Source organism: Vidua macroura, chromosome 9, assembly GCF_024509145.1.
Source record: "Vidua macroura isolate BioBank_ID:100142 chromosome 9, ASM2450914v1, whole genome shotgun sequence".
In the NCBI taxonomy this organism is placed as follows: domain Eukaryota; kingdom Metazoa; phylum Chordata; class Aves; order Passeriformes; family Viduidae; genus Vidua; species Vidua macroura.
The window spans coordinates 28,127,557-28,409,990 of NC_071579.1; the positions used below are offsets into that span (position 1 = coordinate 28,127,557).

General features: G+C 46.7%; 9 protein-coding genes, 1 long non-coding RNA gene and 1 other non-coding gene across 16 annotated transcripts; 6 read left to right on the plus strand and 5 right to left on the minus strand.

Moving 5' to 3' along the window:
* Positions 1-8,081: 8,081 nt before the first annotated feature.
* LOC128811518 (uncharacterized) lies at positions 8,082-9,935 on the minus strand. 2 transcript variants are annotated; one of them, XR_008438371.1, is made up of 3 exons: positions 9,879-9,935; positions 9,224-9,324; positions 8,082-8,408 (listed from the first exon to the last, which is right to left on the minus strand). It is a non-coding gene; the product is annotated as an uncharacterized LOC128811518 (long non-coding RNA). The 2 variants fall into 2 exon arrangements; XR_008438370.1 differs by lacking the exon at positions 9,879-9,935 and having other exon boundaries at positions 9,224-9,648.
* Positions 9,936-14,516: 4,581 nt separating this feature from the next.
* On the plus strand, positions 14,517-30,159 carry ACOT11 (acyl-CoA thioesterase 11). Of its 2 annotated transcripts, XM_053985571.1 has the most exons (18): positions 14,517-14,723; positions 18,847-18,922; positions 20,379-20,577; positions 21,422-21,491; positions 23,277-23,327; positions 24,237-24,297; positions 24,482-24,583; positions 24,822-24,957; positions 25,249-25,405; positions 25,756-25,875; positions 25,951-26,095; positions 27,005-27,060; positions 27,188-27,254; positions 27,328-27,411; positions 27,500-27,633; positions 27,923-28,054; positions 28,127-28,253; positions 28,342-30,159. In XM_053985571.1, the coding sequence occupies exons 1-18, from the start codon at positions 14,560-14,562 to the stop codon at positions 28,495-28,497; spliced, it is 2,037 nt and encodes a 678-aa protein (XP_053841546.1). In that variant the 5' UTR covers positions 14,517-14,559; the 3' UTR covers positions 28,498-30,159. The 2 variants fall into 2 exon arrangements, with proteins under 2 accessions (XP_053841546.1, XP_053841547.1); XM_053985572.1 differs by lacking the exon at positions 23,277-23,327 and having other exon boundaries at positions 14,519-14,723.
* Positions 30,160-31,546: 1,387 nt separating this feature from the next.
* Positions 31,547-32,994, plus strand: TMEM205 (transmembrane protein 205). Its single transcript, XM_053985691.1, has 3 exons — positions 31,547-31,843; positions 31,934-32,097; positions 32,300-32,994. Exons 1-3 carry the CDS (start codon positions 31,714-31,716, stop codon positions 32,597-32,599), a joined length of 594 nt encoding a protein of 197 aa, XP_053841666.1. The 5' UTR covers positions 31,547-31,713; the 3' UTR covers positions 32,600-32,994.
* Positions 32,995-33,082: 88 nt separating this feature from the next.
* Positions 33,083-40,812, minus strand: TTC4 (tetratricopeptide repeat domain 4). Its single transcript, XM_053985690.1, has 10 exons — positions 40,708-40,812; positions 40,511-40,628; positions 40,279-40,440; positions 39,362-39,439; positions 38,467-38,591; positions 38,121-38,207; positions 37,018-37,232; positions 35,801-35,882; positions 34,671-34,753; positions 33,083-33,770 (listed from the first exon to the last, which is right to left on the minus strand). The coding sequence occupies exons 1-10, from the start codon at positions 40,792-40,794 to the stop codon at positions 33,671-33,673; spliced, it is 1,137 nt and encodes a 378-aa protein (XP_053841665.1). The 5' UTR covers positions 40,795-40,812; the 3' UTR covers positions 33,083-33,670.
* Positions 40,813-41,538: 726 nt separating this feature from the next.
* Positions 41,539-44,605, minus strand: PARS2 (prolyl-tRNA synthetase 2, mitochondrial). Its single transcript, XM_053985164.1, has 2 exons — positions 44,533-44,605; positions 41,539-43,596 (listed from the first exon to the last, which is right to left on the minus strand). The coding sequence occupies exon 2, from the start codon at positions 43,576-43,578 to the stop codon at positions 42,166-42,168; it is 1,413 nt and encodes a 470-aa protein (XP_053841139.1). The 5' UTR covers positions 43,579-43,596; positions 44,533-44,605; the 3' UTR covers positions 41,539-42,165.
* Positions 44,606-50,039: 5,434 nt separating this feature from the next.
* DHCR24 (24-dehydrocholesterol reductase) lies at positions 50,040-59,525 on the minus strand. The gene is made up of 9 exons (XM_053985165.1): positions 59,230-59,525; positions 57,919-58,074; positions 57,359-57,464; positions 56,985-57,103; positions 56,627-56,890; positions 55,792-55,935; positions 54,651-54,848; positions 53,725-53,903; positions 50,040-52,217 (listed from the first exon to the last, which is right to left on the minus strand). The coding sequence occupies exons 1-9, from the start codon at positions 59,485-59,487 to the stop codon at positions 52,064-52,066; spliced, it is 1,578 nt and encodes a 525-aa protein (XP_053841140.1). The 5' UTR covers positions 59,488-59,525; the 3' UTR covers positions 50,040-52,063.
* Positions 59,526-67,022: 7,497 nt separating this feature from the next.
* On the plus strand, positions 67,023-78,170 carry TMEM61 (transmembrane protein 61). Of its 4 annotated transcripts, none has more exons than XM_053985052.1 (3): positions 67,023-67,195; positions 75,479-75,879; positions 77,642-78,170. In XM_053985052.1, exons 2-3 carry the CDS (start codon positions 75,533-75,535, stop codon positions 77,925-77,927), a joined length of 633 nt encoding a protein of 210 aa, XP_053841027.1. In that variant the 5' UTR covers positions 67,023-67,195; positions 75,479-75,532; the 3' UTR covers positions 77,928-78,170. The 4 variants fall into 4 exon arrangements, with proteins under 4 accessions (XP_053841027.1, XP_053841028.1, XP_053841025.1 ...); XM_053985053.1 differs by lacking the exon at positions 67,023-67,195 and adding an exon at positions 71,587-71,605; XM_053985050.1 differs by lacking the exon at positions 67,023-67,195 and adding an exon at positions 72,053-72,123.
* Positions 78,171-79,471: 1,301 nt separating this feature from the next.
* Positions 79,472-82,372, plus strand: BSND (barttin CLCNK type accessory subunit beta). Its single transcript, XM_053984487.1, has 4 exons — positions 79,472-79,648; positions 80,669-80,748; positions 81,096-81,338; positions 82,087-82,372. Exons 1-4 carry the CDS (start codon positions 79,472-79,474, stop codon positions 82,370-82,372), a joined length of 786 nt encoding a protein of 261 aa, XP_053840462.1.
* Positions 82,373-84,704: 2,332 nt separating this feature from the next.
* On the plus strand, positions 84,705-84,775 carry TRNAG-CCC (transfer RNA glycine (anticodon CCC)). Its single transcript has one exon. It is a non-coding gene; the product is annotated as a tRNA-Gly (tRNA).
* A 1,955-nt stretch (positions 84,776-86,730) lies between these two features.
* On the plus strand, positions 86,731-91,147 carry PCSK9 (proprotein convertase subtilisin/kexin type 9). The gene is made up of 12 exons (XM_053984978.1): positions 86,731-86,946; positions 87,027-87,212; positions 87,326-87,449; positions 87,641-87,774; positions 88,134-88,275; positions 88,350-88,546; positions 88,666-88,849; positions 89,139-89,309; positions 89,568-89,716; positions 89,808-89,964; positions 90,209-90,390; positions 90,569-91,147. The coding sequence occupies exons 1-12, from the start codon at positions 86,809-86,811 to the stop codon at positions 90,734-90,736; spliced, it is 1,932 nt and encodes a 643-aa protein (XP_053840953.1). The 5' UTR covers positions 86,731-86,808; the 3' UTR covers positions 90,737-91,147.
* A 2,425-nt stretch (positions 91,148-93,572) lies between these two features.
* USP24 (ubiquitin specific peptidase 24) lies at positions 93,573-156,046 on the minus strand. Its single transcript, XM_053984983.1, has 67 exons — positions 155,580-156,046; positions 143,399-143,564; positions 142,456-142,523; positions 140,868-141,011; positions 140,246-140,368; positions 139,331-139,366; positions 138,687-138,752; positions 137,120-137,185; positions 136,243-136,317; positions 135,362-135,520; positions 134,170-134,284; positions 133,549-133,652; positions 132,289-132,396; positions 131,041-131,136; positions 130,779-130,940; positions 128,843-128,950; positions 128,078-128,227; positions 127,300-127,431; positions 126,647-126,758; positions 126,304-126,380; positions 125,239-125,379; positions 125,030-125,083; positions 124,736-124,851; positions 123,971-124,037; positions 123,699-123,809; positions 123,220-123,318; positions 122,972-123,142; positions 122,299-122,384; positions 122,062-122,155; positions 121,649-121,804; positions 119,207-119,304; positions 118,380-118,475; positions 117,944-118,172; positions 116,926-117,085; positions 116,484-116,639; positions 115,865-115,935; positions 114,996-115,156; positions 114,520-114,581; positions 113,964-114,155; positions 113,596-113,713; positions 112,150-112,294; positions 111,319-111,438; positions 110,965-111,090; positions 110,663-110,761; positions 110,368-110,450; positions 110,015-110,156; positions 109,578-109,697; positions 108,966-109,189; positions 108,417-108,541; positions 107,676-107,817; positions 106,635-106,785; positions 105,512-105,607; positions 104,756-104,859; positions 104,559-104,672; positions 103,720-103,816; positions 103,380-103,496; positions 102,648-102,740; positions 102,244-102,349; positions 101,257-101,378; positions 100,701-100,814; positions 100,379-100,444; positions 100,042-100,108; positions 98,013-98,091; positions 97,355-97,430; positions 96,542-96,628; positions 95,961-96,071; positions 93,573-95,818 (listed from the first exon to the last, which is right to left on the minus strand). The coding sequence occupies exons 1-67, from the start codon at positions 155,877-155,879 to the stop codon at positions 95,756-95,758; spliced, it is 7,794 nt and encodes a 2,597-aa protein (XP_053840958.1). The 5' UTR covers positions 155,880-156,046; the 3' UTR covers positions 93,573-95,755.
* Positions 156,047-282,434: the final 126,388 nt, after the last annotated feature.

Here is a 282,434-nt window from a genome sequence, read left to right on the forward strand (position 1 = left end):
GCGCGGGGAGCGGCGGTGCGGCCGGGCGGGCGCTGCCGCTCCGCGGCGCCGGGCGGGACGGACCCGGCGGGAGGCAGGGACAGGGAGAAGGAAGAAGGGAGGCGGCCGGGAGCTGGGCACGCCGGCTTCTCCTCCGGACCGGCCCCGGCGGGTCCCGCCCGGCGCCGCGCACCCCGGCCCCGCGCTGCCGGCGGTCACCCCGGGGCCAGGCGCGCCCGGCTGCGCGGAGCCCTGAGTGGAGCCCGGGGCCAGGCTGTCCTGGCTGCCCGCTCCAGTCACGGGTCTCGTTCGCTTCGCTGCCCTTAAAAACACGCGGGGAAAGCCACCGCCTGCGGGCTGGGTGGGGGTGGCGCAGGGTGGGCTGCGGGGAGCCCTTCTGCCTCTCGCCGGGGGCTTGGGCAAGGCCGCGCTTGTGTCCCAGCGCACCCCTCATTTAAAAGTCAGGGCTTTCCGCTCCTCGCCCCACCAACATCTGTTTCTCCAGAACCAAAGTGACCACCAGTGCCGGCCTCGGGTGGCGGTGCCCATGGGGACAGATGTTGGAGCAGCACGAAAAAAAAGGGCTTCCAACAGCTCCTTCCCCCTGCCCTGGCCTCACCTCCACCTCCGAAGTGACTGGCTGAACAAAAACCAGCCGGGCCGGCGGCTGCGCGCTTGGCTGGGGTTGTGTGCTGAGTTACCCGCTGCTAGGAGCGGGAGGTTACGCTTAAAACACGGGGGGATCTCGGGTGTGAGCGGGGCCATGCGCTCCGTGCGAGGGCAGGGAGGCTCGGGGCGGCGGCGTGGGGAGCCGCGGGGCGTGGGAGGGACTCCCGCGGCGGCGGCAGCGCTGCGGCGCCCGTGGGAATGTTCACGGCCATCGGGACCTGCCTGAGCAGGGCCAAACTCGTTCACAGGTTAAATTGAGGTTTAAATTGAACCGGGGGGTGGCGGGGGGAAGAAAAATGTCTTGCAATGCGGTAGGTCGAAAAGGATCAAAACTTGCAGGCGTCCATGATCGCCTCAGAAGAAAAGGAAAACCTGGGGCTTCGCCCAAGTTTTGGGTTTTATGGTGGGGGACGAGGTGACAGCGGCGATGACAAGGCAGGCATGTGGGGCTCTGCTCCATGCACTCCTCTGCGGCACAGAGCAGAGGGACAGGCCAGACAAACCCCAGACTTCGTGTCTCCCGAGCCTTTGCATCCCTCTGCTCCTCCGCTGCTCTGATGGGTTCAAAAATAACTGGGAGTGTCCCCTGGGACTGAGGCTATGGGATAAATCTGACCCTCCAGCAGCACGTGAGCAGTTCACTAAATATCCCTGGTTAAAAATAATACCGTGATATCCTGTACCTCCTGCGTGGAGGTGGAAAGCACTAATGCCACTGGAATGATGGGCGCTGTGCCCTCGGCAGCAAAAGGGCCTCTCTGTGCCCAGAATATTGCCCTGCCCTGCTCCTGTTCATCAGGAGCTTGTTTTCTTGTAACTCTGATTTTCTGGGATAGGTATGTAGGCAAACCCCAGCCACTTCCTCTCCCCAACCCCTGGAGCAGTTTGGGACATGAAGCAAGCCCAGGGAAGTGAGATGGGAGACAGGATCCCTTCCTCTCCAGGTGCCTTCAGCAGTCTGGTTCCAGGTCTCCAGACAAAAGTGGAGGATGTTTCCAAGATGCTCAGAGGAGAGAGCAGGCCGAGAAGGGAGACAGGAAACCACCTCAGCTTTCCCTCCTCTCTTCCGGACAGCTGTAGTTCCCAGCTTTTTCTAGAGGAAACAGTCAAGAGCAGTTGATGAAAAACTTCCCAACGTGGCACCAAAAGAAATTATCAATATTGCCATCCCAGGGTGGCAGAGCCCGACCTGCCAGCTGCCAAACTCCGGCACAGCAAGGGCAGAAACTCCCAGCCCGTGTGAATTCACCGGGCACCAGCCCTGCCTTCGCATCTTCCGCGACCTGATGATTAGAGCAAATTATGAGCTGGTGCTTTGGACCAACTTAGCTAAAGATCAGAAGGGAGACTAATTTCATATCATCACCACCGCAGAAGGCAATTAAGTGGCTCTGCAAAGTTTTAACGCAAGTTATGACACGAAATTTAGGAAAAAATAAATCCCCACACCCAAAGCCAGCAGCTTCATCTAGCCGAGTTGCAGGAGGATGCACCATGGCTACCGAGTGCTCCCAAGGTGGGGAGGGCAACCTGTGGGCTACCTTACTTGGCCAGCCTTTCTCTTTGTCAGGAGTTTTTCTTGGGTTGCAGCAATTTAAGCACCAGAAGTCATTAAAAACCCCAAACCATCACCCAGCTGGTTGTTTTAAACACCTGCCTGTGGATTTCTCCCAGCTATCAAGGTGTCTCCTGTGCCAGGGTTGTGTTGCATGGCACCCACCTGGTGGGTACCCAACAGATCCTGTTCCACTGAGCCTGAAGGCAGGAGAAGGTGCCGGGTGCCAGGGGGAAAAGGCAGCATCCCCTGGGCACAGCAAAGGGAAGGCTCAAATTTACTGCACACTGCCAGCAGCTCCGCTGGGGCTGCTGTGGGATCCCCGTGGGCAGGCTCCCAGTGGGCAGGGATGTGCAGCAGGAAGGACAGGTTTGGGAGGGAGTAGCTGTGGGAAGAGTGGCCTCTCCACGTTGCATATTAATGCTCCTTGTGCTTTAATTGCGGTGGGACCTCTCGAACAGAGCCATTAGCATGCAATGCGGAGGAACATGTATTTTTGGGATGCCTGCCTGGCTCACAGACTCTCAGCTGTGGGGAGGGGTAGGCTGTGGGATGCAGGGAGAGGTGTCTCGTTCCCCCCCCCCCCCCAAGGGATGCCGCTGGAGTCGCAGCTCCTTCCTCGAGCCCCTGAATCATCCCCGCTGCCATCTGCTGCACCCTCGCTCTTCCCCACAGATGTCCTTCTTCCTTCCCCAGAAGGAGATGAGAACTGAGGACGAGGTGCCAAACACGACTTCAAACAGCATCTAATAAAACACGGGATTAATTTCTTCTGACTGGTGCTCAATGGCTCTGATTAAGCAGAGCAGGATTTAATTAGCTTGTTTGGACTGCCTCGAAGCCTGTGCCAAAGGTGGGGGAGTCTCAGTGGTTGGGTCTCCCCAGGCCCTGACCAAGAGCTGATGTGGGCCTGCAGGACCTTCCCCATTGAAGAGCGGAGCCCACTGCCTGATCCTTCAGGATCCTCTGACCTCCCTTTACCACCCAGGATGGGTGCCCTTGGCTCTGCTTAATCCCAGTGACGCCCATGGGGCAGGCACGGGGGAATGACAGGAGCAAGGTGAGGTTTGATGGGGGACACAAGTTGGTGGCCCCACCAAGAAGACACTGTTGTCTTCCCCAACAGCCTTTCTTGGCACAAACCAAACTTGCCCTGCCACCAAGACCTTGAATTTAAAGTAACCCTGTTCTCTCCCTGATTTACTACCAGTTGCTGGCTCCTCTCCTCTCCCTCCGCCTGTCTCCTTTAACCCATTTCATTATCTATGCTAGCTTAGGCTTGTCTATGTGGGAACATCATGGTGAAGTTATTGCAAAATAGATGGGCTGTGAATGTAAAGCATGGCAGCTATTCCCCAGCAGCTCCCTGCCTGGCAGCTCCAATTCCTCACCCGCAGTTCCTGCGGTAACCTCGGCTGCAGGCAGGCACTGCAAAGTGCCGAGCAGGAGCACCCATGTGGGACACAGCTCCTGGGCTTTCCCCAGGGAAAGCTGGGAAACCATGCTGCATTCCCATAGCTGGCACTCCTGGGATCTTAACTCTGTGGGTTCCTGTCATTGCAGAGGGGACAAACAGAGGTAGAAGGCACAAAGGGAGAAAATGTCAGGGATAAAGCTGAGGAGCAGGACTTCCCTGTCTGAGGAGCACAGACAACTTGCAAGCTCCAAACTCAAGCTTGTGGTTTGACTCCCAAGGAACGGGGCAAAGGCAAAACCCAAAATGTCAGACCCTGGTTATCCTGTCGCCCTGACAAAGTGTCACCTTTGCTCACCTCTTGCCAGTGCCAGCTGCTCTGGGCGAGTCTGGTTCTCCTTGTTCCCCCCTCCTTTGCCACTAGCCTGCATCTCCCTGCAAGGGACATTTTGCAATGAAATACCTCTCCCCAAGCAAGCCAGCATGCAGGAGCCGTGGTCCTGCAAGGTGACAACCCCAGGCTAGCTCCCAGCAGTGCTGCTGATGTTCCCATGTGGTGCTGTGTCTGACCCTGCTCCTTCCCTGTGGCTGAGCTCTGGTGGCTGCCATGTAGGGCCAAGCAGGGCACTGGCATGAAGTGAGGATGCCTCAAGAGGTTACATAGAAGTGCTGCCTGTCAGTCTCCTATGGCAAAGTCATAGCAGGGACCCTCCCAAGGGGTCCCAGCAGAGCTGTGTGTGCCTGCAGACCCTACAGACGATGGGATGGTGCTGTCTTGGGAGTTTTCTCAGTCATCCCACAGGACAGCCTCCAAGCTGTGCCCAATGCCAACCATTCTCAAGTGAAGGGTCGCAGCCTCTCCAGAGGAGCAGCAGTTTTCAGCTGCCTTGGGAGCCAGGCAGAAGCCCCGCTGCACCACCTAAGTATCTGCAGTTCAACACCAGTGGTTTCCTCACCCCCCTGCCCTCGGCAAGGAGGGGTTTAGGCAGGGAACAGGCGCCCTGCTGGCGTTACGGGATCTAAATCCAGCTCTGCTGGGTCTGGTTTTGAGCCTCCTCTCTCTGCTGGGGCAGAGCCTTTGGGTCCTATCTCTCCTGTTTCTTCTCCAGGCTGAGTCCCTTATCTGTCACCTCTTCCATCTGTCTCCGCCTGATATGTGCCGCCAGCAGTGCCCTGGGCCAGCCACCCCCTCCAGCGCCCTGCAACGGGGCCAGAGCACCTCTGACAGAGGGTGACCTTGGGTTTTGCAGCAGACCTTCCCCCCGCTGCCACTGGCCCCGTGGGTGCTCCCACAGCAGGGTGGACCAGTGCCAGGTGCGTGCATGGAGCTGTAAATCTGCTGCGAGCACAGTGACAGTTTGGGTACTTATTTTAGCAGCCTTATTTTAGGTAAAAAGCTGCTGCAGGGTGAACTGTGGTCCAACTGGCTCTGCTGCCCACGAGGGTTTCCTCCATTGCTCCTGGGAGTTTTGTGGGAGGAAGGGGGACCTCAGGGCTATAGGAAAGGCTTTCCAGTCAGCAGCCTGCCATTGGAGCCAGTGTCCTCAGGGACACTCGCCTCTGCAACATCCACCAAGGTTTCAAACCCAGCTCTTGCTGCTTGGAAGGCTTGCTCTAGCTCTGCTCACACACCCAGCCATGCATGGCCGCCTCGCTTCCCAGCAGGCAGTGAGGAGACCTGGCTGGTGCTCATCCATCCCCTGGTCTGCAGAATGCTGTATGGAACAGACTTGCCCCCAGGCCATAGACCACACTCCAAAAGGAGCCCTTTCCTGCTCCCACACGGCACTGAGCACCTATTTTTCTAACTAAAAAAACCCCAAACCAACCCATTTTATGAAGCTCACGTTCTCCTGGCTTGCACCTTCACTTTGTCATATGGAAATGCTGTGACTGGCTCTCCCACTGGGACCTTCAGGCAGGGAGCCACTTCACCCCCACTCGGATTTTACCTTTACTGTTTTCAGCGCAGTGTCTTCCTTTTCCCTCTGAGCACTCACCGCTCATCCAGCCTGCACGACTTGCTGACCCAGCACTCCTGCCCGCTCCTCCATCCGTTTTGCCTCCACACGTAATGCACTTTCATAATCTTCCCCAGGAAGGTCGTGCAGAGCAGGTCACGGTGCCGCATCGGGGGCTGTGACCGTGCAGGGGTCACTGCCTGGGCTCCTGCACCTAGGCTTCCCTCACCATCCACCCCACTGCTTGGCCCAGACACCTCCAGGGATGTATTTTTGGAAATCCCAAAATACCTAGTTAGAGGGCTGCCTGCAGGATAGGTGCTCCTCTGTGACGCCCCGCTGTGCCGGCCATGTCGTGTCACTAGTCCCGGGAGTTTTGCACTAAGCCGGGCTCAGTACTTAGGCTGCCCCCAGCCTCCTCACATCCTGGCCCTGGTTGCTGCCAGATGAGTGGGGAGGGGGCAGAGGCTGGTGACTGCCTGCAACAACAGCCCAGGGGAACAACAGCCCAGATGTGAACCCCAGCCCAGATGTGTACAACAGCCCAGATGGGAACTGCAGCCCAGCTCTGCCAATGCCACAGGCTGAGGGATGCTTTGTGCCAAGACCACTGCCCCACTGCCTCCCTCTGCTCCCAAATTTCTTCTGGGGGCTTTGCCATGCCCACAGTCTGCCCACGGCCACTGCCATCATCCCACCCACGGAGAAACACGAGAGCCATTGCACAAGACCCGGCCAAAGCTTTTCCTATTCTGATCAGTGGAGGCGTGGGCTGCTCACCACAGGGCCTCGTTAGCTTAATGAATGAATTTCAAATCTGGGCTTTCAGATGACATTTGGGCATACAGCTTTGGGCAAAAGACTTCTGGAGCGCCAAGCTAGAACACTGTCTCCATGTCTCCAAAAATCCTCATCTTCTGGTTTCTGAGTGAAATAATAACCAAACCAGGAGACTCTCATAAAGGAAATCAGCAAAGACAACTACTTTTATATGTGCGCTTAAGTATTTAGGTCAGTATTTTTAGAATAAATAGCCGTGGGTTGGTTCCTATCTTTTCACTTTCATTTTTCACACTTCAGCTTCATTTTCCTGAATCTGGTTATACTGAAGCAGCAATTGGGTTTTGCAAAGCACTCACACCTACCAGTGCACTGACCTCACTGCCTCCTGCTTCTCCCTGGCTCCTCTGGCCTTTCCTTCTCCTCTGAGATATCACCATGGTTAGGAGCGGTATCTGTCCCCCTCTGCCATAAAGATTTCCCCACAAGCTGGCGAGGGAAAAGAGGAAATGGGCTGCAGTGGGATCAGCTCTGCAAGGGGGTGAGGATCTTTGCTGGTCTGAACCAGGAAAGGGATACACGAGTGCACTGCCATGGCTCACGATGGATGTGTGTGGCTCCCTGCACGTCCCCAGTCCTGCTCCCAGTGCCATCCAGTCCCTTCCTGCTCCAAAGAGAGCCTTGGCCACGAGCTGGGCGTTGCACCCTGCAGCCTGCTATTAAAAGCAAACCATCTAGAAGAGTCCTTCGGAGCGAAAGCAGCTTTTAAAGGAAACATTGGCAGCCTCGTTTGGCTGCAACAGTGCCTGCTTTGCTAACGGCCTCCAAAATTAGAAGAGGCTCAGAAACTTAGGATGGATGTTACTGCAGCAGAGTGGGGAGGGGGTATGAGGGGGAGGCTCCAGCCTGCTCAGCCTCAGCTGTGCTTCCCCAGGAATCAGGATGCTGCTCCATAGCTCATTGATACAACCTTTTTTTGGTGGGGGAGAAGAAAAGATTGGCATGGGAAGAGAGCATGGGGCACAATGCCTGGCCAGCATGGAAATCCCGGGCACGCACGTGCTGCTGGAAGAAGCAGCGATCTCTGCTGTGCTAAACACGCTCGGCGGGAGCGACGGAGATGTGCCAAAGCCTCTTCATGACTTAGCTCCTAATAAACACGCTGCAGATGGGAAACGAGCCTTCGGCTTCCCCCAGCGTGGGCGAGTGGCGAGCTCACCCCGGCGATGCTCCAGCCCTACAAGCTGGGGGGCACGGGGCACGTCCCTGCTGGTCCCTGGAACTGGGTCTGGGCTCCTGCCTGCCCTGCATGGCCCCTGGGAGAGTTTTTTCCTGAAGTAAAGCCTTCCTCCTCCCCGGCTCAACAGCCGCTTCACCTCCAAGAGTTATTCACAGATAAACTCCATAAATTTGGGGGACAGCCATTTTATCACTCCTGGCAGCTCTGTGCATTGCCTGCCACAAGGTGAAGCCGCGGGAGCTGGGAAGGGATGGGAAAACCAGCTCCAGAGAGAGCTGGAGCAGTGGGATGCCTGGCCAGGACCAGCTCTGCTCTGGGACAGCTGGGGCCACGGCCAGCTCGATCCTGCCCCGGCTCCTGCTGCCCACCTGGGCTTTCTGAGGCTTTGTTAGACATAGGGAGGCTTGAGAGCAGCAAACCACCTCCTCCTCCTCCTCCCTGCCTTGCCTCCATGGATGATTTATTTCGACACGCGACTCCATCCTGTTTTGCTGCATCACTCCAGGCGCTTTATTGCTTCTGGCCTGGGCTGGCGACATCCCTGCACCCATCCCTGACTTCCCGGGAGCAGAAAGGAGCCCTCAAACCCCTGCCACCGGGGCTCGTCAGGATATCAAAATGCTCCCAAGTTTTGGTGGTTAGTTGGCCTTTCCTGACCTCCCAGAGCAGCTTCCCTTCTCCTGGCCCCTTCCTTGAACTGCTGGTCCATCACTGTCTGGCAGCTTGTACCCAGGGCTCTTTAGGGTGCCCACTGCTGGGAAGAAAGCCTGTGCTTGTCAGTTCACTGGGAATATTCTGCTGGAACATCACCTGTAAAAATAAACACTTTTTAAAAATTCCCATCCTTAATTGTGCCCTGCGCTTACAAAGGTGCAGTAGCTCTAAAGGCTCCGTGAGCCCCCAGAGTGACACGGCCCTTATCCATAGTGGGTGTGTGGGCAGTGAGCTCTTGCAGATGGACACCACTGCCATCCTGGCTGTATACAGACCTGTACAGGCTGCATTCCTGCCTGGCACACTGCACCCCAGCCTGTTGCAGGACTGTCCTCCCACCAGGCACCGCTGCTGGCAGCTTGGATTTTGAACTTTAATTTTGACCAAGCTATAAGTTGTTTTATTTTCATGCTGCTGCCAGCCTGGTATTCCTTTTTCCCATGGGAAAACCAAAACTCCATGATGACTGCTGGAGATGCTAATGGGGAGGACGGGAGAGGGGCTTCCATCCAACACACTCCCTGCATCCCTCCAAAACCACCCCCTTCATTTCACAGCCTCCCTGGAGTGCCGCGCACCCATTGAGAGCGGCTGGATTAGGTATCTAAAATTCCCCGTCTTCTAATAAGGCTTTTTTCCCCTCTAAACCTGTGAGCAGGAAGAACCCCCTCCTCGTCTGGGCGAGATTTCCACACCTCAGTGGCGGTGGCGAGCGCTCTGCATGGCTCGCATTCAAATGAACTCGGCGCAGGCAGGCGGGCAGCGGTACCGGGGGGCTGCCACTCATCCCCGCTCCCACCCGGCCCCACGCCCGCGGAGCCGCTGATGTTTTTTGGGAAGGACTATTTGCCTGCCGTGGGCTTGGGGTTTCTGGGTCCGGCGGGAGCTGCGGCGTTGGGTTTCCTGTTTACCCGCGCAGCTGTGCCGGCGGTTGGAGGGAGGTCGGCGTTGGCCAAAACATCACCAGTGCCAAAACATCGCCGGTGCCCTAAGTGGCTCCGGGGTCCAAGGCCTGCGTGCAGAACCCCAACCGGCAAAAGGCTTTTAATGCAGGCAGCAGCAGCAGCGGCGATCCGCTGGTAGAGGCTGCATGCGCATACTTAATTAAACTGCATAATTAAATAACACTGCATTATTCATAGAGGTCTGGGGGGGCGTCCCCACCACAACCCGGGGGCGAGTGCCACCCCGGCCCGGCAGCCCAGGACGCGGAGGCGAAGCCCCGCGCTGGCGGCACCCGCACCCCCGCGGCCGCGGGCACGCGTGGGTGCGACGGCCTCCCGCTCGTGCCCTCCCGCAGGGCGGCAGGAAGGCGGGCAGCAGGGTGGGCAGCGGGGCCGTGTCCCGGTCCCGGTCCCGGTCCCGGTCCGGGTCCCTCCCCCACCTCGGGCCGGGTCCCCCCCGGGGGCCGCGCGGCGCCGCGCGGGCGGGGCGGGGCGCGGAAGGGGCTTCTTGAAACCGCCGCGCGCTGATTGGCGGAGCCTCGCTCCGCCCCGCCCGCTCCCCCTCACAGCCCCCCCTTCCTTCCCCGCCGCCCTCCCCGCTCCGCGGGGGCCCGGGGGGTACCGGAGGGCGCCGTCCCCCCGCCGTGCCCGCCCCCGGCCGCGGGGAGGGGCGGGGCGGGTCGCGGCTCCGGGCCGGGGCGGCCGCGGCCGCGGTGGGGGGGGGGGGGGGGGCGGCGGGGGGTGGCGGGGGGTGCGCGCCGCCGCTCGGAGCAACGGCGCCCCCTGGCGGCGCGCGGCGGCGCCGGTACCGCGCGGACCCGCGGGCGTCCCGTGTCCGTGTGTCCCTCCGTGTCCGTGTGTCCCTCCGTGTCCGTGTGTCGTCCCGTGTCCGTGTGTCCCTCTGTGTCCTGTGTCCCCCTATTTCCCGTGTCCGTGTGTCCCTCCGTGTCCGTGTGTCGTCCCGTGTCCGTGTGTCCCTCCGTGTCCGTGTGTCCCTCCGTGTCCGTGTGTCGTCCCGTGTCCGTGTGTCCCTCCGTGTCCGTGTGTCCCTCCGTGTCCGTGTGTCGTCCCGTGTCCGTGTGTCCCTCCGTGTCCGTGTGTCCCTCCGTGTCCGTGTGTCCCCCCGTGTCTGTGTGTCCTTCTGTGTCCGTGTATCCCTCTGTGTCCGTGTGTCCTCTCGTGTCCGTGGATCCCTCCGTGTCCGTGTGTCCCTCCGTGTCCGTGTGTCCCTCTGTGTCCGTGTGTCCCCCGGGGGCTCCGTGTCCCTGTGCACCCACGGGATCCTATATCCCTGTGTCCAGGAATGTCCTGTGCCCCCCCTCCCCATGAGTGTCTCTGTCCCCGTGTACCCCCAGTGTCCTGTCCTCATGTGCCCACGGGTGTCCTGTGTCCGTGTAACCCCTCCGGATGTCCAAGTGTTCATGGACTGTCCTGGGATGGCCCTGTCCTCATGTACCCCCTGAGTGCTCCTGTCCCCACGGATTCCCTGGGACTCTGCCTGCTCCTGTGGACACCTGGAGCTATTCCTGTCCCCGTGGATCCTCCTTGAAGTCCCTGTCCACACGGGCCACCAGCACCTCCCAAACCTTCTCCAGAAAGTCGTGCTTCCCCCTGGGCTTTTCCTGCTGCCCTGCAAGCACCAGGGAACCCCTGGTGCTCCCCATCCCCGTCAGGGCTGGACTCTGCCTGGGTGCCCCATGTCACATGCTGTCCCGTTCAAACCAACCCTCATTGCTCTGAGCTTTGGTGTCTCGATTAAACCCAAACTAAACCCCACAGCGAGCCAGAGTCTGGCTCAGCCCCGTGGCACACAGCTGCCTTCATCCTCTCCCTGTCAGGGTGGGCAAGCTGGCCTTGAAATTAAGTAAATACCAATGGAGGAGTTGAAAAATAGGTTACCTTGTAGTTGATTTTTTTTTTTTTTGCCTGCAGCTAAAGAAAAATTAGCCTCCCTGCTATCTTGTGCAGTGTGTTTGAGAATGTACTGGGGTGTGTAGTAGCTGAAGGGGTGGCATGACAGCTCCTTGGCCCAGCCTTTCCCACTGCCTCTCTTCTGAGATTGGCTTTTTTTTGTCCCTTTCCCCAGCAGTTAAACTCCAGGCGCTGCCAGGGAAATCGAAAGCTTTGATAGCTTGGAGGAGCCAAGAACAGGACTCCTGGCAGAGTGATGCAGCCCAGAGCCCGTGCCAGGAGCCGTGGGAGAGCCCTTCTCTGAGGGAGACCCAGGCTCGTGGGGTGCCAGCTTATCACCCTGTCCTATCACCCTCTGCCACTGCCTCTGTGCCAGCCAGAGCTGCTGCAGCCACCGTGGGTGGCAGAGCCTGTCAGGGTGAGAGGGTGGCACAGGGCAGGGCACCCCAGTGCTGGTCCCTGAGTGGCTGGAGGGCTCATCCTCCCTGGTGTCCTTTGTGCCCCCAGCCCAGGCTCTCCTCGCTGGTGGTGCAGAGCTCCTGATGCAGCGAGACGTGAGCGTTTGATTCATGAAGTGCATGAAGTATCACTTTTTCTCCTCTTTTCCATAATGAGCCGTTTGTATGGCGGTGCCTGTGTGCTGCCCTCCCTTCTTCCCATCGGTGTCCAGGTTTTGGGGGGCCTTTTCCAGGGAGAAGAGACCTTCACCTCACCCACCCCTGCTACATTCTGGGTGTGTGGGGTCCCTGCACATCTCCTCTCAGGGAATGTGACTCCAGAGGCTGTGGGTGAAGATTGTCGGGGCTTGTGGGTGATGACTGCACCCCATGGCTGGGAGTGGGATCCCTGCAGTTTGGGACACCCTAAAACCCTGTCCAAGCCCCTGTGGTCTCCCCCAGCAGTACAGGAGAGCTGCTCAGTCTCCACTAACCCTGTCCCTAGTGCGGGTCCCACTCCTGGCCTCACAGGGTGCTGGGATTAGCTGTGGGTGCATCAGCACCACCGCCAGCGTCCCTTAAAAATCTGACAAAACCTTCATTTCAACAAAGATCTACCTCATGCCGCAGCCCCTTTCTCCCACTACCGAGCCCTGAGCACTTCATCCTCCCAACTACTCCAAGAAGCGATAAAACCAATAGGTCACTTTTTTTTTTTCCCCTCTCAGCAGTAATTAATGGTTTAATTAACACTCACGACATCCAATTTCCATTGCTTTGCTTGAGCAGCCTCCGCTGCCGGGGCCTCGCTGCGAACTCCCCGGCAAGTGGGGGTGGAAAGGGTTAGCCGGGAAGCCGGTGGGAGCCGCCGGCTGGAGGCCGCCCATCTGGCCCGGATTTCTTCCGAAGCTGGAAAGTTCTCCTCCTCCCGAGCAGCAGCGGCATATCCAACACGTTCCACAGCCTGCTCTGCTTTTGCACGGGCTTGTTTACCGCGATGCGGCTCTTACAGCCCAGGCAGAGCCCGGGCGCCACCAGCACTCACGGCCCTCGTTATTTACCCCGAACGATTTTCCAGTGTTTTAACACCAATCCCTGAGAAATTTTAGCTGTCCCAAGGAGAATAGCTGCTTGTAACCGGTTGCTAATTACAAGTATGAATGTCAATTAATTCATTTAGCTAATTATCCACTCCCTGAGCATCACGCACCAAAGAACTGTAAAAGACGGGCATATGGTGATGGAGCAGAAGGAGGGAGCTGGAGCCGGCGTGCGCTCGCTGGGCGGCCGGGGCGAAGGGATGCAGGCAGCCTGAGAGCTCGGGAATTACAACATTATGCTAATTGGGCCTGGAAAACATCAACCTCTCCTTGCAACTTTTGTTTGGAGGCTCGAGCGTGGGTCAAGCATCTGAAGTGTTTCTAATTGTGCTGCTCCCTCTGACTCTGACGAGTGGGAAGAATCGTTTTCACAAACCTTTTGATCCTAATCTCCGGCTGCAGAAACAAACAGCCCTAAGGAAGGAGGGAGAGATCCCAGAAGATCTTCCTGGCCAGGGGCCTCAGTGCTAAAGGTGGGGAGATGTTCTGGAGGACACTCGCTGTGATCTGGTTTGCAGGGCGCCTGGGCTGCTGCAAGTGGGTAGGAAACCATGCTGGTGAGAAATATCTTATTTGCTGTCCCAAAACAGGGTGCTTTAAAGGAAATGTTGTTTTCTGAAATGATGGAATTTAATCGCATCTGGGTGTGCAAAGCCACCTGCAAGACATGGAAGGGGCTCTGCAGGGTGGAAGGGCCTCTCTGTTCCTGCTCTTGGAATGAAGAATGCGGATTTTATCCAAGTAGCTGAGCAGTGAATGCTCAGCGGGGTTAAAGTCCTCAGGCAACAATCTTCTTCCAGAGAGAATCTCCATCACCATAATCGGATCAATCACCTGGTGCAATGCAGCGCTTCCTCCATCCCCCAAAGGCTCCAAACCCCCTCAGGGGGTCATCACCCTGAGCTGGGCCCCATCTCCACCCCTGCCCGGCCCAGCCCTTGCAGAGGTATCCTTGTGTCCCACCTCCTCTCTGCCTGGGTCTAGGATTTTGATGAACATTTTCCACAACCAGCCTAAAATTTAGGTGGCTGAGGCAGGGGCTTTTGCCCTGTTTCAGTGCTTTGTTATTATTTACAAAAAAAAAAAAAAAAAGAAAAAAAAAAAAAAAAAAAAAAAAAAAAAAAAAAAAAAAAAGAGTGGGGCTTTATTTCCTGTTGAAATTGCTTAATTATTTCTCTGCTGGCTTTCCAGTGGCAATACTTGTGCTGCCGGTGCCTGCCAAGAGCTTTGATCAAACTCTTGTAGGATGATAACCAAGAGTCACTTGTAAAAGTGTGTAAATCAAATACAAATAGAACAACACTTCCACTAAACCAAACAGTCATTAATGCGGTGACATGGCAATTTGCATTTTATTTCCTTGTTAAGAAAAAAAAAGACAAAGAAAAAGAGAGAGAGGAAAAAAAAAAGGTTTGTGACAAGCCCTGTCAGAGATACTTCAAAGGCAGCAGGGCCAGGGAGCTGTGTGAATTGGATTGGGCTTTGGAGAAGTTTGCCCAGGCTTTTCCGGACAGTGAGCTTGGTGTCGGCACTTGTGGCTCTGGGGAAAATACCGGTATTTTCAGGTAAGTATAACTGAGTGCCCCTGGCTGAGGTGATGGGGGCAGGAGAGGATGATGAGTGGGCTGGGGAGGGGACCTCACCCCAGGAGCTGCTCCCTGGGGAGGGATGGAGGGAAGCAGCAGCACCCCGCTCCGCAGAGCTGCTGGCAGCGCGCCGGTGCCTCCCGCCGCTCTCCCCGGCTCTGCAGCCAGCCCGACACATTCCCTGCCGCATCCAGAGCCAAGCTCCCGAGCGCCGGCCATTTTCCAGGCGGGCGAAGATCTGCCAGGCGCTACCTTAAGAAAAGTTGTGCATGACCACGTTTAAGGAAGCGGGAGGGGGTGTGCGCTGGCCCCGTCCCAGGGCTCCGCGCCAGCCTGGCCTCGACGCCCGCGCCCGCAGGTGTCCGGACGCTTCTCCTCCGAGCCAGCCGTCGCCTCAACACCTCCCGCAAATGCTCAGCTTCTTCTGGCTGAGGTGAGGGCTGGGGGGAGCTGGGCACGATGGGGATCGGGGGGGGAACCCCAGGGCTGGGTGAGCGGGAGGTGCTGCGGGGACTTCCACTCCCGGCGGTGGAGCGGCGGCTTGTCCTGGCATGCATCGGCGCTGGGCGGCTCTTCCAGGGGGAAGATGTGGGGTGAAAGCCCCGTGTGACCCCCTGCTCACCCGGGTGATGCTTTCTTGCCTTTGGGGTTTGCAGCGAGCCGTGCCGCTGCTCCATCGTGGTCGGCACTGGCGACTTGTCCATGGGGACGTGGCATCCTCCGGCTGCAGCGGGGACAGAGGGCGAGACATGGGAACACCAACCCCCCCCCCAGGTCTTTCTGAGTGTGACAGGAGGAGCGCTGGGGGCTTTGGCTTGAATCGGCTTCTTTTCACTTAAAACTAGGGGCAGATATTTGGGAAGCATGGGCACAGGGCTGCTGGGAGTGGTGGCAGCGTGGGGAGGGCAGAGGGATGATGTGCTGGGGCTGGTGGGGGCAGTGTGGGTGGCTGGCTGGGTGGCACCATGCCGTGGTGGTCTCCACCCCAGTAGCCCTAAATGAGGTGGTCTTGGCCATGGTGACTACCACGGTGGGGACCCCCAGATCACCGTGCTGTCCACCTGGGTGTTTCCTACTCCAGTGGTCTCAGCCGTGGTGACCCCCACTGCGGAGACCACACAGTTAAGGCCACCAAGGTGTAAACCTTTGCACCAGCTTGGTCGCCACTATGGTGGTTTCCAGCTTGGTGGGCTTGGCTGTGGTGGTCTGAAACGTGGTGGTATTGATGTTATGGCAGTCTCCTCCCTGGGAATGCCATGGGTGGCAGGGCGGACATGCCTGGGCTGGGCGGTGCTGTTGGGTGTCCCCGTGCGTGTGAATTTTGGGCCTGGTGGTGTTTACAGCTGTACTGGGGTGACATAGGTCTCTGTTCTCCCCCTGCCCTGGAGCCAGACCTTTGTCCCCTGGGACACTCCCCGGGGGACTTCGCCCCTGTACTGGCAAATCGGCACCAGCCTTCCTGGGAGCCTCATGGGAGCTGCAAAGAGCACCCGGGCAGGGGTATGGATGGGGCTGTGGGCATGGGGGGGCTGGGGATGCTTCACCCTGCGGTGGAGAGGGGTGTGAGGGTGCTGGAGGTGTCCCCGCTGTGCTCATACTGAGTGATGCTTTCCCATGGGTGATGGCTGGAAAACCAGCCCCTTGTAAGAGGAGTCCTCCTGAGTCCCACTCTTGCCTTTGACCCTTGGTTTGCACTTTCCTGGCCCCGTGCCTTGCTTTGCTCCACGAACTCTAAGGGAGCATGGTGTGTGGTCCCAAAAACACCCATTGCAGTGTGTCCTGGCCTTTCTTCTGGGCTGGCCACCCTCCTGAGGTCCCACTGAGACCCGCTGCAGGGAGCTGCTGTGTTTCCTCACCATGCTGTGACCTGGCAATTCAGTCCCTCTTGTCCCAGTGGGGTCACATCCTGAGCAGCAGCTCTCATGCTGGGGACCCTGCTCCATCCTGATGGGCACGGGGTGATGGGGCTGAGCTGTGCTGGACATCTCCAATGCTGCTTGCACCAGGGCTTTGTCCCTGCTGGCAGTGGGACTGGCGGGCTGGGTCTTGGGGGATGGACAGCCCTCACTGCCCCGTCGAGATGGCAGAATTTCCCAAAGTAGGTCAGGGTAATTTTTTAACGTGTGCAGATTTGCTTGTTACCATGGATATTGCTCAATTATACACCAATAATCCGCCATGAGAACTTCATTGTCGCCGCTTTCTTCCCCACCATCTCCCCCCTTCTTTTCTTTAAATACTTCCAGGGAGGGGTCAGGTTACGCCGAGGGGCTGGGGTGGGGGTAGGAGACAGAGCCAGGTGAGGGAAAACGGGGATTAGGTATTTGAGAGGTGGCAGTGGGGTGGTGAGAGAGCTCTGAGGGCAGCTGGGGGTGGCTCAAGGGGTGAGGCTGCCCTGCTCTGCCCAGACCCTCCCCAAAGCCCAGCACTTGGGACCTCTACCCCAGTTTCACCCTTTTCTCTCCCTCTCATCCACTGTCTTGGGGGTGGCTGAAGCAAACACCCTGCTGTCAGTGGGCTCAAGGATTTGAGGGAACAACTGTTCTCCTGCATCTTTGCCCAGCATCATCCTAGAGAGCTGTGGCACCCACGAGGGCTTGCAGTGGGGGTTTGTGCACAGTGGTAGTCCCCTGGTGATTTCTGAAGAGGCCTGCACTGAATTTCACAGCAGGAACCTTCCCTGGAGCTTGTGGGTGCTTTGGTGCTGGGGACACTCCTCTGCCAGGTATAGGAGAGCTGTGGTGTGCCGTGGGGTCCCTCTCCTCTCCCCAGTATTTTCAGGGTTGTTGGTGTGTTTTCCTCTCTGTGTCTTCCCTGGTTTGCTCTGTGGGCTCCTTACGCCTTCGGCAGCACAGGAAGTGAGCGTGGCAGGAGGCAAGAAAAATATTCTGCTGGAAGGATTTTTTTTCTAATGCAAACTTTTTTTTTTTTTTGGGGGTAGAAGTGGGTCACTCGAGGGGTGACAGTGTAAGAGCATCATCGCCTGGGTTCTGCATCCCGTTGCCATGGTGACCCAAGGGCTGCCTCAGTCAACAGCTTTAAAAATGTGACAGTTGAGTGAGGCTGAAGATTTTAATGAGGACAGACACTTGCTGGCTTGGTTTCGATAACAAATACTCCATAAATACCCACTGGCTGGATGGTTCCGGGTCTCGGGGCGCTCCCCTTCCCCAGGTTGGGAGCGTGGGCTGGGGCCGCCTGGGAAATAGCAGGGGGATGATGCAAAGCAGACACCTCTGGGTATTTTTCCCCCTCCTACTAACGCAACCCATGGGACAAGGTGACACGATTGCTGAGCCAGCAGCAGCTTTGGGTTTCCAAAGAATGTCCCTCTGGAGCTGTTGGCTGGGGCTGTGGGGTGAAACAGGACCACCCCCAGCCACCGCCACCGCCTTGTGCCTGCAATTGGGCAGCAAACCCGACTTGTTAAACAGGAGAGTAACTCTTGCACCGGGCTCTTGCAAGGGCAGCTGAGCCATCAGGAAGCTCCCAAACCTCAATAACACACCTGGACAGGTAATGGGGCTAGGGAAAAGGTCGTGGGGCTGTGGAAAGCAAAACCTGGTGCTGCTGGGGCAGGGGTGGGAGGCTGCGAGAGGCTCCTGTTTGTGTCTTGCTTTGTACTGACCACACTGGGTGCACTCCGTGTGATGGCCCAACTCCTGATGGTGCAGGAGGCAAATCTACAGCTTCCACTTTTTCAACCCCGTGCCAAAATCAGTCAATCCCATACATAGGGAAAAGCCCTGCTGCCTCCAGCAGCCTGGTTTTAGCTGCATGGGAGAGGGATGTGTGCTGGCAAGCTGGGGGTATGCCAAGGGCCTGGCAGTGTTGTGTTTAAAAGCAAACTGTAAATATGAAGCCTCTTCCACTTTTTTTTTTTTGCTACAGCTCCCACACTGCCTTTCCTTGCAATGCCACCACAATGTCCAGCTTGGACACAGTGCACGTGGCCCAGGAGCCTGCAGGCACCCAAGGACACACAATGCCCTTGTGGAATGCCAGGGCTTCGCAGGCAGAGGGACTGGAGCAGGGCACAGCAGCATTGCTGGAGTTGGGTGCTTCCCATTTGCTGCCCCCAGTACCACCCATGGCAGCCTCAGCCCTGCCTGCTGCCAAAAATATGCTCCTGGCTGTCTTGTGACTGCAGCGGTGTCACCGCTCCGGCCAGGGGAGCTTCAAGGCACAGCCCTCTGTCACATGTAGCAGCACTGACACACAGCATCGCTGACTGAAGGGCTGACCACGGCCCTGCAACGTGTCCTTGGTCCTGCTCCCCAAAATAGCTGGGACTCTTTCACCCGGGCTGGTGAGCGTGGGACCTGACCCCCATGGAATGGCAGGCACCTGCCCCAGGTCTGCCCTTCTCCGTTTCAGCTCTGACAGCCCCCTGATAGGTGTTGGTGAGGGGTCAGAGGTGTGGGAGGGATGTCAGCATGGGATGTGGGGACAGGGTGTGACGACCCGCCACATTCACTGCCTTGTTCCTGCCGGGAAACAGCCACCCCCGTCTCTGCCGCTCCTGCCGTAACCAGAGCCACTCTGCTCCTTTCCAGGTGTCTCTTAAAAATGGTCAAGGGGAATATTATAGTCCCTGAAGACATCTTGAACTTCTGTTGCAATGGCCTCCAGGTACCCTTCGTGCCGTGCAACTAACCTGTGGCTCCCGTTGTGCCGCCAGCTACTAACCCAGGCTGTGCCAGGGGGATGCCACCCTGTGCCAGGAGCTGTGCCAAACCTGGCTGCATCCTCTCCCAACACATTCCCTCCCCATCAGCATCCCCAGCCTCACCGCAGGGCCAGGGCTCTTCCCACGGCCAGCAGCTTTTTCCCTAAGATTCAGAACTGTCAAACGCCGGGAAAATGACCGGCGGCATCCCGGGCCAGGCTGTCTGCTCACGCTGCAGCAGGCGGCTTTGGAGCTCTTTGCATTGCTGGCTCATACCCCAGAGCCTGCTGGCTTCCCAAAATAGCTCTGTGGTACTCGTGGAGGCGCTTCTGCATGCTGGGAAGCAGCCCGGGAGGCTCACACAGGGGTTTGGAGGCTCCTGGAGGGGCTCTGGTGGCCGGGGGTTGGTCCCACTATGGGATGGGGGGACCTTTGCCATCGGTGCGCTCGCTGCCGTCTCTGCCGAGGCGACGTTTGTGCCGTTCCCGGGATGTCGTGTACCAGTAGCTATGGAAACAGAGGTTAGACCCGCTGGAGAAAAATGCTATTCTGAGAGGCAGTGAGCTCAGGGTAGTCGGGAAAGCTTCATTTTCAGCATAACCCCATCTTTAAAGAATCCAGGCAAAGCAAAGGACAGAGAAGCTGCTGCAGTGGGACTCCTGCAACAAGTGCTGAGAGCAGGAGCTGCAGCAGGAGCAGAAAGCGGAAGGAAGGGCTCTGATGAAGCACAGACAGCTTCTCGTGTCTCCTCAGTTACTCACCAGGCTAACTGAGTTCACCCCTTGTGTAACACGACTCACTTGACATCTCTCATCAGCTATTTTCCCTGCCAGCACCACCTCAGCCTCCTCTCTCTCCCACCCTGCTTCCCACTGGGGTGCCAGGGGAGCTGCTCTGTGCCCAAATGGACAAGCCAGCAAGGAACACATTTTACTACCCAAACAACACCAAACTGAAGATGCTCCTCCTCTGCTGCTTGTACCACATAGCTTCCAGTGCTTCCTTTGGTGAAGGGGGGTTGTTGGTGGAAGGTGTGGAGCGCTGTCCAGCCCCATGAGAGCAAACCCACCCTGTGCTGCAGCACCCTAAAAATGAAGCTGTCAAGGAGAAAAATTCCTTCCCAGAAGAGTGATTAACTTTGGGGGGAGTTTTTGTGGTTTTTGGGAGGGAGAAGTAGGATTAGGTGATAAATGGCCTGAAAACCTGGAGCAATCCCTATGGAGCTTTTTTTAGAGGGATCTTTTCCCTTTTGGCTGTGGGAAACTCGTCTTTGGCAAGGGCTCAGTGGGTTTGGTGGTGTCCAGGGGTGTGCAGGGCTGGGGTTCTCCCAGCTCTGTGTGGGGAGCATCTTCACAAGTCCCTGTTCTCTCAGGAGATTTGCTTCCCATTTGGGTAAAACGGAGCTTTTGTGCCCCACAGGGCTCGACCTCTCCACCCCGTGCCCGGGAGCCAGGGGAGCGGGAGGAGGCACCGGGGGCCATGGCGAGCCCCTCGGCTGCCCGCAACCCCACCGAGGTGCAGATGAGCCAGCTGGTGCTGCCCTGCCACACCAACCACCGCGGCGAGCTCAGCACCGGCCAGCTGCTCAAGTGGATCGACACGGCCGCCTGCCTCTCCGGTAAGCCATCCTCTCCCTCTGGAGCCCTTGTCCTGCTGGGCTGCCAAGGCACCAGGCAGGATCTACAGGAGCCAGCTCATCAGCAGCATCCCTGGCAGTCCGGCACCGTGCGTACCTCGGAGTGACGCCAGCTGGGGACCCACGTCATGCCATTTTGCTGAGTAATTAGAGAGCAAACGGGAGCAGGACAAGAAGGGGAGGAGACGTGCACTGCAGCATGCGTGCTGGTTTGGGGACAGATCAAAATCCGTGCCTGCTTCCTCTGTAATGCTTCCCTTTTCCTTGCCTGGTGTGCAGGGCATGGGAAGAGCAGGCTGGTGGCACCCCTGGCGTACCAGCAGCAGCCAGAGTGGGCTGAGCTCCTCCACTCAGCAGGCAGCAATGGGGCTCACCAGCTTAGCCAAGCAAGGGGAGGTTATGACAGAGAAATGGGTGCAATTCTGCAGTTGGATGAGGTTCCCAACAGTTTTGCAGTTTTGCAGTCCGAGGTTCCTGGAGTCCCAAGGGAAAGCTGCGCTGGCAGAGCGGCTTTGAAATATTTGCTGTGTATGGGGAGATGGAATCAGCTGCTGCTGCATCTCCACAGCTGCAAACTCATGGAAGGAAGGCAAATACCAGCACACCCTCCAAACCTTTAAACATCTGCAAACCTGTGCTGTCGTGGGTGGAGAAACCCCAAATCTCACTCTGGTCTGCTGCAAATGCAACAATGGGCATCAGCAGGGAAAGGGACGCTGGCTGGGTGTCACCGGTGTCACCAGCCTGGGGCAGAGGAGCCCTCGTGGCCCTCGCACCCTCAGCAGGTTGCTGCAGGTTGCTGATGCAGTTTGTTTTTCCTTTCCAGCCGAGAGACACGCCGGCTGCCCGTGCGTCACGGCTTCCATGGATGATATCTATTTCGAGCACACCATTAGGTAAATGCTCCGCGCACCGGCGGGGCACGCGCAGGGAAACGCAGGGGCTTTTCCCATCTGCCGGCTGCAGCGTGGGCAGGGGCTGGAGCAGGGAGCAGCTCTCTCTGCCTGGGAGAGGAGGAGGTGCGGTGGCAGTGCCAGGCTCACAGGGCAGCCAGGGACTGAGGCTCGCAGGGCTGCGGACGGACTGTCTGCTCTAATTTATCCGCTGTCTGGTCGCCTGGGGAGTTCCTGCTGCGTTGGCTTCCCGGTATTTCCCCAACGCCAGCTCCTCCCTGGCTTTGTTCAGGAAGCAGCTCTGATTTAGTGCTCTGAAAAACTGGAATCTTGCAGATCGTGCCTCTGGAGCGGCCATGTGGGTGGCAGAGGCGCGGTGGGGCTCACCCACCCAGCGGGTACTCCCGGCTTTGTGAGCTGCATCAGGCTGGGCATTGCCTGGTCCAAATTCCATCCCAGGCTGGTCCTGGCATCCCCTGGGTGCTGCCCCACAGAGCTGCCCCCTCTGATTCACTCAGCCATTGGGATGTCATGTTTCAGGGGACAATGTTTCTCCTGACCCGAGGGGACAAAAACCCTCCCAGGGTTCCGCCCTCATCCTCCACAGGTTCCCAGTACTGAGACCATTCCCACCCAACATTCTTGAAGTAGTCTCCTCCTTTTGTACCCCCAGTAAGCCCAGGTACTGCCACCCACCTTTACTCATCTCTCAGAGCCCCCACACCCCCTGTGCCTATCTGTTCCCACCTGGATACCATTCCAGGGGGCTCCCTGGGGGTTTGCCATTTAATATAGGATCTTTGCACTATAGGATCCATGCTGCCCAGCAGTTCCTGCCTTGCCATATAGGATCCATGCAGTACAGGATCCATACTGTCCAGCCACTCCCTGCTGTGCAGGTCTGCCTGATTTGTTTGGCACTAAGTCTGACTCTCTCTTGGGTTTTACTGTCATTCCCAGGAAATGCTGAACTCACACTTTTGCCCTCCCACATGAGCTGCCCATCACCCTGGGGCTCAGCTCCATGAGAAATCCACAGTGTGGGGATGTGGTGCAGCCATGGTGCCACCTCCTGCTGGCAGAGGTGGCACCACTGGGGCTCATACTCTGCTCCTGGGGCAACTTTTCCCTGTGGGTTCCAGAAGCAGGGAAGAACAGCCCCAAGCCCACTCCACAGCATTACATCAAGCCCTGCAAAGCATTTGTCCCTCCTCGGGGGTGAGCTGGGCACTGCTCCAAGGGGGCAGGGAATTTGTGCTGCTCCTGGCTCAGATCCCACTTGCTGTGGTCCAGCTGAAGGCTCCGAGCAAGGGGCCTGGCAGGGATTTCCTGCAGAGCTGTTGGAGGAGTTTTGTGTCAGATCTCCTTGCCTAGCTGTTTGTGCCTTCTGCTGCCCTTGCGCTGCGGGGAGAGGCAGGGAGGAGCTGTGGCTGCTTGAGGGCACGGAGGAGACCCCAAATTTTCTCTGGCTTAAAACTCACTGGCTGGGCAGCAGATTGTCCCCACCCCTCCGCCCTGCAGTGTGGAAGTGCAGCCTCAGGGGAGGATCACACGTACCCTTGAATGGGGCTTTGTGTGGCATTTATGGCACTGACTTCTACTGTTTGATAAGGACAGAGAAGATAAAAGTATTTTTGGGGCTATATATAGACATGTGGGGCTGCCAGTCTGCCTGCCTGGCCCCTTGCCCTTGCATGCCCCTCACCACAAGCCCATCCAGAGCATCCATCTGGCTGCTTCCATCGCCTCTAACCCTCTCCCCACATTTGCTTTCTCTTTTTGCCCCAGCCAGCCGTCTGCAAGCCCTGCTGGGCAGCGGGACGGGAGGAGCGGTGTCGGGTACGGACGTGTTTGGCCCTAGAGCAGCCAGCCTAGCACAGTGCTGCCGTGAGTTGGGAGCCTTAACCCCACTGACGAGGCATGGCATGTGATCAGAGGCTGCTCACGTAACCCTGCTAACGTTTTTGGCATGTCACCGGCCCGGGGTCCGTGCTGGGGGACAGCCAGAGGCACCAGCTCCTGCCACTCCTGCTCCAGCCAGAGCCAACGTGCAGAGCGTGTCATTTACAGAGCTCATTTGGAGCCTGAAGTCACGTGTGAGGGCACGGGGGAAAATCTGGTGTCAAAGCACACTCTCTCTCTTCTGCTTTTGAGAAGTGGTGGTTACAGGGTTTATTTTTCCACTGAGTTTTCTGGCACTGGCCTCTTTTGGGGAGTGAGGAGTTTTCCTGATTTAAAAATGTATTTGGTAAAGAGTGCTGTCGGTGCCACAAAAAATTTTAATTTGCTCATTCTATGGGCACCAGTCTGGAGTGGCTCAGGCTCAGCCCTGCCTCCTGCCATCTCCCAGCATCCCAAGGTATCCATTGCTTGTGGGGAGGCCCCAGTTGTGCAGGACAGTGGATGCAAGGCTGGAGGAGCCGTTTGCTCTGGCAGGAATGTGCATGCCCACATGGGCAGGGGTGCCAAGCAAGCCTTGGGCACCTCTGCCCCCCTCGGGTGTCCTGGCAGCACCCCAGACCTGGGGACCCACTTGCACACAGCAGCTCAGGGGTGACATCTCACTGCTCTCACGTCTCAGGGGTGGCTGTCCCCGTGTCCTGCTGGCTGTCTGGCATGTCCCACACTCCCAGGAAGCCTCACCACAGCGGGCAGTGAGCCGGAATGCCGTGGCACCTCAGAGGGAGCCGCTCGGTTGCTGTTGTCCCCCAGTAACCCCACACGCTTTCTCCTCTTCCTGTTTTTCAGCGTCGGGCAAGTTGTCAACATCAAAGCCAAAGTGAACCGAGCCTTTAACTCCAGCATGGAGGTTGGTGTGTGCCCCTGCCCCTGTCCCCACCAGCCACGTGGCCAAATCCCCAAATCCTCCCACAATTCCCAGCTTTAATCCCTTGTGTTCGTCGTTTTTGGCTGGCTCTGGCCAGGGGTGCGTGGTGGGATGTGGGTCCCTGGGGAGCAGAGCCAGCTCTCTGGGGTGCTGTGCCCTCTCCCAGGTGGGCATCCAGGTGAGCTACGAAGACCTGTGCAGCGGGAAGCACTGCAGCATCTGCAAGGCGTACGCCACCTTCGTGGCACAGGGCCCCTTGGGCAGCAAGGTGAGCAGTGGCTGGTGGCCGGGGGGACTCTTGCCCTCTGCACAGAGGCAGTAAGGAAATGGCCTCTATGAGGCTGGGCTGGGCTCAGCTTTCCATCGTGGCTGTTTTCACGGGTCAGTGATCCCCTGTCCTGTGCTTGGGGGATGCACGGTGGGTGGCTCTTGGCCCCACACTGGGCATGGAGGGCACCTGCTCGCTGCAGTCCAGCGGGACTGCACCCTGCCCCATCCCTCTGCAGGTGAGGCTGAAGCCGCTGACCCCGCAGACGGAGGAGGAGAAGATCGAGTACAGCATCGCCGCCGAGCGCCGCCGCATGCGCCTGGTCCACAAGGACACCCTCAAGGACCTTCTCACCAGCAGCCCCCAGGAAACCGGTACCGTGCCCCACAGCCTGGGCTTCCAAAACAGCCCTGACGCCTGCTGGTGACCCCCCACTTCCTCAGCAGGATGCTGGTGGTGATCACCACATGGAGGTTTGGGAATGCCCTGGCCACGGCGGGGTAGGGATCAGCCCCACCATCCCAGACTCCCGGGCCTGGAGGTTTGGGCAGGGTTGATGCAGTGGGAGGGCAGCTGTGGGGAGAGGGACAAGGGCTGGTGGAGTGCTGGGAGAGGGGTCCTACTGGCCATACAACTCACGGAACCCTGTATTCCCCCTGTGGCAGAGCTGGAGACGCGGGACGGCAGCGGGGCGGTGCCGGCGGAACGGACGCGGGTGGAGAGTGTGGAGCTGGTGCTGCCTCCACACGCCAACCACCAGGGCAACACCTTCGGTGGGCAGATCATGGCCTGGATGGAGAACGTGGCCACCATCGCAGCCAGGTGACCCGACAAAGGGGTTGGGGTCAGGGGATGACATGCCTGGAGGGGACACGTGGCTGGGTCTGGCCACAGCTGGACTGTAGGGACCCTCCAAAGGGATGGTGCCCAGCATGCCACCCTTGGGTGACACTGCACAGGGAGTCCCACACGTGTGTGGTGCTGAGGGACACCAGGGAAAGGCTCACACTCCTTGCAGTTGGCTCATTGTCCCTTCTCACGGCTGGCTTTGGCCATTGAGCTTTAGGGGTGACATTTTTTGGGGTCTCCTTGTGTCTGGCTGGGTCGAGGAGGGTGCATGGGGCTGCCATGGTGTGGGGCCACGGCCGGGGGGGTAACACGTGTCCCCACAGCCGGCTGTGCCACGCCCACCCCACGCTGAGGGCCATCGAGATGTTCCACTTTCGGGGACCGTCGCAAGTTGGAGACCGCCTGGTGCTCAAAGCCATCGTCAACAACGCCTTCAAAAACAGGTGGGTGCCGGTGGTGGGGGTGCCCTTCCCGCCCTCCCCACGGCCCTCTGCTCCCTCATCCCTTCTTTCCGGCAGCATGGAGGTGGGGGTCAGCGCCGAGGCCTACGGCCAGGAGATGTCTGTCAGCCGCAGGCACATCAACAGCGCCTTCATGACCTTCGTGGTGCTGGACCAGGAGGGTCATCCCCGCACGCTGCCCATGGTGGCACCCGAGCCGGGGGTAAGCACCAGCAGGGCTGGCTTCTCCCCAGCCTGGTGGCACGGGCCCCCCCCAGGAATCCCACTCAGCCCCCAGCTCTTGGATTCGCAGCAAAACAAATGCAGTTTTGTGATGATGGAAATGAAATTGCTCAATAGCAAGTGAATTAAATTGATTGCTCGGTATAACTAATAAAATAAACCACTTGCCTGCACAGAGATGGAGACGTATTAGCCATGCAAGGCTTAGCAGAGTATTGCCTGCAAATTCCAGCTCATCTTTTCTATAATTTAGGGGAAGGAATGTTGAGGTTGTTTTTGTACCTTTCAAAGCATCCTAATCCATAATTTGCTGGGATCCAAATATTTAGGGAAGTCTGTCGCATGAGCGCAGTAGAAAGGCAAACACTCACACGTCTCAGCTTCTCCTGGGCTGTTCCTTGTCCAGCTCCCTGATTTTTTTGATGCCTTAAAACTAGGATCTCCCACTGTGATGGAGATCATCTTATGGCCAAAGTCAGGCCCCCTGAAACCTCCTCTCACCCACTTTAAAACACCACACTAGCACTTTCTTCAAAATAAGCTGCTTTTTTTTGGCTTTTATTTCCCCAGGAGAGGACATTTGCAGGTGCTAGGGTACGCCGTTTTTGTTTCAGGGGCTTTGTTCAGGTTTGCAGCCACAACAAGGGTTTTCCCTATTGTGCCAGTGCCCATCACTTGATCAGAGCATGGTGGCAATGCTGAAATAACTCACAGTTAATCACTGACCATCACTGCAGTGTGACCAGGGTGGCAGCTGCCAAGCGAGGGGGCTTCACCTTCCAGCCCATCCCTGCTGAATGTTTTTCCCGCTCCCAAAAACGGGTGGCTATTTATTTTTTTTTTCACCCTCCTTTTTCTATTAACTTAATTGCCTTTTCCCATTTATCAGGATGGAGAAAGGAGGTACAGAGAAGCCAGTGCTAGGAAAAAAATTCGGCTGGACCGGTGAGCAGCAAAACGAGTGGGATGTGGGGATGGAGGCAGGAGGAAAGGGAGGCTCAGCACTGGGGGGCAGGGACAGTCTGGGGGTGGTTTTTGTCCCCTCATAAGGGAAGCTGTTCCTTTGCTGCAGAAAATACGTTGTCTCCTGCAAACAGACTGAGGTGCCTCTCTCCGTGCCCTGGGACCAAAGCAACAAGGTAGGATGATCCCCCGTGGGAGCTGCTGCCTCCTGCTCCCCCTGCTGCCCCTGACATGCTGCCCCTGCCCCAGGTTTATCTGAGCTACAACAACGTCTCTGCGCTGAAGATGCTCGTGGCCAAAGCGAACTGGGCGCTCGCCAGAGAAAAGGAAAAGGTACCAAACCCTGTCCCCTCTCCCTCGGCCCCAAAGCTTGGGCAATCCCAGTGGGAACACGTCCCAGCTGTGCCCTGTGCTGCCCCAGGTGCGGATGTACACGCTGGAGGAGGACAAGTTCCTGTCCTTCCGCATCGAGATGTCCGTCTGCATCCCGGCCAGCCGAGCCTTCTCCCTGCTCTCCAACCTGCGGCGCCGGCACGAGTGGGACAGCCACTACGTGTGAGTGCTGCAGGCCTCCCCAAAAATCACACCCCCACGTTTAAGCCTTGTGGTTCAGCATCCCTTTGGGCTTTCCTGGGAGCCAGTGTGTCGCCTTGCTTGCTCCTAGAGACCCCTCACTGTGTGTCCCTGTCCTGGCTCCATCAGGGCTGATGGCTGCGCTTTGCTGGAGCAAACATCTGTTTAGGGTCCCCCCAAATATTTTGGGTCTGGTGGTGGGGTGTAAACGTGTAAGGCCCAGATTCAGGGGCACAGCAGGGTTTCTGTGACCGGTCCCCGTCCTTTACAGGAGTGCTGAGCTTGTCCAGAAGGTCGATGACGACGACATGATCTACCACGTGGTGAGCCAGAAGCTCAGGAACGAGAACAAACCCCAGGACTTCGTTATCCTGGCGTCCCGGAGGAAGCCCTGCAGCAAGGGGTGAGTGTCCAGCCCGACCCCCGCTCCCTGCCATCCGAGCTGTGCCAGCTCACCTGGCTCTCTCGTCCCCAGGGACCCCTACGTGGTGGCCTTTCGGTCGGTGACACTGCCCACCCACCCTGCCAGAGACGAGTTCACGCGCGGGGAGACGCTCTGCTCCGGGTTCTGCATTTGGCCAGAGTCAGAGGAGATGAGCAAGGTGGGATGCTGTGGCTGTGATCCCACAGCCCATGGGGGAGGCTCCTCCCTCCCCTGTGGCCCTGCTGACCTTGTCCTGTGCCTCGCAGGTGGCTTATTACAACCAGGCTATGCCGGGGTACCTCACCTACGTCACCACCAATGTGGCAGGACTGTCCTCCGACATCTGCTCCACCTTCGAGGCCTGTGAGAAGTTCCTGCTGAAGAATAAGGAGGACCTGATCTCACGGCTGCAGGACTTCTAGAGCCACAGACCCCTGCTGACAGACGGACAGACAGATGAGGGGACATTTCTGTGGTGGAAGGGAACGTGGGATGGTGGCATCCAGACCCGGCCTCCCTGAGGGCTTTGGTCCCAGGGGTTGGGGTGGAGGGGCATTACTCTACCACCTCATCCCTTGCACTGTGTCATACCTTTTCTTTTTTTTTTTTTTTTTTATTTTATTTTATTTAGAAATTTTATAAGCTGATGTACAGGACTTGGTTTTCTAGTTCACTTAACGCTACTTGAATCTTTATATGATCCAAAATCTTCCCAAACCAGATTATTTTTTTCACTAGTTCTCAGTGGGGCATAACTGATTCCTCTTGAGGCAGCAAAGGGAGAAAGGGGGCAGTGATGTAGGGTGGGTGCTGCACCCCTCCCTGATGTAGGGGTGGCTGATGGAACATCCCACTCTCCCCAGTGCTGCTCCTTTTCCTGGGCAGGGCTGGCAAACAGCCCCTGCTCCTCCTGGGCTGAAATCCCACCCCATGGGGCTGTGGAAGGAGCAGAAATAAAAGTGTTTTGAAAGGACAAACATCCATATCTGCTCTGGGTGAATGCCTGCTCCAGGGGCTTGCTGTGTGGTGAGCTTGGAGAAGGGATCCTGCACCCACAGGTCACCTGGGGCTCAGGTGGAGGTGGGGTCCTTTGAGGCAGGAATGTGCTGCAGGAAAGGGGTGGTGTTCCATGCAAGTGTCTTTTGGGGACTGCCTGGAGGTGTTGCTCTCATGTCTGGGACTGCCCTCCTTGTCCCCCTCTGCTGGGTGCACCAACACCTTAAGATATAAACCCCAAACTGCCTCAGAAGTGCTGAAAAAGGAAAAGACAGAGCCAAACCTTGTTCCCCTAAGTCTGTGATGCTCTGGGAAAGGCACTAGAATGAAGCAGGGGTGACAGTGCAAGTGGTACTCATCAGTCACAGCCCAGGGGACATCTGCCCTCAGCCACAGGCCTGTGGACAGCCCCCTCCTTGGCTTTCCTGGGTCACACAGCCAGAGGCTTTCTGATGGCATTGAGGTTTCTGGAAGCCCTTAGGCATGCAGAGCTTTGGGCACAGCAGGTTTTACAGGTGCCAGCTGTGCCCTTGCCTCTGCCTGCAGAGCCCTGTGCTTAACCCCAAGGATGGGTTTTGTAGAGCTTAACCATGAGCACGTGATGGTGATGCCATAGGCGTGGTGAGGTGAGGCCATGGGGTACCAGAAATGGCCACAGGATCTGTTCCAGGACGCCAGGTGTCCCTCTGCAACACCCAGTCCCTTTGCCACCCAAATTCCCCACCCAGTTTATAAGCAGAAGGAGCTCCTGCCCCTCCCCTGTGGCCACCAGCCAGTGGCTCCCACCCCTGAGCTGGCTGTGGCCATAAACCCCTAATTTCTGCTCTATCTCCCATCATAAACATCTCAGCTCAAGACCTGGCACGGCTGGGCCCCGACCTCCAAAAGATAAAGCCATCTTAGGCTGAAGATAGAATAAAACATTCAATTTTTATAGAGCCCTCTTATCTCCCAAAACTCAGAGCAATCCTGCCTTTTTATCACCAGGACGAGAGCCATCCTTTCTACTTACTTTAGGAATTGCTGCTGCTTGATTAAGTGGAGGGGATGATGTATTTGCCTGATCATTAAACTTTAACTGACCTCTCCTTCTCCTCAAGTATTGTGCTTTTTCCCCGCTGGGAGGCCCAGGCCAGCCCTGGCTCCAGCCTGGCTGGGTCTCTGGGGATGCAGGGTGATGGAGCAGGAGTGACCTGGGGGCACGGCAGAGCCTCGTGTGCTTTGTGCTTCTGCAAGAAAACTGCAGCCCTACAGCAGCTGCTGGGGCATGGGCAGCAGGACTGGGAAGCCTGGAGCATCCCTGGAGTCTCCACTGCCTCATCCCACAGAGAAGGAGGGACCTGCTGGTGACTGTCCCTACCAGCCTTTCCCAGAGCCCTTTCTTTGCCCTCCCCATCAAATGCACCACTCTAGGACCAGTTAAGCAATCAATTACCATGTTTCTTAATCTCTTTAAAAAAACAAGGGAGTTACCCCCTGCTCTGAGCAACCTTCCAACCTGCAGCTTTGCAAGAAAACACCTTGGAGCTCTCGGCTGCTAATTCCTGCACGGAGGCAAAGCATTTGGAGAGGCAGATCTGGGACCTTGGGAGCAGCAGGGCTCTGTGCTGGCTGCTGGCAGAGCCCCCCACTGCCTTCCTGCCCAGGATGATGCAGGGAACAAAGCCCCACCTAAGAACCACAGCTGCCTTCCCTAGGCCCCCGCCATCCAGGGCTGCTGGAGGATGGAAAAATCCCCAAAACACCAAGAAGCTTTTGGAAAAGGCCATGAATACAGCTGGGGATTTACAGGCCAGCACTCCAGGTTGGATGTGGGCACCTTCTCCGGTGTGCTGCCATCATGAGAAGGTTTAAGGGCCTGATTTTATGGATGCCTAAATAAATACATGGAACTAATATATCACAATACAGGGCATATTTATCTGCTTTGCCAGAGTGGGATAGAATTAGACAGCAGTGTCTCTCTCAAGGCCAGCCCCGCTGTAATTCATGCCCCGAGGCAACCAGCCGAGGGGAGGAGGAGGAGGAGGAATTCTGCAGGCAGCAGTATTGATGGGCTACTCCCAGAAGCTTTGTTTTAATTAATTTTCAGAGCGCTCCTTGCAGTGGATCAGGCAGCTCCTTCAAAGCTTCCTTCCACCCACTGCCCGTGCTCTTGTGCAGGGTCTGGGGCAGCAGAGCCCGGGAGCCCCCCTGCTCCTTTGAGGCTTTTGGTTAAACAGTGCAGAAGCTGTTGCTGTTTTTAAACAGCGGGGCTTCCCCCTGGCCAAAAGGCCTCTTTGATGGCCACACCGTGGCCAGGTGAATTTGTCACAGCTTTTCTCTCCCCCTTTTTATTGACTTTCTGCTTGTTCCTGCTGCCAGGGGTCAGTGGGGCGTTGGCTGGACTTTGCCAAAAGTCCACCCCAACCATCTGGCTCCCAGGTGCTGACGCAGTGCCCTGCCCTGAGATACGAGGGGATTGAGCAGCGGGTTTGCAGCCCGGTCGGGTGTGTGGTGGTGAGGCTGGAACGGGGCTGTGCCAGCTCCAAAGCTTTTCCTGAGTAAGCAGGTTTGTGAACCTGAACTGCATTTGCCCTGCGAGCAGCAAGGTGACAGCAGCAAGCACAGCTCAGCGCCGAATTCGGGGTGACCTGGCTGACATGAAGGGACCCGTCCCCATCCAGGACGCCATGGCAAGTGACACGGAGCCCTCCAACGCCATCAAACTGCTGCACCTGCTTTTCCTCTCCACCTCCTGGGGAATGCAGGTCTGGGTGACCTTCGTGGCGGGTAGGTTGGGCTGTGCTGTGCTCTCTGCCCAGGGGGGTGGCACAGGGGAGGCGGCTTTGCCCCAGGACTTACCTGCTCTCCCCCTCGCAGGGTTTGTGATGAGCAGGCACCTCCCTCGCCACACCTTCGGCTCCATCCAGCGGGAGCTCTTCCCCTACTACTTCCACATCAGCTCCACCTGTGCCTTCCTCAACCTGACCCTGTTTGCCATGTCCCACCCCAGCGAGCGGCTCGGCGAGGAGCACACGGCCCAGGTAGCCTCTCCCTTCCTCACACGGGCTGGCCATAGCCCAGACCCCTTCCTCTGCTCCTCTGGCTGGCTTGCAAACCACAGAGATCCACGCAGGGTTAAAAGAAGCCCACGAGCACCCAAACTGCAGTGAGCCAGGGGGCCTGGGGGAGAAATGTAACCCACCACACCAGCGAGGTGCTCACGGCGGGCTTCGCTCCCTGCAGATCATCATCTTCCTCGTCTGCATCGCCGCCTCGGTGCTGAACACGCAGTGGTTCGGGCGGGTCGCCTCCGACACGGTGGCCGAGCTGCAGCTGGTGGAGCGCAGGCACGGGCTGGGGCAGGAGGTGGGGCTGGCAGGCAGCGAGCCCCGCAGGCAGCTCCGCGCCTCCAACCCCAGCTACGGGCAGCTGGCCCGGCGCTTCGCCCTCCACCACGCTCTGTCCTCCCTCTGCAACCTCCTGTGCATCGTGTGCAACGGGCTGAGCCTGCACCACCTGGCTGCCCAGCTCTCTGCCCTCTGAGGGCACTGCCAGGCGACGGCTGCACAGTGCCCACCCCCTGCTGCCTCGCTGTAAAGCAAGCCCCAGCTTTGGACATTAAACTGCAGCATCCTCGGGTGGAGATACTCTTGCTGTGTTTGTGCACGGTGCAGAAATTTAGGAATAGTGAAATGGAATTGTTTTCTCTAGAGCTGCCTGCAGCCAGGCTCCGTGATTGAAGCAGGAGTGTTTTATGGCTGAACAGCTTTCTAATGCCCCATGCACTGGCTGTGTCTAAAGCTGCAGTGTATTCCTGCAGAAGAGAAAGAAATGAGAGATTGAGAATTACTTCTAATTAAAAGCCAAACGCTAATACAGAAGTGCAGAAGACCCTGCGTGTTGGCTGTACCAGTTAATGTAGTGGATAAAGGTGTTATGTGGGGATTTACAATCAGTGTCTGTCATTTTCTGGTATTTCACAAGGTGAGACAAAATGTTGTCTCATTCATTAGGCAGAAGTCAGTGTACTTAAAATAGCCATGTTTATTCCAGGTTCTGTAGGACATTCAGTGAGGTATCAAAAGGGTCAGTCAAACACTGCTCCAAACAAAGAGCTCTGCTGTAGCCTGGCCAGCAGCACAGCCAAGCAGTGACAAAACAGCAGCTGCTGAGTCCCAGGCATGAACCTGACTGCATCCACCCTGCAGCAACAGGCAGGTACCTCCCCAGGCCACTGCTGTTGAACCCCAGCAGCCACAGCCCACCTCCGAGCAGATCTGTGATTTGCTCAGGTAAGGAAGCACATTCCCAGCTGCTGTTACTGCAACCACAGCCAGTGTTTGGCACTGCTTCAGGTTTATTTCAAAACCACATGCAGCCTATCATAGAGGAGACCTTCTGCAAGCCAGCTGGGTTCCCTTTTAAACAAATAATCCCCTCATGTTAGCCCTTCCTTCTCCTATGCTGCTCCCCTGGAAGTTTCCCTGTGTGCCAAGATTATTTTCCTCCCCTGAAGAGTGCAAGGTATTTTCGTTCAAGCAGAAGTCTGCAGCCTGGAGCTGGGCTAGCAAACAGCAGCCTCTTGCACAGGATTCCTTGTTTCTTTCTTGCTCATTACAGTCGATGCACTTTCTTGCCAGAGAAGTATTTCTTAGAGAAAGGAGAACGCTTGGCAAATACCAAAACTGTCGGGGTCCCGGCCTTTACAAAATACCTGCAAAGATTAAAAGGAGTCCTTGGCTTCCTTGTAGGTGGCCCAGTGTCCTGCAAAGCAAGTGACTCCTGCCCAGCTCCATAAAGACTGACCTCCCAAAGGCTGGTGGTGAGATTTTGTGCTGATTAGCAGAGCCTCTCGGAGCCAGGGCTAAGCACATCTGAGGAGGAGTGTTTTATGAATCAACTCCTCTCCCAACAGCTTCTTTTAATTAAGGCAGCTGTTATTCTCCCTCTGGAAGGAGGGTTCTTTTGCAACTGCCCTTACAGCCTGAAATCTGAGGGCCTATGGACACTGCTGGGTTTTATGGAGTGACGGAGATCCCGCTCCCACTGTGACGGACCGAGCCCCCCACGCTGTGCAGCAGCTCCAGCCAGCTACGAGACGCTGCAGCTCAACAGCACAGGCTGCACAGGAACTTTTTGGCTTCACAAACAGCAAATTCTTCTCTCTCAACAACAGCACAACTCTTTAAAGGCAGTTTCAGAGCAGAACAGTGCTGCGTGCTGCGCCAGGGGCTGCTCACACAGCAGTACGAACAGCGAGAGCATTGTTAACCTTCAACATGCTCTTTAGAGGCTGCTGCCTGGTTTTCTTTTTCTTTTTTTTTTTTTTTTTTTTCCTTTTTTTTTTAAAGTAGCATTGTGTAGATGGGATCTGGAATAGCTCTTCTGTGCTGCTCAGCTCCCTTACCCACCTCCATCCAGTCCTGGAAAGAGTTGTTCATTTTTTGGGGGGAAAACACATGTAAGTCACTAAAGCCAGGCACAAAATCCATGCAGCTTTATACCTTCAAGAGGCAGGACTATTAAGTTAGAGAAGAGTTATTTAAGAACAAACTGGACTTAAAGCCCATATTTTTGCCTTTTTTCCCCTGGACATGGACAGGTACAGCCTCACCTTTCGTGCTGCAGCACTTGTAGCAATGTGTGCTCTGGGTTCACCTCATACATTTCTTCTCTTTCTTCATCTTCAAAATAGAGCTGGAAAAAAAAAAAAATTGAGGAATTAGTAAATGCCTAAGGTACATGAAGGGAAGTACCAAGCTGCTGAAAGGCCAGTAACAGCACACCATTATCAGCTGGGGGTTTATCAAACCTCTGTAGCTTGACCTGACTGTTGGATGCAAAATTCAGCAAGGCAGAAATTGGTTTGTGTGAATTCCAAGTTTTCCCTGTACAAACCAGCTTAGGCTCTCCCAGTAGGAAGGCAAAATACACGGGTTGTTCTCATGCTTTACAGGCAATCAATCCAAATCTAAGAGCTGCATTTCAACAGGTGAAATACAGCACTGTTATGAGATTAATGAGTGGGTTTAGAGGTATTTGAACAAAACAGAGTTGATTTATGAGATTAAAATCCAGCAGTGGTGCCTTAGTCTGTAAATACACACAGGGTTTAACCTAGAAAAGTACACAGCCACTGTCCTTCTGCACCTGTCTGTTCACTGTACACAGGGTTGTGCTGCTGCTGCCTGGCACAGATGATACTGAAGTGGAAAATTAAAAATAAACATTCCTATCCTTCTACGTACAAGTTCAGAAAAATTCTCAAAACCTGCTGCACCAACTCACAACCCTCCTTTGCTAAAGTGTTAATAGAGATATACTATCTAGATTATTTGCTCAAGTAACTCCACTTAGTTCTGAAAATAAATTACTTTTAAAATAACACTTTCTTATTTGTATTGAGCAACTCCACGATGCAATTAAAAAAACAGGCCACCTATCAGATTGATGACTTAAATCTTAATTATTGTTACAAAGATGGAATCTAAGCAGTATCTATAAATACCTTCTGTCAAATACAATGTAAGTGGAAGACAACTTCCATTTTTGTCAGTCAATTCTGTCAGGATGTGTGCACAATGTTTGAGTTTATAAGTGAGGGTAGCTCTCTTGTTTCACATCTGTGCACAGTAAACAGATGCCAACACTTTCATACTCTCAGAGCTGTGCACTTTCTCACTCCAGAAATAAAAAACCCACAACACAACAACCCTGAAATTAAAGGAAAGTCAAACTTCTCACCTCAAGATTGTTGGGAAGGTATTTTTTTTCTAAATCCCAAGGAGGTAACTCGGCAAACATTACCATTAAATGATCAATAAACCTAGAAGCCAAAATAGACTTGGTCAGCTTAGACAAAGTGCTCAGCTTCAGTAACTTGTATACTTGCATTTGAATGATGGCAAAAATATATTATCAAATTAAATGATAGATTTGAAAGTAAGTTTAGATCACCAATAGTTCCTTCCCTTCAAAAAAAAAAAAAAATTCCCAATGAATCCAAGGTCCTGTAACTCAGGTTATTGGCTTCAAATTTGAGCAGTCCAACAACAAATTATTTTTAACTTCACATTTCCACACTGAAAAAGATGTCAAATAAACACCCTGCATTTTGTCTAAAATGGATTTTCCTTTGACACAGTCCCATGCTTCACCAGATCAGAGTGATGAGAATATGTCTGTGTGTCAAAGCCTTCTTTATTTTGGTACTTGAGGAGTGCTGGGAGGCCAGTTTATTCTAAAAATCTTTTTCCACTTCCTTTATTCACAAAAAGGCACAGTGAACACGACCATAAAAGTACTACAATTTTACCAACCTGCTTGCACTGTAATTTTAAGTCCTAAACTTATTAATAGATCTGAGGAATATGTCTTCCAACAAACAAAAAGTTACAAATTCCAAGTCTGTTTAACACTACAAGATAAGAAATTGAAATTAACATCAAAGGAGAGTGAAATTTTGAGCTTGCCAGTCACTCCCAGTCTGAAAGGTCTGCAGCACTTCAGTCAGATCTGCTGAAGGCCCTGAGGAGAACTTTGGGGTCACTGCTGGTTATGAGAGATCCCCTTTAGAAGCTTTTCACAATTATTAACTTTTTTTTTTTCCTGAGATATATTTGAAGAGCTCTGAAATGGCACCTTAATGAATCTCTAAAATCTACACATGTGGACGGGTCACACTAATTAATTACTGGTCTGAGTAATTGCACTGCAAGCCCCTTCAGTCACCCTGGCTAAATATGTTTGTCTGCAGCATAAATTTAGGTAAATCACAGAATAATTCAGGTTGGAGAGGACCTCAGGAGGCCCTCTAGTGCAGCCTCCTGCTCAAAAGTAGGGTCAGCTGTGTGATTAGAAATCTGGGACTGCTCCACCAGCATGGCAGTGTTTCACTTGCTGCCTGTTCTATTTGCTCAAACGCCTCCTCAGTGCAAGAATGCTGCTGGCAGTGCATTTACCTGGAGTTCTCATGGAAAGCCATGGTGAAATCTGTCTGCTCGTGCTCAGGGTACAGGAAGAGGACAGGCCAGCTCAGGTTGCCATCAGCATCTAAGTGCACCTTTGCCCCCGTGGCACTGCCAGAATGGAACCCATCCAAGGATATTTCAGCCAGGCCATCTGACACTTCCTCTTCTTCATCTGAAGGCTCAAGAACCAGCTTGATATTTCTTTCCTGGAGGGGATGGAGGGGAAAGACCAAAAACCAACTAAAAATCCAACAGTTATGGTGGGGAGAATGAAAACAAAAAATTAGCAGTCGATAAAAAGTCAAATTATGTTGTTCTTGTTAATGAGTCAGCTCCTAAACATGCCAAAGCTTTCCCACAGTATCAGACTCAGGTCACTGGGCTTCCCAGTAGAATTCAGAAGCTCAGCCAGATATCCAGACTCCCATAAACAAATGAGGAGAGGTGGGAATCCAGAGGAACCCACACGTGGAGAGAAGAGCTGGAGAAAACATGTGGAAAGGGATGCACCTAAAATCCTTTTCTCTGTGGCCTGCCGGGCATCACTACAGGGTGCAACTACACACACGAGCTCCTGAGAACATCTTTCAGAGAACATCATCTTTCAGAGAACTGAAGAAAGCTCACTCTTTTCCTTGGAAAAAGGAAAACAGCAGAAGAGATCTGTATGTAAGAGCCCCAGATATTTTAATGTAGTTTAAACCTTCACTGAGGAAGGAGAAGATCCAGAACTGATTCCCTCCTCTACTCTACTGAACAGTTATCTTCTATTCTTCCACAGAATTAATGCCTGTGGGCAGCAAAGAAAGCCAGGTTCACTGGGCTGATGTGATGCTGCAGCCCAGCAGCCAGAGCACTCACAAAGCCCAGCCCATCTCCTAACACTGGGTCTGTATTTTGCATTAGTTGGTACCTGAAATACAGACAGCTGGGAGGTGGAGCCATGCAGACCTGGAGAATCATGGTTTTAACTCAATTTTTTTTTTGCTCCAGCCCTCAAAAGCCAATGTATGAGAACCAACTTCTAGAGAAAAACGAGAGAGCCCTTAAAAAAGCCCCAAACCACACAAAACTGACTCCTCTCAGCGACTCACCTTTATAGCTGCAAGCAAGATTTCCTTCTGACACTGCTCCTTGCTCTCCATCACCTTTGCTTTCCTGGCATCCCGCTCCTGAGTTCGCTACAGGCAAGAAAAGGATGCACCGAGGTCACACAGAGCAGGTCAGTGCCCATCACTGCCCTTCCCTGACATTTTCTCCTGGTGGAGAAATCAGTTTGGGTCCCCAGGAAGGTCCCCTCCAGCTCCTTCCCCTGCACATCCCAACACACAGCACATGGGAGCAGCACTCAGTCCTGTCTGGGGACACCACACTACTCAGAGACCTCCAAGGACCCCAACGAGACAAGCACTGCAGATGCCAGGCTGCCTTCATCCTTACCTTTAATTTGTCAGCTTTAGCCCTCATTTCCACAAGCTTCTTCTCTGTTGAGTCTATTTGCAAGCCTTCCTCACACCATGCTATTGCTTCCACGAAATTCTTTAGCTCCATGTGACAGAGAGCTCCTGGAAGGATTAAATATTGTAAGTTTAATATTGTAACTTTCCAGTGTTGGAGTCAGTGTACAACTATAAAGGTGGTGATTATAAAGACAGCTTCAGCACATTTAGTGCGTCTGCACTCAACATTTTGTATTTTGTGGTCATGTTCAACCAGAAACTTCCAGCAGGTCAGTTGAGAAGAAAATTTAAAGTATTTAATCAGTTCTTACAATCACACAGAAATCAGCAGAATTATGCTAAAAGTGTCTGTTCCAAACAAAATGTTATCATTGTAATTAACATTTTGGTATTTGTCTTGTTAGGAAAAATAAAAGGGGGATTTCTACGGAGTGGGAAAAAAGAACAGATCCCAAAACCAGTATTGTGGAAAAGAGGAAAAGTTATCCTGTACTCAACAGAAATGGGTGCAGTGCCTCTGACAGATATAGGAGATGAAGAACAAAAGGATATTTTGATTGAAAATGCAAAGCAAAAGGCAGAGCTCTGTTTTGGGGAGAAACAGCAACAACAAGTGAAGAGATCTCGTCCAGTAACTGCTTTCCCTTTCTGAAATTAATTCTGTCCAGAAACAAATTATGATGCCCACTCACAGTAACTTAAGCTTTATAAACACAATTATTACACACCCAGAAACTTGCAAGGAAGCAAGGCAAAAGTAACAACGAAGTGTTTCAGGGCTGGTAACAATAACAGCACAATCAGCAAAGTTAACATCAGCCAAGTGTTTGGAAAGGACTCGTGCTCCATGCAGCTACACCAGCTTTAACTCTCACCTCTTATGATGGCTTTGAGATGGGTGGGCTTCAGCTTTTTGGCTTGGATGGCATCATTTAGAGCAGAACGATAGTTACCTGCAAAGCAAGTAAAAGTACTCAGAACCTTTCATTTATATTTAAAATCAACCAGACACCGAGGTGACAAAAAGGTTTATGCAGAGACCCTGTAATTCAGTGCTCCTACAATCACAGCAAGGTGAGAGGAGGGTAAAAAAAAGAGCAAACTAAGAACAAGAAGTGAAAGGACAGGGATCAATCACACAGGTGACAGGTAAATAACACGGTGTGAGCAGGTCACCTCCCTGCTGCAACACACAGCAGCATTAAAAGGCCCACAACACCTTCCCTGTTGGTAGGATGGTGGCAGCTGTAAGAGAGTCACAGAATTATTAAGGCTGGTAAACACCACCAAGATCATCAGGTAATGGTTTTAAACTAAATGAGGGTAGACTTACACTAGATAGAAGGAAGAATTTTTTTTACAATGAGAGTGGTGAGGCACTGGCAGAAGTTGTCCAGAGAGGTGGTAGGAGCCCCATCCCCGCAAACGTTCAAGGCCAGGCTCTGAACAAACTTGTTTAGTTGAAGATGTCACTGCTCCTCACAGAGGAGTTGGACCAAATGGCCTTTAAAGGTCCCCTCCAACCCAAACTAGTCTATGATTCTAAAACCCACTGGTTTTGCCCTGTCCTGGAGCCAAGGCTCGAGCAGCAGGTGACAGCTGGAAGGAGCAGAGAACAAACCCTGCACGCAGCCATGTCCTGAAGCGAGCCAGGTCTTCAGGGTTCAAGGCGTCTCCTTCTCACGGATAAGCTATCACAAAACCAAAACAAGCAAAAAGGAAACCCCAAATGGGGAGGCAAAGCAGCTGTGGATCGCGGAGCCGCGTTCCCAGGCGGTCGGAGGCCCCTTACCCAAGTGGAAATGTGCAGCCGCCCGGTTCGTGAGCAGCACCGCGTCCAGCTCGGCGTCCCCGCACCGCCTCCGCAGCCCCTCCGAGTAAGCGGCCACCGCTCTCCCGTAGTCCTTCTCCTTGAAGTACTCGTTCCCTTCGTTCTTGTACATCCCGGCCAGCTCTGCGGGGACACAGCGGGGTCAGGCTGGGGCAGGGACACGCCGAGCACGGCAGGGCAGGGCAGGGCGCACCTGCGGGGCTCCGCTCCTCGTCGAACAGCATCGACTGCAGGCAGGCGAGCTCGGGCTGCCGCGCCGCGTCGATCTCGGCCGGGCAGCGCTTCATGAACATGGGGATGGCCTCCAGCTCCTGGGGACGGACAGACGGACACGCACACAGCGCCCTGAGCTCGGCCCGCCCGGCCCCGCGCCCGGCCCCGCCGCCTCACCTGCTCCCACGTGTCGGGGTGCAGCGCCCCCCGGTACCGCGGCGGCGCCGGGGCTCCGGGCTCGCCGTCCCGCTCGGCCTCCGCCATGCTCCCGCCGCTCCTCCTGCTGCCGCCCGGCCCCGCCTGCGACCGCCCCCGCCGCGTCAGGCCCGGCCCCGCTCCTTCCGATGAGCGCCGGCATCGCACCGGCACCGGCACCGGCATCCGACCAGTCCCGGCATCCCACCCGCCCCGGCACCGGCACCGGCATCCCACCAGTCCCGACATCCCACCCGCCCCGACATCGGCACCGACATCGCTCCGGCACTGGCATCCCACCAGTCCCGGCATCCCACCCGCCCCGGCAGCGGCACCGGCATCCCACCAGTCCCGGCATCCCACCCGCCCCGGCACCGGCACCGGCATCCCACCAGTCCCGACATCCCACCCGCCCCGACATCGGCACCGGCATCGCTCCGGCACTGGCATCCCACTAATCCCGACATCCCATCCGCCCCGGCATCCCACCGGCACCGGCATCCCACCCTCCCCTGCCTCGATCCCGGCCCCGAGCGGCCCCGGCATCCCACCGGCACCCCCATGAGCCCCGGCCCCACTCCTTTCGACCCACCACCACCACCCGCTCTGCCCAGCAGGGACATTAGGAAAAAGTTCTTCCTCAGAAGGGTTGTCAGGCACTGGAACAGCCTGCTCAGGGAAGTGATGGAGTCACCATCCCTGGAGAGATTTAACGGGCAGTGGATATGGCACCTGGGGACACGGGTTAGTGGTGGCCTTGGCAGCTCAGGTTAATGGCTGGACTCAGTGATCTTAAAGGCCTTTCCCAGCGTAAACGATTCCGTGATTTTATTACAGTGTTGATCATGATCTCTAGATCTCAGACCGAGGAGCTGTGGCACAGGGTGAGGTGACCCCCTCCAAGCAGCTCCCTGTCCCGTCAGTGCTGCTGGGATGGCACCAAGCAGTTCCTCACAGGAGCCCTGGGGCCTGCCATGGCAAGCTTCCACCTTCATGGGACCTGGGTGTTCCCAAAGAAATGCAAACACAGGGAAGTCACCTTCTTTTATCTCTCTTAGAATCCTTCTTCCTGAGAACGAGGCAGCGAGGGGAGCCCTCCTGTCGCCCTGGGCAGTTTTGGCTGTGCTGTGACAAAGGCCATGGCCAGTCTGTCCTGCCAGGCAGTGAGGGGATGGCTGTGCCAGTGCTCCCACAGCCACACGAGGCTACAAGTGCTGGAAAAAGCAGCTTCCAGGGAGCTGTACCCAGAGGGAGGAACGTCTCCAACCCTGTGGGGGAATGTGGGCTGATTCCAGCTCAACCTCAGCACCCTGCACACGTGCAGGACGCCGCGGCTGGCTCTGACGTGAGCTGGATTTGCCTCTGCTCACCCAGAGCCATCGCCAGGGCTGCTCAGATGAACTCACTGCTGCAGAGATGACGGATTCAGAGAGGAGGCATTTAAGGGACTTGCACTTTACTCAGCAGCTCTATGACGCCTTCTTTGGTGAGGAACAAAACCTCGCTGGCATTCTGATTCCAAACCTCAAAGACCGGGGGGTCCTCGCAGACCCTCTTCCCAGCCACCACCACGTAGGGATAGCCCAGCCTTTTGGCATCCTTCAGCCTTTTGCCGATGGTCAGCTGGCTCCGGTCGTCCAGCACCGAGTCGCCAGCGAGGTGGGGCAGCGCTTCGGCCAGCTCATCGTACACCCGCTCCAGCAGCGCCGCGCCCTCCTCCTCCTCCTTGCTGCCCCTCTTGGGGGGGATGAAGCAGAGCTGGTAGGGCGCGATGAGGCTCGGCCAGCGGATGCTGTCCTCGGTGGAGAGCACCTCGATGGAGGCCGCCAGGATGCGAGTGACGCCCAGGCCGTAGCAGCCCATTTCTGCCAGCTGGGGTTTGTTCTCGGCGGAGGAGAAGACGGCGTTGGCGACGGAGGAGTACTTGGTGCCCAGGTAAAACGTGTGCCCCACCTCGATGCCTTTGGTCTCGGCGAGTTTCTCCCCGCACGCGGGGCACGAGGTTTGCTCCCCGTTTAGCGTCTCCACGTTGGCCGCGAAGTGCCCCTGAGGGCACAGCAGCAGCCTGTCCTCGCCGATGTCTGCCGGCAGCTGGAACTCGTGGGACGTGCTGCCGCCGATGCTGCCCGTGGCCGCCTCCACCTTGACGAAGGGCAGGCCCAGGCGGGCGAAGAGGCGGCAGTAGGCAGCGCACACCTGCTCGTAGGTGCGCCGAGCCGCCTCCTCGGAGCTGTCGAAGGTGTACATGTCCTTCATGTAGAACTCCCGGCTGCGCAGCAAGCCGAAGCGGGGCTTGGGCTCGTCCCGGAACTTCCTGGTGACCTGGTAGAGGCGCAGCGGGAGCTGCTTGTAGGACAGGCCGCTCTGCGAGGCCACCAGCGCCGTCACCACCTCCTCGTGCGTGGGGCCCAGGCAGTAATCGTGGTCGTGCCGATCCACCAGCCGGAAGAGCTCCGGCCCCATCTGGTCCCAGCGGCCGCTGGCGCGCCACAGCTCCGCCGAGCACAGGCTGGGCAGGTTCAGCTTCTGCCCACCCACGGCCCGCATCTCCTCGTCCATCACCTTGATCAGCTTCTCCATGGCGCGGACGGTGGGCGGCAGGTAGCAGTAGCAGCCGGGGCTGGTGGGATGGATGAGCCCCCCCTGCAGCATCAGCCGCTGGCTGCGGCAGGTGGGCTCCCCGGGCCGGCCCTCGGAGCCCACCTGGCCGCCCACGGGCAGGGCCAGCGGCTGGAAGAGCTGCGAGAGCAGCAGGCGCCTGGCCCTGCCCGGGGCGCCACCGTGCCGGGCCCTGGTCCCGCGCTGACGGGCGCCCAGCGCCGGGAGACGGCAGCTCCTCAGCAAGGCCTGCATGGCGGGCACGGAGAGGGCCTGCGGAGGGAGAGCGGGACAGAGCGGGGTCAGCGCGGGGTCTGCGCCACCCTGACACCCACACGCGGTGTCAGAGCTCACACGGACCCACACATGCCGGGGGTGCGCGCGTGAGCGCTCTCCGGGATACCCGGACACGGGAATGCTGCACGGGCACACCTGGGCACACATACAGGTACCCCGTGCACGGCGTTCACACAGCCCTGCGCGCTTCCCGGGACACGCCGGTACACGGACACGCATGAACACGGCACGGGCACACCGGCACACGGGCACACACACGGGATGATGCTGCACACGCGGGAGCACCTTCCGGGATGTACAGGTACGGCATGGACACGTGGGGATGCCACGGGGGAACACCTGAGCGCACCAACACACCTGAGCACACAAACACACCTGAGCAAACTCTCACCCGTGAGCGCACAAGCACACCTGAACATACCAAATACACCTGAACACACCAACACATCTGAGCACACAAACACACCTGAGCGCACGAACACACCTGAGCACACAAACACACCTGAGTGAACACTCACACCTGAGCACACGCACACCTGAGCACACGCACACCTGAGCGAACACTCACACCTGAGCGAACACTCACACCTGAGCGCACGCACACATGAGCACACTCACACCTGAGCACACACTCACACCTGAGCAGACGCGCACACCTGAGCACACACTCACACCTGAGCGCACACACATGCGCACGCACACCTGAGCACACACTCACACCTGAGCGAACACTCACACCTGAGCACACACTCACACCTGAGCACACTCACACCTGAGCACACACTCACACCTGAGCACACACTCACACCTGAGCGCACACTCACACCTGAGCACACACTCACACCTGAGCACACGCACGTGCACATACGCACACCTGAGCGCGCACACGCGCACACCCGCGCGCGCACTTACACCCGCGGGGGCGCGCGCCCGGCCCCGCCGGCGCGGCCAATGGGGAGCCCCTCCCTGTCACGTGGGCGGACACACGCGGGAGAGGGGCGGCGCGCGCCGCTCTCGATGGTTCCGCCGGGCGCGGCGGGCGCCGCCTGCCGGGCGGGAGGAGCGTGCGCAGCGCGGGGACGGGGCTCACGCAGGGCTGGCACCACCGCGGTTTGGGCCAAGGCTTGGAAAACCGAGAAGGTCCCGGTTCTTGGGAGAGGCTGCTGCTGTGGGACTTGCTGCCGGCTCAGAGGGACAGTGACCGCTTGTCCGTCCTGGCCTTGGAAGAACTGACGTTCATCACCTCAAAGAGCACTTTGCCAGCTCCATCCTCCCGCACTGGTCACGGCTTTGCACAGCTGGGTCACGTCCAGAGCCTGGTTATGGCAGACAGCCCTCAGCTCCACAGGCGCCGGCTGGGAATTCCTCGTCTTTCTTAGCCCGCTGCTCCATCTGTGCCTCGGTGTTTCTCCAGCCTCACCTGCCCAAAGCGGGGTCTGCAGGAGGCACCACAAGGCCTCGGTGGAGCCACAGTGCCCAGGGCAATGGCCTGCTCAAAGCACTCGATGCCAAATGTTTGTCCCTGAGGAGCTGCAGTTTGGGAATGGCATCGTCCAGGTCAAACTCCGCAGCTTGGCCCAGGAGTTCTGTCCACCAGGAACAGTTCTTGCACAGCGGCCGCCCTCGTGTAACAGTAAAAAAATAGTAAATAGAGCTAGAACAGGACAAAAAGGGTCCTTGAAAGCAATGAACCCATCTGCTTCCCCTTCCAGGTGTCTTGGGGCAGCGTGTCCCGAGTGTTCAGGGACAGAAGCACTTGGAGGGCACCTGAAGGAGGGCTGAGAGATCAAAAGCCACCTTCTTAGCTCATTCCAGCTGTCTCCAACCCAGTCTGGCAGACAGACATCGCCTGACACCCAGTGACCACCTCCACACTCCTCCTCCCTCAGCTCAGAGGGAGTTTAACATCTCTGGAGCACACGCTAAAGTACTCCACTGGAGGAGCAGGCAGCACTTCAGAGAAGAGTTAAATAATCCTCTTTAAATACAGGGAAATAAGAATAAATCCTTATTTTAAAAATGGGATTTGAAGAAATCTTCACAGTCTACATCAGTACAAATCTTTTATAATGTGAAGTCCTCATGTGCACTCCTGTTTACAGAGGGCTGGAAATGGGCAAAAGCAAGGAATTAAAGAGCACATCTTTGATGCTCTGGGTTATCTAGAAGCAGTAAAGTCATTAAACAGTTGAGCCAGTTCTGCCAGGTGACTCAACCACCTGTGTGCCCAGAGGGACCTCAGCAGCTCCCAGACCAGCCTTCCCTGGTTTTGTCAGGCAGCCACTTCTCCCTCCCTGTTTGTCACCACAATAAGGCACTGCAAACGCTGTGGCTGTCTCTGAGGCTGGAGATCGGGCTGGATCCCTGTGGGAAGGGAATTTGCTCACACCTTGGACAGCCAGGTGCTGCTGTGTGTCCCTGGGGACCTCCAGAGCCACACTGCAAACCCCTTTGTCCATCCCCTCCTGCGTGCCCAGGAACTGTGAGATTTTCACCAGGCAGTCCAGGACAGAGGGGTTGTCTCCATTTCTAGTGCTGGAGCCAGAGAAGTGAAACACATTTCCATCGGTGACTTATTACCTGCTGTGCTGATCAAAGGGACAAAACCATCTTGGATTGATTCTCCGGGGCAGTGTTTTAACCAGGAGGGTTTAAGGCTACACAGGAGATGTGGTCTGTGGGGAAAGCTGATCTCTTATTAAATCAGCAGACAGGACTGAATGCAGGGCTCAGCTCTGGGGTTATGTGCCTGAAAGCCTGTCTGGGCTCCTTATTTTTTCCAGCTGTGCTGGGGGAACCTAATAAAGGTACTGCTGTCCCTGCAGCCTTTCACCAAACTGCTCCCCTGCTGCTTTGCTGGGGCTGATTTATGGCACTGGGGCCAAAAGAGTGGCCTGAGAGGGGCGAGCCCTGCACAGGAGGGGCTCAGCTCCTGTCTGGGGCCTCCCTCTTTGCCCCGAGGGATTTCCGGGAGGAAAAATGCTGAGGATGGGGAGAAGATAAATGAAAGACCAAGCAGGCAATAGCAGCTGTCTTGAATCAGTGCCTGGCACAGCACCAAAGAGATCAAGGGGTCAGTGTTGAGAGTAGCCACTGGGCTGGTGGAAAATGGTTCTTCCCTTTCCAGCAGCGCCCCCAGGTAGCACCAGGACAGGGCTAGGGAAAAGAAGTCAGGGCAGGTGAGAGGCCAAGTCATTCAGTGGTCAAACCTCTCTCCATCCTGCAGAGGATTTGCAGTTTGGGCTTGGGGTGGGCACAGAGTGGTGGCGCATCCCATCCGCCCGTGGACAGGCTCCTACACAGCTTGTAGGGCCCGTGAGCCCTCAGTGCTGCTCACACCCTTGGCTCACTGATCTGATCCCCTCCAGTGATATTACTGTAACTGCTGGACAGTGTTTTCATGCCCAGTGGAGTGGTGGTTCCAGGTCCTGCCTTTGATTTGCCCCCTGGGGAGTAGCTGGGGAATATAAAATTACTGCACAGCCCCTGTGCTCTGGCAGCTACCCAGGGTGCAGTGCTCCCCCTGGGGTAACCCTCGGGTGCTTCCAGACAGCTCCTCCTGAGCAGACAACACTTTGTGTTTTCCCTGCTGTTTTCCAGCCCTGCCTGCACAGGGGAGGGGACATTCCTTGGGGAATGGAGATGCTGGGTGCCACGGTGATGGTTGCCATGGCAAGGGCTGCCACCATCCCCATGGTCCTTGGGGACCAGAGCTGTCAGCATGTGGCTGCAGGCAGTCCTGGGGACATGGGCAGCCAGGTGAGAGCTGGATGTGTGGGGGCAGCTGGACTCACTGGTGTAGCTCTTCTCACCTCCCAGACTGTCTGTGCCTGCTGGGAAGCAGCTCCTTGCACAGGGGCTTTTTGCACAGGACGGTCCAGGACACGCAGCTCAAGCTGGGAGCAGCCTGGGGTGGAAGCACAGGGTGTGCTGAGCACCCAGCAGGGAGCACACGCTGCCCACAGGCAGGTGAGCCTGGCAGGAGCTCAGCAGTGCCCACATTACCTCTGCCTGCATCCTCAGGCCTTTGCCCTTTTCAAGGGATGCTTGGACAACCCTTCCCATTAGTTTTGCTCTGTTTCACCTGCAAGCAAGCGGAGGCACTTCATGGATGAGGGCAGCTGGGTTCCTTTTAGGTGCCAGGAGCTCCTTGTATCCTCCAAAAAGTCATACTCTGCTGCTTAAAAGCCAGTTTTTCCTCTAGCAGCATCAGCAGCACATTGCAGAGCCAGTGCAGGTAGGAGCCCTTCCCCCAGTACCCATTCCTGGAGCTGTATTCATCTTGGCAGCTTCCCCATGGAGAACCAGAACAAAGCCTAAAGGGCTCAAAGCAGACAGGGAAAGCTTTAGTGTGAAACAGTCCACCTTGGCTAGGGATGATCAGCAGGAATCCACATGGCTTCTCTCCTTTATCCAGCTGAGTGAGGAACAGGCAGCTTGAAAGAGGTCAAGACATCTTCGTAATTGGTGGGGAACTTTCAGATTACACTTGAGTGGGGAGGTTGTGACACTGCTGCCCTTCACTGCAGCTGGCAGGAGGTGACTGGTGAGCAAGCTCAAGCCTGCAGGGATAATCAACTCTTCATGGCCTGCTGTGGCCAGAGCTGCTCCTGGAGGAGAGTGGTGGGGCTCTCACTGGGTACTGTGCCCTCCTCCCTCCCTGCAGCGTGGCCTCCCTTTGGTTAAGATGTGCCACTGTTGCTGTATCACTTGCTGAGGTGAGTGGCTCTGCTGCTGGCACAATCAGCCTGCTGCTCAGGGGGTTTCTCAAACTGGGGGAACCTCGGGAGCAGCCAGGAGCCTGCAATTCACAGGACAGTGGCTGATGGGAGCTGGGGAGGCCCAGGAGCAAAGGACAGGAGAGACAAAGTGCTGGAATTGTATCATGCCTTCCCTGGGATAGATGGGGACGACAGGAAGCATGACAGAGGGGATTCCCTGTCCTCCCTCTGCCTGGCTGAACACGGAGACTTAAAGGAGGGGGGCAATGACACTGCAAGTGAGCAGTAATGAACTACTTTCAGCTGGGACTTTAGAGAAATTACGTACATGAGAAGAGGATGCCAGATCCTGCACATCCTCCCAAGGAAGCTGTGATGGCACATGCAGCTCACTCAGGGTTAAACACATACTTTCAAACTCTGCTGCTACTTAGAGGAGTTGCACATACCTGTTCTGGGTGATGTTACCACGCCTGAGTAGCTCCAGGCCCACCACAACTCCACAGAGAAGTGGGTCTATAAAAGTGCTACCATAGCAAAGATAAGCAGGGAATGAAAACCTGGAGGCAGTGCAGAAAGTGAGATGAGCAGAAAATGTCAGTAGCAACAACAGCTGGCCATAAAAAGGTACTGGGAGCAGGTTGGTTCTTCTAGAGTTAAGTTTATCAGGTCTTGTACAAGTGTTTAGACCAGACAGGAATAATTAAATCTAGGTGTAATTACACGTTAGTTGTGCCTGATTAAGTATGCTAATTAATCTGCAATTATCATTTGGTAGGGGGAGATAATGGAACACAGGTAAAACTGCAGCGATTTAAGGAAATCCTGGCTATTGTTCCAAAGGAGGAGGGCTCTGAAGGGAAATGCCTAGGAGGTCTCTGAAGGGAAATGCCTGAGCAGTGATGTGGGCGAGGGAGGGTACAGAAATGCTGCTGGGGCAACAAAGGAGGGTTATGAAATGCAGCCTAAGCCAAGGCCAGCACGGAAGGGCTTTGGCACCTCAACTGCAGCTTCACCAGGGCTGAGGCACTTGGCAGTCTGGCTTTCTCCCTGGGAAAAGAGCAGCATACACCCTGGGAGAAGGTGTACCAGCTGTGAGCAGGGAGGGGCAGGAACGCCTCCTACCAAGCCTACAGAGCTGCATGAAGACATTTATCAAGGAGACAGAAGACGTGGGTGTGAAACTCCTCAGGCTGAAGAGTGCACCAAGTCTTCCATTTCACTTTTGGCTGCTCATTCAAGGCAGGGATTAGATTTATTAGCATGAAATGAGAAGAATGAAGTAACTACCCACTGTCAATGGGTAGCACGTAAATGCAAAGTAGGAGTTTGTCCTCCTTGGACAAAATGTCACAGGGAAAGAAGGAAGTGGTGTGTGTAAAAAAAATCGGGACAATTGGCATCATGAAGCTGTGTGGAGCTAGTGGGGCGTAAGTGAAGGGTTAAAGGCTCAGCTATGAGGTGTTTCTTTTATTGCAGGTGTGTCCTGGGGAAAAGGTAAGTGAAGATTCACAGACTTCAAAGACACTCCTGCAAACATCACCTCCCACCACCTCCCTCACAATGCCTTGGGGTCTCTTACCCAGACTTTTCTCAGTAATTACTGGCCATGTGGAATGGCACAAGAAGCACAAGAGAAATGATAAACAGCTGTTGAAAAGCAAGCAAGCAAGCACTCATTAAAAAGCCACTCCTTGGAACAGTACGCCGGCCAGAGCTTTATTTTCAACAACCAAAAACCAAGAGCAACAGCAATGATATGTGTGCATGTATGTGACTGATACAGTGCAGTACCCAATCACAGCATACAAAGTTTGCCAATAAATTAAGGAGTGAAAAAACAAACACAGTGCATACCTAAAGATCATCAGTACATAAGTGAAACACAGCCTAAGTAGAAGTATTTGCATATCCTCTAGCTGTTTTAGCATTGCCCTTTCAAAGCTAACCAAACCATTCTTGCTCTGTGCAGACTATACAAGCACTGGGCTAATCGTGGCTTCACCCCAGGGATAATTCCCTCGTGGGGGCAGGAAGGCAGGTCACACCCTGAGAATCAACACTTGCCTTCCTGTGTACCCCTGGTGCAGCCAGGAGGTGTGGCAGGCCCTCCTGGATCACTGACACAGCTCCACGGCCTGGGCAGCACTGAGGACACTCTGCACTAGCTGTGTCTCCCCATGGAATGCTGCCCCTGTGCAGGATTTGAAGGGGTACCTTACTTGCACAAAGTGTGCATCACTGAGTTACAGCCCAAGCTTATTCCTGCTACTGCTTTATCATTGGTTTCATCTGGACTTTGAACATCCATCTATCAATAAATAAAATCATTGGTTTAGCACGCATAATAAAATTACACCTCCCACTGGTAACTGTTTGAGAAGTTCTCCATGTTACCCCCTACACAAGCCTCAAGAAAATTACTTTCTTTTCCATCAGGCTCAGTAAGGTTTCAAGTAACAATTTTCAGTACTGCTTGGACAAGACACAGGCTTGGTTTGGAACCCTGATTCTGGCTACAGGGTCAAAACATCACGCTTCTACACTCAAGTGTATCAAGTCCACGACTGTGCCATTTTCACCTGCGAGCAGCAGTAGAGGGAACTAACAGTACTTGCTGTTATTTCCTCTCCAGGTGATTGAAACAGTCCTTTTACAAAGCCTATCAACCTAACCCAGCTAAAATGAAAAGCAAAAATGTCACTCAAGTCAGAACCAAAGCCTGTGTGTATCAAGATTCACATCAACAGTTCTTATCCACAGCCTCTTGCTCTAACAAACCTCAGATAAATACAGCCTTGACTTCCTTCTCCCATAGGCCAGGACAGAACAATCTGAGATGAGTCATATCTTCCTCCAACTGAGTACTTATAAGGCACTAAAATTAAGCCAAACAACCCAAAAAAACCAGAAACCCAAACAAACTGACCCACAAAGAAATTAAAATTTGGCTATATAAAATAGCAGCAATTTTTTTCAGTGGTCTATGAAGCCAGAACATTGATACTTTGGGGCAAAAAACCAATGCACTGTTGGCCAACTACAAAACACCTAAAAAACCCTACATCCATTCACACTTCATAATCAAAATCAGTACAAATCTGATAGGCACAAGTAAAAAGCATCTTCACACCTCAGTGCTCAGTTTTTCCAGCAGAAGCCACGCCTGGGGAGCTCAGCTGTCCTGCAGGACAACGTGAGCAGCCCAGCACCACCATCATGCAGCTGGAGGAGGATGGAGTGTGGATGAGCCACTGCAGAGCTGCTCCAGGACACTGACTGGAGGCAAGTGTTTTTAACAACATGATTAATTAGACAATGTGTTCAGCTTTGGCACCTATTTCTGAGCCCTCCCTCCTGTTTTCAGCAGTCATGTTAAATACAGCTGTGCTACACAGCTGGTGTAACTCCAGTGTCTTCATCCATTCCCGTTATTTTTCTTCTGCTTGGAAATAGGTGAACTCACCTATGTCACTACATTAGATACAAAGGCTAGCACTTCAGATTTCTTAAAAACAATCACTCTGAGTTTGGAAAACTGGTTTTAAAACATATGAAGAAATACTAAACATAAATGTGTAAAGCAGGAATTCATACCTTTAAACATCAATAAGAATGAGCTTATTTGGAGAGCAATAAAGCTTTTTTTTTCTTAAAAGGATATACTGACTAGCTATAGGTAAATTCCTCTTTCCCTGATTGCTTGGTGAGCTCAGCCAGGCTCAGTGCCTTGCAGCTTTGCAGATTTTGTCATACACTTCTGGAAAGGCATCCTTGCAATTCATCTCCTCCCTCAGCTTGTGGTACAACGAGCCATCAAACATATCCCAGAACTCCTCACGGGTCATGTAACAATCTGCATACAGCATCTGGAAACTGGAGAGAAGGGAAAAAGAAGAGATTCAGTGCAAGCTATGAATAGCAAATACTTAAAACCATCAACAATGCTTTTTAAAAACAAGCAAATACACAGCTCACGTGGATTATGCTGGGACACTCAGCCAATTATGTTTTGTGGATTTAGTGTTTTTTTCTGCCTATTTTCTTAGGATCCATGTAGGTCCAGTCATAGAATCTCGTATTTGCCTGCATTACAATATCCATTCAAGACAGCTGTAACAATACATGCTTTGACTTTTTCATTTCTCTGGACATTAAGAATAGAACTAGGAAGGCAAAATGAGACCAGGCCAAGAAGATAAATTCATAGTGTAAACAAAGCATGGTGTAACAAAGGTTCATTTACAAGTTAAATCCTTCTTCAGCTGTGGACTCCTCCTCACTTCCACAGTGTGCTCTCTAAGCTGCAGCTACCAGCAGAGTAGAGCAGCAAAACACAACCTAACATAGGAGCTCTATTGTTTTGTGTGATTATGAAACGGGAAGATTAAGCATTTATCCATTGCTCATTTCCCAGTGACAGGTAGAAAACAGACCAAACTTTGTCAGTAAAGAGCTTTAAATTAAAATCTTAATTTCAAGTTAATGAAAAAAAAAAGCTTAAAATTAACTTTGGGTTGCTTTGTTCTCTGGCAAATCACTTCTTGCAGCTCAAATTCATTTGCAGTCCCCAAATCATCTCGAAGCAGCCTTGCCATTATTGCTCAGCCACATGGGACACGATCACTGTTAGATTGAGAAGTAGGTCAAAACAGAAATGGGGATAAATTAGACTGATGGTGTAAAAATACCATGTAGTTGCTTTTTGTTCCTGAGAAACCAGCCTGTGGCTGCTTCTCCACTGACACCGCTCCAGCAAATTAGGCTGGCTCGAGTCCGTGACAGATGGTGGGCACATGCCTCACGCCCACTGTGGTCCTGTGTAATCAGAACCCAGGCAGGGAAAAGGAAGCTCTGGAGCACAAGTTTTGAGGGAGGAAAGAATGCCAGCAGCACACAGGGACTGACTGCAGGGACAGCCAAGGCTGGCCCCCTGGGCAAGGACATCCTGGTGCAAGGACGGGGCAGAGCCGCTCCATGATGCTGCAAGGACTGCAGGGAGAACAGTCCCAAGGGCAGGCAGGGAAGCTCTCCAAACTTTTGGGATTCCTGAACGATGATCCTTGGAATCCAAAGATGTATTTTGTAGCAGCAGACTCTACTCCCAGAGCAGCCTGGAGCTGAAAGGTGACCTGAAGTGACCCAGCTCCCAGCTACACTGCAAGAACTTCAGCCAGTGTGTCCTTTTGTTTGGTAGGTTTTGCAATCAAATAATAATGTGAAATCATATTTAAAACTCACCAAAATTAGAAATTTAAATTTGTTTTCAATTATTGTGGTTGTTAATGCAATATTAAAGTTCTGTAGGGTAAATAACTGTGATTAAACCACATGGGTGTGAATGATATGACATTATCACTATTCTGAGGAGTGGGGTCCTTACCCGTGCACACTTCTTACAAACTTTTCCATTTGCCTCATTGAGGCCCTGGCTTCAAACTGTTTGCTTTTGGGCTCTCCATAAGCTCCTATATCCACGTAGAGCTCGGTTTCATTTCCTTTGGGATGGACCATACCAGGATCGTTGGGCAATATGAAAGGACATAACCAAATAGGGTACACCTGCAGGGGCAGGAAAACACTGTATCACTTATTTTTTAACACAATCATCCTTTAAGCTCTTTAATAAATGTGGCAAAATAAAGAGCTAAGAGAACTTTCTGCCAATCTTGGACTGAAACTTTTGCTTTCAGCTCTTCCTTCTCAGCTGTCCTGGTGTTGTTTTTAATGACTAGAACACAAATAGATTGAACAGACTGTAACACAAATAGTCCTCCTAGAATTACATCTCCTCCCTTTAAACATTTGAAAGTAAAAAGGAAAAAAACCCCAAAAATACCCACAAATAAACCACCCTGACCTCAAAGCAACAACTGAATGAACATTGTGAGCAAAATGAGAAGGAAGTGTTTTCTTTTCCAGGTCAGTCCAAAACTGAAATGATCAAAATTGAAATTCTACACTAACTAAAATAAATTCAGAAATAAAAGCAAGAAAAGGAAATGAAGCTCCACAGTTGGTCTTTGGTGAGACCACCAATCACTTTAGATGAAGTTCAAATTTTAGTAAGCGATAAAATCTTTTAGAAGTGTCAGCTTCTACCAAAGCTCAAATCTTTTATGTAATGCTTCTCTTTTTCAGAAAGCTGTGTTTATTTCTGCTGCAGCCTTGCATCATGGACTCACAAAGCACAGCACTCTCCAGGACACAGTAATGACCTTTTGCACAAGCAGGATATTATGTCTTAGCATCAACAGTCACATTCCCTATCACAAACAACCCAAGATTTGCTGGGAGATGAGTTCTTACATTCAGGTCAACGTGGAAGGTCTGGATTGATTTTTCAAGGCTCTTCATTGGCACCAGCATGTCCTGCACAACGTGGTGCTGCTCGTACAGCTTCCGAATGGCTTCTCCTTGGGTGAGCTTCAACAGAGAGATTTTTGGGGGGACCATCCAGCCAAACAGGTAACGGAACACGGGGTTATTGCCAAAAGGAATGATATCCTTCAAAGAGGAAAGGAAAAGAGTTTGACTCCAGAATGTGTAAGTGGATCAAAAGAACACTTTAGAGCCCTCAGGGCAATATTAAGCCAGATTTTCAATAAATTTAATTGGTGATATTTTGCTGAAGTACTGAAACACAAATTAGCAAATTAGAGGGGCCTGGACTGCACTTGGCTACAGAGCCTTGCCCCAAGCCTCCTCTGGTTACCACTGATTTTCAGCTGTATGAATCACAACATACCCAGCCCCAAATAATTTCAAGAAAATAAAATTCAGAGAGCAACAGGCTATTTATTATCTTGCAACATCCAAGGGATGAGTGCACAAGGAGCTAACTTTACAGATGTTTTGCAAGAATAACCAAATTTCTGAATAGCATTTTAAAGCTGTATGATTTTAATTACCACCCACACAGCCAACTGCTGTTTTTACCTTCTGCAGGAGCTGGAAGGATATGGCACTTCACTCCAGAGATTCAAATGTAGTAATAGGAATATTTCAGAATGTCAAATCAAGTTTTGTGTAAGTACACATGACAAACACATTTACGAAATTCTAAGTAATGATCTGACGACATAATTACTTTAGGTGGGGCAGTTTAACAGCCAGAATTTCACATTCATGTTTTTTCCACCATCTGAATTTGGAAATCACTCAGTAGGTACAAAAATTTATTGCTGAAATACATACTTAAGGTCTAAATTCAGGAAACCACTAAACCAAAAATTAGGAGGTTCTGATATAACACCTTATGTGCCAAGAAGTGTCTTTGGATTTGCTGCACCCAAATACAGGACTTGTAAATTTGCCAAAAACTCTGCCATTTTTTTCTGCCATTAAAGACAGAAGTTGCTGCCAAGGGGAAGAAGGTACATTGTACCTACACTGTGAAAGGGCAGAGTACCTTCCTGCAGATATATCTGAATTTTGGAACTGGTCTTACTTGGAGCTCCCAGAAGATACTGCGAGTATGTCTGTGGTAATAATGTCGGGAAGGAATGTATTCCACTCCAGTCCTGTCAGCTTTCAAATACTTCTCCACATGCTTAAAGAACCACGGCTTGTAGTAGTTGCCAATTCTGTTTATCTACGAGAAAACATGAATTCATTAGGTAAGTTACACCTTGCTAGACAACAGAGTATGTCCCCACATTCCTTTCCTGGGAAGAATCTGTGTTATACCCTCTGAGTAAGACTGTCACAAGACATCCAGGGAGCCTTCACCCCACTTGCAAGGCTCCTTCTTAGCTTTCTTGCCATTAAGGTTTAAGTAAGGCTTGCCACTGACAAGCTATTTAAGAACCCACAAATGTGACAGAACTGAATTCCTAAAATGCCAATCTCTAAACCCACCATTAATCCAAAACCTCACATGGCAGAGAGGAAACATCAGGTGGAGGGTTGCATGAACATTTAGCATGACCTTCGTGTGCATGCCCCTGATGTGTTTTTATTAACATTAACAGAATTAAAAGCTTGCTGGGAAGAGAGTTACTCTGAATAACTGCAGTTCAAGACAACATTGTTCAGTCCATGAGAAGAGATCCTTCTCTTCCTCCTCCTCAGAACAATGAAATCAGTGGGTCATTTCTTACCAATAAAAGAGATTTAGAGAACAGATTCTGTCATAGTAGGAATTAAAATATTCTAATGGACTGATACAAACTTTAATCCTATGTTAAGAGATTGTTCCAATTCTATAATGGTTTTATTATAGTACAGCTTCAGTTAGACCTTGGGAGTATTTTTTTTATTGTGAGTAACTTCCCTTTAGTTACCTTGCTTTGCTCAGCTTCATCAGTCAAGACTCCTGTCATGATGACTGCCTCATCCAAGGAATACATAAGGCCTTCCACAAAACTATTCTCCTTTTTCTTAGACTCTTCAGTGAACTTCTCACAAATCTTCTGCAGTCCTCTTACTGGCTTGTAATGTATTTTGACATATTTCTTGGCAGGAATCATTTTTATTTCTGCTGCAACCAGGAAACCCAGAGTACCACAAGACCAAGGCACTGCATAGAATAGGTCTGAGTTTTCAGTCTGCAAAAAGTATGTATGTCATACTAAATCATATATCCACACCAATAACTGTCAATGACATTGTAAATGATAGCAAAGTAACATTTTGTCTTACTGGTGAACATCTCACAAGGCTTCCATCAGCAAGAACAAGTTCATAGGCCACACAGGTGTGCTGAAAAAGTCCATAGATATGGGATGAAGACTCAATGCCAGTTCCCATGATCAGGCCACCTTATCAAGAGAGCACACAACAAATCAAATGAAACACACTCCAAAGTGTGGGTGATTTATGAGAGCAAACCTCCACTTTATAAGCTCTTTTAAGACTATTAAAAAAAAAGTGCTTGTAACATAAATACCACGAAGAACATAAGGCTCAACAGAGTATTTCTAGAACCTTTAAAACAATGCAATGTTTTACTGCATAAAAAACCCTAATGAAAGTGCAGCAAAATCAGTGAGTCTCTTGTCATCAGCAATCCTTACCTACTGTGAGATCATCAAGCTCTGGTACCACAGGAATAGTCCAGCCCATGGGATTCAGGTATGCAGTCAGCTGGCCCATGGACACCAAAGGCTCCACACGAACAACCTAAAATGCAAAAAATGAAAAAAAAACCAAAAAAACCCCACCCCCAAGTTCTCAACAAACACACATTAAGAGTTCAGCATTAATGATAACAAAACATGGCTAACCGGATACACTTCCATCTGTTATCAGAACTCAGAGACTCACTTTCCTAAGAGAATTACTAAAAATAGTGGGAACTGCTTAGTGATTCCTCCTCTGCCTCAACATCTTGTTGCTCAGTGCCCAAACCCATAAATCAATCTGGTCTTTTAGACTTCAGCACATAAAAGCCAAGCAATTCCATATGCTGGGTTTTTCAGCTAGAACGATCCAAGCCCACAATGCAAACCCTTGAAATGTGATAGGTCTGCTACAAAATTTTGTTCTTTGTGGAATCTAATCCCTTCAGCTCCGAGTATTGTGAAGAAAACTATAAAATCCATCATAGTGAATGCTTTGTGGTGGGATTTGTTACCTGTCTTTCACTGTCTACTTCCAGAACATCCATTAAATTGATCATGATGTTCTTGTGAGTCTTCTTGTACTTCCCAACACGGAGTGACACCGTCAGCCAGCCGGGCCGGCCCGTGCACATGTACCTCTTGCTGCCTTCCTTCTTCCATTCCCGGACCTGCAAGAGCCAACAACTGTCAGCCAAATTCCACACTTTGGAAGCCTCTTTGCAGACCTCTGAACTTCTAAACAAAGTATGACCAGAGTGGTACAGTTATGTAGAGGGTACGTTTCTAATATGCTGTAGCTCTAGGGTTTTCTTTTTGGGGAAGGATTCAGAAAGATAACAAGAGACTAACAGAGTTTAAAAAAACCCTCTTCTTACGGAGGTATTATTGCTGTTATAATCTTAGTTCTAATCCAAAACACACAAAAAGTGGCCTGAGCCTCCGAATGTCCAGGCAAAGAGAGAAAACCAGGTCTAGTGGAAGCAACCTTGAGCAACCCGGTCTAGTGGAAGATGCTCCTGCCCATGGCAGGGTGGGATTGGAATGAGATTATTTTTAAGGTCCCTTCCAACCCAAAGCCTCCTAGGATTCTACAAAAAGTTGGGAAGGAAAATGTGCAAGCCATACATATGAGCCACGAATTCTGCAAAGCCACAGTTAACACCCAGAGAACAAACAACTGCATCTTCCCCAAAGCCGAGTTGCTACTACAGCTGGTAAAAAACCCCCAGTCAACAATCCCAACCCCTCCGAGAATAACGCCGTGCACATGAATATCCATCTGTATCTGCGATGTGAGAGGCAAGGCAGGAAACAGAAGCGGACGTGACAGAATTACCACAAATACCAGAGAGCACAGAATCACTACAGACATCTGCATTTCTGGGTGGAGGAAAAGTTTAATCTGCCCGTGAAGCACCGCCTGGAACCGGCGGTGCCGAGCAGCAGGGTGTGAGTGGAATCCGAAGGCGCTTCTGAGCCTGCGGTTCAGCCCGCTGTGTCCACGCTGCACACACGCGTGTCCCTGAGCCTGGTGCGTGTCCTGCCCGGCCCACAGCACATCCCTGAGGACACCGCGGTGCCAGCGGCCGCAGGGAGGGAGTTCCACAGGAGTTCCAGCGGGACAAGAATCCCGCACGGGGCTGAAAGGCCCGCTGGCGTTTATTCCTTTGCTTTTCCCCGCTCCGGCTGGACTTTGCCCCGGGTGCGGAATGGCGTGAGGCGGGGCGGGGGGATGGCGGGATGACAGAACGCGGGACAAGGACCCGCTGTCCCCTCGCAAAGCCGCGGTACCCCCGGGGTGCCGCGGTCCGGCCGAGCCTCACCTGCTCTTGGATGTGCCGGACGCGCTGGGCGTGCTGCCGCGGGGCGCTGTGGAGGCGCCAGACGGCCCATGCGCGCAGATGGTAGTAGATGTCGAAGAGGATGGAGAGCGGCATGAGGAAGAAGCAGACGAAGACCCAGCGGTGGTGCACCAGCACGGTCTCCAGCCCGCGGTGCCGCACCCAGAGCAGCAGGAGCAGCAGCCCCGCGCCCACCGACCACAGCGCCGACATGACACCCACCGCCCGCTCGCGCTCCATCACGGCCGCGCTCCCTTATGGGACCCCGCCATGCCGCGCCCGCCGCTCGCGCGCTCGCCGCCAGGGCCACGCCCCTCCGCCCCCATTGGCCGAGGCGTGAGGCGAGGGGAGGGCGACGGCCAATCGGAGAGCTCCGCGGAGATCGGACCAGGCGCTGAGGGCGCCGATTGGCTGCGCGCGGCCGGCCCCGCGCTCCCCCTCATCGCCGCGGCCACCGGGCCCCCCCCGCGGCGAGGGTGTCACCGCCTGGGGACTGAGGGGGACTCGGCTCAGACCCCGGGCAGGGCTGGGAATGGGGACCGGGACAGGCTGAGACCCCCGGGCAGGGCTGGGAATGGGGACCGGGACAGGCTCAGACCCCCGGGCAGGGCTGGGAATGGGGACCGGGACAGGCTCAGACCCCCGGGCAGGGCTGGGAATAGGGACCGGGACAGGCTCAGACCCCCGGGCAGGGCTGGGACTCGTCCTGAGACAGGGGCTGAGTGGGATACAGGGCAGAGGACAAGGGCTGAGGCAGAGGGGATCCCGCAGTCGGGGTGGAGGACAGGCCCTTGGTGGTGCTGTGGTGACCAGTGTCCCCTGAGCAAGGGTTGCATCCTGGTGCCTTTTGGTTGGGGACGGGAGCAAAACACCTCCACATCTCTCACCTGTGCATCCCTCACTTGTGCACCCCTCTGGTGGTGTAGGCACCAGAGAACCCGGCAGTGCAGTTTCCAAAGTGCCATGCAGTTCCATTTCTAGAATAAAGAAGGGGGCACCTCCCTCCAAAACGTGGCTTGCTCTCTAAAACCCTGGCAGAAAACTCCTGTCCATTATGGAACCATGTGACAGAAGAAAAACAAAGTCTGTGAGAAAGATGAGGCTTTGTTTTTTTGAAGTTAAAATCCCTCAAGGGATGTGCTGCTTGAGAGGACAGCGACAGAAGTCCAATGACAGCCCCGGGAGGTCCTGGCACAGCCAGCGCTGTCAGGGACCCTGGGGTGGCAGAAGCTTTGCTATGGCACCGCTGGGTTCAGAGAGGAACATGGAATCAAGGTGTTCCATGTGGACACAGCCATGGTGATGTGACACAAGTGTCAGGAGTCACACAGGTAACTCCACTTTGCCAGCAGGAGAAATGCTGACCTTGTCCTTTGGATGATTGATAGCTGGGAGATGGAAACTTCAGACAGATCAAGGTTCAGAGCTCAGCTGTGGCAGGCCAGCCACACCTTTCAGCCCTCTTCAGACATATGGAAGGCTTTGTTTTGATATGCCCACTTCAGGATTTCATGGAATCATTCACTGAATGGTTTGGGTTGGAAGTACCTTAAAGATCACCCAGTCCCAACCCTTCGGCCATGGGCAGAGCCACCTTCCATTAGAACAGTTCGCTCAAGTCCCAATGCAACCTGGCCTGGAGCAATTCCAGGGATGGAAATCTTAGCACACTGCTTGTTTGGGTTTTGTCCCACTGTTTTTGTTGAAGGACTAGACTGGAAAGGGTCCATATTTCCCATATTTAGAAAGGGTCTCCTAATTTCCAGACTAAATTTATTTATAGCCAAATTATATTTGTTGCACTTGTGCCTCTTCTGCTCACTAGCTCTTCTTACATCTGAGCTGATTGATGTTATCTGCTTTTATTTATCAGTTCATCTGCTGACAGAAATTATTCATGCAAAAGAAGGTTCCTATGCTCTAAGAGAGGTTATTTTAACCTCTCTGAAGGACCTAAATAATTATTACTTCTCTGAATGTGATCAAGCACTAGGCTTATTGAATAACAGCATCATTTATTCATATGGGGATATTTATGCCTTCAGTGTAAATACTATTTTGAAATAGTTTTTATGAAGAACCATTACAAGTGTTTATAATGTTTTTCATGTTTTGCTCTTATTTTCGTAAGGCCCTAGGCAACAGGAAGGTGGTAGGTGAGCTCAAAGATTGTGATGTGAAACTCCTTTAAAGCAGAGGAGTGAACCACGTTCAGATGATGGTCAAATTGCTCATGCAGGTACTGATGCCAGGCATAGAAAACACAGGAATGAGGAGGGGATGAGGGAAGGGGAGATAGATATTAGAAATGCTGCTGGTTTTCAATTCTAGTTATTCTACTTATTTAGGCAAAACATCATCCAACGATCTATGTAGGCTTAGGAAGACATCATCTTCAAATCTAGCTGGAAGAGCTAAGGTTCTCTTGGTAGCTTGGTAAGATGAAAATCCTTGATTTCTTCAATTAAATTAACATTTTAAGTGTGTTTAAGCTGTTAGTGCTTCTTAAAAAAGCAGTCCTTTTCCCTTCCTCTCCTCCCTGCCTCCCTCTCCTGCCATCCCATCCACCCACTCATGCTGTTCTGGGCATGCTGTGCAGTACGAGTGCTTCTGCTGTCACTCAGTAAAACAGGTTGGAGAAATGATCTGACTGAAGAATTAAACATTTTTCTTTTCAAATCAGTTTTTTTTTTTTTTCTGCCTGGATCAGCTCTCTGGTGGAGCTCACCCCACGCACGCTTGTGCTGGGAGCAGAGCCGGGGCCTGGCATTGACCATGCCAGAGCTCCCCATCCTTTTGGGGACAGCTCATCCCAGACAGCCCTGCCAGCCCTGCACAGGACTCTGTTCCTTACCCAGCAGGGCTTGGTGGTAACCATGCAAAGGCTTTTGGATAAAAGTTGCAGCTGTTTGTCCAAGGAGATAGGGAGAAGGGACACAGAGTCACGGAATCATAGAATTGTTTAGGCTGGAAAAGTCCTCTAAGATCATCCAGTCAAACTGTGTCCCCCAGCACTGCCAAGGCCACCACCCCAAGTGCCACATCCACACAGCTTTTAAACCCCTTTAGGGATGATAATTCCACCACTGCCATGTGCAACCTGTTCCAGTGTTTGATAACCCTTTATGAGAAGAAACTGTTTCTGATATGCAATCCAAAGCTCCCTGGCACAACTCGAGGCTGCTTCCTCTTGTCCTGTCCCTTGTTCCCTGGGAGAAGACCCCGACCTCCACCTGGCTCCAACCTCATTTCAGGGAGTTGTAGAGACTGAGAAGGTCCCCTCTGAGCCTCCTTTTCTCCAGGCTGAGCCCCACCACTCCCTCAACCTCAGACTTGTGCTCCAGCCCTTTTCCCAGCTCTGCTGCCCTTCTCTGAACACACCTGAGCCCCTCAATGCCTTTCTTGTCATGAGACACCCCAAAATACACACAGGATTCCAGGTGTGGCTTCATCAGCACCAAGCACAGGGGGACAATCTCTGCCCTGATCCTGCTGGCCACACTGCGTGGTCATAACATAGAGAGCATTTGAGCTGCACACAAAAGCAGGTTGAAGAGTTCTGTCTCCATAAGAAAAATATCAAGAGGCCTTCAGTGGCACCAAAGAAAGGCATTGAAAAGCATTTAAAAGCCCAGTTTTTCTTGCAAAAGCCCTGGTACTGACTGCCACAGAGCCACTGCTGAGCAGTGCCAGGGTGTTGAAAGGACAGGCATTTAATAGGAATAGTTATGAAAACTAATGAAGAATTTTGGGAAGACTGCAAGCCTGCTTAAATCCATAAACAAACCAGCCAATGTTTACTCGGGGTTAGGAGTCAGCTGCCTTCGGTTTTCCTGCACGTTGGTTTGGTGCAAAGCTTGTTTGAAACGGGAGCGTTTCTGAGGGCTGGAGGGAGGTGGTGCTCAAACTGCTTGTGAGAAGCTCCCTCTGCTGAGAAATCCAAAGTATGTTCAGTCATCCCGGAGGAAAAGCCTGTAGGGCAACGTGGTGTCCCTGTATTTACCTGATAGTGCCCAATTGATCAGCTTCCAGATGGGTGTTTTTTGGAAAGATATTTATCAATGGGATTTCTATTGCCCAGGACCTATTTCTCAGGTTTCACAAATGTTTCATGTGAAGGAGTAGAGATGTGTGATGGCTTGAAGAGGAGGAGGGCAGAGGGTTTGGTACAGCAGCTGGGGTGGCCCTTGGGAAGTGGATCAAAAAGGGAAAATGCATTTTTAGTTACTTTAGAAACTGCCAGATAGCTCTCAGGGGAAGTGGAACACCAACTGAAAGCTTAGGCAAGGTTAGACTGGTGAGGCTATTTTAGGTGTAGGTGGACCTAGTGTGGAAGGACTTGTTTAACATCCATGGTGGGGAAAGCTCTCCATGTGGATCGGTCCACCCTGCCCAGCACACTGAGTCCTTGGGATGACTTTGCTCTTTTTTCCTTGCCTTCCTCTGTCCTCTCAAGGCTGCAGCCACCCTGTTCACACTGGGAAGGGCTTCACCAAGAGAAGGAATAACCGGTGCTGCAGGAATCAAGGATACGTGGGCTGTATCCCATGTGCTCTGATACCAATCATGTCACAAGGCCTCACTCCTCTGGTGATGAGCTACTGTATGTGGCTGGTGGGATCCATCACCACCTTGAGGGGAAGCAGATGCAGGGTGTGAAGTGAAATTGGGAATACTGATGATGGCAGAGTGTGTCCTGTCCTTCAGTGGCTGTGCTCTGCATCAGGAGGAAAGGTCAGTGGCTGGTCAGCACGTTCACAGAGCCACCAAAAAACCCCCAGTGCTGCAGAATGTACGAGAGCTTCCGTGTATTCTCTGTGATGTGCATTAAATCCAGCTTTACAATTGCCTCTGAAGGGATACCCTGTCTGGGATTTATAAAAAGAATCACTTGTCAAAACAGAGAGCCAGACTGGGAAAGGAATTCAGCCCTCCCTTTACTGTCAACAGGGTAGTGACAATCCTCTGTGGCAGAAATGAAATGGCTGTGGCATGGCAGCGGGTGTGGAGAGGTGGTTACTGAAGAACTTGGGGTTCCAGCACTCAAGCTACAGGCTGAGGGAGGTCACACTCCTCTGGGTGAGTAGTGGGGACAGTGAGCTCATGGCCACCGTGAGCTGGCTTTACAGCCCTGAGAGTGAGGAGGAGAAGTGGGTGAAGAAACTGTGATGCTCCCCTGTCTCCTTCTGTTGGTGAGATCTGGGGACACTGACTCTGCTGGACGTCAGAAATGAGCTGCAGTCACTGAAAGGCAATAAATGCATTATTTCAGACTCATGGCAACATGGACACAAGTGCCAGTGGCTTCCAGGATGATCAGGGTGAACTTTGTCACGCAGGCAGTTGTGAACCACAGCTGGTGGGGACCGACTGCAGGGTACCCTTTCCCTTCACTTGCCTCTGGAATCTTCTTGCTTGGAGTGGCAAACACTGTGGGAACATGCAGGAATCATTTGGTGATGGTGAAGGCTTGCCAATGTCACCGGAGGAAAACACTACAAGTTGTTTTTCTGTACAGGCCAAATTTTTCTCCCGTTTTCAGCTCCCAGCAAACCTGCCTGTGTGTTTAGCCTCCCAGTACCAGATGTAGTTGCAGGCCCTTTTCCTCCAAAAAAAGCTAAGGCTTGCACTGCCTTGGCTGTGGTCATTCTCTCTGTCTGGTGCTGTCACTCTGTCACCTGTCTGCTTTCATTTATTTCAAGGTTTTAAAAATTTCATGGGCCCACTCCCAGATGATGTAAGCTGATAAAACTTCAGGCCATGCTCCAAAAACATCAGTGTAACTGTAGGATCTCTCCCTTTGGGTTTACTTACTGATGCCAAAGAAAAATAGAAAAGCTGTGAGCAAAGCAAAAAAAAAAAAAAAGGAAAAGAATGGCTGGAAAAAAAGAGTTTAAGATGTTGGTTATATAAGAGTTGTATAGCTGTTAAAGTCACCTAGAATATCCTTTTAATAAATGAAGAAATTGCAGCCAGATAAGTTAATAATTAAGGGTGACAAAAATATACCATTGTTCCAATAATAAGGAACTGTATTGGTCTTACTGAAGATAAATGGAGGCGTATTTAATGTGGTTCAGTGCTATGCTGATAGACTACAAATGTCCTTTTTTTTTTTTTCCCACTAGAAAACTCAGTATAAAATCAGGTCAAAAGCTGATTGCCAGTATTTGTTCCCTCCATGTTGCTCAGCTCCTTTCAACAGCAGATGTGCCTTGGAAGCTACTCCCACGTGTATGGAACTGAGCAGAAGGAAGCTGGAGGCTTTGAGAAGAGGTTCCTGCCCCTTTCTGTGGAGAAGAACAAGATGTGCTCCCATGTGTGGATCACCTCATGGAGATACAGAAAGATTTTCAGGCTGAGGATTGGATAAACTGACTGGTCCTCAGCTCTGCAAATCAGTGGCTGGAAGAGGTGTCTGCACAGGTGATGAGGATGTGACTGCTCAGTTTCCTTTAATACAGGAAATTTCTGTAGAATCCAGCTTGGCAGACTTGATTGGAGCCATACCTAGTAAAACAAATCAGCAATTTCAGTATCTTCTGACACAACCAAACCCCATTTTTTTTGTACTTCCAGTAAGCATCAAAATATGATTGCTGCAGCACCCTGTCCATAGGGAAGAGTGGTCTTTAAATGCCCACCCACAGAAACCCTGTGACTCACAAATAAATCTGAGAATGGGTAAATGCACTGATCCTGCCCCCAGCTCATACTCCAGGTGCAATTCCAAGCCCTTTGTGCTGATCTGCAGACTCAGCTGCTTTCTGTCTCCTCCTGCGCTCTCCATCCTTGGCAAGGCCTACCTTTTTTTTTACAGAATGCTTAAGGAAAACGTTGAGAAATCAGCCAGCAATAAACCACTGTCATCCCAGAGCAGTTAATTACCATTATCTATGGTATCAGCTCAGAGTCTGTAATAAGCTCTGAACTTTTATTGCACTGAGGTGTCTGCTTACATCCAGGCTAATGAATGTTATAGGGCTGGGATAGATTTCCCTCATACTGGAACTGGCAGAGTGAATCAGGGCAGGTAAGTTTCATCTCTCTGTGAGGCAACCAAGAGCTGCTACTTCTCTGGCACAGGAGAAATGCAGGGGAGGAAAATCACACCTTTTCAAATGAAATGAGTAGCCAAAGATAAGGACAGGATACATTCTGGGGAGCAAGATTAACTCTCTGGATCCTGGCTGGCTTCCCAGGGAGGTCAAGCAGGGAAGCCTGTGTTCTCCATGTGGGATGGTGGGTTTCTGTCTCAGGGGTGCTGCTCATGGGTGCTTTCTGTGAGGTCCTGTCGCAGTCTGAGGTGCTGATCTAAGTAATCTGTGTATGGTAGATGGAGAACTCTCTTTTCAGTCTGAAGGTAACTAACTTAGGCAATGTCTTCCAGCAGTTTCTTCACATGCATCTTTGCAAATGCCTGTTACTCACATTCACATCCCCCTCTTTCTTCCAAGTCAGTATTGAGTCAGTTTTTCTCTTACAGACTGAGGGAAGAGATGGGAGCAACCTGCTCGTAAACCTCCATAGGAGAAATCTCCTGCTAGTGCTGCTCCTTTCAGGAAGAAATCAGGAGAACATCAGGAGCGGGGTCTCCTCAGAGCCTGACACCACAGAGCTAACCAGAGGGCGAGGCAAATTCCCCGTTGAGGGAGCTGCGGCACTGGAGATGAGTGTTGATATCCTCTGACTCTTTTAATGCCATTACAGAGAAGCTGCAGCCTGTTACTTCCCAAACTCACCTCCTGTCATTTCTTGCAGAGTTCCAAATTGTCTTCAGTTACCTAGAAACCCGTGTAAGGAGATGTAAATGTTCTGGGTTAAAGCGAGGCAAGGTGTGCGGGCAGAAATCACAGAGCTCTTACTAGGTCAACAGCTGATGTTGCAGATGAGCTGTGAAGAAAGCAGACAGGCTTTTGGGCACAGCAGGGCACCAAAGGCATCCCAGGTGAGTATTTCACTGAATTAGAAGGGAATTCCTTACAGGTGTCTTGTACAGACTCTTGATGTCAGTGTGCATGCAAGTGTGCATATGCTGCATCAAATGTCCTGGGAATGCTGCTCTCCTGGATCCTTAAGTATTTTAGATTTGGAAGGAAGTTAGGCCTGTAGGTAAGTTACTGTTGTGGTATAGTAAATCCTATATTAATCCTCTGCTGTATTGTTTGGCTTAACTGACAACATAAGTTAAATCTGTTAGGTTGAAATGTTGTTAAGTTTAAAAGCTGTTTATTGAAGACCTGTTGTGCCTTTAGGATGTATTCCTTTTTATCCTTACTGTCTCCTGTCATTTTGTCTCCCCCTCCCCAGCCCAGCCTTCACATAGATAATGCTGTGTTTCTATCAGTTTGGATTGATTGACATTGGATTTTTTATTTGCTTTTTTTCTCTGTGTGCTTTAACTATTAGTAAGCAATAGAGTGAACCTTGCCAACAAACTTCGTTGTGCTGTCGCTTTTATATTAAATCTGTTTTTGCTGATACCTTAGCTGCTGATTCTTTAAGAAACCTCGAAACTCTCCTTCTCTCAGCCATTCCTTGTGTCTCTTCCCAGGCTGTCATGCTTCCAACAAAATGTTTGCAAGGTTTGCTGGCAGCATTATAACCCTCAGCCACCTCCCAGCACAGCACTCTGATGTGAACAAGTGCTTGTGGGCAGTCTGATGCCAAGGCAGGCAGTGGGATAAGGCAGGGGCATTGGAAAAGGAAAACAGCTGTGGAACGTCTGGGACAGATGTGTGTTGGACACCAAGGGCTTCACATGTGGTGGCAACCAGAAGAGCTAGATGGCTGCTCCACCCTTTTTCTCTAACATTGGTAATTAATGCTGCTTTGAGCTTCTCTTTTGCATTTTTGTGCTGAAAAATAAACAAAGCCCAACCCATTCCCTGCTCCCTGGAGAGCTCTGTAATGGCTGCATGCAGCAGACGTGAAGAAGCACCAGGTCTTGGGGATGTCAGCATAGCTGTGGTTCATCTCACACCTCATGTTGAGTTCACTGGGAAGCAAATTTAGCCAGTTTTGTGTTTAATCAAAGTGCTTGCTGCTCCTTTGAACATCAGCATTTGGAACCAAGGATACACAGGAGCTCAGATATCTGATGTGTGGAGTAAAGCAAGCTGCTGCTGTGTTTCAGCAGCCAGGGCATGTCTCCCATAGCTCTCTCTGCTCAAGTGTGATGGATGTGACCGACATCAAGCTTGACTGAGGAGCCTACAGGGCTGGAAATCAATGTTTCCTCACTGCAGCTCACACTCCAGCAGAGCTGCAGCAGCTGTGGCATGTAAAACACGCTGCATGGTGGGTTACCCATGTGTAACACAACCGTGCTGCCTCTTCATGGAGAAAGAAAGAAGCTCAGACACGGGGCTTCCCTGAAGCAAAAATCTCCAGGAGCTCAGGAAAAGTTTTGTCTGACTAAAGGCTGAGCTGAGGCAGCAGGATTTAACTCTTTTCTTCCCCCACCCCTTGTTGGCAAAATTTCAAATCCTTTGCAGATTTTGTTGGAAAGCTCCTAGGAAGCTCCTTCTGCCCTCATCTGCAACACAGAAGGAAACCCAAAGCTTTATCAAACGCATTTCTCTACACAACAGCCCCAGGAGGAGTTGGCACCTCAGCCAGGTGCTCCTGCACTGACACAAGTCCCAGAGAAGGAGCTGAAGAAATTTGAGAACATTGCTTGTCCACAAAGCCCTCTGTGGATGATGGTATCTGTACTTTCCAAGTCCCTTTCCAAAATTTCCACCACAGTTGTGCTCCTCAGTGTGGTGCAGATTTACACCAGATGTGCTGGTTGGGACATCATCACAGTTGAGTAAGCAAACATTTAAGATTTAAAATACTCAGAGGTTTTGGGTCCAGTGGCTCGCTAGATGATGGACATAGCTAGTGGAGGAACCACAACAGAAACTGATATTAAACAACTTCATACACATCTTGTTCTCCTTTTATAATTCAAACTCAGTAAAGCCATTGGAACGAAATAATAAGATACATTACAAAGTATATATTATGGTACAAAAAGGACTTTGGCATTCAGTAAAGTCTTGGGTCAAAAACACAGCTGGTCTGCTGAAGGAATACTTCTAGGTGAACTAGCCAAAAAAAACCACTTTGAGGTCAGGGGGCTGATCCCCTTTCACATCCAAATGCTTGGCATTTCCTGATGGAGACCACAAGGGAGGGCTCCCAGACCCTCCAGCTGCCCATGCAGCAGGACCTCCACTGAGAGACCCATGTCCAGCTGCAGGTTCAACCGCAAAGGACACCGGTGAATGTTGCCTCATGTGAAGATGTAGGACAAATATTTTCAAAGCCTGGGTTTGCTGACTGGATTAAGTGGGAGTGCCTGAGCCAGTATATCAACTAGCAGGACTAATTAGGCATTTTAAGAAGATGCAAATTAAGGCAAAGATAAACAGCAGGAGGTTTCTCCTTTGCTTTCCACGTGCTGGATGCAGGAACTCTCTCCCATCTGCACATCCTCATGGCTATGTGCTGCAGCCTCTTATCAGCCTGGCAGGCTGCACCCAGAGTCCAGGAAAACACGAGGTGTGCCAGCCCCTGGGAATGGCTTCTCCATGGCTCTGGACAACATGGACACCTCATGCCTGCAGAGATGTGACCCCTGAAGCCACATCAGTGGATCTTTAGTGACTCTGTCACAGGGGATGTGACCAGAGGTGCTTGCTGGGGGCAGCTGGGCATGGGGTGAGTGTCCTGTGTGCCAAATCACTGATGGACACCTGTGGGCTGGCCCAGGTGCCACAAATAAGGATTCTGTCAGGGAGCCTGTGCTCTGGACTTGGTGCATCCAAATTCATTCTTGGCTTGGTGCTCTTGGTACCACCCATCCTGTCGTGACAGGGCACAGAGTGCATGCATCTGCACACACATACCCCGAATGAAAAAGCTGGCTTATTTATCTTGATTATACAGTGAAATGCACTATTTTACATGTGATTTGCTGCAGCAGCAAAATTAGGTGAACAATGAATCAAAAAGCAGCATTATTTTTGTGCCAGCAGTGTTGCTCAGGCTCAGCATCCTTACCTGGGGGAGGCAATTACTGGAACAATCTCCTTCCCCGTTCCTCCTTTGTTCTTGTTCTTGCAGGGGCTGTAGCTGTCTTTTATATCTCCTTGTTTTCTCCACTGCAGTTTCACCGTACATGGGATGTTTCACATATTTTGCACAGATATTCTATCTTTATTCTGGAGAAGCCTTTTCCCTGTGCCCTGTGTTGCAGCACCTTGTCCACCTGCAGAAAAGTTCTCAGAGGGGTAAAACACATTTTTGCCAAGGTGCTGGTAAGCAGACAGAGGTGCTGGTGGCACTCAGCACTTCCAGCCTCTACCTTGTGCTGGAATATTTACCATGCGTTTGTGGCTGCCTGTAGGCCAAGACAGAAGGTTATGGATGGTTATGGGGCTGAAAAACCAGTGTGCTGGCACAAAGCCATGTCACTCTGCAGCCCTGTGCTGGGAATAGCATGGAGCCATGCACTGACACCACCTTAAAGTGCTTCAGATGCTGTTTGACAATCAAATTTCAGTTAAATACAATATCTGAGCAGGTAAGGAACAGAAAAAGTTGTCTTATTGTCCTTCAACAGGGTGACTGCTGATTCACAGTGCCTCCACATCACTAGGTGCTGGCCCTGGGGACTTCTGCCCCATGCTCCTCTAGGATGGAGACCCAACCTGCTGCAGGGCCACTCCTGTGTGAGCCAGCCCTCCGTGTGCCTCAGTTTGCCATTTGTAAAACTCCACAGTGGCTGCAGGTAAATGGAGCAGCTCTACACCCACACGTTCTCAGGTGGGTTGAGTGACTTCTAATCATGTATGAAGCAGATATGAATTCCACAGCAGGGCTTTGCATCAGTCCCTGCAGCATGTGCAGGTAAACCTTGAGCTGGTTTTGAGCTGGTGAGATGAGGAGCTCCAAGCAGTGCGGGAACAGCAGCCCAGGGTATCCATAGAAATGCCTCTGCCTGCCAGTGATGCTCAGCTGTAGCCCAAGGGCAGCGTGGTGCATCTGTGGATCTGTGGATGTGTGAGATGCACAGCCATAGCACAGCACGGTACAGCAGCTCTTGATCGAATCTCCCTCCAGCTCCGTGATGAGGAATTGTGCCTGAATCCAGATGCTGTCATACCGACCATCCTGAAATTCAGATCACAGCACCCTCAGCTCGTTTAATATCCAGGTGTCCTGAGTGCTGCAGGGCAATGGTTTTAAACTAAAAAAGGGTTGACTTAGATTAGCTATAAAGAATTTTTTTTTTTACGGCGAAGTTGGTGAAACACTGGCACGGAGAGGTGGTGAATGCTCTATTCCTGGAAAAATTCAAGGCCAGGTGAGATGGGGCTCTGAGCAGCCTGATCTAGTGGAAGATATCCCTGCTGGTTGCAGGGGGGTTGGACTACATGGCCTTTAAAAGGTCCTTCCAAACCCTAACCGTTCTAATTCCATGGATAAGGAAAAGGGACAATATTAGCGTTTGACACAGAGGTGAGGAGAACTAAAGTGGTCACAAAGCACGGCTGGGGCAGAGACACTGCTGTGCTGCAGCCTGGCTGTCCCACACACAGGACAGCCGTGATGTCCCCAGCGCAGGGCTGTCCCAGCCGCAGGGGACCCTGCCGGGCTCTGCGTCCCGAACTCCCGGGAGCGCCGCGCCCCGACGGGACGGAACGGGAGCGGGCTGCGGGGAGCCGGGAGCCGCCGGGCCGGGCTGTGCGCCGTGCCGGGAGGGAGCGGCGGTCCCTGCCCGCCCCGAGCCGCCGCCGCCCCCCGCCCGCCCCCGGCCCCGCCCGCCCCGCGGGCCGGGCTCGGCGGAGCCGCCGCTCGGCCGGAGCGGGGCTGCCGGCGGCGGTGAGTACGCGCCGGGGCCGGGGCGGCGGGGGGACACGGGCACCCCCCGGCTGGGCGCTGTGCCGGGCGGGACGGGGCTGTGCCGCGGGACAGACCACGGGGGTGACGGCCACCGCCGGAGAGGGGACGCGGGGCTCAGGCGTGGCCCCGGAGCCTGGCTCAGGGGACACATGTGCTCTGCTCTGTCCGCACCTGCCTCGGGAGGCTGAGCGCCCCGGAGTTCTTGGAAGCTCTTCCAAGGCATCGCTGTTACTTTGCTTTGAATGGGGACCAAACCCTCAGTGATAATTATCACAACAAAATAGCGAATTTGGATGAAGGCAGGAAGGGATCTCCCTAAAGACACGCTCACGCTTTGTTTGGTGCCTCTCTGCCCGGCGTTCTTCTTCTGTGATTAAAGGTCTCCAGCCCCGCACGGAAGGACGGTCTGTAAGTGCCGTGGAGGGACGGGTGTGGAGGTGGATTTCTGCTTGATGGCGGTGGGAGAGGTTCAAAACTCTTTTCTCGTGTTGCTTGAAAAGAGCGTTTTTCTGAGTAATGCTTAGTAGACCCTATGAATCACCATCTGCATAACTTTATATGGGGGCTGCTATTCTCAGCGGCTCACTGGAACTATGTAAACTATCAACATTATCTGTTTGTACATGCAACGCGCAAATCTATTCCCCGGAAAACTATTTCAGAGCAGGTCAGAGAAGGAGACAGGGCAGAACAAAATGTCAGGGGGGCTCGGGGAGTGGAGAAGGGTATTGGAGAGCCGGCAATTGCTGTGGCTCCGTGAAAACGGGTGCTGGGAATGCTCATGGGGAGGGAGAGCTGCTGTGCAGATGTTGAGTGCCCGGGGAGTGGAGCCGGGAGAGGCTGCGGGAGCCTCGGGTCCTGCCCCAGCCTCGCACCTCGCTCCCTGCTCCTTCAGACTCTGAGAAAGCACCGTGAGTCTTTCAGAGAGGCTCAGGAGAGCTGTGGCAGCCCGAGAGGGGGCTTGGCAAGGGGACGGTGCGGTGGCAATGTCACCCAGCGGTGGCAATGCCACCAGCGCGGCGGAGCTGCCCCCGCACAGGCGCTGCGGGAGCACGTGCGGGAGGCTGGGGGAGCTCCTTGCACTGCGCTGGGTTTGTCAAGAGAGAGAAGAGTTTATTCTCTCGAGCTGTCAATCCATCACCTCCCAGAGGCTTCTCCGTCGGAGGCTTCTCCACCTTCCCTCCGCCTCCCCCTCGTTGCCAGCTCTCCCAGATGTGCTCAGTGCTGGAGGCTGCAAAATTCCCCGTGCCCAGGCAGGGGAATCACAGCATCTCCTAAATCTCACCGGGAAATTCAGAGCACCTCTCCAGTCTGACCCCAGAGTGAGGAGCGTGTTTGTTGCAGGAGGTGAGCGTTTCAACTCTTGGTGCGGGTTCAGTCCAGTGTTTCAGATTGGAGTGCCCTGACATTTGCACACAGCTGGATTGAGAGCTTTGCTGTAGGGGTTTTTTTTGATGATTTTTTTTTTTTCTTTCTCTAAACAATACGCTGAAATTTCTACATGAAAACACATTGCTGTCCAAAGGAGCTTCATTCATAGGTCAGTGCTCTCCTGAGCATCTCCTGCTGCAAGGCAACCTGAGCCCAGCTCTTCTGCTGTGTCCTGTTCATGTTCAGTGATGGTTTGGGGATGCTGATCCCTGACGGCATCTGATACCATCTCCAACAGTCTCGTCTCCATCTCAGCTCAGCCAAGCCCCTGCCATTCAGGAGGGAGCATCCAAACATGCCCCCCATAACAGAGGGAAGCTCTGCCTTTTCTCAGCCCAGGAACGTGACTGCCTTCCCAGCAGGTGGCCACAGCTGATGACCACTGGCCACAGCCAGCCCAGGTGGCATTTTGGGCTTGTGACCCCTGGGACAAAACCTGGAGTGAGCTGTTGGGGCTCCCACTCCTTCAGCTTTCTTAAATCTCACTTCTCATCAGATTCCTTCATTAAATGTCGATTAGATCAGATAGTGTTTCTTTCACTACAAGGTAATTTGGCTTTCCATTTAGCGGGCCCATCTGATAAATACCAGCTTGAAATAACATAATTCTACCTGACCTTGATGACACCAAGTCCATGCTGGACTTCTGCTCCCTGCCCAGCTCTGGCTCTGCACTTCCAGATCTCAGGGTACAGTTTAAGACCCCTCTGTAGGAGATGAGCCCTGCCTGGAGGAATGGAGACCAAAGGCACCACATGATGGTCCTGTTACTGACACACAGGCACAGTAATGAAGGCAAAGGTGACAGCTGAGTGTGGGTCATCCATCTGTCCACCAGCCTCTGCTTGAGCTCCTTCTCTGTCCTGGCCATCCCTCAAGTGCAGACTCTCTGCTGGCCCTGCCACCATGACAAACCTTCACAGAGGAGTCACCCAGGACTGAATCTCTTTGGGGGTGTTGGTGCTTAATTCCCACGTGGCTCAAAGCTTTTTGTCCACTGAGAAGTGGGAGCTGAACCTGAATCTTCTTGCTGGGCAGTGAGCAGAGGGCATGGGAGGGACCTCTCTGCCTCCCTGGTTAGTTGGGAGCTGGGGATGCACAAGCTGAGGGAACAGATGCTTGCTGTTTGCTGGAGAAAGCAATGGGGACTGAGATCAGTAACCAATTCCCCCTCCCCAAGTTTTCCAGCACCAGGGAATCTCTCTGCATGTGACATTTGGCTGAGGAGGGCCACCCAGCAGGAATATGTGGCACTACCTCACCTGTTTGGTTGTCAAACCAACCCCAAACCACCCTGATAGGGAAGGTGAAGCTGGTGATAACACCTGCAGGATCAATCTTGACAAGAACTCGAGAAAGTTTGCACTGGAGCTGACCCAGGCAAGCAAAGTTTTGTGTGCCAAACTTCGTGTGGATAAAGATTGAGCAGATTTTTCCAATGTCACCAGTTCTGGAGGAGAAAACAGGCACACTGATAATTTGGAAGTGATGACATCTTAAATTTATGTTCCTCTCTCCGACCTCTTCCATAAGCCATGCTTAGAAAACCCAGGAAACCCAGCTGGCATTCCTCCAAGCCTGGGAGGAAGTCTGGAATAAAACCCAAAGAGAAGAGCTATGAAAGTGCCTGGAGCTGGGGTGTCCATCCTGCCTTTGTGCTGTTCCTTGAAAATTGGGATGTTTTTACGAGGCTGTTGGGAAGTTTATGGGTCCAGCCTGGTGCTGACTTTGCTCTTCCCAAGGGCTTCCCATCTGAGATGGTGGAAATGCCCCTTCTGATGGATAACAATAACGCCTAAAGGGGCTGCAAGCCCCGGGGACCTCCTCGCTCAGTCATTTTCTCCTCTGGCAGGTCTTCCATGAGCTTCTCCCTCTCAAACCTGGCACCTTTCTTGTCTTACAGGCTCTCTCATGCCTTGCCTCGCTCTTCTCCCCTCCTAAACCCTTCTCCTGAAGGATGGCAGCCGCCTCTTTCCGCTACGGCCTGACCATCACGGGGGCCGTGCTGCTGGTGACGGGCACGCTGTGCTTCGCCTGGTGGAGTGACGGCGAGGTGGGCTCCGGCAGCGGGGCTCGCCTCCTGCCTCCCCGGGAAGCCGAGGCCGTCCCCAGCTCCTCCTCCTCCAGCGCCCTGCTCCGCTCCGTCAGCTTCTTCTGCTGCGGCATCGGCGGCATCCTGCTCATCTTCGGCCTCCTGTGGTCCGTGAAGGCCAACGCCAGGGTGGTGTCCCGGCGCTACCAGTACCATTTCCCCAGGGACCTGCAGTACTTCACGGCGGAGCCTCCGGAGAAGTGGAACTGCAGGTGGGAGCCTCGTCCCTGCCAGCGCCTGGGTGGGCAGAGGTGGAGGACGGGTCTGGCTGTCGCTGAGCCTAAACCTGCTCCCAGCCTTGCTGGCTGGTGGACTCACAGAGGCGGCGACACTGCTCTGTGCTCTCCTCCTGCCCCCCGAGCGGATGCTCCTGCTCATTAATGTCAGCCCGAGCCCCGCAGTCCCCTCCGTGCCCACCCCCTCCGTGCCCACGCTCCAGCTCTCCTTGCCCTGCATCCAGCTCTCCTTGCCCTGCAGGGCCATCACGTGCCGAGGGACACGTGTCCTTAGCAGGGCCACCAAGCAGAAGAACACATTGGTTTTCTGGCAGAAGGTTTGGATGTGGGGGTGGGGAGGGGTCACTCAGAGCTCCAGTGCTGGTCTGCCAGGTCTGCAGTGCTCTGTGAGGATGAGGGTGTTTATAACATCTTTAAGGGAAGCAAAGTCTTTCTTACAAGGGAGTTAAATGGAAAAAAAAAAAAAAAAAAAGGAAAATAATCCTTAGGATGGCATCAAGATAGAAATGTAGACAGAAGGTCCTTTATGAAGTCCATTTCAGGGTATAGAAGGACTCCTTACCCTGCCCTGAACACCACTGCTGCTTTTCAGGTTCCCTGAATTTTCCAGCGTGAGCCTGAGATTTGCTCCCACTTCTTCATTTAAAAGTTTTTTTGATAAAAAGTTGGTTTTTATTTGGAGACTGCTGTGGAAGCAGGGCCAGCCATCCCTTCCCAGTGCTGCTTTATGGGGTCACAGCAAAGATCTTGGCTCCGGCATAAATCGGGCTCTGGGGAAAAGCAGCACTAAGAGAAACTCTTCAGAACATTAAACCATAAAAACACAGTTGGAGTGGGAGGCATGCTCCTGGTTCTCCAGGGGTTTCAGTGCCCATCTCTGGATATCTGTGAGCTTCTGAGCAGGTCTGGCTATCTGGGAGGAGAGTCCTTGTCCCAGGGAGGAATTTTGCTGTGCCCCTGTGGGGAATGTCCCTTTCCCTGAGCTCCCAGCTCCCCTGCTGGATGGGATGCAGCACCCTGGCAGTGCTGGTGCTGCAGCAGCTCCTCCAGTCCCAACAAAGCATCCTGTGCTGGGATAAATCCCCCTCTCCACATTTCCAAGGTAGCATTCCTGTGCAAGCTGAGGCTGATTGGCCCTTACAGCAGGGCCATGTGCAGGGCAAAGGTTGTCAGAGGTTTTCCCTGTACACAAGCTTTGCTCAGGAAAACTCTGCTGGAAGTGGCAGCAGGCTTGGCCAGTGCAGGGAGGGCTCTGGCTGGCATGGGAGCGGGGTGTGACCACGATGACCTGGGGTGCCTGGCGCTTGTCCAGGTTCTTGTGCCAAACTGCTCCCTCAGCTGTCCCCAGCCTCTGTTCTTCAGGGGGTGAATTTGGGGTTAGGCAGGATGAGGACGCTCTTCTGCCCATGGGACCCTCTTGCAAAACCTCATGGATGCCAGGAAGCAGCTGACACGGTCGCCCTGTGACACATGACACTTCAGCAAAACCTGCCCATGTGCTGTCCCCAGTACAAGTGTTAATCATGCTCAGGGATGCTCCAGACAATGGGGTTGATGGGATGTTGGGATGCTCCAGTTAATGGGGCACTGGGATGCTCCAGCTGGGTGCTGGGATGCTTCAGTTGGGTGCTAGGATGTTCTAGGGGTGCTAGGATGTTCCAGGGGTGCTGGGATGCTCCAGCTGGGTGCTGGGATGTTGATGGTGTGCGCTGCTGGGTTTCTTCCTCTCCCCTCGCAGCACCTGGGACGCCAGTGCCATCCCCACCTATGAAGAAGCCCTGACCTGCAGACCTGCCCACGCTGCCCCGGCCTATGTGCAGCCGCCGGGGAGGAAGGAGGAGCTCACGCCGCCCCTGTACCGCTACCTGGAGGAGGACGAGAGCTGGCAGGGCGGCCGCCGGCGCAGCTCCTCCGACAGCGCCTTGTTCCGCCCCAGCCCGTCCTGGCTGGACGCGGCACAGCCCCAGGAGCCGCAGGCAACGCCTCCCCCCAGCTATGAGAACATCAGCGTCCGGGGGCTCTGAGCCCGGGCGGGACTCTGCGGGTGGCTGCCCAGTCCCTCAGCTTTAAACTGAGCCTCTCCGTGGTGGGGGTGAGAGGAGGGTGGGCGAGGAGTGGGAAGGGTCAGCCCGGCTTTCCTGGCTGTCCGAGCGGTGCGTCCGGCGCTGTGGGGGCTGTGGGGCCCGCGGGAGATGTGTTCAGAGCGTCGGGGGTAGCTGGCATGTTTGAAAGCTTTCATATTTTTAATAAAACCACTGCTGGTTTCAGAGCCTTTGCATTCCCTGCTCACCCTGGGGAGCCCCTGTCAGGCTGGGAGCTGCCCACTCAATAATAAATCTGCAGCACAGACCGAGTAATTTGGGCAGACAAAGCTCAGCTCTGCCTGCACCATTCACTTCTCTGCCTTTGCAATGCCCCTCCAGCCCTGTCTCCATCCCTTCCACCTTTCTTCCCTGAATACCGACTCCCCACGCCTCACTTCATTTGGTGTTAGAGATGCTCAGTGGGTCGTGCCTGTGGTCAGAGCATCCAAGTGCACTTGGCATTTCAGGCAGCCTCCTAGAAGAGCCATCCTGAGTGGCACAGCCCCCTCCCTGCCTGCCCTCCACGGGTGGGTGTGCAGCCTTGCCCAGAGGAAAGGCCAGCTGCGACAGGGGCTGCTGCCAGTTCCTGCATCCCACCGAAATTCAGCGCTGCCCTGGGCCCGCTGTGGCCCTGCAGGGCTGCAGAGTGGCTGAGGAGGCGCAGCCACGTCTAACATACTGTTTATAATATAATTATTTGTCATAAACCAGGTGTATCAAGGGAATAAAATGAGGGAATAAATCAAGGGAATAAAACAAATACTGTCTGGCTGTCGGATTTGTGGTGGGAAGGAGACACCTTTTAACACACCAGCTCCAACTTAAGTGTACACAGGGCACAGGGATACTGTTTTTACTCTCCCTGGGTGGACCAACCTCACTCCATCCTTTTCTGGCTTTAGTTCCTCCTTCACAGCCCAGTGAGGCAGTCTTAGCACTCAGCCAGAGCAAGGCAGGGTCTGTTCCAAACCCCCCAGCCTCCAAAAAGAGCCTGGAGCTCTCCCTCTTTTCCTGTTGCAGCCCTGCAGCCCTTGAGAACACGCTGGGCCCTGGCATCCCCCCTATCTGGGGCTGTGCCAGCTCTGATTTATGACCAAGTCCAGCTCCAGTGCCCAGGGCTGGGAAAATCCCAACAGCACCAGCTGGTCTCTGGGTCCCCATCCCTGCAGCCGTGCTCCCTGTCCCCCCCTGTCCCTTCCCAAGGTGTGGGGTCCGGCTGAGCGTGCCTGCAGGGAAGGTTACCCAGACACGTGCCGGGTGTCTCCACTGGAGTGTGAACGGCGGGGCAGTGTTTGCATTCATTACAAACCCATTAAAAACTGGCTGGCTCAGCCCTGGGCAGGACCAGCTCGACGTGCAGCTCCTGGCAGCCTCTGGAGAGAGAAACCACTCCTCGCCTTACGCTGCAGGTGTGCTCAGCAGGCAGCGGCCGAGGTGAACGGGCTTCCCAAAATCTCTCCTCCTGCCTCCCCCGCCCGGAGCCCATGGCAGAGGAGAAGACCTTCCGCTACGGGTTCATCATCTTGGGCTTCTTCCTGGTGATGCTGGGGATGTTCATCATGAGCGTGGAAAAGCCCCAGTACTACATCACCTTCTGTGTCCTGGGTGTGCTGCTCGTAGCCGTGGGCATCACATGGAGCATGTGCCAGTGCTACCCAAAGGTAGGATCCTTCCTGCTGCTGAGCACTTTGCGGGGCTCGAGGGCTCAGCTGGGTTTGGGGGGCTTTGGCTGCTCTGGATGTGCAGCCTCAGGCTGTGCCTCAGTTTCCCCAGGGGAAGCCAGCTGCAGCAATCTGGAAGGGGAATTGTTTTGGGAGGCTTGTGCCCTGCTGATGCCTGCAGGATGCGCCCTGTCTCCTTCACTCCCTGAGCCTAGGGCTTTGCTTTCAAACAGGCAGTAGGGAATAATCCCAAGGAAATAAACTTGTGTCCATCTCTCCCACGCAGCCCCTTCTTTGGGGTCTGGGGCTTGGCAGGTTCCCAGGACTTCCAAGAAGGGATTGTGGTGGCCATGGGGGTCGGAGGGTCCCGGCCCCCCGGAGCCCAGCCCTCACCTGGCAGTCTCCTTGACAGAGGGCACTGCCGGCAGGGAGCGCAGCCACGCGTCCCTGCCCTGGGAAACGGCTCTGGCAGAAAAGGGCTTTTTCCAAGGAGAGGGCATCTGTAGGACTGATCTGGGCACTGCTGGATGGCCCATCAACAGCCTGGCTGCCCTCCAAAATGTGGGGGAGCCACCTCAGGACCCAGGACCAGCTGGGACCTCTGAAAGCAGTTGTGTTCTCTGGGACTGGCGTGGAGCAGAAACCAGCCCCCCTCAAAGCTGAGCTCAGCCCCAGCTAGGAGGGAGATGTGGCTTTGCCACCGTGCTTGAGGCTCAAGGATGGGACACCCTCAGGGTGGTCCCTGACCACTGACCTCCTGTGTGGGCCTTGGGACTCCCTCTGGGCTTGGGGACACGTGTGACTCCACAGGGGGAAAGGCACTGAGAGCAGGGCTTTGCTGGATTCATTCATTCCTTACTGATTTCCCTCAAAAAAGCCATTTCCAAGGAACACATCCTGATGAGGAAGAGACCCTAAACCCAGCTGAAGGGACACTCTGGCCCTTTTCCCACTATGAGGCCCGGGGGTCCCCGTGATGCCCAGCACAGCCCCTGGGCTCTGCCTCTCTTTTCCCCCCAGATAACGTTCATCCCTGCGGACCTCGAGGCCGAGCGGTTCCTGGACCACAAACCCATGGTGCTGCCGCAGAAGGACACCGGGTGGGTCCCACAGCAGGGTGATGTGTGTGCCCTGAGGGCAGGGTCTGGCACTGGGGCCAGCTGCACCTGGTGCAGCACAAAATGCCAGGCAGGGATCAGGCTGGGAGAGGCAAGGGCTGCCTGAGCCCCCCCTCCCAGGGCTGAGCCCGAGTGATGCTGGGGGATGCAGAGCATCCAGTGCTGTTCCTGCAGGCATCCCCTGGCTGCTGGTGTGGGCAGTGACATGGCCTTGGTGGCCTCTAAAGCCACTCCTTCAGGTGATGGAGCCCTGTGTGCATGTGCTTGAGCATCTCCCAGCTCCCTGGGGTCCAGGTCTGCTCAGCACCCTGTTATCCCTTTGCCTGCAGCTTGATTGCCCCCTGCCCCAGCCAAGAGGCCAGCAGCACCTACGAGAAGAGCCTGCCATCCTACGAGCAGGTACAGAGGCAGGTGGTCAGCTCGGCCCCACCCCCAGGCACGGCACAGCCCAGATCCTGCAGCTGCTCCCAGCCAGCCGTGCAGGCCACGGCAGAGATCCACCAGGAGCTGGGAGGGGCTGGAGAGCCCCTCCAGGATCTGGCACCTCGCCTGGAAACAGCAGCAGGCAGCTGGTATGTGGTGCCTGCGGGCTTGGGGTAGCACTGGTGGGATGTGGGGTGAAAATGGGGGGATCAGACCCCCAGCACTGGGGGAGGGGGAGGATGCAGAGGGGTTTTTGCTGCCCTCACAGCACTGAGCCTCCACACCCTTGGCCCCACTGAATGGTGGGGGTGGTGTCTCAACCCACGAGGATTCTCCGAACCAAATTATTTCCCAGGAGGAAATTTAGATGGGCTTTGGTTGTAATTTGCATTTTGATGTTTGTGTTTTCGCATTTTGCTTTTATTTCATTTTATCAATATAAACGGCGTCCCTCACAAGAACAACGCCAAAGTTCCTGGTCAGACTTTGATAGAAATGAGATGCACAGCACGTGACCCTCAAACCAGGTGCCACATATGATGCCCAAGCATTGGTTTGGGAGGTCCCAAAGGGCTCTGCAGGTGATCACTGTTCAGGCTCAGGGCATAGGACTTGCCAAAATGTAGCTACAGCTGGGATGGGCGCAGTGCTTTCCCATCCCAGCTGTAGATTCAGGAAATGCAAGGACAGCCACTACTTCACCCCCTGGGCAGCAGGAACCTGGCAGGCAGGCGTCCCCAAAAAAGCAGGCGCAGAGGGCTGGGATAGGGACTGACATCCCAGGTCCCTCCAGCCACCCAGCGAGGGGACTGGTGATGCTGGGATGCTGCCTGAGCGGCGCTCCGGGGGCACCGCAGCTCCTGCCCAGCCGCGTTTGGTGTAACCCTGTCCCCGCAGCCCCGCCCGGCCAGCCCCGGGGGATGCCCCGCTGGCATCTCTGCTGGAGGAGATGGACACGCCATCGCTGGAGGGCTCCGTGCCCGGCAGCCCCACGCCACAGAGCCGCACCCTGCCCTGCTCCACCCACTCCGGCCGCCCCCCGAGCAGCTCCCCGGGGCGGGGAGAGCAGCCCCGATCCCCCTGGAAAGGCCCTGGGAAGGAGGATGATCTCTACTACGGGCTCCAGGAGGAGCCGGATGCTCTGCTCAAGGAGAGTGATGGCCTTTCTGAGCCTGAGAACTGATTTCCTGGAAAGAGTGGCCACTTGGCATGGACTCACCTCATGGAGAGAACACACAGGTCACAGCCTGGAGGAAAGGGGGCTGTCCCCAAAAGTGCAGTGGCCCCAGGGTCCTGCCTGTCCCTGTGCTGTGCTGCAGCCCTTGTGCACACCCAGCCACTCAGGAAGCTGTCATTTCCCCCAGACCCAAAGGGGGAACACCCAGCTCCTGAATTCAACAGAATATGGGACAAGGCCTCTTTGCCAGAGCCATTTGGGTGGGCACAGAGAAGCTGGGCTGGGCAGGATCTGGGCTAAATACTGTGCTTGGGAAGGGAAAGGATTGGTTGTGCTGTTTGTAATAGGATCAGGTTTAGGTAGGTAAAACCTGCTCAGTGCAGGTGGGTTTTATCAGGCAGAGATGTCCTGAAAGTCTTTTTCCCACTTACCCAAGCTCTGATGAAATTAAAGTTTGATCCTGAGTCTCCTGCAGCAGGCAGCCTTCGTATCTCCAGGCTGGGAGAGGGGTGATGGAGGTGACAGATCGTGCTGTCCCCTATCTTCTGCACAAGGACCAGCTTCCAGCACTCCTGGGGGCACAGGGAGGAGGACACAGCTGAGCCAAAAGCCTGGTGATGGCACTTGAGGTGGTGGCTTTGCACGCTGTCTGCTGGGTCGGTGTCAACAGCTGCAGGTGGCTTTGCACGCTGGCTCCCATCGTCCCCAAACTTCCTGTGAATAAAAAGTGTTTGCCCCAAACCACGTGGATGGGTCTCAGCCTGGTTTGTCACCATGACAGGGACAGCACAGGGGCTCTCCACAGCCTGTCTCCAGCACGCAGAGATGGCAGAGCTGGTGGGAGCCACAGACTTTGGCTGCTCGGGACTGCAGGGATCTGTGAGGCTGAGCCTCCCCAGGTCTGGATCAAAGCATCAGTGCATCCAACAGCACTGGGATGCTGGGAGTCCCTTGCTCCGTTTTGGGAAAGATGGGCTGGGTCTGCCTGCCTGGCATGGCCCCAGGAGGCTTGGGAGCACACGTCTGCTGGCAGAGACTTCAGCAAATTCCACAGAATCACAGAACTGAGCTGGAAGGGAGCATAAAACCCCTGCAGTTCCAACCTCCCAAGCACAAAAGGTGGGGAAATCTGTCCCCCAGCACCCCGGGGGGATGGGGCACGAGAGCCCTGCAGGGATGTTCCTGTGCTCCCTTGCCACTTGGCTGGTGCAGTGCAGGGTCTGCAAGCAAAGGCTGTAGCTGAGGTGTCACACCCCTGTGACACTCCTGCACCCTTCACTCACCTTGGCGTCACCAAAGCAGCCAGGCAGAAGGGCAGGGAGCACCTACGCACTTGGGGTGTTTATGGCCAACAGGAGGGTGGGGAATGAAGGCTCCAGTGTTGGCTAAACATTGCCACAGGGCTGTGAGACGCTCTCCAGGGGGAAGCATTACCAGATTGATTGCATGGACTCAGCTCCTGCCTGTCCTTCCCAGGGTGAGGGAGCGTGGTGGCTCTGGGAATGCTGTTTGGATGGAGCCACACCCTCGTCCAAGGGCAGGATGTCACTGCTCCTGTGGAGTGTGGGAATCTGGTGGAGACACAGAAGCTTTTACCTACAGAACCACAGAATGTCTGGGCTGGGAAAGGACCTTAAAGATCATCTTGTTCTAAGTCCCCTGCCATGGGCAGGGACACCTTCCACTAGACCAGGTTGCTCCAAGACACGTCCAACCTGGCCTTGAATGTGTCCAAGGATGGGACATCCACACATTTCCCACCCTGGGAAAACTGTGCCAGGGCTTCACAGTCCAAAGTTCCTCCCTGCTCTCCTGTAGTCTCTGTGCTGGAAAGGGCTCCAAGGTCTCTCTGGAGCCTTCTTTTCTCCAGGCTGAACCCTCTCCCAGAATTTCCTCACAGAAGAGATTCCTACCTCATGGCTTGGCACTCACTTTCATTTTTGGCAAAAGAAATCTGTTTTTCGGAAGCATTTCTCCAGGCAGAAGCAGGGAAGGGGGCTGACACGGGACCTGGACCCCGTGGAACCCTTCACGCAGCTGGATGTGCATCCCCCCCATCCCTGGCACAGCATCCTTGAGCCGAAGGACCCGGCTCCCGCGCCGGCCGAGGTTAAACATTGTGGGAGCCGGGACATTCCTGCATGGCATTAAGCGCCGCCAGCAGCCCCGGCTCTGGCTCAGCTTGTGCAGGGGGGGACCGCCCGCTGCCCACGCGTGTCACCCTCCGCAGGGACCCCGCGCTGGGAGCCGATGGGTGGGAGAGGGGCTGGCAGTGACACCCACGCGGGATGGGGACGGGCCCGACCCTTGGTGGCCCGCGGGAGAAAGTGACAGCAGCGCACCAGTGGTGTAGTGGTATCATGCAAGATTCCCATTCTTGCGACCCGGGTTCGATTCCCGGCTGGTGCAGGGCGTGCCTTATTAGCACTCCTAGGCTGAGGCACAGCAGTGTTAAAATGCTTACACACGTAGAGGGCTTCAAAATCTGTGGAGAGCCTTCCTTTTACTGACGGGATCCTCCATCTCTCCCCGCGAAGGGACGGCAGCAGGGATTTAGGAGCCTTTCCCTCTTGTTGAGGATTTAGCAGCCCTTCCCCCTTGTTGATGTCTTCTCTGATGCCTCCTCTGCTCTCTCCTTCCTCCCCCCTCGACACGAGCCCGCCCTCTACACAGACACACACGCTGGAAGCCCCGCAGAGAGCCAGGACTGAAACAGAGCTCTTCTGTACAAGGTGCAAATTTTGGGCTATTTCTGAATAATTCTCAATTAAAAAAAAAAAATAACCTTTCTGCAGATACCCACTCCTGGAGTGTGAGAGCTGGGCCGGATCCCTTCCCACGCTTCCGAGATCTCCATGGGTTCCTCAGCACGTGGGGATGCACGTGGAACTGGGAGACCTCTGCCACCCCCTCCTTCCTCTTCGGGCTCCTTCCATCCTTTCCCGGGACACAGACTGTCCCCTGTGCAAAAACGAAGGGAAAGGCTGCATGGAGAGGGAGACTGTCCCCCTTGAGACGGGGTCCCCCCGTGCTCAGCTGTCTCAGAAGCCTCCTGAGGCCCCAGTGGCTCACTGTGGGACTTAGCAGCACGGAGGAAGCTGAGCCAAAAATCAGGAGTGAGACTTGTCCCCACGATCAGTGTCCTGAACGCTGACCCCTTCCAGTGTCAGCTCTCCGCAGCAGAGTGGGTGACAAGAGGGGTCTGGTGTCCCTGCAGTTACCTGAACCAGAGCTCAGGCACCCACTTGAGGTCTCATTAAAAAATCAGCATTTCCCCTACAAACTGTTCACATCCATATTAAACACATGCACCCATATAAACCATGCACATCCTTATAAAACATGCACACCTATGTAAAACATTAATGTCCATGCAAACCATACACATCATTATAAAACATGCTCGTCCATTTAAAACATATACGTGCATACAGACCACACACATCCATATAAAACCTATGTGTGCATACAAACCATACACATAATTATAACACGTACACCATGTAAAACATATATTCACACAAAGCATACACATCCACACGAAACACACACATCTGTATAAAACGTGTGCATCCATATAAACATTTAACCTCTGAGGAGCTTATAAATAACCAGCCGAAACCACAAATATATTCTTATTTCCCCGAAAAGCCGGGAGCAGGGACGGGGTTTGCCGAAGGTCAGTGGGGATGCGGGCCAGTGTGGGATCCCGATGCTGCGGGAGGGCAGAGGTGGGAAGCGGCGTGGAGACTCGCGGGAAAGCGCCGATATCATCCCGCAAAAAGGGCATTTGCGATGTGCGACGACTCTGCAAAAAATGCCCAAATAGGATTAGAGGATTTCACGGGAAATTATTCGTGGAGTGAGGCAGTAGGAGGCACATTAAAGCTTTCAGCCCTTTCTGAAAACAGTCCTTGAGCGGCTGCGCTTTGCTCGCCAGAGCCCCCAGCGATCCGCCGGGACTCGGGGTGAGCAGCGGCCCCATTTGCCCTCTCCCCGCGGCCCCACCGCCCCGCAGCCCCGTTAATGCTTAACCCGCCCGGCTTGCCCGGTGGGGCCGGCGGCCGTGGCGTGATCCCCGCCCCGCCGCGCTGAGCCCCGGCGAGACGGGCAGAGCCGCGGCCGCCGCTGCGCTCCGGGAGCTGCGCGGGTGCGCTCCGGGAGCTGAGATCCGCGGGTGCGCTCCGGGAGCTGCGCGGGTGCTCTCCGGGAGCTGAGATCCGCGAGTGCGCTCCGGGAGCTGAGATCCGCGAGTGCGCTCCGGGAGCTCCGACCCGCGGGTGCGCTCCGGGAGCTGCGCGGGTGCGCTCCGCGGGTGCGCTGCAGCCTCTCGGCTCCGCGGGTGCGCTGCGGCCCCTCGGCGGTCGCGCAGGGGTCCCTGCCGGTGCCGTCCCCGGCGCCGAGGGTCCCGGCGTCTCCCGGCGCTGCCCGTCGGGCGCGGGATGTCCCCGCGGGCGCTGGAGCTGGCGCTGGTGCTGGCGCTGGCGGAGCTGGTTCTGGCCCTGCGGCCGGCCCAGGAGGGGGAAGCCGCCGTCGGGGCCGCCCCTCCGGGACCCGCTGCTTTCCATCGCGCCGCCAAGGTGAGGAGCGTGGGGCGGGGGGACAGCCACGCTCCTGTGTGTGTCCCCCGAACCCCAGCCCGGTGCTCGTGTCCCCGCAGGCGTCGTGGCGGCTGCCCGGGCGCTACGTGGTGATGCTGCGGGCGGGCAGCGAGGCCGCGCTGCGAGGCACGGCCCGGCGGCTGCAGGCCCGGGCGGCTCGGCGGGGACACCTGGCCGAGCTGCTGCACGTCTTCCACCTCCTGCCCGCCTTCCTGGTGAGGATGAGCAGCGACGTCCTGGACACGGTACGTGGAGTGGAGGACAGGGTCGTGGCAGGGGACAGCAGCTGCGGTGGGCGCTGCTGGGAGTGGCAGCCCCAGCTTTGGGGGGAAACAGGAGCTTTGTGTCCTCCCCGCAGGCGCTGAAGCTGCCGCACGTGAAGTACATTGAGGAGGATGCCTACGTCTTTGGCCAGGGCATTCCCTGGAACCTGGGCAGGATCGTGCCGCCACATCCCAGCTCGGGCACCTACCGCCCTCCCAGTAAGTGCTGGGGTGTGTGAGGGGGGCGATGCTTTCAGGAAGAGTCAGGACCCCTCTCCTTAACTTGAGGGATGGGAATATTCCTCTGTCCCACGGTGCTGCGGCTGTGGAGCTGCATTTTGGGAGCAACCCAAGTGTCCTGTGCTGACCGTGATGGTGGTTGCCTTTCTCCCCTGCTGCATCCCTGGCAGATAAAGGTGACCTGGCCGAGGTTTACCTGCTGGACACCAGCGTGCAGAGCACCCACCGGGAGATCGAGGGCAGGGTGACTGTGACTGGCTTCGAGAGCATCCCCGAGGAGGATGGCACCCGCTTCCACAGGCAGGTGAGTCCTGAGGTGCCACATGCTGCATCCTGGCCAAAGCACCCCTCTGCATCCACCAAATCCTGGCCAGGCTTGTGAGGCTTTCCAGGACAAGGGAGACACTTGGCCCAGACCAAAATACTGGGCAGGATGAGCAACAGGAGCTGTGGTCCTGGGGGATATTGAGGCCCTCCAGGTGGTCTATTTGGATATATGGCTGAGTCGGGCACTTTGTAGGAAAGTGTTCTAGGGTAGCACGGGTCTGTGTTGGGTAAGAGGGAATCAAGGTGGGAAGGGGTGGGGGGGGGGGGGACACCGTGGCATTGCAAACCTGCTTTGATGCAATGGGCTGGGGCATGAACCTGCCGTGCCCGTGCCAGGCCAGCCAGTGTGACAGCCACGGGACCCACGTGGCCGGGGTGCTGAGCGGGCGCGACGCCGGCGTGGCCACGGGCGCCAACATCCGCAGCCTCCGCGTGCTGAACTGCCAGGGGAAGGGCACCGTCAGCGGCACCCTCATGGGTGAGTGACCCCATGCCCCGGGAGGAGCAGGATCCCTCCCGGAGCTTCCTGCGATGGTGTCTTGTCCCTGGCAGCCCTGGAGTTCGTTAGGAGGACGCTGGAGGCTCAGCCCTACGCGCCGCGGGTGGTGCTGCTGCCCTTGGCGGGCGCGCAGAGCCCCGCGCTGAACGCGGGCTGCCGGCGGCTGGCACGGATGGGAGCGGTCGTGGTGGCGGCCGCCGGCAACTACAAGGACGATGCCTGCCTCTACTCGCCCGCGTCCGAGCCGGAGGTACGGGCTGTGGGGGACCCCTGAGGCTTGGGTGCCACCTCATCCTCTGCAGCTCCGGGTCAGCGGCGTGGGCTGGGGCTGGGCGTGCCATCCCTCCCGTGCTCCCCTGTCGCTGTCAGGTCATCACGGTCGGTGCCACCGACAGCGAGGACCATCCTGCCTCCATCGGCACCCTGGGCACTAACTTTGGCCGCTGCGTGGACCTGTTTGCCCCGGGGGACGACATCATCGGCGCCTCCAGCGACTGCAGCACGTGTTTCACAGCGCAGAGCGGGACGTCGCAGGCGGCCGCACATGTGGCAGGCGAGCTGCGCTTTGAGGGGCAGGGAGGGCTGGCCCTCCGCTTGCTGATGCTGGCACACGGCTTCAGGCATGCCTGAGCTGGGGGCATGTTTGTGTTCCATGACTCACGGGTTTGGTTTGTCTCATTCGGGCGCTGCAGCCCGCACAGCGCTCCCGCACCCCGCGCGTGTGGGCGATGGGCTGCAGAGATGCCTCCTGCCGTGTCTCTGGGGCCCTGCTGCCCATGGGAGCGCTGCGTAGGTGGCTGCGTCCCCTCTGGTTGTCACTGCGGCCTCCCGGGCTCTTGCAGGCATCGCGGCCGTGCTGCTCAGCGCCGAGCCCCGGCTGAGCCTGGCCGAGCTCCGCCAGCGCCTCCTGCGCTTCTCCACCAAGAACGTCATGGACACAGCGTGGATTCCGGAGGAGCAGCGCCTCCAGACACCCAACAGCGTGGCAGGGCTGCCCACCCGGCTGGCAGCAGGTGAGGACCTCGCTGCCTGCTGGGTGCTCGGCAGAGCTCTGCCCTTACCAGGAACGAAGTGTCGGGGTGAAAGCACGCTGTGTGGGCAGGGAATGTCCCCCGGGCTGTGACGGGGACGGCTGAGCCTGGCTGCAGCCCTTTGCATGGACGGGCGAGACGGAGCCTGGTCGGTGCCGCGGGCGCTGGGTGACACTGTGGGTGACACTGTGGGTGACACTGTGGGTGTCCCCCGCCGCTGACGCCCCGGCCCCGTTGCAGAGGAGCGGCTGCTCTGCCGCTCGGTGTGGTCGGCGCGCTCGGGGCTCGCCCGGCACGCCACGGCCGTGGCTCGCTGCGCCAGCACCGAGGAGATGCTCAGCTGCTCCAGCTTCTCCCGCAGCGGCAGCCGGCTGGGGGAGCACATGGAGGTGAGCAGAGCGTGCGGGGCACACCCCTGGAGTGCCCGCCGGCCTCGGAGGGGTGTCCCCAGATGGTGACGCTGTGCTGCCCCATCCGCAGGACAAGGACGGGCAGAAGCAGTGCGTGGCCCACAACGCCTTCCGGGGCCAGGGGGTTTATGCCATCGCCCGGTGCTGCACGTGGCCCAGGGCTGAATGCCGGATCAAGGCCAGTTCCGAGGGGGCCGAGTGCTCCCCAGGAGACCACGTGCTAACCGGTAACGCCCAACGTGGGGCTACAGACCTTTCAGCCTGAGGGACAAGGGTGTTTCTTCCAGAAACACTCTGGGATTTGGGGGTAAAGGGTGGGAGTGGTTGCCGGGGTGGCAGGGAAGGGGTGCATGTGCTGTGTGCATGGAGGGAGGAAGGTTCAGGGCTCTCTCGGGACATCCTTGGCACCAGTGTGTGCGCTGGGATGCTGCCATGGCTGCCCTGTGCCAATATCCCCTCTCCCCCGGGCAGGGTGCAGTTTCCACTCCCCATCCGCGGTGCTGGGTGCTGGTGGCAGGCCCGTGGTGGGGCTGGGGAGGGGGCCCAGCCGCTGTGCCAGCAGGAGCGAGGCGGTGGCACACGCCTTGTGCTGCCCCACTGCCAGACTCGAGTGCCGGCTGAAGGAGCACATGGCCCTGGAACACGAGGAGAAGGTAGGGATGGGCCATGCTCCTCTGCTGTGGTGTTGTCTTTGTCTCTGCCTGTCCCTCTGCCACCCTGATGGCTTTTGGGTGAGAGCAGTCACGTCACCCTGAACTGTGGGGCCCTCGGGGATGGGCAGGCCCCCGGCCCTTTGCTGGCCCATGGATGATGACCTCTCCTCCCCGTTAGGTGACAGTGTCCTGTGAGGAGGGCTGGATGCTGACGGGCTGTAACGCCCTTTCCCAGAGCCCTGGCTCCATGGGAGCCTACGCCGAGGACAATTCCTGCGTGGCAGCCGCTGGCCCTGGCAGCAGCTCGGCCGTGGCCATCGCCATTTGCTGCCGGAGCCGGCAGTAGGGACAGGCTGAGCTGGAGGGGTGGTTCCTGTGGCACAGCAGGGTTGGAGGCTTTGCTGGACTGGTGTGTCCCTGGCTCGGTGCCTTTCCAGGCTTTCCAGAACAATCCATGCTCCGACATGCAGCTGATGACCTCCGCGCCGTGCTGGTGGGGATGAACGCGTGTCCCCCTCGCACACAGCGGGGTCAGGATCCAGGGCCAGCACCCAGAGCGGCTCTGCAAGAACTCTCCAAGCATCCCCCGTGCAGCTGGAGCCCTGTCCCATCACTGGAGTCATCCCAGAATCCTTTCCCTGCCATGCACCGGGTCTTCCTAGAAACACCTTGACAGAACAAGCCGTGGTGTTGTCACCCAACGTAGGAAAAATCCACCACTTTTTAAATAATAAAGTATTGTCAGGATTGCTCCCTCCTTTCCTGCTTAGTTGCTCATTAGTTGTCAGCTAATGCTGCTTAGCACCTGGAAAATCTTAGTTTAGCCATTTTTGGGCAGTTTTTTAATTGCCTAATCGTATTCCTAGGAGATTTCTTTACTTTTGAGTCAAGTGTAAGGGCTTTAGTTTAAACAGCCTGCTTGGTTAATTAGATTTTTATCTGCATTGCTACAGTCAGCTACTGCTTCATTAGTGCTTCTTTTGTTGTTGAGTCGAAGTTAATGATCTGCTGGTGTTATGAGTTGACAGTTTCAGGTCTTCCCAAAACACATAGAACTGTAGGAAGCTGTAATTCCTTAAAAAAACCCCAGAATTAAGAAAAAGTTTTCAAAGCACCTTAGTTTTTACATTTGTACCTTAAATATTTACTTGGAGTTTTATAAATGAGCATTTTATAAATGTCTTTTTAAAATAAAATTCATAGATCTGTGCTCTTGTGGTCCTTTGTTTGGCTTCACAGACATCCCCATGGGGAACAGGAAAAGGGAAGGGGAACCCATCCAGCAGGGATTCTGCTTTGTTAGTGAGCAGCCCCAGGCCCCCACGTCGCATCTGATCCCTGCCTGGGATCCAAAGTGCTCCTGGATGACGACTGGCACCTTTGGAAGTTGGCACAGACAGCACAGGCACCCTTGCCCACAGCTGGGTTGTGCTCTGGGACTGTGTTGTCCCCACACACACAAGACACAAGAAGTTTGTTTTAACAACAGTGGCGCAGGGGAAAAGCTTCCAGTTGTGGAAACAAACATCATCCAGCTTTGGGAATGTGCCCTTGAACTTGGGTTGCTGTTGTTCCTTCACTTAGGAAGGGCTGGAGCCGCAGGAAGGAGACAAAGCTTGTCTCAGAGAGATGCCAACAGCAGGGAAAGGCTGAGAAGCACCAGCAGCCACCAAAGCTGGGTCTCACTTTTCTCTCAGTGTTTAGCAGCCTCCTGGTACTACAATGTATAATTTTTGTGGTGTTATCTGAGGATAGATGAAAAAAAAAATGCAGTTTGATGCCACAAGCTCCAGGTTAACCTGTCAGACTTGGCTGGGTTGGGTGTTTTTCCCAATCCAAAAGCCCCCTGCAGCTCTGTTGCTCCGGCTTTAATTGGCAATAGAAGACAAACCCAGCACAAAACACCACTTGGAAAGGGTGAAACTAATTCTAACTTGTCAACTAAAGCTGGCAAAAGCCCAACCCTAATCTAAACATGTAATTATATAACATGGACATAATTACAACCCATAATTTCATTTAGCTGGAACCTGAATTTTGCACAAAGAGGCAGAAAAGAAAAAGGGATGTCAGCCTGAGAGCTCCTGGACAGCTCTGACACTGAGGGTGATTTTTCAGCAGTTTTGGGCTGTCACCTCTCAAAACACACATCAGGATTTCAGCTCTGCTGCCTTCCCTGTGAGAGGGGAGGATCCAGCACAAGGTGTGAGCATGTTCCACGCCTGATAAGCCAGACAGAGCTCCCCCAGCTCAGCTCAAGCCTTCATAAGCCTGGTGGAAGGAAACAATATTAAAAGATTAGCCCTTGCTTTGTGCCTTGTACGGGGGTAGGCGGCAAAGCCTCTCACATTCAGGAGAGCAGGGCTGATCCCAGGGATGCTGATCCCAGTCCTGGCAGCAGTTTGCAATGCCCAGTCCACGCTCCCAGGACCACCAAGGGAGAGCAGAGGCTGGGTCAGGCTGGAAAAGTAGAAGTCCTTGTTCTTAGAGCAGGGAACAAAGGCAGAGCAGGGTTGGCAGCCCCAGCTGCAGCTCCTGGTTCCCAAATAAGTGTGTAATGGAACACCAGCTCTGTGTGCACCTCTCTGGCCCTTGCCCGTGGGAGGCAGGATGAATTCACACCCAGCTCGCCCACAAATCTCGGCTCTGACACACAAAATCCTTTCTAATCTGCCACTGTGAGCGTGGCCAGGGTAAATCACCCTGCTGAGGTCAGGAGAAGCTGCACAGAGGTCCAGATGTGGCATAAGGATACACAGCAGGGCAGCTCCAGGGCCACTCAGCTGCTTCCACTGACTCTGGACAGGAGCCAAAATAGCAACCAGGGCACCCTTGAGGAGCTCAGCATCTGCAGGGCTGGCCCGAGGAGGGTCAGGATAAGAGGATCAACAAGACAAGAGTCTAGCAGCGTGTGCTCAGTCTAAAGATTACACTAGTTTTCTGTGAAAGGAATAACTTTATTCCATTGACCAGGAATCCCAAGACTGTTCATCAAGACTGCCTATTTTTCCAGTGCCAAATGTCTATGCATTAATTGGACAATATCTCCCCGAGTGCTCACAGGCAGGCTGTGGCTGCTCTTCACTGAACATTTTGTAGGCTGTATAGAAACATTTTCATCCAAAAAGATTGGCAGTAAAAATTACAACATATAAATGCATCACAATTTACACAAAAACTAGTTGTTTTTTTTTTTTTTTTGTCGAACTCTATTTTCCAAAAAATAATCTTCAGCAGGTTCAAATGACAGCAGCTGGAAACAAAAATAAGTGACCAAGTATCATCTTATTGCAAATTATAACCACTGACTTTGTACAAGCGTGAGCAGAACCGTGAAAAAGTTTGTATTGGTTTCAAGTATACAGTGGTGATGAGCCATCCTGATGCAATTCCCACCAATGCTTCCCTGGGCCTGAGGCTATCGAGGATGTTGTTTCCATAGGAAATAACAGGAACCTGAAGTGACAAGTGGTGCCAACCCATGGGAACATGACCAGCTTCTCCTCCCATCACCATCACCGCTGTGTACTGACTCCTTGGGAAGATTCATGGCCCATTACCAAAGCATTTGGGGGTGGGGGAAGGAAGGAAGGAAGGGGGTGTCTGTAAGAAATGATTAGTTTGAAATTAATTTAAAAGGTGTCACATTTAAAACGTCCCAGCACATCATCAGAAACATTTACAAAATGCTAACTCTGCCCTGTGTCTGTGAAGACATTGTTTGGGAAAGGAAAGTGAGAGGTTCACTACGGTGTCCCCCCTGCCCCTGCAATCCATCCTACCCCACAATAAGTTATAAAGCTGTACAGCTGACGTCACATCCCATGGCTCCTTCCAACAGTGAAATGACTGGTTGCTCTCAATATTAGTGCACAACAGTGAAAAGCTGTCTGCTGCTCTGTGTTTTGGCAGCAGCGTGTGAAAAGAAACAAAAAAAGGCACTTTTTGGCTGGTTGTGCCTTTAACTTGGCAAATTTGTCTATTCTGGAGGTACCCAGGCACTCCTTAAGATGTCCCCCGTTTCTGTGCATGTTTGTTTATATAATTTTTTAAAAGTAAGGCAGAATCCATAAATAAAGGCAAAAAGCAGTGCAGAAAATGTGACAAACACAAAATGTACAAAAGATGAAGTTAGTTGGCACAAAAGAAGCTTGAATCCAGAGCCAGAAATCACTGAACTGCACTTGACATAAAAAACAAAACTGTGCTCAAATCATCCCAACTGGTTTCCAGTTATTTGTGAGCAAATTAAAAGAGCTGTGATATTTTAAACGTTGCCTGGTCAAGTGAAAATACAAACAAAGCCAATTCTTTCTTTCCCTGTGTTAAAATTGCTCTAAAATCTGCACAACAGTGTTCCCAGCTCACTCCAGGAATTATTCATCATATACAACCAATACCAACTTTCTCAGTAATTTCAAAGCATAAGCAAGTGATTGCAGATCCATGACTGAGACTACATTTTATTCAATATGTCTCCAAAGGTTAAAAAAATTTAATGAGTAAAACTGCAACAGAATTCCTTCTTAAAGTGCTTTTTTCTTTTAAACTACTCATTAACTTTTTCCTTTTTTTTTTCTTTTTTTAAATTCACCAACATCCTTGAATGATAAATGCTTGCATACCTAGAAAACAAAGCTTTTCTTTTATTGTCCTTCCCAGTTGTCTGAAGGGTTTTTGGAAGGTTACTGGGAAAGATGACTCATTCCACAGCTCCTTTACCAAATCATTCAGTAAGGAATCACTCTTCTTATAGAGCAATCCTGCTGATCTTTCTCATCAAGAGCTTTACAAATTAGCAGGGAGACATATTAAATACAGAAGTCCTTATGTAAACCCATTCTTTAACTAATATTTTACAATGAAATGTAAGCCATCACACATCTTTACAGAAATTTGAATATTCCTATTCAATATTATCAGAAAGATTAAAAATTTGCCCTCCATACATAAGGGCAATCTGTTTATTTTTTTTTCCTGTATAAAAACCAAAAGATTTTTTTTTGCAGCATCACAGAAAAGCAACAGTTTTACATTCACTCATTTAATGTTCACATAAAAATTCAACCACTAGCGTTTGTGTATTTGATAAAATCTTCTTGACAAACTTGGTTTTGGTGTTTTGGACTGTCACAAGCTACTGCAGGTGAAGATGCAGTTTTCTAGAGCATTTGTTGATCTGAAGCCTTTGTGGCTAAAAAAATGCTTTTGTCTTTCAGGGAAACAATCTCCTCCAGCATCTCCTCTGGTCCTGTGAAGCCACTGCTCCCCCAGACTCCCAATGGCATCAGCAACACGACTGCAGTTCCAGCAGGGACCAGGCATTGAATGTTTGAGCTGGTTCTTGTGTTCACAGGGATCTCCTCTAAGGGTCAACATCATCAAGGTCACTTTTAGGCTCCCCAATCATCATAGGAGACTCTGAGCCCTTTCAAACACACAAGAGATGGGGAGAGAAGGACACAGTCATTTTGTAAGATGCACAGTTGTTCACAGTATGGTCAGTGATGGTTCTGACCCAGCTGCCCCACAGAGGCACACACCAGGGGGTAAATCTGCCCTTATTTTACCTGCTGCAGGTGCCTCTCTCCATTCTCATTGGCGGGGCTGCTTTCTGACCCATTGCTGCTTCCAGACTGATCCTTCTCATTCAGCAGGGCTGTGGCATAGGCCAGAGTGTCCTGAGTTGCAAACAGTCCAAGAGAGTGTCAGGACTCATGGTGATCCCTTCATTTCACAATTATTATTTTTTGGAATGATTATTGTTTTATTATTATTGTTTTAAAACAATAGCTGCTGTAGTGAGACAGCAGAGTCACCACAGGTAATTATGAGTATTCACTAATAGCACTCAAGGGGTAATTTTTTTCCAGGAACAACCACAGGGGCTGAGCTTCTAAAGGAAAAACAGCCTGAAGTGCACTGAAATACCACAGAATCATTAAGGTTGGAAAAGACCTTTTAAGATCATCAAGTCCAACTGCCAAACCAGCACCACCACCATGCTCATCACTAAACCATGGCCTCAAGTGCTGTATCCACGTATTTTTTGAACACTTCCAGGGATGGTGACTAAAGTTGCCTAACCCAAAGATGCTTCCAAGAAAAGAAGTAAGCAAGTTTAACATCCTCTGCCAGGACTGACACATACCTGTGCTGAAATAGTGCGCTGGAAGGTTTTTGCAGTGGATGTTTCATTGGACACGTTACTCTGAGGAGCCCAGTAATGTTCAGACATCTGCATAAAAAGCCAAGGAAGCCATAAATTTGCCATTTGATTTTTACTTGTGTAAAGCCTCAACCATTTGTGATGGTGGTGAACTAAGACTGGAACAAGCTTGCTGAATCCTCTGGCAGCGAGCTGGAGATCTGGGGCACAGACACTTAAAATGCAGCCACAAAGGTTACTGTCCCTCAGCTGCCAACCAGCAACCAACTTCTGCTGAGCTCCAAGCTTCCAAAGTGTCCTTGGATATTTATGAAAGATATGTTGGCCAAACTATGTTGAGTTTAGAGGGAAGAACAAACACTACATGTGTGGGAGGAAAAGCTGTATCAGTCGACAGCTGTGCTTTGTGCAAAGCTGTGATGATTCTGTAAGGAATCCAATCATTTAAACATTCTCCTGCATCAACACACAGGCAATGGAAAACTGCTTTTTTAAAAAAGCTGAAGCCTCCCAACACGAATACAGTGGCACTGAAAGCTTCCCACATAGCAAAGAATAATCACTGCAACCATTCACACTTGGTTTTATTCACTGTAAATGCATTTATGCCTGAAACATGTGGGGGGCTACTGAAGTTCTGGCATTGCATCAATTAGCTGTATCCAAGTAGTCCTTGTAAAAAATGAAGTGTTTTGTCTTTAGAGCCATCTCAGAGAGCCATGCAGAGGATGGAGATTATCCATCCATGATTATTGCTGTAAAAAAGTGACAATTTCCCTGTTACAGCCAAATTACCTTTTTCTGTAGCCACTGCACAGCCCAACTCCAGTGGTGTGAATTCTCCTTGAAGTAATCTTTTGCAGTAGGGCACCTTGGGAATTGAAATTATATTCATTAGTCAGGAAGAAGGCATTCTGGCCAACACAAAAAAAAAAAATATACAAAGACTCCTCTCTCTTTGCACTGCTGCCCTCTGTGTGCTCTGTTATCACTGCAAACTGACTTAAACTCTACAGCCCTGTTGATAACTGTATTAGCAAGAGCAATAATGCCTAGTAAAATTTACTCAAAGCAGTCTATCCCACAGGTTCATGTATTTCAGAATTATGCTTTATCTGGACATATGCCAAGTTCTAAACAAAGAGAATTTAGGACTCATAATATTTCAAAAATCTGGAACAGTTTCCCTATGTTTATCTGGTGTTAATGTCAGACTCCTGCTGTGCAGAATGGCCTTTTTCTTTATAAACAGCAATTACCATTTGTTACCTGAGAAATCCCTTCAGGTACCAACCAGTAAAGATTTCACTTCATACTGGCACGGGTACTACCAAGACCTTGCACCAGTAACAAAGGATAAAACTGATCAAAAACAGGAGTAGTAGGTTTTATAATAGTCACAGAGGGACCTAAGGCAGGGATGAGGTTAAACCCTGAAACCTTCATTACTCACTTCTGAGCCAGAGTAACCAGGAACTTGACACACTGGTAGCAACGGCTGCTGTCCACGTGGTTGCTGTGGTGCATCAAGGCTGTGGGGAGAAACACATGGATTAGAGACCCCAATCCAGATTTCCACGTACCAGCCAGTCTGGAAACAAAGATGAAGCTAAAATTTTAAGTTAGGGAATAGATTTTGTTTCTACAGATGTAAGCATGAGTATTTGTGTTAAACACACTGCTGTAAGTGCTGGTAGTCTTGAGTACTTCCACAACTCTACTGGATTAAAAATAGAACTGCTGCATTTTCTCTTTGATCTTTCAAATGCAGTACCTGAATTTTAAACAGCCCTAATGCAGTTATTCTTCCCCTATAATCCATTCTATGTTAGATAATCACTATGGTTACATTTGTCTGAAGGAAAAAAAATTGTCTGAAACCCCCATAAATGAACCAGATCACCAGCTTCCACCTGGATCAAAGTTTGCAAAGCCAGAGGAACGTTTAAAGCTTCTTCACATAAACAAGCATAGCAGAACTCAACAGCCATGAAACTGTTCCATGGGAGACTCAGGCAAAACCCCAGGCCATTCCTACCAGCACGTTTTCTATACCATGAATTCCCACCTCTTTAACAAAATTCTTTGACTGAGGAGAAGCACAAAGATTTCCACGGAGCTGCCCCAATTAGATTTGCCACTCAAAAGTTGCTCTGTCCATAGCAGTCAGCAAAGAACACTGTAGTGAAACCTCCAAAGCTGGCAAAAATTGTTTGGGAACTGCAAATCGCCAGTTTTAATACTGTTGAAGCAGAGCAATGATAAAAATTACAGCACTGCTGTATTACAAATTATGCACAAACATCTTATTAAGGACTACCAAAACCTATTATGTGCTGATTTCCCTTTCCTGGATTAAAACCAGTCAATGTGAGGGATGCTGCTCAATGCTGTTGTGAGGAAGCTTCAAGGAAAAACTACAACTTTCACTCCCAAACCTCAGGGCAGTTCTCAAAGCCTTCAACATAAAAATCCAATTGAACACTTGCACTTCTCCTCTGCAGAGGAAAAAAGGTCATGTATTGCCCAAGTTACAGCACAGAATTGGTCCAACTGGGACCAATTTATCCAGAAATTAAAATAATCACTTAGCTATTCTCCTACACTGCTGCATATTTCCTTCTCTGCCATCAGCCATGCATGGAAGCTACTAAACAGGGGAGCAGTGATGAGAGAAATGAAGAACAAAGCTAAATACTCTTTCTCACTAAATCAGAATCCAAAACAACTGAAGGTGAAAGCCACAATCTGAAGCAGCTCCTCACCCAAACAGGAATGAAGGAGCTGCTCAAGCTGCACTAACCCATCAGAGGGGCTCTCTGTGCAACCCCACATTTCATTTACACAACAAAGCCGCTTCTCTTGATGCACATGAAATAAATTATTTCCTTATATAACTTCTATCTTATTACTTCTGTTTTTTTTTTTTCCTGTTGCTTTTGAATGCTTCAGTAACTTCACTTCAGTAAAGTTTTGTATCTAATGGAGGGACAAGACTTTGTATGAGCAGCAACAGGTGAGAGCCACCTGTCCCACTGTGAGGCACTACTGCAGTCAGCAGGGCAAGCAGCCTGCTGGGCTGAACCAGTGTCTTTTTATGGCAATTAGGATGCTGACAAAACAAAAAGACTGGCAGTTTCTTGAGATATGTAGGAAATAAAAACTAATTTTAAGGTTTCAGGATTCAAACGGTTCCTCTGTTATGGTAATCAAAGGTACTTTTCTCTCTCTCCATTACACATACACCCTGATCTGCCCCTTATTTAAATAAGTTGGCTTTCTTTCTCAGTTCAGTTCCTTTCTAGTTTGCTGTCACTGTAACAATCCAATACTTATTTTGGATTTTTTAATACATTTATGGAGTGACAGTGGCTAAATCGAATGTGTCAAGTTTTTTACCCTGAGAAGTAGAACAGTTTAGGAGGGTGAACCACTACCACCACCATCAGGGTACAGGAGTGATCACCCACTGGCTTACTTGCCTATTAATCCATTTTCAGTTTCAAAGGCAAATTTGATGCGCTCTACTTGCAATGGGTCTTCAATAACCTGTTAGGAAAGAAAAATATCAACATAGGTAAGTTGTGTGAGATGCTGTATCTGTTCTATTGAATGGTTTTACTCACCCCCACACACAAAACAAGTAAGACTGAGTTTCATGTGTCACTGGATTATCAAGACAGAAATTTAGGAAGTAATAAAACTTCAAATTGAAGGATTAAAATATGTGTGGATGTTGAGATAACCAATGCAGCCCCAACGTTTTTCCTTACACACCAATAAAAAATGTATCCTGTACAAGTTTTACCCTTCACCTACCAGGATCTCATGGAGTAACTGGAATATGTTTTTCAGTTCATGAGGCGGAGCAGTTTCCAGTTGAGTCTGTGTGTAAGAAACAAAGTTGCTATGATAGCAAAATATGCTGATAAAGCAAAGAATTTCAAAACAGCTTTACAGATTTTTGAAAATTTAATAATTTAAACAGTGAAGGCCTAAGAAAACCTAAACCCCAACAGCCCCTCCAAATCCAACAATCTGCACTGATGGTTCTGCGGCGCTGTTATAACGCACAAGACACGGGATGACCAAAGCCTGTGAGAACACTTATGGGACAGGCTTGTCCTGGTTTGGTGTGTACCTTGATGAAGTGCAGCACAGTGAAGGAGAAGTGCTCGTTGCAGAAGCAGCAGTACACCACCATCTCGATGAGCACCGACAGCGACCCCGTGAGCTCCCGCAGCGCGTGCATCACCTGTGGGCAGAGCACACCCTTCACACACGGCTGCCTTCCAGAAAATCAGTCTGTGACACAATGTTTGTCCTTCCCAGGAAGGATGCAGCTCTTTTCCCCGGTGCCTGCATGGCCCAGGAGGCTGAACCCCTGCCCACACTGCACTTCCTCAGCTCCTGATGCTCACCTCCAAGGGTCAAGCATCATCCATTGAGTCAGATCAACTCAAGGTAGCACCTCCATTTGACATGGTAAAAAGCTGCATAGGCCCTTGCTAAATGTGCATAAAACCAGGCCCCAAAGCTTAGGGATATACTAGAATATGAAGTGGTCAAGAAACTAAAGGTGCCTTCTTGTTTAGGCTCAAAATAACCACTGTTTTTGGATATTCAGAAAGGATTTGTCAAAGGAATACATCAGTTAAGTTTTTAGGTTCAAGCAGGGCAGAATTTAGAACAGATACCTCCATTAAGTAGGGTTTTCCCTCAGACAGGAATAGCAAGGCTTCCACTTCTTCATGGAGCACCAGAAGCGGCCCTGAAGCGGTGATGCTGAGAGGTGGACGCTGCTTAAAGAGACCAGGAGCTATAACAGCAAATACAAAAACAATCCACTCATAGATTAGTTTGTTCTAACACACTTTGAAGACACTGCTGCTCATTTGGCACCATGAAATCCCTCATGACACTCATCTCAACTAGTTTATAGTTTGGGAGCTACTACTCCAAGTAACAGATCTCTTGCACACTGAAGTGTCACTTATTTTAGTGACAGCAGACAAAAGAACTGCAGGAATGTCAAAGCAAAATGTCCACAGACTATCAGTACTTTGAGCTTTAGTTTTACTCCCAATCACTCTTGCACATTCATCATATCCAGAATATTTATAATTCTCCTGTTACCTTCTGATTTTTGACTGCTTTTGACCTCAGACATAAATTAGGATATTCTTTTAAAAGACAACATCAAATTCCTCCTTCAGGAAACTAAAGACTTTAACTTATTCCTTTATTATCTTTATTTGGATATTTCTGCCTCTTGTAAGAGGTAACTAGGAGAGTGTTTAATTGTTTGTTATTCAGTAGCTTAGTCTAAATACTCCCCTTTAGATTAGCAAAAGACAGCACAAGTCTAAACAAAATATTGCCTGTGAGTCTGTTCAGCCAACAACATGGGTCAATTCACTCACATGAGGAAAGACCTTTTAGGCACATGGAGAAGGGAAGAAGGTATAAAACTGTTAGCATCAAGATTTTCATCCCTCCCAAAATACTATCTGTTTGCCACAGCCTCTCAATACATTTACAGCAAAATCAGAAGTAATCGAACTTGTATTAACAATTTCTGCCTTAAATTCAAAATTGCTGTATTTTCCTCACTAATATTAAGTTACTCCCAATCAATGTAACTGAAATGCCAAGTCACCAAAAGACAAAACCACAATTCTTACCAACATTTCTTTGTGAGGAGACATCAGAGTGCAAGACAAGCAGTGCTACAGTGTTGTGAAGATATCCAAACTCACGTGCCTGTGCTGAACTCCACCTGCGGTTCTGCTTGAGTCAAAGACAGATTTAATTAACTTTGGCTTATTTAATCAACTTTGTTAAGCCAAAATAATGTTCTTACAGTCCACCACCATGGTCTAATACTTTGGAGTGGGTAAAAATTTTATTATTATCAAAACCATCATGCTCACTTCTGTCAAAACAGTTATTTCCACACTAACTACACATAGGTGGGCTCACATTTGCACAATGTTTATAGAATAATTGAAGGATTTGTCTATTCTACCATATGAAAAGTATTTATTCATAATTTAAACATCATAAAAAACGTGGGGATGGCCTGTACCTGATTGCTCTGCCGGTTGGGGCCAAGGAGAAAGTTGACCATGTGCCTCAGGGCAGAGTGTCTGAGGAGAAGACTGCTAGCCCTTATTCCCTGCTGTGAAGACAAAAAACAACAAATTACCTTCCTGTGCAGGTGAAGAATTAGTGCTCAAGAGAACAAAAGTAAAATGCACAGGCTAAAACCTGCATCTTCCACTCTAAACTCCCCATAGTATCCCAACACAGATCAATAAGATAAACTGCTAAAGAGCTGTCTCATTCCACACAGCACATGACACAAACCAGAGCAGAATCAGCAGATGCACAATAAATGTCTTACAAGAAAAAAAGAAGGCAAAAAGAATAGAGAAATAGAAATAGTAAATTCAGTCAGTTATTCTGCTCCCCATGGAATAGAAATCCTGAATGCTTGATTTTTTACTATATATACATATATATAATTGTTTTTTTTTTTAAGAACAATGCCACATAACCCTTCAAAACAGACAACCAATATTCAGATGCTGGAAATGACATCTTCCATTGCTATACTTTGCTGGTATATTTTTGTGTGATTTTATCCTAATCCACTATTCAAAGCCATTTATTTAAAAAACAAAAACAAACCTGATTACTCCTAATAAAATTTCTGAGTTTCACTGTGCTGCAAACTCTTCTATGAATAAAGGTCACTAGATGCTTTATTAATGTCTTTTAAAATTTAAATAGTCATGAGAAAACAATGCTTTCTTACCTTCTGTACAAAGTTATTGAATAGCAAAAAGTACTGAGCACAGTTTTTACAGTTTTCAGGTACATCTTTATCCAATAGAGCAAGTAGCACCTCCAGTAACTGATGTAGAGTTTTTAACTGTGGGAAAAAAAAAAAAAAAAAAGATTTTGAATGTAAAGAGCTGTCTACTGCTTAAAAACCCAAAGTGTTTCAAATACATCCTGGGCAGGAAGAGATGAGCATTAACCTATTCCAGAAATGAAGAGCTGCAGGCAGGATCAGCTCACACAGCAAACAGAGCAAGAGCCACCAGGGAGAGCCAAGCAAGGGGATGTCTGGAGAGGAGGTGACACTCACTGACCTTCTCCTGATAAAGCAAGGCACTGTCGAGGGTTTTTTCAAGGATAGTGGCCACAGCAACTCGCACCTCCCTCACGCTGCATTCCAGGAGGAAAGTCCTGGAAGAGAAAAGGTGAAGCTGCAAGGAGAACTGGAATCAACATGCACACACAGCTGCTGTGATTAAATGTGGTGTTTAGTGTTTGTTATTTTAACAGTCCACATACATTTTGTATTGTAATTTTGTGGGTTTTAACTTACATTCACACATTCCTGTTTGTAGTAAGGCCTGTAATATCCCTATTAATATATTTATTAATTCAAATAAAAAAAAAGCTCTAAAAGCTCTTATAAAATGTTGTTTTTCAATGCAAATTAAAAGATAACATTTTCTTTACACTGACACACTTCTTTCAGCATGTCAGATCTCCAATAATTTGTTTTCAAAGCACCTATCAGCTGATCCTTAGCTTACCAAGAAGAACATCTTTCCAGTCCATCTGTGATCCTCGTCAGGTAAGTATTTAACTTACCCCAACACTTTCACCATATTCTCCTTTCCCACCACCTGTAGTGCTGACCACACAAACTTAAGCACATTGCAAGTCTCTTCACTGAATTCATCACCTGCATCCTCCTCCATGCACATTGCATTATCTAATTTAATTTTCAACATTCTCAGAAAGCTGCACAGAGAAAATACTAGAAATAAAACTCCAAGTCATTATCTAAAGTGTCTGCTTAAAGAATGTGCACAGTCAACTCTTTGGGAATACATCAATACAGGCCAGATCATGCTCTGAGGAAGCTTTATCCACACTTGAGACACAAAACACCTCAGACAGAATTACCAGGACTTACTTTACAAGCTCCCGGCCCTCTGGCCCAACGAAATACTCCACCAGCCACTGGCAAGCATCAATGCTTTTGGAGAGCAGTGCATCTATGGTGGCAATCCACTCTTCTGTATCAGCCCTTCAACAAAACAGGGACAGCTATCAGTAGTCCAGGAGGAAAAAACACCTCCCAAAACAAAACCATGTTTCTTGTGTGCATACCTGAGTTTCTTCTTGGTTCGGAGATAGGTTTGGAAGAGGAACTGGACTGCCAGCTGTAAGCTCACCTTTGCCATGCAGGGATAATAGGGATGCTTTACCTTAGTCTGAAAGAAATATCAAATTTACTCCACACCAGAAGGAGGCCTGCAGCACACATGCTGTCTCTTAAATACATCAACATGTTCTATTCAAGTGATTTGCTTCACTTGGAAAAAAAGAACCACTACATTTTTCTGTGCTAAGTCAGTCTCCAGTGCTGACTTTGCTACTTAATAAATATGCTAAAACAGGAGCAAACTTGCTTTAAGGCCAACTAGATCTGTGGATTTCAAAAATTTAATAAATGCTCTTTGTTTATGACTCCATTTAGAAAAACTTAATTAAGAAACTATAACCAATTAAGCTCTATCAACTTTGAAGTAATTAACAACAACTTTTGGACCTTCCATATGGAGAGGGATTTCTGTCCCTCTAGAGGCTCAGTTTGCATCATTATTAAAGGTATGGTTTATTAAATACATTTTACTGGGGCAAAATGATGTTTCTCCCAGTACTAGAAAAGGAGGCTGGAGTTTGCTTTGAGGCAGATGTTACCATCAGCATCCAAAATTACTGGAGGCAAGGAATAGCTTGTCTGGAAAAGCAAAATCATGTCAACTCTTTTCTTACAGTTTTCCTGGTTTGACCCAAATATCTTCCGTGGCCATTTTACCCAATATGCTTTGAACATTCTAAGATTAAAATCCAGGTACTTACAGCATTCAGGGAAGCCAATGACAGAACAAAACTGAAGTAGTCACTACTGTATACATCTCTGTTCTTCATAAATTTCAAGTTTTCATCTCTCACCATCTATAAAAGTAAAAGTAGGCAAAAAAAATTTAAAATGTTGTCAAAATACACTTCCCTAACTACAACTTCATCTTTTATGTAAATGTGTGGTGTTTAAAAATCAGTGTCAAACTTACTCTGTTTTCTTTTGACTCACTATTTCAGCAGAGGGAAAAATACATACTGATGTATGCTTTAGAAGATCTGGTATAAAACCAGTGATTTTCTTTCAAAGATATTACAAAACAACAGATGAGGGATTTAATCATTTGGCCATTAAGGGAGAAAAGGAAGAAATTGCAGATAAGTTCTATTTTTCACTTGTTTTTAATAAACAAGCCAAGAGAACACCCCTCAAACCAGAAAGGCTTGCCTAACAAATTTAGATGCAGAGAGCAAGGAGTCCTGGTGTAATTACAAGCTGCAGCCACAATAAGGTATTTAAATGCCAAGCCCTTCCTTTTTCAAATGAGATTTTGCTGAAAGACTCTCAATAAATTTGAGCCAAGCTCTGTTCATTGTAATAAGACAATCCCAGAGCCACGAATGCCCAAAGTGGCTGTTAATGCCCTGAAACAGCCCATGTGGAGGGCCAGACACAGCCTGCAGAGTTTATTCTCCCTGTGTGTGTGATGCAGGCTCTCTTCACTGCTCCTCCTCTTTCTACATTCTTGTGAACTCAAGAATTTGAGGATCACTGTAATTTGCCATCATCTCCATTACTCCTCGAGTGTAATGAAGCACCTTCTCTGCTGTTGTCTCTCCCTGCCTGTATGCTGACTGCTGCCAGATCTCATGTTTGATTCTTCTGCCTGCAGTTTCTTCAAAGCAAAGAATTGATAGGCCAATTTTGTGAGAAGGTACAGTGAAACTTAAATAAGCATTACTAAAGAGCTTGTTAGTAACTTTATGTCAGAATCCAGAATTGCTTCCTAGCTTTGCTACAAGGGAATTACTTCAAGGTAACCTTTAAAAGTTACCATGTTTCTCTCACTATGCTCAAATTCTATGTGAGCAGAATTTAGTTGCTACTTTCAGTGTGCTCTACCTGATATATCCTCACAGGCATTTTCTCTACAAAGAGTCCCTTTTTTTCTCCTTTTCGAACCAGCTTGGTCAAGATGGAGAGACGGTCACTGTTGGGCCTGTGGGGTCGAGGTGATGACTGGGGTGAAATTTCTGGTGAAGAGGGAGCAGATCTGAAATATAAACAAGCTGAAGGTGAATAAAGAAATCCTATAACAAATCGATAGTTTAGGTATCAAATACCACTGCAGTCAGAGTGATCTTATGGCAATTTTGAAAGACAGCCTGAATATTTCTTGAGGCTGTCAGTCAGCTTGAACTTGCTGCAATAATAGTAATAAACAAGCAGCTTAAAAACCAACCCAAAACAACAGCAATACACTGCTTTGCTGAACAGGAATTACTCAATTCTTAGTTGTGGAGAGATGTTGGAACTCTGACGGCTCAAAACTTTGAGCTTTCTGAATTTAAGGGTGCCAACCGTCAAGTAAACACCTTGTTTGACCTGAGACCTTGGAAAAGGCTTCAAAAATTGAGTGATAGGACAGAAACAGTGTGTGTAGTTTGGATAGTATTGTGTGATCTCACAGGGTGAAAAAGCTTAGATTTGGGATTTTAGTATATGGTGATACATGGGAACAAAGATGGAGAATTTTGGGTGTGGGTTAGTTGTCTTTTTTGCACCCTCTTCTTCCTCCTTCTTCATGAATCTGGGTGGTTTTCTCTAATTGGGTGAAAGATGTCCACGTTGTGGGTTTCAGGCGATCATAATTGGGTTAGAAGCATAAATAATATAGATGTCAACTGTTCATTAGATAACTGAGACTTAAAAAGCCTTGAATAGACACCACTTTAGCTCACTTTCTTGACTTGTTAGAGAGAGCTTACATCTCATGAGTTTGACATAGATAAGGACAATAAACTTCAGAGTGAGACTTCAAAAACAACATCTCCTGAGTTTTATTTGCCCTGACCTTGGAGTGACAAAGAGCCTGGTATCCCAACAGAGGGAGGTCTAGATATCAATATGAGAAAAACCTTTATGGATACAAGAGGAACTCACAAGGAGAGGTCCTCAGCTTCCTGACGCACGACACTGACTCGGCTTTTCTTTGGCAGCACAGGAGAGTTCTGGTCGGACACTCTCTGGTAGAACAGCATGTAGGCGTTCCAGTAGCGCCGGCGCACGTCGGGGTAGGGATTTGCTGTGGGGACAAAAGGCAGCCCATGAAGGCCCTTGAAGGTTTAATACCTTTCCCATTCCTGTATGGAAGCAAAACCGGGGGTACAAATAATGTGAACTGCAGCAGGATAAATCTGTCAGATCTAAACATCAGTCTGTGTCAGTGATTAGAAGTGTCTGAATTATGAAACAGGTGAATACTGGAAATGTACTTGGAATAAATTCCCTAAAGCATTGAGAAGTTCAACAATATGATGCCACACAGTGTTCTATGAAGTCATTCTCACTAGCCTAAAATAAGGGCTGGTTTATGTTTGGTTGGGGTTTTTTTCCAAACTATATTAACAAGGTGCCATTTTGCTTTTCAACCTCTCCTATAAAGTCTACAAAGTGCTGAATAACAGTGAATATGGCTCAATTCATATTAGGCCATCCAGAAGCTGTTCTGTCCTTCAGTAAAGGGAAGGCTTTAGGGAAAAAATGGTTCAGAAGGATTCAGAATCGTTCAGAAGGAAAAAAGGTTCAAGTAACTCAAAGTACCTATAATGGTCTAAGCTCTACTGCTACTGAAATCAGTATGAAATATAAAGCTACTGTAAATCAGTCTGCACTTCTGCTTACATTGATCGTAGACTTTAGGTCTATACTCTCCACCAAAACATTCATATTCCAGGGTTTCATCAGTCAAATCAAATTCTTCAACAACGGTGTCATTAAATTTATACCACTTTCCTTTTCCACATCCTCTGTGATCAAAACAGAACAGAAACACAACAGAAAAAAAGTTAGTTGATTGTCCCAGTAAAAAAAACAAACCACCCTGAATAGCCTAGAAGTGACAAGCTTGAACTCACATTTGTTTTGACAGTAAGAAGAAAGCTTAGCTCAATTGATGTCAAAGTTGCATTTTAAAAAATAACCTTGATTAAAACTGTGAGAGGCACATCACCTGCAAGTCAGGAAGCCCTCAAACTGCAATACAAGGTACATAGGAATGAATGAGGATTTTATTCTGTGATGTCCCATATCACTGTGTCATTGCCTCATGGTAGGTGTTGAGAAAGGGAAGAGTGGTTCCAGAGGAGCTCTGGATGGCTCCATGCACCTTCCCAGAACAAGAAGCCTTTAGACAGCTCTCAAACCTCCCCCACGAACCTTCTTGCCCGTTACCTCCTGTCCTTGATGAAGGAGTAGTAGTGCCCTGCATGAGCCTGGCCACTGTGGACAATGACACCAACGAGCTCGTAGTTTTCTGTAGGGGCAACTTTCTTCCTCGGGGAGCCTCCTCCTCCTCCCTGGTCTGTGTTCCTGCCGTTTTCCCCCACTTCTGAGGACGAGTCCTGACGAGCCATCCCCGACACAGTGTAAGGCTCCATGTTCAGCATCCAGGGAAACTTTGAAGAGATAGTTGGGATTAATCAAGGCATTGCAGTGTGTACATCCTTCATGTAATTTTATGAGAACGGTATCAATACTTCCCACATTAGGAACACCAAAGGAAAATATGGAACTTCAACTTCTTATGCCTGTTACACAGATGTTAAATAAAAAACTCCTTTTAAGGAGGTTTTTTGCCTTGCTTTCTGAAAGAACCCCGAGAATGTTGCAAACAAGGAAAACTCTAAGGAAAAACAATTCTTTTCTGTAGCACTACCATGTTGCAAGTGTATGACATACTCAAAATCTCTGCTCAAAATTTGAGGAAAAGAAGGAAAAATGAGCAGAAAGAATGAGAGTCCACTACACGAAGTAGCTGGGAAAGGCACCATAAAGTTTTCTTACCCTTATTTGTTCATCATATTTAATAGAACGGCCACTCTCCCAGTCAAAGCCAAATCTCATCAGGTGAATTACCAGCAGGCTGGGTAAGACCTTAATGCAGGTGCGCTTCACTGTAGTTCTCTTGAAAAGAAACAAGAATATCACCTCTATCTGATACCCCAGGCAATCTGCAGCATCCTTCTAGAGATTCACAGTGAAAATCCAGCCATGGGAAGCAGGGTGTCCATAGGATGACTGGGATACATCTCAATATGTTACACAGAACTTTACCATCCTGCCATCCCTCTACATTTTTAGTTTACAACATGAGTTACAGGAATTGATCTTCAGTGTAGCAAGAATGAGCAGCAACTAAGCATGGCTTCCACGACCATGTAATGCTTAGAAAACATCAAACTGCACACAAATCTTCTTTCACAAAAATTAAGAATCAATACCTTTTCTTTGCACTTTTCACAGTAGTATGCATTGCTTCCTTCCAGAACCTCTCCTCTAACAAACTGATCCAGAGATATTTCCAGGCTTTGACATGAAGTCACACCAAGGTTGAGAGCCATGAAGGCTTCCTCACGCTCATACCTAAACTCAAGAAGAAAAACAGATTAGGATTTACCCAACTGGCAGGAACCAGACAGATGTTTAGGAAAGAATATTGCATTTGCCCCACAGCTATCAAAGCTGTGATGCTCACAAGGGCATTTATCTACTTTCCAGTGCTACTATGACCTACATATTTTAATAGTTCTGGGAGCACATAACTTGGTAACTGATACACTAAATGTGACATTACCTGTGAGGACAGTCCTTGCAGATCTTCTGATCAGAGAAGATTCCTTGAAAAGTATTCTTAAATATCTGGTCTCTTCCTATTTTCTGTTGGAGATGAAAAGTTAGACATCAGTTGGATATATTGCAGGGTGGAAGACCAAGAAATCAGTAGGAATTTTAAACTCCTGAATACTGTGCAGATTATAAAATAAGCCAAATGTCTCTCTGCCTTCTTTTCTAAAGATCAAAGCAAAAAGAGAAAAAAAGGTACCAAGGATATGCATATGAACCAGAAAAGAAATTGCCAAGGTTTTTACCTTGAGGTACTCATCCATTTGATCTATAAGACTGGTGAAGAATTCATAAGCATCCTGTTGCTCTCTAACATAAAGTTCCTTATTCCACATCTTGAAAATCTATATAAAATATAAGTTAAAAGGTGGTTGTTTCATATATATATATATGACTAAGAAAAGTATTTTTAATATAAATTTATTTTAACATATTTTGGGTTTTTTTGAATTAGAGCTTACTCTATAAATTCTGCAATTGAAAAAGGCTGAATAAATGATTACTTTTTAAGTAGAAAAGCTATAGATTCTAAAAAAAAATGCAATACCTTCCAAAAGTTCTCAGGTACATAATACTGTAGCTTGCTTTCCATCAAATGACCAAAAAGAGATTGAACTTGATAGAACACATTGTCATCAGGATTGTCAGTATCATCGTCAATGGAAAGCAAGGCCTGGAAGGAAACAAATAACCTTATTAAATTGTTTTTTGGAAAAATCAATACTATAAGCTGTCATGGCCCACAGCACTACAACTTAAATTTTATGTATTTATTGTGCATATTTATACATACACAGTTGACTTTTCATTTTACAATTTATTTACAAATGGTGTTAAGATGGCGTGGTTCAAGTGAAAGTAATTCCAAGAAGAGGATTTTATTGGATGCTGAACTAATTACCTCTGGGAGACCAGGCTGCATATACAGCTGCTGGAAAACAGCATTCATGTAACAAGTAGCACCACCATTCTTCAGTCCTACAAATCCAGAAATGGAGCGACTGTCCACTGGTGGAAGGTACTAGAACGACAAATACGTTTTTTGTCCCAATAACTTTTAGAAAACATCAGACTCCAACAACATTCTATAGCTTTTATAACTACCTTTGTATTGTAGAATCACAGAATGGTTTGAGTTGGAAGGGACCTTAATCCAACTCCACCCCCTGCCATGGCAGGGACACCTTCCACCTACCCCAGGTTGCTCCAAGCCTCATCCAGCCTGGCCTTGAGCACTTCCAGGGATGGGGCAGCCACAGCTGATGTGGGCAGCCTGTGCCAGGGCCTCACCACCCTCACAGGGAAGAGTTTCTTCCTGACATGTAACCTAAAACTACTCTCTTTCAGTTTGAAACCACCCCTCCTTGTATATGAGCTGTTAAGAACAATTTAATGGAGAACCAGGAATATAAATTCTGAAAAACTGCAAGACCGCTATATGCAGTCATTTAAATATTTAACACATTGCACAACAGTGTTGAAAATGGACTAAAATGTAATTAAAAAATTGTGCTATTTAGGAAATTCTTCTTTCTTACTCAGATAATAACAGACAAAGACACACTGGAGTATGTGCTTCTGAGGAAGATCAAATGTATCTGCATTTACCCTTAGCTGCATCGTGGCACTTTAAATTGAAGACCATGGAAATCTCATGAATGAAGCAACCAAGTAAACCACGCAGAGCACTCCAAACCATGCTAACACAAATAAAAAAAGGCTTCTTGCTTACATCGAACTCCTTGGTGAGTGCAGGGTCGCACTGGTGGTGCATGGAAAGCAGCTCCTTTGTGATAAGCTGGAGATTGGAGGGTGAGCTATCAGCCAGCATTACCAGCACTTCATAAGCAGCTAATCTGCTGTCTGCTGTGCTGCACCTGCAAAGAAAAACACATTGAGGTCTACTGGCTAGATGACTCAATTATTTCTAATTCCAGAAAGCTGTATTACTCAGAACAGGCAACAATTAATGTTCTAAAGAACACTTTGAGTGATCAAACACTCCTGAGGGACTGCACAGTGCTATTTATTTTTTATTTTCTTAGGGTAGGAGAATGGGGAAGAATCCAATGAGAAGAGTGGCAAGAGGAATACTCCTTTAAACAAGCCTCCTTTACTGACATGGATACACTTGCTAACATTCAGTAGAAGGAAAAGGAGGTGCTCTGAAAGAAGACACAGAACTGGTTGCATGTCTGAGGACAAGCAGACACTCTCCATCATGTAACACTGATGGAGAGAAAATGACTTTTTTACAGGGAGGGAAACCTGGGAAGAGCTAGACCAGACAACATCCTTGCTACAAGAGATGAGCTTAGACCTGGGCTTGATTAGTACAAAACCCTCCCAACTCAGCTCTTTTCAGCAGTAATTCAACACAGCAGCCCTTTCTTCTGAAGGCCAAAGAAAAGGCTTTATTTACTTTAGGCAAACAAAAGAGCAAGCTTGGGATGAACTGCAATGGAACAAAGCACTAAGGTGGATCAAGTCCCATTCATTTCAGGGGCTGTTAAATACTCCACTGGAACCTTCTTTTTGGTTTGTGGAATGGCAGTGAGGATATGCCTGATCTAACACCAACTACTCAGTGCAACACAAACAATCCAGCTGCATTAGCTCAGAAATACACATGAACTAGTTTACACCCACCCCTTCAGATATTGTATGGCCATAACAGCTGTGACAGGAAGGAGAAAGCCCACTCTTTTTTCTTCAGTTGATCTTTTCTGGGCTATATCAGCTTTCTCAGGTGGAAGGAGACTTGCTTGGTGTCAGTTTTTTTACAAAATAAGCAGGGAGAAGGGAAAAAGGAAGTAGTGGAACTTTTGAGATTCTCTTTTACAAGGAGCTTGGGAAGTTAATTTCCTGCTCATGCTCCAATTTAGCAAACTTCCCAAGTGGTAACGAGCTAAAGGAATATTCTTTGGACTCATGAAATCAGCACTTGGTTGTGCCTGAATTTATAATTGATCTACCACTGAAGTACAGAAATGCAAGGATATTGGATCACACAAAAACACAGAAAATGCCATTTGGGCATTTATGTAGGAAGTGTAGAAAACTGGAGAAATGCTCCACCACTGGCATTAAATCCTACTATCTGCAGGACTTAATACTGACATTTGCATTCATGACATTGAAGACAAAACTCAACATTAAAAAAAAAAAAAGTTTTTACTTTGGGTGGAAGTCTTGCTGACTGATTGCAGCACTGCCTGCTGGGGAATGGCTGTTCAGAATAATCCTGGATGCTCGGAACAGGAAATCATCCAACAGTGGCTTAATCAAAGATGAACCTGCAACACAGCAATCCACATCTGCTGTTAAATACTTACATTATCACTGCAAATGTCAAAAAGGTGTTTCATAACAACAAAACCACTTCATAGCACCACATCAACAAATGTTTTATCAAATATTGAAGGTAGTGCTAAAACCAGTCCTTATAGCTCTGTATCACTTCTACTGTTGTCTTCACATGACTGTCTAGTCATGTGTTAATGCAGAATTCACAGCAGTCTAGTCAGTTTAAAGAGGAATACTCACCAACCATTTCCTTCTCTGCCCCACAGAGTGAAAGGAGAGTCTTGATGAGCCTCAAGTGTCCTGCTAACAGGATGTTATCAGCCTCACTAGTCTCGCACTCGGCCGTGCGGTTGGGCTCAAAATTGTCCAGCCAAGTGATCTCATCTTCTAACATGGCAGCTGGGCTTATCTTCAGCTGCTCCATTTCTGATGCTGCAAGGAAAAAAAAAAATGAACACAGTAAAAAAACAGCAGCTTTGGAAATGTATAATGTAAATACAAAGGATTTCAAACAGTTTGGTAATGGTCTAGTTTTGCCCCCATGTGTATCAAGTAAACCTTCCACCAGGGAGCTCAGTTCACTTTCCAGAAGGAATGAGCTGCCCTGCAGTTACCCAATGCCAAGAACAGACCATGCCAGGCACTAGCACAGGACAGCCAGCACACTGGCAGGTCACTCTGAGCTCAAGCTGTAGTAACCCCCTTCTGCAGGCAACTCTACATCTTTTCTACAGAAGGAAGATAAGCTTGGAAGCTGCCATCAGTATGAAGGAATCAGGAGTCTGCACATACTTACATGTCAGGTCATCCAGTAATTGACACCTCAAGTCAAAATATTCTGTACACTGGGACAAAAGTCTGAAACAGATATAAATAGAAGAAAGGTATACTTAAAATCATAAACTTTTCTCTAACCAGTTGTCTTTAAAGTCTGTGTGCTCTGTTCATCTAACCCAAAGCAGCATAATCATCTAGGTGTGCTTCTGCATGCTGCAGCTTTAAAAAAATATTCCTTTCCAACAGCTACTTCTGAATGTTAGGAATCATATTTAATCCTCATTTCTTCCCTCACTTTATAGCAATTCTAGTTAGCTATCAGTTGACAATAAAATAACAACATGCTTTAACTTCTCAGTTACTCCTCTAGAAATTGCAGGATGTCTGCTTCCAACGCCTGCAAAGTGCTAATCCCTTTTTCCTAGAGCTTCTGTAGTGCTGCTCATATAAAAATGTGTCAGATTTTCTTCCTCAATAAACACACATGTGACTTACCTCTGGTTGATTCCTCTCATGATGCTGGTTGGTGACCAAAGAGGCAGCTGGGCCCCAAGAACAACGCTCAGGAGGAACTGGTTTGGCTTTTGTACATCTGGGTGAGCTGATGTGTCTGTCTGGCTCAGGGTGTACAACTGGTCACAGGCAACGCGACGGATCTGCAACAGAGTCATTGTCAAACACCAGCAGTTACTCAAAGGTTGCAAAAAAATCACCACACTCCTGTTATGTTAGAAATCCAACAGAAAAAATGGACAATGGTGCAATCCAGGCTATGAGCTGGTTTCTAGAAATTTAACAAACCCTGCTCATCCCTGAGTGAAAACCTCTGATAAACACGAATTATAAATACAGATAAAGGGGTAAGATGCAAAGACGTCATGCAAAATAAATAGATGACACATGATGAAATGAAGTAAGCATAAAAGTCAATAGGTTTTAGAATATCCAAGATAAATCAAGAAGAATGAATTTTAGGAGGGTTCTGACACTTGGAATAAATTTTCAAAATTTCACAGGTATCCATCAAATTTTACCCAAATCAAAGTTACTTGAAAATTTCCCTAATGTACTAGCTTTACAGAATTTGTGTCACCAAAATGAGACTATTTTCTATAGACTAATCACAGCACAGTCCTGTGCATCTCATGGATGAAACAAGCCTAGAAAATGTAATACTACAGCATTTTCTATCAACCCATCAGCAGATATTGGAATTACTAACAATTATACAAAGGTTATTTATTCAAATACTAATCTGTGGGAATACTTGCAATAAACAATTTTATGTTCAGACCATATGAAATTATCAAAACATATACATTTCAGAAGAAGCCTTTAGAAAGTTTTCAGAGGAAGACCCTCACCTCAGCACTTGGTGATCCAAGCAGAATATCAATGATGAAATCAGCAACACAAGGCAAATTGTAAAAAGATCCTGAAATGGAAGAGTACCAGGCTATCTTATTAAAAATAATATTTTAAAATAAGTCAGTGACAGTCTTGCATTAAAATACCACAGGACCTAGAGGACATCAATACAGAAAAACAGCAAAGGCTATTTCCTGATTTCTTTTCCTCACTAGAGGCTGCCACCATGATATAACAGCATTTTCCTTGCCTTCCTGCACCACCAGTGTTTACACTTCCTGTACAAAGACTCAAGTACTAAACAGGAGCTATGCAAACAGCAGCACTTACAGAATTACACACTTCAAAGGCAGTGCAAATATTTATATTCTGGCAGTAAGTCAGTTTCCCCAAAACATTTCATCAAAGAATAGCACTACATGCCTTATTTCAGTCCTGGGAAAAAAAAAAAATCCCTGTAATTTTTAATGGAATGTTGTGTTTTTAGCTTGAGCTGTCTCAGCTAACAAAGCTACAAGTTCCTCATTATTTTTTTTTTCACTTGACTGTATCCAAAAGCCTCCTCCCATCTGGCTTATACTCCAAATAGTGAATAATCTAATTTTTTTTCTATACCTAGCTGCTGACTACGTAGCTGAAGGCAGGTTACTAAGAGAGACAAGGCTTCCCCAGCAATGAGAGCATCTTTGGTGGACACAGACTGCTGCCTCACACAGATCCCAGCGTGCAGCGCCGTGGGCTCCCCTTCGCTTCCTGAACTGCAGTTACTTCCTGCATTAAAAAACAAAAAAAAAAGAACAAGTGCTGTAATTCACTAAATTTTACTCAGATGTTTTCAGCTTTTGGTCAGTTCTCTGCAATTTAAAAACTTCTCTGAATGCCTGATGAATATACATAAATTTGCTCAGATTTTTTGTAATTTATTTGTATAATGTCCCAAGCTGGGGGACACCCAAGAGGATGAACATCCACTCAATTCAGCTTCAAGCTCCTAAAAGTGTTCGGTTAAGATTAAACAAAATGCTTTTAGATTGCTTTAGGGACACAGTTAACCCACCTGAGCTGCTAAGTCTGTTTCTAATCCCAGCAGGGAAGAGAGTGTTGCTCTCTTTGATGGGCTGACTACTTCCCACGAGGTCCAGGCGTCCTGCAGCAGCAGCCCACGAGAGGCGCATGAAACAAGCCACTGTGGAGGTGAAATCATTCACCTCCATGGTCTGGAGGAACAAGAAACAGCAGTCACTTCTGTGATATTCAACAATCCTTGTTAATCACAGGGATGAGAGGAATGTATTTTCTGGACTGTGTCAAACTGACATTTACACTTGTTTTCCTCTCTCTTCTCTACACAGGCTCAAGCATTCAAGAGTCTTTTTGTTCCCAATGAGAGACTGGTATTGCTATCTTAGGAGAAGTAATTAATTTTTTTAATTCCCCACAAGGATAGATACCCTTGCCACCTATCTGGAGGCAGGCATGCTGATTTCAATAGTTCAATCCATTTGGGAAGCACTGCCCAACAAACTAACACAGCATACTTGTCACATTAACTATGAAGTTTCTTTCAACTGGACTCAATGGGTTTTCAAACAACATTTTTTTAAGGTACTGAAAAGAAAAAATTTCCTTCTTCTCCACAATACCATCAAGCAAATTTAATTTTTAATGAGCTATTTGGAGGAAGTTTGTCCAATTCTTTCTAATTCAAAGTATCATGGATTATAAAGCCACAAGTTCAAGCAGGAACCTCCTCCTTTCAATTCACAGAAAATGAACAAGAGTAAGACCTTAAGAGTTAAGCGTGACTGAAGAGAAATCACAAGTAAGACTTCTGTGTACCTCTATTTATTGTAAGCACTTTTGGGGTACTTCTTCCTTTTATAGTGCCAAAATAATTTATGAGAATATGTTAAAATTCAGATCAAGACTGGAAGACACACTGATGGTCAAGATTTTCAGAGGCTTTTAAAAGGCAGGGCAAAATCCTGTATAAAAGACTGATTAAAAACCTCAGAGTTATACAGGTGTCATTGGAGATGACACTGCTACATCAGAACCACCCAACACTTCCTTACTTGTATGGCAACTCTTGCAGCTGGGATGATTTCTTCTACCCTGATGGAGGATCTGTCAGACACGGAGAGCTGGCGGTAGGAGGACTTCTCAGGAGTCCCACAGATGGACATCTGCCTGCTCGCCTGCCGGCTCACGTTGCGGAAGGGCCGCGAGGACAGAGCTTCCACCCCATCCTTGATGAAATCCTCATCCAGCAGAGTGGGCATTGTCTGCCCAACCAGCAAGAACCTGCATTCACAGAGTAAAAACATCATGGGCATTGTCTGCCCAACCAGCAAGAACCTGCATTCACAGAGTAAAAACATCAGGCTTCTATTTGAACGCTCGCAGAGTGAATGAAACAGAACTCAAAGTACCAATTAATCTTAAATATTAAAAGCTGCATGCTAAAAGCCAAGAAAGCAGCACTTTCTCTAATGAGAAGCAATTACATACCTTGCAAGCTGCAGGCAGATGGAATAGACTCCTTGTCTTGTTTCATAGTCCACCTCTGAAGGGATGGAATCTCTCTGCATCACATTCACCACCAAACTTAAAAACAAATCGATAAGACAGACTCCATTTGGAATTGTTTCAATTAATTTGTGTCTATCTTTCCTTCCTTCTATCCACTCAGCTGAGTCCCAGTTCAAACTGACTTCTTTGGAGGCCAACATCCTCATTTTCTCCTTTTATATCTACAGATGGAACCTTTCTGCTCCTGCTGGAAAATGCTTCAAGATCTCTTGGGTAGAGGAGTGTCATGGACAGAATTGGACAGAAGAGCAAAGTACACTTGATAAATCTCATACAATCAGTATTGTCAGGTCTTCCAAACCACTCACACTGTACCTCAACTCCTATCTGAAGAGTCTGAATTTTCAAGACTGTAATTACAAATTTAATTTGGTTCCCACTGCATGACCTATACTGTGACTGCTTAAAATGTCCACTGGTGTCTACACAGAAGAGTACAAAGCAGACACTTGCAAATTTGAATTGAAACACTTAAATGTCAAGAACTATCCAAATATCAACTACTTTAGTACAAGCTACACCTCACAAGCTTATTTGTGCCTAGCTTGATTTTGAGATTTAACAACAGCTACTCTCTTAAATATGACAGCTACCGGGCAGTGGTAAAACAGCCTTGGGTGGATTTTTTTTCTCTGAAAAAAAAGCTGACAGGTGTATTAGTGTGCTACAGTGTGGAAATAGGAAACCACACACAACTGCTAACCAAATAAAGTGCTACAAATCGAGTCAAGGTTTTGAAATCTAACCTCAAACCTCCTGCTCTGAGGAAATTTTCACAGAAAGACTTGGCACAGTTTCTTGCCATTTCATCATCTGCAGTTGGCATCAGCTTGGAGCTCAGCACCTACAATAAATAAATAAATAAGCAGATGTAAACTACCACTCCTCTTAGTGTTATTTACCTGTTGAAGTTTGAAAGTGTAACAGAATAAAAATCCACTACAAATGAAGCAATTAATAATATAGTTACCCAAAACTGTAGTCAGTAAGAGAAATCTCATATACTCAATAAATCTCAAACAACCATGGCAACTACAGATGTTTATTCTGAATCAAAGCACTTTATTCTCACTGCAGTTTACATGTTAAGGGATGAAGTACATGGAATGTCATATTGTGGTTCACTTGGTGCTTCTAAGGAGCCCAAACTCTTCTTGGTTCTGGATTTTCAATTCACAGTATCCCATAAAACATCGTACAGATGGCTTACTTATTAGTCACACCTTCTGAAATATAGTTGTATTACTATTATTCTGGTGTTTCTTTGTAAAAGATGGCTCAGGCAATTCTAGAGGCCTTATGAACATCACCATTCTATCATGCCTCCTGTTTTATATCAGCACTTCAGAGTGCAAATACACTCAGAAACACAGCCAGAAGGAAGTCTGTGGTCTCTGTGGGTCAGCTCTCATTTATGTTTATAATCTGTTTCACTTCACATTAAAAAAACCCAACACTCAAACAAACCAACCCACCAAAAAAAACCCCCACAGAAACCCCAAAGCCATCAACCAAACAAACCCTGGGCCCTCCCAAAATCCCAGAAAACCCCACAGATATTATTACTTTCTTGAAAAGTCTCTTTGGCATGTACAGCCAACAATGCTGCCAACAAAGTACATCTCCTTCCAGGTTCACAGATCAGAAGAATGTTTTATAGAGTTCCAGGCATGAAATCTTATCACCCCCTGGACATCTGCAACATTCAATTTTCATCTCTTTCATATGTTCTGCAAATTTCCTGTGCACAATTTTTTTCAGAATGCAGCTCAGACTGGTTCTCATATTTTCACCAGATCACCAGCTGAGAGGATAAAAAAGTACATATTCCTTTTCCTGAGAAAAATCATCTTCCAACTGGCTTGACTGGAGTTGAGGAACAAGTCCACTCATATAATCTCCACATCTAATCCAATTTATTACTTCTTATCCCTTGCCAGAAAAGCAGGCAATTTATTACTTGCTTTTATTATTTTCTCTGGCACAGAAGCAGCAAATAACTGTCCCATCCTACTGCTATATAACCTGTCAGCTCAACAAGACACCCTAAACCATTTGCTTCGAGTTGTAGAACTTGTCAACATATTCCAAAGACATAATTAAGTATTTTTCACTCCAGCTGTACAGAGAAGGGGGAATCCTAAGGCAGGAGTGTGATGACAGTGTAGGAAGATGAAGAGCTAACATTAGACTGTGGAAACCTAAAGGGAAGCAACCACAAGAAAATCCCTACAGTCATCTTGGCACACACCATGAAGGAAAGAATAATTTTATCTAATGTTCTGGAAGCAGTTGGTAATTGGTCCTCCAACCTCAAGTTGTTCAAATCACATTTGTTGTGGATCCTTGTAAACAGTGGGACCTGCAAGCAGAACTAAACATTGTCCAGCTTTTAGTGTGCAGGTTACTGTGTCCTACCAACAACACCAGCTGGACTCCTGTAATCCTTAAAATCTCTTCTCTGAACTCTAGGAAAAAATCTTTACAGGGCCCTATCCAGGATTTTGGCTAAAGAATTTAGGAGAATGCTTAGGGGCAAAAAAGATCCATGTACTCCACTCTACCTGCAGCCAAAACAGGCCAAAGGCCTCTTGGCAAAAGCCCTGCACATTTGGATAGTGAAAATTCTTCTCAGCTGAATGCTTTGTAAAAACATTCCTCCTTAGACAGAACATGGGAAACTTACACAGCACAGAAGTTTCTGACAAATTTAATCAAGCATAATCAATCCAACTTATAATAGCTCTGACAAATTTAATCAAGCATAATCAATCCAACTTATAATAGCTGCCATTAATTTTTAAGGGCCAACTTAAAAAATATATATATTTATATACAGACAAACTAAAAATTGCATACTCAGAGATCTAGAGATTCAAGCAGGAATTTTATCTAAACAGTAAGAATTTGATTTGCCTTTGCTCCTCTCCACTTACTTCAAACACTTCTTCCACCTTACAAATCACACAAAGAAGGGTGGTCTGGTTTCTCAGTAAAGTCTCTGAAAGAAAACTTTCTGTCCCTTTCGTTCTGTGTAAAATTTACCACATGCATAAAAGCAGAATGTGTCACAATATTTGCATTTTTCATAATGACCCCCATCACAGTGGACTCCTGCCCAAAAAAAAATAGAAATACTTAACACTTGCTGTTCAGAAACACAGAAAGCAGCAAATTTGTTTTCTTACCTCTAAATTGTAGAGCACTCTGAACGTGGACATGCCTGGAGCGAAAGATCTGAAAAGACTTTCTAGAATTGAACTGGCACTGGGCTGATGTTGGTGTTTTGAAGACAAAGATGGGGATTTTGAGGACTGAGAACTGGATTCTGAGAGCAGTGTTTTCTAGGAGGAAAAAGCCACAGAAGAAATATTTTGAGACTCTCCATTTTGCTGTAATTGGGAAACCATTTCCTACAACCTCTGTAATAACCCTCTCACCTCTGGCTGCTTGGAAATAGTCAATAATGAACATTGATTTAATGAACATTATTTTGCTATAGTTTCAAACCCTCTGTGTATAATAATCTGACAGGTAATTTAAGGAACCTGGTAGTAAAATCCTTTGTGTAGCTCAACATGATCAATTATTTAATCCATACCTTCCTTCCCAGGGAATCAAGCTGGTCAAGAGCCTCCTGAATAGCTGGGTCAGTGGGAATCAAGAGCAGAAGCTTCCTCACTCGCAGTGTTATCCTGAAAAGAAATCAGAAGTTACATGCACAAAACAAGGGCTCAGCCACACTGGCCTGGTGGATGCCTGCACACAGTGGAGTGAGTACTCCAAGTGGGCACTGGGAGCAATTCTTTAATATTTAGCAACCACTTAATCTGCTTACCTTGGCTCCTCCAGGTTGGCAAGCTGGTAAAGCATATCAAACACATTACACACAAGAGCCATGACGACTCCAGGGAGGGATTTCTCCTGAAAATTAAGCAGAAATACAAAGGTCTTTTTCTTCCTTCTCTGTTACACGTAAATTTAACAGAGTTCTTCACGGAAGCAAGTGGCTCAGATGCCAACCTGACCCACAGAAATCCCAGCTACTTTCGAGGCTGAGACACCATTTACATAATTCCATTTCCCTTTTAACAGTCAGTTTTTGAAGTCAGCTGTTATGACAAGCAAAATACAAAGGAGACCAAGAGTGCTCTGAACGTGCCAGTTGATGCTTCTTAATTTACTTTCAGACTGCAGCTTTTTAGTAGTGAAAATGTGGAAATCTGTACCCTCAACAAATACACAGTCTCAAAATTAAACCAGATGGGTCCTATTTGTTTAAAAGTCCCTACAGAGATGAATAAACACCATAGGTGACAGTAGAGATTATAAAATCCAACCTGCATGCACAAGGCAGTTGTGTGTTCAGATGATTTGCTTCAATTGCAGATTGAAAGCAAAATCAGATTACTAAAGATTGGAAGATCTTACTGGAGCTCCTACTCTCTCCTCCCTCTATCCCTGCTTCAGGAAAAATCTGAGGGAAGGCTTCAGGTCATATTCTGCTGTACCTGTTCCATTGCATAAGATGAACTAAATACACTGCTGCTGTTGCTGGAACTGGTTGAGGAATCTGCAGAGCTCCCTGATGGAGTCCCACTTCCTGATGTTTTTACTGTAAGGATTTGTTCATCAGAGAAGCCCAGCTGGTGGAGTAGTTTCTGATCTTTGTTTACTGTTAGCTGCAAGAAAATATTTATTGTTTAGTTCTGGAAAAGACTCATTCATAAAGAAAGGGAATTCTCTGTGGTTAACATACCAGGCTGTCATTGGCAAATATCTGTATATTTTCCACAGGTGAATTCAACATCTTTGCTATCTTCCACCTGACACTTCCTACAGTTTCATTGCTATGAGCCTGTGAAATTAAACAACACTGGTTCAGTAAGTCTGCTTGAGCAGTAAATGCCAAGAAAAATTAAAATCTTCTGAAAGAGTCTTCCTGCATAGGGTGGTAAAAGTGCTGTTCATAAGAATGTCAGGATAGGACAGCACAGAAATGCTCCAACACCCACAGTGAGCAAAAAACTTATTTTTCCCATCCTGGAATTTAATGATCTAAATGTATTTGGTCCACAGACACTTCCATGTACATATTTTTAACATTTTCAAGAAGAGTTTTCAGGTAAAGACTGGAATCTTTATAACCATCTTACTCTATTCAGTCCAGGCATAAAACCCACCAAGAGTGGCTACATAACCAACAGTCCACAGCACACACAGGCTGGGCACACCTACCTCTATGGTGAAGGTATCTTTGGTAGACTCATATGTAACATTAAGGGTTAAAAGATGTCCATGGAAAGAGGCACCATGAGGTAGAATAGTTCGGGGAACAGAGTAGAGGTCCTACAGGAAGAGAAGGATGACAGTAAACATCACTCTTGAAAACAAAGACATTTCCGTGATGGTGGGCAACTAGAACTGCATGTTTAAATAACTTGTACTGTTTTTTAATAAAATTTGAAGTTGTGTTCTTAGCCTTGCCTAGTAGAAATTACACATCTTACCTCTATTGTTATCACATAACGCTCTGCCAACAGCAGCAGTCTCTCAATTATTACAAGTTTAGTTGACCTAAAGATAAACATTGAAAACAAGAGTAACTTGTCTCGCAGATTAATTTCCAACGCCCACGGTTAACTACCATGAATTGTCTGGTTTTGAAGGTACCTCCTTAAACTTGGGAGTTAATTCAGCAGAAATGAACTAGAAAAACAGGCCAAGAGGCTCCTGTTGTACTGCTTGAGATGCTGCCAGATTCAGAGGAAGACTCATGTTTCTAAAGGTCCCACCCTGTGCTCTTATATTTAAGTTACACATATTCATGTATGACTAAATTAAGCTTAAGGTTGAAAAAACAACCTTTTCTTTCCTAATTTAAGAAGAACCACACCTAAATCCCACTGTCTCAGAAATATTTCATGATTAATAGGCTGGTAATAACCTGTGGGGTTTTTTGTTTTGTTTTTGTTGGATGGTTTTGGTTTTTGGCAGGCTGGAGGCCGGGTGGTTTTTTTGGTTTTGACCCGTTGTTTTGGGGTTTCTTAATGTCTATTTGGCTTTGGTTTTCTTTGTTTCCTTGTTCTTTTGTTTTTAAACACAGTTTTCCCAAAAATCTCTGGAACTCCTATTGCATAGCAATTGGAATATTCAGTTGAGGAACCACCAGAGTGTACAATTACCGAGAATTTAAATTAGCACTCAAAATCTTGTGGGAAGCAGCTGGGAGCAAATGTCTACTGTCATATTTATTCCTTAAATGGTTAGCCTACCTGTAAGGAGACTGAACTGAGGTTGCCACTGTAGGCATGGCAGTTGCTGTGAGCATTTTTGTAGCTCTTGTGACAGCGTGTGTTAATGTTGGACCGCCGAGTGCAGAGCTGGCTGCCTGCAACACAGAGCAGAGCAAGGGACAGTCAGGATGTCCTGGAAAGCTCAGAGGACAAAAAATATTTGTGGAAAGAATTTTTTTCTTTAAATGGAACTGTCATAGACAAGTATTCTTATTCTAAGAAACAGAACCAAAAGGATGTAGGCACGAGAATAATTAAAATGTATCCCTTTACCTCTAATCGTGTGTAGCAATCAGCAATGAATTTCTTGTGCAGTGATACTGAATCCTAAAGATAAAGTGTACAAAACTAATTAGAACTTAAACTAAAATCATGGGAGCTACTCATAAACTGACAGAACCCAACAAATCACACAGTTGAACATGCAGAGTATCAAGACTTTATGAATGTCAAAGCACATTTATGTACAAATATATGCCTACCTTTTTCAATCTGGGAGTTAGATTAATATAGCTGTAATTTATTATCAGTTGAATAGCTTCATTAGCAATTTCTTCATCTGGTGACTCCATTGCAATCTTCCAAATGAAATCCATTCCTATTAATTCCAGTTTTTCTACGCTCTACACAAGGAAGAACAATTATTCCTATTAATTCCAGTTTTTCTACGCTCTACACAAGGAAGAAAAACAGTAAAACATGACTGGATTTCTTACACAAGAACTACAGGGACAAAACTGTTGGAAAAGCATCTTTTGATTAAACTTAAAAATTTTCTTTTCCAACATGCTGCCAAACTTTGGCACAGTGTGAAGTTAAACCAACTGCTGCAGATTTGTGTATTTATACAAGAAAAAAAAATCGTTTACTGATGGATAAACAAGTTCCAAAGAACAATCTCAGTCAAGCCAACTGAAAAATTAAAAAATTTAAAAGCATGGAGAAATTTAATCTGGAATGGAATTAGTTTCAAAAAAGTCAACATGGTAACTAACCACACAATAAATCATCACAAAACCTGCTATGATACTTGGCAAAAAATTCTGCATTTGAAGTAAGTTCTCTGTGATAAAGATCTAAAATGCCTACAGAAAACTATTTAACATATAACCATTAATTTAACAAAACCACTGAAGGATTACAGTTAAAAATTATAGAAGGTTAGAATTTAAATATGTTAAGTATAACTCCCATGAAAAGAAGAAAACTAAAAAATAATTTAAAAAAAAGACTTTCACTGCTAGGGAGAAGAAAAGAATTGCACGCTAGAATCCATGATTATTTAAAAAAAATAGTTCAGCCCTTCCTCCTGCAAAGTTTTACAAGCTACAAACCTGCTTCCAGCTTTCAATTGCTGAACTTTAACTGTTCTAATTGTCAGAATTTTAGCTTCAGAATTTAACAGTGTTAATGCTACAAGGACAATCTGCTTATTAATACAAACATGACCATGTCAAACAGCTGCTGCACAATCCTTGTCTCACCTCCTCCTGTCCCTAAGAGGACACAGGTAGGACACAGGAACAAACTTGCCAGAACACACTCACCAGCTGAGTTCCTTGCCTCTTCAGCCGATGGTCACACAGGTTCACATTTTCAAAGAATGTCTTAAATAAACTAAAACCTGAAAGTGAAAAAAAAAGTGTAGGGTTTTTTTTGGTGGTTTGGTTTTTTTTTTTCCTGGTCAGGCTTAGTTTCAATGTTCAAAAAGTAAAGTTATCAAATACAGGAGATGAACTTTTCCCTCTAGAACTAATAAAGCTCAAAATGATAGATCCCTTTATTACGTTGATTTATAGAACTGGTTAGATGTTTGATTTGAAGGCTTAGGAAGCAAATTTCTGGGATATATTTCAACCCCAAATCTGTTCACCAAATCCATTTTCTTACCATTCATAGTAATTTCATATGATTCCAGTTTAAGAATTTTCTCTTTGAAGAGCTGTTGCTGCACATCACTCTCCAGATCATGCTGCCCTTTTGTAAACCACTCAAAGCACATCTGTGAATGAAAGGCAGACATAATTTTTACCCCGCTGTCACATCAAATATTTTAGTTTTCTACAGCAAACTATGTCAGATATCACAGGAACTCATCTTGCAGAAGTTTTATCTACAGCAAGAGGTTCAAAATCTCATCTCCTGGTAACCTCACATGTTATAGAGGCTGCATTGCAGCTTCAGGGTACTTCATAGTCATCTTTCACCCAAATAATGAATGTATCCTTATGTCTGCACCAACCTCCAGGTACCCCTTTTCAAACCAGCATCTTCAACTAATCTCCCAGCCAATGTCCCTCTTCCAGTCAAATTTTGTTAAATGTTACCAAAAAAAAGTTAAATGCTTGTCAATGTTAAAAGAGCATCCTGGCCATAAGTGAACTCCTAACAGTGGCTGCTGTAGCCTACACAAAGCATAAAATGCATGACTAGTTTGTGTTTGCTACTCACACTCCACATGTCTCAGCAAACACACATGCTACTCATGATCTATTGAAATTCCTTCTGCAACCACAGAAACCAACTTTTCAAGTTCTCCTTACCTCTCGGTCCAACTCACAAACATCTTGGCCAGTTACAAGGCATTCCCAGATCTCCCTGGCACGATTCCAGCCCAAATAAAGGGTGGCTTCTTGCAGAAAAAATGCCAAAAATTTTAGATGTGCCTCCAAATACTGAGAAAGAGGAAACAAAAACTCAAGCTTAGGACTTTTCTTTTTGAAGCAAGTGCTCTGAGCATTCTATTTATTTTTTTTTTTTTGCAAATTTAGTTGTCAAACAACAGTACACTTTGAAAAGCCTAGAAACAGAAACTGTGAGATTTATGTCTATTTTAAACATACTTTGTGGCTACCTTTCTAAAAATAAACACTGAAATCTCCTTGGATTTGCTCTTACTTTGCTGGTGGTGATATTATTTGACACTAAGTCAAAACCAGTGTGGAAAAAATAATTATCAAAGGATTAGCAACAAACTGCTATTTGTTTGTGTGGCTTCTATGTGCTAATTAGAAATCTGTTGCAGGTATTAAGAGCTGCACAACACACTCAAGGCTATCACCTCTACCAGGAACTGAAGCTGGTGAAGAAGCTGGAAGCTGCACAGGCTTGGCAACAACAGATCCTAGGATGGGGAGATCTACTCTTCACCAGGTAAAGATATTGCTAAGGAACTTGTGTAATTTTGTGTAATGTTTACACAGCTTTCTTCTATATAATAACAAGGGTAAAACAAGCCTTCATGTATAAATAGTAGAACTAGAAATCATTATTCACCAGTGAATTTCAAAAATGAAACAAGAAGGTAGAAAAATCCGGTACCTCCCGGTAAGTGTATCGGCCGTCCACCAGCGTTGCTCCCACCAGCCCTCCTGGGCCTGCCACAGATGCAGCCAAACGGTGACAGGATATCAAGCTTCCTGTCACCAACTTCACTATTTCAAAGTTTTTCTTTAAATCTTGAATAATGCTCTTGGCAATAAAATAAAAGAGAGAAAAGAAGTTTTAAAAACAGTAGTTAAACAGGTGCGTGCGTACAGCAATTTGCTTTTCTACAGACACGCATCTCTTACCAGAAGGAGTCATGTACCCCCACTCAGAGTCAGCTGCTCCCTCCCAAGCACCCAACCCCCCTGATGCTGGTGTTTTCAGCATGTGTTGAAACACAAGTGCTGCAGATTGCAAAGTCCCACACCTCCACACAGCCACTCTACAGCACACATGATTGCTGGTAGTTTAGTTTGTTTTCCAAAAGTCAATGTCAATTCAATTACAAAGCAGTTGGTCTAAACATTAGCCATTGTTCATTTCTTAACACAAACATGCCTGTTAATTATTCTGCAAAAAGCTGAGAATAAAACAAATTAGTCCTGACACAGCAAACAGATTTATACATACACACACACTCTCTCACAAAGGGACAGCACAGCACCTCCACTCCAACAGTTTGTTTATGCTACATCACTAAACTACTTTTAAAATTGTTTATTAGCTAATTTTTATTTTCCTAAATTGAAACTTCCATGTTTGGCTGAGCTACACAGACACAACAAAAGTTTCAACAATCTTGTCAGCATATATCCTTACCTTGTCTTGTTTTTGGTAAGTTTGCTTAATAAATGAACGCGTGATTTCGTGGAGTTGACGCAAGGCTGGCACCACCCACACAAACTGAGGATTATTGTGCTGGGATGACTGGTAGCAGGAAAGGTAAAAACAATTACACATCTGGTACATGCTCAACAACAGATTAACCTTCCTCTCAGACTTCTGGAAACCTAATGATATCTGTTAAGGCTGCTGTTTCAAAAGAACAGCTACCACCTCTGCTGGCTTCAGGTATTTGTTCTTGCTCCCTTTTCAAACACACTCAAAGTGCTCTTCTTCACTTTCTACAACAAGTCCCTTGATACACACATATGTCATTTTGCTATCCCTATGATTAAGCCCAAAGTGCCAGCTCCTTGCTAGAGAACATGCAAATTAAGTAGCCAAAAAGAGCTCAGTTGCACCAGGGAGAGATAACCACCACCTTCCTCAATTACGGGATATGAAACAGGTCTAAAAGGGCATAAAAGGGCAAATCCAGTCAAATGATGTTACTTACTGCTAAAGCAAGAGCAAAAGGAGGAATTTCAAACGCTACTGAGGCTTAAGAGACAAGAAATTTCTGATTGGTGCTGCAAGCAGCTCCCTGATAGGAAGCAAAGGATACTTAAGCTGCATTTTGAAAGAGATCCTACAAAGAATAACCCTCCTACCTCATTTTTAGAACTGCTCATCACTTTTCTGGGAGGCTTCATTTTCTGTAAAGTTTGACCACACAGACCAGTACTGAGGTTGCTTGTTCAGAGAAGTGATGTCTGATTTAAATACTGACAACACCCAAAACCACTTACACACTCAGAGAGGCTGAAGGAACCTAACCATAACAGAGAGCTGTCCACTGAAGACTCCCTCACAAATATGAGAAAGCTGCCTTGACATTACATTCCCTCCCAGTTTATGTCTTCATTTCCCTAATGAAGGGAAATAAGAACACTATGTATTTTACAAGTCTGCTGTATGCTTACCCCAATGCCTTCTAGTTTACAATTACAGCTTTTGTTAGTGTTTCCCACTGCAGCACCTATGTAAAAGCCCTTGCCAGAATATAATGAAAAGGAATGAGATTAAGAAAGCATAAGAGAAGATCCAAAAGAAAAAAAACTATAACTTTTACAGACATTGAGAACCCAAGATTTGAAATTCATATCCATGAACACACACACAGAAGTGTGATCAGTATCAAGAATCAACATATGATACCTCTTAAACATCTTAAATCCTCTACAGATGCTGCAACACAGACAAAACCTAATTTATCATTAAAGAAATTAACAAAACAAGTACAAGCCTTTTTCTTTATTTACAGCATACTACAGGCTGAAAAAAAGACAGGAGCATTCCTGCAGGCCTGAAGAAAAACTGCCTGCTATGTGAACAGTGCAGGAGAGAATATACGCAGTCTTTTAAGCCATGCACATCTCTGCTGCTACCAGGAAACAGTACAGGCAGCTTTTGGAATGGCTTCTTTATGTTACAGGAAAAGAGTTAAGTATTTAACTAAAATACAAAACTACTACAATTGAAATACTGATTTGCATTTTGAGACTTAACAGTCATGCCAGAACACATGCTTTACTAAAAATAAACTAATCTAGGCTTTCACATGAAAGGGACAGTTAAAATACTGACATACCTTTACAGTGGTTCCATTTGCAAATTCTAACCTTGGGCCCATCCTGGTAGTTTCCCATAAACTGATCACTCCTTGTGCTGAAAATTTGCTTAAAACAAAGGCAAGAGACTTACTATGAGTCTCATGATCAACAAAGTGGCTCACACAAAGCCTACCCCTCTCGAGGACTCCCCAAGGTAAGAACTTACAGATGGGACACACAATTTGTGCATCTTGAAAGAAAAGGGCAACATCGAGGCTAGATAAGATTTCATTTTGGAAAAGATAAAATAATAAACCAACCCTCTTAATATCCTCTATGCATTTGATGATGTAGCTCCTTTTGATTGCCTCTTTCACTGCATAAGCATCACTGAGGATTGTCAGGTGTTCCTCCAAGGCCTGCTGGATAAGACTACACGGTAACGTTGGAAGATGAGCCAGCTCCCAAAGTACCTCCAGAACCTGGAGGAAGAAGGGCAGGGATAGTCAGGACCTAGGAAGTACAGTGGCTACAACTCTACATTCAATAAATCAAAATTCCAAAGGAAAACCATCCACTTGCCTTGCCAGTGGTTGTTTCCACTCGTGCTTCTCGGCCAATGCGCCCAATGAGGCTCAGCAGCTTCTGCCTCACTCGGTCACTCTCTGTCTCCCAGCTCTGGACAGCAAAGAAATCAATGTTAGAGCACCTCTGTCAGGCTGTTATAGCTCAAGTGTACACAAAAATACTATCCACAATTACTTTACTGCAGGAAAATCAAAATATAAAAAAGTATGTTTCCACCATAAGTATTTCCTTATTTCTGTTGCTGGGAGTTACAGCACTAATTTGCTCAACTCTTTTTCAAATACCATTAGGGATTAAATATAATAATAAAATTTCACTTTAAGTCCCTTAGGACTGGCTACCCAATGTACTTAAAATCCAAGCCAATTAGCAATATAGTAGCATGTCGGAGCCTTCCCCGGATTGGGGTGACTCCGGCTGGTGGTGAAGTCTCTCCTCCAACCCGTGCCTTCAAAGAAAGACTCAGCAGTCTTCAGTCGTCCGGTCTCAAGGCAGTTTATTGCATGTTATCTCAAGGCACACAGACTCCCTGACATTGTCCCTGACTCTGTCTGTCCCCGTCTCTGGCTGTCTCCTCTCTCCCCTCCCCGAGGGGCTGGTGCCATCTTTTATATCACATATTACGTATTAGGTGTTTATAGTTTTTCCCCAATACCTACTACCTATGTTGAACAGTGACTTTCTACTCTAAACCAATCTGTGAGTGCCAACATCACCAAGAACATGGAGAATAGGAAGAAGAAAGAAGGAGGACAGGGCACGCCCAAATCCCTCCATCTTAGAACCTCTGACCCCCATGTACAAACCTTAGACCCCCCTGTACAAGGCCTAAAACCCCCCTGTACAGCACTAAAAAATCCTACCATTCACCTTGTGACTACTTCTATTATAATATCTAAACTTTTGTGATTTCTTGTTCTTCCTGCAAAGTTGGTAAATTGTTCCATGGGTCAAGCTCAAGACCACAGGGGTCCCTGGCCGCCTGCCAGGGTCTCAGAGGCCTCTGCCCTGAGCCCAGAACATCCAAGAGTGTCTGAGGGACACCCTGGGTTCCGACAGTAGCAGATTAGGCTTCTGGGTTAACATAAAAGTTAGTAGTAAAAGTGTTTTTTTAATTGCAAATTTTCCATTTATATAGAAAATACAAATGTATTCAAGGTATTTGCCTTTCAGTAGGCTGGATGCACAAGTACATCTCACCAATTCTCTTCCTAAGAAATGTAAATTCATGTGAAAACTTACCTTTTGGATTAAAACAAATAAATGATTGAGCTGATCAGAGCTAAACTTCACAGCAGCTGCAGCAATAATGGTGTGTATGTTCTCAATCACAGTGGAGGACTGCCCTGACTGAAAAGGAGGAAAACAGAAGGTAAGTCTTCAACCCAAACAAGCCTTCATATGAGCCTTTTCATGAGAAAAACCTTCATATAAGCATTATCCTACTATTCACACTAATGAGTGAGAAGAGCAGCTTTTGACATGGTAGAAACATAAGTTCAGAGTAAACTGTCTGTGCTCCTCATTTCCCTGGCTGAGAAGTCTTTGGAATTCATTCTAAAGCAGAAAACTACAAGTCTGCCATGATTACAGCAGCTTCAAGCTGCTGCAGTGGCAGCAGTACAAACATCACCTTTTCTATTGCTTGGTGAGGTTCATGTGTGAGGTGCTGAATCTTTGAAACTCTTCCAGGCTTTACTCAAAAATGAGCAATACAAAATCTCCTCCCACACGGATGGGAGCACCATGGTAACAACAGCCAGAGAGGGGGAGGAAGTATTGCTTTTTATTAAACAATAAAAATGAGGGAACTAGAATCACATTTCAGCTTTGATAAGCATGAAAGACTTGCTACCATGCCACACAAGCTGCAGAGCTGACAGTGTTCAGTGAGTTTAGTCTAAAATATCAACATTTGCACAGAGAAGAAAACCATTTCCTGCAGTGGAAGATTAGTTTCTTGTCAAAGTTTCCATGTGTCACTTACATAAACACTCAAACCACCTTCCCTACACAGTAATAAGTTGAATATACTTAAATTGAAGGCCAAAAGATGACTTGTCAGTCAATTATATGTCTGTACAGGAAGGTAGATTGGAATTCATACAGATGGAGACCACTCTCTTTAAAGTCACACTCTGACTTTAAACCCATACCTCCAGCCACAAACATTAATATCCTGGTTTGGTCTAGACAAATATTCCTGTCACCTGTTTCAGGCTCACAACCTCTTATGCCAAGTCAAATACTTTTGCAGTCCCTTAACACTTGTTGCAAAGAATTGAACTTCATCACAGGATTTAGCAGCTGTGATACAAGAAATTGCCAGAACAATTGATTTCACATGGTAAAAGAAGAAGTAGAAGGAAGTCTTTGCATTAATTAAAATCTCAACACCTCCACATTGCAATAGAGATGTACAGCTTATTTTTAAAAAATCCCTTCATTTGAATGTTTGTTTGTAAGGAGTCTAAAAGCACCTGCCTAGTCTTGACTGCTTACCTGAATTCTCCAAATTTTAGTGAGCTCATCTAATGATAATTTGCTGCCCAGTAGTTCAATAATTCCCTTTATACGATCACAGTATTGTGCTTGGTCTATATTACCTGTGAAACAAAGAAAGGCAACTCAATGAATACATTTCAAACAGTATTAGATACATTAAATTTATATAAAAGAAGTAATTATTTTAAAAGAGAACAAAGCTATCTTCATTTGGAAGATCTTTCTTTACTGTTACACACAAGATCAGTACAAAGAAACAGAACAAGGCTGTTTCTATTTTTATTTTTTTTTTTTTTGCTTCCTACATCTGATAGCACACCTACTGAATGTTACTACTTGAGGAGAAAAACACCTCTTTTCTTTCTTTTTTAGAGGCTAACAACATACAAACTGTGAGTAAAATACCCCAAGCACAGCAGAAGACATCTGCACAGATGTCAAACAGAGGACTAGATGATAGTTACAGAATTTGCAGGATTTTACTTTATTTTGGAGACAACAAAAACCTTGAACTCTTTGGTTAATAGTGCTCATTAAAGTCTATTGAAAGGGAGAGATGAGATTTTTCAATTTAAGTCATTCAAAGCATGTGCCAAAAGGCTTTGGGGGAGTTCTTACCTTCCAGAGCAATTGACAGGACTGAATTCTCCACGAGCCAATTCAGCAGTCGGTCTGTGTCTATTGCATTCTTCACTGACTTGGACACAGTGCTGTCTTCTATTAATTTCGTTACCTAAAAATTGCAAAATGCAAGATTTTAACAAAAAATTCCCACCTGCATCACACACACACAGTGAAATCTATTCAAAAAGGCTCATGACGAAGCTTAAGTGTGAATCCTGAAATACTTTGAGTACAGAAGGGGTTTGGGATTTTTTGGGTTGTTTGTTTTTTGCGGGGTGTTGGTTTTTTAATAAGCCTTTTAAAGGCAAATTCCTAACCAGAAACACCATGTCATCAGCCTCTGATGCAGCAGAATCTTATTCTCAGTCTGACATAGAAAAGCTGGCCTGTGCTGCCAGGTATCTTTCTACAGATATGCCAGAAGTAGGTTATCTCAGGCTTCTGCTTGTTACACTCAAATCAGTGTCCTACTTTTAATCCAGTACTGAACTGATACAGGCTCCTCACTCGAGGGAGAAAAAGCACATTTCTGCTAACATCTTCAAAAGCTGCACTTTTATAAATTCACCAAGGATACATAGCATTTATGATTAAGAACCAAACAGCATTGAGGTTTAACATCTCAATATTCTCATAAATAGAGAAGGAAAAAAGCAGCAAAGACGGACTCTGAAACACTACATTGTCCACATACAACTGTAAAAAAAAATACATATAAAATACTACAATTATGTAGTACAATGACCTGACATGAGTGGATTGAGACATCAATATAGATTTTAAGTCCCATTTGTTTTTTTTTCTGTTTCCTCTCAGTGAAAGGAGAAAAAATGGGATATACCTCAGGATGCTCAGGATTATCCCAGAGTGAATGTTCAATGAATAGCATAGACCACTGCTTATAAATCAATCTAAAATTGCATTTCTTAGAATAGTGCACTTCTCAAACTGTGTCTAACTGGGAAGCCTTGCAGTGGCTACCAATGCTATAAACAACTCCTGTTATATTAACTTGTTTTGGTGTTTATTTTGAACCGAGCTTTTGCTAAGGCAACATAGCTTGCAAGGAGATACTGCACCATCTCTTTTTTTAAAGGCTATGGTTTCAGTGGCTTATTAACAACTCATCCTACCCAAACACATGCTCTCATGCACACACACACAGACAGACAAAAAGCCAACCTACTTCTTTGAGGGAATTCATTTTTGCACTGAAGTGGGGGGATTTCAACATGCGCAGCAGAATGTCCAGCCGCAAGTCATCGACCGCAGTGACCAGGTCAGGCTGGAAGCGCATACACAGCAGTTTGATCCCAGACAAGAGCTCAGGGATACTCACCAGTCTCTGTTTGAAACAAAACAACAAAAAAGGGACAAACAGAGGCATTGGTATTTTTGCTATTCTACTACGGATGTCAGTGATTCACAAAGAGTAGGTTTAGTGACCCAACAGACTGGTTAATCAAAACATAGTACCTGGTACATCTGAAAGTATTACTTGTACAGTAGGAATTTTAAGATAATGAAACCTTTGGTTAAAGCTTCAGATTTGGTAAATTGCTCTCCTTTGGTTCGACAACATATGAATACTTTCTTGTTTAAAATTAACGATTTATAACTAAGTAAAAAGTCAACACAATTTAATGGAACTGAATGCCAAATTCAGGGTAACGCAGGAAGTAGCCACAAGTTACACAGACACTTTACTACCAAATTCTCAGAAGCAAACAGCTAATGCAACAGTAATATGAATTTAACAGACGGCAAGTCAGTAAATATCTGAGTCAAAGAAGTGAGCATTCAGCATGCTGCACAAGGGGTCTAACAAAACCAAAAATTTCATAGCAACAGCGGCAAAATATTTAAAAAAGAGTCATAAACCAGATATTTACTGAAAAGGGTATTGAATGGAATTGGATAAATGCATTTTCATTATGTCATTCAGTCAGAATTCAGAACAGGCTGTATTCTTGCCAGTGAGAAGAAAGCTATTGTTCTAATTTACACTGACAGCACTTCCAAGACACGCAGAAGTTCTTCCTAAATATTTAATATGTAAAACATTACCTTGTCTTTCAAGTCCTTCTCTTCTACATTCTGTACATATTTAATCATTTTATGAATGACTGGATCCAGCATGGGCTAAAGAACGTGAGAAAAGGCATGACAATCATTTTAATGTTTCCTGAAATCAATTGCATTACTCGAAGGACGTGACTGCAGCAAAAGGAAATATTTAGCTGAAAGCTCACCACTACCATAGAGATAAAGCAACACCTACACCAAAGATAAAGCTATCATGGTAGTTGTGTCCAGGAAAATAAAAAGCAATTACAGTATGAACCCATTTCAGACCACTGTTTGGTCTGAAATGCAGGTTTGCAAAAAGAGACAGACTAACTGCCCTCTAAAAACACATCAGTTATTAGGTACATGTGCCTCTCTTACTCCCAGGGGCTTCTAAACTACATTCTCTTCAAATAAAGTCTTTCAGTCACTTAAGTCAACAGTTTTTGGTGGTGAGGGCAGGAGTGAAGCCTGGAGTACGTTTGCACATATGAAAAGATCCTGGCGAATTTTTTTCCTGTGCCACATTTTTTGCAGTGTAAACTCTCATATCCATGTCCTTGATCTCAGCCAGAAAGTTAAACTAAAAGCAAAATTCATCCTTCAGGCTGGATTCTTTCCCCACGTGGCTTACTAATAGCAGTGGTAAAGCTTCTCACTGCTGCAGATGTAGATACACGACTACAGATGATTGCTTGGAAAATGAATCTGAACATTGTCTGAGCCCTTTACTCATCACCTCAGCATGCTCAAAATGGTTCTTGTACTTTCTGCAACGTGAGGTTTGAAGGCTTTTCAAATTAGTCACCAGTTTCACACCAACACAGTTGGAAATTAATTTTCAGTCCTCTTACAAGTCATAACAAAGACATTTTACCTGTACTACAGAAGAGTTAAGATACTCTGCACAAACTCCAAATGGTTGAACTAATGCAGAGATTGCCTGAAAGAAAGAGAGCAAGTATTTAGGTGCATATTTAAGGAATCTTTTCATAGTTAGTAATCCATAGCTTAAAAGGCAAATGAAGGTGATCAAATATCACTTACGCGTTTCCAGTCACTTGCAAGGATTGTTTTTGGTGTGCAAGTCCTTACAACAACACATGGTTTAAGAAAGATTTACTCTATGGCACACAGTAGAGTATGTGCTATATATTATATATGGCATACAGTATGTGTTATGTATTTTTGTCTGAAATAAAAAATGCCTTCCCAGTTTTCACTAATCTTGGTCCTCTCATCACTCTGTTCAGTGTTCTCTGACAGATCCTGTTTCAGTCACAGAAATAAACAGACGGAAAGGAACATATCACATTTTGCTTGCTCTCTACAGCAATCAGAAGTGTGAATGCAAAATTTAAGGTTAAAGCCATATGGCAAATTTCTTTCCCAAAGCAATACGTGGGAGAAAGCTTTTGTAAATGTGTCATATACATGTCAAGATCTCTTCAATGCATGATTTTAAAGTGGTATCTATCGCCAATAAATTAAATTTATAAAAGCATTTGTTTGCCAATAAATAATATCAAAATCAGTTTCTTTTCACATTGGATCAAGACTTGTGGAAATGAGCGTGCAGCAGTGCAATCCAAGGCCCAAATTAAGTGACGCTGACCCAGATTTCCTTCCTAAGCAAACAGTTATTAATCATTAAACAACGTCAAGTCAAAGTTTCTATTACAGAACTGGCTTGTAAATCAAGGTTTTCCTTATTCCTCTGTCAAGCTCACATATGAACCTATCTCTTTATGAAGCAGAAAATATCAATACCCCAAGAAAAGAAGTTGAATACCCTCCAAGTGGCATGTCACTGAAAGCAGACTGATTTTATACTGGGGGACAAGGTTCCAGATGACATAGTTTTCCTTTAGCCTCCTCATTCTCCAAAGCTTGAAAGAATTGGAAGTCTCCTGAATATAGGTTAGGAAGCTAAAACTAACCAAGTTAGACTTCATCACCAAAAATAGCTTAGCTCTGTTGAACCAGTCAGTTTTAAGACACTGCTCTTGAAAAGTTGTTTAGGATTAGACACTGTCTGTCTTCCTAAGGATTTTTTTCCTTAAACAGTGATTTCTGTGATAAATGACAGAAGTCAATTCACTTGCAGCTAAATGCAGCTATGGGTGCAGTAAACAGAAAACCAGGGACATACTGGTGAAAATACAACAAAACTACTTTGATTGATGTCTAACCAGAAGGCTGAATGCTAGCAGAAAGGTACACTAATTTCTCCTCTTCTCTGACAAGTCTTAATTGCTCTTCAGTCAGGAATCTTATGTACAACCTCATTTGACCTCCAGCCTGACAGCACTTCTCCAGGGCTCTGTGGGAGTGTTGCTCTGGTACCAAAGAAAAGGTAAAAGCACTGCCAAAAGGGACACTGCTGGTTCTACATGAAGGGTAAAATGGAAAGGGAGAAGTCTCATGACAGAAGATGGACTTACCCCAAGTTCAATATCTTCAGAATTGAGTTTGGACTGAATTGCTGAAAATCCACCCAACTCTGCAAACTGAAATAAAATAATCAGTATTACACAGTGAACGACAGTATTTACCTTTTAAATAAGAGATTATAGAAAATACTCCACTGACAGCTCCTGAGATGCCAACAAGTGTCCTTTACCATGGAACATCCCATCCAAACAAAGCTTTATATTTTCATGGGAATGCAGGGGCACACTGGGGAATGCAATGCAATTATACACAGTAGCAGGGTAAGCATCAAGCTAGAAACTCTGTCTTGAGTAAAAATGGACAGAGGGAAGAAAGGCAGAGCACACACAGCAACAGCTGACTGGACTGGCACTTTTGCTTGGGAAACCTTTTATTGCAGCCTCAGCTGGGCTCTCAAATTCCCCTAGTCATAGATACCACGTTAGGGTAAAGGTGCTCAAGGGAGAAGGCAGCAACTCAACAAGCTATATTTTACAAGGCAGGATTAAAATCTCAAACTAATTTTTTTATGGTTGTCAGAAAAGTGAGGAGTGAAAAAACAAGTCAGGGCTAGGTGAGGGAGGGGAGAAGAAATTATCTCCAAATACCAATGAATTCAAGTGACAAACAACATTTCTGGTTTACATTTACCTACCCTGTTTACCAGATCCACCAGCCACCCATGAGGTTCCTTGAACAATAAGAATAGAAACAAATTAGCAGCTGCAACAGCAATGCTAAACATTTGTCTTCTGAAACAGACATTTGGACAGACACATTCAGCCCATTAACCCACAGCTCAAATGGATGCACTATTACACAAATGAAACAATGATTGTAACAGCTCCTGTATTAAGTGTAGCTGGAGCTCTGGTTGGCTCTCCTGAGCATCATCCTGTTTTGGACTCTGCCTGACATCACTGCCCATGTGCTGTGGCAACAGATCACACTGTGGCTGCTGACTCACAAGCAACTGTATTTATAGCACTGTAGCAGTGTGGAACATTACTTTCCCAAAGCAGTGGATGTAGAATTTTCTTTCTATGGCCACAAACTTGTTTTCTGAAGGAGAAATCATGATGCTGTTTTGGACCCACCCATCTGGAACAACTGTGACAAGACAGTGCAAACCTCAAAAACTGCCTCCTTGCCAGTGTGTTTGAGTTGAAGATATTTTATCCTTGGCTGTCAGAAAAGCCTGAATTCTCTACCAGAACCAAACACTTGGGAGTTATCCTGGTCATTTCACACTCAACAACCACACAGATGTCAGTCCTTAGATACACAGATCCACACATTGTGTGCTTCATGTCTAAAGCAACACACAGATTGTGGTGCTACTTTAGACATTAAAGTTCACCCATTTCTAAATGCAGCCTCTAACACAGAATTGGAACAACTTGAGAGCACAAATTAATGTCTACAGGCGAACATACACACCACATCTATTTGCAGTAATTCTTGGTGATGCATTTAAACTTTGTGTTACAAATACCTACTAAACAAATAATATTATCTGAGACAAAGACATCCACCCTAAAATTAATTTTTAGGGCATGGCTATGCTTACCTTCTGAAAAGTGGATATGGGTGAGACAGCATGCATGTTCCCCTCCCCAAAGACTTCTGCCCAGTTTCTCTGGCACACCTTCATTCGATTCTTGAAATGATATTCATTGTCGGGATTAAATGCCTTCAAAGAAAAGCCCATGGCAATGAACAGGTGCCTTATGCCACTTTCAGAACTTATCTTGCTTATCATTTCAGCTGAGCATTCTCCTGGCTGACAGTTAAAGATCTAGCAAAAAATAAAGTTGAATACAAGCCCCCTGCTCCTGCCTCTCAGTTCTCAACATATAAAGCATTTTGAAGCCTTTATTCTGTACAGACAATATCCAATAACCATGGAGCCAGAGGTCCATAAAACAGAGAACTGAACTCAAAGTATCAGTTTTAAAAAATAAACAGCAAAGTGACAAAAATGTGATATATTTTTTAAACTGCTAATTTTCAGAAGTTTTGAACAGCACCCACTCCTTTGAATTGCAAACAGGATGTAAAATATCTGCAGCAAGTAATGGCTGCAGATTTTAAGATAATGAACTACAACTTAAAAAGTTGGAAAAAGCATCAACTGCATGAATACAAAATGCCAAATACCCAGATATTAGAAACTGCAGAGGGTCAAATACCATTGTAAGCACACCAAGCAGGCCCACGGGGATAGGATCTTGTTTGACTCTCTCTGCAACCAGGTCCACCAGCAGCATGAGCATGTTGTAGATTCCTTCATGGATTTCGGTTCCCCACTTGTGAACAGCACTGGATGTCAACAGCTAGCAAGGAAAAAAAAAATTTAAAAGTCTGAGCACAATCACAAACAAGGACACAATGATCAACTCCTGAGACTGTTTTTTCAGAGTAAATGTTTCCTTGCAATGCACTCATCACTGTCTGGTGTGTTTTTCAGCTGTTCTTTCTGCACTAATGGCTTAAGAGTTAACTCAATTTGTAATTTTGTGGAAGAACACCTTAAATCACAGTTTATGACAGAAAATAAAATCTATTGAAGTGTTTTCCATTTGCATGCACTAGGAGAGATCGTAACCTTTGCAAAGAACAGCTAATATGAAACAAATCTGTTTGCAGATTGAACACACAACTATTAAATCTTGAAAGAGGCAGCCATAAAGCTGCACTGATTCAGCTGAGGCGACCATTTACCAATTCACACTTTTTGAGCAGCTACTATTGGAAAACAAAGCACATGTACCAGGAGAAAGAGGTATTTAATGCTGCTTCCACCTACTGAAACATGTTCTTTAAATCTGGTTTCATGGTTGTTTATAAAGGACACTTGGCTGCCATCTGCAAATTTCATTTAATTTCTGCTGTGTCTGAACAGAAGCAGATAAAAATCTTAATAGTTTAAATACAGTCACTTTTTTGTACCATTAATAGAGTTTCTTGTAAACATCTCAGCAAAGTGTAATTCAGCACATCCTGAACTTAGATTTCTACAGATTATCCTTCTGGAGGAACAATCTACATTGTTTATTTCATATGCAAAAAATACCAAGTGATGTAAAACTATTTTATGTAATATTAGTACTCTGATAATTAAAAGGAAAATTAATTTTTCCCTTAAATTTCTGCCTTCCTTAAATGAAGTTATATTTCTCAGTACTTTAATACTAGGACAAAGCAACTTTTTAAAGGGTATGTACATGTTTTTATACTTATGGTCTAAATACTGGGCAGGAAATTTAGGCAGCACCTAAAGTGGATGGAATAGTGGGAAGTCAATTAGCTTGGGGAGCTCTGTAGAATAAATTCAGAACAGCCAGAGAAACACAGGGCATTGAGAACTGAGGTGAAAGATAAAATTCTAAATGGATTGTGAAAAGAGTTTAGCAACCCTCTGAAGAAATAACAGAAAGTATAGTTAGTGGAAATCTGACCATGAACTTGCCACCAGTGGCCATATCCAAGGGTCTTTAAACCTCTCTTTGGGCTCTAGTAATTACTACAGGGCTCTTCATTTAAGAGAAAAAAAAAAAAAAAGAAAAAAGCTAAGTGCTGAAGCTGGCCAGAGTTACAGAACTGGGACCTTGTATGATTTAAATTTAGATTTCTGTGATTTTAATCTAGGAAAATATTTTGAGTGTGATTTTAATCTAACAACCCATTCAGTAGTTGCCTGAAGTCTGGATTACAAAACACTGTTTCCACCACGAACAACACAAAGAAACACTGAACTGGCCTACTGTACCTACTTACCTTTTTAAATGCTTCAGGCATGCATCTGTCCATAAACCTCTTGCAATTCTCATCAGAATCAGAAAGACCTTTACAGGAGAGAGAGTGCTTTTTAACAGTATTTTTAAAAAATTACTTTTGAAGATGACCTCAGAGACCTTGTTGCAAATTTGAGGGAACACCAAGCCAAACTAGCAGTAGTAAATGTGCTACTGTTCCTTCATAACTAGCATGCTTTTTAAGCCACAAAAAGCATGACTTCAGAGAACCTGCCTTTCAGAAGTAAGAATTAATTTCCCAATACCTTTTACAGGTTTTTCAAGCATTATCAGCACCATAAGTAACTTGTAAACTTCAGAGTTTACAATTCATACATTACTGATGCTTCACAGCTTCCCTCCAAAACCAAATTAAAGCACAGCCTTTTATCACAGATTGGAAACAGAGAAGCAAACCAGAACCACTTAACAACTTCTATTCTTCCAAGAGATGACAACATTCCTTTAGTCTGCCATCAGGCTCCACTGAAAAACTATCTTGTACTCTCATTAGACACCAGTTGTTGGGTGTGGTGCCTCCATAACACTCTTAACCAGCCAAAGTACTGAATAAGAAGAGTAAAAATCAATCTAATGCAATATAAGCACTTCACCAAGGAAAAGCAACCACTTTTACAAGAATGGTACAGTAGGGATGGAGATGACAGCTTGCTTTTATGAATGGAAAAAAAAAGTCAGTAATTTAGCTCAGAAAATATGTAATTCCCACAATTATTAGAACATAAAGAAACATGTGTACCACTTTTTGAAAAAAAACTTTAGTTAAACACTTGCCCAGAGATGTGATTGCTGTGCAGGGTGTAAGTAAACAGCAGCAAGATTAAAGTGAAAGACACAACTGCCCAACATTCTGTCTGCAACACCCTCTGAACAGATAATCTGTGTAATTGTGAAAGGGAACTTACCCAGTCTTGCCAGGTAGGTGGATGCAATTAGGCACTTGCCTAGAGACTCCTCCCTCTTGTAGGGTATGGACCAGTGATCTGTCAAAACTCTGCTCTCCAGCTCATACAAGTTGGTTGTTGGAAACTCAATCCCTTCACCAGAGCAATTCCCATTTTCATCATTTTTCTGCGGGTGAAAAAAAAAATGTTCAAGCAAAACAGTTTCCTAGACACATTAAAGGGTTTAGAAAAGGCAGCTGTGCTTGTAACAAGCATGTCAAATTCTCAACCCCGAGGCTGCTTGTGTTTTTCAAAGTAGAATTGAATATTTCAATTTGAAGGGATTACATACCTGGATATATTTCAAGGAGGTGATAACTACTATGTTTACATAACTAATTGCTAACTAATTGCCTATTTAAGCAGCAAATCTTGTTCCATTGCATATCAGATCCCAGAACCAGGTGATAAGTATTTTCAGTCCCTGGGAGACTGTAGAGTACAAATTTTGATCTCCATGGATCTGCACATTAATCCTCTGTTCAACAACTCCTGTAAAATATGGGAATAGTTTACTCTAAGGGAAGTTCATTGCACCCCATCACACCAGAAATACAGGATACTGTTTCAGTACATCAAGATTTTCTTTTACTAACTAATAATCTAAAGAAAAACCTACATCAAATACAGTTGTCCAACAAGTTAATGTAATTATCCTTCTCCTGAAGTCATAATGAGTTACTGGCAAATATTCTGGAAGGTAAGAGGAAAAAGGCAAGCAGGTGACTGCAGCTAAGCTTTAGAGGTTTCCTTGCTCGTGGCACTAAAGAGCAGCTATTTCTGTGTACAGGACACAGAATTACCCCCTGCTCTCCACTAAGTGCCATATGAGGTAACTGCCTCAGCAGCGGCACAGAAAGAGTAGACAAGTTATTCATTTATTTTCTTTTGTTTATTTTTTAACCTCCCATAGATGCCAGGTACCCAATGTGTCAAAGAGTTCACAAGGACTACCTTTCCCTGTCTCCACAACAGCAGGCAAAGCCAGCAGGAGAAAGGACAGAATGTCTGGATCAGGCCTGGCAGCGAGCAGGAGCCACTGTCAGACAGTGGAAAACAAGAGCAGTGATGGTAACAAGAACCCACTGAGAAAGAAGCCAGGGACATGGAGGGAGAAAGGACAAGCAGGAAACACGTTCCAAAGTAAAAACCAGACAGTGTCAGGAAAGTGAATGGAACAACTGGAAAGGAATAAACCAAAAGAAAGAACTGAACTCTGGAGGAGATGGTATACCAAGAACAAAGTCAAGGTATGAACACAAGTGTGCTTCCAGCTCTCTCACTGCATTTGCTACTTGTAGGATTAGACCCATTTTAAAAAAGTAAATGTGTAATTCACTTTCATAATGGTTCAAAACTATTAAGCCAAGGGAACAGCAATCGTGCAGAGCTTAACCTTTAAAGTTCATGGACAGCACGCAGGCTGGACTTACTAATGTTCTGCAGAGCAGCAGGACAATTTATAGGATCAGAACACTGCTTAGAAAAAACACATATTGGTGTTGGGGAAATAAAGCACTGCCTTTCTCCAATCCCCTACGAAACACTTTGTCCTCAGTTTGTCTTTATGGGAGGTTGTATTTTAGCAGACCTGAATGTCAGCTTCAGAAACTGTGGTCACCTGATCCAGCACTGTGCATGGAAGGCTGATATAATTCCCATCTAGCAAATCACACCCTGTTTAAATACTTCAGGTTTTGGAGAAGGGTTGTTTGAAGTTCTACATGAAAAGACACTGAAATTATTCAGAAGCATTTTTTAGGAATTAAACTGTTAATTATAAAGCTGCTGTAAAGAACACCCATGCAGAAAACAAAACCATTTCCTATAGAAAACAAGTATGCAGTTATAAAGAAAGTGCTCACAGTAACAGAGCAGGAATGAACTTTTAGTATAGTAAAGACAGACTGAGTATAACCTAAACACCCAATTGTTGGGCACTTAAGGTCTACAGTTCAGCCTCCACTTGTAGCCAAGGAAAGCAACATTTCAACAAATGTTACAGAAAGAGAGCAATAAGCTGCTTCATTCCCTGGAGGAAAGTGTCCACATTAACAAAACGCTGCGACAGCAACTGGTATCTAAAGAGGTGCAGAATAGTAATGCAGACCTTCAGCTGTAGAAGAAAAGCTCCACTTCTTGTTCTGTTTTCCCATCTGCATCCAAGCAATGCTGCTCATTAGTTGCCTGTTTCCACACAAGTGATTGCCAGGGTCCATGACACAGAAATTCATATGGAAAGTGAAATAATACATGTTCTTCACTGTACATTCAGTTCCCACATTATCCTAAATTATGCTTAGAACACATCTGGACTATTGCTAGATTGAGTCTACCAATAGTGCAGTGAAAAGATGGTTTTACACAAAAAATGAGTGTGGTATTTGGAATATTGCCCTAATAGTAATGGGAACTATTTGCATTGAAGGAGCATGCTTTTGGCACTTTCCAGGAATCAGAGGCAATGAGGCTTCTTGCTTGACAGTGCTCTGCTACTAAAACCATGTGCAGAAAGTATCAAGTTCATTTATTAATTTTAGAACACATCTCATCCACATAGCTTCACAGCTACTGTGAAACCTGTGACAGCCTCAAACACACCCCCAGGCAGTTTAAAACCCAAATTCCCCTCCAAGCCATTAATAAATTTAACATTCTGCATTTCTGGGAGATTACAGCTATGTTCACATTATATTAGTGCAGACTGAGTTGTGTTTCTTAAATCAAATCCACTACAAGAAACAGTCTCTTTAAAGACTTACTGCTGCTCTTTCATAATTAGTGCCTTTCTGCACATGATAAAGCCCAGACTGTTCACCACCCAATTTTTAAATCAATTTGGGCACTGCTCTTTAAAGTGAGGGATTTATTACCAGCAGCTGCTGCAGCAAGGTGAAACATCAGCTCAGTTCTTGCATCATCTTATGCTGGCTGGAGATCTGCACACAGATCTCACGCTCCAACACAGCCTGGAGAATTCACTTCTCTGCTGACATTCACAAATGCAACACAGCCCTGAACACATATCCACAATTAATGCTCTCTAACCGAGGAGCTCAGGAAATGTCACTGCAAACTCGACCGACAAAGGTCCATGGAGGAAATACAGGATTTTGAAGAAAAATTATGGTATATGCAGAAGTAAATGGGATCCAAGGCCATGTCAGCCTCCCAAAAAGTGATTTCTCAGTCTTGGCTTTGGGGAATTACATGGGGTTTGTTTGCTTGTTTATAAATATATAAAAAGAGCTATCTTCCTCCCCTCAAATAGGTGACTTCAGAATGCTGTCTGCCAGTTGATGATGATCTATACCAGGACTCTGCAATTCTGTCTGAACAGACTTAACTGGCCCCCAGCATGGTAGTGATTTGTACAGATGTTCTTCCGTAGAATAGCAAAAAAAAACCCCAACCCTATTCCTGGTAACCAATAGGTCATCCAAACATAAACTGTCTAAAAGGTTGTTACAATCACTCTTTTCTGCAGTAGGAAGTCATAGTGCACATCATAAATCTGCGAATATTTCTGCAGCTGAAATAGTGAGACTAACGAACTTTTGCTGACAAACCTTTAATATGGTTTTCCATGACTTCTGATATATTTCTTACTGCACAAAAGCCCTGAAGATCCCCATGTTCTAACAGTCTTGACTCTTCTGGCTTATTTTCAAGGTGTGAAAATGCAGTTATGGCTAAACACACACAGAGGCTCCCAGGAGAAATACCCTCACAGGAACAGGCTCAAGCACTGATTCAAGATTCCTTCTCTGGGGACCTGGCACCTGCTAGATTTGCTTGCAAGGCTGAATAAACAAAAATTGTTCAACATCTGATCAATAAAGCATTGCTTAAATCTGTAGCATAAAACCTTCTACTGAAGAGTAACACAGAACAAAGACTAGCACAAAAAGTGATATATGAATTAACTTTAATTGCCAAAAGGTCACAGTTTAAAGCTTCAAAATGTATTCATGCAGTATTCAGCTAATTAACTCATCAAACACTGTTTAACTAAAGCCACTGACAGTTCCCATACCAGTCACTTTACATAAAATAACAAGGAGTTTAAGACTTGTTTTGATTCTAATTGGCAGCCTTAGTAATGAAATTACAGTCAAATCATAATTTAAATTAGTTAATTTGATTTTGACAAGAGGCTACCAACAGAATCTATTCACCATAACTAAATCACATTATGTGCTCTTGAATCCAGTATAACTCAGGAAACAAAACCCCAAAGTCTTGTTTCTTTCAACAAGCAACAGGATCAGACTTTCTAAGACACCAGCAGACCAGGCAGCTACCTCCACCTCATGCCTCTCTAATAAGTCATTTTCACAAAATAACCATCATTTTTTTAGCCAAGAAAACAGATTTTTGAAGTTTTATTGCATTGTTAAAAAAAAAAAAAAACAACCACAAAACCTTGTTAGTATGTACCTACAAACAGGACGAAGTTTAACTGCTCTGAAAAGCACTAATGAAAAAAATGCATAAAGCCAGAACAAGCTGACAAAAATTTTAGGTCCACCTTTCAGTTTTTATCACAGACATAGTCAACATAAAGAAATCAATTTTCCAATGCTACAGCTTTTCCAGCTGCCAAGTGTCAGCAGGGATGCTGCCCTCTCCACAGCACTGCTGTACTACTCACAAGTGTTTGCAGAGCACTGCAATGCTCAGGTGGAGGCAAGGTGAGAGGAATACATCAAACACCCATAAAACCAGAGCATTTCTCTGTTCTGATGTACTGTGCCCATCAATATGTGGGAGAAGCTATGAATCCTGAAGTCATGACCTGACAGTCCCTCCACCTGCCAGACTATTGATTAAAGCACTTTTTCCTTTCACGCCTGGATGTCAAACCTTTTTTTTGTTAATTAACTGCTAAAAGGGGGATATTCTGTTACCTAGAACTCAAACACAAGTGTAAGAATTCAAACACCTCAAAGCTACCACCTTGCACTTACACATAAACACTAAGGACAAGGTATTGAATGTTTAAAAAAATTGTCACATTCTCATACCTGTAACCTGTTTGCTTTTTATAAACTGGTATTCCAGATGGTTAAAGAACTTTCATCTCTTGTTGAGTGGCAGATGTGGGAACAAAATTGGAGAGCATTTCCTAGCTGCCTGTGCCTGTGCTCAGATTGAATCCATTGGACCCACACTGCTAAAAGCAAGCTTGGAATCCTCCTGTGAATATGTCAGTATTAATAAGACTCAAAAAATGGTGTCATGTATGGAATTTCCATATATGTTTCTTATCTGGCAATAAGAAAACCCACTGTGATTTCCTGAATGTTTTACTGACAAACAGACATTCACTTGCAAAGTATTGTCACAGCTTTAAAATGTTTTAAGTCCTAAAGAGATACAGCACCTCACCCTTGCATTTTCATCCAGAGAAACATATTTGGATGCAAAAATTTTAAGTGCAGCAACAGACAGGAATGTTTTTTGTTGTTTATGTTCTGCTAAGAGAACATAAGCTTGTTGGTGAGATACACAGATGTTTTGTTCTTTTTTCATAGAAATGAAGCTCTTAAAATTTCTACTGTGGACTACTTTATGCAAACAAATACAGCCTTGTCACAAGAAAAAAAATGGTAGTATTTTGTCATGCCAATATAAAAGGATGATACTAATCAACTACTAAAGGAAAATAAATCCTCTTTTACAGACTCCGCCTAACTGAAGTTGAGCTGGATTATCATCCCATCATAGAAAAACCCAATTTATTTAGTGAACTTTCTCACAGAAGGTTTTAGACACTGACTTTAACTGAGAGTTGCACTGGAACACCATCAAGGATGCATGCTTAGACTGAACCCTTAGTAGCTGTAAAGGATTATAACAAATTATAACCACAAAAACCCTATGGCTCCACCTTCCCTCTGTCCCCCATCTCTCACAACCAAGAACTGTGTAAGACTGGGAATAAGAAGACAATATGAATTTGAAAAATAAAAATAAATTCAGCAAAACTGAGAATTAACTCAAGAGTTTCTGAAAACATGGCTTGTACTCTCTCTCTGATTTCCAGGGTGATGGTGTGATGTTACCAGACAATACTCCCTGTACTTGCCTGCTGGCTCAAAGATAAACATAGTCCTGAGCATCACAGCAAAAGAAAACAACCAAGGCTCTGTAAAAATAGCACTTGAATTAAAACCTCCATTTAACTTCAAAAATACAAGGAGCTTCTTTGCCCTTTTATACTGCTATCACCACCGTATTCATCGAAATCTGAGGCAGAGATTCACTACAATCCCTTTTGGCCATGTATTTTGAAGTCTGATCAGTTGTAGGTGAGGGAGAGGTCATGGAAAGCACTGTTAGGAATGCCATTCATAAGGAACCAAGGAAAACACTTATCTTCCATGTGTTTTCACTATTGTCCGTAGATATATTTAAAAACTTACTCCATTGGTGTAACTACAAACAGCCAGACTCGGAGTCAACACCATTATTACTCCCAACCCTTGAGTTTTCATAAGCACAAAACCTCATGCTTGTTCCAAATAACTCAGAATAACTTAGTGTGATATCATATAAACATTGTGCTTAAAAACAATAAAACAATGAATCACAAATGCTTAACATTTCAGTACTTAAAATTAAGTCAATACTTGTATCCTCCTTTGACAAAACACCAGGAATTAATAGAGAAGTGCTGCAGAACCACTACATAAAGTTTTTACTGTAACATTTTAGTGACCAAAGGTCAGGCTCTGGAAAGGAAAATTAATTCAGTAATGCTGCTAAACACTCATCTATACTTCTGTTCTACTGATGCATAGTGAGACAGAAACCAGAACTGACAAAGCAGCTGATTTTGACAGTGCATAATTCCAAAATTGTGACTAACTAATATGAAAAAAATCTTTAAATGCCTCTCAAGATCGTTCTGCTGGGCATCAGAAAGGCCAGAACTCTTGTAAAGTAGTGGCAGGAAGATCAAGTGGCAAAAAACACTGGGAACACTGGCTTTTAAAATTAATTTTTAATTTGGCACCTGAAACATATATACCAAAGGCTATTCCTACAGCAGCACAAATACGTGTTTTTTTCAAAATAAAAGCTTACAAAAGAAACAGGCACTTCCTCTTTGCCCTCCTCATACAAAGAGCTACTGTTCCTTAATCCAAAAGCAATCCAAATGATTTGCTGGAATTAACTTCTAACACTGGCTAATTTGTTTTTATTCTCATTCTTCCTCAGTATTTCACTTCCTTATTAAACAGCTGCCACAGAATAGCACTGTAAACTGGGAAGATGACCAAAAAATGCTTCCAGAGGACATTATACCAGAAACACTTCCTGCCCAGCTGAGAATTTGGCTGTACAGAGCTGTCTCCCACCTTCACTGACCCTGCAGGCATCACCTTCACCAATGAACCAGTAATTACAGAGTGCTCCTCTCAATCCAGCAATTACTCTAACGATCACATTACATGATAATGACTTTGTGAGTTATTCAAAACAAAGCTTACATTTAAAATTAACCAGCTGCATCTCTCAGTATCACCCCCACTTCCCTAACTTCATGTAGAATCCCTATTAGTCTGTGTTATATCAAGAATGAAACCCAGAGTATTTTCTTTCAAATGCTTTCAAGGAAGTGTTAATGGAATCAGAATATAGAAAGAGGTTCCACACCAGGGCCACTCATTTTTGAAAACAGCAGTGCTGAAAACCAAGAGTGCTAAAATACTAATTCCACTTGACATTCTGATGGCATCCAGCCAGGGACTCAATGCCAGAATCCACCACAGAGCTTTATTTGATTGCTTAATTGTTTTACAAGGCCAATTCGTAGACAAGCCACACTGTAAAACTTCCACATGAGAATGCAAGAAATACTCACTTTTGCAAAGCTCAGGACTACTTACAAGAGAGGAGACTGACTTTAAATGTGCAGAATTGTAGCATGAAATCCATCTAATTTCCTTGAAGGCTAAATACCTTCTTTGTCTTTAAATAAATACAGCTCCTTCCATTCAAAGATCAAAGAACTCCACAAGCCTAACGTCCATGGTTCTCCTAATAAAGCACACCCCATTATCCTCATTTTACACATTAAAAGCTAAAGCACATCTGTGGCAGAACTGCTTTCAGTCTTGAGCTTTAATAATGAGGAGAGGTAGGGTTTGAACACCACAGTTCTGCAGCATGACTAGTGAGAATGTTCCTGGCACTGGCACTCACTACGGTCACTGGCCTGTTTTTTTTTTCACAAAATCCCTTCTCTTGCAGTCAAACAGCACCTCAAAAACAATCTTGGACAAGTTTTATAATAAACCTTACCTAGTAAAATTTGGCATGTATGAGCTTTTGATCCAGTTCAACTAAAAAAACATAAATCAAAAGAGCACATGCTGAAGGGGACAGGAATAGCCCGAGGGTAATATAATCTGTTCATCACAATTTAGCTAAAAGGTCATAGTAATGGCTCTCAGAAGCTGTTTTAAAAGCAAATTAAGGTTGTTTTACTGAAGGTTATACAAACCATTGGTATATGTTTAATATTTTTACCTGTCCCTCCCCACAATTTCAAGTCCTCTAGTCACAATCCCCACATTTGTTTAGCCTGCTTCTTCTCCACCCCATTCCTCTGAAACTCATTAAAGCCAGCAATTGTGGCACTTGTGGCAATTCATGGACACACTGACAGACGTTGTCATCACGCTCATTTATAGTCTTGTCTTAAATTATAAGGATTCAGCAGCAGTTCATAAAGCAGCTTATCTGTCAGTCAGATGAAGAGATGAGCATAACATCCTTCACCCGCCTCCCTCAGCACAGAATCACACTGTGACAATCTGCATGTTGCCTAAGGAATAAACACAGAAACCCCACATTCTTGCCAAATTGCAAGATTTACTTCTGTCAACAGACATAAACACAGAAGTTATGTCAAACACACAAAGTCACCTCTTGGAAAAGCAGGTGACCTCAGTCTATCAGTGTGGTTTGGTGCTACAAAGGGTAAAACTTCCAAGCAGCTGTAAACCTCAAGGTGAACTTCACGTGGTTTCAGGAAGACTGCACAAATGAACTAAAGCCCCCTTTGCATTTCCAAGTTTGTCTGGCCTTTTCCTTTTGACAGTTAAGTGTGGTCATGCTAACAGCAGCAATGCCAAAAGGCACACCACAGCTATTAGAATTAAACTGAAGCAATTGGGAAACACCAGCCTGCTGAAACTGAAGTTTTAACCTCATGAAATTGAAATTTATGCACACCTTCACCTCAAGCCTCATACAGAAAGAAAGCAAAGGGCATATGTCGAGCCAGCTCACAGCAGATATCTTGCTTCTGGGCCAGTTACTCCAAATTCAGGCTTCTTTAACACTTTCAAGACAGCCCTGAAGACCATCAGCCTGGACCACTGAAAAAAGTTTCACACTGATTTTTAAAATCTTATCTAAAGAAAACATGTTTTAACTGGTATGACATGTATCTGGTTGCTGTGCTCCTCTCAAAGAAAACCACTAGACAAGCCTTTCTTTGATCCACATGAATGCTGAACAGATTTTAACATTATGTAATAGAGACCAAATAAGCATATGCACACATAATGGATTCATTACTGATTAGGAAAAATGTAAAGTGTTTAATCATTCATAGACCTATTCTTATATGCATGCTAAAGTGTGCTCACCCAAAAAAAGCACATAAATTCAAAGTACAGACCTGTTATATGCGTTTTGAAAAATGACTGAAGCATTCTTTTTATTTTTAAATTATAACATCTAATCCTAACTTTTGTTCATGAAGCATTAGATTGGAACATTTTATTTGGGGAAAATGTCTAAGAATTCTTCTCCTGCGATTTATCTTCTCTTTATCTCCTGTTGCTGATATATAAAATCCAAAAATCTAACACACCACTTCCTCCCAACTGAATAAAAGTTAAAAGTGGTATTATGAAGAGAAGGAAGAATACACACTTGAAGAGCTGTTAGAAAGAGAAATGATAGTGAGAGGAAGAAAACCAGAAATAACATCTGAATTACCACAAGACAGCATGGGGTACAATATGTTTCACCATAATGTGTATGACTACAATGAATAATATAGCTGCTTCTGCAATAGCTTTCTGTACAGCTTCATATGCCATAAGCTTCTGCTGAATGGAAAACTACTGATTAACCTGATTAATTACTGATTAACCACTTAAAGAATAGCTGTAGCTTATTAAATGTAATGTTAGATTACAGCTGAAGAATAAAAAAACCCAAGAACTGACCATAAATCACTTTCCCCCCTTCATAAAATGTACATCAAAAGCTGTTAAATTGTACTGCAGTGTTAGACAAATATGCACAGGCAACAATTCTAGTCTCAGGACTTTTATAGATGAAACTCTTTTATTACAAAATTACTGTTTTGCATACACGTGCAGGAGCTGACAGATGCTCACATGCAAATGAATCCAAATACTAAATTGAAGCATGAATTTATATAAAATTTCATGTAGCAAGGCACCACAATCCTTTTGAAATGCCTGCTCTTGTGCAGCGATTTACCTACATTGAAATGTTTTGACTTCCCTCCTGTGGGTTAAAAAGAACACAAGTCAGAGCAAACAAGAACGTGAGTGGCAAAGGAAACTATTATAAAGCGTGAGTAAATTTGATCAGAAATACAGGATGAAATAATGGGAGGTGGGAGAATCCTCTGAGAGTTGTCAAAGTGCCATTTGTAACGGGAACAAGAGCAGGGAAAAAAGTGCTTCTCTGAAGTTTACACTGACAGCTTCACTTGAAATGTCACACTGACAAGCCAGACTGTCCCAGCTCTAACTACATCCAACCCAAATGCCAACAAGAACTCTCATTCACTCTCAATCCTTCACAGGAAAGGTTGGAAACCAGTTCCTGGGTGCTTCGGTCAGGGAAGTTAAGGAACAGCTCCGTTTCTGCATGGCACACGTGCCATCCCATGGATCACCTTACTCCACAAGCACACATCAGCAGCTCAGAGCAGCTCAGGATCTAACCCAGTTAATTCAGTGAGCGGGATCACCTATCTTTATTCCGCAGGGCTGGACGTCAATACGCCGAGGCTACGGATACGGATGATCTGTGCAAGGGTAGTTACGCACCAGATACGCCCGTGGATTCGGCATGAATTTATTTATGGACACATACACATGCATGCACAGAAAGGGAGCACTTTTCTGGCACAGAAAACCCTCAGGATACTCTTTGCTGGAGGCTGGGAGGGGGCACGAGAGGTTCCCCGGTTTTATTCATGAGATAAGCATCTGCTCTTGACCACTTCTTGAGACAGACACTGCACAAGGTGGCCCTTTGGTATCACACAGAGGGGCTTTCTGCTGTTCTCACCCCCATGAGTCCCACAGTCTGGACACTACTAATTGCCTCTTTTCTTATGAGCACTCTGTGAAGTTTTGGGAAAAAGACCAGGAGGGGGAGAAGGCTTTTACAGGAAAGCACTACAAGACTGTTCCAGACAGCAAGGAGAGCACCCTGAGTGTATCTGCTGGCTGAAGGGTTCAGAGTTCTGGAAGAGGATGGAAGAGAGAGAAAGGCAAACAAGGAAGAGGGAAAGAACCTGGGAAAGGCTGACATTCTCCAGCACTTCTATCTACTTCAGTTTTATTTTATATCACAGCCCTAAGTCATGAGTTAAAGCTCTGTTCTCAAAAACATTTGACCTCACTGGGTTCCTATTTCAGAACTTACACTCAGCTTACCCAAATAAAACTCTACGTAAACTCATACCCACACTGCGCTTTCCTTCACATTGTGCAAACAGCTTAAAAAAAAAACCAGACAGCCCTTAGTCACCGGGATTATGCAAGAAGGCACAAGAGGGGGAGCGAAAAGCAGAGCCCTACGGTAGCCACACATTCCTGAAATGCCAAGGAAAACCCTGGGTGCGCTTCACCTTGCAGCGATCGCAAGGAACGGGCTGGGGAGCGCGCCGGGCGGGCGGCAGGCGGGGAATGCGGGAGGATGAGGAGCCCCCGGCCCGGGGAATGGCGGAGGGTCCCCGGGCACCTCCCGCCGGCCCCACGCCCGGGCCGACCCCCGCCCGCGGGCCCCGGCAGCGGGGAGGCTGCGGGTGGCTCCCACGGCCCCGGGACCGCCCGCCCGCAGCTCTCACCTCGGTCTCCACCACTTCGTGGTAGGCGGGCGGCGGGTCAAAGCCGCCCCCGCCGCCTCCGCCGTCCCCGTCGCGGGGGCCCTGCCCGCCGGCGGGGGAGCCGTGCCCGCCCGGCGGGCCCTGCCCGCTCTCCATGGGCTCGTAGCCGCCGTAGTGGAGGCCGGGCCGCTCGTTGGTGAGCAGCGCCACGGCCTCGTTGATGTCGTTCTTGGCCAGGCGCAGGGCCTTGCGGATGGCGGCCGCGTCCGAGAAGCCCATGCAGAGCAGCGTGGTCATGTGCTGCTCCTCCTCGCTCTCCATGGCCGCGCCGGGGAGCGGGGCAGGGGCAGGAGCAGCAGCAGGAGGAGGAGGAGAAGAAGGAGGAGGAGGAAGAGGAGAAGGGAGAAGAGGAGGCCGGGGCCGGGGGGAAACCCCCGCGGACCGAGAGGCGCCGGGCTCAGGCGCTGCCCGCCCCGCGCGCCGCCATGTTGCCGGGAGCGCCGCTCCCCTCCCGCCGCCGCCGCCGCGGCGGCCGCCCCGCCCCGCCCGGCCCCGCCCCCGCGCCCGCCCCGGCCCCGCCCCCGGCCCGGAAGCGGCGGCGAAGCCGCGGCCGGGGAGCGCCCGCCGGGCCCGCGTCACGTGACGGGGGAGGCTGGGGGGGATGAATGGACCGGCGTGGGAAGGGGGCGTGGCTGAGGGGGCGCGTGAGGGCGGGCGGTGTCGTGAGGGGAGCGCGGACGGGGACGGGGACCCGGGACCGGGACCGAGACCGGGATGGGAACGGGAACGGGAGCGGAGATGGGGATTGGGGATGGGAACGGGAGCGGAGATAGGGACCGGGACGACGATGTGGACCGGGATCGGGACCGGGGATGGGGATTGGACCGAGGATGCGGACCAGGGTTAGGACCCGACATGGGGATGGGGACGGGGATCGGGGCTGCGGTCGAGATCAGGGCGGGGACCGGCGCCGGGACCTGGCGGTGTCTCACGGACTGCCGGGGTTGGGCTCCACGGGATGGGGTGTCGGGGGTGGGCAGCCCGGGATAGGCTAGCGGGCCCGGCCTCCCGGCGCTGCCGCTGCCGCCGCTGCCGCCGGTAATTACGGCTGCTGTCCGTGGGCAGGTGCCGGTGGGGCACGACCGGCGCGGTCACAGCGGAGCACGACGGGCCCGGAGGGGCGGCAAAGCGCAGCCGGGGGGAGTTTGAGGGCAGGAGCGAGCGACGGGGCTGGCGGGGGCACCTGTGCCCTTGGCTGAGGGAATGGGGTCGGTTCCACGGCCCAGCGAGCTCCCGGCCCCGCCGACAGCTCCTGCCCCCGGAGGGACGGGTGGGAGTGGAGTGGAAGTGCTGGGAGGATGCTTTGGCTCCCGGGAGCACGTCGTGGAGTTACTGGAATTACCTTCTTTAAGTATATGATATTAGGAGGAAATTCAGCCCTGTGAGGGTGGTGAGGCCCTGGCACAGGATTGCCCAGAGCAGCTGTGGCTGCCCCTGGATCCCTGGAAGTGTCCCAGGCCAGGGTGGACAGGGCTTGAAGCAACCTGGGACAGTGGAAGGTGTCCCTGCCCGTGGCAGGGGCTGGATCTAGATGATCTTTTAAAGTACTGTCCAACCCAAACCATTCTGTATATACACAATGAAACAGAGTACATCAGGAAAAAATTAAAATTCTAGTGCCCAAAGCAGAGAGAAAGTTGTATATATTCCTAAACACACTTGGTGAGCTCTCGTACCACACAGAAGTCAGCAGATCTGGATCTCCTGGCACTCTCCCAGGCCAAATTTATTACCTCATTGTAACAATGTATTTTCTGTGTCCAGAGAAGAGGAGGGAGGAGGAAACGGATAAAAGATTTGTCAAGATCAGTGCTGGTATCCGCATATAAACATTTGGTTTCGGAGGCTCATGTTTTCAGGCAAACTATTTTCTATTAACAGTGACTGACTCTGGGGTTAGGAATCCAGAAACACATGTCTGATGTCTCAGATACAAATCACATTCAGCATAAAGGAAAGTTTCAATTGTAGGGGACACAAGCAGTATTTAGGTCTAGAACATGAACTTTCACATCTCGGTGTTGGTCTTTGAAAGAGACAAACTGATAGATCAGTCTGTTGGACTGGCAGATTTTGGATTAATTTCCAGACTGCAGTATGGCACCAGTGATCTCATTTTCCTTATTTACTTTCCTGAAAAGTGATCGCGGGTCCTTTTTCTTCTGATTTTTTTTTTTTCTCTGAGCTAATATTCAGTGGAATGAAGATAATGTGCATGTGACTCTCATCTTTACTTTCTGGATCTTAGGAAGGTCTTTTATTTAGGCTGATCTCCAACTACAAAAGAAATTGTTATGGCTTAATCTTGGCAGGCTTCAGAAAAACTCCAGCACTTCAAATGCATTCAGTTAATATGCAGAATATTGACTCACTGCTTACTCATGTGACTAACATTTAAATGACACTTTCTCATTTTTAAAGGGTATTATAAATAATGGTTTAATCCTGACAGCCTGATGAAGTCAATTGGCATAATTTCCCCCTACTATTGCAAAAAAAAAAAAAAGTTTGTAGGAAAAAGTAAGAAATTTATTAGATGTCATTATTGCTTTTAGAATGATTTCAAGGAAGTGCTCCTGTAAATTTGTGCTGAGCTAATTAATGAAAACTGCACAAATGATGGAGGAACTAATTGTAATCCTAAGTAAGGCAAAGGACTAAGAGGATGCTTTGCCATTAAATTACTCATGCTCTGTAGTCCAGCTGTGCTGAAAGAAGTTTGGGGGAAATTTGAATTTACCAGTAGGTGAGAATAACACCTGGACACAGCAGCTGAATATAAGTGACAGTGAGGGTGCTGGTCCTCAAAGCATTTTTTACAGACTTCACTGACAGCACCTCTCTTGAGACTGCTTGAAGGACAAGATCACACATTCCAGCTTGGTGAAGGAATGGGCACATCCTTTTCTGGACATTATTCAGCCTGGAAGTCCCAGTTTGCAAATGTTTTTCATGCATTGCCATGTCTAGAAAAGTTGCAGGGAGAAGGAGACCAAACTTGTCTGAGAACAACGAAAGGGAACAGTGAGTGATTCTCTGTGGGGCACCAGGAGCTGCAAGGAGAAAAGGGAAGGAAATAAACTGAAGAGGGGGAATAAATATCCCTAAGATCTGCCTTTAGATAACTTGGAGTTTGTGTAGTTGCCAGTTAGATATTACACACAGTTACAAGTTATTTGATTGCCTTATCATGTGGAAGGTAGTTGTTTTCTACTGACTGTGTCATATTGTGTATCTTGAGGCATGTCTGACATAAGAAACCTCTGTGTTACATAAGACATAAGAAACTTCCGTGTTACAGAAAAAATACTTTTTTGAAGATAAACCACTGTTTTGGGAGGTGGTCATGCTGTGACATCGAACCTGGCCTTTTGGTTTGATCATGGTGTGGCCAGGTAGAATAAAAATAGGGTGTGATGGAGAATTGCAATGACTTCTGCAGCAATGTTACAGTAGGTGTATTTGAATAATTTGTCTTTTTAATGAGAATGCTTCTATGCTTTTCTCCATAAACTTGTTTTAAAGCCATTCCTGTATTTACAGGTCTTTTGCTATTTAAACAGTGAATGCAGTGTTTCCCCTCAGAGAAACAACTCTATTGTTCTGGTGGAACATACACTCACAGTCAAACTAACAAGTGACTCTGCCTTATTGAACTTGGAGGTTTCCTTGTTGTTTATAGCTGTTGTAAAATTCCAGCCAAAATCCCATGTACTTGGAAAACACCAATGCCACCCTGATTTTGTTTCCCTTTTCGTTGTACTGTCCTAGCCATGATTGTTACATAAATACTCAGAAATTATTATAGAAGGGACCTAAAGTTCATTATGTTGCCACCAAATCTTCAATTTCATGTGTGTTTTACTCAGCATAAATATGGGAAGTCAGGACTAAATTTAATGACAGGATTCTACCACTGTACAGTACATAAGCACAGAAGGAGTTGTATGAAAATTTGGGCTACAGTAGCTAGAAAAAAATTCCTTTGCAGTTGTTGCATGAGTGTGTGAGCCTGGATGAATCCAACCTCCCTTGTTTGGAAGAGAAGAACATTCTTTTTCTGACTGATATTAATGGTTTGGGATGCTAATATAGTTGAATCTCAGGATTTTAAGAAGGGGCTTCTGTCCTGTCTGCCAGATGAACAGAAACACTCTCCACAGGCTGCAGGGTAAATGCTTTTTTGTAGACTTGAATTAGATTAACCAAAGAGATGGCAGAGCAATTGATGTCTTGCAGGAAATCTCATCACCCACTGGAGGCAAAAAGTAACTTGCTGGGGAGAAATGTTTTGTCCCTGTACCCCTAAAGACACCAAACACTGACAAGAGGAACATTTGTAAACAGTGTTTACAGAGGTCTCCCTAATCTTATATTTTGGATAGGCAAGGCACTCGTTTAATGTTGCTGCCTTTTGGGGCAAAGGATACCTTTACTATTAGAAAAAAGAGTATCTGGGATATTGCAGACCCAAGTATTTGTACAGCATTGCAAAGAATTAATTTGGGTTTGCTGAATGATTTTATCTTCCCTTCCTTCCTTCCTTGTATTCCTTGTCCCACCCAGTCTCTTCCAGTTTCCTGTTTCTAGTTTATTTATAGCTTAATGTAATAGGTGGATTTTAAGCAAGTGCCTTGGGAACTAGATAGAGAAAATCCCCCAGAGTTATTGAAAATCACATTTCTTATATGTAGGTATTAATGAATTGTGTTTGGTTGCCTTTAGCAGAGAGGTTCAAAGTGTTTGTGTAGAAAAAAACTTCATAACCCCCCTCCAAGGCAGAGTTGCAGTGGAGAAATGAGAAAGTAGATGCACAAATGCTTTTGACTCCTCAGGTAGCTGTGCAGCCTTGCTCAAAACAGATTTTAGCAAGCATAGGAAGTATGTGAGTCTGTTCACAAGCACCAGATTCCTGCAATACACTTCTGGACTTGGTCTGTGGTAGGATTTTTTGCTGCCTTCACAGCTTTTGTCCATTGAGAAAGGAGATTTGAGCTGGGGCAGCTACCAAGCTGCTGTCAGCAATGATTTGCACAGAGGCAGCTTCCCGTGGTTTCAAGCTGGGGGATGCACACTAGTAATCATAATTACAATATTTAGCTCAAACACGGTACTTTTAAGATGGATATCTAACAAGCCTTTTGGGGGATGGAGGGATACCATTAGCTCCTCAACATGTATTAATTTTTGCAACAGCTACAAACCATGGTGGGGCTGAAAGGGAAAGAAGGTGAACAGATCTTGTGTTGCTGTGCCTCCTCCAGCAAGTCTGTTCCTGTTGTTATTCCAGTGTCCAAAGGGAACAGGAGCTGAACCATGACTGTTTTTCTGTAGCAGAAGCTGGGTACCCGCTGGCCTCCTGAATACAAAAACGAAGTTTCATACTGTTTCCCTTGAATGGAAACAGCATGACGTGAGCGTGGAAAGAGTGGAACAATATGTTAAGGGAAACAGGACTGAAAGGAGAGAACAGCTGACTCCAGGGGCTGAGCAGATCTGCCCCTTCTGCTTCACTGTGTGGGTTTGTTTCCAGCTCAGACCATCTTGGGTCTTGCAACACATCTCCACAGCTCTGGGCTGGAAAATGAAACAACTGCAAGGAGATTGTTCCTTCTTCCTGAAACAAGCTTCGCAGCCTGTGGGAAATGAAAGCTAAGGCTGAACTTCAAAACAAGCTGAAAATACTCAGATGCAGAAGTGCAGAGTGAAGCTGTTCAATAGAGTCAGATTTGGAACAGAGCCCTGAAAAAAACCTGCAGTTATGACTAATCCATTTTTAATGTGTGTGGTTGTAGGTAAAATCACTTCTTTAAAAGATCATTTCTCTCCCTGTATTGGTTACAGTTCCTTACCATCATTTTAGATAAATGATGTGTTGACACGTGAGTTCACTTACAGATGGACTGCAAGTACAGAAGTATTTCTGATGCTGGAGAGGCTCTGGCTGAGCTGCTGGTGGAGGGGAGAAATGATACAAACAGGATATTCCGTGTCAAGCTGCAGCAGCACCCTGAGAGACCCACCCAGGGGCAGGAACGTGAATGCTCACTCTCTCCCGCAGCCAAGTTAACTGAGGAAACTTGACATAATAGTTGAGTGTAGAGCCCTGTTTGTGCAGGGACGAGCTCAGGCAGTGACATTTTAGAAGTGAAACAGTCTGAAATGGAACCTTCTAGTTGCACTGAACAAGTCTGTGAGGCACCACACAGTTTTACAGGGTAGCCTTTGGGTGCTTTTGTTTTGTGCTCGAGTTGTCCCAGCCTTGCTTGCTGGTCCCCCTGCAGGGGTCCCTCAATGCTGTCACAGAGGCAGTGGTGTTAACACACTGCTGTAGGGGGACCTGTGACACTGTGAATGTCCTGGGTGTTGTGATACGAGCCCAACACTTACAGACTTTGCAGTCTTATAATCAGTAAAGATGTGAATAAGGAGCATGAAATCACTGCAAGCACACATTGACTGTGGTGTGGAACAGCACGGAGACTGTTTAGGTAGGTAGAAAGAGCCCAGCAAATCCAACTGTGATGGGATGTACTCAAAAACTCCCTCAGTCTGGCTAAGGGTGTGTGGTGTGGTGACAGAGCCTGTAGTGACACGCAGTGCTCTGAGGGTGAAGGCTGCTCCCCATGGGGTGTGTGTGTATCTGATATCCAGGAACAAAAGCAGTTGGTGTTTCCTGGTGTACACTGGAACGTGGTGCAATGTGATAGAGCAACAGGGAACTCCTTGCTGGCTTCTTGCCCTCTGCAGATTCCTTCTGAATTAGGTGCTGACCTTTAAAGCCAAGCCTGCTTCTTCAGTTTCTCGTTGAATTCTGCACTGAAGCTTGAGAAACAAGTCTGTGAAGCTGCAGGATTTTTTAAAAGCTCTAATTAGTAAAACACATAATAGGTTGGAAGGAGTCTGAGGGAGAGAATCACCAAATGGAAACTATTTTACAGATCTGGTGCCTTTTTATTTTTTTATTTTACTCCATTCCACAACAGTGTGGGCTTGTGTGGTGCTGGGCTTAAATCAGCACTAAATAATGATTGATATTAAAGACTGGTCCCTAACCCTCTCCCGCTGTTAAAGGGTACCTCTGCCTCTTGATCAAAATACCACCTTATTTGCCCTCAGTGATTTGGAAACCCAAAGTTGTGCTCCTGCAGCCAAGGTTTTGTACTAGAACACTGCAGCTGCTTGGCACCAGCAGGAGTTTGGAGGTGAGAGAGGTGAAAGCCATTATCCTGACTAAAAATCTGGAGGTATTTAGGCAGAGAGGCTGTGATGGAAGAACCTCTTTCCCTTTTTGAATGTTTTTAACATTACCATTGCTTCGGCTGCGTTTTCACAGGATTTCTCCATTTCTCATTCAGGCAGATTCTGACATTTCATGCAGATTATGAAGTGCTGGCCAGAGGGCAGCTGGAACTGGGGCTCAGCTCTGGGTGGGAAGCAGCAGCTGTCCTGTGCCAGTGAGAGGCCTCAGCACAGTGCTTCGGGATCTGCAGGTGGGACTTGCAAGCAACGTGAATATTTTTGGTTCCATCACAAGGCTTAATTTTTCAGAAGCACGAAGAGGTTCTTCAAGGCTGTGAGAGCCTAAAGCCCTGGATTTCTCCTGCCTCATCTGCCTGCTGGCACGCACAGCCATGTTGTCCCATTTACAAGGCATTTGATCTGTCAGTGACTCATTCCCAGGCTCCCTATCTGCACCAGCAAGGTGCTTCAGGGCTGAGTCGCACCCATGTATCAGCCCTGTTACTGTACCCTGTTATCAGCTACTCTTTTCACTCCTGGGGTGCTCCCGGCCTTTGATCTGTTCCCGAACTGCAATAACAGCTTTTCTTGTTTTTTAATGCTTCATTACACTGTGCAGGGCCATCAGCCCTCCCCAAATGCTGCAATCTCTGCTGCCTGCACGCTGCTCTCACAAGTACATCCAGGCTTTTTCTTGAAAGCATGAAATAAAACTTATTACCCTCAGCCCTCAAACAATCACGGTGGAAATCAGTTTGCTTCAAGATGGCAATTTCCATCAGACACTCCATGGTGGTGTAATGATATGGTTAATTATTCCCTTGCTTCTCCCTGCTGCATTTAGCTACTGCTTTTAAAAGCCTATGGAGCAGAGGCTGTTTACTTCATCCTTACAGCACCTGGTGCTCCGGGCTCCCTCCAGTCCGTAAATCCTAACGTTACTGAGCAGTCCTGAATCCTGTCTTCCAGCAGAAGTCCCTTTTTGCTGGCCAGGCTGGATCTAGTTTAATTTGAGGCTGATTCTGTCAAAACTAGAGACCCCAGTGGAAAGAAAGGTGCTCTGTGTGCTGAAGGACTGAAAGGGCTTTCTGTATTTTACAGCTGATTTTTTTTTTAGAGTGGCAAATGGGCAGAGACACACAATAATTTAAAATGTATTTGCTTAAAATCAGTTAAATTCATAGTAATTGTGGAAGAAACCAGTAGCAGCACCTGAGCTGGTTCTGCTGGAGATGGTGCTTATCAGATGACCTAGCAAGACCTTGCTGGCTTGTAGGATTTGGGGCAGAAACTCCAGCATAACAAGCACATTCCTCAGAGAGCCTTCAGAGCAGCCAGTTCCTGCTGATGTGGTTGCAGATCAGTGATCCAACTCATTTTGTCCCTGCACTCAGGGGTGGGCCTTGGCTGTGCTGTGGGGCGGGGGACAGACAGTCAGATGGACAGACAGACAGACAGACAGAAGTGTTTGCTGCACTAGCTCATGCACAGGGAAGGCTGTGGCTGTGTCTTTGCTCATGGGGTCCAGCCAAGTGGCACAGCCCTGATCTGCAGCACGTCCCAAACGCTGGAGTCCTGACCACGGCGCGCTGGTCCTGGTGTGATTTAAGTGATGAATCCCTCTCCTTCCATTGGCCAGGTTGGGCTTGTTTAGTTTATGCCTTGAAACCTCTCCTCCCCCCCATGCTGTGATCTGTGCCAAACTGTTTGGCAAGTTAAAAGCTCTGCCTGCTGCGTGGGCAGGAGAAGGACACAGCATGGTGCAGAAAATGTGTGAGATGTGGTCCAGGCTTGTGGGGAGGACGAGGCGAGGACCTGAGGCGTCATTTGTGTGCTCAGTTCATGACTTGCCCAGCCTGTTTCACAGACTTGTAACTAATGATCCTTGACTATGTTTCAGGCCTGGCCTACAGTCACTAATTGTCAGTGTCCTGGGGCTTCTCCCAGGTTTTAATTGTCCCTATTAATATGATGGATGTGGGAAGAAAGGACACGCTGGAGAAAGGTGGCAGTGTTTTTGCTGCTGCCATTGTCATAATCAAGGCTGCCATTAAAGCTGCTTATTGACATTTGCCTTCCTGTGAAATGTGCAGGTGAACTATTTATAAACGTGCAGAGAGATTTTACATCTCTAGCTTGTGATCTAAGAGTAACCCTCACCAGGAGGGGAGAATCTGTCCAGTACTGCAAAGGAGGTTAATGGCAGAGCTGGAAATAATCCACCACTTGTGAGCCTCAGGGTTGCCTATAGGATGGGGTGGATTTCTGGGGGCAGGTGAGGAAATGGAGAAGCAGCACGTTGTTTCCCCAGTAGCTCTGTCTGCTCCAGCGTGATCTCCCGTCCTCAGGGCAGAGAGAAGCACTTTTCCTGCTGCACAGCCCCCTCTCCTGTTCTCTGCTATTCCAAGCAGCAAAAGCACTCCGCTCTCTCCTGGGCTGCATCCAACCTTAGCCTTCATTTGCTTCTACTTTTCCTTTCTGGAGCAGATTCACCCTGGTTTTCAGGAGGGAATGGCCCTTTTCCTGGAGCAGTCCAGTCACAGGCACGCAGGAGTTAGTGTCTGTACTTCTCAACAATTCTTCTGAAAGTAGATACAGCTATTTGCTTCCATCATTCCTCTCCTGCAAGCTGCAAATGACCTCCCCTTTTAAAGCATGCAGTTTCCTGAAGAGCAAGATTAATATAGCAGGATTATTAGTGCCTTTTACCTTTAGTGTCTTTTACATTTCCACATGAAGACTTGTTGGTCTAATAACAGAGAATAATAACAGAGTTATTATATAACAGAGAAGTTTCTCAGTTGTCCTGAGTGGGAACATAATTCTTCTTCCTGACTCCCAGGTGTTGTTTGTGATGTTGTATTTTCTTGCCTTCATAAACTTGTTTGGAAATAACTTGCATTCAGGCTAAGCATGCTGATTAATGTTATTTCCAGAAAAAATTCCTTTCATACCTATTATGAAGTTTCCCTGTTAACATCAGTTTGATGTGAAACTTTAGCAAACCCAGGAGCTGGAATTTGACGATCCTTGTGGGTCCCTTCCAAGTCAGAAGATTCTGTGATTCTGTGATTTTATGTAGTTGAGGGAAATGATCTACCTTTGAGGCCTGCGTCTCAACATCCAAAAGGCTCAGGTGGGATCACACAGACACGGATGCATCCCAACAGCCTAACTGCTGTAAGGAGGTTAATGTGATGTGGCTGTGCTCAGGAAATGAGATCCTCTCCTTGAGATCTCCTGGCCTGCTGGCTGGATCTGCAGGACACACTGCCCTCCCTTGGCCATGGATGGGCTGTGGATCTGGGCTGAGGAACCTGCCTTTCCTGAGCATCCCTGTGGCCAAGGGAAGATTACTGGAACCCGGTATGTGCTGTGATTTATAAACTCGGTCAGAGGTGCAGACTTTGTAGGTGATTCCAACATTCCCTCCAGGAGTCCATGACAAGATTTATGTGAAGCTTCAGCACTGTGTGAAATCAACTGTGAGAAAAATACCTTAGGAGTGATTTTATCGTTGTATGCAAGAAAGTGATGTAAGAAACCACAGAAATCTGCTAGACTGATTCTTGAGCATGCAATGGAAGACTTTCATCTGGTTTTGCTTATAAATGAGAGGTTTATGTAAATGTTAGAAAATCATAATTATGACATAAACTTTTCAGAGAATTTGTACTTCCAGATGTAATGGAGATGTGGGAGCAATCTGGGAAGAGAGACTTGTTTGAAAGAGACGTCTCTGACTTACCCCTTTTGAGGTTATGCTCGCTCAGAGCCTGTCCCTGGTGCTGTGATTCAGTGTCAGGCTGAGCTCTGCACTGGTCCATACAGGTGTTCTAACAACTGGGATGTAATGGTCCCACATTTTCCCATTTCTGCTACTTGTTGTTCTTCTTCCTGCCCTTGTGTGGGTTATGTTGTCCTGGCAGAGTCTGACATTTTATTCAACCTTTTTCATGGCCTGGAGAACCTCATTAATGTTTTCTCTTTTTTAGATTACTGAAATTTCATGTTACAGAAGGATGGAGATGAGGGGGAGGAAAAGTCAGCTGTTTTTCAGTATGATAGTGTTCTTATGTTTTGTCTCTTATCAAAGTAATTACTATCAGCAAGAAAGTTCTCTGTGACTTAGAAGTGCATGTACTCAGAGCACATACCCTTGGAAGAGTAGGAGCTGGAAACAGGCAGTGCTTGGGTCACAGTGTCTCAGAACAGCCACTAGTTGATGGATATCTCCATATTCACATGGAGTCACAGGGCTAGTCTAAAAAAAAAAAAAAAAAAAATGAAACTGTGATCCCAAATAGCTCTCTTACCTGCCTTGCTCATGGGGTCAGGTCCCCTCACCGTGCACACAATTGTGGGCTGCAAATCACCCTGTGTGCCTGCAGCTCTGGGAAGCCTCCAGGGATTACGCCCACAGTGTGTCCAACTCCGGGCAAAGTCAAAATCTTAACAGCTACACAGGCAGTGGGAGGGTTGGGTGTTTGGTGCTGCTGGGGAGTTTATACACATCTCCCAGAAACTGCCTGGATCCATGAGCTGCTGGAAAAGGCTGAGGGAGGGCTCAGGGAACTCTCCCTTGGAAGCAGAGGGGAAGAGCAGGGCAGAGTTACCCACATGAGAAAGTTTTGTGTGCTCTCAGCTTGCTTTGGAAAAAAATCCTGACATGTCTCTGTTAGAAACTCACTGTCCTGAGGCACAGGACACCTGCTCAGCACTCTGCCAGGCTGGAACTCTTTCTTATGCTTTTTAAAGGGGAAAAAAAAAATCACTTCTGATCTACAGCACCACACAGCAGAGAGTGCCTGTCCTTGAAGAGCATTCCCAGCCCCAGATGTAAAGAAGCCTGACTGCACACAGTGCTCAGAGCAAGGGGCATTCAAATGATGTCTCAGTTTGCTTACCTTTGGCAATTTCTTCTCAAAAAAACATATTATTTGTGCCTATTTTTTTTTTCTGGAAATCTTGGGGGGCTGGTAGGTGCAGAGAGACATTGGGTTAACATGGAACTGGTTACCTGACCCACTCCTGCTGTCCCGTGTCAGCTAAACCACAGAATTAGGTGTGAAAACCTATGCTGGCTAACAGGGCTCATCTGGTGCTTGCCTCCATGATGCTGGGGAACACGGGGCAGTCAGACTGGCAACACCCTTGGCATGTGGGTTTGGTGAGCAGGAGAGACACCCCATGGCCTTTTCTGGAGTCTGCCTTTTCCCCTGGCAGCCTGCAGGTTTTCTCAAGCCAGCACCTACGCCTGGCATTCTTGCCCTGTGGTCCACCAGAAATCAGTTTATGATGAGAAGAGCTGAAGTGCCAGGAAGGGAAAGTGCCATAAAAAAAATTCAGCACAAATTTGCCATCATGAGAAGAAATGCCTTCTGTCTCACTAGACCTCCCTGCCTCTGCTCCTCCATCCCTCCTTTTTGGGCAGTGACCTCGGTGTTCTGTAAGTTTTGTGACATCTTCTTTGGGAGTTTGCCATGCAGAGAATGCTCACCTGTACTAGTGGTGATGTCCTGCCTCCCATTCTGGTGAGGAAGCAGCTGTGTGAAAGTGGGAAGTTCCTGCCTCCATCTCCAACCCTGGTGCTTCTCCCTGTGCCCTTGCACACTCACTGCTGGCTCTCAGCTGCTCTGTGCTGGTGCTGCCTGGCTGTGCCAGCGTGAGGGAAAGGCACTCTCCAAGCCTGGGATCATTCCAAATCTCACTTGGTATCTTTCTAGTGATTTACAGTTTCTGAGGTTGGGCCTTTGAACCAGAACTTTATTTAAAACTGTAATGAAAAGGAAAAACAATCAGAGAGGTGTGGGTTTTTTCCTTTATTTTTCATCTTTTTCATATTTTTTCTTTTTCTTTTTCTTTTTCTTTTTCTTTTTCTTTTTCTTTTTCTTTTTCTTTTTCTTTTTCTTTTTCTTTTTCTTTTTCTTTTTCTTTTTTCTTTTTCTTTTTTTTCTTCTTTTTATTCTTCTTCTTTTTCTTCTTCTTTTTCTCCTTCTTTCTTCTCCTTCTTCTCCTTCTCTTTCTTCTTCTCCTTCTTATTTTTCTTTTTCTTCTTATTTTTCTTTTTTCTTTCTTTTTCCCGGTGCAGCCAGGTAGGATTTGAAGACAGCCCGGGATTGCTGCTGACAGGGGACACTGTGGCCGCCTCCCTGCAGCAGGACGGGCTTGTGCAGCTCCGGCTGTCGGTGCCAGCCTGGTCAAGCCCCCAGGTAACCTCGGGCAAGTCCAGACAATTTGATTTGCAGTTCTCACGCCTCGGCTTGACCAAAGCCATACCCTGACCTTATAGCTGCGGGCAAGATCAAAATGACTTAGCAAGGATTGTTTATTCACTTCCACGAGTCACTCCATAATTAGGAGATGGGGGAAGGTGCGCTCCCCGGGCGGGAGCCCTGCCACCGCGGCTGCTGTGGCTGCTGCCACCAGAGGACACTCTTGGATAGCCTAAGGATCCTTCCCAGCACGGCAGGGCGCTTTCCCCACTCCGGTTGGTCTCAGCTTCATCATCCCGCACTCCCAACCCCAGGCTCCCTCTCTCCCTCGGTCTGCTGTCCTTGGCACTCCTCGCTCTGGCTCTGGTTCCTCTGGAGCTGTTCCCTGCAGCCCCGACTAGCCATTTTCCTCGGGCAGTTTTATCGCCCAAGGTCACCGCGTTGCTGTATCTGGTGCTTTGCTCTGTCTCTGTCCCCAGGGGCAGGTAGCCAAGTCGCCAATTTGCTGGGAGTGTGTCAAGGACCTGCTCGGAGCTGCAGCACTTGGCACGCTCGGGACCAGGAGACATAACCCAGACACAACCTGCCCTGAAGTTTGGAAGCACTTGGAGTAGAGATTTGGGTATGGGCCTGTTTAGGAGATTAAGTTCAGTCTGGGTTCAGATCACTCCAGTTCTCCATGTTAAAAAAATAAAAACTTCTATAATTCTATTCCCTGTAATAAGCGTGAAGTGTAAGGTTCATTGCTTTTGAAGTTAGTGCCTTGATGGTTTGTGCAGTAAGACTGACATGTCCTTACTTGCTTGAAATAAATAATAATAATAAAAAAAAAAGGTGTCAGATTGCTTTTTCAGATGGAAAGAGGCATTCTGTAAGGAGCCTGAGCAGGTGGGTGTGTGAGTGTTGTGGTTCTCTTCCTTCTGAGAAAAGCAAGTTGGGTAATTTGTGTGTTAAAGTGCCTCCTCTCAGGGAAGGTCACGTAGGGAGGGCAGCATCCATTGCTGCTGGGAAGAGGTTTCTCTCAGCATCCCACCCCAGGAAGAGCAGTTTCTCTGTGCTGGCTCTCATACAGGCAGCCTTGGTGAGAAGGGAATGGAGGAGAGACTGTGAGCCATGTCTGGGGCTGGTCACTCATGGTGGCAAAAATGGATTTTGCTCCTTACGAAGGCAGGGCTTCCTTAGGTCCACACTCAAATGGACAAAACCACTCTTGAGTCTCAGTTAAACATGTGGCTGGAACTTTGCTTGGGACCTGCCTCAGTGCTGGCTGCAGCTACTCTTGGCCTTTGGAGCCACCTAGCAAAGTGATGGAGAATTGTCCCTGTGCCAGGCAGCACAGAAACATTTTGCAGGACCTCATTCTGAGTGTAAAACTGCTTGGTCTGTAAAAAGTTTTGGGATTATTATCATCTTGGAAAGGATGTTCCTTATTTTCCAGGATCCTCCAAGGCATATCTCCTGATTTGCATTGTTGCCTGAAGATCAGGACAGTGTTGTTACCATCCACTGTTCTGTCTCTCACTGCTAACACACATGTTTAGAGGAAATATAATTCTGTATCTCTGCTCATGTCACTTGGCATATTTGCCTTGAATTCAGACTTTAGTCCACCTGAGAATCTGGTCCATCTTGGACACACAGGATTTGTGTGTTTGTAGTTTGTTGTAGTGTAGTGTTTGTTTTATGTTGTGGTGTTTCTCCAAACACCTTTGCCAAGTGCTAATATTGCACCAGAGAGAAAATCCATAGTTGTGCTTTGGTGAGAACCAGTGTGCTGAAGAACTCCATGCCTTGTGCATAGATCAACAGGGCTTCAAGCACCTCTGGGAATTGTTTTTAGGTGTCAGTTTCCTTTCTGTTTGGGAGATGTTCTCTTCAGAAAGTGCCCACAACAATTACTGTAGGAGAATTTCAGCTCATGAGTGCTTTTATACTTGAAGTGTTTAAAAAGAAATGAAGGTGATTTTAGAAATGAAGAGTAAAAATGGTCTGGCAGTCAAGTGATGTTTGAGGATGAATGTGGTGTAGGCAATGTTCCCTATTCCCCAGTAGTATGTCAGGAGGCGGGAGGCAGCAGTCTCTGTTAATTATGCTTATGGTGAGCAGCCAGTGCTTCAGCTGGGACTAACTGTGCTGATTATGATTGATTGAAATTCCAGAGAAGGCTCAAACTCAGTGTGTCTTCTCAAAGTATGCTGAGATGATGATAACAACTCATTAAAGTTTTATATTCTTCATGGTGCTTTGTCCCTTGTGACGGTAAAAGCATTTCTGTAATCCAGAGCATGTTGGATTATTCCTAGAACATTTATTTCCTAAAGAGTGTTTTCACTCAGAAAACTGTTTCAAGTCACTGGAAGCGAAACTTTCCTGCAAAGCCCCAGATTTCATGCTCATGTGGCAACCTGGAAATTGATGGAAAGAAAAGGAAGGTGCTGAAACTCATAAGAGAAGCACCCCTGCTTCCCTGCATCCCACATTGCTTCCTGAAGTGGCCAAGGTGTTTGGCAGGGGCTCCTGGCTCTCAGAGACATTGAAGGGTCTCCATGTCACTGAGGTTTAGGCCACGTGTTGGAAAGGCAGTTTCCTCCTGTAGTTAAAGAAGAAATAGATATTCTGATGTGGGAGTGTCTGCTCTGAGGATAAACTTTGGAGAGTTTTCTTGGAGTTAGAAACCATGCTGTGGAAGACAGGCTGGTTTTTAAAGCAACACTTTTTGTCTGAATTGACCTTTTGCAAGTATCTTTGTAAACATGTGCAATATATAGAGAAAGAGAGACCAGGGCCTCATGGCTGGGATCTGGGGCAGAGGAGCAGGAGGACACCAGGGATCTGCTTTCATGGAGCAAGCACATGGAAGGCCCTCACTCTGAGCCTCAGTTTCTCCCTTTGCCAAGAGGGAGATTTGGTAACAGATCCTGCCTTGCAGGATGATTGCCACAGTGTGGCATCAGCATCTCTGTAACAAGGCCCCAGCAGAGCAGCTCTTGCAGTAAGATGTGATTTAAATTATTTAGGGTGTTGTCATGTGATCACAACTGATTGAGTTCCTGTGGCTTCACAAGTTGCCATCTGTTATCATCCCCATTATGAATTATGCATTAGCTTAAATCAAGGCTTAAACCAGAGGAGTTCAAACAGAGTCCTCACACAGCGATACCATAAAACTGTCTTTAGGGTGTTAGTACTGAATCCAAAACACTGCAGCCACACGAGAGATCATGCTGGTTTGGTATCAGCTCTCTCTGCTGGTTCAGACCATCCTGGAAGACTTCCTTGTTAGTGGTAGGATTTATGCTGGGCCAGGTGTCACCTGCCTCCTTTGTGATGCAGGCTCATAAAACTGGTAAAAATTCCATTGCCTGAGTTCTGGCTAAGTGGGCAGAAATGAGACCACAGTCCCACAGCAGAGCCCCAAAGAAACCAGGATTCTGTGGTCAGGGAGTTGCTGCTGAAGGCACAGTGACCACGTGTCAAATTGTTGGCTGGCTGGATGTGAGGCTTTGGGAAACTGTTGGCTTTGGAAGTGCCATGAGTCCTCCTGTAAAACCTGTCAGTTTGTGCATGTGCAGCAATGTCAAAGTGGCCATTTGCAGTAAAATACTTCAAGACCAACTCAGACATTCATCAGAGTCCTCTGGCCTGGAAGTGTCGTGGTCTGAAAGTGGGTTCCTCCAGAGCATTCCTGCTCCTCAAGCTGGTCTGCAGTGCAGCATGTAGTCAGTGCCCTTTTCCTGTGAAGGAGAGGAGCCTCAAGCCACTCCAACTCGTCTGTGGGTACCTCTCTCTTAGGTCAACGTGCTGTTGCTCCTCCCTCCTCCAAAACTCTGGAAACTGCTGCTGGCCAAGCAGTGAAATCTTTCCCTTTTGGTTGTGTAGCTTATACTGGATCTGCATTTAGGGCCTGCTGTCCTTCCAAGGGTGTGATTCCCTGATGTTCCATCCTCTCTCAAGCCACATTTAGAGGCCAGGCTTTCTCTGCCCATGCTACACCAACACAAGGCAGCCCAGGGTGACGGGGCAGGCTTGGCTCTCACTGCAGCCCTGGGGCATGCTGAATTTATCCCCATTTGCTGGGCAGCAGATTGGGTCAGTGACCTTGTTCTGATGCAGACGCAAGCAATTTATTACCATCCATTTGAGATCCTCTAAAATAAACAATTCTCTTTGTGGGAACAGGCATCAGAGATTACTGTAGCTAAATCAAGACTTGCTTGGCGAGTGTGTGCAGTAGGGAACGCAGAAAATTCATGGCATCCCCAGAAGCCAAGTGCTTTCACATAGATTGTGTGGCTGTCCTAGGGAGGACCACTGGGATCTGTGAGCCAAGCAGGATGGATAGGCAGGGAATGAATGTCTCCTGGCATTAGCAGTGGTTGCCATGATAATTTCTGTTTGAATTTTTGGGTCATAAATCTGTTTGCGTCTGCAAGGACACTTCCAGTGGCTCCAGCTTTATCCTAGTGTTGGGAGCTATTTTTCTACAGCTGGAGGGTGCTTGTTCCATCAGCTGGCACCAGGACTGACTCTGGCTCCTGGTTTCTGCCCTTGGATATCTGAGGGCAAAAATCCTTTGGCTTCAGAGGGAGTTGCTCACACAATGTCCCTGCTAGAAATAGAACTGTGTCCCTCCTCTTTAAAGCAGGGCCAGATTCTCTGTCTGCATCTTGATGTGTAAAGCCTTTCCCCTGGGAGGGAGCCAGCCTTCTTTTTTCTCCCAAATTCACAAGTGTCCATACCTCTTGCAGTTTTACAGAGGGCTGAACAATCTCTTCAACTGAGACAGGAATTTGGAGTATTTCTTAACCTCTTTTAGAAAGAGGGTGGTGGATAGGACAGCAATAGTGCCAGTGTTGAGGTTTTTGTAAACGGAGTTGGTGATACCAGAGATTTTCTCTAATATATTGTCTCTGTGACTTTGCAGTTTGGAGGTGAAGGGAAAGAATGGTGAAGCTCTGGATGCTGGGACCATAACGGGTCAGGAAGAAAGGAGTAAGAAAGCAAAGGAGAAAGAGTTGGGATTTAGTGTGGACCACCAAGATGGGAGAAAAGTGAGACAAATTTTTGGACTAAGACTTAAATTTCTCCAAACCACAGGGTGCTGTGCCTGAGGGAGACAGGGAGGGAATGGTTATGCAATTTCACCCTCAATCATGCAAAGGCAAAGTACTGGAAAAAGGGATTGCCTTAGATATATTGCAGTTGGAGCCTGGTAGAGCATTTGATGCAGGGTCTTACAAGATCTTGCCCTCCCTCCGAGGTTGTTTGGCTTGTTTTCAATAGAAACTCAGTCGTGCGGATTAGTAGAAATGACAAATGATACATGGCTCTGGTCATGCAGATTTTCAACCAATGTGGCTGATGAAAGTTTTTGATTCATCCATTTCACTGAGGGCTCCTCCTGTGCATTAGCAAAGCAGTAAAAAGCATTTTAATGACAGGTTTAGGTGTGATGTTTTTCAAACGTTACTGAGTACCTTGTACGTGAAGCATGGCAGAAAACAGGAAGTTTGGTCATTTTGGTGGGAAAGCGATGGAATGTTAGAGGAGGAAAAGTAGTTTTTCTATATGAGAGAAACATCTGAAAGCAAAATTTTTTAGGAAGGAGGAACCCTTAACGCTTTAGTGTGAGAGACAGCAAAGTGAGCCCTTGGGTGTGTGTGACAGACTGACAGCGAGATAACTGGAGTCGGGCTATTGGACTGGGACTGGGAAAAGTGGCATAGATCCATGGAAATTACAGAGATTTGGCAGTTTATCCCTGCTGAAGATAGAGCTGGGGTAGAATTTACTGACAAGAAATTAGCAATGAAATGGTTTGAAATCAGAGCTGAAAGTATGAGGGACGAGTCAAATAAATCTACTTGCCCCCACTTTTTAAAGACTGGAGTCTCCTTATTGCAGGCAAGAGGAGAAGGAGAGAGGCTGTGCAGGAGCCTGCCAAAATCTCTGAGGTGTGAGAGTATTACTGAGCAGTGTGGGAAGACTTGGCACACTTGAAAGGAAGTGGAGTATGGCACTAAAGCCCATTCCTTGGGAGCAAGAGGGCTGGCTGGGAGGCAGCTTGGCTGACCAAATCTATCTTCCTACCTCATCCTAGCATCACAGCCAGTCCATTCCAGGAGACAATTGGGTGGTCAAAAAGTTACTTTTGAAAAGACTTAGTTTTGTGTCTTTATTTTGTTCCTGTCTTTGGGATTTCATTCCCTAAAAACAACTATCAGATTGTTGAAGGCTGCATTTGTTAAGCAAGGAGTAAGCAGCTGGGTTTCAAACACTCACTGAGCTGGTCCTTCAGGCAACTCTTTGAGTTGCACCAAAGGAAAAGGAGAGAAGAAAGAAGAAAGTGGAAGGGAGTGTTTATATTGAAATCTTTATTTAAATCCAAAAGCCTAGAGCAAAGCATCAAAACACAGAGTGCCTCATACAAGCCAAGACAGGGAATAGAATTTCCATTTTATTCCACATGAGAAGTAGGTCTTTTTATAAAGGGGGTTGGGTGACAAAGCTAAATGTAATTTAAATTTCTATTCCAATCTATTTTTAATTATTCATGTGTAGATTCTTTTGTAGGGTTAACAAGGAATTTGCCAGGAGCCAGGCCACAAAGGCTTGAGTCGTAGTTTTCCAGCAGACATCCTGAAAATACACTGTCACAGGCAATCAGTGTCCTTGGGGAGGTGGCCTGTTAGCAGGGTGTTTACTAATTGGGATCATTCCACATTGGATAATTGTTTGTGACACCCACACTGATTGGACCCACAATATCTTCCCATCCTGCAAATGGTCCGTGACAGTTTTGATGAATTTGGAGTTTGGAGTCTGAATAAATCCAAGGAAGGAAAGAAGAAATGCTTCCACTGGAAAATACATGTAGAAGAGCAGAGCTGTGCCCTGGGTCAGCCCCCAAGAATGGAGACACATGAGCACACAGGGAAAGGCCACTGGTGGCTCTTGTCACGCTTTCTGTTTTTTCCTCTTGTGTTAATTAAGAGACTGGAGGAGGACCAGCCAAGCCAAAAGAAAATGGGGAGGACTGGTTTATTTTGCACAGGACAGGGGTGTCCTGACCAAGGACTTTTGGACTTACAGGGAAACTGAGATTTATTGAAATATCTGAATGAGTTCAGATGTGGGTCAGGCCTTGCTGCCAGGCAATAGCAAAAGTGATGCAGGTGTGCCCAGCAAACCAGCAGCTCTCTGGGCTGGGAGCAGTATGTGAGGGTTGTAAATACCATTTTGCAGAGGAGATACAGAGATTTTTAAAATTTTGTTTCTGGGGGCTGGCCCAAAAGGTATTTGATATTTTTTGCTATTATTGACTGATGCATGGGGATGTGCTTTATAGCCAGTTTGACAATCACAGAACTGCAAGAGTATCCCTGTCCAGCCCCCTGCTCAAAACTTCTTTGTTCCTCTATCCCAAGCATTAATTGAATTTTCACTCATTTAACAGAAATGTGGTTGTTGTGTTTTGTCTGGTTTGTATCTGTACTGCACCAAGATGAGCAGGAGAAGCAGCAGGTTTAGTCTTTGCAGTTCAGAGCTCAAAGCAGCAGTTGGATTCTGTCAACTCCATGCAAGTGAAAGTGCACAGCATTTCCAGATTTCAGAGTAGGGATGAAGTTGCAGGGCTGGTCTCTGGCCATGGATAATGGTAAATATTCTGGGCTTCCCTGCTCCCAAAATGTCCTCAGTGGTCAGTAATTTTTCTGTATTTACTTCAGAGAGACTCTAGGAAACTTAGGACTGGACATATATCAGGTCTAAGAATCACTGCTGCAATTCCCATATCCACTGTCTGGACCTTTTGGTGGGGAAGTAAAGAATTAAAGAAGCATTACTCTGTAACAAGCTTGGCAAGCCAGGGAAGGTATTAGTGCTCTTAAGAGAAACTATATCCATGTCCTGGCTAGTAATAGGCTAAAGTAATGGCTAAAGCATAGGAGGAAAGGATTCAAAGGTGTCCAACAGCAAGAGAGTTCATATTCCTATCCAAAACAAAGGTCAGTCATCCTCTTGATCCAGAAATTGTTCCTGAAGAGAGAGCTCTCCTGCTGCAGTGGTCATGCTCCATTCCACAAGCAAATGAAGTTCCAGATGCAGATTGGCATGGAAAATTATGAGAAGCAATCTAGATCTGATGGGAACTCTTCATATAATCTCTCATTTCCTTCCAGATTCTCCCTGCCCAGCCCAATGTGAGAGGTGTGCCATGGAAGGGAGGCTCACTGGGTGTTTTAATGGTGGTCCTTGTAGAAGTAATCATAGTGAGCTGAGTGGTGGTGTGTGACAGAATAGAAAATCCTTCTTTTTAATGGTCTGATCCAAGTGGAATCAGTCCTCTGAAGATCTGTCTGGATGCTGAAGAATATTCTCCACAAACTCATCATGCTGGGGCCTGTGGTTGCACTGGACGAGTTCAACAGTGTTTGGTCAAGTTAGACATTGGGAGAGAAACCAGTGCCTTGTCCTTGAGGCAAAGCTGAAGGTGCTTCTCAGGACATCAAAATTGTGACACTGACTAACAGTGCCAGGCCAATTGTGTCGGTTCATTATTTATGCAGGTGTGTTGTTCAATTCCATCAGGAAGCACCAGCGCAACGAGAGCTGCACCCAGCACAGCACAACACAGGACAGGTGAGTGGAAATGCACAGGACCTGCAGGAGGAGATCCATGCCACAGAAAGGCAGGTAGTGCCTGTCAGATACTGACCATTTGACACTCTATTTAAGATCTCCCCAGGGAAACCCTCCAATCAAAGAAGAACTGTATTCCCTAAAACAAAACTTTCAAGGTTTTCTCAGGACCTTTGTTAGCCTTGTGTTATGTTGTGGTGCAGTGAGGAAACTTGCCCAAGAGCCATTCAGTTGCCCCTTGTATGCAACAAATGGGGTTAATTAACTGTTTGTAAAAATATGCTAAATGTTTCCCCAGCAGTGAGAGCTGGGACGCTGCTCTGGTCATGCAGCATTTCCCCAGAGCCGGCAGGATCACACAGGAGTGGTGTGGTCCAGCCTTCTGGCTCCTATCAGCAGATTATGACTTAAATGGGATCAAGGACTCAGACTTTGGAGTGGGAGCACTGGTTACATGAGATGATCATTTTTATGGGTCTTAAGAGAGGCAACCCATCTCCTAAAACCCGGCACATTCGCTTAACTCTGATAATCTTCCGGAGCTTTAGGAGATTCACAGGAAAGGGTGGACCTGGAAGGATTCCTGGAGGCTGTCAAGTAAGTATCCAGTGCTTCAATTGCAATGAGCTCCAGTGCATCTTCTTTAAATCTGTTTCAAGCTGTTTTTTCGGGGTCAGTGGAACACAGTATAAATCCCAGCTCGCTCAAGTCCTTCAGGCAGAGAATTTGTGGAATACATATGGAAATACTTTTGCCTGGTGTTCTCTGCTCTGCACCTCTCCCAAACAGAACTTACAATTGTGTTGCAGAATAAAAGGGGAAAACCTCCGAGCCTGGAGTAATGTATACAATTCAATAATACATGAAATTCAAAGCTGCACATTAATCACATTCATGTTTAACTTTCAGATTTAAACCCCTGCAGGTTGGCTGCCCTTTGTTCTGCTTAGTGGAAGGGGGCATTCCAGCCTCTCCGTGCAGAGTTCAAAAACTGCCTCCGGTAACAAGTGCAATTGGCTTTTTAGGCCTCATTGTATTCTCCCTTCGGGGCATAGTGTGAAGCTACTGCACAGGCTGGCCCCTTATCAAGCTGTTCAAAGGGAGAAAAGTTTGGATAGCAAAGGTTTGGCAGGTCACTGAGAGGGGCTGCTCGCAGGTTCAGGAGGCCAAGACAGGAAAAGTGATGATGCTGCAAGTCAGAATCCAGCTGCATTGGCAGGTCTGGGCAGGAAGGGCAAGTTATACAACAGCCTCTCCTTTCCTCCCGCCACCATCCAGCTTCCAAGCCCCTTGTTTTCATTAGTGTCAGCTCACTTGCAGATTTTTGTGAGCAGGATTTTGGATGGGAGTGCTTGCCTCTGACATGCCCTTGTGTGTGTTGGATTATTATTAACTGTTCCTGGTGGTTACCTTTGTCCAGGATTCACTCATCCGAGCGCTGCAGCTTCCTTGCCTCTGGCTGTTCAGACCCCCGTTCTCCCTCCCTCCTTTCAATCCATTCAAAATGCTGTTGCAGTATGGCTTTATCCCTACCCTTTTCCAGCAGCCTGGCTTTCCAGGGCTCCACACAGGCAAATTAAGCCACAGGGAGCAAAGACTATTCTGCTTCCCTTCAGAAGAGCGCTGCCATAGGAACCTGCCTGCTTGCTAATGCCTACACTGGCCTTGGTGATAAACACCAGTGGGGTGCTGTGGCTAACTGGAGAATGAAATTATTTGCAGTGGCTGATTTGCATTAGGGTTATAGTCTGGGCTGATCCAATCACAGCAAGATGTGGCAGCAGATATATTGGGAGTTGGGCTGTGGCTGCAGATATATTGGGAGTAGCTTCAGGTGGACAAATCTGGGGGCTGGTAGCAGTCCAGCTGTGGTACTGCGGGGGTTAAGCATGTAGTAAAATCCTCACTAAAAGCCCGGTCAATTACAATTAATCTACAATATTTTGGCCATCAGGGAGTTTAAAGTGCATCCACAGAGCTGTAATGTTGTCCAGCTTCCAAGTCATAGAATCATGGTTGGGTTGACAGGAATCTTCCAGATGATCTCATTCCAACCTGCTGCCATGGGCAGGGACACCTTCCACTATCCCAGCTTGCTCAGGGCTCCATCCTGGCCTTGAACACTTCAGAGATGGGGCATCCACATCTTCTCTGGGCAGTGCCAGTGTCTCCACCCTCAGAGCCAATAATTTTTTCCTAATATCCAATCTAAACTTGTTCTCTGTCACTTCAAAGCCATTCCCCCTTGTCTTGTCATTCCAGGCTCTTATCCAAAGTCCCTCTCCACTTCTCTTGGACCCCCTCTAGGCACTGGAGAGTGCTCTAAAGTCTCCTAGAGCCTTCTCTTCTCCTGGCTGAACGACTCAGTGTGTCTCCATAGGAGAGGTGCTCAGGCCTTGGGTCCCCAGTGTGTCAGCCCAGGTAAGGTTGTTCTGTCTGAATGGGGGAGACACAATCAGCATCCCAAGAGTGCTTATAAACACCCCAGAAAACAGGATATGGAGCAGACAGTTTAGGAATAAACAGGAGTGACTCAGTGAGACTACCCATCACCAGCCAAATGAGCCTGAACTTTGAAGTTAAATGGTCTGAATTCCAGAGAGTCCGGACATTTTACACGCTGGAGTGAAATGCCAAGTTCAGGGCATATGGGAGGTGTAGTGTTGGATTTAGTGCTCTCCAAACAGTGATGACCTCTTGCTGCTGGGTCATCCAAGGACATTTTCCATGCTAAATTCAGCTTCTGATGGTGCACACCATTAATAGTCATCAAAGAGGTGGAGGAGTTTGATCCTGAGACGACCTCTCCAAAACTTAAAGGAGGAGAATAAAGAAGTCTTTTAACAGGGGGTGGAATTCAAACGTTTGTTAAGATTGAGTGGTAAATCCGTCACTCTCACCTGCAAAATTGTGGGCTGACAAATTGGGCTGGGCCCAGCTGTGGGCTGAACCCACCAGCCGACAAAGGCAGTGTGGCCTGAAGGACTTTCATGTAGAATACAAATATTGATGTGCAACAGAGGGCAAAATTTTCTGGTGTTGCCAGTTGGAGAGAGAATATTTTATGCAACAACACTGAATTCAAATTGCAGTTATAAAGTATATACTGTTCTTGTAGGGCCACACTGGGGCTTTAATAAAACAAATGGCAAAGCTCCCACTGATAGGGTTTGGCCCACAGCAACTTCAGCTCTGGAAGTTATTCTGCATTATATGGAGAAAGAAGAAAATTTCCAACCTATCAAGCTTTGATGCAAAAAACTTTTCCTATTTATGTCAAAAGAATGATTAGTGTCCTGTAAGCAGCATGCAAATATTTCCAAAAGGCTGGATTATTAAATAGTACTTTGGAGTTTTAGTGAGACATCACACAAGTGACTTTCCAAACTTACTCCCTGTGCTTCTGCACTGTCAAAATATATGGAAAAACGTGGAGCAGGGTTTCCAAAGGCATTAAGCACCCCACTAGAAATCCATATAGAGCCAGGTGTCTAATTTAGGCAGTCCCTGGTGTTTTGTAGCTGCCATAAGGAGCAGTGTTGGTTAGGACATAGTGAAAGATCTCAGAGGAGTTCTGTTGACTTAAAAAGGAGCAGGACTCAGCTCAACTTTGGATCTAAAGGGTTTGACACAGGAGTAAGCATCTGTCAGCTGCCCAGTAATAACTTGTATTCTGACCCTGTGACAGTCCACAATAAAAGGGAAACAATTAGATTCAGTGTTTTAGTGTGTAACTCATGAGAAAGCAAAAAAAAAGGCTCCCCAGGGACATGAGTGTGTATGTGGACTGGGGGAGGCTGCTCTGTGGTAGTTTGTTGCAATCACTCATGATTTCTGAGTCAGAGTTCTGAGATACAGCAATTTCCATCTCCTCTAACTTGTCTTGATTCTTCTGTTCCCTCCTTTCAATTAATTTTTCCCTTACAGAAAGGAGGGGAGATTTCTGTCATAGGCCAGTACTGAAATTGTAAGTTTGATGCCCATATGCCATTTCTTCTTCCTGTTTTCCTGACTGATGAAGATGAGCTGTATCTCATTTTCCTAAGGGAACAAGACCCATAGTGGTGGTTTTCTGCACGTTCTCTCAGCTTGGAATAGCACAGTCTGCAATTTGGAGCTTTTGTTCATGTCCATAAGGGTTGGATGGATGCTCACTCAACCACTGGATGCTCCTGTCCTTCAAGGAGGGTCACAGCTGGAAGATGACTTTATGATCAGCCAAACAAATCCAGGTTCTGAAACTGCCACATTTGGTTTAAAGTTTACAATTAGTGGACTGTAAAGAGGGGCTCAGTTCCTATTACACTAGGGAGAAAAATCAGAAAAAACAGTCTTTAAGGTTCAAGGTGTGGGAAAGGAAACTCTGACAACATTCTAGGGAGGAGAAACCTGTGTCTCTTTGCTTTACAGGAAGACAGAGGTGACACATTCTAGAAAGCTGTGTAGGACTTGCTTGGGACAGGCTCAGCTTCCTGACAGAACTCCCTCAGAGCAGAAAATTGGTTCTAACATCCCAAATGTTTAAAAACATAGATAGGAATAAACTTTGAAGGAGCATGAAGTAAATCTGAGGCAACAGATTATATCTAAAAGGACTTTTTTCTTAAAAGGCAGTGTCTGATGAAAGACCTGCAGTCTCTCTTCTGTTCAAATGCTGGGAAAAAAATATTCTGGCCACACTGCAGGCAGCCAGATAGCTCACAGAAAGATTCAGTAACTTAACATGATCTTACTTGTACAGAACTTGCTGTTCTTTGACCTAACTCAATCCAGGAGGGTTTTAAAAGGAGAGAAATAAGGTGTTTCTAATTATAAAATTGAAAAAAAGAGAAGTTTTCAAGAGGAAAATAAGTAAACAGCAGAAGAACATCGATTGAAGAATTATTTAATTTAAAAAGTTGCCTATTTCTCCCCATGTTTCCACATGAAAGGTGGATCTGTGGCCAGCTTGTAAGGTGCAATCACTTGGCTACTGGCCCACACACATGGGCAGCAAGTCAAGTTCTGCCCCACCTCCTCAGCACTCTCTGATGTGCTGCAGCGTGGCAGGAGGAGACAGATGGACGTGAGCAGGAGCACTGCAGAACTGGCAGAGTCAGCAGTTGATTGGATGCCATTTTTACAGCTGTTGGATGTTTGGGAAAGGAAAGCTGATTCGTGAGTTTGAGACAAGGATAATTCCAGTCCTCCCAGTGCCTCAAGAGGGGAGTCACAAAATCTTTGAGATTTTGCAACTTGTGTGCACAGCTTTTAAGGCGACAGATTGGGAGAAAAGCTCTTTTTCTTGGTAAATCTTTGGAGGGGAAAGCATGTAGGATATTTTAAAAATAGGTTTAGTTTAGGGAAAAACTTACTTGATCTCGAGTTTCACTGCAATTTTGATCATTCTCTCTGGCATCTGGTGCCCATTTAAAAGATACAAAGTAAGGAATCAGTTAAAAGCATGCACAAGCCAATGTGAAATTTGTGCTAGAACAATGCACTTGGGGATTTTAATACAATAATTGACCCCTTCCTTGTTTGTCTGCCTAATACTCACTTTGTTCTCTCTAGATCTCACAAGATATTGAATTTACTGGCTAGAGAAGGGCTGCAGACTAGAGAAAACAGAAAAAATTGCTGAGAAAGCAAAATAAGAGGTTAGTGGAAAAAAAAATCTTGTTTTCTCTGGGCAAACAGTACTTATTCTCTTTGTGATCAACACCAGACACTCTCCAGCAACAGTTTCTTGTTTTTCACTCCACCCTGAAAGAGTTCTTATAACCAGAACTATTGTTTCAGTGGCTTTAGAGATTTGACAAAAAAAATCCAGAGAGGCATACAATCCATGTCAGATAACAGTCAATCAGTGCTGAAAACCTGCCACCTCACAACTTCCCAGCTGCCAAAGAGATTTACAGACAGTGGGGACAGACAAAAGCTCTCTTCCTCTTACTCTGTGTGTTTGTCATGCTGCAGGCTTTTTATGTTTTCTAGGTAGATCTTAAATCTGTAATGGAAAAGGAAGCTGGTGAATAATTTGTGCCTGGCAGGCTGGGAGGGAGAAACCGACTCCTGGGTGAATTGTTGTGCTCAATACAAAATAAATGGTCTGTGCTGCAGAAGCCCCTGTGCTTCTCTGTGATGTGGGCACTGTGAAACCTTCATGCTGCCACTAGAGTTGGAAATGTTTGTTCTTTGGCCCAGAAGATGCAAATTTTTGTGGTACCTGAGAATATAAAGTGCTGGTGCCATGTCTCAGAGCTAGGGTAGAGCTGGTGGTGGACTTCACTGAGCTGCTCTGAAAGAGGAAAGAGGGACAAAACCCAAAGTTTCAGCGGGGTCATTTCAGTGGTGTCTTCTTGTCTCCATCCTCTGCTTGTGTCCTATTGCACCAGACTGTCCCCTTCCAGCTAGACCTGCCTTTTCTAGGCAAGACTGCTTCAGTCAAGGAATGCAATGATTTTGGTATTTCCTATTCTAACACTTGGACTAATGTTTAGGTGTCTGGCCTCTGATTTAGTTCCGTGCTTCTCAGGTGCCAAGCAGCTATTTGGATCTTGTAACCAGGCTTTCCTTGGGCTGGCAGAACAAGTTCCCATCATGAGCTCATTCCTATCTATAGCCATGCAGCCTCTTTGCTTCTCAGCATGCTCGTTTTACCTGTCCCCAGGAGCAAGTGCTGGGCAGAGGAAGGATTGCACAGCCAGGCCCAGATGCATTTGTCTGGCTGGGGAATCCCGAGTTCTGAGGTCTGATAATTAAGTGTTTCATTAAGCCTGACACTGCGGTGGAGCCTGGAAAAATATGTGATGTGTGTTAGAGCACTTTCACATGCTGGAGCACAGAGCTCTTCTAGAAACTAACACTGGGGGAGAGCTGAATCTGCTGTGTTGGATTAAACCTGCTTCTAAAAGGTCTAAACCTTGTTCTGAAAGGATCCAGTGGGTCCTGAGTGAGGAGAAGGGACAACTGATGGCAGCTTGTCCCAGCACAGGCTGCTCCACCTGCGGCCTCTTCCTCAGGAACTTCCTGTGTGGAAGTGGAATGAGCTGAAAAAAGAACAGAACTGTCCTTGGGGGAGCAGAAGAAGACAAAAGAGGATGCTGAGGAGGGCCAGAAAGTCCCAAGGAGCTGGAAGACTGTCAGAAGGAAAAGACATGACTGGAAAGGTCCCAAAGACTTAAATGTGGGAGGACATTTTCTCTGCAGCTTTAGATGAACTGAAAGGCATTTGAGCATGGCTGGTTCCCTGTCAGCTCCTCATCACTGTATCCAGGCATCTTTCCAGAGCCTATCAGCAAAAAGAGGATTCTCCATGAATCATTTACACTGAGTAATTCTGCTGCAGACTCCATCTCTGCAAGACACCCTTTGGTCCTGTGCAGCTCTACTGTTCTACATCACGTCTGCCCTCAAAATCTCTTTTGTCCTGAGCGAGACCCTGCTCATCACAATCAAAACAGTTTCATTCTAGAAAGAACAAAATGAGAATTAAATGACAAACTGTTCCAGCAGAAGGAATTAAATCTTAGAAATGGAGTCAGGTTGTGCTGGAGTCAGTCACATCAGAATTGAATTTTCCCAAGTGCCAGTTGGGTTTATGGTTTGTACTTGTAGGAGAAAGAAAAGCCTTGTATGATGCTGAGAACTCCCTGTCCAGGTGCCCGTGTGTGGACAGGTGATCTGGATAATCATAGTTAGATAAAAGCTAAAGGGTGTTCTGTGGTTGGAAGGAGACACTGTGCAGCTTTTCTTTTACACCAGTGGGAATAACTTCTGGTCTCTGCTTTTCTATTCAGCCTGACATTTATTGCTCAAAACAATGGAAATAGCTCACATTTAAAGTGCTTGCTCATCTTAAAACCAAGAGCCAATCAAAAAGGAACTCTTTGAAAGAAGTTTTCAGCAATAATTTATTTCACTATAATATGAACAAGCTTGAACTGAAACTTTTATGACCTATGACTTGTCAGATTTTTCTTCACAGACCTTACCCTTTAGCACATTTTTCATGATAATACAAACCAATCTGTTTATTATTTTCAATTTAAAAAAGTAAAAAAGTATTGCATCCTCATGAAAATTGCTTCTTTGTTGGGCTGTTTGAGTGGTCAGTGTAATATATCATTGTTTGATCTGGCAGAACCATCTATTTATAAGCTAGTATGTGTCAAACTATTTTTTTGGCAAAACTGGGAAGACACCTGGTTTAGTTTAGATTCCTCGCTATGTAATTCCAAACATCGCTCAGTCCTCTTGGATGGAAAACGTGGGCTGGGATCCAGACTTAGGAGTGCTGCTGTCATTCACAAGATGCTCAAGGGCCTCTGCTCTCAAGGTTCATGAGATCATAAATTCTTTTTTAATTTTTCTTTTTTTCATAGTTCAAGTCTAGGCATGAACCCAGTGCGGGGCACACACGAAATGTGAGCGAGGCGCAGTCAGCCCCGCCTGCTGTTTCAGAGCTGCCTGGATTGACCAACAGAGACAGCAGCAAGGCAGCCACTGAAGGTTTGATGATGAGATCAGGAGGAGTGGCTCACCTTTGCAGAGCTGACATAAAGCTTGGGCAGGCAGCGCAATCCTGGGCCAATATTGGGAACAGAAATTAGAAACGCAGTAATTCTGCAGCTAAGTACATTTAAGGGAACTGGTGATTGATTTGCTGTTGAAAGGCACGGTTCAATAGCAATGCAATAATACCTTTACAGAGGTGTCTTTGTAGTTTGTTCGTTCCCCCTTGTTGTATATGACATGTTATATATGACATTTTATATATGACATACTCTTGCAGTACTGTATTTTAATACAGTTCCCCTTTTGAGTCAGCTAGATCGTGTTATTAGAAAAGATGCAGGCTGTGCCTGTCACTGTTCCACGGCTGTAAAGCTTAAGAGCTTTATATTGATGGATTCATATTGATTTCAGCTGTAATTGGTTACAGATCTCATAAAGGGTGCTGGGATCATCACTGTCAAGTGATTGGTGTGATGAGAGTTGTAGTGTGCAGGACGCTGTGTGTGTTCAGCACTTACATAAAAGTAGTAGTAAAGATGAGGGAGAAGGCAAGGTGAGAGCCAGAGGAAGAGAGGAGGAGGAGGAGAGAGGGAAAAGGGAGGCACAGACCCTGACCATACACCGTGCTCCTGGTCAGACCCATGAACCTGGTCCTTTCTGTCCAGTAACATCAGAGCATTCAATCAGCACCAGGACCAGCCTTTAGCAGCCTTTGTTTTGCCTCTGTGGTGGATCTTCTGTCTTCTACCCGAGAAAGAGCCCTTTGCAAGGAGCTGACCAGTTGTCTAAATAGGCTCCAGCCCCTCTTGATTATTTTCTCTTCATCCTCCTGGTGAGGGACATAGGTGGTCTGGAAAACAGAGGCCAAGTGAAACTGTTCATGCCCAGAGCAGCTAAGCAAAACTATGCTTTGAGGCCAACTTATTTTTCATAATTTATCTTGTAATGTAAGCCAATTCAGTAGTTTCAGGCAAACTTATTTAAAGCCTTAAAGGGCAAAGGACTTGTATATTTAACCACAGGCTAAGTCTGACTTAAGTACACTGAAGTCAGCAATGACTGTTATTTCAATGGCCTCCTATGTCCTGTTAGGCAAAGTCCTTCTGCTCCTGCAGCCCATCTTTAGACACCCCTCAGTAATGCAACCTTGACAGTGCCCTGGAAGGAAGAAATGGAGCTTGGATGTGAGTGGATGAGTGGTTATTTGTGACAGCTGAACATTTATCAACGTAGTGAGTAGCCCTGCGTTGCCGTTTCTAGCGTGTGTGGGGCACTGAGTTATGTGCTGAGAGAAGAGCTGGTCACTCAACCCCAGCACTGACCTCAGCCAGCTTGCTGAGGCCTCTGAAAGGCTGCCAGGAGAAATGGCAGAGAGGAAAGGATGCCTGAAGTATTTCCCCTTCTTGTTACTTCAGAATTCTCAGGGTTCCTGCAGGCTGGGCTTAGCCAGCTCGCTGAGGTGCTCCACAGCCCAAAGTGTCCCGGAGCGCTGTGGTGCTGCTCTGCTCTTTGGCCAGGCCTGTTCCTAAAGGCAGCCAGGAGGTCACAGCAGGGACAGCTCCTCTGGAGCAGACCACAAGGGTAAAACCTGATGAAGTGGGAGAGGTACACTTTAAACCTTCTTTTGCCCAGGGTTAAACCTTCTTTAATACCCCTGTAGCCCTTCTGATCCACCTCTTCCAATTTCATACTGGAAGACAACTTAGGATGAGGGAAGGGGATTCTTCAGCTCTCCTGTTGAAGGTGCCAAGACCAGAAGGAACATTACTCCTGTCACAGAAGGCATTCTGTTGTTTTCCAATGGTCTTAAAACTCCATGCATACTTTATTTTGTGTGTCTTTAATGCAAATTTCAGAAACTGTCGGGTTACACGGGGTTTGTGTCTTGTCTTCTTGGACTCTGATATCTGTAACACATCCAGCTTGAACTGTAGGTAGCTAAGTGGCTTGCTGGATCTGGCCCTAAATATTTCTTCTGCTCAAAATATGAAGTGTCACCTTGCTATTAATGGAGCATCTTCTCTGATAGGGCCATTACTTTTCTTAGCTGTCTACTACCAATTCCAGGCTATTTAAATGAAGTTACATGGATATGCATGGCAAATACATCCATTTAAAACCAGTCAGCAACTGTGCCAGCACAGCCTCTGGTGGTTTATGAATCTGCAAAGGTAGCTAAGCTAAGAACCTATAGAAAATAAAAGAAAATATTATTATCAAGAGCCAGTAAAGGGGCTACATTTTCTCCTTTTGTGTTAGAGATTCTTTCCTGTAGCTCATGCAGAAGCAGTGGAAGAGGCTATCCCCACTAAATCATTCCTTTGAGCATATGTTGGGTTTGAGCTGTGAGAGAGAGCAGGATGTTGTGGATTCAAACCATTTCATACTGACTCCGTGTGCAGTGAGAATTCAGTCCTGAGACAGGGGCACACTTTGATTTTTTCTTTTTCCTGTGCTAGTAGATCACTATAAAAGCAGCACTTAGCAGCTACTTAAAAAAAAAAATAGAAAAATTGTGAACATCCTCTATGGCTTTTAAATGCAGTACTTAATTTTTAAAAAGTTCTGTGTCCAGAGCCTGGGACTATTACAGACTTCAGTAAATTAGCATTCCTTAATAAATGTTCCTTGAGCTGTTTCTTAGACTGTTGCTATTCTGTCCTTGGTGGACATGAATGTCCTTCCACTTCCTGTAAGGAGTGGCATTTTATTTCTTGTTTTGCCAGTTTTCAGGATCCCACGATCTTTGATTCTGAACCTCAGAATTTTGAAATACTGTGTCACCTTTACCACTTTGGGGTAAAGGTTGAAACTTCATATTTCTCAGAAAAACTGTGCTGGCACCTACCCAACAGTTAGAGAGAAGAGATTCAGAGTAATAGGGATATTAATTGAAGAGTTTGCAACAGTTTTAAGAATGCCTTTTTACCCTGCAGTGAATTACACATCTTTGTTCTGCTCCCTTAATAGTTCTGAATTCTTTGCTTCCTGTTGTACCTATCAGTTACAATTAATGAGCTCTTTTATATTTATCCTTAATTTCATAAGGGTAAAGAGGATGCAGGCTGTGGGAACAACTAAAATATTTTGTTTTCCATATGCAATATGGAATCCCAATAAAGGATCCTTCCTGCTCCTGAATGTCTGTTTGCTGAGCCCTGACAATGAGCACTATTTCCAGTTCTGTACATATTTTAGCAAAAAGTAGGGCCTGTTCCAGTGGGGAAGGCATAAATTTGTTTTATGAGTGTGTTACACAAAACACCACAAGCTAGTAGATTCTGATTTTTATTTGGTGGTAATCTTGATCAATAGCAGCTAAACCATTTACAGAAGAAAAATAAATGGAAAGAAAATTTCACATTTATATTCCAGCTGTGCAGAGGGATCTTGGGTTTTCCCCCATTCTCTCCACCCAGAGCTTGTCAGCAGTAGGAATTCATAGTAATAAAAGCCAGACAAGCAATGCAGGTGTTTCTGGAGTGATTGTAATCTTTTTGATTAACTGCATCTGCAAGAGATCTCATCATTACAAGCAGAGCAGAAGTTATGAAGGAAGGTGCCCCTAAAGTAGCGAGCTGGCAATTAAAATAATATGATATGCTTTGGCACATGGGATTGGATGGGAATTTTGGAAATACATAAAGGTAGGTCTGAAGATGTCATTATGCCACCAAAATCTTTGAAGCCTGCAGCAACATAATGGATTGGCAAAGGCAAAGGAGCCCGATGTGATTAGGTAGTGCTGAAACCCAGCTTTTGGAGATTAAGCTGCATTACTAAGATCAGGGGCCCTTATCAAACTCAGTCCCAGCAGATTGCCCTAAGTCATCAGGGAAATGGCTGCAGAAAAGTGCTGATTTTGTCAAAACAGCATTTCACTGTTTGTGGAAGTTCCTAGGATGACAGCCTTGGAGGCTGGGGTTTGTTTTCCCCATGCCAAGCAGCAACATAAGGTTTGGGAACATTACAAACTGAGTGGTCTCACTCTGTATTTGGAACAACAAGATTTAATTGAAAGGGAAATTGATTAACAGTTGCTAATCAAGGCCACATTTTCTTCTAGCCTCTCAGTTGGGGTATGTGAAATATTTATGAATGGTTGTCATTCCAAGCTGAGGTTTTAGAGAGAGCAGGGTAAATTTGCACAAGTAAAATGCATGTGCTGTAACCTGCCTGGAAGTTTTCATAGCCTTTACAACCACAGCCTAAGTAGAACTGTCACAAAAGGGTGGGACTGGGAATGGTGGAACAGTCTGATGACAGCACTGTCCCTTCCTGCTCACCCCTGCTGCTGCTGGCAGATCTTTTTCCAGATCTTTCTTGGTTGCCTGGAAAGAGATTTCTTTCCCCTGGTGCTCATTGTTACACTGATCCCTCCAGTCATAACAGGATATCATCCCTTACAGAAGCCTTTTGGGATGAGAAGTTACTTCCATACATGCAGATCCAAAAATGGGTGATTACCCAGGATGTGCGTCAGGACCTGAACCTCTGAGTGCCAGTCGAAATCCCTGTTTTTGAGATAACCCACCCTGCTTTGTGGTGTAAAATCAGCTGACACCTGGATGCGTGGCACAAAGAATTAAACTTTCTCAGCCAGGGGCATGGCAGTGCTTTGGCTTTCCCATCATTACTTGCAGAGAGACAAATGAAAGGATTCAGTGTCCTGCAGCCATGACCCAAAGTCAAAAGGCTGTCTAAGTTGTTACTGGAGGAGATCCAGTCGTAGGAAGAAAAATTCTTGCCAAATCAGCTAGAGAAAGTTGACTGAAGTGTGTTTGAACAGACAGATTGTTCAACCATCTATGCAGCTGGCTCAGTAGAGGAAACAGTTATTCCTGGGTAATTGGAAGCAACTATGTGTATGTATGTATAAAAAAATAATAATATATATTGGACAATCTTTCAAGCTGTCACCGATTCTCTCAGTGAGGAGGCTGAATTCCAGGGGTAGTAGAGGGAAGAACTCAAACCTAGAAATTCAGGGTTGGTACCCTCCCACCCCAATAATCCCCAGTTTTTGTCATAGGAGTCTGTGGCTCTGGATAGTGCTGTTGTTTGACACGCTCCACCCAGCTGCCCCTATTCTGTCCTGCCTTAGAAAGCTGTACCAGCTTTCCTCTGCCTCATCATATATCATCAAATAGGGAAGGCCTTTTGGTTTAGTGAACCTGGTTGCTAAATCCAGGATGGGATTTCATCAACAGCTGGACATCGATGAAGAACCACGGCATGGACTTGCCAGCAAAACATTTCAAATTCCCCAATCTGCATTAATTTGCATTTTGGGGCTTGGCAGCATCATCAGATTTTGTATTTTCTTTGGGACAGCACAAGAAGAAATTCTGTTCCTTTTGAAGAATTTACCCTTCCCTGCCAACCTTCTCTGCTGGGCACATGGCAGGACACTGCTGCTCTGGCCCTGGCTTTTCTAGTGGGGACTGAAGGGTTAAACTGAGCCCCAAGCACTTGTTCTTCCAGCATACCCTGCACTCCTCACTCTCCAGGATTTATGGTCATCTAGTCACTTGTTTAAAAGATTATTGGAAAAATATGTAAATGAAAGTTAATAAATGTAGCAGAGTGGTGTAAAAGCAGACTTATTAGCAACAGGATGCAAGGCTCTGCACATGCTACATTTCTGTTGCTGGAAACACCATCAAGGAGCTTTCCAAGACTGCAAGGCCCAGATGGATTTCACATCTTTATGCACCAGCCCTGAGCCAAAGCTGGATTCACAGGTGAAGCTGACACCACAGCACATGGGGAGGTGTCTGGGTTGTATGTCTGTCCCTCACCCCAGCTGCAGTTCTGGCTCCTGGGAGAAGTGAGGGAGGTCTCCTCAGAAAAGTGGTTTTGGGTAGAGTAATAATAATAATAATAATAATAATAATAATAATAATAATAATAATAATAATAATAGGTGCAAGGGACAGATTTGCTTCTACATTGGAAACTTAATGAGGCTTTGGCTTTAAGGCTGAAAATACACATCACAACTATTCTTTTTCCAGGCCCACTGGAACTTTGCCCCCTCTAGAAGTTAAACATCTTCTGCCAGCAGCCTGTGGGGCAGTGCATTAGCCATGCTCTTTTCTTCCTTTGCTGGCAAAGAAGCTGTAGACTTAAATAGCAAAACACCAGTGCCACAAACCCCATCTGCTTTCAGCACCCACAGGAATCATGGCAAGGGTTTCTCTGGCAGCTGGTGGCAGTGGCCACCTGCCTGGGCAGCAGGACATGGAGCAGAAAGAGCAGAAACCCATTTTCCCCAGAGTATCTGCTGTCCCTATTACAGGCTCTGCTCTCCCGAGGGAGCAATCCTCCAACTGTGTAGCTAGCTGATGGAGAGATCTCACAGACACAATATTCCACACTGACAACCAAAGACAGGTCTGTGGGTATACTCAAGTTTTTGGGAAGAGGTCCATATGGCAAAATTTGGGAGTTATTATTATTTCAGTGTTAAACAGTTAGGTGTACTTGAACTATACTCTGCAGAACCCCTCTTAGATTCCAAAACAGATGCTGTCAGCATACCAGACTGGATTCTGTAGCCTGGAGATGTAGCCAGAGGCCCCACTAAATTCCCTGTCTGTTCTGGTATTTGCTCTGTGATTGCCCAAACACCCCTGATCCCTTTTTGCATGGGGAGCAGAGTGCTTGGGCTGCTGCAGAACCCAGCTCTGCCCTGCTCTGAGTGCTGGGAAGGCGCCCCAGCCCTCCAGCAGGCCCCGTGCCCAGATCCACCAGTGCTCCAGGGATCCTGCTGCTCACATTCATCCTCTTGATCAGGAACCAGATGGGCGTGTTCAAGACACCTTAAATCCGGCCTTTGGAAACCTCAGTCTGAGAGAGCCCTTACAAAAATAAGCCCTCAAACAATAACAACAAAACCAGCATGTGACTAAAAGCTGGAGTGAGGCACTGCCAGGATTTCTCTTGGCAACCCGTCACTCCAAGAATCTGCTTCTTGCCACACTTGTGCAAGGCACATTATTGAACATTTCCTGACTATTTGCCCAGGATGCTGTAAATGCTGTCCAAATAGCAGGGCCTCGCCTGCTGCTTTGATACATCTGGCTAAATTGCATTAAGCAGCACGCCAGAGGCTGATGGAGTCCCCACAGGACGTGCTCCATCTGTCAGGCTCTCCAAAGAGCCCGGGTGATGAATGATAGTGCTAACATTAAACAGCCTGCCTGTGATGTTTTTCAAGTGTCCCTCCCCAGCAGCTTGCCTGCTGCCCTGTCTTCCAGGAGATAACCCAACACAACAGAACATTACCTCATTAAACAAGCTGGCTCTAATTAAAAACAGACAGGGCATCACCTCCCCTGTGTTAGCCTGAAGGGTCCACTCTGCCCTTTAAATTCCACTTTGGAAGATTAATATCCATGCACGTTGTGAAGAGTGACATTCTTAGAAGCAGTCAGCTCAGAGCAAATATTGGATGTGATGAAAGTGAGCATCAACAACAAAAATTGCAATTATGGGGGCTTCAGATGTTCATGCCATACCCTGAGAGGGTTATGTGGATGTGTGTGGATGTGTGTGTGAGGGAGCTCTCCATCTCCAGCTAAGAAGAAATGGAGAGATGTGATTTTGTGCAAATCCCACATTAATACCACCCAGACATATTGTTTAGGCCCAGGTTCTCTATCACTACACTATACCTGTATAAATATATATAATATATATATATAAAAATATATATGTATATATTTTCACAGGACACTCACATCAGAACCTTCTACAAACATCCTGCCACATCAGCTCCTCTGTTCCTCCCATTACTCCAAGTTTCAGGATAAAGAGAGGCCAGGTAAGAGATGCATTTGGCTGGCCCCTGAATGGATGGAAAAGAAAAGGGGAAAATGAATCATATCCATGAACTCAGAGCTCACTTTTCATGGCACTCAGGTTTTTCTTCCCTGATGGCTCTCTGGTTTATTTTAAGCCAAAGGTTTTAAGTTCAAAAATGACTTAATTTGGAATAATTTGAAGCAAGCCAGTAGCCTTATTTAAGTCAATTACTACTTAGTTTGGCTTTTATTCCTACAGAACATTTGACACAGAGCACTGCCATGATTTATGCAGAATTCCCATTGCAGGAGTGGCCTGACACATTGGAAGTACTTTTTACTTCAGAATTTTACTGCCACTACCTGACTGGCAGATCTAATCCTTGTTTGGATTGTGTGTTCAGTTCATATTGAAGTGGTCAGTGGCAGAGATGTGAATACCTATGGATTAACACTTCTTTCAGGTCCAGAAGCATCACGTTTTAAGAATAGCCTTTTTAAAGAATATTTGCTAACCTGCAATCTGTTTGATTGGCAGTTTCACAATTACTCAAATTACAATTAAGTCAAGTTACTATGATTTGTGTACTTAACTCTCTCTTTTTTTTTTTTCTTTCATTGAAAAGATGATCCTTGAAGTCACAAAAAGCTGTCTTAGCAGCCATTGTACTGGAAAATCAGCACAAAAGGTGCATTTTAAATTGTCAAACACCATGTAAAAAGTCAAATGCAGTTGCCTCTGGGTGGAAAAGCCCAATAGGGTTGTTTGGAGGAGCACAGCAGGGGGGAAAAGTGCTTAAATATCTATAGTAAATTTTGATCTTAAACCCTTTGGTTTAAATTAAACCAGAGAGCCACCAGGGAAGAAAAATGGTGACTTAACTAGACCTAGTCTGTGACCTGAAGAAATGGCTGTCTGAAATGCAGGTGATGTAGGCATTAGTTTTAGGTCATGGTGCCACCTGCACTTTGGCAGTATTTAATGGAAATTGCTGTACAAAAACCACGTACTTGGTCAAGGTGGGGACACGTTGCAGCTTAATTAGCTGGTGTCTTGGACAAAACAGCCAGAACCACTCAGTATGATCTGTAATTTCATCACACATTTAGTGGAAACAAGTGCCCTGGAAGAAAGATTCTCATCCTCTGTGCCTGCCTCTCCCCCAGGAAATGTTTGGCTCAGAACCTAATCAAGGGAATTGAGATTTAAAACTGAAACATCAGACTTAAGGCTCACCTTAATGTGCACGTGGGAACAGAATGGATTTAATGAGGAAGAGGCAGCTTGAATCCTTGCCCAAATTTTAGTCCCCAGTATCATGGCTTGAGAATGATCAGGTGCAATTAAAAAAAAAAAAAGGTTTCTTATTTCTTATTTCTGTGTTCTCCAATATCTATTTCCTGCCAGTGTTCAAAGTGAGACTGTCAGGTACTCCAAGAACATCTGTTTTCTACCAAGACCCAAAGTATCAGGAAGATATTATCCTGATATCTTTTTATCAGGAGGTCATCAGTCAGTTAGGGAAGGTCATTTGGAGAGGGCAGGCAGCTGTAGCAAAGCTGGCAGACCCTCGAGGTTCTTCAGTCAGGAGTTTCAGCAAAATTTCGCTGACTTCTTGAACCTTACAGCTCCACATGGACTCCCATCCCTCCATTTATAGTGGTGTTCAGACTTGCAGTCAAGTTCTTTTAATTCATAAAGCATTCTTGTTGTTATGAGTATGATCTGGAACTCCTCATGATGCTTTAAAGTGTAACAGGTTTAAAAAACAAAACAAACCCAGGCAATAAATGGCTTTTTCAGTTTGCTTTTTGAATAGTCTGCAATAGTCATAAAATCAAAGAGGAAATAATAAAATCCAATATTCACACACATTATTAACTAAGTGGAAATGGCTTTTAAAAACTCTCTACCTCCATCTGTGCTGTATCCTTGGGAGTTCCTTAAGGGCTCCCTTAAGAGATATAAGTGGCAAAAATTGTGGTAGACTGGTGTAGACTTCTCTTCTTCACTGGCAAGACCCTCACCTCCATCCTAAAACTGACTGGTTCCATATTCTCACCCTTTCACAAGGAGGTAACTGTAAATTAAACTGACACAAGGAGATAATTGCAAGTTAAACTGCTTGCTGCTGTGGACATTGCTAAAGGAGAGGGTGGAATTTGCTGATCTCAGAGTGTTTGAGCAGGTCAGTTCGTTTGGCACCACAGAAATCACATGCTACGTGCCTGTCCCTTGGAAATATGTGCATCTAGTTTGCAAATTTACCTTTAATTAACCTTGAGTTAATGGTAAGCTGTTGCTCTTCTCTTCCATTCTGCAGCCATAATAATCATGAGGCCACGACATGCCAATTCCTAAAACATCCTTTCTCCATTCTCAGACCTAGGTCACCTCCCACCATTTGACTGTCTTACATTCTAAAATTCAATAAAAACTTTTGATCAAGATGTTGTTTCTTCTTTGCTTCATCAACTCCTCTAGGAGATGAGATGATTTTCTCAGTGATGGAATACAGTGCCAAAGGACATTCCTTCAATGTGCCACTTTCCAAGCTGATGGCTAACACAGTGTTCTAGCAGGTCCTTTTTGTGCACAAGGAGGTGTGATGAGATGTAGAAGGATGGAACAAAGCAAATATTGCTTGACAAACGTTTCCTGGGAGCAGGACAAGGAGGATGCTCCATCCTACAAAGAGGAGTCTGGCAAGTCATAGCAGGTCATGCCATTTAGCTGTGTCCTGACAAAAGCAGATGTTGGGCACACCTAACTTTCCAATACACCAGGAGACAGTGTTTTCACAGCTCTCCTTGCTTCACTCATCAAGGTAATTGGTTTCAGCTGAAATCAGCCTGCCTCCCTCAGAGCTGCCTCTTGGCAGACCAGGCACCTGCACTAACTACACTAACTAACCAAGGCCTTTTTTTAAAAAAATAATGCTTCTGTTAATACATTAAGCTGCTAAGCAAGTTCCAAACTTTTAGGAATTCTGTACTATCAAGGTTTCCAGTAGTCCTGTTTCTCTCCAAATGAGTGAACTCCACCTGAGCCTCTGGCACCTTGTGCACTTGATGGGAGCTGTGGAACAGCCTTGGCCTGCAAAGCTGCATGGAGATGTTTGTTACTGCACCTCATGGGCAAACTCCTGTAATCCACATTCTCTTAATGCAGAAACTGCTCCATCCCACCTAAGAAGCTTCTTTGAATGTAGTCATGTTCTGATGTCAACTTCTTTGAGGCCTTTAAACAATGTAAGACCTGCAAATGGAGCTGAGCAGAGAATGTTTATCTCATTGGCAAAAAAAATTGTGTTTCTCAAGCTTTTCCCCTGCTGGGAGTCATTACAAAACCAGAAACAGCTCACAATAGCCTGAACTTATTCCCCTGAGATGTGGTAAAGCCCACCTTCCATCCTGGCCAGGCCTCACTCAGGATATTCTGAGTTGCCTTGGTATTAAGTAACAGATGCATTTCTGAAGAGTTTTAACAAAGACATTTTCCAGCAGAAGACATGTCAGAATGGTCCTAACCAGACCTTACAATAGAGCAAATCAGTCATAGGTTTTGGGAGGTTCGATGGTTAATTCTGACTTCCAGCTCTGCTGCAGGAAGAATTTCACACAGCTGGGACTGATTAAATAAGAAACTTGAGATGACACCATTGCAGGCCTAAACATTAATGGCAACAGATCTCTCTCCTCCCAACACCAAAGGTAAAACTCAAAGTAGTCTTGGCCGTGTCTTGCACATTTGCAGATCCAGGATGTGTCAGGCTGTACTGCACAAATCCCCGAGCACAGCCTCAGTGATGACCTTTATTTACAGAATTAAACGGGCACCTCTCTCCCTTAGTGTCTCACTGGTGCTTAGATACCCTATTTAAACACCAAACTTTCAGTTCCCACAATCCCCTTCCAAAGGGGAAAAACTCTAATTCCTCACAAGCCCTCTAGGACATAAACACAGTGCTAACCTTCAGATAGAAAAAGTTACTTGCCTAAGAGAGCTTTTCCAGAGAACGAAATAGTTCCTGACTGTAGAATGAGAGTTTAGCCATATAAACTCGCTTTGGGGTCTGTAGTACAGGATGTGAACATGAGTGAAAGATTAAAAATATGAGTCGAGAATAAAAGTTCTCCTTAAATCTCTCTTATTGTATAAGCTGCTATGAATTAAAGCCCTTCCAGCCTGATTTTCAGTCATCAACGTAATTATTCAGGAACATTTTCCAGACCAGTGTTTTTTACAAGTATTTTAACAACCTGCAAATCAGGAAACTGTAAATCAGAGAAATGAACTGAAATCAGCAATCACAAGGCAGGAGGCCCCTGGTTGAGGCTGTGACAGTGAATAGTGGCAGCCCTGTTCCCTTGCTTGCCAACACTGGGAATGGCTGCTGGGGATAGGCTCGAGCTAAAATCCACCACAGCCTGGCACCTGACAAGGTTGAGAGAGTTTGACTGCAGTGCCCTGAGGCAGAACACACTCAAATCTGTGAAAGATGGGGCATTGCAACACTCTGGGTTTGCATTCTCTCCTTTTTCCTCTCCAAGCAGGATGAACCTACAACTAAAACTCCTTTGCAAGTGTCCTCTTCCTTTCCCCAGAATGAACCAGTTCTGCTTCACTTTCATGCACCAAATTGAGGCAACAGGTTTAGAAACCATATTTGCAGGGCAAACCATAAGTTTTAGTGCCAAAAAAGCACAGCTGTGTGTTTTCTAGAGGTGCACTCCATCATCAGCCTGGGTCAGTCTCACCTCAAGGCAGAATTCTGATCTCTATTCCATGCTGTAAGTGTGGCATTAGTTTTGTTGTAAAGTTTTTTGTTTTTTTTTTTGTAGTCAAGTGAGACAATTTATTCAAAAGTATTGAATACTGAGGGATTCCTATTCAGCCTTTGCAGATAGGGTTGAGTGGCAGCCCTTGGGTTCAGTGGTAAGCAACCTGTAAGGCAGATGTCTAGTCTTTGACAAAGGATTCATGTGCCAGAAACCAAAATCACAACTGGCATGGCAGAAAAGTGAGCCAGTGAGGTCCCTGCTCTGTTCTGTCCGGGAGTGAAGTGATTCAGTTATTAGAAAAATCTCTATAAAAGTGTGGTACAATGGAAAAAAAAAAAACAACAAAAAACCAAACAAAAATAAACAGCAGCAAAAGAAAAACACTTTGTTTTAGTTTTTCCTTACCGAAGATGTCAAAAGAGGCCTGACACTGTTCCCCTTACCCCAGAAAAAGTAATTTGAACCTTGCAGAACCACTTATGTAGCCAGATACCTGGAGCTGCATTAGTGCTTACTCACACTTGGCTATAACCCCAGCCAAGGAATGCATAAAAGGTGAGTTGCAGGGAAGTCCAGAAAAGGAGTGAGATGGGGGAAAAGGATGAGAAGAAGACAAATCGATTGTGAGTTTTACTCTCTTCTGAATAACAATATTTCTTGTATGAGTCTGAGAAGAGTCTTTCTATTGTTTCTGAGAGCCTTTTTTTCCCCCACTTCTCATTCTTTCTCCAGACCTCTCCTCAGGCTTTGCAAGTTTCTGTTGTAGCACAGAATAGGTCGGTGTTCTCTAAATCTAAGTGGTGGCTTTCCTTGCTGAACTTCCTTCCGTAAGGAAAATGCATTGGGGTTACCAGGAGGGCTGGCAGCAATTTCCTAAACAGCCTTTTGAATTTTTTTTTTTTAAATAAATTAAAAATAATAGCAAATAACAAACACAAAGATATTCAGTACTCCCATCTCCTTGCACAGAAATGCTGGCAGCTGCTGCAGGGAGCTGAAAAAATCATCATTATACTCCAGGCAGCTTGAAACCAAATAATATGCACTCACAAAAGGTTTTCATTTTGGAGCTATTGTGCCTGGCCTGTTTGGGAGGAGGGGAGAAAGAGGCCTATTGTCTCTTAAAAAGCAAAACAGTGGCCTGGTTTTAGTTCTGCAGGAATGGAGCGATCTGTGTGCTATTACAGTCAAGACATCCTCTCTGCAGATCTCACTCCCTGCTCCACTGAGTTTGCAACTGGTTTGCCAAATCCCCACAGGGCAAGAGGCCTTGCACTCCAGCTGCTGGAGAAGGAATATCCCCCACTGCTCAGCGTGATAGAAGAGTAATAAAAACATCATTTCTAATAGGAAAATGAGGCTTGCAGAAGCAAATGGAGTCTGGCTGGCTTAACAGGGAAAGGGCTTTGGGAAGGACAAAGCCATCCTTAGCAAGCTTGGGGATGAAAACTTGAAAAGAGCAAGAAGTGTCCCAGAATCCCTCAAATGTAGGCAGATAGTGAACCTTTATAGGCATTTGTAATTGCAAATTGTATAGGTATTGTAATTGTATAGGCATTGTAATTGCTGTCTAAAGTCCTGTTAAACTTTTAATAGGCACTACAATTCTTTATGAAAATGTTGTTTAGGATCTTTCTAGAAGAAAAACACTTCTCTAGTCAAGCAATTACTGCAACTTTTCTCAGCCTCCCTTTTGTTCCTGACTATTCTTCTAAACAAAAACAACTTTTAAAGAAAACTACTGGTTGTAGGCACAAAGCATCCACAGAATTTCAGCTCTGTCTTTGTCAAGGACTTAACATTGATCCCAACTGTGAATACAGACCTGTTGAATGACACTTTTCTAAGTCAACTTTTCATTATACAGCCTTGCTCTGCCACCCTTAAAAATATATAGGAAAGATTGTACCAACACTATAAACTCAATAATTATTTCATCATGGCTTTTCTTGCCCAAGACTATTCATAGGAGCTCTCATCATGTTCCAGAGAAATGGTTTTGCAAGGGAAAAAATTCCCAGAGAAGGGAGAAAATGTGAATTTGTTGCGTGGGCTCGGAACAAAAGCTCGAGGTGCCGACCCTGAAGCGCTCTCTCTGCAGCTGCCTCCTGCTCTTGAGCTGGTCTCCAGTTGTTCAACATCCACATGTTTCACCAGTGGGTCTTTGGAATAACAACATCCTCAGTGGGCTTCTCCACCCTTATCTGTGCAGGAAGTCCCTTTGCAGAGAATTGCTCTTGGCAGGGAAAGTGTCAGCACAGCTCAGCCGGTGAGGTCACCGTGAGTTACCCCTTGGCTCTGCTGGGATCCCAGGCTGCCTTTCTGGAGGAGAGCAAGGAATTACTCCCTTTGTATTGTTTTTGTACTTATAGGTCAGATAATAATCCTGCTTCATATCTTGATGAAAAGAGAGGAAGTATTCAAGGGGTCTTGCCCAGTCTTTTTTAGGTGAAATACACAATTGAAAATCCCTGTTCTCGAGCTTTTCCTCAGAATAAGGAACTCAGAGAGCTGCATTTTTAAAATGTTTTGGACATTTTGAGTGCACTGTCCTCTTGCAGTAAGTGCTGCTTTCCCAAAACTCAAGAAATAAGATGTGGCACCAACTATAAACAGAAGTGATTCAAACTAGTTTGTGAGCATCTCTGCTTACATGAATTTAGTCCTAAAAGCATTTTTATAATTTAAAAAAGTTATTCCCTTTTCTCCACTTAAATAATCTCAGCTATACATAGATATTGATCAAATAATTAAGGAACAAAGATGTTAATCCTTTGCATTTGTGTTCAGCTGTTTTCAATGAAGAACCTTAAGTGTAGCATCAGAACAATTTGGACTCCTGGGATGTGTAAGCACATGGTGTCTCTTTCCAAACAAGATTCACAGAAGTTGTCTCATTTGAAGCACCAGGACAGCAAAAAAATAATAATCCTATAAAGAAAAGGAAACAAACTGTAGGATTTCATATGTTTTTCATTGGTCAAATCATGATCGTACTAAGAAAATGGGCAGGTTGAAAACTAATGTTTTCAGCTTCTCAATGCTAGCATTAAACTCCTGTCTCTTAAACTGTAGGAATTTTTCCTGTGAAAGAGAAACAGCTACTTCAGCAATGAACATTAAAGGATCTATTATGACATTGAAATGAACTGGCCTGCTTGCATTCAGCTGAGCACAATGGTATAGGCATGCCCTGGTTGTTCATTGTAGTGGTGTTTCTAAACCCAGATATATATATATAATATATAAATGTATAAAATAAATAAATGCATAAAGTGTTCTGAAACATCCCCTCTCTTCCTTGTGGGATACTCATGCAGACCTGTGCCTTTTCCACTAAAGGAAAATGAAGGAATCTTGGTGTATTTCTGGCATCCAAGGAGAACAATGTGAAACTATCTTTAGATCAAGGTTGTCGCTTTGTTGCTCCGGGTTATTTCATGTTCAAACATTTTGGGAACCTTGGCTCAAACACTCTGCATCTCAGACTACATCCAGGTTGGCTTTCACAAACACTTGGCACCAAAATCCTTGAAGATGCATTGCGTATCCGTGATGTTCTGGAAGGTGCTTCTGTGACTGCAAGAACAGTGTTGGTAGGAGAGATGGGGCTAGAAGTGTTTCTTAAGTCAGTCATTTTGTAGGACAAAGAACAAATGAAGCTCAGTTAAACACTGGAAAAAACCTTCAAATGAACAAATCCCCAGTGAGTCAGTTCTACAGAGCTCAGGGAGAGGACAGGGATTTGGAAGCATGGAATTTCTGAGCTGATGTGGCCAGAAAGCCTCCAAATTATATGAAATGGGTAAGTCTCCCACATTGCCTTGATTGTTTGAAAAATTAGTACCTCCAACTTATTCTTACAATACAGGAAAGAAGTGTTAAGACAAAGGACTGGACCTCCACAGCAGCCTGACATTGCAAAAAGCCAGAGTACAAAATCCTCTTCAGAAATACACTGAGTTGAAAAGACTCAAAGGCATGAAATGGGTAAAGTTTTTGCCATGAGGGACAGGATTCAGCAGTTTTTGGTTTTGAAGCTATCAGTGAATCAGTGAATGTCTCTCTCTTTTTTTTTTTTTCAGAATAGAAGGATAACCGGGTTTGTTTTGTTCATAATGGTTTGGATGGACTTACATCAGAAACAGTTGCCTTCTGATGAAATTAAAACTGCATCCTATGTGGAATTTGAAAGAATTCTGTGTGATCTTCTGATGTTGTTAAATGCTAGAGATGAGTTAGTTCTGCAATATCTAACAGTTGTGAAGAGAAGTAGAACATATGTAAGATTAGATGGAGCTGATGTCAGTCAGTCTGACACTTTTATTTACTCAAAGGACAAGGTGATACCCAAAGAGTCTTGAGACTATTGCTCAGTGTATGACATCAGAAGCAAACAATACAACAAAATTCATGAGCCAATCAGACAAGACAAAATAATTGACATATCCAGAAACCCCAGATGTTGCTGATCTTAGCTGAGATCAGGTTTGAAGTTTTAGAAACCTGTTGATAATGAATGAGAGGTTTTTTTTTTTTGAAACATAGAAGGGGAACTTGCAGCTGAAACTTTGTGTATAGAGGCTGAGGGGGCTGTTGCAGAGACAATTGTTTGTGTCAGAATAAGGCATCTTATGCTGAGGATTAAAATACAAGTGGAGGACGAGTTAAATGACACATCAGATAATAAAACACAATAGAGATGACAGGGGAGAAGAGAGGGATTAATAATGTGAATGCACTTTACAAGGGTATCCATGTGTGGAGAAATGAGTGAGCAGGACTAAGGATGAAAGTGGAAATTACAGTGTAACTTTAAAGAAATGGAGAAAATGCTGTGATCTCTTCAATAGTGAGGTGGAAAAAAGAGACACTGGCTGTAATCCAGAGAGCTCAGCTGTTTTGTAGAAATACCACATTTTGAGGAGCTTTGAGAGACAATTACAATTCTCAGGACCAATAAAGCACCAGGGGCTGATAGTGTTCCTGCTGCATTATTGAAAACAGGAGGGCCTACACAGACTCAAAGGCTTTTGAAACTGATTTGGTTTGGAAGCTTGAATAAATTCCGAATGAATATGCCCAATTCTCTAGAAGGGAGAAACCAGAATGGAAGAAATGTTGCAGTATTTTCCCTTCTTTGTACAGCCTAATATGTTCAAACTGCTTTATAAAAAAAACTGGTTTTGTTCACAGACAGGAGAGACTTCATCCATTAAGAGCTCAGGAGAGATCAGGATATATATATATTTACATATATATATATTTATTTATCTGAGTGTATGTTTGCTCTCTAGCTTTTAGGGAGGTATAATAAATCTTGTGTATTTGTCAGAAATTGACTTCCAGCAGAAAAAGAGTCCGGCACAGCTTGAGAAACTAATTAGAAAGGTGCAAATATGAATTGATTGCAATGGCAAACATTGCACATTCTGCTCTGTTTGACCTAAGTAAAGGGTTAAGTCAGAGAGATGCTTAAGTATTATTCCTGTAACTTTTCATATGACTGGGTGGGATTAATACACTCGTTGTGAAATTCTCAGAATGGTGTGAATTTGAATGGTTTACATTTCCTTTTTGACCATTGTGGTGAGTTAACTGTCATGAGAGAGAAGAAATACAGCTCAGAAGAGAGTTGTAGACCAGAAGGTACTGCAAATAAAAAAAAAACAAACTCCAAACAGTGCTAAATTTGAAGGAAATAAAGCCCAGCTGTTAGCTTAAGATCATCTTGGGAATGCTTTTCTGGGAGTCAATAAATACTCTAGATTATGTTGATGTTAAAGGGTTTGAACACCTCAGAGGAAAGTAAGGCTTGTTAAGAGTGACAATGATGTTACTTTTTCTGCAGGTAACATTTAGGTCCAAAAGTGTGAGAGAGACCAAGCTGCAGAGCTTCAGGTTGTTGGATCTCTACTTAGATGGAAGAATGGTCACTAAATAACTTGAACAAAGCCCTGGGAGAGGTTTTTTGGAGAATGTAGGGGAAAATGTGTGGAGAAGATTTAATAAAGATGAGCTTGAAGTCTGTAAAGAACCTTTTATAGTAAAGGTAATGAAATCCCTGGCCAGTGTGTTGGCAGAGCCAGCATTAGGATGATGGAAGACAGAACAGCCAAACATTTCTTGAAAGGCTGTTCTCATGGTATTTGACCTGGGTGCTGATCAAAGAGGCAGCATGACTGAGCATGACCAAGGGCCCTTAATGTGAATTAGTAACAATGGAGAAAAAAATGCCCTAATGGAAAGAAAAAAAAAATGCCCTTGACAATCTTAGCAAACTATGGAAAGAGCCAGGGAATTTTTGGGCCTGTAGAGGTAGTAAATAAGTAACCAGCACTGCATTAAAAGTTGGATGTTATAACAGGGTTTCTATAATGGCAGATATAATGCAGTTAAAGTGCAATGGGGATTTTGCATGGAGTAGGTCAGAAGGTAGACCTGACCCAAATATTAGACATCAATGGAGGCGAGAAAATGAGGGCAAATTTGCTTGGGAAGATCTAAAAGAGTTAAAACTATTGAACCAAGAGCTGTGAGAGGAAGCAATTTGGCTGGAAGTGTGGTTGGTGATTATTAGAAGGATTCTGATGGCTGCAGCTTTGGTTTTCATGTGAATTCTTACATAAAAAATTGTCTCAGCTGGAAATAAAGAGCTGTAAATGCACCACACTGGGGTAATTCTGATATGACTGTTTGACCTTTATCTGTTTCTTCACTCGCGTTTGTATTCTAACCTTCTCAACTGCTAGCACAATATTTTTATGACTTGGACTTACTCTTTATGCAGTTCACTTGTAGGAGCACTTCTGTCCTTAGCTAGCCTGAAAATTGCAGGGATTCTGGGATGTGAGCCAAAGTTCTCTGAAGCTCCTGGAAACACTTGTGGATGAGGCTCTGTCATGTGGCTGTTTGTCAGGTCTGAAGGTATTCACGATTCTCTGCCACGTTCAAACTCTAGATGCTGACTTAGATTGGTAGGACTGACCCCTTTATATTTTCAGTTTCTCAAACCTTTTTATTCTACATTAATGTGTGACCAAACCAACATTAAGCAATTGTTTGGTGTCCTGAGAATATGTGTAACTACATGTTGGGGGAGATAATGGAGACATTTTCCAACTCCAGAAATACTTTAGGTTAAATTCCTTGATGTGCTGTGATTGTGTAGGTAAGTCATCCTTTCCAGTACCCCTGCCTGGCAAAAAAAAAACAACAAACAAAACAAAAACCAAACCCCTTATCACATGTATTTATGTATTTATCACATGTGTATGAATTAGGTACAGATACAAGCATTTTCATACTTGCACAAAAAGCTCAGCTCATTGCATTGTGATTTCCCAAAGCTCATTGCATTGTGATTTCCCTCCCAGCTCACCCTGGCTCTTTGCTCAAGCTCTGTCACAGCCCCTCCTGCAGTGGCTTTTCAACTCAGAACTTTTCTCCACATCCCACTTCCTCTTCATGGATTTAAAGGACAAGTTGTTCTCCCTCCAGTGGCTTTTGTTCCCATGACTCTTTCTCAGACTTTTGCATTAGCCATTAGTATCCTGTTGCCCCTGATAGCTCATTGAACTTGGTCTTGAGTCAATGGTCTTGTTTTGAGCCGATTAGAAAAGATTTCCTTTCCTTTATCAAAGCTAAACAAAAACAAGGAAATTAAATTAAATACAAAACTGTGTTGGAATAACAGTAGGGCTCTGACTTGAGGCAGGAAGCTCAACGATAAGGCTGATGATCTGCCCAGAAGCGCTGCAGGAATGAAGGCCAGAATGTCAGCCACGATCCAGCATTTTTGTGGGGTTCCATCAGTTGTCTACCAGAGCAGTGACTGCCTGCAGTAAGAAAATAGCATCTCTGGGCTGGGCTGGGAGGGAGGGGATGTGTAATCTCCCCCTGTGCTGTTCACCACCCCTCTCTGCAGGCCAGGAGCTGATACCTCAATGCACCGAGGGCAGTGTGTGCTCTGGGAGCCACAGACAGGAGGTCTGAAAGGGCCTCTAATCACTGTCCTCAGACTGTCCATCCCTCATGAATTGATGAGATAATCTCTCTTGAGCATTTCAGGCTGCTTCTAGGGTAAGAAACATTGCTAAACTAAGCATCCTTTGCTGATGTTGTTCAACAGTTTATTGCTCATCCTTCTCTGATACTTCTTTTTATAGCCTTATACAGTGACAGAGGGCAAATATCCATTTATTCTATCCTTCCCTCAGTTCCCTTGATGAGAACTGAAAACTGTGTCTACACCTGCTGCTAAAGGAGTTGGATTATTGCTCTGCTGGAAAACATCATGTTAGTAACTCGAGTGTATTTACTGTAGTGACTTCAGGTGGAAATCAGAGTTATGAAGTGTCCATCCATCCTGCTCCTTATGGAGATTGTTCACACTTGCCCTCCATGCTGGTGTCTGATAAAATGGTAGAGAAATAACTGGGTGTCATGGCTTTAAATAGATTGAACTGCCCCATAGTTTCACTTCCTACAATTTCTGTCCTAAGTAGGAGTTATGATGCTCATATTCTCACCAGCAGACTGAGAGCCAAGTTCAAAGCTGAAGAAGGCCCAAAAAAGAAAAGCTCTTCACTCTGCTAGCAGGAACTTGGGCATAGAAACACTGAGGAAGGCAGGAGGAGTGAGAAAAGCAGAGTAAGAACTGCAGGCCCTTTGGCTTCTGCCTATTTTCTAAGACATGTGGTAAATCTTCCTTTTTAAAACACAAGTTTCTCCATCATCCTTAATTTATGTGAGCTCATTTCAATTGCACTGATTCTAAATATTTCTTTGGCTATTTGTTTTTGAATAATGTATTTCAAATTCTCTCAAGAAAGAGAATATTCAATTGAAATTCAAGGCAGGGCCCTCTGTTGGAGCACTGCTGACAGACAGCTGTAAGCACAAAAAAGCCACAGCTCAGGTAATAGAGATAAAAGGAGCTCAAAACATGAACTAACTCCCTCACTTGCTGTAATTCAGTGTGGTTTGTTTCTTTCAGATTAATCGAACACTGGCAACTTTCAATCATTTTTGTCAGGAAGTATTGCAGATAATATTTTTCTCAATTAACCATTTTGGCAAAATACCTGAGGGGGGGACTATGGACAGTTTCAAACCTCATATAAATGATCTGTAATAATTTAAGATGTGTAATGTTGCTGGACTGCTGGACTGCTGGCTGGTCAGAATATGCTGGGGTAAACTTGGAGAATAAATGTCCCCATCCAGCAAAGTTCAGCACCTTGGAAGTGGTCACAGGACTTAAAACTTCTGTAGCTGACAGCAGAGTGTCAGGGCTCAGCCCTGCAAGTGCTGACAGTGCCCAAAGACAGCTCTGCTTGGAGCTCTGACACCTCCCTGTGCAGAGCAGGTGTTGGCAGGAGCTGGAGGTTCTTTGCCCCTGTTATCTGTGCCTGTTATCAGGTGAAGCCCCTGCCAGAAGGATGGAGAGCATAAAAGAACACATTCCAGTGACCCTTAAATTATAAAGATGCCTAAAGCTTGGGACCACCTGGAAGATGATGTTAGGAGGGAAACAGAGATGACTGATGGCTTTCTCCTTTTTTAGTGTCCTGATTGCTGTTGTCACTCCAAATGCCAGCCCTTCACAGCCTTATCCTGCTCCATCTCAGCATCAGTTTAACAGCATGGATGGCTTCCTTTGCCTGTGGCCATTTAGGGCTCATCCATCTGGAAAGACCTGCCACAATGCCTGTGAGAACTCACCTGGGCAGGAAGGAATACCAGATACTTTGCCTTAATGATTGACAGAATCCCTGTGATCACAGTCACACAAGCTGATCTCCTGTGTGCTTTTCTGTCCTACCCCCGACTGGGATACATCCTGTGTGCTTGTATTTGCTGTTTTCTGCCTTCACTGGAACAGAGGAGAGAGTTGTTAAAACCCTGTTTTGATTGACTCCTCTCCCTGTGCAAACCACTATCTTTTCCTTCATGGTATTTGTCCACAGAAGATCTTCTGAAGCTAAAGGATAGGTGTGTTTTTCAGAAGATAAGGGCACCTTGTTTTTCTTTGCTTAGCTGTTTTCCCTGACTCCAGTGCTGGAAGAGAGGCCCCTGACCTCTCTCCCTGATCTCTCTCTCCCTGGTGCTTCTTCTCTCAATATCAGATTTTCTTGGCATGATTTGAAATTCCCTGTTTTTATTTTATTTTTTTTTTTTTGGTTGAGTTTTTATTCACCTTTTTGGCCACACAATGTAAAGAAGGGACCAAAGAGGGACCAGCAGCAGAACCACCCAGTGGAGAAGCGGAGATGACTGACTCAAGCAAAAATTGTGGTCCTTCCTCTGGCACAGGAAAAAAGGAAAAAGGGATCACATGGGAAGTATCTCAAAGCAAAACCATTGAGAATTTATGAATTAGATTCTCCAGAATACTCTTGCTGCGAGTTGGTAACCAAAAAAGCTCTTTAAACAGCAGTGTCATGTGACAAGTGCACAGCCTGAGACTGTTCTCCATTTGTTTTTGGTTATTTAATACAAGTTAGATTAACAGAAAGCTCTTCAATGAAAGGCCTTAAGGAAGAACATATTGTTGATCTGAAAAAGCCAATAAACAACTGGCAGCCATGCATGGTATTTTCATGCTAAACCATGATAAAAAGATTCCCTCCCTGTTCTCCCCCATGCCCCCTTGTTTCTTTTTGGGATAATGTGAACATATGTTTTTGTCCCCACGAACGGGATATGATTTTGATCAAGGCTTTGGCATGTCCAGTGAGCCTAAAGCAAGTTTTGCATTTGCAAATAACAAAAATTATTATTTTTTTTAAGATTGGCAGCCTCCCACCCTTGCATGGAGCAAACCACCTCACAGCTTTGACGGTGACACACAGGCCAGTGAGCCACAGAGAGTCTGCACAGCACTGCTGAAACCTGATTGTCTCCTCAAAATGAGTTTTGTAACCAAAGCAATGGCTCTCCTTCTCAGTCACATCCAGAAAGCTCTCATGCTTCACACCAAATAATAATTAGCCTGCCACAGCCTGTGTGACACTTGAAAATGTCTGTACCAGTACCCAAAGACTCATCACCAACTTTCCTTTATTTCCAATTAAAATAAACATGTATTAAGCAAATATTCATTGTCAGGTTCTAAATGTGAATTACTGCTGTGTGCTGTTTGTCAGGCCTTGTTCTGGGATGTGTTGCTTATGATCTGCCCGGGTGTTTGTTACATTTTCCCCTGTAAGAGTGTTTGGATATTTCATCAATCATGCATGCAAGTTCCTTTGTCGTCTTTTGAAGGAGTGATGTGGTTTCATTTATAAAAACCATGTTGAGAACATGCTTCCTTTTAAAAAGTGAAATCTCTTCTTAGCAGTGCTTCATCTGGAAGTGGCAGGGACAGAAAACAACTTTAGCTGGTCTTGGGGATGATTTCTCTGCTCTGGATTGTTTTTCAGCTCCATGCAAGCAGCCAAGGCAGCCTTCTTGAAGGGTCTGGTAGTAATTAGGTCACTCTATGTGGATGCCACAAACTGTGAGCAGTTCTGACAAAATCCAGGTCTAAACATATGAAAAATCCAGGTCTAAACACAGTGGACATCTTCCACTGTGCAGAGATGGAAAGGAGGGTTTCAGTGATCTAGAACATTCCCAAAGATACACAAGATAGTTTTAAGGAAGATGTGGAGGAATTCTGGTGTTAACGGATCATCTCCACACAGTCTCTGTGTGTCTGCCCTTAGGTATTGAGGGACAGATTTTTTCTGCTTTTAGCCTCAGGCAATTTAATTTCTTCACTGAAGGGGTGGTGAGGCTTTGGAACGGGCTTCCCTGGGAAGTGATGGAGTCATCATCCCTGGAAGTGTTCGAGAAACACCTGTTACCTCTTTGGTGAGTAGATTGCAAAGAACGGCTTATAGGGAAATTCCTAATTAAAAAATGAGTTAATGAGTTCATCTGAGTTCACCATGAGTTTATGAGACTAACCCCAAGCAGTGACTGTGACGCTTCTCTGATTGTCCCTCCACCTTGATTACTATTTCAATCCAGAACCTGATGGAAATCTGGGCGGGACAGAACTAGAAAATAAAAGGTGCTGTGAGATGCCATGTGTCTTGGCACAGGCTTTTGGCACTGGGGCTGGGAGGCTGTGCATCAATCAGCCTAGCTACATGAGCTCATGTCTGTGCAGCTCACATGCTCCCATTTCCCAGTGAAACAGGAGAGGGTGCCTTGGCATCACATGAAGAAGCTTTTTGGTCCCTTTCAAATGTCAGCTTTCCCCCTGGAGACTTGTTAAGCACAAAATGACAGTGTCCCCAGGTCACACATTACTCAGCAGCAACATGAGGCCCCCAGATGTGCTGTGCCTCCAGCTCACAGGATGTTCTTTGTCCAGGGGACGTGGCTCCAGTTTTGGGGTTGGTTTTGTTTTAGTGCAGCTGGCTAAAAAGGGCAGGAGCCAGCACACTGATTTGACTTGAACTTGAGGCATCACTCTCAAATACAAAGATCCTCCCATTTCTCATTCTAGCTTGAGCTCTTGAGGAGATCTTATTCTCCTCCTTCAGTTCAGTTTGAAATTGTAGCATATGGACGTGTTTAGGGATTGCGAGAAGGATCACCATGCTTTGTAATAAGTGAAGATTTAAAAACTGAGTGTTCTTCCAGCTGTGTATGTGTGAGAGGCAGATCCACTTACAGATTTATCAGGCATGAGAACACACAGAGAGGTGCTTGTACTCCATCCAAAGCTCCTCATAAAGCAGTTTAGTTTGCACAGCTCTGAGTTTTCACTGTGAGTTCATCTTCCTAGAGTGCTCCACAGCTTCAAACACAGTGCTTTTTTCCAGTTAACTCCATTGAGTTCATCAGAGTTTGGTTGCTTTTTCCTGCCCCAATGCATCCATATGGCATAAGCATTTTTTTTTTTTTTTTTCCTGTCACATAAATATAAAATAATGAAGTCAGGCTCAGGGATAGGCCAGAGAAAACACAGTGTGCCTCATATGAACTCAAGATGTCAGCTGGCTTTGTGGAAAAAGGAAGATGGATTTTGGCCCAGTTAAAGGTACTCCATTAAGGGACATATGAGGGATGTTGCAGGTTTGCTCTGGGATACCATCAACAATGATAAGAGACATTGATTGTCTTCTGTAAATGGAGTTCTTCTATGAGAGAATGAATCCTGAATTCTGAAATTTCTATGAATTGCTTAGGACTTCCAGGGAAGTGTTCTCAGTGTTGCTGTCCCTTCTTCCAGGGCAAGTGTTGTTGTGCCACCTGGTTTGGGGGCTCTCTGCAGCCACCTCTCATCACTCCTGCTGATCAGATTTTTTCTTTGTCTGTGCTGCTGCTCATAGAGAGACTCAATAACTGTCCGTGGCCAAGGAGAGGGGTAGAGTTACTTGGTTTGTGGAAAAGAATATGGGACCAAGAAGGAGATCCAAAGGTAAGAGGAAAGGACTCAGAATACAGTTAGGTTTTCCAAGAATTTGTGATTCTGGAACAAGTAGCAGAGCCAGCAGGATTTATATTAAATGTATGAAGAAATATATTCCCAATTCAAGCAAATGTTGTTAATTCTCTGGTAGAAAGAGACATGGTGAGGCTTTTCCCAATAAACATCACTAATTTGGATAAAATAAACCATCTGTGGGGCTACAGCCAGTAAAACTGGCCTGGTTTAAGAAAGCTCACTGCAACATTGACCCAATAAACTGTGCATGAGGGGCTGAATTCAGGCTCTCCATCATCAGGCCCCAGTGGCCCAGCATATGGAAAAGTTCAGCTTTCTCAGTGTTCTTGTCTGGCTAACAGGCTTGACTTGTGTGAGTAGAAATCTAGAAAACATAAAATCCTGTGAGAAACCCCCAAATTTTTTGAGCCATGTGTTCACAGAGAACATAGGGATTATGTCTTTGTCTTCCATACAATCTCTGCAGAATGTTATAATGAATCAGCTTTTATCTCTCTTTACACACCCCAAATTTGGGGATTAGCAGCCAGATCTAGAGTTTGGAAATAAAATGGGCTCTTTCCTGTTAAAATTCATTATTGCAGTAAAAACCCCTGAACACATTAACTTCTCAGCTCTTTTGTATCAGGTCATTAACTGCTCAGAATTGCCTGGTATTGTCACAGAATTAATGATTGCTCTTCCAGAACACCCAGTCTCAGTGGAATTACTGTGCTAGAAGAACCCACTGGTTTGAGTTCTTTTATTTTTATCCAAAGCCATCTGTCCCAGTGCTGCAGCATCAGATTCTCTCAACTATGAAATGCTCAGCTGGCACAAGCTTTCCCCACCATTTTAATCAGGTTAATTGATGGCACTCATGTCCAAGAGGAAGGTGGTAAGTGCCATCTGATGTGCCTGACATAGGGATCTTCACGAGGAAATCTCAGTCCCGTCTTTTGTTCTGCCTTTCAGAGGATATGAAGCCTACAGGAGCAGAATCTGTATTAGATATGGGGCATTAATAAAGATTTCCTCCTGGAGAAATTGGCAGTAAGAATTCAGCACAAACTGATCAAGTAAATCTCAGAAGCCCTTTTACAGCCTCGAGGAACATTAAATTAGATGTCCTCCACATGGAAGATGGGTAAAACAGAAGAGGCAGGCTCCTCTTTTTATAATGGGTTTAACTCTGAATTTAACCACTATTAGGATTTGCTTGTTTTTAAATTAGTCCCATCCCCTTTCCAGATTATTTTTAAAAACTTACTCATTGCGTCACAGGAGCTTGCTGTAGGTCCATGATTTCATTGCTCCTAGAAGTGGACTAGGGATGGAAATTGAGAGTCAAGGATGAAAACCAGTGGAATTCAATATCATTCTGAGCCTGAGCTTTGGCACTAGTGAAGTCATACACAGAGATTTCTATGAAATAACTCCTCCGTGAATGTTGGTTATGCAAAGAAACTCTGATATTATGTACCAGAAGAAACATATTCAAATTCAGTGCAGACACTGAAGTTTAGTCTGAAATGTATGCTGATATTTCTTTTAAACCCTCTCCAAAACCTACAGAAAAAGTTAGGTATTTTAAGCAATATTTTAAAACATTTTAAAAGGAAGAAAAGACCTTATAATTAACATCTCTCTTAGTCTCCTGTTTTTTCTTTTAATTTAAAAACATCTGGAATCCAGTGTTGACAGATAAACCCCTTAATCTCTTTACTTACGTTAAATGTGCTCTCCAAGTCCTATTTTTCACTTCTAATTTAGTGGCATTTGAAGGGGGTGTGTGGGGAAAGTGAGCCAAAGGCCAAAATATTTGCCGGAAGATTGGTGCAGCGACTTCATTGTTGGAAACACACCTGAAGAACGAAGGGGTGCCCACAGACAAACCTCCTTTGGGCTGCCCACCTCTGCCTTGGCAGCTGGTGGGGGCTGAAACCTTCTCCGCTGTCTTGGTTTGAAAAGACAGGTGTCTGCTAAGGAAGGCAGGAGCCTTCCTTGAAATGGAAAATGTGAACCTCCCCCCCCCCCCCCCCCCGCCCCCCGAATTATTATGATTTTGAAATTAAAAGGCTCTCAGGCAAAGATATAGGAATAGGAATAACGGTTAGTTACTAGAAAAATTAAAAATACAAATGCAATAGTAAAAACAAAAAAACCCAACCCAACCCAAACCAAAACAAACAAAAAAAAAAACCCCAAACCATTGACAGACTCAGAATAGAGCTGGCAGCCTGTGGGTCAGGGTGGTGGCAGCAGTTCCATTCCATGGTGGCTCAGCCCTCCTGCAGTGCCAGCTGTGCTTCTGCTGCAGCAGGGATCCTGGACGAGGCTGGAGTTTTCCTCTGAAGCTCCAGGGGTGCTGGAGATGGGCCTGGGCTCCCTCTGGGAATGCAGTGGGGCAGAAAGCTGCTTCTCTGGGAATGCAGTGGGCAAAGGCTGCTGTGGTGTTCCCCAGGTCAGATTGTATCCAGGTAGGAATGCTTGGCTCCTCCCCCTGGGCGGAGCATCTCCTGGTGTGCTGATGGAATTTTCTCTGCCATGCAGGGACACTCAGTGGCCCATGAACAGAAGATCTTTCCCAGCGGGAGGATTGGTTGTGGAAGAGGTAAAGAAAAGTGCCCAATGAACAGAAGAGAACTGCCCCAGCTCTAACAGATGGTGACAGAATACACACCCCCAGCCTAGGACACCCAGGCACAAAAGCCAGGCTGCAAGAGGCTTTATGACTAAGCTGTGTTCAGTTCGTGGTCCTTCTATAGGTTCCTGTGCAAAATCAATGCTGTATGGACAATTCCTCGCTGGCCTTTGGCGGTTTGGAGCTGCTGTGGATGAACTCAAAGCAGCCCCATCCTCATGGGAATCACTTGTAAGGTTGCCAAGGAAAGCAAACTGTTTGTTTAGTGGCAGTCACTTTCCAAGGAGTCGTGGGAGGTCGCTTGGCATCTGACACTGTTAATATCTGAGCTTTAATGGAAGGTTGGGTGACAAAAATGTGGCATGAAATTGCATTTAGAGCTGTGAAATCCAAGATTACTTGCCTATGTTTTCTGGCATGTTCCTCCCATGACAAGCAAGCAGGGTTCCCTGTTAGGAACCATCTCCTAAGAAAGTTTTGTTTAATCATCTTTGCTTGGTGGCAAATGGCTGTCAGAGGTGACTTTGTCCAAAGTAAATCTGCTTTTTCTCTTCACTAGAAACAGGCACATAAATCTCTCATGATGCTGTGAAATGCAAAGGACACACCCCAGTGCTGTTGGGAACGGTTTGGATTTCCTTGCTGCTTCTGGAGTTTTTTTTCCTTAAAGCACCATCTCCTCCTTTTTTTTTTTCCTTAAAGCACAATCAAGGGATCCTGTGGTGCTTTTGGAATTAAAAGTTTGTGGAGCTGCAAGTTAGAGGAAAATGCTTAAAATCATGTGAACCATATATAACAAAAGGCAAGTATTGGGAATATGGTGGTTATTGGTTTTGGTTGGTCTGTACACGGAATAATTTCTTTGGGAGTTGCAGAAGGATTGAGTGTCCTGACACTTGAGTGCTTGGAGTTTCCAAGGCTGAGGGAACAGTCCTCCATGGAGTGGAGGGAGAGCAAACCCCTGTTCCTGGGACACATGGTAGAGAATGGAGAATGTCAAGACACCTGCACTGACATTTTTAAGGCAAAAATCTCAATTTTCAGTGTTCTGTCCCACACTTCATAAATGAATAATTGTGAGACATTTTAAAGAGTCTTCACTTCTATTTCAAGTCAGAAGGTATGTCAGTAAGAAACAGTGACCAGAACTGAACAAATAGGAAAAAATCCTTATGGATGTTATTTCAAATTCCAAAATTAATTTGTTTGGCCTATGTTCAAAAGCCTCCCATGTCAGCTTTGTGGAAACACTTGGGTGCCAGTGTTTTACTACCAAATGAAGATTTTAAAGCTCCAATACTTTCAGTGAGTCACTGGAAGTGAATTTAGTAATTTGGAATATTTAATTCAGATTTTGCACTGTGTTAAGCACTGCAGTCATTCAGGTGACAACATCATAAACCTGATTTTTTTCCATTTCCCTTAGAGAACAGTTGAATATTAGTCAATAAACAGGGTCTGGCATTCAGAGGGAAAAAGACTGAGAATTCTCTAACTTGAAACAGTGGAAATTTCAGATAGTGAAGCTATTCCAGGAAACAGTGAGCTACTGTGTTTGTAATATTCATAATTTGGAAGGACCCAGAAGGGTACTGCTAATGCATCTAAAGCTGTTCCCAGGGAGCTGACAGAGAGAATGTTAGAGAAGCTACAGGCAGCTCTTGTTTTTAATAGAAATTTTATGTGTGCAAACATATATCTCTTGCTGGTATCCCTGCAGCTAAGATGTTAAGAACAAAGCGCTGCTCATCCAAAAGAACCCTTCTCAAATATTTCGATCTGGATGGCAGCAGATTCACTAGGGAAGCTGGAAGTTCTGACAACTCCAGGTTTATCAAGCAACTAACACTTAATCCATGCCAGCTGCCTGTGGTTTCCTTCCTGCCACAGCCAAACCAATACTAAATATGTGTTTCATATTAGAAATAAATCTTTTAGTATGCTACAACATGGTCATGTCTCTTAAAGTACGTAAAAGAGCGAGGAATCAGACTAAACTGTGGATTGTGGACAGTTTTCTTTCAGAATAGAATATGGTTTTTCTTAATTTGGGCTATTTTATAGTTATTGTCACCAGCCATGACTTAGTGGGACATGAACTGGGAGGGAGGAAGACTGGAGTAGGGCCTGGCGTGGTGGTGAGGACGTGTCTGGATGGGACAGAGAGCAGGTATGGAAGGATTAGATATTTAGGAATTTGCTGATGTAGGGGATGAACAAGGGTGGCTGTTGAGACCAAACTCCAGCATTACCCTTCCCACTCTCATTCCTTTCACTTCCTGCTGACCTGTGTGCCTGGTGGCCTAAACAATTATTTTGTCTCTATTTCCCATGAAGCATTTTCTCCCTTGTTCTCTCAGGGTGAGCTGAGCTGAGCTGACTCCAGAGACTCCAGAGCTGATTGTGCTTCCCAAACCCTGCAGTTCCATGCTGGTCAGGAGGGATGAGTAGGTATGAGGTGAGGAGCTGGAAAGAGTCAGAGCTAAGCCCAGGCCTGCTTCATTCTGGGCTTGGTTACGTAAATACTGCACTGCCCTTTCTGCATGGAGACAGAGCGTCCATGTGAAATTCCAGAAACAACACCACCTGTGCTCAGCAAGGGTGGACCTGACACAGAATCTCTGTGATGGCACAGGGGTGGAGCAGGGGAGCCATGGAGACCAGTGCCTTTTGTAAATCCCTCTCTAAAGCAGCAGGTTACATAATGGTTGTGAGCAATCCTGGTGTTTACACGATCCATTACTGAGCTCTTTGGCAAGTGCCCACCTGCCACAGCTCAGCCAACACGACCAGCCAAACGCTGATCTCACATCCCCACAGCCCCACTGGAATGGCTGTGGATTTATCTGGATCTGAGTGAGGTCAGGAGCTGGCCCGGGATCCACAGGAATGGTCAAAGTTGGTCTGTGGAGCTGCTCACAAATCCCTGCCTCTCTGCTGCTCTTGCAGCCTCTGAATCCTTTTAAGGCTGCTTTGCCACAGCTTTTGGGTTGATCTAGCAATTGAAAAATATTATTCCTAGTTGTCAAAACAGAAAAAAAGTGAAAAAGAATATGGATTTCACATCCCTGCACAGAGCTTCTGGCTGCTAGTATTCTTTCTTCACTTTTAATTACAAATAACACTAACCTTAACCATTTTGCTTGGCACTTGGGATTGTGTTTTCTGCTGTCATTACTCTGCCCAGAACAGGGAGCAGTTTGTAATCACTGTTTTGGTTTTTTACCTGCCTCATGTCCAAAAACAAGGCTAAAGGAGAGGATTAAAGGCTTTATTTGCATGGGAACAAAAGCCACATCAGTCACAGGATCCTGGAGACGAGAAAACATCTTGTTTTGGAAGACAGTAGAAAGTATCTCTGTTATCTCACAGAGTATTGTGAGCTGTGGGAGGGTTCTTGGTCAGCCAAGCACTATACTTTTCTTCAAAATTAATTTCTCTTCCGTTGTGTCCTTCTTTTCACATCTAACCATACCAAATTTGCTCCCAGGAATTTGTTTTGCTAAGGGCCTGCAAGCAAATGAGAGAGAAAAGCAGAACAAAATAGAAAAGAGGAGTTCCTGAGTTCGGGTTCTGCCTGGGTGTGACACCAGTGATACCAACACCACAAAGGTTCTAAAATCAGACCAAAGGGATTGTCACAAGGCCAGAGAGGTGGTCATAATGTGACAGCAGTAGGTTGTCTGCTGCTATTTGTCACCTTCCTAGCACTGGCTGAGCCCTTGGAGGTGATTCTGGATGAACTCACTGGGCAGGTAAATGTGCAGTGCTAGCAGGGAGAGACCTCCCTGGTTGCTGAGTCCCTTCTCTGCACACTGCAGGATGGACAGCCATGCTCTGCAATTTCATTCATAAATTCTTCAGGCCCAAGTCAGTTTGCACAGTCCAGTGATATCCTGCAATTTCAGCACAGGGTGGTCCTTTTAGTTTTCAGAATAACACTCCAGAGTGTCTTTTAACAAAATGGATGTGATATAAGCAATTGCTGCATTGAATATTTCACTGCTAGACTTGTAAATATGCAAACCCATCTGGTTGGACCATATTTTAAGAGTATGGATGCTAACTTGTGTTATTAAGAGGCATGGGAACATTATGATGTGCTGTAAATTAAACAGGGATGTCCTGCACAAAGAACTTTCCGTCCCAGCCACATTGTAGGCAATTTCTAGGAATAGTTTCTTCTGTTTCAAGGAGAAAATGATACAAAAGCTAAACCTAGAAAATCTTCACAGAGACTGACCCAGCTATCACCCCCCAGCTCTCTGATTTTGCAATAAAGCAGAAGTTGATCAAGCTCCATGGAGCTGTTCAGGGTGCAGGGAAGTCTCCCACGTACCACAGATATTTACTGAACAACTTCAATATCTTGAATCAAAACAAATGGGGCAGCTTTATCAGTAGACTTTCCCTGCTTTTCTAATCCTGTTTCTCATGCAAGCTCATTGTAATAATCCAGGCTGGATGTTGTCCAGGCAGCTGGTGGATGTTGTCATTCTTCCATTGACTTGACAATGGAGGTGTGGGCCAAGAGTGAGAACCTGGAAGAATAATTGCCATGACCAAGACGGGTGGGAAAAGGCATCACTGGCAGTTTTGGAGGTAGTAGTTACTAAGAGCCATGCAAAATCCTCTCCATCTCTTTCTGGATGATTGAAAGGATTCAGCTCTGCATGCCATCACTGGGGTTTTTGGCTTGGAGAGGCATTTGGAAGTTCATTCATTACTTGTTATAATCCCTCCCAGTTCAGCTGTGCTGAAAGTGAAATATTTACATTAGAAATAACGTCCTCACTGCCAGTAACTGAGCTGCCCATTGTAGAACCTGTGAGGGAAATGAAGTCTTTATAGTGCTCTTTGCTCTGCCATTCTGTTGATCACTCAGATTTTGCTCCCTTGGTACTCTAATACATGTGTGACCTTCAAAATAAACCCTGAGCATGGCAGCAGAGCCAGCTTTTTTTTGCTATATAGAATTAGAGTTTCAAATACTTCCCTTTTGAACTACCCACCACTTGAATTTGTGACCGGTTTTAGACCTTGGCTACATCCTCTCTCTTCAGACTTTCTTACTTTCTGCAGATTTATTTTGCCCTGCTAACATGATTTGAGTCCAAACACTACATCACAAATGTGGGCTTTTCGGCAGCTCTCCAGCACTGTGTTGAATCTTTCTCTTTTGCCTTGCTTTTAATAATTCCAGTCTATGTGGACAGAGCTGCTGCTGCTTTTAAGGCATGTCTTGTTGAAGCTTTGCAGGCTCCTTCAGATTTGCCCAGGACTCTGTTATAAAAGGAGAAACTAAATCTCTTATCCATTCCCCTTCCAAATCTGTGTGTTTCTCTTATTTCCAAACACTTCATTTAGAAAGCTGGCCAGAGAAGCCTGAGCTAATGCCACGTGCCTCATGCAGTTCTGTTGTTTAGTCCAGGCAAGCTTTGCTTTTGTAAACTTTTTTAGAGATCTAGAATTAAATGTGAAACATGAGTCAAACAGTTTTTGAATGTGTTTAACTTGGAACAATTCATAGTTATGATGTCCTGATTCAATACAGGAGAATGTACATTTTTGCCCTTGAACAGCTTTGTAAGATGGTTATCAACTGGATAGATATGGACTTACTCATCTTGCTCCTGATTCATTTGCTTTGGTTGCTCCAACTCCAGCAAGGCAAACCAGGAAACTTTGCCAAAGAAACTCACATTTCTGTGACTTCAAAAAAAAAAAAAGCCTCGATCTGCAGGAAATGTACCCTTCTTTGAAGGAGCTCAGAGCAGACAGGCACAGAACCCACTTTGGCCCACCACTGTAGTAGAAATGTTTTATGCAGACCAGGTATGAGGGAATTGAGCACAGCCATGTTGTGGAACTCTTGTCTAACACATAAACCTGTAGACAAACTCCATCACTGTTTGATATCTGCAGAGCCACACGGTGATTTGATTTGAAAGATCCAGATTTCTTTAGCTTGGTTCTTTCATGTCAAGGTTGTCTTTGTACCAGACAGCTCCCATTCCTACTCCAGTATCTGATCTACTGTTTGCAGCCCTGTTGACAAATGCTGCATTTTTATCCCTCTGGCTTCATCTTAGGTTTTGTCTTCCTCTGTCAGAGCTGTTGTGCAGACGTGCAGCAAGTGAACATCAACAGTGTTTGCTTCTGGTCAGCCCTTGCTCTGCAGAGCGAGAGGATGTGCTGGCTTTTATGGTTTAGGCAAACTCCATCAAAGAGTGCATTCCATTCCTCTGGGAAAATTGTCTTTTTATGGTCCCTCCAGTGCCTCTGGAGCTGGTCTGTGCTGGGCCAGACAATGGTGCCAGTCCCTGGCTGTGCCCTCATATTTAAAGAGATTTGCACCACACATAAACATTGCTTATCACGACTTCCTCTCTTCCGAGTGCGGCACGGAGAACTCGTTTTGGCATGGAAGAAAAATAATGGTAATCTACAGCCCCCATATCTGTCCTGTATCAAGGTCAGAGCATTCCTGACCCAAGTTCTGGCTCTGATGCCTTGGAGGTCTGTGTGTGCTCTCTGGTTTAAAAAAAAAAAGCTATTCAAAACTCGTAATGAAAATACAGAAAAAGCAGGGCATGGTCTGTTATCCTAAGTCAGCTCGTGGAAACTTGCTGCCAATTGACCAATATTTTCCACTCATCTGAGATAGTGATGGAAGTCAATGTTCATTTATTACCTCAGCTGGCCTAAAATGTCACCAGTGGTTGTTTATCTCGGCTATGCACCTCATGCAGCTACAAGCTGTAGCCTTGGCTGCTTGACAGTGCAAAACCAAGAGGGACTCTGTCTGAAGTCATGTTTTATTCAGTTGCCTCTGGCCAGACTCATTCTGTTACCCTTGTACAGTCACGTTATTTGTAACAGTTAGCCAAAGATGCGCCCGTGTACATCAGGAATGGCTCAGAAAGCCACAGTGGAAGTCCAGGACCTGGTGTCCCCACCAGGAGAAAAGAAGTTGTGTCCATGTGAATGGCTCTCTATTGGTTATCTGCAGGTGCTGGGTCCTCTTGTGAATATTTCAGGCCTTATCTGCACTGTGTGTGTGGAAGAACAGTGCTAATCTGATCAGCTTTGGCAAGTTACTAAGTGAGACCTCTTGTCGTAATCCAGACTTTTGGTTTGGTACTCGCTTGGCTTTCAACAAACTGGTTCTCTTCTGTGGGAATAGAGTTTATGTGCAAAAGCTCTGATTAAACCATTTAGTTGCTCTTTTTTAAACAACAAACCTCTTTGGTTGTTACAGTAGAATACTGACATTCATGTTTCAGCCTAAAAGCAAGTTTAAAACATCTTGTTTTGGAATTTCATATTTTTTCTCCCACTGACAATCATTCAGATCCCATTCCCTCAGCTCTGGACACAGAGATGTTTTCTCATCATTTTTGGAGCTATGGACACACTCCAGACTCTGAACATGCAGAGTTTTTTCTATCCTGCAGAGTTTTTTCTATAATTTTCTATCCTTTTCTATCCTTTTGTCCTTTTGTCCTTTCTATCCTTTTTGTCCTTTGTACTTGACAAAAGTTAAGTATATGGTTCCTCCAGATTTTGCCAAAGTTTGGATTTATGCACAGACAGAAGAACTGGAATTTTACTCTTGTTTTTAGGTACTGCTCTGCATTTAACCTATGCATGTTTTTGAAATTGATCTAATACTAAGGCAAGCAGAAACACAGACTCAACAGGTTGGGCTTCCCTGAAGACCTTGTTTGAGATGGAGAGGTTCAAATGTTCTCTTGGAGAGGAGTCCAACATGTTTCCTGCCTAAGAAGCCTTCACTCTTTAAGCTATGATCATGGCTTAGTTACTTCCATATATATTGTTTTAGAAATTTGAATGTATGGGAGTAAAATTCCCATTTTGGCGCAGAGAGTTCAGGGTTTTTGCCACTGCTCCTATTATTACTTCATTATGTTCTTTCTCTTCATGATTCTTTTGCATCATATTGTTGAGTTATGACCCCCTGTGTCTGGTCTGCAAGATCATTGCTTCGCATTTGTGACCAGCACTCTCCAAGTTTCAGATCTTTGGTTTTAGCAGCCCTTAAATCTCTTGTAGTTTATTACCCTGCTCATTTGAATGTCTTTCTTGGTTGCTCTATGCTTAATCCCTTCAAAGTGTTTCCTTTTTGCTCGTACGAGTGTCACATCACTTTGTGGTCAGCATGTGAGCAGATCAAGCCATCACCAAACCAACCCATGGCTCTGGATTCGTGAGTTACCTTCACTACAGGAGGTGAAGATCTGCTGAGTAAGATGCTGAAGGGATTGGTGGCTGTTTACCAGATCAGTCTCACCCCATAATTAAGAAAGGATGTTTTTTTAACCTGGGGGATGGAGTTCTGCAGGGGTCACTGGTGGGGTGCTTGTCACCCATGATGTTTATCACCTAAGGTTTTTCAAAACAGTCTGAGAACCTCCGTCATGGGAGAGTTACAACAGTGTGTTTGTCACTCTGTGTGCTGGCATCTGTGGCATGAACAAGACAGGACATTATGGATTGTTCTCTTGCAATATTTGCTGTCTTAGTCTTGTGTGGTCCTTGCCAATGCGTGTTTATTTCCCTCCTCACAGCCAGTGTGGTTTTCTTCTTCATTCAGAGAAATTTCTAGCTGTATAAAAATGCCTTTTCACCTGCATGAAGTCAAAGAACAGAAACAATGTTAATTTGGGACAGAAACAGAAGTTTTGGGTCCTCTACCTTTGCTTTATTCCAATGATCCTGAAATTATTTTATGAATTCTTCTAGCATAGGGAGAAAGAAGACATGAGGCTTAGATTCATGCACACATGGCAAGCATAGCTGTGATATTGTCATGCAGTCTTTTATGGGAAACCCTTGGATGTTGGCTGGAATATTTTGAAATTCTGTTATCACCGAATGGGTAAGATTGGAAGGGGCCACAGTGGGTCCTCTGGTCCAGCCTCCCTGTTCAATGGAACTCCATTATCAATATTCAGTCCAAATCATAACCTTCTATCTATCTATCTATCTATCTATCTATCTATCTATCTAGTTAGCTATTGGGGCATAGAAGGGGAAATAATGAATGAAACCAGAATAGATACATCCTGCATCATCTGGTGACCTGGAAAAATGCTTAAGATGTTGTTTGAACTCAGGAAATTTCAGGTCAGGGCTGTAGTGCTCCATCACTGTCCTTCCTCATCATTACAGATTTATCTGCTACGTCTAACTCCAGTAACAGTCAGAATAACATTTTCTTGGTGACAGCATAATTTTTCTCCTTTCTTGCTTTCACTTCTTCATTCCCCTGTGTATCTGGACAAACACAACTTGCAACCACTGCCCCAGGGAGGCAGCAAAATGTAAAACATGGAGTGGTGGCTGTGCTTGGGTAATCACAGGTTTGTCTCAGAGCCTTTTGTTCACATTTGTCCTCTAAGATCAGGATTTGTAGCAATCCATCCCTTTCCCTAAAACTGTACCTGCCTGGCTAATGTTTGAGACATGGGTGCAAAATGAAAGGATGGATCACTCCTGAGGAGCAGAGCTGTGTCTGGTACTGACTAGCGGTCTGGTGGTAAATAAAATCTTGGTAAATAAAATCGAGTGGTAAATAAAATCTGGGTAAACTGACCCAAATGCAAAGCGGAGCAAACCCCACATTTTTTTTCCAACTACACTGCTGGTATTGAAGTGTGGTCTGCCTCTGCTGTAGTAGTTTTACTGGTGAGGAACTGGGGAAGTAGGAAACTGTAAACCCATTTGGTTCAGATAATCTGTTACATGAACTCTGCTGTCGAAGAGAAGGAAAAAAACCCCATAAAATATTTATTTAGAAAGTGCAGCTTGTTCCCATTTGTGACCAAACATATTAAGAACACTGAGCTTTGTGGGGGCATTTTTGAATGGAGGAGGAGAGAACCCTGTAATCACAAAAGCCTGTGAAAAGAGATTCTTTTCCATAAGGAAAAGAGCCCATTAAGAGATTTTAATGTACAAGCCATGTAGCACCATAATATTGACTTCCCTACTGTCACCCAGTTCAGCTCCCCTTCTGCAGAGCTTTTTCCTTCAGTGTTTACAGCTCTTCTTTCATGGATTCTCCTCTGTTTTTATCTCTCTCATCTCCTCCATTTGTAGCATGAGGGAAATGAGGAGATGAGTTCTCCTTTAAACTCCATCTCCCTGTGGTCTCCCAAGAAAACTGATGTAGGCTCTTAGCTCAGGCTGGAAAAGAGGCAGCTGTCACCTCAGGCAGTGGGAAGGGATCAGCAGCTGGGTACAGGGTGTGATGGGCTGGACCTCTGCACCAACAAGAGAGGTCATAGTCACGCCAAATGTTTGTTGAGAACTTGTGACAGAACAACCCCAATCCCAAAGCTTACAGTAGGAAACGCTAGGTAAAAAATTTATGGTCTGGACTGTACAGGAAAGCAGAGTTTGACAAAGTGTTTCCTTGGGTCTTAAAAGCTACAAAACTCTTCATTTATTGGAGGAGAATTAGTGTGAGGTAATATAAAAATATTAACTGCAGAGGCTTTCAGAGGAGCCTTAAAGTTAGGAACTTAGCTGCCAAATAACTCATCATATCTATTGCAGGAAAATGCAATGGAAGAATTTATTTTCTGCTGCTAAATTTCACTCTTGCACTTCTGGGAGGAGTTGACATTTTTTATGCTGGATTAAGGTGTTCCATACCTCATAGAAGAAAAGCAAGGACCACATTTTTGAGAAATGCACTCCCCTCTGCCAGTTCACTTGTACTAAAAGTGAATATGGGTCCTTTGATGGCTTAAACCCACCACAAAACTCAGCAGGAATAAGGGATTGCAAGGAGTAAATGTCATATTGAGTAATCACTGCTGAAAGAGAGGGCTCTGTTTTTCACCTAGTTAGGAAAAATTGAGGGTACATTATGGAAGGGGGAAGAGGACATCTCATGAGATACTCCTGGAATAGTTTTCTGTTGGGATGGCTTTTCAAAGGAGCTGATTTAACCAATTCCTTCATCCCCACAAATGTTACATAAGAACCACTGGCAAAACTAACACACACACACTTCTTGTACAAAGGACTAAAAACCCAACCCAGATGTTTACAAAGCAACCACAAAAGACCGGAAGAAAAACAAACATACAGAGACGTTTTAAATGCAGAGCAACCAACAAACACAGGAAAAAAAATTTCCATGTTCCTGGCAGTAGGTTTTGAACATACTGAAGCTATTTGGGGCAACCCTTCTTTAAACTTCCCCCATGGCAGGTTTGAATTATCAGTTATGTTTTCATTCATCACTTAAGGTCAAAGACTTCATCTTTCAATATAGGCCTACTCTTCTCTAAAAAGACAGATGGAGAAGGTGTAGCAAATCTTCATCCATTGCTTGATGATTGGACCTAATTTGTTTACGCTGCTTTCCCCTACTTCCCTTCTCCTGACAGAAGCTTTACAGCGAGGATATAAAAGAGGATGCTCTCGTCTCACTTGTGTTCCTCTGTGAGCCTCTGTTCCTCTGGCTCCTGCTTCCCACTGGCCTCCCAGTTCCCTAGGAATGGTTGAAATTGGTATCTTTACAGGTCCAGAACTGAACTGGACCACTGTGCAAATTGCTTTATGGCCACTCACTTCAGGCTGACCTTTTGGGCTCTTTTCTGGGGACTTCTCAGTGCTTTAAAAGGTGAGAGAAGATCTGAGTGGAAACACTTTGCTGCCAGGTTGAAATGCTTTTCTGTGACACTGACTAAAGAAAGAGGATGGTTGTGCCAGCATGGACCTTTGCAAAGCTGCTCCTGAGAGTGTGGATTGCACTTAGTGAGGAGACTGGTTTCTGCACCACCTTCTTTGATGAAAGTCACTACTTTTGTGATTTTTAGGTCAGAAAAAAGAGCTTTTTTCCCCCCTCTGAGGTATTTCTATGTCTCCTTTGTTTCCTTGATGTGAACAGCTTGGAAAAATGCATTGCATTTGGACAATTCATGCAGTCACTCCTAAAATGCAGCTTACATTTTCCAGATGGCTTAATAACAAACTGATTTAATATCCTTTGCACTTATATAAAAGTATTAAAGGATCTCACAGATTCTTGTGCCTGAATGAGGTGGTTCTGAATTGAGGATTACCAAATACAAGTCTAATTTGGATCCATATATGAACTTCATGGATTTGTTGCAATGAATGTGTTTATTAACTCATAGTGAAGGTATCAGAATTAATCCTGCTTTTTCTCAAAGAAAATGATGCCTGTTACTCCTAAGCACAAAAAAAGCCACTGTAAAAGCTGTTTATTTTGGCTTCTGTTGTCCTGGATTTGTTGAGGAAGGTCATGGCTTTTGTCCACATCTACCTACAAGGCAAAGTGCTTGAAGAGGAAAAATGCTCCTTTCAGGCTGGAATGTCGAGGTTGCAATTTATCGTATGGGACTTGAAAGAGGAATTTTCAGTTCTAACTTGTTTTAAGAGGAATGGGCTGGTGAAAGAATTTAAGGGCACTTCTGAAATGAATGTTGCCTGTCTATGGAATGGCCTAGAAAGGAAACATCCAAGAGGATCTGTAGCTCAGCTATTCTGCACTGCCTGAACAGAATAATGAAACACTTCTCTTGAGATTTATGAGCCTGGAAAATACACTGCAGATTTCCATCAAGGCTTGAAAATACTACAGTCTGTTGCCATAGTCTCTAGTACATCTCTTTTTCTATCAGCAATACAGGCTGGGATTATTGGGAAGGAATCAGAGATTAAGTGCAAATGCAAACACAGAACATAAATATATTCTTTATTGTCATGAGACTCCCAAGTTGCAACTGTCAAAGAAGTTTTATCTTACTAGTGCAAATTCCCTGTTCTTTTTTTTTTTTTTTTGTTGTTGTTGTTTTTGTAGCTAAATACTGCCTCCAAATTACCAGCAGAGCAAGGGGTGGTGGGGGAAGCACAAATTCTGTTGAAATGCTCTTTTTTTGGAAAATGCACAAGCAATGGAGGTAGTGAGTCCAGGCTTCTTCACTTTCCTCCCTGAAGGGCAGGGGCTCTCAGGAGTGTGCTAGGAATGCTGATCCATCACCTGATGGGAATGCTCATCCATCCCTTCCTGTCCAGGAAAGGATGAGTGGGGCAGTGAGTGGTACAATTCATGATTTTGTGTTGGAGAGCGGAATTCACAGAGTCCTAGAGCAGGATCACAAGATTGTCCCCACTGTCTCTGCTCCAGAGCAATGTAGAGCTGAGAGGTGTGTGACCGCTGTTCCTCCTTCCCATTCCCAACAAATTGCAGTGCTTGGGATTCCAACCCTCTATTTGTTCTAACTGCACAGAGGAATTTTTCCCTTGGCTGTAATGCCAATCTCTCTTGCTGCAAGTGTTTTCTATCACGGTTTAGGTCATAAACCATAAAGTAGATAATGTTCCTTGGCAGCCACATCTGCTGCCATTGTTGGTATTGTTATTTTATCACTGCTGCGTTTTTAAAATGTCCAACCCACATGTTTGAGAATGATTCTGGATGTGAGAAAACCTTTGCCAGGTGATTAGATGCATCAACTCAAGGAATGAAATCTTATTCCCAGTCGTGGATCTCAGTTCTGGGAGTGGGGACCAAACCCTCTGTATAAACACTTAAAGAAGGACTAATCTGTGCTGTCACCTCTCAGCCACCTTTCTTAGTGCCAGACTCTCAGCAGAGCTTTAGAGAACCAGCTTTGAGCTCTGCTGAAAGCCCAGCTTGCAGCCTGGGTGTCACAGCGTGGAGCTGGACTCATTCAAAAATCGAGTGATGATCCCCTCTAATAAAAGAACCTTCTCTGCAGGGTTTCCCCAAAGGCACCCCAAAAGAGCCCATGGCCTAAGCAAAGAAAACAAGTCCATCCTGATCCATGGCTCTGCATCCTGGTTGGAATTGCCTGTTACAAACTCACAGCACATGGGCTGGGCCAATCATTTCCTTGTAAGGTGCCGTGGGCAAGGACAACCCCAGTTGCATTTGCAAGGAACAATTTTGTGGGTAGAGAATTAGAACAAATGCCTTATGTGTGATGATTGATACTGCCAGGCGGACAATAATTATGATTTACACATGATTTCTGTATTCTTGAGGGGAAATCCCAGTTGCCAAGTATGTTAACGAGGTATGTAATGGTGTGTTAACGGACACCATTAGTTTGCTGGACAAAACCGAGCCCCCTGCCAAAACAAACCTTCTCCAATGGTACGTTTTATGGATCAGCAGATTCTGAAAATGCTTCAGAGCGGGATTGGATGGTGGGGCACATGCTCTGGGAATGGCTAACAGTTTCCTAACCACAAGTTTAAAGGTATCTGTTAGTAATTAAATGCACTTGAGCAGTTGTTAATTCCAGTGTTGTGCAATTTCTCTATGAGGTGCAATAATTGCAGTCCGGAAATCGTTTGTTTTAACGTTATGACCAGATTAGTATGGAAAGGAGTCCCAGCTTGTTGCAGTTCTTGTTAACTTCCATCACCAGGGTCGAGGTGCTTGCCTGTGCTTGGAAATATGCTCATGGCTCAGGGCATGCAGGGAGCTGTGCCTCTCAAGTCCTTCCTGGCAGGGACAGGACCCAATGCTGAGCTCAGCAGGGTTCTTGGGAGATGACACAGAGAAGGGTCTGGCAGACCCTCACAGCTCAGGATGATTCCTAACGACTGAGGAAGCTCTTGGTTCTGCTGCTTTTGGAAACAGAAGCAGCTGAAAAATTACTGCACAGAGGGAATCAGGGTGACTCAGGGCCTTTTTGAGATGTGTCAAGGTCTGGGCCAGTGTAGGAGGCCTTCACTGAACCTGAGACAAAAATGCTCGTGGATACAGGTGCACCTCCCAGTGGAAGCTGCCTGCAGCTTGGCAAGAAGAATTTGTCCTCTGGAAGGAGGGTGGTATCACATCCTGAGAAAGCCTGATTTCAGTTTTCAGATTGAGTTCTTTTGTGTAATCCATGCTTCACAAAAAAAAAAAATTAAAAAAAAAAAAAGTGGACTTGGACTTTTCTATTTCCAACAAAATATTCAAATTGTGGGAACTTCTGCAGTACCAGATGTGTTGGACAGCAGAGGACAGTAACATCCTGGAAGTGTTGTGCCATAGTATTTGCTGCAGGGGTTGGATCAATGGACAGATGTGAATATCTTGAAATCTCAGAAATCTCCAAAGCACATGTTATAAAACCAAACTGTGTAACCCATTTACGCCAGAGCAGAACTTCCAGGGCCTCCCTGTACTTCTTTCTGCTCAGCTGTTCAGCAGAGATGTACTCAATAAAGCTCCTTAAAGCAGATTATTGCTTCAGTTATGAACCTTTATGTATTAATACAAGAATTTTAGAGCACAAATATAAATTAAATAAATGGCTGACAAGGCTGGAGTGATCCAGCAGTGATTCTGCTTCTTCCTCTGAAAGGCTTCCATTCATCTCAGACATGATAGCCTAATCTTTGACTGAGACAAGAGTGTTACCTGGATAGTTTCCAGTTGTGTTAATGGGAGCTGTGAAAATCCTGTGCATATCAGCAGGAGCAATGGCCCCCCTTTCCAAAGGGAATGGTTTTGGTTGTCCTTAGTGCATTATGATAACCAGCCACCACACTTAATTACTTTTTGTACCACTTTCCCTCCCTTCCTCATATCTTTATCTCTTCATGCCATAAAAATATTGCATTTTAAAATGAAATCAAGGAGACAGAAAACAGAGGAGACATGTTTTGCATAAAGGAAGAAACATATGTTAGGAATAAAGGCCTGAAATGGGCAAACATGTTGAAGACATCCACGCCTTCCCTCTCCCCCTCTGCCCCTGCAGGGAAGCAGGAGGGAAACACCTCTCCTGCCTCTCCTTGCTGGGCTGGGGGCTTGATTTTCCTCCAAAATCAACCAGTTATCCTCTCAGGAGAGGGGTCAGGTGGGCTCGGAGCAAGGTGTGGGGGTTTTCCACCCTGTGCTGTTCCATGTGGATGTGACCATATTCTGGTACTTGTGCTAGAGCTGAGCATGCTGCTGGCACAGGCAGGTGAAATTCCTCTGGCAGAGCCAGAGATGACTCTGGATGGTTTTTCGAGGGAGTGATTTGTTCTCATTGCTCCTGGGAAGGACAGAGAGGCGTGGATTAATCACGTTCATCCTCCGTGACAGCCCTGCTTAGGACATTCAGTGTATGCTTGTACTGAAATCAGATGTGGGTCAATTTAAGTGAACCGTAGTTGGCATGGGTAATCCAGCATGGATTGCACAACTTTCCCATGAAATTGTTCAAGTGACTCACTCACAAAAACCTTCCTGCTGCTGCTGACCTGCTCCCTTCACCTGAGCTGAGTCCCAAGCTGTGCTTGTGCTGCTCTGCAGTGATGCCAGGGCAGGCAGAGCTGAAGAATGAAGAGCTTTCAGGGAGTCTGACTCCACCTGGGCTGCTCCTTCTTTTCTTCTTTGCCAAGAAAAATAAAAATATATTCTCTCCACCAACTCCTTAAAAAGGCTGAGGGGGGAAACTGCAGAAATATTTTAAGTGCTTGTTGTTTTTCCTAAGGGGACAAAAATGCAATGTGGTTTTATTCTGGCCATGCAAATATTTATGTGAGCAAGAGAGAAGTAAGATCAGAAAGAATCACTGGTTTTGGTTGTGACACAGGCTTTGGTGCCAGAGATGTGGATTTACTTTTTGCCCTGCCAGAGCTTGCCTGTGTATCCCTGAACCAGTCACATTCACCTCTGTGCCCACAGCTCCCATCTGCTACAGCTGATTTGAGCCCTTTTTTTTGGGTATTAGCTGCATGGGGCTGGGACAGATTTGGGGGAAAAAAAAGAGCTTTTCAACTCAACATGAAGATCTGAGTGCTTAGGTGATGTAGTAATCATGGAAAATTATAGCAATTTGAGCTCAGGAGGGCACCAAAATGTGTACAGTGCCCTGCACACTGGGCTTGGTTTGCTGGAGTCTGCTCTGAGCTGCTGCAATGCAAACAATGGTCTGCATTCAGTAAGTAGCTCCTCAAATTTCCTGTGGATATCCCCAGCAAATCTGTATTTAAATAAGCAATAGTTTCTTAATCCTGGACTGCAAGTTGCTGGGGCAATTTGTACTCAAGGTGAATGCTGAGGTTAGGGAGATGTTGAGATGTATAAAAGAAGCTTGCCATCGAAATTGTTTCCAGCTGTTTTCATTATGCCCCACTTCTGCAGAATAAACTAAACATTTTAGCTTTCAGCTATTTCCTTCTGGACTCTGTAAAGCTACCTGTTCTCAAAAGCATTATTCGGTGTCTTTAAGTGCTTTAGTCTGATGTTTTTACAGTTGTATTCAGCCAGTCAAGAAAAATGCCTCTAAATAGATAGGAAAGGCAGCTGAAAAGATGGAAAAGCAGTTTGATTAAATGAAAATATCCATTCAGTTTGACTTGTTGAAAGCATAAAAATATTTTGGTAATACATTTTGGATATGCTAGAATTTCTCCACAGTCTTTTATTCTAATCTTCCCCTGCCAAACTGGCTAAGGCCATAGAATTTAGTAAGTAACATGAGCTGGTGTCCAGTTTCCTCCACATTTCTTGTCATATCTAAGTGGACACTGCAGCCCAAATGACTCAGGGCAGGGCTCAAACCTGTGTTGTTAGGGCCACTCCCAGTCCTAGCAGAAATAGGTACAAATTTGAAATCTTTTTGCTTAGATAAACATCTATCTCAAAGAAATCAACATTTTGCTAAGTTTCCTCTTCCCACAGAGTGATAAAATTGTGTCAAAAGTGTTTGAAAGACATTTTTTTGACTTTTGCACCAAAACCTGAAGCAGTTAAATGCTGCAAATATCCTATGCCTTACCAAGTTCTTAAAGATCAGATCTTTCATCCAGAATGATCTCTCTCTGGTAACTGAAAAGCTTATTCCCAGAAGGGAAAATATATTCTGCCCTTTCTTTTTAGTGAACCCATTTCTGTCTATCTCTGAAGAGTCATTCTTATGTGCTGGTTGCCCACTTGCCCAATATGAATATGTTACCCTAAAAGAAAAGTAATTGATTTTTGGCCAAAAGGACAGGAGAAAGGTTAGGAATCTGCAACAAGGTTTCTCATAACTTTGGAGGAGGCAGATGTTTCTCTTCTGCTTCCAGCCTTCATTTTCTTTGCATGAAGAACGAGTTCTTTAAAACCAAATAAATATCCCTTTGAGAAGAGCATGGTTCCCACTGTTATTCTTCACATTAACTCTTTTGTAGCTAAAGCAGAGTTTAGCTTGTCGATTTTTATTGCAAAAAAAAAAAAAAAAAAAAAGAGAAGTAGAGAGACTACAGTGCATTTTTTTTTTCTATAAATGGCTTCAATTATGGTCAAAAGAGTAACAACAGCAACAATAACAAACGCTCTGACATCTGACATAATATGGATTGTCATTGTTCATTCTAGGTAGTGTAAACATGACTAAAAATACTTTCTTCTTGCATTTAAGATTTCATTTAAACATCCATAATTGTAAACACAGCAGTGCATATTTCATATTTATAAGGATGGCAGAGGGGACTTTTGGAAGCAGAAACCAAGAACAGACTTCTTCTGGGGCAGGCAGAGAGGAGAGCCAAGTAAAGGCTGTTACTCCTGGTAGAAGTGCACAGGGTGATGTCCCCTATCCCCTGTCCCTGACTGGCTCCTCTGTACACTTCCTACTTCTCTTGGTGATGGAGACAATGGGATGCCATTCATCCTTGGACACTGAGACCAAACTGTCTTGGAAAAGTCTACAGCCTAAAGAAAAGGTGAAAAATGTCTAATTTCGGGTTACTATCCTCCCCCTGGGTATGCCCCTGATGTTAATGCTGTTAATTCCATGCTCTGCAGCCCCCATTTCCCAGGGAAAAGGACTGAAGTGTTTCTCAGGACAGAAAGCCTGGCAGGGGAGAGCATCTGTGTGTGGACACTGGGATCTCTGGGGACTACTGAGGCAGGGCCAGAGGCTGGGGGTCACTGATAAGGTAACCTTGGCCACAGTTTGTCTTCCTATAGTCTGCCTGATGGGAAATGTGGACAAAAGCCTTTGTGAAGCTCTGCTTGCCATATGTAGCTCTCCAAGGCTGCTGGGGAGGCTGGGCCTGTTTATCCACCAGGCCTGAGAGAGGCATTTGGTTCCTAAGTTTATAAATCAACACGGTGACCCCTTTTCCAGAGGATGGAGGGGAGGCTGAGGATTTACAGAAACTGCTGTCTGAAGTCTGGCCATGATGGGAGCAATGAACTCCCCTGTCCTGGCTCTGTGCTGGGCATTTAGGATTTTCAGGAGTCCCCACTGGGAAATCTCTGGAGGAAGGAGAAATGTGAAAGGCAGAGTCAGGTAAAAAGTGCCAAGGAAGGTGACACAGGAGCTGCCTCAAAGGAAGTCTGTTGTAGTCAGTGATGCAGGACTGGGGTGCTGAAAGATGTGACATTCCTGGCATGGGCTGAGTGTCATGGGAATCTGGGATAGCCAAAGCAGGACGTAGTGGTGTGACAGTCAAGGGACAAAGTGGGGTCAAGAGTCAAACCACTAAAACCAGGCAAGACAGGAGCTGAGGGGTTCACCCAGTTATCTCAGACCAGTGAGCTTCCCTGCCCAGCAGGCTGTGAGACCCTTCCCAAGAAACCTGTGCTGGGTTGAGAACAGGATGGAGGGCAGAATAATGGAGTCAGGAGAAAGAGGGTTTTTCACACTTAAAAATCACAGGTGGCTCTCCAGGGCTCCCTGTGATTTATTGTTTCCACATTGTGGGAGTGGGGGACTCTCAGCCCACCCACACTCAGCCTTTTTTTTTCCTATAACAAACACAAGAACACCGAACACGTGAGTGAGTTCCACATGTTCATACTGAGCTGTCTTCTTCCTCACCCCTGTGACCATTGCTGTCCATAGAATCACAGAATGGTTTGGGTTGGGAGGGACCTTAAAGATCATCTTGTTCCAGCCCCTCCATTTTCCGCTGCAAGAGCATTTTGTTGCCACGTCCTGGGTCTACTGGGACACCCGGGGACATTTTTGTGACTTTGCAGAGATGTGTGGCACAATCAGACAGTGTTCCCCATCCAAATGCACCTTTATTGAATCTTCTTCTAGAAAGGGTTTTCATTATGTATTTCTGGAAGTTTTCATTGTAGTTCTGGAAATTTTAGGATGAACACTTGCAGTATTTTTCGCTGCCCTCTCATTTTTCCTTCTAGACTCTCCTAAATGCCCAGACTTTGGTACCTTTGGAAGATCCTAGCAGCTGGATATCAGCTGTGCTGATCTAGGGGAACCTGAACTTGGTTGCTTCACTCTGCTCAGTGTCAAGTATTTTGCCTCTGGGGCTTTTGTGTGTTCTCACCTGAATTTCTGGCATCCTCTGGCTGCATGTGAGCAGAGGCATTACTGTCACTTATGGATGATATTTTTCATTGAGCCACTTGAGAGTGAAGAACCTGTTTCCTGTTTAGAGCTCAGAGAGCTCAGCCCAGCCATTTCCTTGCCAAAGCTCTTGGAAAGGAACACTCTTTATGTCCTTCCAAGCACTCTGAAGACCTCTGAGTTCACATCTGACAAATGGGTACAGATGGATCAATCTGTTCCTGCCCACATTCTGCCTGAGTGGGGCTGGGGATCTTGGCCAGATCCACGGCTGTGAAAAGCTGGGTAAACACATCCATGATTTCACCCTACAGAGGAACGTGGCCTGGAGCTGCTGTCCCTCCATGGAACAGACATCAGGCCTCTGTTGGTTTACACAAGTCCTAAGAAAAAACAGTTTGGGGTCCTTGTACTCCAGCTCCTCACACAATTAGCAACAACCCAAGCACAAAGTTTGGGTTCCTGCTCCGTTTGTTTTTGTGCATTTCCCATGCATGGATTCGTGCTGCTCTGGCAGGAGAGGGAGGATGGTCACACCTGAGGGTTTTGCACAGGGATCTGTTTAAACCTGGCTAATTTCTGGCAGAAAGTGCTAATCTTTTATGGCAGTGTGAGGTATCTATGCACGTGTTAAAGCAGAGCTGAACAGCTTACCCAGGGAGGTGTTCCAAGTGCTCTGTAAGGCAATGGTGCAATAGAGAGAAGCTGAAAAAGTGCCTGGTTTTGGGATTGTTTTCCACACTGAGTCTTTCCAGATCACATATTCCTATGGCCCAGTGCAATATGATGATATTACCTGTTCTGAAAGAGGGAAAGGTGTTCTGGCTTCTCCAAGCTGCTATCTAGAGATGGTACCTATAATCCTACCATCAAAAGCTCTCCATCTGCTATTTGATCATATTAACAGGCAGTGATCACTTCCATTCTCCCTCAGACCCCAGGAAAATCTCTGTAGAATTTAGCTGGACATCTAAATGAGATGTTATCACATTTTATTATGTCTAATAGGATAAACTTTTGGGTGTTGCCACAACCTAACTAAAGCAGAGCATCCTTCCTGCTCTAACAACAAAGAGGAACATTTAAAGTATTTTTTAGATGTCACTTCTATAGAACTCCACCAGTTTAGCTCGATTTCATCCTAAGGGATATTTCTATTTAGGAAAATACTGCTGATGCTTGATACAGGAACAGGAGGAAGCTCTTTAGCATATAAATACCTTATTAAACCTCAGCACACATCCCTTAGCAGGCAACAAGTCCATGCCCTAAGATCTGAAAAATCACTCTGTTGTGGGGGGAAGGATATTATATTCGATAAATCATATGGAACTATTTATCAGCAATCACTTCTTTAACTTTTCCACAGTCTTCAGTTTCAAAGCACATTTTGAAGTGACTGAAGTTTGTACAGAGCAGTTTATTTAAAAAATTATTTTAGGAAAATTACCTCAGGCTTGATTGTGTATTTATGAAGGGTTTCTCTTTTCTTTTTTTTTTTTTTAATATTAACATAATGTAAGAAAATGACTTTATTAAGAACAGTGGAAAAATGTGTAGAGAAACAGAAAAGATTTTGTAGCAGACAGTCTGTAATGGGAAAAGTTTTGCTTGTCGTGCAGTCACGAAGGGCAAAGTCAGTGGAAAGACCTTGATTTTGATGGGCTTTTGATTAGGCTTGTTACCAGTGTGGGACTGTTCATCACAGAACCTTGAGCTGTTTCTGGTTATATCTACATCCTCCTCAGTGACTGTATTTTGATTTCTCTATTTTTCTCCCTTGCTATTATAACTGAATTTTTTTATTAATTTCACTTACCTACCTCATCCTTCTTGGTGCCTTCTCCTTAACGTGAATCCTATCCTGATCTTTAGTTAAAAATGAAATTAACGTGCTCATAATTCAAACAAATGAATGTTTTTTGCCCTGCAACCATTGCTGCATGATCTCTTGCAAATCCACACTGGCCACTTTGTGCTCCTGCCATTGTTCATTCCTGGAACAATTCTGATCTGCTGCAGTTCAATTATGATGTGTTTCAGTACACAGATCAGCGTGCTGCTCATAGTGATGACTTAGTGATTTTCTAAACCATGAAATAAATCTCATTGTAAGTATTTGGCATGTGGTTTGCAATCAGCTGGATTATGACTTTTCCCAGTGGGCTCAGCCTTTCTATGGTGAGCCCACAGGTTGGAGTAGAAATAGAATTTTGCTGTGGATTGTTGTGGGCTTTATTATGGTTGTTTTTATTTAAATTAAGCTCATTATTTTTCATTACTTGGCATCTGAACCATGCTGATACTACATGGTTTAGACTGGGAGCTCCAGAGATGAGCTGAAGTGTGAAGTTTGCATGAGCTGTATGGGCAGGGGCCACACTCCTGGAAGGTGGACTTCATTTCATGGCCTTGGAAAAGTGCCTTGTGAATCCTGCTGGTTGCCCTTGGAGCTGGGCAGGGAGCAGGAAAGAGGTGACTGCTCAGGTCAGGGCACATGCAGGGCTGGAGGGGCAGGTTGGAGCCCTGGACATGCTGGGAATGTCAAGGTGCAGCTTGGATTCCATAGAGACAGACAGGATCCTTTCCCAGGCATCCTGGATGATGAAAGGGAAATTGTTTGCAGTGACTTGGAATGGATTAAGTAGACAAAATATGAATGTTTGAATAAAGTAGTAGCCACAGCTCTTGTGTAGACAGTAAACAATGGTTTATTGACAGTAAACTCTTGCTCTTATGGTAAAATGTCTTAAATCACTTATTTCCTGAAAGGCTCAGGCAGGGTGTCTTTGGTCACTCACACATGTTTTGTACTTTATCTCAAATCAAAACATCCTGATTTCCAGTCTCTGGAACACATTACTGGTCCATGCTTCCCCTGTTTGAATAAAAGGTGGCAAACCCAGCTGTGCACTCATCAAGGCTGTTTTGAATAGCATCTGTGAGTTAAGAAAAGGCTGTGGATAGATGAGACTTTAGGATTTGTGCAGAAACATTCTAAGACTTGGCTTGACAAATGTTGTGTTGTTGGACAACTCTTCTTAATCCCTTTCTGCTTGGACTTTGGTGAGATTGCTCTGAAGGAATAGAGTGTTTTGTCTCTCCACCTGATCTCTCCCTGCTCCAGCCTCCAGCATGCAGATGTAGCTGTGCCAGTACTCACTGTCTACTCTGATACTGTCAAAATGAGTCAGGAAAAGGCATCCTGCTAGAAGCAGTTGAGGGATCTGTTTGTTTTGACAGCGTTGGTTCTAAGAGTGATTGCACAACCAGTTGTGCTGGCCAGTGTGATGGGAGGGCAGGGGAGAAATTAGGGGTGTACTGAGAATAAACCCAGGCACACAGAACTCACTTGGTGACCACTTCAGTTGCTTCTACCCATGCAGAGACAGATGTGACAGATGTGAGAAGGAGACAGGACAGGCTGTGAACACACTGGATGTGCCCTGGAGGGGGTGACAATTGCTCTGTGGCACCGGCCGTGTGCTGACTCCTCTCACCTGAGCACAGGTGGTGCATCCATCTTCCAGAGCAGGGTAAAATGACCCAAATTACTTCCCCCTGGAGAGGTGCACATCAGCCCTTCTTGCAGGGAGGGTCATTCAGGGCAATGTGCTCATCTGTGAGGCAGTGCTGGCTGGCCCCAACACAGGTGCTGTGCAGGTGTCCATGCAGGGCTGGAACTCCAGCCTGAGCCCATTTGTTAGGAGGAGAGCACAAGACAGAGGAGGGGAGCTGGAGGGCTGGACTGGGCTCCCAGAAAGTGGTGTGCAGTGGGCATGGCAGAAGGAAGGGAACAGAGTGTGGGGGCTGCCTTGGCTTTTCCTCTCTAGAATGGATCCCTTCATCAGGGCCAGGCTGGGTGGGGCTAAGAGCAGCCTGATCCTATGGCAGAGTTCTCTGCCCAGGGCAGGGGGAGTTGGAACTAAATAGTCCTTAAGGTCCCTTCCAGCCTCAACCATTCTGGGATTCAATGTCTGAGGTCTTGCCTATGGTCCTGAGTAGCCCAAAGTCTGGAGTGGTCACTTCAAAAGTCTCTCTTGCAGCTCTCAGCATCCAGAGGACTCAAGTCTGTGATCCTTCCAAATTTCTTTTCCAATGAGGGACTCTCTGTGACCCTCTGTCTCGGGCCCTGGCCTCGGGAGGTGAAGATTGCTGAGCACTGTGTCAGCTCTATCCAAAGTGGTTTTTGTTTAATGGTCTCTGCTGCTGTTTATATTTTCTAATGCTCTACGGCTGGTGTTTGTTGCCATTAAAACTTCATTTGTTTGGAGGATCTTTTCAACAAACTGAAATCCAATAAATCATGAGAAAAATATTTATTATTTCAACTGGATAAGAAGGGGAGGGGGAAGTGGACAAATTAGTATTCCTTCAGCACCATGTTAAATGGGAGGGCACTGGGGTGTGTTCGCTGTGGGACTTTGTCCCCAGAAGAACAATTATTTGGCTGGACAGGACCAGCTGAGTGACAGATTCAAATCTGGGAGCAGAAGTGGAGCAGAAATCCTCTGAGCACTCGAGCTTTATCCAGTCTGCCCATGTAATCACACCCACAGATGATGGTAGCGAGCTCAGGGCTTCTGGATTAAAACTGTCAAAAATACAAGCCTCTAATGCCTGAGTTAGAAATCCTGGGCTGATAAGCTGGTCCCACTTCTGCTGGTGGCAAAGCTGCTATTGTCTGAGGTCAGGATTTCACTCCAGGTCTGTTTTAGTTCACAGACAGTAGCAGACTCCAAACTCTTCATCCTGCTGTAGGGTATATTACACTAGCTCGTGGTGGGATAAATGACATAGAGATCTGGAGCAGAATGTGGAAAATGTCATCACAAGCATCATTACATTAGAGCTGCATGGCTTTATTTATTTGTTGAATAGTGAACTCAATTAGAAATAGGGTGGGATTTAGGGCTGTTCATGTACTTTTGCGTTCAGCCAGTGGTTTTGGCTGAAAATGCAGAGGGAAATACGGGAAAGTTGGACTGTGATTTCAGCATTTCACATAGAGGATACATTGCCTATTCACTTGGAAATGATATCTAATTTTTCAACATGACATATTTTTCAATGCCAGAAAGAAAAGAAAAAAGCAAAAACAACTTGCTTTTAGACTGACATGAACAGAAATCTGAAATCTTTTCATGGGACTAAGGCAAAATCTCTGCATTGTTCAGTTAAGCTCAGGACAGGTGTGAAGTGTGAATCCAAATGACTGGAAGATGTAGCAGGCTCTGCAAGGAATGGGAAAAATATACATAGCACTTCAACAGAGAACTGCTATGTTTGCATGTATAACTATGACAAAATCTCTCTTTTCAGCAAGGAAGATGCCCTTCAGCACCTGTAAACCAGGCCCAGGATGTAAGCAGCTCCAAAATATTCATGCAAGGATTTGGCCTCAAAGTTTTACATTAAATCCAGTTTCCTCATCCTGCATGATAATTTCTACCCCACAAAGCCCCAAAAGTCATCACCCTCACTATCAAGGCCTCTAGATGCTACTATTATGCCATTAGGATCCTAAATACAATAAGTCAATGTCCCATCTGTCAAAAACAGGACGTGTGGCAACCCTTCCCAGTGAGTCATCTGTTCAGCATTCCCAAGTCTTTGAGATCTCTGCACTCACCAGGGAGCTCTGACATTTACCAATGTTATCTTTCTTATTTCAGTTTTGGCACCTTCTTCCTTTCCTCAGAGACCGTACTGGGCAAAAACCACATGAAATGAGCAGCAGACATCATCTGTCATCTTTCTGAAAGGTTACTGGGCTTCAGTGTGTTGTTTGGCCACAGATGGTGGTAACTTCATCAGAAAAACAAAAACCCCCACCATGCAGTGAAGAAATCGTTAACTGGGCAGAGTTTTGCATGAGAGATCAATTTGTTGAAAGGGAAGAGTAATCCTTATTCATAGTGACTTTTGGGATGACTAAAACCTCAAGAAGCAGATTAAAAAACGCTATGAAATGCTTCTCTTGCTACCATTTGCTGTGAATCAGCAATAAAGCAGTCACCCCCTTGGCAGCATTCCCACTGGGGTCGACGGGGCCGGGGTGTTGCCCCTGGACATCCTGCCCTGCAGGAGGGGCTCGCCGTCAGTCTGTGTCCACTTTTCACTCCTGTGAGCACTTGTGAGTCTACTTACAGTGTTTCATAATACAGGAACAAAGGGGTTATTCAACAAAAATGAAGGAGGCAGAGATTTAAAGCAGATGAGAGTAAATGCTCGCTGCACAATAATGTCAACACCTGGCTTTTTATCGCTCAAAGTGCTTTACAGGAGTCATCAGTGCCAGTGTCTCTGTTTGACAAAGAGATGAAGAAAGATAACACTACCTGTTCAAGGTCACCAAGCAGACAATGCCAGAGCCAGAGTGGGAAATATCCTCCTCCAGTATGCAGAGGCTTCTGGTTAAAATCAAATCACTTTTATGCTACAGGGCTCACTGCTCCAGGTCAGAATGACACCAAGAATTCAGTGGCAGGGACTGTTTGTGTGGAGAACAAGCACATGGCACTGGGAAGATGTAAGAAAGAATTCAGGTCAGACAGCAGCTTCTGTTTTTGTAGTGATCTGTCAGAGGACAGGAGACTCTCTGGCTGAATTACATGTTTCATTTTAGCTCTACTGCAGAGTGCAGAGCCAGCTGCTGGCAGTCAGGGCTGTCCTGAAAACAATGCAGACTGCCCCAAGTGTTTGCTGGTCCATGTAGAAATGGAGCTGTCATTTTGGATATCTACCCTGTCTGAGGGGAGCAAAGGCTGGTTGTCACCAGAGATACTCCCACATAAGGGTAAAAAATGACCCAGTTTTCCTGCAGTTATTCAAGACTGGGCAGTGAAGCCTAAGCTAAACATTCTTGTGAGGCTTCAGGATTTACCCAAAAAAACCCCAGGCTGGACTTGAGGATTCTTGTACCTCCACCCCAGGTCAGATGCTGTCCTTTCAAATGCATTCCAGGAGGCTTTTGCCACAGCCATAGTGAGTGCAGCTGGCTCAGTTGAAGGTGACAGGGTCCTCCACCCTCCCAGACAACTCATCTTGCCATGTCCATGGATAGTCCCACTGTGAGAGTGAAGCAAGTTCTCCATCTGAACTGCTGTCCCTCCTTTACCTCTGTGCAAGAAGAGAGCCCCCAGCAGCCCATTAACCCTTTCCAGACCCACATGGGCTCACACATGTGCTTTCTAGTGGCATGATTCTTGGCAAGAGAGACAACTTTAATATCGCTGTTGGACCTATGTGCATGTCTGTTGTTCATCATGTGTGAATTAAATGAACGACCCTGAACTGGGGAGAGAGCAACTAATGATTGCCATATTGTTTCCAGCAGTCTTCAAGCAAAAGAAGCTGTTTGAACTTTCCCCTAAAGATGCTTCTCCCTCTTGCAGTGGTTTTAAAAATCTTGGGTTTCTACCCTTTTCAAGGTGATTAATATTGTAATGATACCTTCTCTACCTTCCCCTCCCCAGGGGAGTGGGCGAGCAGGGGGAGGAAAGCAGGACATGGAGAAGAAACTTTTCAAAACGAACTCCATGTGCAGCAGTAAAAGGCGTGATAGCTGCTTCTTTTCCTCTCTCCTCTAGTTTCCAGCAAATTCCCTTGTGCTTTCAGGTATTTCATTATGTTTTGTTTTTAATTCCTCTTCAATGCACATATTGACATGCTTCTCTCTGTCTATTTCTGTCTTCCTTTACCCAGTAAAACGATCCCACTGGGAAGGTGAAGGTCCAAATAGAAGGTGGAAGGAAGGAAAGCATCTTTCCTCATTACTGAGAGCCAGACTGATTGATAGTGTGTGACTGAGGCAAAGACCCTCTTTGGGGTGGAGATCGTAGCCTCATCCTTAACATAAGGACAGGCATGAGGCTGCAACTAAGAAGGGGGGCTGCATTTGGAATGTATAACTAATTGTGGTGATTGCCTGGCCCTCTTCCCAAAAATTAGGGGAGAAATGCTGTAGCTGGCATTGTTTTCATCCTACAGGATATTTCAAGTGCTGTGCTTAGAGACTAAGGAAAAGACTGCATCCCGCTACCTCTGACAACTGGAGCTGCCTGTGACCAGAGATGACCTTCTTAATATTGCTTTTGACATCTGCACCTGGGTGGATGTTGCTCCACAGCCTTGAAATGGACAGTAGGAAAAAGCAGCAGAAAAATGAGACAATCCCTCACATTGTTTGGATTGTCAGTAATAAATCCTAGGGAGTGGAAAAGGCCTTCCTTGTTGGCAGGGTGATCCCATCATCTTGATATAAGAAAGAAATATTACAGAGTAAGAAGAAAATCCATGAGGAGAATCAGCCAAGCTTCCCCAGGGAGGTGTTTGAGGTGCTACATAGTCTTGTCTGGGCTCTCTTTCCCATCAAAGCTTGAACCAGATTATCTTTTGGGGTCTCTTCCAACCTGTTCTGTGATTTGTGATCATCAACAGGTTGGTGGCTGGATGTCACTGCCATTCAGTTCCTGCTGAGTGAATCTGTGCTGTTTGCACATCATTCCTCTATTATATGGTCTCCTTACATTGCAGTTTTAGGGGGTTTTGGGAATCCCTTAGGATTACCTATGTAGCTGCTATCTGCCAGACTTTCCTCTGAGCTGTCTCATTTGATCAGAGATGTGGCTCTGGAACCTGCAGTGAGTGGAAAACCTTCGTTCCTGACTGAGAATGGGCTCTGCAAGCTCAGTTTTGGAAGGAATTTCCCTCTGGCTCAACCTGGTGGCTTCCTGGACAGCAAGGACAGCAAGTACAGAGATCTGAACTGCACCTCCAGTGCTGCTCTATTCTGTGCCTCAGCTTAATCACGTGTAGAATGTGGGTCTGGGATCACTCTGCTCTTTTCAGGCTGATAATCCAGAATACACTGTTAGAAGTTCCTATGACAGTTTGGTTCAAAGTAGAAAATTACAAACTAACACACCCCCACCTCTCTTTGATTGGAATCCAATTACCAGTAGGAAGGTCCTTTCATTTGCTAAATATGCAAAGCATCCCCAGGAAAGAAATGTTGGAGAAGGGGGTCATGAAAGACAAGATGTAAAGGTGTCATAGAGGCAGAAGTGGAAAAGAATCGAGAATTGCCCAAGAAAATGTCACCAGTGACCCTTGAGATCACTGTTTTGTTGGAATGGGGGGGATGAAAATCAGATTGGAGAAGATCCAAGATGCTGGAGACAGGGAATACACCTGCTGTGCTTATCTTGCCTCAAACCACAGATGAATCCAGTTCCTCCAGAAGCTTCTGTAACAATGTCAGTCCCAGAGGACACACCACTGTGAACTTTTCAACAAGGACCTTTGTTCCTCAAATTGCAAAAGATTTTGAAATCTAACACAGGCGATAAGTCAGCTGCCTTTGTGGGCTTCCAGGTTTTTTTTGGTGTAGTTATTTGATTCTGCTAATATGTATTGTAAAGATAAAACAGACCCAGTCTCAAATGCTGGAAATCCAAGCAGAGGCAGAAATGACAAGGGAGAGCTGACAAGGCGTCATGGGAAGAACCAGATCAAGGGAAGAAGTGAGCAAAACTGATGGAAACTATAATGTGGTCTGATAGCTTAGGTGGGCAAAGTTTGGGCTTGGAAAGGATCATGAATTTCCTGGCTTCACAGGAGACTGAAGACAACATCACTCAAAGCCTTCTCTGCTCCAGGATGCAATTTCCTCCCTGTTCTAGTGACGGATCCTTTTCTGCTGTGTATATTTTTCTTTCAACCAGCTCTGCAGAAGTACTGAAAGCTGGCAAGGCAGCTCAGAACAGTAAGAGATCTTGTAGAAATTCTTTCTTCTTTCACAGGTTGTTGAGACAAAGAGTAACAGAAGATTACAGGTAAAAATGGCATTTTCTGTCAAAGATAGTAAAGTATTTCCACAGCTGACCAGCTGCAGTGCATGTGTCCTGGCAGGTCCTGAAACCAGTTTTTGTAGATCTCTCTAGAAAACCAATTAATTTGACTATTGGCATAAGCAGCATGATAACCTTGATGCTTGCTGTTAATGAAAGAAGGGCTTCAATAAGAGTAAGGGGTCAGATTGTCCATCTTGGTGGCTGTATGGTACAAACCTCCTGTTGCTTAACAAAATATCCAGACTCTCTGTGTATGAAGCCTTATTTACCCCTGCAGATAAGACAGACCCCCCAAAGGGTACCCTACTGAGGGTAGAAACAGCAACCATTTGTGCTTGAAGGGTGTAGTGCACAGTTGTGGAGAGGTGATTGCTTCAAGAACCGCTTTGCTGGCTGTGGACACAGCACACTCTTAGCTCTTTTCAGGGAGGAATCATTGGAATTCCCTCCTGAGTGCTGTAAACAGCAGGGATTCGATGTAATCTGGCCAAGTGAGCCAGTCACATGTAACTCCCCAAAGTCAGAAAGGCTCCTTGACATGTGGGGTCCCTCTTACCACTTCATGTGGGCAGGTGGCACGTGGCAACTGTCCCAGGCTTCCCCCTGGGCAGCTCTGAGCAGAGGAAGTTCTGCTGCCATCTCTGCTTTGGGTAGGTTGTAGGGGAGGCTGTGGCTTCTCCACAGGAACCCGTGGGGCAGTTGTAGGGTCTCTCTCCTGGCCTCGTGTCTGTCACCTGACTCCGGTTTGGAGCAGTCTGTCATCATGAGCTCGTCTAAAAAAGTGTCAGGTTGTCCTTGTGGAAGAGTGGTTTAGCTGACCTCCAGGGGTCTCTCCTGACCTACATTTTCCTGTAGTTCCAGGACAGAATGAGGACCTCTGCAGCACAGGCTACTTTTATTTCTACTGAACGTGAATAGGAGCATTGTGTGGATACCCAAGGGCCCTGACAGACAGGCCCTGGCAGTGACTGGAGCTTTTCCTGGCCTCGGCTCTTGGTCACTGTCTCTGACAGACGATCTGGTGCTTGCAGCAGCAGGGAAGGTGTGAACTGGAGCAGCTGAGGATGCTCAAATTCCTTGTTCCTACAAGCTGCTTGTCATGGGCCAGTCATGTTTTAGGCCATGGCAGCCAAATTCTCAGATAATGGGAGACAGCTTTACACAGCCAAGCTTGGAAAATGAAGCCAAAGTGACTTGGGCTTGACTTGCATGTGGAAAAGGGATGCTGCAGTCCTCTACACTGTCTGAATGCTAAACAAAGCACAGCATGGCCCAGAACCCAAATGCTTATGCAGCCTCCCACCTCTGAATACCAGCTTTGAATTGGCTTTGATTTTTATTGCATATTTGTTCACAGCAGCTGTCAGAAAGTTTAAATGCTAGAATTACTGCTGGAATAAATACATCCTTCCAAAGCATTGCTATGGCTCTCCCCATTGGGAGTTTATGTAATGTACTGAGTGGTACAAAAAGTATGCAGAGAGAACATTCTGCTTCCTGGAGGTTTCAGCTTGGTTTGACAGCTCGGTGCTGACTCACTGTCAGGACCTGAGTTTAAGCTCTGTAGTAAAGCTCTGAGGGCTGGGAAGCATAGCCATGGACATTGCCACAAATGGATGTGAAATCAGGCTGTTACCATCCTAGGTGACTTTTTGCCTGGGCATTGCAAATGTCATGGCATTCAGCCAGATGCCAGCTTAGAGCAAGGGCTGCTTTAGGTGAAGAACCAGAAAAGACCAGAAAAGTGGCCTCAAAATGCTGGAGGAAGATGAACATTTCTTTTAGTGCTATTTTTATCCAATATTCTAATTTTGTCTTGTTCCCTTACATAACTTTCAGAGTTACAGCTGAATAAACTTTCAGGGGAGAGAAATAATTCCTAATACAGCTCTAACTTTCTCCAGACTGAGTCTCTGAAATCATCCACAAAAGGTTTCCCATCCATGTATGTGGCATTGGACCTTTGTCTAAGAAGGAAAAAGTAGAAAGAAATTGAAGCCCTGTAAGAGCTGAGTTTGTTCCTCCATGGCAAAAGGCAATTATTTTGTTTGAGTTGGATGGAGTTTGGTGAGATGGGATCAGCACAACAGAAGCCCTTCTGCCCCTGCTCTCCAAGACTGCCTCCTCTCCTGCCAGTTCAAGCTCCAGCAGTGCAGAGAAGGGAGATCTGGTTCTGTTCCCTGCCCCAGGGCTGATGGATGCCCTGTGCAGCTTCTCTGCTTGCACTTGGAGCAGACCACTGGAGCTGTGAGAGTTAGGGAGTAGCTAACTGAAGTTAACTGTGCTCTGGCTCTTCCCTGCTCTTCAGGGGCCGTGTGAGGCAACTCACGAATTAGCAAAACATCAAGGATTTTCTAATGCTCTCCAGGGACCAGGTGGGCCCCTGGCTGCTGCAGGATATGGCCTGAGAAAGGCTACCTTTTCTTTTCCCAATTCCCTTTTCATGCTAAATCTGCAGGATGAAAATCACCAGATGTCTTCTCCAGCCCCTCCCTGTGTCTAAATGGGGAATACTCAGTGCGGCATCCCAGGGAAGCCAGACTGGTGACCAGCCAAACAGGAGGGACAGGGAAAACAAGGGCTTGGAGAAATGTGAAATCAGGAGAAATGGCTGTAAAGGCAATGCACCTGTACCCCAGCAGATCTTTTTTATAAAAAATGAAGAGGAAACTTCAGTGGACCTGTTGTTCAACATTTTTTTTTAAAACTGAGAAAATTCGTTAACAAAAATATAAAGCAAAATCAGAAGACTGGTGAATTAGAATGTTTTCTAGCTGCCTGCCTTTCCCCCAAACACAGCCTATGCTTGGGTGGCAATTTAAAATTGTCTAATATTCTTAATGCAGATGCAAAGCCCAGTGAATCCAGCGGGAGACTTTTCACTGGCTTCTTTCGACTTTGGATGACTCCTAACTCTGTAGGCAAAACAACATGCACGAGTAATCAACATTTGCCCCTTTTTGGAAACTCATCAGCCCAAAAGGGCTGTGGCCATGTGTTTGTTATGTGTTTGTTGTTGCATCTTTCTCTGACTCTCTGCAAGGAGAGTGCAGATCATCAGGACACGATGCAGCAGCACTTGAGATCTTGGCTGTGGAATTGTTTATTGAACAGTGACAGACTGCAGCACATCCCTTTCAGGAATGATAAGGAAAGTTTTATGCAAGCCCACATCTGCACTTGGCTGGGCACAATAATGTCATGTTCCTGATTAGCCATAAATTTGTCTGAAGCACTCGCTGAAGCACTCGCACCCACGATGACTGATTTCTGCTGCTCAGCTTGTGCTGTTTCCACTGCTCCAAACTCGCTGTGCAGCAGTGAAATATAGTCCTCAAGAAGTGCTGGGCCTTGTTATTTCCTACTCTGTTTCTGCTGCTCACACTCTGCCAAGCATTATGATTTTTTAGTCCCTGTTAAAGGTAAGTGTTCAAGGCCAGGTTAGATGGGGCTTGAAGCCACCTGACTGTGGCGGGTCTCTCCCAGCCCAAAACATCCTATAAGTGAGTGAGAAATGTTTTTCTACAATCTTCTCATCTAACTCACCTGTGGACAGTCAAATCATCTTTAACCCAGTGCTCAAAGATCCCTTTTCCCCTTGGAAAACATCCCTTTCCCGAGCCACACTGCACAGAATTAACACAGGGAGGCTCAGTCTGGATGGGCTGTGTGGTTTTCCTTGGACACTGTGATCCCATCCACAAAGGCCTGGGTCTTCCCTGCTCTGTCATGACCTGCAGCATCTCTGGCTGTTGCAGTAGACTAACAATATTTAGGACTTAGGCATCAAACAAAGGTAGGTTTTTGTCACTGTCCCTGTGCTAGAACCCCCCACAGTTATAACAGAGTTTCCAAAGCTCTTGTGACATGTAACCCACAGAGGGTTTTCTGCGTAGTGCATCTCCCTGAAGACCAGTAGAGAGGTTAACCTCTCAGGGTGAGAGGCTAACAAAGGCTTCTTGCACACTGAAAGCCTTTTTCTGACATTAGAATTGTGGCTTTGGTATTAGATATTGCCTTATCAATGTAATTGCAAAATATATTAGTAGCCATTTACTGGTGTGTCTTTAGATTATGTCATTATTCACCTTTTTTTTCATGGTCTCCTAGTCTCTTAATACTGCCCAGATTTTTTGGGATGTTTAAAAGATGGCCAGGTCTGAAGACAGCAGGAAATAGTGAGCAAACTGCAGTAGAGGGCTGAGAATATTGTTTCTTTCCATAAAGTATGTCTACTTGCCCTGAATCCAGGGAAAACAGCTAGTCTGACATAACAATGATATAAACTGGCTTTCTGCTTTTTCCAGAGTTAACTTTGGATCCCAGATATGATGCCTGATCAGAGAAAAGACAATTGTCATGTCTGTCCTGGTGTCTTCTGTCATTTATTGAAGCTCATCTGATACAGTTGCATCTTGTTCTAATATTGATCTTTGATCTCTGAAGAGAATTCCCAAAGAGTCCTTCTGGATGGGAAATGCAGCTTTATCAGAACCAGCTTCCATCTGGACAGGGGGCATTGAGGTACCAGGACTCTGATTATTTGGAAGCAAGAAGCAAACTCACACGTTCTCTGTCAGTACCACTATCCTTGCAAATGGTTCAGGAAACAGCCAGTGGGATGTGCAGACTTTTCTGCATTTGCAAGTAAAACCTGGAGCTCCTCGGCATGAATTGAAGCAGTCAGAGAGAAACTATCAGCTAAATCTGAGAATGAACTGAGGATCTGAGAGGGTCCCCCCATGACTCCTGTTCAGCAGCTCTGTATATTGTTTTAAAGGACCCTTATGCAAGAAGTATGTTGCCTTCTGAAAGAGGAGACTGTTTTACTTACTTGTTGTGGGAAAGTCTTCAAATTACAGCCCTTCCTGCTTATATTATGGCATTCTAGGGTTCAGCCTGATGTAGGTGCCCTGTGCTGTGTGGGATTCAGGATCCATGGCAGATAAATCCACAGCCAAAGCCTGTTGTTACAACAGAAGTCTCTTGCCAGAGAGCCTGAGTTATTTCAGAGCTTCTCATTACAGCTGAATGCAGTTAGTACTGGTGTGTGCTCTGGAGAGTGTGTGGGAGACAGGTCAGAGTGTCCTGGAGCACAGAGTCCCCACAAGGCTCCACAGCAGGTACAGCCTGGAGGAGGCTGCAGTGACAGGAGACAGCTCCAAACTAACCTTGGACAAAACACTCCTACCCACATTCTGCCTGGAAGGCTCAGCTTTGGCTAATTCCACCATCAGAAAGTGAGCTACTTTCCAGGGAGATGAAGGGGAAAGAGGCAAACTGAGTCCAGGAAGTGGGCTGATCCCAATGGAAACTATGACAGTAATCTCGACCAGGATGAAGCATTTGTGTCTTGAAATTCCCATTCATGGGTCTTCCAGTCCTGACTTCAGATGTCCCTATTCCCGCCAGTGGCCAGTGGCTTGGGTGGATTCCCAGCCATTCCTGTCACTGCTGCATCACCCTTTTCACTGCCTGGGGAGATCACAACCTGCCAGAGGAAATGTAGCTCACTCCTCACCCACTGCAAAAACAGGGATGTGATGCAGAGCTGCATCTCCCATGAGGCATGAATGGCACTTGGGATTTGAAACATTTTAGTTTTGCCTCCAAAAAATTGCTATTTTGAGAAGAAGAAGTTTCTGAGCCACTTTCTAACCTGCTGCATGAAGTTTCATGATCTCAGCAAGGTGGGGGGGTTCACACAAGCATAACTTCACAGAGCTCTAGTTGTCCAAGAAATTACAGATAGAAATTATTCATAGCCAAGAGCAGTCTTGAGAAAGCATTGCAAGGAGTATGAGGTTGGAGCTTTTCAAATCTCCTGGAATCATCTCCTTTCCTGAAGAGCACTGAGAGATCCTGGTGGTCCTAGGGTGAGGGGCAGAGGAGGTGGGTGCTTCACATCCTGAGTCTGGTTTGAAGTTGGCTGGCAGCATCTGTCAGCAGATAAAGGCTTTTACATGCCTGCTTTGACTGCTTTGATGCACAAACAAAAAATAATGCAGTGTGTGCAAATTAAAATGTAATAAATAATATTCAAACTTTTTGAAGCAGCCAACTCAAAGATGCAGCTCTCAGGCCTGGCTGCAGATCCTGGGCCCTTATCAGGGTAAGGGGCGTGAGCCTGAGGCCTGGCACCCTCTGGCCCTGGCTGCAGAGTGGTTTCTTTGCTGGGTACATGGCATTTCTCAGGCTGTGCTCTGGGCAGGCCATGCTATATTTAAATACATTTTGCTGGTGAGGGACTAAAGGGCCTCTAGAGCTGCGACTTCCTAAGGGCTATTCTGCAGATTCCTTCCTCCTTTCTTTTTTTTTTTCTTTTTTTTTTTTTTTTTTTTTTTTTTTTCCTTTTTTTCCTTTAAAGGAAACTCTCAATCTTCTTAGGAAATAATCTTTTGTTTATGTCATGAAAAATCCTGTGCTCTCCTGGCTGGGAGGGTGGAAGGGCCAATAGGAAGAAGTGCCACTTGTGCATTTCGATACAACCAAGCGTGTCTTAAATAAACATATGTTTATTTTTCTACCTTTCTGTTGAATTGCATCCTTGCCAACATAGAAGGTAAAAGTATCCAGTTCAAAGGAGGCAACTGCAAGCGTAGCCTGACATCCTGTCATAAATATAGAACTGGCCCCATGACAATGCCCTGCTCGGAAACAATGGGAGCTGGGAGAGAGAAATGTGTGAATTAACACAGTCGAGGCAAATGATGAACAGCTGACGGAGGAAAAGAGCTGTGGGCCAGGCTGCCAGCTCTCAAGGCTGCCTCTGAGCTGGCCTTTGTCCCCTTCACAGAGCTGTGTGATGTCTCTGCTGTGCTCATGTGCCAGCCGTGATGCCACCCTGGGGACACCAAGGACACGGGACACCCTTCTGTGCCAAACCACAGGAGAGATTTCCCTTCCCCTTTGCTCAGACTGGGGCAGAGCAGGAGCTTTCATCTGCTTTTGCCCCTGTCCCACCTTGCTGACAGCACACGTGGCCTTGGGGTGAGGGCAGCTCAGATCAGTGCTCAGATCAGGATTTGCAGTGCAGGGAAGGGACCAGCAGTGCAGGGAAGCTGCAGTCAGCCCAATTCCCTGCCCTCAGGACAGCTCTGGATAAATCCCTGTTATATCCTCCCTCCATCATGTATTGGAATGGCAGTGGACACCCATTTCCACGAGCAGGATGAGAGCCCCAGGCTCTGCTGAGATGGATCTATCCCAGTCGGGCTTTGCCATGAGGAAACCGAGTTCCAGGGTAATTAGGAACCTTAGTGATCCTTCCTGTGATACCTGAGAAACCTGCCATGACTTAGTAAGAAGCAGCCTGTGGCTGTCAGTGGTTCTTGGCTCTGGCTGGGGGCCTGGCAGAACTCACCAGCTCCTGTCCCAGCCAGGAGCAGAGTGGGATAAGAAAGGAACCTGGGGTAAGACAGGAGCCACATGCCTCTATACCTGGTTTTCACCTTTACAACATGCCTGTGGGGACATTGTTGTGACCTTTTGGGCACTGATGGCTAAAGTGGGTGCACTCCCATGAATCCAGGCAGGATTTTCCCTCTGGTGAATCCCTCATATAAACTGTATTGAGTTAAAAACATTAGCAGAGAGATGCTTAGTTTAGCTTATGTTCATCCTTGTTTTTCTTTGACTATGTTTTTTTATGACTGTCATGTTGAAAATGATGGCTTGCAGTGGCAAGAATTCACCTCGCTTTTGTCCTAAGCCACCTTCAGCTCCCGGGCTGAGCCAGCAGGGCAGCAGCCACGGCGATAGCAAGTGACAGTCACCAGCTTATCTTATCTAGCACACAGAGTGTGGCATTTGTGAGCTGAAGCCCTGGGTTTTCTTCACTTCTCTTTCTGTGCAGCACAGGGTGTGCCCCATTTGACCTAAATATTTGTGAAGTTACATCCTTGGGACAGGCTGACAAAAGGTTATAAACTCATTTGTTTTCATCTTTTCCTAAGGCTGGCAGGCTGCAGCGAGGCATCACAGGTGCCTCACACCTTCCCCTGACCCAGCTGGTGCTGGCCAACATCTGAGACTGGGCTGTGGGCCTGATCCACACAATTCCTGCTTCCTTACCCCCAGAGACTGTGGCAGCAGCTGCCTCATCACTTTCTGTAGCCACGGACCTGGAGGTGCCATTGGGGATAAGAAGCAAATGGGAGATCAGGCATCATGTCACTGTCAGAGGGGCCCTGTGTGCTCTGGGGTGTGATGCACAGCTCTGTGAGCCCCTGAGAATCAGCAAAGTGCTGTGGGGGGGTCAGGGTTTTCCATTGACATCAGTGCCATTGGGTTTCTTTGTACCTGCACCATCAGCTGTGCTCATCTTTGGAGGAAAATGGGAAAGAGTGAGTTTTGCATGTTAGTGGAAGGAAACCAGGCAGCTTAATCCCAAAGGTGAAGTGTGTGCTTATAGTAACACCAGTTTTTGCATCTCCCCAGCACTGTTCAACAGCAGCTGCACTGAATTACGGTTGTGGCACTGCTGTTTCTTTCTGGAACAGAGAGGAGTGAGGTGCAGCTTTGGAATTTAAGCATAAGACAGAGCAGAAGGCATTTTTCCACTCCACTCTTGGCTTCAACAGTGGTCAAATTCCACAGCAACTTCAAGAGCCTCTCCTAATGTGGGTGCCAGCTGTGTCCAACATCTGGACTCTCCTGGGTGCAAAGATGCTTCTGCAGGGAGCAGTCCCAGGTGTGTGTGGGGAACAGTGCAGTGCCTCAAGCCAGTGCTGCATTATAGACCCATGGAATTGGGCAGATAACAGTGAGGATAAAAGATAGACAATAGCACAGAACTGTATGATTCTGTGAGTGTCTTGTCTTTCACAGTGTATTTTAGTTTTTATGCTGCAGCACCTTTCTGCTTGAGCACTATTAGACTTAGAGAGCTCACTCATGCAATCTCTCTTCTCAAAAAGCTGAACAAATCCACAGCCAAAGAGTTTCAGAGTCAGTGCACAGTCTCCACCAAACCTCCTCACTGCTGCAGTTGGGAATGTCTGCTCTGAAACAGCAGCTTCCCCTTTTTGTGTGTTGTCAGTGGGCAGGTTTGGGGGACACTGGTGCCTGGCTGCAGATCTGTCAGCTGGTGGGTGGAAGGGGGATCCCAAAGCACTCTCAGGGGTGGTAGGTGAGTTATTGCAGGAGAAGCCCAGAAGCAGAAACAGAAGGGTATGAGGCTGGTACTGCCTCAATTTGCAATGTGTGACCAGCAGCGCTGTGAGCTCGAGCCCACTGTTTGCCCCACTCTGTTATCAGAGCTGCTCAGATGTTTTCCATTAGCTAATCCTTAACCCTTTGCAGATACAGAGCAAGCCTGCACTGGAACCAAGAGCCAGATCAGAAATAAATCCTTTATATTTTTTCTTTGGCAGATTTTTGCAATCACTGTTTCCCCACACCACTAAAAACCATGTGAAAATCATTTAGAAAGAAGCAGCAACCAACAACCCTCTCCTTTCCCAAAGGTGATATCTAAGAAGGACAAAATATCTGTGGGACAAAGTTATTTAAAAACCTCTAGGAGAGGGTCAGAATCCAAAGTCAGAGGTGACTTTCTTTGAAAACTGACCAAGGGATTCATTCAGTGACAAAGAGTAATTAAAAAAAAAAAAAAAAAAAAAGCAGATTTCAAGGAGAGTTGAGTGCTTGATGGGTGTAGAGGACCTTCCCTACGTAACTGATAAAGATTCACTAAAAGAATACATGGATATAAGATTTCTGAGTTCTTGTCCAAGGGTTTTACCATTCCTAGGGTAAAATAGTCTTTTCCTTGTAGCTGATCTGAATCTCCCATGCTGCAACTTATCTTTAGCTGTGTACTTTTGAGAGAGCAGGTTTGATCTTCTCTGTTAGCTCATAGTCTCATGGAAGCTGTGATTCTCCATTGCTGTTTCATGCCATGTGCTTTGGCCTCACTGGCTCCCTCCCCTTCCTCAGGATTGTGTCCTGGGGATTCCAAAGCTGGATGCAACATCCACACGTGGGCTCCCCAGTGCTGAACACAGGGGCAGAACCACTTCCTTCAACCTGCTGCTTACACTCTCTCTGTTGTGGCCCAGTTCAAAGCTGAATTTTGTCCCTGGAAGGGCACATTGAGTGAGGCTTAGTTGCAATGTAATAAATATCCCTCTTTCTCTGTGGCAGGCAGATCTGCAAAATGTCCCTGGCTGACCTCCTGTGAGTCTATATAAGCACCAGGGCCACATAAGGACTTGAGCAATCCTGTATAACTTCTATTTTTTAATGCAGTTCCATGTTGCATCCAGCCTCTGATTGACTCTGTCACCAAAGCCTGGCTTTAAGTGTTTGTAAGCTCCCAGCAAAACCAGCAGCAAAAGTAAAAACTTGTCTGCTCCTCGAAGTTTCTGTCCCAGGATCTTTTGTTCCCTGAACACTCATTCAGGTCTCTGGGAAATGCAAAGATCTGGGAGAAGTCTCCAGGGAAAGTGTCCTTCATGTGCAGTTTTATTTCACTGGTCTTGGAAGTCTGGCTATTGTTGACCACTGACTACTCACTCTGGTTGCAAATGAATAAATGAATAGGAATGCAGGTGGAGCAAGGACTGGACAGACTGGACAAACTCCTGTGTACAAGCTTTCCACCCCAAAGGACCTGCACATTGATAACTGATTGACAGATATATTGTGTTGCCTGTGGGGGTGGAGAGCTGAAATTCTAGGAGGAAAAGGGGAATCTGTGGAGGCTCCCAAAGTGACATTGTTATGTCCTGAATCTACAGCTGCTGAGCACCAGTGAGGCTCCATTGATACACACTTTGCTCCGTGTCCAGGAAAGTCCTTTTTGGGTTGTCCCAAGGCCATCCATGCTATTCCTCCTGCCTCTGCCCAGCTGCTCTGTCCCAATTCTGTGCCTGGAGTGCACAAGACTTGCTTTGCTCTTTGGCCTCAGCCTTTTGGTGCTTCCAGCTGTGCTCTGCTACCACGTCTGGTGGCACTGGAAATGGAAGTGCCACCAGCCACCCCCGCCAATGCTACAGAGCCCACGCTGGGGCCACACCGTGACCTTGAGTCACCTGTGCCAGCAGGAGGGTGAGGCTCTGTGTGTGTGTGAAACAACCAGGTGCTCTCAGCCCAAACCCTGAACTTTTGCACCGTGCTAAGGGGAAGGTGGATAATTTGGGGGTGGTGGGAAGCCTGAGAATCCAGCAGCATTCCTGTATCCAGACTGGGTGGGGCAGCGACAAGGGGATATTAGCTCTCCTTAGCAGTCAGTGTCTGAAACTTCCTTGTATTGTTTGTCCAATGCTAAGAGCTTCCCCCCAACACTAAAAATAGTTTTTTGTTTGTAAGTTCACTTTGCATTCACGTTTCCTCTCTTGGTTTTCTCAAGAGGTTCCTTGATATCTTTCAATTTGCTTGACCAACAGGAACAAAAGGCAGCAAAAGTCTCCCTGTGTGAAGATGGGGAGGTTTTCACCTCAGATAGAGAGAGGGGGAGGCAGCTTTTAATATCTTTTTATATTTAGTGCAGGTTTGACAGGTGAGAGCAAGCACCATGTTCAGCCTTTATTCTGCTTACCCAGTGAGAGCAGAAAGGGAATGCATTGTCCTCCTGGGATCCCAGGGAATAGTTGGCAGTGATACCACATAGTGAAAAATGCTGTTCTCAAAAATACTCCAGCAACCACCAAGCAACAGCAATCACAGTGACTCTTAGCTCTACCCTTGGCAGCTGTTATCTGGACCAGATGTTGTCTTAAGTAAAAGGGAGATGCTGTTTTCTGGAACAGAGGGATATATTATTTTCTGACATTATTGCTCGATTGATTTCTTTTAAAAATAATGCCTTGTAGAATGTTAATAAATAGCTGTTTATTTTGACAGTGGTGTCAAGAGCATGCTAATGTGTTATTGTTTGGACTGTGGACACTTAAGATGTATAAAGGGAGTTTGTGTTGCTGGTTCCAGGGAAGCAGGAGGGTTTTGCTCATGGTGGACCCAGTCCAGAGAATGTGCTTTACATATGGGTGTTTATATCTTGCTTCGTCTGTAAGAGTTCATTTGCCTGATGAAAGATTGTTTGCTAGCACTCTAGGAGCTGGCAGGGAGGTATTTATACCAATTGTCAACTCTGATAAAAGTTTCAGATGTTACAAAAGCCCTTGGATTATATTGGGGTGGGGTGGGGGAAGAGAATTAATTAAATCTGAATTTCTTCTTAATTTGTTAGTGTTCAAAAGTGATCTGGCCTGCAGGCCTTGCAATCTGGAATGATCTACTTGTTTTCTATTGCAGTGATCCTGACTTGAGGCCAGGCAGCTCTGTCTGATCACAGGAGTGTGGAGCTCACTGTGGCACAAGAAACCAGGCTGTGCATCAGGTTAGGCAGCTCAGGCAGGGGCTGCTGTTGAGGTGCAGCAGTGCAGATATGTCTGATAACTCACCCTGTCTGCAGGCAGATCCCAAAACTCAAATTCTGGGTGTGAGTGTAAAATCACAGGGCTAGAAAAGCCCCCTGAAGAGTCACCTCCTCCCCTTGTTCTCTCAGACATGGAGCAAAAGCAGCTGGTGATGGAAACTCTGAGACAACCCTGTCCTATGCCCACTGTCTGGACAGTGTCCCCCATGGTACAGTCCCAGCCCTCCTGGCTTCAGTTTGCTTCCTGAGAGTGCAGTGGATGTGGTGGTGCTGCAGCATGAAGACTCAGTCCTTCTGGAAATATTGCAGCTCTTCTGAATGCCTTCAGGGAGCAAATATTGCAGTGCAACCACTGCTGGGCTATTTCAGCATCTATAACCCACTTGGGAAGGGAAAACAGATCTATGAAACTGAGCCCTTTATTCATACAAAAAGAAGCTCTGGAGACATGTGAATATCAGCTCTTTGGAGAAGGAACATACCCTCAAATCAACACTTGTGCTGCAGCAAGTACCCAGTGTGTGGTTGAAGCATCTCCACCTCTCTGAGGATGAGCCCCAAAGATCCCACGAGCTACAGCAGCAGGAAAAGTCACAGTCTTTTGCCTTTGTGACATATCATGCATTGAAACAATACTTCCTCTGGAAAGGTCATGGCACTGAGTCGTGCAACAAGCCTTATCAACAAGTAGTTCATATTATATGTGAAATGTAGGCTCTTATATGTGTGAGAATGTTCCTTGAGACAGCATCTGAATTTATGTGGTGCTGGTAATAGGTGGATACATTTTCCACCAGGAACAACAGATTGCAACTGAAACTAAATGCTAAACTGAATCATAAAATTCAAAGAAAAATGAAGTGCTGGTGGACTCCCATCTAAACAGAATTCAATTTTAAAAAATTGTTGAGGCCAAAATTACTCCAGAAGCAATGGTGAAGGACAGCCCAGTAACAAGTCAACATTTGAATGAATTACTGTCCCTCGAATCCCCTAGAATTCACACCAAGGAATGGCCTTTTCAGCTGGTGTTTCTGAATTTTTCAGCCTGTCTGCATGCACAGACCCATGTTATTTTGGGCTGTTTGGGGCTGGTGCAAGGCTGTGTCCAGGGAGGGTGTACAGCAGCGCCTGAAGAAATCCCTAAAGCCCCTCCAGGTTTGGGTGCTCTGCTCACTTCCAGGACAAAGCTCCACACCGCAGAGGGTTTTTTTCCAGATAATAATGAAAAAAGAGGTTGCTGAGACCAAATGATCTTTAGTCCATCTGGCACATGCAGCTTAGGGATGAGGTAACTCTGCACTGGGTGCTGTTACCCCTGAACACATTTTTGCCTGGGCTTCTATCAGATCTCTGACTTCCACAGGAACACTGTCTTAATGAACTACTGTTTCAAAACGTTATTTGTTATTCAGGTGGGAATATTTTCCAGGATTTTTTTTTTTTTTAAATTTATGCTTTCTTTTGGCATTTTCTTGCAGCTGTAATTATGTAAAATGTTTGGTAAGGAATTTTCTGACTAGATTTTTGTAATCAGAAAATGTTAATCTAAGACAACCTGCCTGTGTGTGCATGTACAAGGACCAGTTAAGTAAATCTCCCAGTCCTGAAAACATTTCCAAGTGGCTTCAAATATGGAAAGCATGAGATCTGGATTTTTTTAAAAACAGTTTTATCTTGCTTTGCTGTTGCCTGTAACATTAAAACCAGAACGAACTTTTCAGCTGATCCACACCATTTCCCCTCCTGAGACGATCCCTTTGCAAGGATTTTGGAGCTCTGGTTTTCCATTCCATCTCAGGGCAGTAAAGCACTCCCCTGGCTCTGGTCTTGAGTGAGTAGGAAGATTTACTGGAGATTTCTGATGACTCAATCTGAGTTCCAGTTAGGTGGAAGAAATCCTCACTGCAGGGACATCTCAGCTGACTACAGTGCCATTTACCACTGTGTTTTAATGCATTTTTGGTTGTCAGAACAGTCACACAGTCCTGCACACTTTCAGACACTTTTTGTTCCCAGGATGGAGCAGCAGCCCCTCTTTCCAGTAGAAAACTGACCCTGTTCCCTTTGTAATGAAGCCCAAAACTGGTTTTGATGGACCAGATTTGTTGGGAGGCCACGGGAGCAGAACCAGGGAGAAATAAAAAAGGTAAAATGTGATGTCCTGCGATATCCTGGCTTTGCCTGTCCTGTGAGTGCTTCAAACACTGCTTAGTTACCAGGGGACAGAAACAGATATATAGTAAATAGCAGAGCCCTTGCAAATAACTGGAGTTTTGGGAGACAGGGCTAGAAGGGAAGTGAAAGGAGGAGGGAGAAGAAACCCTATATGAAAAAGACTTTGCTAACCTAGACATGTTTGAATTAAGCCAAATGTTTCCTTGTAGCCAGGTGTTTTCCAGAGAACCACAACTCCTCTGTGCACCTGAGTGACAGATGCCAGCTGAAGTGACTGTTTCCTCAGGCAGAAATGGTTTGCTTTCTGTAAAGACCTGGGCATGTTCTGCCCTGCTCTGAGTGCCAGCACATGCTGATGATTAAAACAGTGGGCAAGACAAAGCCTTTCTGGGCAGAAATCCTTCCCTGACTCCATGGAGCCCACGGTCTGTCCCAGGGGATGGCACAGCTCAGCAGCTCCGGGTGCACGTTCAGGCTCAACCAAGAGGAAAAACATCACATCTTGCAAAGGGAATTCAGCTCTGGGAGCTTTGTGGGTTGCATTTGCACCCTGCTGGAGCTGGTGGCCACGAGGTCAAACACGTTTGTGTGTGCTGGTGTGGAGGGGAAGGACAACGCCGTGCTATCCAGCAGGGATAATCGCTCGGGTCATACGGACCATCCCCAGGAAGAAAGATGAACTTGCATTTTTCTCCAGTGATGATGGTGATGTCATGATATGGTAAACAAAGTATTTCATCTTTTCTCCTTTTCTTCACTCAGTTCCAGGAGCTATGCAGGGTTTTCTGCCAGAAAGCTGACTTTTCTGCTGGCTGAGGCTCGAGGGCCCATCAGTGCTGAAACATCGCTGGAATGTTCTGTCCTGCAGACACAGGGGAACAAAAACCTCTCTGGAGGAGGAAACACTAGCCTTAGAGCTACAGGCTTTGTTTCTGTACCTGTCACAGTTATTTATTATTTCAGGCAACTTCTGAATTTATATAGTGCTCCTGGAAAGTGGTGCTGAGCCCTGAATAAGTAGATGAATGGACTCTCAGCACCTCAGTGTTCATTTTGGCCAGAAAATGGAAAACACCGTGATGGAACAGAAGGTACAGCATCTGAAGTTACTGGGTCATGTAGCAATAGCCAGTGATGCTTTTATTTCCCACTGGTACAGCTTTGAAAGCAGCTGGTTTGGGGGCTGAATAAAAGTGCAGTTTGTTTGCAATTAGTTGTTGTTGACTTTGCCAAAACATGGCTCGATCAATCAAAACTGTGTGGAGTGTTTGCATGTGCACACAGTGCTGGTACACTTGTGCACATGTGCTCTTGCACACACACACACACACACACACACACACACACACACACACACACACATTCTGGCACGAGGCTGCTCTGAAATACAGTCTCAGTTTGGTACAATATTGATGCTTTCTGTGTATCCTGCTTGGGTTTGGGTACCATCATCTTTCTCTCTCCTGTCACTGCTTGACCCTTATGAAAGCTGTGTTCCCAGAGCACTTTTCCCACCAGGAGCAGACGTCAGAGGAGATGAGATGAGGTCCAGCCTGGTGCCCTCTGCTCCTGTTGCTTACCCTCTGCTGGCTGTGCTCCCTCCTTCCCCTTTCTCTCCTCTTGCTGCTGGTGCTTTGGGATAAAGTGACTCAGCAGAGAATGGCAGAGAACAAGGTGACTCAGACACATCTGTCAGCACTCAGGAAAGGGCTCAGACTTCTTGGAACCTTCTTGTAGTACCTCTAAATATGCCTAATATGGCCTTGAATCTATTTCTTGGTTTTATGGGAAATGTGGGTGGCATCAGGCTCTGTGAGGCTGGAGGTTCAGGGCATCAGTAGAGTTAGTCTTGGGACAGATGTGTGAGTGGAGAAGGGATTACAAACTTCTGCTCTGCAGGGCTGTGGAGGTCTCAAGACCCATAAAATATTCCCAGTATTCTCCATCCCATCTAGAGAGCCAGGCTTTCTGCTCCCCCGGCAGTTCCCAGTTATATGGGGCATTTTTAAGTAGGGGATCAGGCACAGAAATTTTGGTGTTCTGGCACTTCTTGTGGGTTGTGGGGTGCATGAGGAAGCCAGGGGTTGCTGAGGGATGAAGTCCCAAATATGTGCACATTTCCTCACTGTGTTTGCTGGCAGCTGTGGTGGTGCTGATCTCCGTCAGGGGGGTGTGAGAACACCAGAAACCAGCTCCTCTTCTGAGATGGGAAATCTTGTTTTCATAAAATTCTCTGAAACTGGCTCTTGACAAGTGCAGTTTGGGCAAGAAAACTACATCTACTCACACATCTTCACATCTTCTGCTTCTGACTGTGGAACAGGCATGTTAAAGATGGGGGTTTTGGTCAAAGCCTCTGTGTGTTTGTGTTTGGGGTGGAGAAACTGAAGCTGTTTACATCACACAACAGTTTTTCATGTTATATAGCTGCAAAGCAGCAAAAAGAAATATATTTCTCTGTCATGCATATGTGACAGTGCTAATTCATCCTTGGGTAGCTTCTCAATTTTGTGCTGGTTCAGTGGCTGGATTTTTGCTCTCAAATTCAGACCTGCTCAAAGGACGTATCTTGGAGAGAAAAAGTCGATTTACTGGGAAATATGGTTTGCCCTAGATTTTCCAGAAAACTCGGATAGTCAGCACAGATTCAACCCTCTCCCCTTGACAACTTGAGATAAATGTCACACAGATCTCCAGGGCCCACTCAGACAAAAAGCAACAGACTCCTGTATAACAGGAGAAGCTGTATGGCCAAGAAAGAATACCTCTTTTTTGGGAATAATGTCATATTAACATAACTCTTCCCTTTTGATAATTTAAAATTATTTAGCAGAAAACTGAAGTTGAAAAGTCAAGGGAAGTGAGAAAAACCTCTCCGGGATATTTTGAGTGGGCTGGGCCTTTCAAATTCAAACTGAAACATTGCCAGGGCAGGGAGTCTGAAAAACTCAGATTTGAAAAAAACCCTGGAATTTATTAATCAAAGCCGCCCCCCACCTTTTTTTATTTTTCCAGGAGAAACACAGTAAAAAACATGAAGCTGTAGTGAATAAAAATGTCTAAGTCAGCCAAAAGCATGAAATGAACCCTGTGATGCTATTTGAAGTATGTCGGTGGCATGCATAGAACTATTTACCTTTCTACTCCAGTGAGCTTATAAAACAATTAAGAGGTGTGCTGGAAGTGCTGGAAGTCATGAGATGAAACATGGGCAATAGATAAAAAGGTTGAAATTGTTTAAAAAAAAAAAGAAAAAAAAAAAAAAAAAGGAAAGATACGTAAAGAAAGGAATAGGTCCCTGTTGAAAACTGATGGAAGCTCCATCATTTGGATCATTTGAAACTGGGCTGCACACTTCACTAAAATATATGCTAAGGGAAACAGCTGTAGGTTTGTTCCTCCAGGGAAGGGCAAGACGACCTAATATATCTTCTTAATTTCATTTCTAATTTCTATGCTTCAAATCATGTAGACAAACCTTGAAATATAACCTACAGCCTGCTAATTCCTTCCTTTCTTCCTGTCTAGAGAGAGATGTTGAGTTGGAGGCAATTGCCCAAGATTTTTGACTATTATTTTTATCCTGGTTTCCTAAGGAAATGAAGCTTATGTGAACACAGTGTCACCGTGTCTGCCTGCCAGTCCCTTCTCTTTTTCCTCTTCCCCAAGGAAGTTCTTGGGAAAATTTCAACAAAACTTAGGATGGGGCTGGGGACTTAAAAGATATTTCAGTTTTTCAAGATTTAAGGGTAGAGGAAGCTGTAGAGTGAGACTGCTTTGAGAGACAGAGACTGCTTTGAATAAACCTGGGTTTAACATGCAAAAATCCACAGTGAGTCCCAGGGAGCTGTTGGCCTTCTGGCAAGGCAGGTCCGTGGATTAGCTGAGATGCTGGTGGAGATGGGGCTGTGCTGGGACCATTTTTCTGGAGCAGCAGCATCTCGCTGGTCGCGGTTGCGTGGCTTCTCTGCTGTGCTAAAGCTTTCCTGTCCTTTTTGTGGTCTCTCTGGGAGTGCTGGGCTGAACTACTGGCAATGAGGCCCTGCCTGATGGCCTTCAGGACAGGAATCAAACCTTCTCCATTCTCCCAGGAGGGCTTTTTCCCCTAACTCCTCCTTTGAAGTCCCCTCACCCCAGGCCTGAGGAAGCTGATGTCATCAGAGGATGGGAGGCCGTGGCTCCTCTGGGCAGTTCCCACCTTTGGAGGAAGGAAATTCCTTGGGGCAGTGCTGTTTATCTGTTGCCCCCCAGAGAGCTGGGCTGAGAAATGATGTGGCTTTCTAAAAGCTGTGGATTTTAGATTCCCCCCTTGCTGTGCTCCCATTGTGCAGGTGGCTGCTGGGAGATCCTCGCTGGTGGCAGTGGCAGAGCTCTGGGGCCTGGTGCCTTTAATTACTTTTACACCTTGCTTGAGGAATTCACTCTGCAGAAACACAAAGCCTCATGCAAGCCCGTTTCTGTGGATTGATTGAGGAAGAAAAGCCCAACAAACGACCTCCCTCCGGATTAAGGAGGGCAAGGAGCCAATGCAGCTCTGCAAGAAGGAAAAGGTGGGACTTACTGCTTCAGAGGATGCAAAGGAAGGGGCCCTGGCCAGAGGCTGGAAGCCCTGTCACAGAGCTCTGAATTTGCCTGTGTTGTAGAGGAGATCAATGGAGAATCAGAGCAGGAAGGATGGAGAGGTTCTCAGACCATCCTGCCTGAGTTTACCTACACATTACTGATGTGAGCCTGCAGAAAAGGGCAGGGCAGGGGAGTGCAACTTGCCCACCAGGTTGCCCATTTGCATTGAGGGGTGGCCCATACTTGGCGTGGGGTTGTTCAGGTAAACCTTCCCTGTGAGGCAGACCTGGCTCTGCCCCGTTGCAGTCAGCCCCACGATGACAGCAGCTCAGCCAGTCTGGGTGAATACTTCAGGCTCACATGAGACAAACATTTGGCTCAGTAGCACTGGAAGGGAAAGGTGAACTTCCTAAATATACCTGCAGCCTCCAGGTAAACCAAGAGAGGCTGTTTTTTAGGTTAAAAGAAAAACTTCCTGCCATGACATCTCCAGAATGTGGTGCAGCTACAACCTTGGGTACCCATCTCACAGCCCGCTGGGCCCACAACAGGCAGGACCAAAACCCTTGAGATCCAACTATAAACCCCCACAAGAAGCAGGAACCTGCCATGGACGTGGGCAGCAGGTCATGCCAGAATCCTGGGAATGGCTGCAGCTCTGGCTGGGGATCATCTCTGACAAGAAATTCACTTTGCAGCCGAGAGGACGTGTGTCAGGCAAGGATGTGCTTTTGGATGGGCTCAGAGCAGCCAGAGCTCTCCCCTCACCACACGTTGTCTTGGCCTTCTTTTAAATATTGAATATTCTGATCCTTCTCATAGCTTTCCTCTATCCCAGGTAAAGACTTCAGGGAATTCGGTGTGAGGTCTCTCCTCTCCAGCAGGAGGAATGTGCTGACACACAGGTATCACTGACTGGCAGCCTACTCTGGAAACACAGTTGTTCAAGCCAAGAAGTTTCTTTTGGTGGTGTAGTTTATCAGAGCTACCCAAACAAAATTAACTATACTAGGAAGAAAAAAAAAAAAAAAATCCCTCCTTTTGTAGTGCTGCATCCACACCAGGGACTTTTTTATTGGCGCAGCTCTCTCCCTTGTAAGGATGATGTATTTATTTTTTCACACTCATAGGTGGCATAATTAAGCTTACAAAACTTCCTTGTGCAGACTAGCCCTAGCAGAAAAAGAGTCAGCTTGCTTCAGGAGCACTTCCATGCACCAGTGAGAATTGCTGTTGTCTTGAGGTAGTGCAGTTGTTATGTTTTGTAAATGTTGTTATCTTGTTTTGTTATGTTGTTATCTTGTTGTAAAAGATTTCCCACAACACAGAGGAAAAAGCAAGCCTAAAATCTCTGATTTGTCCAGTTATTTTTGTTGATCCATTATACCTTGAGTGTGTGTGTAGAACTTGTTCACAAATTGCCATAGCACAGTGATTTGGGCATTGGTGATATTTACTTGCAGTTACTCAGGTGGATGAAGAAGTGTGAAAAAAACATCACAGTCTGGTGGTTGTGCTTGTTTCAATCTGTTAATTGGATATGCCATGTAAAAAAAAAATTGTGGAGCAATTTGTTTTCTACGGAGTGTCAAATTAATGTGTTTAAATTACATCACCCTGAGGGAGATGTACAAGTGGGGATTTTTAGTCCTTTTGCTGAAAACACAGCAGTGGCTGGTGAAGATGTGTGATGTTTCACACGAGGGAAGAATATCCACGTCTGGGATGGGTTTGTTTGGGAAGCGGGGTTGTCACTTTGGGTACGGAGCAGAAAGTACCACAGGAGAATGCCATCAAAGAAGACAAGCAGACATGATACTTAGGGACAAGCCAGCTTGTAAGCTGCACTGTTCTGGTGTGTGGATAAAGAGAATGTCCTGGAACCTTCTCCACCCCATGGACATCCTCTGCTGCATGCCCCTTATCCAGCTGCATGACTTGAGAGGGGTTTTTCTGGCTGGTAAAAGTGGTTCTGTCCAACCAGAGCCCTCCAACCACCTCCCAGGTTGTCCTTCCCATCCCTTCATTCCTTCTTTCCTTTCGTGTGTCCAAGCAGCCCCTTGAAGGCCACCAGGCAGGGCTCTGAGGACCACCACAGGTAGTGCTCACCGCAGGCACTCCGTGGTGAGCAGCATCAAGCCTAGAAGATATTGCCTGGCTTTGAAGGTGAGTGGTCAGCCTCTGTATGCTGAGGCAGAGGGGTTATTTAGATAATGCGCTACTGGATGAATAAAGTTTATCTCCCCCTATGCAGACAGAGTTTCAGACTCACTAAATTATGCTCAGTGCGGGTATTTAGGCTCAGTTTTGCAATACAACATTGCACCCTGAGGAACGGTGCCTCCCAGTTTGTTGTGATATTAATCTTGGAAGCAAAACAAAATCCCTGACAAAAGATCAATTTAGTGCATCTCCTTTGTCTTGGCAGAAGACAAATTGGAGCTGCAACATCTGTTTTTCTGAAGGGATAGTACTTTTCCACTCTTGGTTTTCTCTGGCAGCCGTGCACCCCCTGAAAGGCTGAAATCAAGTACTTGTCAGTGGTACCTCTGACAATGAGCAGGATAATGGGGACTTAGAGATGGGCTTAGTATTTCAAAGCACAGGGCAGATTTTAATTATCTTTGCCCTTGTTCCACCAACGAGTGTGGGTAAGCCATGGGGAGAAATACCGAATCAGGCAAACACTTTCATTTAGCAGAAAAAAACATTGCTAGAAGTAGTGGCTGAAAGAAGAATCCCAAAAAAATTCGAATGGGAAATGAAACTTGAATGCTCAGTAGGGATGGGAATTAATCACAGAGGGGAAAATACCAAGGGAAGTCCTGGCTTTTCTCCATCTCTTGATGTTTCAGATGAAGATAAGTTGTTCTTCTGTAAGAGATGGAGAGATATATATTGGTCAAACATAGGCAATTGGCCTTGATTCAGGCACAACTGAGAGAAATTAAAGGTTTTTTTGATATAGAGAAGCCAGACCAGACTCTTCTTTGTAGAGCTTTAAGCTCCATAAATCCACAATGTTAACTGTTCTCCCTACTTTATCTAAGGAAAAACCCAAACTGGCAGGTGATACAAGTTGCCCAAGGCCATATAAGAAATTAATGGCAGCATCAGGAATATAACTCAAGCTTTCCTGGCTTTCTGCCTGGTTCTCTGCTTGTGCAGCCCTGTGAGATGCTGATGCTGCAGGGGAGAGGCTGAAGAAGTCTCTGCCCGCTCCTTGTCACAGCAGCCACTGCCAGGCTGCTGCTGAGGCAGCCTGCACTCCTTCCTTGGTGCTGTCACTGTATCCCAGCACCTGACCAGGAATTCTCCACCAGAATTTGGGCACTGGGCATGCTTTTGCTGTCCTGGCTCCAAAGGCTGGAGCAGGGACCTCAGGCTCTTCATGCTGAACATTAGTCAGACCTTCTCCTCCCTGTGGGGTCACTGCCCAGCATCCTTGGGGCTCTCCGGTGTTTGCCTTCAGGAATTTCAGGAACAGGCAGAGCTCAGAGCCAGGATGGGGGCTGCTGCTGGAGAAAGGGTCAAGGAGGGTCTCCCCATGCAGGTTCAGGTATGGCCATACTGAAGCTATGATGCAAAACAGTGAAACGAGGCCGAGAGTGGAACTGCTAAGAGCTCTGACCCCATGTGAGCAAATTGGTTGAGAATATCCTTAACACATCCTGCTGAATCCTGTGAAACACACTCTTCATGCTGCTTATGGGCTAAGGGCTTAGCTGAACCCAGTCTTGTGTAAATGGAGGCTTTTGCATCATTAGAGATATTATTTTTGAAGTCACCTATAATAGAGGAGATAAGATCAGCTATTTCCTCAGTACATCTAGAAAAATAATTTTTTTTTTTCCAAGAGAAATAAAATTCCAAGCATAAGGAAAAAGTCCCGCAGGAAACTGTACCAGGAAATTGGACAGACAGAATTTTTTGTGCTTGTGAGCTGAGCCATTAATAGCAATTTGCCAGCCTGAGTATATCTTGGTGCTGTCAGGCCTGGTGACTTCTGTGTGGTGATGCTACTGCAAGGAAGGTGAATATCTGGGACAAGAAGGGAGGACTGGGTGCCCTCAGAGAGCAGCACAAAGTTAAGCTGTGCCCAAGGTTTGCCCCTGTTTGGCCTGTAGTTCAGGATGGCCACGGAATTCAGCTGCTGGGCTGGCTGGGAAGTGGCTGCCATGCTTTAATCAGGTGGGAACATTGCAGAAGTAAGGGATGTAAATGTTGGCTGTGGATTTGCACTGGGATATCTGATATGCAGCCAGCACAACAAACATTTAAGTCTCTTTATGCTACCTGAAAGCTCATGGGCACAAGATTAGGTCTTCTTACGGAAGTTATTAATGCATAGCTCAGAGCAGGCCTTACCTTAATATATTACCTTTGGATTTTTTAGTTGAAAGCCATTTCAGATGTTATCACATGGATTTCATCTCCTGTGTTGTGCTGAGACTGTGTTCCTACAAAGAAGGAGGCTTTTCTGTCCTGCTGGGGTAGGAGCCAATCCCAAACCCAAACAGGAATTTATGTCTTTTTAAAACGGTTCTATCAAGTCATGAACCTTTGAATAGGGTCCTTCAAAGGTTTCTTTCAAGCACTTTCTTTGAAATGCAATTACCCCATTCCCTTTTTCCTTGAAGTTTCTATTCCAAGGTACCTCTAATCTTCAGCAGCTGATAAAAGCAATCACAGGGGAATTGCTGGAGGGGGTCTCCTGTCACACAGGCACCTGTGGGAGCAGCAGGTGTGACAACCCAGAGTCACAGCCTGGGGGGTGGAAAGTCCTCCTCTGTCCCCCTTGCACGAAGGGAAGGTAAAGGCTTGCAGCTCTTAACTGGGTGAGCAGGCTCCTGGTGCTCTCTCCTGCTCACTCATCAACATTGTCTGCCTCAAAGCATTCAAACTCCTGGTGGAGTCTCACAGATGATGACATTTTAGTACAAGACAGTTGGAAATTTTCTTGGTTTTTACAGTATATGTTATGTGTGGAAGGAAATCTCCTTCCTGGATGATGGGGAAGGCGAGGAGAGGTGTCAAGGAAAAATATGTGGTGGTGGAGGAGCTCGGCATTGCAGCCTGGGCAGGAGGGAGGACAGGTGGGGACGTGAAGTCAGCACAAGCCAGCTTGAACAGCATCCTATCCCATACACCTTAATAAATCCTGCCTAACCCTTTACCTAACTGCTCAGAGGAACTGTCTCCGTGGAATGGAGGATTGCTGATTCTCTGGGTTAATCCTGCAGATCCATGGAGATCCATGGCACTGCTGAGCTGCAGCCTCCTGGACGGGAAGAGGGCAGCATATCCTCACAGGTCAGGAAATGCTGTCTTGGGCTCGGAGCTGCAAAATAAAACTGTACAAAGAAGCTATTGAAGGCCCCTGTTTCTCAATGCTTTCAGAGAAAAAGCGACAGCTTTCTATAAGTCAGTTATTCAGCAAGAGGGTGGTCGGGCTTTTTTTTTTTTTTCTTTTTTTTTTTTTTTTTTTTTTTTTTTTTTTTTCTTTTTTAATTTAAAAATTGGGCAGAAAAAGCCAGTGAGGAGCTATGTGAAACTGCTGCGATGAAAATGGGGAGCTGGTTTCTGTGGTGTGCTGTGCTCTCTCTGCAGCCTGTGTGAAGTCATTTGTCAGGCCATTTGTTTTCTCCCTCCCATCCATACACGCGGTAACAAACCAGGCTGGAAGGCCAAGACGTAAAATCCTTCTATAAAATAATAACCAGACACAGCACTGCAGCATGGATATGGTGGAATCCCAGCAGACACAGAGTGAGGAAGGCTACATGGTTATGAACCCACCTGGCCACAGGGTGGGAATGGTACCATGGAAATCTGTGGCTACCCAGGGTCCACAGTATATGGATCCAAAAACTTAAGTGCTGGGAATGTCTTTCTTGGCAGCACCTTGCAACAGCAGCCTGTGAAAAGAAGGGACAGGGACTGTCCCCTGCAGCTGGATGGTGCCATGGTATGGTGGCTCCAGCATCATCCCTGTCTCCGCTCTTTGGGACACAGCACTCTCGTTCATAGAGGTGTGATGTATTCTGAGTTAACCCTTCTGATGGAATTTCTTGGCTCAAATTCCCCACAGCTCACTGATCTGAGGTGGGTGAGACCTCCAAAAGAGCCCAAAGAGAAATGTCAGAAACCCCCAGGGTGGATCCAGGGAGGGCATGAGAGGGCAGAGAGCTCTAAAATGAGAACTCACAGTTTGGAGATGTTGCCTTTCCAAGGGGAAAACCATTCAAGCAATAAATTAATGGACCTGATATAAAAGATTGTCTGTCAGTGCTGACAGTGAAGTATAAATGGAAACATAAGTGGCATCAGCTGGGCAAGGGCCAACTTCCAAATCTAGACCTGCAATCTCAGAACTTTTTAGGTTCAAGAAAAAGGCTTTACTCTAGTTGTTTTTGGAAAATAAACAAGCATTGCCTCATCTAGAAGGATGCTATTCACTTCATGTGCAAGTTAAAATTGGATTTTGCCACAGAAAACAACCTCTGTTTATGGATTTTCTCACAGAAATCATGTGAGCACTTGTGCTTTTCCTTGTGGTCCAGATAACAGCCCGTGGAGGTGGCCACACAACCAGGAATGCTGAGAAAGGGGAGCAGGCACTGCTTGAGAGGGAGGTATGGTGGTCTCTGCAGCCAGCCCTGCCTCATCCTTCAAAGGGACCTGTCTTATCTTAGGGAGCAGGGTGCTGGAATCACAGTTCTGTGGTGAAAAAGTAAAGTGACAGAGAGGTCACGTGTCATTTTAATGCTGACACTGTGCCTATAAGTTGGATTTCCATTTGTTGATGGTTTACAAATTAAACTTGTCATTTTCTAATTTTTCTAAAATCAGGATTTGCCAATCTGCTTGAAAAATGGCATGAACTTTTCCAGTCTTGATTGTTTCTGTGTGAATCCACTGCTTGTTTGCTTGTTGAGTATCTGGAGACAAAAGAAAAGGAGTGGCTTGGAGTGTGGGGAAGTTACATTTCCCATTCTTGGGTGCCACTGAAGCTTGAAACGAATTGTATTATTTGAGGATAAAATACCTTATTATCCTTTCCCCGTCCCAAGCCACACTTCCACAACTTGTGGTGGAATAAGCAGACATGTCATGGGCCAAATGAGGGTCAAAGCATTACCTTCTCTTTCAAACAGCATTGCTCCGACCCTGTTGTGTTCAGTGTTTTCATTTATTGCTCTGGAAGCTGAAACACATTCCAGATGTGATTTGCCAGGGCTCCCGCAAGGTCACAGCCAAGTCGAGGTGCTCTGGTTGGCCTGTGGTGACCCCAAGGTGTCCAGGGATGGGGGGCTGTCACTACAGATAAATCCCAACTCCTCCTTTGCTGAGAGCAGCCTCCCCCTCCTTTGGGGAGGGAGGAATGTGGGCGTTTGCAGGCGCCTCTGCCGTCACCTGCTTCATCTCTTGGCGAGCGTGGTGCAGGGACAGCACAAGAAGGGAACTTTGTGCCTTGGGGTGATGCCTCAGGTTTTAGCTTTTATATGTTTCAGATTCTGTTCTGCTTTAGTGTGTAAGTCTAGGCTTCATATTAGGGGATGGTGAGCTCACGTCACAGAATATGTAGCCAAAACAATTCCTTCTCCAGCTGGGGACCAGGGACAAATGATCCAAATCTCAGGCCCAAGAGCACAAACAACGTGGGCTGAAGAGAGAAAAACAAGAAGGATGGGACTGCATGGGCTAAAGCTGGAATTGGACAATGAACTCCAATATGCAAATGGACCAAAACTTATGAAAGTGAGAGCCCCCGTGAGCGGTTGTCCATTGTTTTGGCCATTTTGGGTTGTGCTGCCCTAAGTGGATCTTTTGAGGCCTCTTAATAAATCCCTACTTTATTCTTTAGCTCCATCTAGTCTCTGTTCTAGCTCAGCCTTCACAAGGCATCAGGGGAAGGGACAGCAGACAAGATAAACTTGGTCTGCAGTGCTGAAAAGCAGCATTTGCATGCTGCAGCCTAACCCCTTGTATTCCTGTGAGGGATTTTTCCTTTCTTAGATGAGTGAAAAAAAAAAAAAAAAGTGAAGGAAGAAATTGTTTCCTTGATGGTATCATTCACCTCTCAATCCTTTAAGCTCACCAGACCTAAGTAACGATGCTGGTGTCTATTAAAAATAAATGGCTGTTTTTTCTGCTACTGCTCCCTCAGGACAAATTCAGGCTTAAAGCATAAAGACAACATAAATTCCTTTCTTCAATGTGCGCATGCTAATGGGCTGATTTTCAAAGGTCCAAGTGCAAACAGGAGTGGGTGCCATGGAAAACCCAGCTGCAAATTCCAGTTCCCAGAAACACTCATACAGATGTCGTTCCAGCCAGGCTCCTGGAATGCACTGAGCTGTCACATCCCTGGCTCTCTGTGGGACTGAGATTTAATCCCTCCACAGCAGCTCTAACAGGAACGTGGATTTTGGCTGCTGGGTGGATCAGCAGGTCCCTGCTGCAGGCTGAGGCTTTGGAGACCTGCAGAACAGAGCCCACACTTGTCAGGCAGGGCTGAGGTGCACTGAGCTGTGCAGGTTGTCAGCCTCTTCCCACAGGACCTTCCACAGAAACTAGTTCTGAAGCCCTGGTGTCCAAATGATGCCATGGCCTTGCAGGAGCACCATACACAGTGTGGTTACTTAGGTGTTTAAGATGCTTTGAAGGATTTTTTTCTTCCAAGAATTTGTCCACTTGCCCTTTGAACCTATGTAAACATATTTTTTCTATTACATCCCATGGCAATGAGTCCCACTGCTTCCCTGTAAGCTGTGTGCAGATGTGTCTTTTTTAGCCTGATCTGAATCTGCCATATGGACGCCCCCTTCAATACCCCTGTTTTCAAACCGAAGATGATCAGATGTTCCCAAGTTTTGGCTAGTTCACAAAATCTGGAGTAAATTCTGCACACTTATTCCATAGGTGGAGATTTTTCTTGATGGTCATGCTGCATCATTAGGGAAGAGCAGAGGAATCCACAGGCTCCTCCTGTGGCCCAGCAGTCATATCCCATCTCCTAATACAGTTTTCATCTCTTAGTCTCACAGCAATCTCCAGCTGAAAAAAACCCTCTACGGGCCAAAAAAGCAGCTCTGGTTGCTCTGTGTAAACCATGTTCAGAGCCCAGGGTCAGGAGAACATCTTACCACAGCTGATGACTGTGGGCAAATCCTATCCAAATATCTGGCCATTCCAACCTGGGCTTTCTCTTTTACCAATTGATTCTGTCTTCATTCCCATGAATGAAGATAGAATTATTTTTTTTCCCCCCCACCTTTTTTCCAGCAGTCCTGAGTGTGCTGCACTGAGGTGTGACACAGACATGCAGCACTGCTGGGGCTGGAGGAGGCTCCCAGGTGACTCCTGTCTGGCACTGGTCAGTGCTGTGGCTGCCAGCTCTGGGCTCCTCCTTGGACACTCCTGAGCTTTGCTGGCAGTCAGGCTCTGCTGGGTTCTGCCCTCCTGGGTCTCTTCCATCTCTGTCTCACCTCTCCCCCACCTCCTCAGGATTGCTCCCCGTGGCACCTTGGTGAGTTCCCTGCACAGTTAAGGGTTGAACTGACCCAGGTGATGGGAGAGGGGAGTGGCTGGGACCTCTCAGCAGTGAAATATGGCTTTGTGTCTGCAAAGAGGTTAAAGCTGCTCCCCAGCAAGAGCAGCGGAAGGAAATGCCCTGTAGCTAAGTTTCATTTTGGTGTACAGTATGAGAACATGTGCAACCCATTACAATAAAGCCCTTGCTGGAAAATGCCTAACCTATGCACTGTAAAACCTAATTAAGGGATTCCTTCAAAAACACTGTTACCAACCAGTATCAAGGAGTGGATAATGAGAGGCTGCTTTGTGTAATCCAACCCTTTATCTTTAGGCCTTGGGGGTGTCCATGGCCAGGCTCAGTGCCCTGGTTGTTGCTGAGGCCTTTATTGCAGCAGTGAGAAATATTCCTCCATCCCTAGTAAAGCTGACCGGCTCCACTCCAGTTTCCTGATGGACACAGTGCCAGTCCCTCAGGCAGAGCAGCTTGCTCTGACCTTGGGGATGGGGTTTCTGAAAGCACTGGGGGGGATCTGTGTCCAGCCCAACCCAGAACTGGAGGTGAGGTACCTGGGCTTGGAGGGAGATGAAGGAGGACAGGGAGAAATGGAAATGCTGGAGGTTGTCTTTCTCCAAAATCTCCCCCAGGCCCAGAGCCATCTTCCTGCTGCCTTTGCCAGCTGACATGAGCTTTTCTAGCTTGGATGGAAAGGATGCAAGGCTTTTCCTCAACCCCTCAATGCTGGAATGGTGGAGCCTGGTCTGAGCAGTTTCCCACTCCAGCAGAGTGGGCACCATCCCTGCTGTCATGCAGAAATTGTTGTTTGCAATAACTACACTTCTCCATATGTATACACAAAATTAACTACCCCTTCCGATGTCTGGGTACTCCTGTCATCTAATCTCCATTTATTTTTCACCATTTTTCTTTTTGATGAAGCCAGGCCCAGTGCAGCAACTACCTAATTCCCATGTGTCCTCATGAGGACAGACTCCATCCAGGCAGCTCCCACCTCCTCACCTCATCCCTCTGCTACTCTTCAGAGCCTCTGAGAGACCTCCTTCCACTCTCACAAACAAGACAAAACCACTTGGAGAGCCTGGAGGGCTCCAACACACCCTCAAAGCCCACCTGAATTAGACAGGTGAGGTCTACTAAGCTGGAACATGCTTGGGACTATGGGTGGACTTGTTGCAGCCAGTGAAAAAGGGCAGGATTTTTGCAGGCCAGATAACCTGCAAGCACTCTTCTTGCCATTAAACTCACAACATTATTAAATGTATTTCCTGTTGTGGCCATGGCCATTTATTTGACCCTTCATTAGGGTCAAAACAAGAAGCTGCCTGTCTATATGTAGGAAAATCCAGCAGGAGCAGAGGCCAAACCCTCTGTTATCACTGTCTGCATCTCCCTGTCGAGCTCAGCAGCTGGGCCTGAGAGCTAAGCTGAGTTTTACAATAACTGTAATTAGTCATTTTTATGGTGTGCTCATTTGCAATATCCTAGGAAAGGATCTGTCAATGTTTTCATTATGTACCCTTCTGTTTCCAAGGGTTTACAACCAGCCCATAAAAACACACTCTGGGGCAAAGCTTGCCACGTAAATTCTCAGCAGAGCACCTATTTTTGTTTTTGTTTTGGTTTTGTTTTGCTCTGTCACTTATAAATATGACTTTTAAATGTGTGGTAAATATAGAAAAAAATCAGGTGTCTTCTTCAAGCATACGTTTAACTGGGTTTTAGTTTGGCAGAGACATACTGCAAAGCAGAATAATTTCTGTGGCTTTTGGGTAGCCTAAAAATGAGAAGTTGGGTGTAATTGAACAGAAAGACTATCTGTGAACTTGGCATCTGGATTTAGGGCTCTATTCACTGCACAAGCTGTGCTGGGATTGCTGACTCTGTAACTGCAGGAGGGCAGTTACATCTCTCTGCCTTCAGCTCACACAGTGCACATTCAGACTCACACCCAGAAGCTCAGTCCAACACTCAATTTTTACACCTGCACATCCAAGCAAGGGGTCAATTTTAGATGAAATTAGGAGAGAAAGAGAAGGCTCAGTAGACAAATAGAAGAATGGAGTTTCAGAAGGGATTTTGGGTGGATGAGGGCTTGACCATGTTTAAGTGCCAACAGGCTTAATGCTCATTTTTAGTGTGATTGGAAGCAAAACTTCATGTTAATGTTTAAGGTTTGCTGTAAAAAACAGGCTATGGCACAGTGCTTATTCCATAAGCAATTCAATGCAAAGAGCTTTATGACATAAAAACATTAAATTGTACCCATCAGGCAGCACAAGCAGTTCCCTCACTCGGTGATATCTCTGCTTTATAAAAGCTTTCTCTGCTTCCAGCAATTAGTGGTGGCTGAGCTGCAGCATCTGCTGCTTGTCACCATGCTGGTGGTGTCCCAAAATTCACCCTGGCACATCCAGCCAAGTGACAAGAGAGAAACCTCTGTTTGGGGCAGCTGTCCTGCCACCAGAGACTCCTCGTAGGGGAGACAAAAAAGGGTAAGAAGCTTCAAGGACTCAGGATCAGTTAAGAAGATTTTCTGTGTATCAAAGGCCAAGTCTTGCAACCCTTTCCTTACATGAAATATAAAGAACTGATTTATCTCCCTCAAGAGCAAGGGCTACAAAATCTGCTCCTCATCTTCTTTTGATGATTTTGCGGTATGTTTCTGTGATCCTTGGTCTGATCCTTTTAATTTCAAAAGCTTTAATCAAAACCTCTTAACAATACATCCACTCACTGGCTTTGCGGTTTACATTTAATTCTGATTGATTTTTTAAAAGGATGCTTGCATTAAGAAGCTTCTGCTGGAGTGATTCATTAATATATGCCTGGGATGGCACAACCCCAGCCAGGCTGAAGCTTTGTGTTGACAGACCACTAAAATAATACCCTGTGTGGGACTTCCCAGGGGGAAAATAGAGCTTTTACCAGGGAGACCTTAAACCCTTCTAGCATCCTGCAGGCGTGCTCAGGGAAGGCCTGGAGCCACAGGTATAACACAGAACATGTCACAGGGCTGTGGAACACTTGCCCTGGGTTTCTGGTGACAGTTTGGGTTCCCCTTGTCTGGGATGAAGCGACATCAATTTGTCCTGGTGCGTGATGATGTGCCAGATGAATTAAATTAATATCAAAACAACAGGATCTGTTTTCCAGGTTTAATGACAGGATTCGTGAGGGAGAGCCCCTTTTGCAGGAATGCTGCTTTGTCAGAGGGAGGAGAGTGGCTGCATGTGATTGCATTTAACTGGGAGAACTTGGCTGGTGTCTCTGAAACCTGGTCTGCTTGCTGCCCTGAATATAAAAAGTGTTGAGTAACTGCCTTATTTTTATTAACTGAAATACAGACCTGTTTGCAAAAGTCCAAACAATGCCAAAGATCAACAGTTTGTGCAGCTTAAAATCACAGCTTCTTCCTTTTGCTGGGGCTGTGTGGAGTCACAGCATCTTGACAAACACGTGAGTCAATTGAAGCTGTATTATCTTCCAAGATTGACTTTTGACATTTATTTCTCTAGAATCAAAAATATTATTCATTTCCTCCAAGCTCCTCTCTTCAGCATCTTTGCCAAGAGTCATGTCTAGCATGGAGAAGAAAGTAGATTTACATAGGAAAGAAAAAAAATGTCTTTGTCTTGGTTAATCTAAGTGCAATGATTTGATGACAACAGAGGGGCTAGCCTGGGCCCAAATTAATATCACATTTTAACAGAGAAATGGAACAGGTGGTAAACAAGTTTTAAATTGAATAATAAAAATTTAAAACATTTTAAATGGAATAATAAAAATAATAAATGGAATAATAAAAAAGTGAAAGTTTGTTTTCTTTCAGCTGCCTAATGATAGGGAAAGCTGTTTCAGGAGCTAGGAGAGAATTTAGGGAGCAGGTGCATGCAGGGTAAAAGAGCTCTAGGAGCAGGTTCTGCAGGGGCTAATGCAGAAGGGCAGGTGCTGCCTGCACCCTGATGCCTGGGCTGGTGTGTGCTCAGCTGTGAGGGTCTGTCCCTCAGGAGATCACTCCTGGGGAGCTGGGGCAGTGCTGAGTGGAGAGACAGAGATTATTAAAACATGCAGGGAGCTGGGAATGCTCCCCAGATGTGCTGTTGGGGCACGGAGGGGTCAGTAGTAATAAAGTTGTGATGGGAAGGGATGTGCATCTGGGGTAGGAACCAGCACAGGGCTGCATTTCCCTCCTTGGCACTCACAGTGAGAGGCTGGGTGCTCACAGGTGAGATGGTTGTGCCTTTCTTTTTCCTGCCTGATATTTGATGTGTCAGAGAGCAGCGTGTCCTACAATCCTGCTTGTCCCACATCCCTGCAGGGGAAGGGCCCTGACTGTGCACAAAGACACCTTTCCTCCCATTTCCAGGACCTTTTGCCATGTCATACCAGTATAACAAAACATCTGTCTCATGGTGCAACTCTTGTTTCTGCAGAAACCCTCAGCTGTGGCCTTTTATCTCAGCTGGCTGCCCCCAGGGCTCCTTACAGCTCCCTAGCCAAGCACAGCACTACTTAAATCTGTCTCTGGGTTAATCAGGGGGGAGGAGGAGTTTGCAGTAAAGGTTTTTTAGTGATCTTGGAAGAGGAACCCTTGAGCTACTCAGGAAACTTTCATTTTGCATTTTCTTTCCATCTCTTGGTCCAGATACTTACAGGTCTCTCAGCACCTTCGTACCTGAGTGCCCCTGACAATCCTACACCAGGGCTGCTTGGACACTGCTGCCAGAGGGCTTTGGCCATTAGGAACATGAGGAACTCTCTGTTTCTGCCAAATGCAATTTTTTTTTTTTTTTTTTTTTTTTTTAAGAAAAAACTGTTTTCTTTTACTTTGAAGGGAGATCTGAACATTTTCTACAAAAGGCCAGGAGAAACCTGAGGCCAGGAGACATTCCCACGCAGCCATAGCTGAATGACAAGCAATTTTTTAGAAAAGCATTTTTGAACAGAGATTTTCTTTTTCAAAGACTTTAGTGCTTTAAGTTCACGTGAGAAAGGATTTGGCTGTCTTGGAGTAGGGCAGATTTGGAAACTCTTCTCCAGGTGACCACTTTGAAGCCTCTTAAAAGACCTGTGAATTAAGCCAAGCTCAGTCCAAAACCCAGAATAATTTTGCCTGCATCAGAAGAAAGTGATAAAACTCAGTGCTCTTGCTGGCTGCCCCTGAAGAAAAGTCCCTGACTAAATGAGGCATGAAAACTGAGCTCTCACCATGCTTCACCCAGCCAGGCACTGCACCATATTTTTTTAGCACAGCACTGGGAAAGTTTATTCTGGGTCTATACAGAGTGTTTACATCTTTATAACTGTCCAGCCAGCTCCTTTCAGGGGGCCTAAACTCTGCATATGAAATAAAATAATTCCCTCCTGTCCTATACCAAATGCCATGGACCTGAAAAAGTGAGGGAGCATTGCACCCTGGAAGAAAATAAAAGGGTGGAAAAGCTCTGAAAGTGCATTTGTGTAGGATTGCTCATGTATTTCTGTCTTCATCACATATATTCATGACTTGTCACTGCAAAATTATTCACCATGCCCCTGCTAAAATACTGCACTGCTTCAGATTCCCTTTTCCCCAAGGAGTTTTCATCTCTTTTCAGCTCAGTTGCTTGAATTAGTATTTAGATAATATATATATTAACTAGTATGGGCTTTCTTTCTTCTCCATCACTATTCATGAAATTCACTCCTGGTCCTTTGATAGAACAACTCACTGTGTTGGTGAAGTTTAAGGAAACCTGAACTTCCTTGCTGAGCTCTGATGGGGAGCAGGGACACAAAGCAGCAAGCTGAGTTTTGCATCCTCTTTCTTCCTAAAACACGAAACCACTTTCAGCTGGGGCTGCCCAGCCCCACCAGTTGAAGCCACTCTAGAAAAAGCACCGACACACAGCTGCATCCTGGAGGGGCACCTCTCCCTGGGCTCAGCTGCTCCTTGACTGGCCACAAAATTTAGCCCAATTAGCAGCCCTGGAGGCAGGGGAGTTGTCAGGTGGCTGACAGGAAACTTCAGGTGTAGTAAAAAATTAGTCTGGGGAAACGTCGTGCCAGCACTGTTTTCCACAAAAAGGTTCTGGGAGGTTCTGGGAGAGGCAGGGGGAAGCTGCTGGGTGCAGGAGGTGAGAAGTGATGTCCTTTTCCCTCGGTGACAGGCGGGTGGCTGGGGCAGCACCAGGCAGCTGCAGCAGCATCGCGTGCTGCTGGTAGGAGCGAGACAATAAAACTTCCTCCCATCTCCCAGGCTCTGCAGCTTTCTGGTGTCAACAACAGCAGCAGGAGGCTGCAGGCACGTTCCCTGCAGCTGATCGTATTTATCAAGTTCATGTTCCTTGCTTTTTATTTATTACTATTTTTTTTAGATTTTTTTTTTTTCTTTCTTCCTTAACTATCAAGGTCCGGGAGCCACAAGATGGCCCCGTTCCAACTCCAGCCCCTTTGAGGATACAGAAATGTGTGCTGGGGGCTGGAGCAGGGACATGCTTTCTCCATGTGAGCCAAAGAACAAACAGCAGAGCCCTCCACAGGGACTGATTGTTGACACGTTTATGATGATGAAGTGGGGTAGAACTCTCAAAGGGGGATGCTAGAAATGAAGAAGTAAAGTGTGGCACTGCTGAGGGCCTATATAATGCTAAATATTGTAGGAAACTGCAGTTTCTTCCTATTTGTGACCACTTCATGGAGCAGTTAGGGAAGTCCCTTCCCAGCCCTACAGCACACGTCCCCATTTGGAGCTGTAACAACAGCAACCCCCCAGCAGGCGCCAGGAGCATGGAGAGAGCAGACTAAAGTTACTCTGCCATAATTTATAGCCCTGCTCCAAAAAGTGTGAAAGATACGACCCCGTGTGCCCGGAAATCCTACCCAGGGGACAGCTTACAGACCCAAAGTGGGTATTGGGATACCCTGGCTGTCTGGGGATTGCCACTTTGCTTGGGGTCACCTGCAAAAGCACTTCATCTTCCTCTGCTGCGTGCACTTGTGTGTCTGTGCCTGAGTCTGCTGCCCAAGGTCAAACCTCCCACCTGGCATTTGGAGGATGAGGGTGGGTTAAATTCTCCCTTGTGGCGATGCACATTCTTCTGTCTTTGTGACTCTGTGGGCTGTGCTTCCCCTGGGACCGAGCTGCAGAGCACATGGATTTAACGGGAACATCCCTGCACGCCCCACTGCCCAGCACTGTGCTGGCTCCTCATTAGAGCCCATAATCTGGTCTGGCTAATGCTTTCAGCCTCTCCTGGTCTCAGCCTTGCACCCTGCAAGGTTTCCAGCTGAAAAGGCTGTAGGGAGGACAGCAGCTCTCTCAGATTTCCAGCACTCTCACTGGGACTCTGAAATTGGGGATCAGCACAACTTTGGCCAGGTAATGGGTACCTGTCCATAGCCAGGTCTGGCCAGAGATGGTCAGCTGGGACAGTGTTTTAGATTATTCAGCTTGTGTTTGGTCAGCCCAAAAGGTGAGAGGGGAGAATTTGCTCTTGTCTGTGCAGACAAAACAAGGACTATCTCCAAGACACTCCAATTCCTTCTCTTGGGTTGCCCCCACCCTGAGCAGCTCCAACCCGAGTGTGATCTCTGCCTCTGAGGCTGCTCAGTGCTGCAAGAGCTGCTTGAAAGCAAAACAGAAAAAGAAATGCTCACAGGGTGTGTTCTGCAAGGTCAATGGTGCTGTTATCTCTCATGAATCCTGCTGGCTGACTCTATGCACACCTTGTCTGGGGGCAGAGCAGCTTTCACCATGAAGAAAAGAAAAACCCCATCTTTTTCAGACAATATTTCAGTGTCTTAAACTGCTCTGGGTTTCCCTCTGGGCCTCTTGAATGTATGAGGTGGGAGTTGATGGCTATGCCTCAGTCTGAATTCTGCTGCTACTGTACTGGGGCTGTGTGTGCCTTGCTGGGATGATAGACTTTGGGCAGCCACTTTTCCCCCAAAATCTAGTGAGTTTTTTTTCTGAAAACATGGGTTTGGGCTCTTTGTCCATAATAGAAAATTTATCTTCTCAGTGATTAAATGGAATTTTCTGTAGTAAAGGGACAGTTGGGGTATGTGGTGGTGTCTCTCAAAATAATCTTTACCAGGAGGGCTTGTAATTTCAGAACATCACTAAGTGATGCATTTTCCCCAGAAAGCAGCACAAACATTGGCATTTTATCTTTCTTCTAGCATGGTAGCACCTGTGTTTCTGTACCTGTCTTTTGGCCCACTGATGTGGTATTCTTCATTGCTGAGAGCATGTCAGCCTTGCTGGAAGTCACCGTGTTTGCATTCCCACTTTCTATCTCCCAGCTTACAGCCCCACTGCAGGGCTTCTGATTTTCCCATCTCTGGCCTCTTTCATCTCTTGAATATTCCTGAGCTATATTGAGGCTCCCAAGCCCCACCTGATATCAGCAACCACCACACTGACATTCTAGTCCAGCTCTATTTCCAGACCTGTGCATGGGAAGGACCACCTGAAAATCACATTAAACTGTTTTCTTTTCCTCCTTTCCAGTGCTTTTCACAGCATCTCCAGTTTCACGATCCTCTGAACTGTTGCATTTCTCCTGGATCTTTTAAGTGGATGTTAGGGGAATTAGACCTGGATTATTTCAGTGGTTCCTCCACCTTTTAAGAAACGTGACAGCTGAGAACTCTGCACCCTCTGCTTATAGTCCTGTCAGGCTGAAATCCTCCCACCCCTGCCTGTATGAA

Coding starts and splice junctions, on each gene's coding strand:
- ACOT11 (XM_053985571.1), top strand. CDS start 14,560: ATGACCACGTTTAAGGAAGCGGGAGGGGGTGTGCGCTGGCCCCGTCCC. Junction 24,584..24,821: donor AGGGCCCCTTGGGCAGCAAG/GTGAGCAGTGGC, acceptor ATCCCTCTGCAG/GTGAGGCTGAAGCCGCTGAC. Junction 26,096..27,004: donor TGGTGGCACCCGAGCCGGGG/GTAAGCACCAGC, acceptor CCCATTTATCAG/GATGGAGAAAGGAGGTACAG.
- TMEM205 (XM_053985691.1), top strand. CDS start 31,714: ATGAAGGGACCCGTCCCCATCCAGGACGCCATGGCAAGTGACACGGAG. Junction 31,844..31,933: donor CTGGGTGACCTTCGTGGCGG/GTAGGTTGGGCT, acceptor TCCCCCTCGCAG/GGTTTGTGATGAGCAGGCAC. Junction 32,098..32,299: donor GCGAGGAGCACACGGCCCAG/GTAGCCTCTCCC, acceptor CGCTCCCTGCAG/ATCATCATCTTCCTCGTCTG.
- TTC4 (XM_053985690.1), bottom strand. CDS start 40,794: ATGGCGGAGGCCGAGCGGGACGGCGAGCCCGGAGCCCCGGCGCCGCCG. Junction 38,208..38,466: donor CTAAAGCTGACAAATTAAAG/GTAAGGATGAAG, acceptor TCTTGCCTGTAG/CGAACTCAGGAGCGGGATGC. Junction 35,883..37,017: donor GCTTTCCATGAGAACTCCAG/GTAAATGCACTG, acceptor TTTGGCTTCTAG/GTTTATTGATCATTTAATGG.
- PARS2 (XM_053985164.1), bottom strand. CDS start 43,578: ATGCAGGCCTTGCTGAGGAGCTGCCGTCTCCCGGCGCTGGGCGCCCGT.
- DHCR24 (XM_053985165.1), bottom strand. CDS start 59,487: ATGGAGCGCGAGCGGGCGGTGGGTGTCATGTCGGCGCTGTGGTCGGTG. Junction 57,104..57,358: donor GCTTGATGATCTCACAGTAG/GTAAGGATTGCT, acceptor TCTCTTGATAAG/GTGGCCTGATCATGGGAACT. Junction 54,849..55,791: donor GTATCTTCTGGGAGCTCCAA/GTAAGACCAGTT, acceptor TCCTCTTTGAAG/GATATCATTCCTTTTGGCAA.
- TMEM61 (XM_053985052.1), top strand. CDS start 75,533: ATGGCAGCCGCCTCTTTCCGCTACGGCCTGACCATCACGGGGGCCGTG. Junction 75,880..77,641: donor CCGGAGAAGTGGAACTGCAG/GTGGGAGCCTCG, acceptor CTCCCCTCGCAG/CACCTGGGACGCCAGTGCCA.
- BSND (XM_053984487.1), top strand. CDS start 79,472: ATGGCAGAGGAGAAGACCTTCCGCTACGGGTTCATCATCTTGGGCTTC. Junction 79,649..80,668: donor TGTGCCAGTGCTACCCAAAG/GTAGGATCCTTC, acceptor TTTTCCCCCCAG/ATAACGTTCATCCCTGCGGA. Junction 81,339..82,086: donor GAAACAGCAGCAGGCAGCTG/GTATGTGGTGCC, acceptor CTGTCCCCGCAG/CCCCGCCCGGCCAGCCCCGG.
- PCSK9 (XM_053984978.1), top strand. CDS start 86,809: ATGTCCCCGCGGGCGCTGGAGCTGGCGCTGGTGCTGGCGCTGGCGGAG. Junction 88,547..88,665: donor CGCCCGCGTCCGAGCCGGAG/GTACGGGCTGTG, acceptor TGTCGCTGTCAG/GTCATCACGGTCGGTGCCAC. Junction 89,965..90,208: donor AGGAGACCACGTGCTAACCG/GTAACGCCCAAC, acceptor TCCCCCGGGCAG/GGTGCAGTTTCCACTCCCCA.
- USP24 (XM_053984983.1), bottom strand. CDS start 155,879: ATGGAGAGCGAGGAGGAGCAGCACATGACCACGCTGCTCTGCATGGGC. Junction 128,951..130,778: donor GCATAGAGGATATTAAGAGG/GTTGGTTTATTA, acceptor TCCTGCTACCAG/TCATCCCAGCACAATAATCC. Junction 127,432..128,077: donor GCCGATACACTTACCGGGAG/GTACCGGATTTT, acceptor CCTCTTTCTCAG/TATTTGGAGGCACATCTAAA.